General features: G+C 38.4%; 8 protein-coding genes and 2 long non-coding RNA genes across 13 annotated transcripts; 4 read left to right on the top strand and 6 right to left on the bottom strand.

Annotated features, from left to right (window-relative positions):
* The first annotated feature begins 1,833 nt into the window (after nt 1–1,833).
* LOC128528192 (uncharacterized) lies at nt 1,834–3,521 on the top strand. The gene is made up of 3 exons (XR_008360924.1): nt 1,834–2,049; nt 2,953–3,025; nt 3,425–3,521. It is a non-coding gene; the product is annotated as an uncharacterized LOC128528192 (long non-coding RNA).
* A 2,848-nt stretch (nt 3,522–6,369) lies between these two features.
* On the bottom strand, nt 6,370–8,084 carry LOC128528140 (uncharacterized). Its single transcript, XR_008360923.1, has 3 exons — nt 7,841–8,084; nt 6,866–6,938; nt 6,370–6,466 (listed from the first exon to the last, which is right to left on the bottom strand). It is a non-coding gene; the product is annotated as an uncharacterized LOC128528140 (long non-coding RNA).
* Nucleotides 8,085–25,523: 17,439 nt separating this feature from the next.
* On the bottom strand, nt 25,524–31,871 carry alx1 (ALX homeobox 1). Its single transcript, XM_053500806.1, has 4 exons — nt 31,539–31,871; nt 29,989–30,302; nt 28,727–28,855; nt 25,524–26,431 (listed from the first exon to the last, which is right to left on the bottom strand). The coding sequence occupies exons 1-4, from the start codon at nt 31,741–31,743 to the stop codon at nt 26,093–26,095; spliced, it is 987 nt and encodes a 328-aa protein (XP_053356781.1). The 5' UTR covers nt 31,744–31,871; the 3' UTR covers nt 25,524–26,092.
* Nucleotides 31,872–35,131: 3,260 nt separating this feature from the next.
* Nucleotides 35,132–86,324, bottom strand: lrriq1 (leucine-rich repeats and IQ motif containing 1). Its single transcript, XM_053499882.1, has 27 exons — nt 86,268–86,324; nt 83,208–83,322; nt 82,819–82,921; nt 82,638–82,738; nt 82,372–82,438; nt 79,342–79,547; nt 79,171–79,245; nt 68,980–70,893; nt 68,474–68,626; nt 67,381–67,531; nt 66,092–66,285; nt 64,141–64,268; nt 63,955–64,028; nt 62,737–62,830; nt 60,025–60,195; nt 54,196–54,633; nt 53,289–53,463; nt 52,588–52,707; nt 50,823–50,912; nt 50,027–50,154; nt 48,312–48,383; nt 48,124–48,215; nt 47,186–47,284; nt 41,345–41,489; nt 41,096–41,156; nt 40,801–40,921; nt 35,132–35,814 (listed from the first exon to the last, which is right to left on the bottom strand). The coding sequence occupies exons 2-27, from the start codon at nt 83,319–83,321 to the stop codon at nt 35,675–35,677; spliced, it is 5,226 nt and encodes a 1,741-aa protein (XP_053355857.1). The 5' UTR covers nt 83,322; nt 86,268–86,324; the 3' UTR covers nt 35,132–35,674.
* Nucleotides 86,325–94,248: 7,924 nt separating this feature from the next.
* On the top strand, nt 94,249–113,590 carry slc6a15 (solute carrier family 6 member 15). Its single transcript, XM_053500034.1, has 12 exons — nt 94,249–94,404; nt 97,101–97,580; nt 101,272–101,429; nt 101,648–101,774; nt 101,896–102,077; nt 106,221–106,331; nt 108,353–108,594; nt 108,839–109,028; nt 111,166–111,358; nt 111,471–111,630; nt 112,038–112,200; nt 112,479–113,590. The coding sequence occupies exons 2-12, from the start codon at nt 97,268–97,270 to the stop codon at nt 112,869–112,871; spliced, it is 2,232 nt and encodes a 743-aa protein (XP_053356009.1). The 5' UTR covers nt 94,249–94,404; nt 97,101–97,267; the 3' UTR covers nt 112,872–113,590.
* A 569-nt stretch (nt 113,591–114,159) lies between these two features.
* On the bottom strand, nt 114,160–119,649 carry ctsd (cathepsin D). Its single transcript, XM_053500035.1, has 9 exons — nt 119,485–119,649; nt 118,454–118,610; nt 117,715–117,838; nt 117,516–117,634; nt 116,102–116,301; nt 115,561–115,683; nt 114,824–114,968; nt 114,559–114,657; nt 114,160–114,377 (listed from the first exon to the last, which is right to left on the bottom strand). Exons 1-9 carry the CDS (start codon nt 119,544–119,546, stop codon nt 114,216–114,218), a joined length of 1,191 nt encoding a protein of 396 aa, XP_053356010.1. The 5' UTR covers nt 119,547–119,649; the 3' UTR covers nt 114,160–114,215.
* Nucleotides 119,650–128,444: 8,795 nt separating this feature from the next.
* On the bottom strand, nt 128,445–133,305 carry bhlhe41 (basic helix-loop-helix family, member e41). 2 transcript variants are annotated; one of them, XM_053501038.1, is made up of 5 exons: nt 132,558–133,305; nt 132,383–132,446; nt 132,125–132,235; nt 131,891–132,002; nt 128,445–131,742 (listed from the first exon to the last, which is right to left on the bottom strand). In XM_053501038.1, the coding sequence occupies exons 1-5, from the start codon at nt 132,617–132,619 to the stop codon at nt 130,862–130,864; spliced, it is 1,230 nt and encodes a 409-aa protein (XP_053357013.1). In that variant the 5' UTR covers nt 132,620–133,305; the 3' UTR covers nt 128,445–130,861. The 2 variants fall into 2 exon arrangements, with proteins under 2 accessions (XP_053357013.1, XP_053357014.1); XM_053501039.1 differs by having other exon boundaries at nt 132,125–132,232.
* Nucleotides 133,306–135,135: 1,830 nt separating this feature from the next.
* On the top strand, nt 135,136–141,331 carry sspn (sarcospan (Kras oncogene-associated gene)). The gene is made up of 3 exons (XM_053499857.1): nt 135,136–135,587; nt 138,408–138,494; nt 140,685–141,331. The coding sequence occupies exons 1-3, from the start codon at nt 135,354–135,356 to the stop codon at nt 141,042–141,044; spliced, it is 681 nt and encodes a 226-aa protein (XP_053355832.1). The 5' UTR covers nt 135,136–135,353; the 3' UTR covers nt 141,045–141,331.
* A 3,338-nt stretch (nt 141,332–144,669) lies between these two features.
* itpr2 (inositol 1,4,5-trisphosphate receptor, type 2) lies at nt 144,670–253,919 on the bottom strand. Of its 2 annotated transcripts, none has more exons than XM_053501078.1 (58): nt 253,551–253,919; nt 237,142–237,212; nt 236,664–236,779; nt 234,801–234,887; nt 233,548–233,706; nt 230,858–230,956; nt 228,613–228,696; nt 228,338–228,484; nt 228,151–228,246; nt 227,168–227,227; nt 226,296–226,328; nt 224,393–224,541; nt 224,127–224,226; nt 223,811–223,971; nt 223,502–223,643; nt 223,198–223,356; nt 222,709–222,881; nt 221,634–221,753; nt 220,232–220,414; nt 219,768–220,019; nt 217,966–218,113; nt 216,995–217,142; nt 216,460–216,647; nt 213,205–213,325; nt 213,000–213,051; nt 212,317–212,485; nt 212,033–212,200; nt 211,162–211,251; nt 210,936–211,061; nt 209,553–209,675; nt 209,188–209,388; nt 206,646–206,897; nt 204,686–204,811; nt 204,439–204,567; nt 204,143–204,263; nt 203,230–203,411; nt 202,867–203,009; nt 201,151–201,259; nt 181,924–182,026; nt 180,339–180,526; nt 180,046–180,226; nt 175,994–176,238; nt 173,465–173,665; nt 173,218–173,328; nt 172,760–172,855; nt 172,449–172,565; nt 168,559–168,669; nt 168,215–168,407; nt 167,961–168,086; nt 167,615–167,790; nt 166,345–166,509; nt 166,066–166,249; nt 163,451–163,534; nt 162,101–162,231; nt 161,477–161,642; nt 161,228–161,388; nt 152,187–152,348; nt 144,670–145,628 (listed from the first exon to the last, which is right to left on the bottom strand). In XM_053501078.1, exons 1-58 carry the CDS (start codon nt 253,640–253,642, stop codon nt 145,545–145,547), a joined length of 8,064 nt encoding a protein of 2,687 aa, XP_053357053.1. In that variant the 5' UTR covers nt 253,643–253,919; the 3' UTR covers nt 144,670–145,544. The 2 variants fall into 2 exon arrangements, with proteins under 2 accessions (XP_053357053.1, XP_053357054.1); XM_053501079.1 differs by having other exon boundaries at nt 227,183–227,227; nt 253,551–253,918.
* A 7,771-nt stretch (nt 253,920–261,690) lies between these two features.
* On the top strand, nt 261,691–284,144 carry plekhg7 (pleckstrin homology domain containing, family G (with RhoGef domain) member 7). 2 transcript variants are annotated; one of them, XM_053499714.1, is made up of 17 exons: nt 261,691–261,968; nt 262,534–263,232; nt 263,902–263,924; nt 267,597–267,715; nt 267,923–267,963; nt 269,992–270,087; nt 270,250–270,396; nt 272,141–272,236; nt 272,325–272,447; nt 273,934–274,047; nt 275,160–275,334; nt 279,837–279,952; nt 281,753–281,840; nt 282,623–282,702; nt 282,910–283,063; nt 283,244–283,341; nt 283,574–284,144. In XM_053499714.1, the coding sequence occupies exons 2-17, from the start codon at nt 262,609–262,611 to the stop codon at nt 283,682–283,684; spliced, it is 2,205 nt and encodes a 734-aa protein (XP_053355689.1). In that variant the 5' UTR covers nt 261,691–261,968; nt 262,534–262,608; the 3' UTR covers nt 283,685–284,144. The 2 variants fall into 2 exon arrangements, with proteins under 2 accessions (XP_053355689.1, XP_053355688.1); XM_053499713.1 differs by having other exon boundaries at nt 267,594–267,715; nt 283,574–284,143.
* The last annotated feature ends 4,214 nt before the right edge of the window (nt 284,145–288,358 follow it).

Below are 288,358 nucleotides of genomic sequence, written 5' to 3'. Positions count from 1 at the left end.
AATCTCCTTTGAACACTTAATATTGATATGTATCTGCTACTCATGATCCGTTAGCCTTCATAACGGCTCTAATCTGAGGCGCTGTTAATTGGTGATTTCTGAGGCTGGTAACTCTAAATGAACTTCTTCTCTGCAGCAGAGGTTAGTTTTGGTCTGCCCATCCTGGGTAAGGCTTCATGAGAGTCAGTTTCATTATGGTGCTTGATAAAGGTTTTGAAAATGAGCTTGACAATACTGTTCTTGCAAGAACTATTCCAGAAAGGCTGACCGCCATGTCTTACAACATTTATAAGTCAGTTGGAGGACAATAAGCACACTCCTTACTTCCACAATTACTAATAGAGCAATTAGCGTCCATGTGTTACTAAAGAAATACACAGGATTCTATAGTGTCATTACCACTATAAAAGCACAACCTTTGACAGTTTGGTGTTCTAGAACACTTGGGTGTGTCTCCATCATGCCAAGAACAAAATAAATCTTCCATGATCTTAGAGAAGCATCTGCTTATCATTTTCAAAAGGGTTATAAGGCTATCTTTTGACCATTTGAATTCATCATTCTATACTAAGATGCATTGTGTATACATGGTAAGCAGAGACATAATGAATAGAGTTACAACTTGTAACCGGCAGGCCTCTGTAAGCTTGTTACACTGATCTAGTATAGCTTTCACAAAGGTAGGCCTTCTTTCCTAATAAGAAATATGGAGCATAACCTAGATTTTCAAAGTTATAGCTACCAAAGGTCCGAAAGATTATACTTTGGACTGATGAGACCAAAGTGGAAAAGTCTGTTCATCATGTACAGTGCCATGTCTGTTAAAAACATGTATTGCCACAAACACCTCATCCTGCCTTCAAGCATGGAAGTGAAGGTGTGATTTTGGCCTGTTTGTAGCCACAGGACCTAAGAAACATGTACAGTGGCAATAAAGTCAATGGTGAACTCCAATTTCAAGATTCAAAAAACTTTGTTAATCTCGGAGGGAAATTGCTTAAATTAAATTTGTATCGGAATGTTGATAAAAAAAAATAATAACTCAACTGTTATCCTGACTTATTAGCTTAGACTGAATTGAAATTAGTCAAAGTCAATATCCTGACCTTATTTTTCCATTAGATTTCTGAATGTTGTTTTACATTTTAACTACATATAAAATCTGTGGGGATTCGCTTATTATTATTATTATTATTATTATTATTATTATTATTAGTTTTTAGAAATTAGTACAACACAATTAGTTTTTAGGCCCTTTTAACTTTTTTTCATAACCATGACTGCTAATTTCTTGAAGTTTCTCTAATTCCCCCAACATAAGTGTTGTTTGTTTCATATAAAATTATTACACTTGTGGAAAAATATATAAGCCAGTTGAACAGGCAAGTGGAAGTACGGTGGCCCAGAAGGGCAAATCATCTTTCCCGTATATGTGTGTTTTTTCCCTTGTAATTGTGTTTTTTTTTTCCTTGAAAATGTCCGCTTTTTCCCTTATAAATGTCGTTTTCTTTCCCTTGAAAATGTCCGCTTTTTCCCTTATAAATGTCGTTTTTTCCCTTATAAATGTCGTTTTCTTTCCCTTGAAAATGTCCGCTTTTTCCCTTATAAATGTCGTTTTTTCCCTTATAAATGTGTTTTTTTTTTCATTGAAAATGTGCAATTTTTCCATTATAAATGTCGTTTTTTACCTTATAAATGTGTTTTTTTTTTCTTGAAAATGTCCGCTTTTTCCCTTATAAATGTCATTTTTTTCCCTTATAAATGTTTTTTTTTCCATTGAAAATGTGCGCTTTTTCCCGTGTAAATGTCTGCTCTTTACCGTTTGTGCGCAACTACTTCTTTCCCGTGTGAGAACTCTTTCTCCAGTATTTTGCAAGCTAAAAGCTAAAGCTAATGCGCAAAGGACTATGGGAGTGGGGTCAAAACGCAACTGAACACGGAACGTTTCCGGATATCAGCTCCAGGACTCAACATCATGGAGTATACAGTGAATTATAGCGTGATAAAGTTATAATTTTCACTAAATTTTCAACTGCACACAATTACCAGGTAATGTTTAATATATAAAAATTAATCAGATTTTTACTGTTTTAGGCACTAATGATAACTTTGTAGCAGTGTTAATACTATTGGAGTGTTTGGGGGAAATGCCGAGCCGAGTGTAAATGGCAGTGATTAAAAGGAATATTATCTCATTTAGACCATTAAACACTGATGTAAACCATCAGCTCCATGGCATCTCTGTAATATACATCCACATATGGATTTATAAGCAAGCTAATATCACTATGCTAACCGCTAGCGCTTAGCATGGGGAAACTAGCTTGTTTATTAATATATATTAGTTTAATAGTGTATTTGGACACCTATACGTGATGTAAACAGTTAGCTCTATTGTTTTTGTAAAATGCCTGTCCAAATATGGATCTATAAGCAAGCTAATATCACTATGCTAACCGCTAGCGCTTAGCATGGGGAAACTAGCTTGTTTATTAATATATATTAGTTTAATAGTGTATTTGGACACATATACGTGATGTAAACAGTTAGCTCTATTGTCTTTGTAAAATGCCTGTCCAAATATGAATCTATAAGCAAGCTAATATAATTATGCTAAGCGCTAGCTTACTAAAAGAGCTAAGATAGCAGCAACTATTGCTAATTATCCCTGAGCTGCTCCTGTTATGTGCTAAATGTTACAGATGGTTAACGAATTGTTGTATGTAGTTTATTGGAGCTCCTGAGTGCCATATAATGTATACTGCTGTATAATGTAGTGGTTTTATCATAGCTAGAGATCTTCTGAATAGTTAGTTATGTGCTTACACAATGTATGTAACAGTCAAGAAAAGGGGCTTTTGTTCAGGTTCTATCTATTCTAGTCATTAAAGTCATTAAATATATGTTTATACTCCTTATAATATGTATGATTGTGTGTTTTTCTTCTCACAGTGAACTGTGTGTAAATCATCAACTGCCTGTGTATCAGCTGATTTCTACACCAGCTTTACATCCTGAGCAGAAGGTGAGTTTTCTGAAGTATTTACCTCTCTTTTCAAGAACACCACTGAGCACATCTTAATCAGGGGACAGGGACACATTTCTCTTCATGAACATGTGTGTGTTAATGAATGGTGAAGATGGGGCCAAATTTTGCAGCAATCCTTAATAGCAAAACCAAATAATTGGTTTTAATACACAGCATTACTAAAAGCTTGCATTCTATGAAATTTTGTGTGCGTGCCTGCCTGCGTGTGTCAAACTGATGTCATATGATGTCAAACATCATGAAGTGATATTAACTTGCTTATAAACCCATATGTGGATGTATATTACAGAGATGCCATGGAGCTGCATAGTAACACCATGAAGTCTTTTTACTAGACACTTATAATAACTTGTCTTTATTTCTCCCCTGTTGTAGATTGTCGTGGAGAGGACGGACCCTTGATGCTCTGCCTTTTTGCACCAACAATACATACATGTATTTTATTAATTTGTAAATAAAGTCTTTAATATAATTTTATAGTTGAGTATTTATTTCTAGTTTGCTTATTATTTAGCAAAACAGTTAAAGTGCATGTAAAGCATTGCTGCAAATGACACTAAATAGAATCAGATGTTACTCCACTCTGTGTGAGGGTACAGGCTTATATACAGTATGTGATTTTAGCATCAATAATGTTTTTCTACTAACTAAAGCATGCTGCCTTGGAGATATTAGTGACATCTCTCTTTCAGTTCGAACAACATATTCCATAATATTTATGAATACATTAATCCCATATGTTCAGCAGTTAAAACAGAGGTTCTTAAACATTTTACAGCGAAGGACTCCTTCAACTGTAAAACAAACACCTCTGCATACATTTACTTATAGTGCATTTCCAAAATTACATTTTAATGTTATTCAAAAAGTAAAACCTTTTGTTTTCATTTAAATGATTAATGATTAAATGATCCATGAAAATCAAAAATCTAGTATGTCAAAATATTAGAATATTTCACTTCGATCATGGGGAAGACTGCTGACCTAACAAGTTGTCCAGAAGATGATCATCTACACCTTCCAGAAGGAGTGTAGGCCCTCAAGGTCAAACTTTACCACCAACTATTTCACTGACCATGTTGTTGCTTGATTTGCCAGCCATCTCACCTGACCTTAGGTTTCATGGGAAAGATGAGCTGAAATCTGAGATAAATTTCAAGCTGAATGCTTCAAGTGTGATCTGCAAACATAACCAGGGTGTCATGTTTAACAGCTTAATGCAATGGGTTACATAAAAACACCAACTATTTGAAAATATGTAGGCTTATGAATAGTGGCAACGTATATCTACTGTATGTACAGTGAATGTATGTTCAAGAATAAGAGTATCATAAATTGACCAATAATTAAAATACACATGTAAACAATGAGTCTGTCATTTGAAATGCCGTTTATCTAAAAAAATTAGAATATTGTGCAAAAGTGTTTAAGTTTTAAAATTATTGGGGGGGGAACACATTCACAAGGGAAACGTCATACACATAGAAAAAAAAATCATAGAGCACAATAAAAAAATTATATATTCACAAGGAAAAAAATTATAAATTTACAAGGGAAAATAATGCACTTACAAGGGAAAAATAATGCACTTACAAGGGAAAAATACTATATTCACCAGGGAAAAATAATATATTTACATGGGAAAAAGTACACATTTTCAAGGTGAAAAGGTAATATAAGTACACGTGAAAAAGCACACATATACAAGGGTAAAAAACACATAAGAAAAAAAAGCATACATTTTTAGGGTAAAAAAGGACATTTACAAGGGCAAAAAAGCACATTTATAAGGAACAAAGCACACATTTTTAAGGGAAAAAAGGACATTTACAAGGGTAGAAAAGCACAATTATAAGGGGAAAAGCACACATTTATAAGAGAAAAAAAGCACAATTATAAGGGAAAAAGCACACATTTATAAGAGAAAAAACGCACAATTATAAGGGAAAAAGCATACATTTCAAGGGGAAAAATGACATTTATAATGGAAAAAGCATACATTTTCAAGGGAAAAAGCACACACTTACAAGGGAAAAAAACACATTTACAAGGGAAACAGCATGTATTATCGAGGGGGAATTTTTCCCTTGTAGGTATATAATTTTTCCCTTGTAAATGTATTATTTTTCACCTATAAGTATATACATTTTCCGTTGTGAATGTATTATTTTTCCCTTGTTAGTGCATTATTTTTCCCTTGTAAGTGCATTATTTTTCCCTTGTAAGTGCATTATTTTCCCTTGTAAATTTATAATTTTTTTCCTTGTGAATATATAATTTTTTTATTGTGCTCTATGATTTTTTTTTCTATGTGTATGACGTTTCCCTTGTGAATGTGTTTCCCCCCCAATAATTTTAAAACTTAAACACTTTTGCACAATATTCTAATTTTTTTGGATAAACGGCATTTCAAATGACAGACTCATTGTTTACATGTGTATTTTAATTATTGGTCAATTTATGATACTCTTATTCTTGAACATACATTCACTGTACATACAGTAGATATACGTTGCCACTATTCATAAGCCTACATATTTTCAAATAGTTGGTGTTTTTATGTAACCCATTGCATTAAGCTGTTAAACATGACACCCTGGTTATGTTTGCAGATCACACTTGAAGCATTCAGCTTGAAATTTATCTCAGATTTCAGCTCATCTTTCCCATGAAACCTAAGGTCAGGTGAGATGGCTGGCAAATCAAGCAACAACATGGTCAGTGAAATAGTTGGTGGTAAAGTTTGACCTTGAGGGCCTACACTCCTTCTGGAAGGTGTAGATGATCATCTTCTGGACAACTTGTTAGGTCAGCAGTCTTCCCCATGATCGAAGTGAAATATTCTAATATTTTGACATACTAGATTTTTGATTTTCATGGATCATTTAATCATTAATCATTTAAATGAAAACAAAAGGTTTTACTTTTTGAATAACATTAAAATGTAATTTTGGAAATGCACTATAAGTAAATGTATGCAGAGGTGTTTGTTTTACAGTTGAAGGAGTCCTTCGCTGTAAAATGTTTAAGAACCTCTGTTTTAACTGCTGAACATATGGGATTAATGTATTCATAAATATTATGGAATATGTTGTTCGAACTGAAAGAGAGATGTCACTAATATCTCCAAGGCAGCATGCTTTAGTTAGTAGAAAAACATTATTGATGCTAAAATCACATACTGTATATAACCCTGTACCCTCACACAGAGTGGAGTAACATCTGATTCTATTCAGTGTCATTTGCAGCAATGCTTTACATGCACTTTAACTGTTTTGCTAAATAATAAGCAAACTAGAAATAAATACTCAACTATAAAATTATATTAAAGACTTTATTTACAAATTAATAAAATACATGTATGTATTGTTGGTGCAAAAAGGCAGCGCATCAAGGGTCCGTCCTCTCCACGACAATCTACAACAGGGGAGAAATAAAGACAAGTTATTATAAGCGTCTAGTAAAAAGACTTCATGGTGTTACTATGCAGCTCCATGGCATCTCTGTAATATACATCCACATATGGGTTTATAAGCAAGTTAATATCACTTCATGATGTTTGACATCATATGACATCAGTTTGACACACGCAGGCAGGCACGCACACAAAATTTCATAGAATGCAAGCTTTTAGTAATGCTGTGTATTAAAACCAATTATTTGGTTTTGCTATTAAGGATTGCTGCAAAATTTGGCCCCATCTTCACCATTCATTAACACACACATGTTCATGAAGAGAAATGTGTCCCTGTCCCCTGATTAAGATGTGCTCAGTGGTGTTCTTGAAAAGAGAGGTAAATACTTCAGAGCACTCACCTTCTGCTCAGGATGTAAAGCTGGTGTAGAAATCAGCTGACACACAGGCAGTTGATGATTTACACACAGTTCACTGTGAGAAGAAAAACACACAATCATACATATTATAAGGAGTATAAACATATATTTAATGACTTTAATGACTAGAATAGATAGAACCTGAACAAAAGCCCCTTTTCTTGACTGTTACATACATTGTGTAAGCACATAACTAACTATTCAGAAGATCTCTAGCTATGATAAAACCACTACATTATACAGCAGTATACATTATATGGCACTCAGGAGCTCCAATAAACTACATACAACAATTCGTTAACCATCTGTAACATTTAGCACATAACAGGAGCAGCTCAGGGATAATTAGCAATAGTTGCTGCTATCTTAGCTCTTTTAGTAAGCTAGCGCTTAGCATAATTATATTAGCTTGCTTATAGATTCATATTTGGACAGGCATTTTACAAAAACAATAGAGCTAACTGTTTACATCACGTATATGTGTCCAAATACACTATTAAACTAATATATATTAATAAACAAGCTAGTTTCCCCATGCTAAGCGCTAGCGGTTAGCATAGTGATATTAGCTTGCTTATAGATCCATATTTGGACAGGCATTTTACAAAAACAATAGAGCTAACTGTTTACATCACGTATAGGTGTCCAAATACACTATTAAACTAATATATATTAATAAACAAGCTAGTTTCCCCATGCTAAGCGCTAGCGGTTAGCATAGTGATATTAGCTTGCTTATAAATCCATATGTGGATGTATATTACAGAGATGCCATGGAGCTGATGGTTTACATCAGTGTTTAATGGTCTAAATGAGATAATATTCCTTTTAATCACTGCCATTTACACTCGGCTCGGCATTTCCCCCAAACACTCCAATAGTATTAACACTGCTACAAAGTTATCATTAGTGCCTAAAACAGTAAAAATCTGATTAATTTTATATATTAAACATTACCTGGTAATTGTGTGCAGTTGAAAATTTAGTGAAAATTATAACTTTATCACGCTATAATTCACTGTATACTCCATGATGTTGAGTCCTGGAGCTGATATCCGGAAAGGTTCCGTGTTCAGTAGCGTTTTGACCCCACTCCCATAGTCCTTTGCGCATTAGCTTTAGCTTTTAGCTTGCAAAATACTGGAGAAAGAGTTCTCACACGGGAAAGAAGTAGTTGCGCACAAACGGTAAAGAGCAGACATTTACACGGGAAAAAGCGCACAGTTACACGGGAAAAAGCGCACATTTTCAATGGGAAAAAAAACATTTATAAGGGAAAGAAATGACATTTATAAGGGGAAAAGCGGACATTTTCAAGAAAAAAAAACACATTTATAAGGTAAAAAACGACATTTATAAGGGAAAAAGCGGACATTTTCAATGGGAAAAAAAACATTTATAAGGGAAAAAGCGGACATTTTCAAGAAAAAAAAACACATTTATAAGGTAAAAAACGACATTTATAAGGGAAAAATTGCACATTTTCAATGAAAAAAAAAAACGACATTTATAAGGGAAAAAGCGGACATTTTCAAGGGAAAGAAAACGACATTTATAAGGGAAAAAGCGGACATTTTCAAGAAAAAAAAAAAACACACTTACAAGGGAAAAAACACACACATATACGGGAAAGATGATTTGCCCTTCTGGGCCACCGTATGGAAGTGTGTTTGCTTGAAACTGACCTTAAATGGAAGATAAATTTATAATTGATAACATATACGGCCGCTGCTAGTTAAGTCTATTATACAAATTAAGGGACTTAAATGAGCATTCCTCGTGAGGAGTCTGTTGTGTTTCTTCCTCACTTAGCATGTTATTAGAGTCTGATTATCATCTTTATTGGCGTTTAATATCTTTAATCACAGGATGACATAATCTGCAATAGCAGGAGAGTTATATAACTGTTGTGTGTTTCTTAATTTTTATAAATTATATGGAAGTTTTTCTTTATTTTCAACAAACTCTTGTTTTCTGTTATGTTAATTAATCCAACTATTAGTAAAACCATTTTACCATTAACCGCATTGCATTCAGTGCGTGTAATGCAGCATACATTGTAATATGAAAAAGAAAATCAGTATATAAAGCAATATGGAATATTGTACCAATGTACCAAAACCAAGACCAAATAAGAAGATTTTTTTTCTTTCTGTGGTTGTAAATTCAAATTTGATTAAAAATTAAATACAGTGAAACTTTGGATTACGGGCATAATTTGTTCCAGAAGTGTGCTCGTATTTCAAAACACTCATAAACCAAATTTAATTTTCCCATAAAAAATAATTGAAAATCAAATTATTCATTCTACAGCCCAAATACATAAAAATAATTAATACAAAATATAAAGTAAAAATAAAACAAATTAACCTGCACTTTGCCTTTTGAAAAAGTAAACTTTTACGCGCGCAGGCGCTGTGTGTGTGTGTAATGTGCATGCACACACACACACACACATTAATGGAGAGTGTTTTATCTGAAAAATTACCAAGGAACATCGCTAGTCACACTCACATGAGTGCATAACAATTGAATCACAGCTGTAAAGTAAAAAAAAAGCAACAACAAATGAACCTGCACTTTACCTTTGAAAAGAATCGCGACAGAGCGGAGTTTCTGTGTAAGGCAAAAAGTGTGCGTCTGTATGTGTGTGTGAAGCCAAGAGGAGAAGGGGGTGGGAGGGTGTCTGTAAAGGCGAGATTGTGTGTGTGTGTGTATGTGTTGGTGTGAGTGAAGAAGCGCGATGTAAATTACACGCGCGCGAACACACACGCGATTCTTTTCAAAGGTAAAGTGAAACAACAGGCTGATACAGAGAGGGAGAGACAAAATGGGTTTTTAAAACAATACACGCACTGTACACACGTGCTTACTAACACAAAATAAAATGTGTTTTACACACACACACGTGGTCTCAGAGTTATAGTAAACAGTACACGCGTGCACGTATGTTGATTATACCAGTAAGAGACGAGCACTAAGACTCAGCAGGGAAGCCGATTACCCACAATTCCACAGCACAAGAGAGAGAAAAAATGTTGGCTCCGTTGTGTGTGTAAGCTTTCGATTTATTAAATTATTTTATTTCCTAGCTTAATGTGTTGTTTATTCGTTATGTAGAGTAATCTACAGCTTTATCAGTATACATGGATCTCACGTTCAATCAGAAAACTTTTTAAATGTTTTTATTCCCACAATGAAAATAGGGCCTTGTACAGTATATGAAAGGAATTGATCGTTCTGTTTTATTAAATACAGAAACAAAAAACCCCTGCCACCTGATCTCCAGCCTGTACAAATGTCTTTTCTGATTTAAGCAACTAGCGACCAATTTGTTATATTGAAGAAGAACAGCAGGACAAGCTCAATAAAGATCCAAAAGGGACGTCTAAATCAAACGCCCCCTACTGGCTCACTACAGCTGTGAGCCCTTAAAGAGAGCAAAGGCTAAAGGAAACACTGTAGAAACTTCAATCAATTCTCCTGTCTAGGAAGCCAAAGACAGAGAGAATGGATGGTATCAGTGGGCAGCAAGCAGAAGGAAGGCAGCAGTTAGGAGTCCATTATCAGCCTGCTAGATAAGGTTAATGGTATGGTAGGAGCTGAGAGCAGGCCTCGGCCATGAATCTTCCAGAAAGGTCAATCGCATTCCAGGCCACTTTTGATATTTTATTCTGATTGCTTGCTGTTTGATGAAAGTGTAGGCAAGCAGGCCCAGAAACAGCAAGAGTATGTGGGTTATGTGTGTGTCTGGGGATCTAGCGAGACAAACAACAAAAGATCATATTCAGTTCAATAAATGACCTATTCAGCCAGACCCAGTTATAAAACACAAATGGTGAGAGGTGAACCCATATTCGTGACCAATTATGAGTAGCCTGAACATTCCGGAATGATTAAATAGACTCTTTTCAGCAATGAAAATGAATAAATGTGCAGTATGTGCAGATGGATTTGCGCTGTTTGTGTAGTCAGACCTGAGAGGCTTTAGATCTTTGTACACTGGCTTTATAGATCATGCATGGAAGACGGAGATGACAGAATATTGCCAATAGAATGAAATAAATGCAGAAGAGGAAATCACCGGACAGAAAAATGATGACTAGTCCAACTCTTTTGTTAATGTCTAGCAGCAGGATTAAAGTTAAATAATAACAGCCAAGCAGGCTCTAATTTCCAGAATGCCAGTGCATTCATGCATAAAAAGTCAGAGAGTAAACACTCAACAGCATCAAGCGGGACAATCATTAACAAAAAGCACAATTGATTTAACCCTAAAGTAAATATCTCAGACATAATAACCTCAAGAATGTAAAGAATGCAAATCACTTTTTTATTTGCTACCTATTAAACCTCATTTAAAGTAAGTTAGTACTTTCTACAAATATAACTCTAGATTAACTGAGATGTGTCATACATTCTATATACACACGCACAAAAGATAGGGAAAATATAAAGTAAATCAGACAGGGAAACTTGTTTTCAAGTTTTCATAAATCACATACCATAAATCTTAGTGCTTTCAAATACATGAAAAGTGGATGGATTTTTCCCTTTATTATTTATTTATTTCAAAAGATCAGCAGTCTAAGAGTTGCATTAGTACTGTAGATGCTCAAATGTTTTAAAAATGTATTACTTATCCCCATATGTGTCATACCTTGACAAACAAAACTATTAGAATTGGGCAATGCATTATTTCATTAGGTTGTTGTTGTTTCATTCTCATTGATGGCAATGTACAGTAGGAATATTGTTTGACTAACCACACTATTACACACTTATGCACACAGACAGGAGCATTATTGATTTCTATTTGTTGGATGGTTGATTGACTGGTTTCAAGTCAAAAGCACACTAAACGTACAACATTGTTGTTTGTACTTTTGTGCAATAATGACTTTTATTACTTAGCTGATTAGTGTGTCACAGCATGTCATAGCTTGACAACAAAACTATTAAAGTTAAACAATGCATTATATAATGAAGTCCCATCAATGGCAAATTAAGAATCATGTGGGGCAAAATCTCTCACACTCACAGATGCGCACACACGTCAGCAGCATCTATGATTTTGTACCAAGTCTGTAATGCATGACAAAAACATTAGTCATACGGATTTATTGTCTGTTCTTTTTTTAAGAAATATATTATTACTACTGCTGCTGCTAAAATAATAATAATAATATTTATAATCTTAAAAGTGTCAATACGGTGGATTAGTGGTAAGCATTTTCGCCTCACACTTCCAGGGTCTGGGTTCAATTCCCGCCTCGGGTCTGTGTGCAGGGAGTTCGCATGTTCTCCTCGTCCACCCACATTCCAAAGACATGCAGATTAGGCTAACTGGTGCTACCAGATTGCCTGTAGTGTGTGTGTGTGTGTGTGTGTGTGCACACAGCAATTGCTTGGCACCCTACATACCCTGAGAAAAAGAGAGAGTTTTTGCCGTATTTTCTCAAGGAGGTGTTATTAAGATGGCCTGCGATGGATTGGCACCCTGTCCAGGGTGTACTCCGACTCGTGGCCTAAGTATCCTGGGATACTGCCCCGCATACAGGATAAAGTGGTATAGACGATGAGTGAGTGAGTGAGTGTCTTATTAAGTATTATTAGTGTCTTATTAAGAAGTTAGCAAAGTGCATCATTGTACAGGAAAAGCTCCAATTGGAATTTTTCTAATCTTTTCACTTTGGGTAATCACTTTCGTCAATAGGTGCATTTACATGGACACTAATAATACACTAATAATCAAAATAATAGCACAATAAGAACAAAAAATTTAAATAGCTGACCAATATCAGAACACCTTGAGGCAATTCAGCCAGACTAGAATGTATTTTTATTCGTAATGTGAGGGGTGGTGTAAGCCTTTGATAATCCATTAAATAGATAAATACAGTAATACACTCACTGTAATGGTGGAATAAACATATTCTTTCACAAGTTTGGACCAGATACTGTAGGGGTAACATTAGATGACATGATGAGCTAATTCTTCTGTCTTGACTTTTAATCCACTGGCTCTCTGGCTGAGGAATAAGCACTGACTGACTCACTATTGTCCATCTAGTAAGACATTTAACCAATCACAGATGAGACTAAATTATTGTAACCAATCATAATTCAGAAGATGGGATTTACCAAAATGTATGGGCAGCCTAACCTAACCTAAGTCTAAAACACTTATTCTTCTTATTCTATTGCAGGCAGATCAAACACTTCACAGTGGGCAGAACTCCTTTGGGAATACAAAAAAAAAAAAGTTACATTGTGATTAAATGTTTTGTGCATGTATACACACATGTATTGTAAATGTCAAAAATGAGACCTTATATAGATTTTTTTTGTTTGTTTGCTTGCTGCAAAAGACAGAAAGGCTTATCCCAAGCAGCACATGTAACAAAAGTAAAGAGAGCTGTCAGGCCCCAGGTGTGCTTAAAACTCAATTTTCCATTCCTTTCTAAAACAATTGGTTTTCCAACATATTTTGTGTATTGTAAATAAGTGAAGTGGAATTCGTACGAACCACATTTAAACACATGAATGCAAACCTGATGCACCATGTCATATCCACAATTATATTGATCAATATTGCAAGTGGCCTTGAATTATAGATGAAGGCTTATAAACAGAGGTGCACGCACATTGATAAGCCGACTGCAGCAGACAGTGTGCTGAATGCTGATTAGCTGATGTTTGGGAAGGTGAGTCCATGAAGACCAGGGCTCTTGGGACACTACACATGAAGGTTTTGGCAGGTATCTCGGAACACATCTCACTTCATCAGGCAGCATTTAATGGAACCTAATGAAACAGCATGAGGAGCGACACCTCCCTAAAGGATGGGGTAAGACAGTCTAGGTTAAAAAGAATAATATTGCAAACTGGTATGTATATAGGAATAGAAACAAAATATTAGTTTTAGTATTAAATCAAATATATCCTTTTTGGATGTGGACTACAAGAAAAGTGATTGATCATATTAATAGCCGCCCTCAGCTTGCACATCAGGGATAAACTGATGTTCCAATTTATTTCCATAAATATCTAAGTCTGTAAAGCTTTTTTAACAATGTTGTTTTTTTTACAGTTAGATATTTATCAATGCGATGGAGAAAAATCTAAGCAATACCATCAATTTATGCTTGTTTTGCACTGTGTAATGGATCACAATGAGAATTCTATTACAAAATGTTTTATAACAAGCATGCTTCAGATTAGATCAGACAGTAATAAATGCATCACTTATGGTCATGTTGTCTTGTTGCTTAAAAACCCTGAGCATGGACTAAACCTAAATTACCTGTAGCTATGAATGGGTGTGTGAAAGTGTGAGTACTGTATCTAGGGTATATTCCCACCTCAAGCCTGGGTTCACATAATTGCTACTGCAAATCTTGGCAGAATATAGCAGTGCCTGGAGATAGATGGCTGATCACAAATAAAAAGAAAGACTCTTTCTTTCATATGTTTCGTCCTACCATCAGTGATGTAATGAAGGCATGCTTAACGTAACCTGTGAGTTACAGTACATATAAGAGATAATGTGTGGTTTTGTGATTGGGACAACCCTATATCAGTTGTTCCCAATTCCCGTCCTAATTTAACTAATCAGCTAATTAACATTATTTTCTAAATAAAGTGAGAGTGGTAGAGCAGCGAAAACTCCAGCGAAGTTCTCCAGAACCAGGGTTGGGAAACACTGGCCTAGAACACATAGAATACGCTTATACATCTCTTTCCAAAATAAACATTGTGTCATATTTGAGTTTGAGATCAGCACTGTATCTTTACAATATTCTTTAAAATTACAGAATAATTACTTTACAATAGTTTTTAAGTCCCTGTTTGTTGCAAGGATGTGGTGTGTGTGTGTGTGTGTGTGTACAGTGTACGTATCATATATTATGTTTTTAATTTCGTATGATATTCCCAGAGAAATATGAACTAAAACCATTTTGGCATGTCTGATGCCCTGTTAGTAGCAATTTTAATTTCAGATATGGCGTTCTAGGATGCATCCAGCTATAAACATGAATGAAATTAAATCCGCTCTTCCTGCTCAAGTGTCTTGCTTTGCTTTAGGTTTACTCAAACACCACCACCTGCTGGTAGCTTTAACTCACTCACCTGTATTTTACTGTGTTTTTTTTTTCTTCTTTTTATTAACATATTCATTCCACACAAACATATTTGCTCTTCCATGAGAAGCAAATGTCAAAAATACAACAAAAATAAAACCTGAACCAATAATCAACAGGTGCAGGATTTGGTGCAGCATTGACAGATGATCAGGATGGTGATTAGTATGTTGGTGATGCTAAATGAGTGGTTGGAACAGACAATAGGGAAAACGAGGTTGCTGCTGAGGTTTTTTGGTTAATTAATTGATACAATTATTTAAAATTAACTAAAAATTATGAGTTAAAATTAACAACTCTTTTATTTTAGCTTTTGTCGCTTTGCAGCCTGTCACAGTAAAACATTTGTTCCAAGTTCTTTTTAATGTACAATTAATTTAATGTATATGATAGAATTTCATTCATGATGAAATAATGAGGTGGCACGATGGTGTAGTGGTTAGCACTTGCACCTCCGAGTCCAAGTTTAATTCCCAGCCAGGCTCGATTACCGTCTCTGTGTGTATGGAGTTTGCATGTTCTCCACATGCTGGGTGGGTTTCCTCCAGACCCCCCACGACCCTGAATACAGGATAAAGTGGTCTAGAGCTCTGCAGTGAGTGAGTGATGAAATAATGAGGGCTGGCTCAAGACTGTTGCACAGTACCATATATGTTTTTTAAGTATGAAGTTGAACACAGTGCATAGAACAAACTAAAAAAGCATTTGCATAGTATTTCTCAGTTATATTTTCCAGATGTGAGTACATGCATAACCTGAAACTTCTGCAAGAGCTTACAGGAAATGCAAAAAGGAAAGAAAAAAACAATAAAGAAAAAAGATTTTATTTGTGCCTTATAAGTTTCCCCAGTGTATATGTTTAAGTCTTGTGTTGGATTTATTTGTCTCCATTTATTGACCATAATAGTTCTTGCCTTGTACATTGACTGACTCACATCTTAAATGAAGCTTGTTTGAGTTCCTTTGCTTCTGGCAACAAAATTAAAAAAGGCTTAGATTGAGAACATAAGGCGAGTTACTTAACTCAGCGCTTCATTTGTCTGATGTTAAAGTGATTCAACTGTTTCTTTCCTAATTAAATGTGCCTCTCTGTGCACTATGTTATTTTTGGCTGAGTTTAAATCAAAGCAGTACTCATTCATGAAAAACTAATCAAGTAAGATGGGAGAGAAGTAGAGAGAATTAATCAACACTGAATGAGTTCCTCTGGTAAAAGTGGTCCTGCTTGATTACTACTGTGTTTGTTGTAGCTTAGTTACTAAACATTTAGAGATAATAAATATGTCTTATATCTTGTATAAATAAATATAAGATATTGAAATGAAGATTGAATCTAACCATATTCTCATGCATTTGTACAGATTGGCTGTAGGCCACATCACTTGTGATTTTGCTTAGCGTTAAAATCTGATTAGTTTTTCAAGTCCAGACATCACAATTTGTCCCTTGTCAAAGTCATTCAAATCCTCATGTTGCTAATTTGTATCTGTTTTCAACACATCAACTTCACAGATAAAAAAATCTTGGTCTGCGGTGGTCAGGTCCTATGAAAAGTGGTCCAAGGAAGAAAAAACAGTGAACCGCCGACAGGGTCATGGGTGACCGAGACTTATTGATGTATATGAGGAGTGAAGGCTGGCCCGTGTAGGCTGAGCCAATAGAAGAGCTACTGTAGCTCGAATTGCTAAAAAGGTTATTACTTGTTCCCATAGAAAGCTGTCAGAACATACAGTGCACTGCTGTTTTGAAGGCAAAAGGAGGTCTCCTCAATATTAGGAGGGTGATCATAGTGTTATAGCTGTTAAATTTAAATTGCTTGTTGGGTTTTTATTACATGTATTATACTTGATCATTGTAATTTTTTTTGTTGTTGTTTTTTTCAGTCAAACTGAAAACCCTAATAAAACCATTTACAAGCAATACCTTAACAAGCAATAAACATTGCCACAATGTTGCATGTGTAAAGCACGAGAACAAACTATGAAACTGTTTTATGGATCCCTAACCGACAGTAGGCCTGGTGGATTGTAGTCAAACTTGATTGGCCATGAGGATAAGTTTTCTCCTTTTTTTGTTTACACTTCAAACACTTCCTCAAGCCTCTCCTTCTACTGGAGTTATTCCTATCCAGCTGTAGCTACACTTTTTCTATGTAGAGTGTTTTCTTTTCACGAACAGTGACTTCTTGACTACACCCACTAAATTCGTTGTTGTGTCCTTTTAATGCAGATCCCTTTGATAGGTGACTATTGAAAACTGGTGCAGGAGGAAGGATGTACGTACAGGTGATGCAGGTTCTACCCAGTCAAAACTTCTTCCTGTCACTGTTAGAACCTGTTTCTCCAGTTTAGGGTTCAGAAATAAAAAGAGGCCATGAAAGGCATGAGAATGAGTGTATTAATTATTCATTACAAAACAAAAACTGTATAATTATTCATAAAGTATTTTTAGCATTAACATGTGCTTACTGGTATTCCCATATAATATTAGTACTATTAGGAGTAGGGTGCCATGGATACTGCTTTCACATTGTTGCCTGCTTACCAACAGAGGGCGATCTCCTACAATCTCCTGCATGCTATGTATTTGTAAACCAACTGGGCAGTGGCAGTTAAGGCACTGAATTGCTTATAAGAGGTCAGGGGTTCCACCGCCAGTATAACTATGGGAAGGCCTTTAATCTGATGCCGATATAAGTCAGAAAAAGAAAAGAAGACCCACCAGTGTAAAGAATGATCTGCAAGAATGGTGTAGAGTATACAGTGAAAGGATGGAGCCCAAGGCACCTGAAAAGCTGACTTTTCAAATCCTACTTAATAAGCCCGGCCTAAGAAAAAATATTCTGTAAAGACACTGATGTACTGTATGTACATTGGCTGGGGTTAAACAGTTTTTGACACAGTTCTTGATGATAACCAGAATTTTTCCACCAATCTTTCTACATGAAAAGTTTTTAATAAATGCTACTAACTGATGCAAGGAACCTTCGTGTACACAATCAACAGCATTATTACAGTATGATCCCATATTTTACATACGAAAAGAGAATGCCATATAGTGTCAGTTATGTTTGCTGAATGCATGGTGCCTGGAAGAGAGTAGCATCCGTGGCAGATTCCCTCTGGACTAGTGTGGGAATAAACCCAAGCCCCTAAACTTCTCTAATCATCTGAACAAAGAAGCCTGTCTAATCAGAGTGAGTTGAGTCTCCCCTCCTCTCCCCTCGCCTGATTAAAGGCGCACAGTGGCTGTCAGCAGGCTGCTGTTTGTTGTGCTCCATGATGCCAGCTTCTGTGACACATACCTCTTTAAAGCAGATCTGTTAGAGCAACAGTGTCACCCGAGAGGGTTGTGGGCATCACACTGGGCTCTGCTGTCTGTCAACAGCTGATTGTGACTCTGAGCAGGGAACGGAGACACACAAGAGGAATCCAGAGATCTTATCTCTTTACTCAGTGACTTTAGAAAATAAACAAGCAGATACAAAAATCCAGGAGTTGGGTACAGAAGATACACATGATTTTTGGATGAAATGCCATAAGCCCGATCCTAGTTTACGTTTTCAAATCTTTTTAAAAAAAATATGTTCATATGGAGTTCACAGGTTTTTTTAAATGGAATTCAGAATTAAAAAAATATATAATAAAAATAATAATAATAATAAGTTAATTAAATTATTCTCAGTATGAGTCCATTCTCGGATAATTAGCTTGTTCTTGTTGTTTGATTGGGTTGATTCTTCATACTTCACTAATTAATTAACTAATTAACAACATAAATAAAATACTGTGAATGAATGAATGAATGAATGAATAAATAAATAAATAAATAAAGTTAAGTATAGTTAGATGGAGTTCTTCAGCTTATTCATTTCCATTTGGGCTGATTTATCTGGCTAATCCTATCTCGTAACAGTGCTATTCTCCTCCCTCTATGGAGATTAATGAGGTGATTGTAATCCAGGTTACAGTCTACAAGTAGATGACAATATGCATTCCTCTAATCACTTTTTTTATAGTTTCTAAGCTATATATATATATATATATATATATATATATATATATATATATATATATATATATATTTAGTGTATCGTAATATTTATACCTTCCCAAGTCTAAACCAGTGGTATGTGTTGGGATACTGACTTTGAATGCCTCATTAGTCAAGTTCAAATGTCAAGGAACTTTGGGGAGCACTTTTTAATGGAAAAATGACCTATTCATGAATAAACTACTGCCACAACTGACCATAAAACCACACACAAAATCACCTATGTTTTGCATTATAAATTTTTTTCCAATTATTGATGAGGGTTTTCTGTTTTTGTCAGCTCTTCTTACCAGCGATAAATTTCTACAGAGGGAAGTAAACTTCAAAGTCCTATGGGGGATACAAAGTAGATTGTCCTCAGATGGCCAAAGGGTCACCCAATCACATCAATATATGTGATAAGAAAATGAACACATCCCACCATTAGTTCTTGAGATTGTGACAGGGTGATATGTCACTGTCCAGTCTGTAGAGATTACATGTACGTGGAGGTTCAAGACACACATTTTATCATCAAAGGATAGGTCGCTGTCTCCATCATCACACTACGTTCATCACTGAGACAGAATGTGCTTTAAAGGGTTACATGTTTGAAATGTGACTGAATTGTGAGTATTGCTTTTAGCTGTACAAAAAAAATGAAACAGTATATTGCCTTATTTAGCTCCAAGTGTGTCTGTTCATTTTTCATGTTTTTCAGTAGTGGTGTCTTTTGAAATCTGTTTCTGTAATAAAGGCAGGTTAGATAAAAAAAAAAAATTGGTCAATACAGAATAAAAGAAAAAATATATGTTGCATTGATTCCTTCATCTTCAGTAAGCACTTTATGCTCAGCAGGGGTGCAGTGAACCTGGAGCCTATACCAGAAACACCAGGAATACACCCTGCATTGGATACCAGTCCATTATAATGTACTTTCATATTCACACACTCATTTAGTTTATTCTACACCTCCTAATTGTTTGCCTTCTTGTCAACATAAAGAGATACATAACAAATATAGTTGAAAAAAATCAACATTTTAAATTTACATTTTATATGGGTTTTTTTTTCATTATTACAGTCCTTTACGTGTTACATATCAAAAGTAAAGAAAAAACTTGGCATATTAAAGTTACATGTCTTTTCACAGTGGGGGCAGAAGCTGCAAGGGTCCTTGTAGGCCAATAAGCCAGTAAGGTGGTGCAAATGAAGAGGATTGGGGCTTTAAATCCAGGCTTTAGAAGACAGACAGAGTCCCTGCTGGGAGCCCTGTTGGATGCTGATTACAGGGGGAGGGGTCACCCATCTCTTTTTATCTGATATGGGACATTACTTCAGTGAAGCTAATGATAAAATTTATGGAAAGCTTTTATGGGCTTTATTAATCAGGTGGAGCTGATCGTTTTAATTCAATAACAATTTTAAAGTTTGATAGTTATTATGTTAATGTAATCAAGTTGAATGGTGCAGCAATAACAGAGCTAACAAATCTTGATGTTAAAGTTCAACATTCGATGTGTCAGCTGGACCATGACATTTTAAATCCCATTAAGAGCAGGCATAAAATACTGATAAGGAGAATGAGTCATTTTTGCTGGCCTCTAATTTGTTGGCACATGCACGGACGTCAGACCAAATTTTGGCAGATGTTGAGTTTGCTTGCTTCTGATAATTAATTGTGTGTTTATTGCATCTGTTTGTCATGGCATTAGTAAACATCATTATCTCAGCAGGCACAGTAGTGCAGCCTCATCTCGCTATTCATGAGCACACTACACATCAAGGCTTAATGTCTGACTCATCCATAACAACTCATCCATCCCTTCAGTTTGTTTGTGGGTCTGACTTAACCCACAAACAAACTGAAGGGATCTGTTTGATCTCAATTTTCAATGTTTTTGTTGGTGAATTATTACAACCAAAATGTCTAGGCTGTGCAAGAAAATTCTTAATTCACAGGAACTTCAGGAACTGTGATACTTGAAAGACCTTAATCAACAGGTTTAAATAATATTTTTTTATAAAAGGTTTTTACAAAGAATGATGCTTCATAATTAATTCAATAAACCTTATTAAGAAAAAAAAGAAGTATGTATTTATACAGTATTTATATTTATGCAAGGAGTCTTCGCACCTGTCTGTTTAGGACAAATTCTAATTTTCTGGTTTCTTGTTACCATGGCAATTTGTTTGGTTTTCTTTAATAATAATTTGTAGATGTTTTAGTAGTAAAGGATTTTTTTTTAGCTCCTATGGCTAAAGTAATAACCTGTTGTTTAGATATGATTTTCCAGATCATTTAATGTAACTTTCTTTTTAAAAGAAAAAATAATAAAAGGAAAAAACTGAATTAATTGACATTATTAACGATATCACAGATGAAGCTGGTGTTTACTACTATGTAAATGAAAATAGGAGCTGTTTATGTATCGAATAAACACAAATCTATCCATGCTCCATACAGCTTATCCCAGGGAGCTCAGGGCACAAGGTGGAAGGGATGCCAACAAGCACTGGTCTCACAACCAATCATACACTACAGGCAATTTGGAAAGACCAATCAGTCCACAACACAAACCCACCAAGCACAAGGAGAACATGCAAAATCGACACAAACACCCTCCCTAGCCCTGGAGGTGTGAGGTATTAGTGTAACCATGAATAAATATTAATAATTAATAATTAATAAGCCGCTCCACCACTAAAACGCAATAAAATTATAAATAATGGTGTGGTGTTACTTTCCAATTAATCTGCATTCCAAATTGTTTACTTTCGTTTATAATGCAGCAATTTGTCAATGATTAGAGCTTTTTTTTTTTTTTGTTAAAGAACAACATATACATAATACCAATAACCAGCTGTTCTGTCCTCTGTCTTGACAATTCCTGTAGTGGAAAATGACAAAGCACTAATAAATGGAGATTCTTTCTATAATGGGAAAATAAATATTTCCTTACAGAAATATCACCGAGTAAACATTTTTCTTTCTTTTAATAACACTTTTTAAAAAATTAATTTATTGTTATTTTCAATTATTAGAGTTAGCAATTGCAATAATAAGTCTGTGTGATTTGCTTGATCCCATGTGGTTTGCTGTATAAGTACAATAACATAATCAACACCTTCTTATCAGATTCAAGAGTTCAGAAGCACTCTGATGTGAGCGAATGTGATTATTCTGTTATTAGATAGAGTAATTACACAATGTATGACAATACATAGGACAAAAAAAGAAAATGTCAAACACCTCATGTTTGTGCAAATATATAGCAACAGAGCTCGAACCACTCTTCATCTTGACGTTTTTATTTACCATCGTCCACACACATCTTAGCCACAAGTGTTAGAGTTAATCTATATAACTTCATACTGCCCTCAGATGCGGCACAGCTCTATGTGAGAAGGCAATAAAAAAAATCACATCACACACAATAAGTCATTTGGTCTCGATTGCACAGGAGAAGTGGTTCTTGGAAGCTGTCCATAAATCATGAAGCTGTTCTAGAGTAAGCAGTGCTGCTCCTGCTGAACAGAGAGAGAGAGAGAGAGAGAGAGACGTCTGCATGAGAAGAGCGATCGCCGGCCCCAGGCTTGGCAGGCTCTGAAAACACCAGGGCCTGCTTCATGCTGGGAGTTTTCCTGAGTGATGGGGCTCGGATGGAAGCTCCATCATAGAGTGTATGTAAGGCTCAGATCGAAAGAAAAACAAGTCATGCCAGATGTAATGCCAGGGGCCTAGCGTGGGCTCAGTACATATTGGGCTTGTTACAGTAAGTCCCTAAGCTCCTAGCTTGGTTTCATGATATGATGTTGCACAAGAGAATATCTGCCTTTACTTTTCATTTTTATTCAGCGTCTTCCAATCCTGCTCTTGAAATACACACATTTTAGTGTTTCCGAAGCTTTAACACACCTCTCAAAAAGTTTCTGATGTGTTAAAAAAAAAGCATTAAATTATGTGTCCTAGACCAAGTCTGAGAAAACATTTATCAGGAATGCTTGGGTTGTCCTGAAGATGTTCTGTCTCATTAAGAGATACCTGGAGTGCCACGATGTATTTAACAATTTATTTAATTAATTCATATGTGGGATTGTGTCATGGCATCTACTGTACTGCATCAACAGGAAAACTGTGCACCCGTAGTAGTCCACAGTTGTACTCAGGTTAAACTGTACACAAATGGCAAAAGATTTTAAAGATTTTATTTTAACAATCTCATTAATATAATGTATTTTCAATGTTTATTTGACATTAATGGAAGGAGTCTCCAGTGCCAGTGCTTTGTAACAGTCAGAACATTTTCCACTATGTGAAAGTCTTCAGGACTGAGGATTTTTCTGTTTTTATGTTACAGGACAAAATGTTGGTTTTTATTATTCTTTTTATCTTTTGCCTTATGCATGCTAATGTTGCCTTATGCATGCATCGACCGGGCAGTGATTATTTTACACAAACAGTACACCCCATTATGTTTGATTTCTTATATATATTTAAGGCAAACATTTAAATTACTGGCATATCTAAACAGTGTGGGGAATGTTTGACTATTTTTATTTTGAAGGTACATAAAAAATGTAGCATGTTAAAGAAATTAGATCGCCATTGAAAGACCTCCCTCACTCTCAGTAAGACTGCTCAGATTCAGAGCCTGTCCCAATACCACTAGGTGCAAATTGCGACAATTCTCCCCAGATGCTATGCCAGTCCATTGATAGACCTTAAAAATGTCCTGGAGCTGCTTTTCTGCCTCATTTGCCAAAAGGTTTCATCTATAGGTTTCAAATTATGCTGCGCTTTTTATTTGAAGGGCCTCTATATGACTGGAACTTTAATATAACTAAGCTGTTCACAATAATGCCAAGAATCTTATCTGGGTATGAGACACAAATCCCAGCCAAAAAAACAATTTGGAACGGCTTCCATTGTAAAAACGAATCCAAGCACGGATAATTCAGGCATAGGACTGGCAAGAAAATGCTTTCCAAAATAACAGCCTGTAGTTTACTTGAAAAACAGATGAAAATATGTAATGAGCTTGAGCAGCTCGGTTGCTGGCCTGAAAGCTGGGCTGCAGTGTAGCGCTGCAGAGAGACTTGTCTCTTCCCCCACACGTGTGTGCCTCTGTATTAATGACTGGGGCTCACCTCTCTGGGTCAAACCCATTCAGCCCTGCTGATGTATCTCGTCTGCACTCCTCACATGTCCTGCTTCATTTGTCTTGCAGTGCTACAGCAGGAAGGAACACTCATACGCTCTGCAAAGAGTGAACAGTGCTGGGATATTAGATGATAGATTGCCATAAAACTCAAGAATTCGTGAACAAATATCATCTACAGATTTGGGGCTTCTATAAATATTATAATAAAAAACAAGTAACTCTACCTGTGCATAACCAAGGCTAATAGCAAGTTTGTAATAAAATTGTTATCAGTGCATGTTAACAAATATTTACTGATAGTTTACAACGTCATGCTGCTATAGCAGTAAATTAAAAATCCTCATTTTAAGGTTTATATTAGAGTTAGAATTGTTTTATTTGGCGCATTGTAGGCAGAGATAGGCAGTCACAATACTTACAATTCAGTAATAATTTAAAAATATTACACCATCTGAAATAAGATTTAACTTTATATTTGTTTTCACTTCTAAGCAATACATTGATGTAGCTTCTGACATTTACAGTATATCCATCTTCATATTCATCACTTTAACTCACTGTTAAATAAAATGTCCTTTAAGATCTTATAAATAAAATAGTAAAATTAAACATTATAATACAGTCAATCATTATATTATTAGGTCATGATAAAGGAAATATCACATATCACTAATGAGACCAAGGTTTTGCCAGAATAATGTGTTAAAATAATTAGCTACTTTAGTTACAGTATTTGTGTGACAAATATACGTTGTCAGAACAAGTAAAAAAAAAAAAAAGTACTCATAAAGGTACAACACTAGATTTTATTGTTTGTTACGTTCCTCAAAACATGTCAGGATATACACAAAATTATCATTCAATAGGAAATGCATAACAAGAACTTTCGCATAAACAATAAGTGGGTATCACTGTCTTCTCACAGCTCCAAAGTCCCCGGTTCTACCATAAGCTCTGGCTCCAGTTTGTGTGGAGTTTCTTTGCGTGTGGGTATTTACCAGATCCTCTGGCTTCTTCCATTTCCCAAAAACATGCTAATAGGTAGATTGGCTGCAGCAACTTTCCTCTGGTTAGCATGAATGTGTGTGCAACTGTGTGTGAGTGTGATGACCACCGGTTCAGCTGCTACATGTTCCCACTTCCCACCCAGTGTTTCCAGATTAGATTCTGGATTCACTACAGCCCTGACCAGGATGGAAAGTTCAACAAATCAACAAATGCTGAAATTTTCTTTATGTCAATTTTGATTGTTTTTATCAATTCACCATAAAAGGTGATAGTATATTATTTTCTTCCCAGAAATAGGATATGATACAGTATATAAATCACAATACTTCTTTGTGGAATCTCCAAACACATTTATTGAAATACAATCCCTGCAGAGTGCAATGAGCCCCTCTGATTGTGGCAAAACAACAGCCAAGCACATTTCTGAATTTTACACATCTTTGTTTTAAGGCACACAGACATGTGACTTGTGTAAGCATCTAAAGGACATCTTGTCCACTTCAGGTCCTGAGTACAAAGTGTAGTAAAGCTCCCTGTGTTACTGTTTTCACATCACCATAAGTGCATCATACATAAGGCACACTATTGCTAAGGTTGGTCGACATTCATAACACATACATTCATTTACGCAGAATATGTAAATCAAGTTTTGTATTGTCAAGTTGTTGAAAGTAATACTGATAATTGATGCTGGCTCAAACTGAAGCTCCTCAATAGAACCTTTTAGGTTAATGATCAATTCAACGAGCAGGAAGTCCTTCTTGGTTAAAAAAACAACAAAAACGTCCATATCAATATCTTTATCAATTTATTAAAGTTATTTAATACTGTTTAAAGGGAAGAGTCTGAGCACACAGGGATCACATGGCCCATGAGATGTTGGCTGTGTGTTCTTTGGCTTTCATTCTGAGGACAGCGATGCTTGATGACCGCCTCTCAAACTCAGGTTTGCTCTCAAAGGCTGCATGCCCGTTTGGTGCTGGGGCTAAAAGTGAATCAGTGAAGAAGTTGTTGAGGGAGACAGGATTAACACCAAACTGGTTCTGCTGGTGGTTAGGGAAGCTAATGTAATTGTGTTCAGGGGCTCGCGGGGAGTGGGGGTATGGCGATGGTACACATGGTGGAGAACCACGCGGGAGCATGCAGGAGGAAACCACTGAGCCACCCGGTGTAGGAGCCGGCCACAAGTTATTGGGTATCTGTACGGAGTAAAAAAATATAAAAAAGATTTTCAGTAATACAGAAATTATAACTATTTTAGTCTTTACCACAATAAATGAGCACAAGTACACTGTCAGTCATACGTTTCTTTTAATTAATGTATCCACTCAACCTGCTGAAATGAGAGTTTTATCAATATTTTAGATATAAGAATTAGGTTTTGTTTTGATTTGATTGTTATTAAACAAATGTATTGTGTGCCACAAGTGTCTAATTAGTGTAATTTAGATGGAGCTTAGCTTTGTCCTTTACATAATACAACAGTGACAATATTCTCTGTTCACTTATATTTACACTGATCAGCCATAACACTAACACCATCACCAGGTGAATTGAGTATCATTAATTATCAATTATATACCAGTAAACTGGTGACAGGATTATGGGCACCCAAGGCTTAAAATGTAAATGCAGGCCACAACAAAAAGGTATCAGAATACCCAGTGCACCACTGCCTGCCACATATGGGCCTCAGCAGGAAAAGATTTTAAAGTTATGGATGTGGCCTCAAAATTACTCCAAAGATCCAAATCTGACCAAGCATCAACGGAATGTGCCGATCAAACAAGTCTGTCCATGGAGGCGCCACCCCGCAACCTTCAGCACCCAAAGGATCCGCCACTAACATTCTGGTGCCAGACACCACAGCACATCTCCATTAGTTTCGTAGAGTCATGCCCTGTGGGGCCAAAGCTATCCAGGTGGCACAAAGGGGAACCTACACAATATTGGGCTTAATGTTTAAGGTTTCAGTCTTATGTATGTTGGGGATTTTTCTAGAATTAGGTCATAGGGAAACTGTCAGAAAACAAAATGTCTGAGTGAATAAACCGGCAATTAGGGATCTAACATGTTAAGAGATCAGATACAGTCTCAAAGAAAATAAATTGAGTATTAACACACTAAATACAAATATTTTTTAACATTAAATGCCATTTGTTTTTGTTTTTTTGTTTGTTTGTTTTTTCCTTTCTGCAAGGTTTATTCTTAAAAACATTTAGCATGAAATGTAATGAGATGTGTATTTAAATTGGTATCAGCAGAGATACCATAGCAGCAGAGATTCCAGCAGGTTGTTACATAAGTTGTTTGTTTGTTGGTTGGTTGGTTGGTAGGTTTGTCTGTTTGTTTGTTTTTTAATAAACTGGGCTAAACATCGTACAAAAACAGTGTCCATTATCTGGCCTACATCTAGGCATCATAGTGCCTTTTTTTCACTGTGGTATGCGCATGGTGTGTTGGCTGATATAACCCATTTTAGCAAATATTGTGATTTAAACAGATATACTTATACTTTAATCTACAGTCCAGTTTTATAGACAGATCATTGATGCTTGCCGAGAGGTTGCGTTCCAGGGAATGGCGTCTGCACCTGAAATGCAGATGCATTGTTGCTATTGGACACGTGATGATTGCTGACTGCTGATTGGTGGATCGGGGAATCTAATATTTTAATTAGCTCTCCTGGGTGCAGGGTTAAGCATATAATGCAGAGTAAGCCAAAAAATGTATACACACTTCAGGAAAGGGAAAATAGTTTGATGTATAATATATTAGTATAATATTTATAATATTATCATATTGTTATCATGATATCATATATATCAGTATATAACGTAAAGCAACAATTTTATTATTAAAATATTTATACTCGTTAGTTTACATGCTTTTGGCTGACCCTGTATAAAACACTTGTTTTGGACACCGTCTCGTCTGTTAAATCCTTTGACAGTTAAAAACAACACTATATCATTTTGGTGAGAGATAAATGTTCAGTAGATGCATTGCACACGAAACCTCCAGCATCATAATCTTAACTCTGCGATACTTTGTGAATCTTAAACATTCGCTTCAAATTACTGCAATACTAGAAATGCAGTGTAAAGTCAATAATCATAGTTGGAGCTGAAACAGACATCGCCTACACCAGAAAGGCTACGGACGCTTCAGCCAGTAAAGAACATACCGTACATACAGTTTCCTAAGTGTTGTGCGCAGGAGTTTATTAAATGTTGAGTAAATAAATCATAAAAATGCTTTATATAATTAGTTGTGTCCAATACTATGAGAATACAGACTTTTTTTTTCACGCACATCACCTGTTAGATTCTCACCACGGCAGGATTTTAAAATCTCCTGTCAAATGTGAAGCATCTTACTGAGACTAATGAGCTAATAGATAAAAGGCTCGCACTGTGGAAAATAAAAACACAGATAACTTTTTTTTTTTATTAATTATTTAAATAGCTAAAGGGTTAAACACTTCCACTCGCCTGTGAGTAGCTGTCTGTCCTGGGCAACACTGAAATGTCATATGTGGCTGCGAAATGACTTTTAGCCTGCTGGATCTGTCCATAGCGCTCCCTCTTTCTCCACTTCGCCCTTCTGTTTTGAAACCACACCTTTAGAAGTCGAAGAAGAAACACACACACAATTAACAAAAGCACATAATTAACAGATACACATCAGTGCATGTGGAAAACAATAATTCTGCATGTGAGTTTTAACGCAAATACTGTCACAAAAAAATCTTTTTTTTAAATCAAGCTAATCACTATTACAATTGCTGCTAATTTTGGGTTAACTAAAAAGCGGTTAACTTTCTTGTATGGTTTAAACGTGCACCTTTTAAAATCCAAGCTAAAAAAACAAGCCATTATTCCCTGGATTTTGAGAATAGTTAAATGCATATTGTGTGGGCCTATGTGCATGTCTGTTTTTGATTTATATTTTTGCATTCACATCTATATTTGCTTCACATATCTATATCTATATCTACATATACTGTATCTTCATATATACATCTATATTTTTACATCTATATATCTACAAATACAACTCCAGTTAAATGTGTGTGTATCATGCGAGACAATAAGCCAAAATCTTTTTTTTAATAATAAATAAATTAACAAATTAAGTAATTACTAAACTTTTCTGCCTCCAAAAGAAAGTCGCAAAAGACCAAGGTTATTGTTAGAGTAGAGAAGTCGGGAGTAACATGCAAATATTTTTCTGCGGTTAGAAAAAATCTAAAAGTAGAAAAAGTGGATCTGGAGTGAATTACAACTCGGAGAATTCTGAACAGAGGATGCAAAACAGGTTCAAACCAGTTATATTCAAGTTATTGGAAAAGATTTATGCTTACTGTATATAAAATTCATAAAGGGTTATTAAAATAGCGGAATCGTTTTATTATATGCATGTATTATTTATCTTAATTACTAGCTTTTGTTGTGTTTCATAATAGATGATAAACTTTAAAATAAATTAATTAATTAAAAATAATAACTTTCATTCATTTTGTCCCATTAAGGGTGAACAAACGTTTGCACACATCCGCATCTGTCTGCATATTTCTTAGACTTGTAGACAATATTAAGAGAAGGAACTGTTCGGCACGGTACTTTGATTAAACTTGTTTTAAATGTGTTTTTTATGAAACAACACTTCATAAATAAAAAGGCCCGAGTTTTTTTTCTCGAATTAACCCTGAAGCATACATGCATGAGCATTTAGAGCACAACAATCTTAATACCTGCACTCTGGCCTCGGTGAGCTCGGTGCGCATGGCCAGCTGTTCTCTTACATACACATCTGGATAATGAGTTTTTTGGAAGACTTTCTCCAACTCCTCGAGCTGGGAGCTCGTAAACGTGGTCCGGTGGCGTCTTTTTTTGCTGCTGGACACGTTACTGTCACACTTTTCGCCAATGTCATCCAAGTCTGTTTTGTCCTGAGGTGTTGTCCCCGGTGATGTCCTCACACCGCAGCGCTCCTCCAGCGGCCCTGTGAGCTCCGTGTGTCCGCCGCCGTCATCCGCCTTCCCGCTGCAGTAATGAGGAGCTGCAGCTGAGAAATACAGAAAATCATACTGTCATGACAAAAAGTAAATAATTTAGTAAGCCAGTATAACATTTATCACAGCTTTTGAAGATAAATGCTACTAACACGTCAAAAAGTAACTCTATGTCCTTATTACCATGAGATCTATCATATATACAATACTAAAACGTAATACAGAACAATGGAATACTAAAAACCTTACATTTAACTATTAAATAAATATAACTCATATTTACAAAGTATATTAACATAGCCTGATATAAATTAATATAATAAGTATCAGTAACCCAGATTTTATGGAGATCAAAAATAGGTGGTCTATAAGCCAATAATTAGTAGACTTTACCTACAAACAGTAGGTATATTAACAGTAAAGCCCTACCTTGTACTACATAATAAATGAAATTAAAATTAATTGATTTTTCTATTCACTGTGTTATTAATATTCATAATTTGACCTTTATTGTTAGTTTATATGCTGCTTTTTGGGCCAACAGATATGCAACCCTAGTTTAGTGTGGCATACTATATTTAATTTTCCAATATTTTATTTAATAAAATAAATAAATACAAGTCTTGGGTTATACAGTTTTAGGGAATTGCAGTAAAACATACTGTAATACACTGAGCTCAACCATTTCAATGGTTAAACAAAACTGTTTAAGAGCACAATGGGAAAAACTGAGTTGCACACACAAGATCAGTGTTAATCAATGACTAATCTTTTTTTCTGTTCTTTCCTTTTTTATGTACAGCCAAGCAAGCAATCCAGTTCTTCAGTGACCGAGAGACTTAGTTTCAGGAATAAATGACCATACTTTAATTTTTTCTTTATCATTTTGTACATTCCTCCATTCCTATGAGTCTGCTTTCTGATGCCTGTGGTGTATCTTTAAATATATTTTAGAACAAAATTCTATTCATTTAGAATTTAAATGTCTTAAACTAAAAAACACTAAAAAAAAAAAAAAGTAGGGTTATTGATGGAGGAATCTTCGCAACAAACTTCCTGAAGCTTCCACATATTGTTTTCAGAGTGCAGACCTACTGTTGCAATTTTATTGAAGGCATATTCACAATGTCCGTATGTATTTTCTGCTGAAAAGTTCATACAGATATTACGGTGTCCCCTCAGCTGCGTGGCATTCACTGCTCATAAAAGTCTTCCCTAACTATGATGAAAAAAGACATAATCAATAATCTCTCACTATCTGAGACAGTGCTAAAAGGTTATAAACTCACAGGCTGTGTTGTCACAGGGAGAGGATCGATCCAGAATGCTGTGGTGCTCGGTGTTTTGCAGTGTGTAGTGCTGACCGCTCTTACTGGAGCTCTTGCTGTAGTACTGCATGCTCTCTAAGGGATCCATGAGTGGTTCCAGGTAAAAGTCGGTCCCTTTTCCTGCTTCACACTTTAGCGGGAACTTGTCCGTCATGTAGTCCATCATGATCCGCTGCCTTTCAGCTCTGACTCGCAAAAAGTACACTATAGAAACTTTCTTAATAGCAAATACGAGAGCCTGTGGTTTGCAGATCGTTAATTTGTCTCGCTTTAAAGTGACTGAGAGACTCAGTGCCTTTTTATATGGCAGAGCAGAAGGAGCTCCCAGCATTTGAATACAGAGAACTTGAAACTCCACCCATGAGTTACAAGCAAGCGCAGAGATTTAGGAAACTCTGAAACAGTTACAATTAGACTTACCCTGCTCTTGGTGTGTTTACACATCTGAAGTGTTTACTGGCTCCCAAAGACTTTGAGTAAGAGTGCGTTAAGCTCAATATTCATCCAGTGGATGAGTATGACTAAGGAATTATGGTATTTTATTTATTTATTTATTTATTTATTTATTTTTACGCATTGCAAGTTAAATTAAAATCTTATTGTAATCATAGGCTTAACTATACTAGATAGGGCTACAGCGTATTATTATTATTATTATTATTATTATTATTACTATTATCACAATCATCATTAATATGAATATGATTATTAATTAGATTCATGTTATAATCTCCATGAAATACACACAACTAAAAATAATAATTAAAACTAGATTTTTTTATTTAAAAACCTTCTTTAGTATCCATTAGTATTTTTCGGTATCTAAAGTCACTAATAATTTAATCTTGAATCATTTTTTACTACTATTATTATTATTATTATTATTATTATTATTATTATTAATAATAATAATAATGTTGTAATTAATAATAAAAACAGAAACACTAATAATTAGATAATAATTTATTATAATATGTTTTTATTTAAAATGTTTTGTTACTAATCATTTAATTTAAATTACATATATTTTTCTTTTTCTTATTATTCATGTAATTGTCATTTGTGGAGAACAGTTTTTTTTTACGCGCAGCAAGGCTCTATCTTTATTTCTATCTATTTCAATCTATATAGATATATTTATATCCCGTCCTAAACTAGGCACAAACAACATTAATAAAACTACACGAAAAATTCCAGCCATTTTCCCACTTTGAGCTTAAGGCACAAATAACGGTGCTATAAACTCGATGCGTTTTACACAGACCTCAGTCCTGAGACCAGGCTTAGGAGTTAGTCTATATTATCCTCATAGAGAGACCTTCTACTATTATAATAATGCCAAAGGTTTCTGGTTAAGTCCAGACAAATAATGCGTTGTTTAATTTATATGAGAATAACAAGAAAACCTTCAAATTGCAGTTACACTATAATACATAGAATCAAAGCTGGGTCAGAGTGGCCCGCGGTGCCGAGCACCTGAACGCCAGGACGTGACCCGGCAACATTGATATCTGATAGCGCATATTCCCTACAAGCAGCTTTTATAAAATAAAAAAAAGAGCACACGTCGAGAAGCTCTTTCTCATTTAGCGGTAAATCGGACCACCTGCCACTCCAGCCATATCCACTGAACAAAGCCGAGGCTTACAGGGTGCCACTGCACTGCAAAGCAAAATAAATAGCACGCTCTTAAGTAGCAGGGAGCTTTCTGATGTGGCGTTAGGACTCACGCTGAGGAGAAAATGCGAGAAGATCGTGGAGGTGCGTTTACTTTTTTTTCCAGCCAGATTGTTTATTAGAAAAGTTACCCGATATAATAATTCCATATTTCACCACATTTAATGAAAAGTAAGATATTTAATTATCTATTTAATATGAACAGTCGCTCAAGTTTATTTGACAGAGTGGTATAATAATAGTAATAATAATAATAATAATAATAAATAAATAAATAAATAATATATTTAAATTCGGAAGGAAAAAGGGTAGTATTTAAGTACCAGAATGAAATAAAATATAATGTTAATTAAAAAATGTACAATAAACATAGTGTTGAAACCTAAAATGAACTAATATAAACAATCAATTTGATCAAAAATGACGAAACTAGATCAAACTTGCTAAAAATCAAGCCAGTATCGTATGATGCTATATTATAAATAAAGATATTTTCTATGAATAAATATTCATTATTGTTGCTGTTGCTGTAAATAAAACTACATAATTAATAATAAATACATTTCAACACAATTTCTACTTGCAGAGCTTCCTGAGTCCAGCCATTTTATTCTGCTGATGTGTCAAAACCCAGAACAGAATAACTTACAGCAGTGTGTACTTTATTGCCGGATAAGCTGGATGTCAGGGTAAGTGTATCACTCAGGTTTGCATACACACTCTTCCAGTCGCTTAAGAAGACATAATTAAAACAATAATAAACTCTACAGAGCAGCTGCATATACAGGGCTGCCATGAACACATGCATTGAGATGTGTGTTTAGTTCCTGCAAAGCCCCAGTACATCTTTTTAACACACCTCAACTAAGTTCGAAAAAAAAAAAAAACTTTACACTTTTATTTCTTCTGTAATGTGTTTCTGGGTAATGAAATATGAATGTAAGCCATTAGAAAGAAAAACAAAGCTACAGAGGATTTTATTACTTTTAAGCATCTTCTTTAAACCTGTACACCCTGTGCTGTCTCCAGTAATTGTAAGGATTAGATCTCTTGGTTTTGGCTCTCGTGCTGGCCTTGGACAGCAAGTAATGTGAATCATTCTCCAGTGACAGGGGTTAGCCCAGACTGCCAATCTCATATAATGGGGTTTTTTCATGAGGGCAAATGGAAATGTATACTGTTCACCTCAAAGGCTGTTCTTTCATGAACTTTCAGAGCCATACAGAGATAACAATCTCACTTTAGTGAATTTCCAGCATTCTTCATTTTTAGAACATGAAGAAAGAAGTCAACTATCAAAACCAATTAGTCGACATGAGGCAAATTTACCAATAATTGTTCATACGAGTTCAGAACAGAAATACCCAGCTATAACTTGCTTTACTTTTGTTTTCGTAGTTCTAAAAAGCAGCATACATAAATCTTCTCCTGTACTGGAAGTGGAAGTGTAATGTCAGGCATTTTAGCATGATGAGTGCAGAAATCTGACATATAGCCAAAACTTTATTTGACCAAAAAGCCAAAACATAAGTAAAACATATGAAAGTGCATGAAGAACATAAATATCCCACATGCTGTGCACTAATGCAGTACCATACCACTCTACTACGGGCGGTTTGTTTTTAACCCCAATTATCTTATCAGGTATGGGCCGCTGTCCAAACAGCGCCTGCTTGAACCACTGTCTGGGAACCCATTGATTTCTGAGGGAAAATTCATATTGTGAAATAATAAAAGACTAAATGTAATACTAATCACTAAGGTAATGGACACATTTAATAATACTTAAATGTCTGATTAAATGTCAAAAATACTCCACAGTGATTTATTGGAATTTAAATTTGTGCATGTTTATTTATTATTTTATTTACCTCCATCAATAAATAAATGTACAAATGTACTTCAGGGATTTGCACCCACCGTTTCTAATTGCAACATATAAGGAAATTCTATATACATATTGACAAGTGTACATAATATAATAATGCCCAACTGGTTTAGAATAACAATGACCTGCTTCCTATTGCCTGTCTGCATATTAACATACTAAGCATGTCAATCGAAAATGGTTTCCACACACATTCCACAGTTTGCCATGGTCACTGATATTTGAGAATGACACACATCCTGAGACTGCCTGAAGATATTTGGGTTATACCTCATTCATTCCTTTTAATTAATTTACAAGGGAAGAACTTGAATTTTAGTGAAACAGAAGCTGCAAGGGAATTTCAGAGGAGATCCAATGTGCATCATACGGCCTATTAGGCCTTATTAGGGTTTAAAGGGCATAAGCGCTTAAGCTAAAAAACATACATCCATCATCCTTAAAACATGTATACACCCACATAGGTACATACATTTACAAGGCATTGGAAGAAGGCATTGGAAGAAGGCATTGTCTGCTTTTTGCAGTAAGGTTATTTTAAATTGTTTGCTTTAGACCTCTTCTTGCCTCCCCCCCAGCCTCCACTCAGCTGCACTGGATTGTCTCGAAATGAGATTCTCTCCTTTCGAGATGGAGCCAAGGTGACTCTTTGAGGAGACGGCACTTCTTTTTCTGTGAAAACAGAATCAGATTTGTCACACAAAACCGCCAGATGGAACCCAAAACAGTTTTCCTATACATCTGCACTGCATGGCAAAAATATAAATCAAAGGCTTTTGTTCTAAAGTCACTAACGCGTTAATGCATTCTTGCCAGAGTCTTGCCAAGACCTCCATGCCCAGTGTCATAGCACAGAACCAGAACTCTCTGCAGGCTGAGTGTCAGGCCCCTGGGCTGCAGGCTCTAGAGTATGTCAGAGCTGCTTCCATCACTGTGTGGGTTTAATGCTGAACTTTTTAAACACAAGGAACAAAGCAAGCTCTTTTCTGTGGCTGATGTGTTCCACGTGTACAGCCGCAGTAAGGATGGAGCAGGGACACATTCATGCTACAAGTCAGCACAGCACTTGGACACACAGCAAAGGTTATACAAATCATACCTCAACACCCTTCTACACACTCAGAGCGGATATAGCACTAACTGTCATCAACTGACTTGACCATGAGTAAGCAAATGATGCTGAGCACAACTGCAGTGCACTAAAATGCAATCATTTACAACTATGTAAGTAAATCTATAATATGCACATCATAAAAACAAGATTTCAATTTTGCATGCCTTTTAAAACACATGAAGTATAAACTGTAGAGCGCTACATTAAAAAATGATGTCCTGTCACACATGCTTAACTGCTATGTATGCAGTCATTTTGCTTGCATTAGTTTTGGAACGGCACAAAATCGAGACGTTAAATATGCACCTCAAGATATTTCCTCCTGTGGAGTAAAGAAAATATTTGTCACTCTACTAAATGTGTGGTGGGTAATGTGTGGCATGAATGTTATAGAAAAGGACTATTCAACTTGGTAGGTGGGCCACAGTTAAAATAAAACACATTAGGAAGGTGGGTCGGTCTACCCATTCTACATATGCATATATTTATATATAGACAAGCATTCACAAAGTCTATCAGGCTGTATTTCTGTTACCACATACAGCAAACTATATATAATCAACAGTGTGTGTGCAAATAATGTATATATGTGTTTTTTTCCCCTCAGCATTAATTATCAGACTTGTGCAGGCTAACAACCATGTTTTTTTATGTCCTCAAAATTCCCAAAAAGATTTTTTAGGAGTGTAAAGATTTTACATTTACTTTGCTGGACCAAACATTGTAAACATTGTGTAAAATTTTTGGATTTTCCTAATATTTTTATTGTTATCGACTAAGGCTTTAAAGGGTAAGCATGAAATTATTCATTCATTCATTTTCTATACTGCTTATCCTGTACATGGTCAAAGGGGGCCTGGAGCCTATCCCAGGCACATTTGATTTCCAGGTTATACTCGGTACAGGGTGTCAATTCATTGCAGGACACACACACACACACACACACACACACACACAACAAGCAATTTGGGAACGACAATTAGCCTAATCTGCTTGTCTTTGGTCTGCGCGAGGAAACCAGAGTACGAGGAAGAAATCTACCAAGCATGCAAACTCCACAAACACAGACCCAAGCTGGGAATCAAACTCTTGATGAAGGCCGGTGTATGCCACCATACAGGCTAGCATGAGATCATAGGTTTTTTAATTCAATGTTTTTTCATTTACTTGCAAAAAGTAAATAGCATTTTCTCACAATAAATTTGGGTTCTCTCTTAATGGTTTTGTTGTCAAAATTTCAAATAATCAAACTTTCTTTCTCACAGGTACGCCATCTTTACCTGAAAGCAGCATTGTAACTGATGACCAATAAAACTAACTCCATCCTTAAAATTACAGATGTTTTTTTGCTAGATTTTAAATGTGCTTTAGTCCCCATTAATTAATTACATAACCAATGAAAATAAATCTCCATATTTTAATCCAGCTTCAAAGTTTGATTCATAACTGCAACCATCACAGTATAGCAAACTACTGGTTGTGGATTAAAGCAAGGACTCCAGGTAACTGCCTAAAACATTGTGAGGAAAACAACATTATTGCAAGAGAATCAAAAATATCAAAGGAACATACAAACATTAAAAACAAAGAAAATAATCATACTGTGTCTTTTGTCAGTGTGCAGCTATTATTATAAATCATTAGCATTATTATAAATCATTTAAATCATTGTGTAATGTTTCTTTTATCTAATCAATATTGCTAACTCTAAATAAAGAGCCATATTTCAAACTGATTTTCTCATTACTCTCATGATGTTTCACTGATTTTCAACATTCTCATGAACCTATGTGATGAACAAAAAATGTCATGTGCATGAGTGCACATCCTCGTGGATTTCATTTCCAAATCATAAGAATCTAATTTGGCTTCGTTAGAAACAACAGTGCTGTGCCCTCAGCTCTGAGGCTCTCTGTGTGAAATGTGCTGAATGTTGCTTGTGTTCCTAAGTAGAATCTTTGTCAATGAGGAGACTAATATAAAGCTTGTATGACAGAGATGCCGCTTATTCAGGAAGAACATTGACCTGCTTCCTGCTGAAAGACATCATACCCATATCACCCTGACCCTCACCCAATTGACTCCAACAACTCCAAGCCCAGCGTGTACCTACTGATTCACATATACACTATGCACTCACATACTGTACTCTTATACAGTGGGGCAAAAAACTATTTGGTCAGCCACCAATTGTCCAAGTTCTCCCACTTAAAAAGATGAGAGAGGCCTGTAATTTTCATCACAAGTATAGCTTAACTATGAGAGACAAAATAAGAAAAAAAAAATCCAGGAAATTGTAGGATTTTTTTAAAGAATTTATTTGCAAATTATGGTGGAAAATAAGTATTTGGTCAATAACAAAATTTTATCTAAATACTTTGTTATATACCCTTAGTTGGCAATGACAGAGATCTAACGATTTCTGCAAGTCTTCACAAGGTTTTCACACAATGTTGCTGGTATTTTGGCCCATTCCTGTTAATGTTTTGGGGCTGTCGCTGGGGAACATGGACATTCAACTCGTCCTTTTGCAAAAAAACAACCCCAAAGCATTATGTTTCCACCCCCATGCTTCACAGTAGATATGGTGTTCTTTGAATGCAACTCAGCATTCTTTCTCCTCCAAACACGAAGTTCTATTTTGGAAGTTCTATTTTCGCAGTGTGTTACTGATGGTAGCCTTTGTTACTTTGGTCCCAGCTCTCTGCAGGTCATTCACTAGGTCCCGCCGTGTGGTTCTGGGATTTTTGCTCACAGTTTTTGTGATCTTTTTGACACCACGGGGTGAGATCTTGCGTGGAGCCCCAGATCGAGGGGAGATTATCAGTGGTCTTGTATGTCTTCCATTTTCTAATAATTGCCTGTTTGAGGTGGTGAACAGGAGCCTTTTATACTGATAACAGATGCCATTAATGCAGGTAACGAGTGGAGGACAGAGGAGCCCCTTAAAGAAGAAGTTACAGGTCTGTGAGAGCCAGAAATCTTGTTTGTTTGTAGGTGACCAAATACTTATTTTCCACCATAATTTGCGAATAAAATTCTTTAAAAATCCTACATCCTAAATGTGATTTTTTTGTTTTGTTTTTCTTCTTATTTTGTCTCTCATAGTTAAGGTTTACCTATGATGAAAATTACAGGCCTCTCTCATCTTTTTAAGTAGGTGTATCGTAATATTTGTTTACCTTCCCAAGTCTAAACCAGTGATATGTGTTGGCCATAGTGTTATATGACCAGTGTATATCCCACCGAAACAAATTATGTATGTTTTGTTTTGGTATGCAGTAATGCACTGCGTGTTTTGTGATAGTTTCTATGGGACCCAGCATTAACCTTTCCATGATTTTGAACTACAGAAGCTCTTCTATTGGATCAGACAACATGAATCAGCCTTTATTCCAACATCAGTGAGCCTTGGTCAGCCATTTTGTTAGGGACAAAATGTACACCTTCAAGTGCCATTGTAAGATATTGTAACTGTAGCCACTCTGGCAAGGGCCGAATTGTGATGGGTGATGTGATGGGTCAGAGCAACTCCAGAACAGCAGCTCTGTGAAATGTACCAGGACTGCAGTCGGAATCTACCATTAATGGTCCAAGAAGGAAAACCAGAGACAGGGTCGGGCGTCCAAGGGTCATGGTCACGTGTGGGGAGTGAAAGCTGGCACATGTAGTCTGATTAGAAATAAGAGTTACTGTAGCTCAAATTGTTGAGGAGGTTAATGCTGGATCCCACTGAAAGATGTCAGAACACACAATACATCACTGTTTTGTGGCAAAAGTGGGACATACTCAATATTAGGCAGGTGGCCATAATCTTATGGCTGATCGATGAATACACTATGCACTCACATAAACACTCACTCACATATGCACTACGCACTCAAATACTCACTCACATATACATTATGTACTCACATACTCACTCACTCACTCACTATGCACTCAGTAACTTACTCATACACTATGCACATACTTCTCACTCATTTACATAGACACTATGCACTCACATATACACTATACACTGACATATACAATTTGCACTGACATACTCGCTCACATATACACTTACATACTTACTTACTCAAATACAGTATACACAGCAAATAGACAAATTATTTTCTAAAGTCAGCTGGTGCTGTAAACCCAGTCACCCGAGTTCTTAAGGACTTGTTTATGTCACTTTTTCATGCCAATATTATGTTAAGCCTACAGCTGATACATACAGTATATTGTTCCATTTACAACCCGAATCATAAATTATAACCAACATAGACGTATTTGAGACCAGCATACAGGCAAACTATACGAGGTCAGCAGATAAGTAAACTAAAAAAGAAATCCTTTTTATTGCTAAGCTGCTATTTCATTTTATTTCGACACACGGATCTCAAACCTCAAAGTCAATTTTCTCAAACACTGGCTTAAAATATAAACTACATACAAACAGTATACTGCCTAAGACATACATTTGGTCCATTTGTTGTTTGTTTGAGTCAACAAAGTTTGGAATGTTAATTTCTTAATTTCTAGAATTTGAGACCCACTTGAATGTCCAGCCGAGCGTGTCCGAGTGTAAGCTTGATGATGTTGAAGTGAAGAGAAAGCAGTGCCAACAATCCACTGGCTCATGGCTGAATCTGGACCTTCTCTGCTCCCTGTAGAAGCCTAAAAATCCAACACACACACACACACACACACACACAACTGACTTCAGCAAAAGGTCTTAGTAAAAAATAAAAATAAAAAACTACTCAGTATATTTTTACATAAGTCAGGGCATATATAGTTTGGCCATCCCTGTAGCATTGTTATTTTCTGATGTCAAATCAAGATCCTTACCACAAGCTGAACCCTTCCACCATTCAGAATTTCAGGGTCAATCTCCGGGAGGAAATGATCACTAGAAACGTACAGGTAAAGTTACCAGACTAGTACTTTAACCAATTAGGTTGCTTATACAAAAACATACCCTAAAGCAAATTCGATTTTAAATCTAGAATCATGCTGTCCTGTGTAAACCATAATCTGATTTCATATTATTCCGTCAGTTGCAGATCAGACAATTCTGATGATGCATGACAAACTCACCTCACGGAGGGGGCAGCGCTTCTTTGACTCGGCACAGCTTGTGTTTGGAGCCACTGGTAGGTTCTGTGGAGTGTGTGCATTTGCATCTGCTTCTGCCCTGGCTCTACTTGCGGTGCCTCCTGAACACTCAAATTTCCTCTCCCAACTACATTTGACATGAAACATTAAAGTCAGTTTTCAGCAAAAATCATTTGTTATTCACTGATGCACAACCCTTGGGCCCCATTAGTTCTAAAGTTACCACAGAATTATATAAAAGGCATGAACAAAAAAGTCATACACTGTTCTTAGTGCATGAACTCTCACTCACTCCTTCACTCATTCATTGTCTATACCACTTTATCCTGTATTCAGGGTCGCGGGGGGCCTGGAGCCTATCCCAGGAGGCTTAGGGCACAAGGCAGTGTACACCCTGGACAGGCCAATCCATTGCAGGGCACACACACTACAGACAATTTTGGGAATGCCAATTAGCCTAACCTGCATATCTTTGGACTGTGGGGGGGAAACCAGAGTACCTGGAATCAAACCCGTACTCTGAAGGTGCAAGGTGACAGTGCGATTCCTGGCCAGACTCGCTTCCCGTCTCTGTTTGCATGAAACTTGCATGTTTTATATATATATATATATATATATATATATATATATATATATATATATATATATATAAATATATATATATATATAGAGAGAGAGAGAGAAAGAGAGAGAAAGAGAGAGAGAGAGTGAAAGTGGGAAATAAAAAAAAATTATAAATAATTAGAAAAGTAAGCAGAAACGTGAGTGTAAAAGATGTAGAGTTTAGCAAGCCAGAGAGATCAGGGCAAGTTGCATGGCCTGTTTACACTAAAGCTTAGGAGGCCACTTGATTTGGAAAGCTTTAAGGGGTAATTACTATAACGCTCCAGCAGTGGCTCACTCAGGCAAATAAGGAGGTTTGCTTTCAAGAGGTTTTTTGGTCTCTTTATAAACCTGCTGAGCTGTGATATTACTTTGCCCAGAACATCCAGAGAGGAAGCAAGCTCATGATTTACACTCTGTGTTGAAGCACACCACCAGAAACCTGTAACTCAACGCAAAAAGACAAACTTTCAGTGGAGGGCGCCGCAGCCGGGAGGAGTGTGAATCGATAACAACTTCTGACAGCCAAGTGCTGGAACTAATGAGACACTTATTTAAATCCTTCTCATGGTTTTGCCAAGATGTAAAGACCTGCCAGGTTTTATGGGGTACAGTCGTCATGGGTTAATTGGAAATCCACTAAAAATGTCAAGTGATTAACTTCTTACATAGAGTTCAAATGGTGGAAACAGTTTGCACTTAATAGTTAAAAATCACAATTTGTCCAATGGGGAAACATTTAGACTAGCCAGATAAATTAATATTTTCTACATAGATTTTAAATAGATAATATTAAAACAAAAAGTTTATACAATTGCAATATGTTCCAATAGTAAAATACATTCTAGTCAGAATGTAAACAAAAAAAGAAGAACATTTAGCAGGAAAAATGTTAATTTTTTAATAGAATGGTTATAGAATTAAATACTTTAATTTTTGCTTTTTTGCTTTTTTTTACTTTAATTAGTCTTATTTAACATAAATACATTTACATACTTAGAAAGTCTTTACAAAATTACGTTATTGAATTCTGGTGTAGTTTTTTTATGGTAAAGAAATGCTTTCACATAAATGTATATATAATTTAGTCAAAAGTTTGGACACACTAATTCAATGTTTAGTTTTGTTTTTTTGTTCCGTTATTTATTTTGGACATACTTAAACTATACTGAAGATTTCAAAACTATAAAACATCACATATGGAATAATGTAATTAAGTCACAATAATAACGAAAACAGTCTGGTTCTGGAATGTATATAAACAGGATATATATATGAACAGTATATATAATGATACAACTGCTGCAAAGAAGCTCATTTAGTATTACCAGACTAAAAAAAAAAACTATTAACAGCACCTCATATTAGAGCTGCAATTAAGACTTTACAGAGCATAAGTGGCAAACACATCCCAACATCAACTGTTCAAAGTTTTAAGGAAATTAATTTTACATTCTATAAGTGCAAGTTATCTAGGAACTAAAATTTTGACTATTACTGTAATAAACGTTGGTTCTAAATATATTTAAAGACAAAATAGAGAAAAGCAGTTTCAAAATTATTGTTCTTATTTAATATTACAACTATTTTACTATTACCGCTTCTTTCCACACTGTAACCTGTGCTTTAACAGACTTATTGTGACATATAGGACTTACTGTGACATACAGTATAAGCAAGCAATTAACCTTGAGATGATGTGACTGTGGCAAGGTGGACTATAAAAAACATATCACATAACTTCATCATTTCTTAATGTAGCGTCTCACCTTACATTAAGACAAGTAGTCAGGAAACTTACAAGCCCACACAAGACAGATTTTTTAATTAAAAAACTCTAATAAAAAAAAATATTACAATATACTGCATACAACCCCTACTTAATGTGTATATTGACAGGTACTTGTTACTGCACCTACTAAAAAAGTTTAGCTAGAATGCAAGACCGTGGAAGGCCTCAGCAGAAATTAGCCCCCCTTGGGTCCCCACATGGCCCCTGATCGCCACAGCCTCAGGATGTCAGAGGCCCCAGGAGTCACGCCTGTTAAGCGATGCTCTTAAGCACATTAGGTAAAATGGAGCTGACTATGACAGCAACGAAGCCGACATGTCACCATATCAGAGAATCAGCTCTTTCAGGCTCCTTATGCTAAGCCGTCAAAGAGTAGTGGACAGCGTACCTGAGGCCACCCTGTCCACCCGGAACAGTGATACAAGGTCAAACACAGTTTACAGACTTAAAAGGGGAAATCAAGAACTGCAATCATGGTTCTAATTACTGTGTTTCTGTGGTTCTGTTTTTCTAATGAAGGGAATAATGACTAAGCCTAAATAATTTAAAGAAGAAAAATCTAATATTAACATGTTAAAAAATATAAAATGTAGTTTAATCACATGATAGAACTGTCCAGAGTGATCTAGATTATAAGACGGAGAATATGTTCGCTTGCAAGATGACTAAGTTTTAAGGCATTCTTTGGGACTAGCTCATTCAAATGGAATTCAGTTTTGGAGATGGCAGATCTATCTGACCACAATGAAGCCACGGGTCAGCAAGCAAGCAAGCACACACACACAAACACACAAACACACACACACCATACATGAAATTAAATTTATGGGAATATTCTTTTTCAAGAATACTGTAAAATATCCAAACACTTAAAGCCCCATGGGTATACCACACACACATAGTCACACACACACTAAACATGAAATGGCCTCTTGTGCTGAAAGGATGTTATACTCTGTCTGTGTGCTTACATGAGTGCAAGTGTGTGTGTGTGTGTGTGTGTGTGTGTGTGTGTGTGTGTGTATACCCATGGGGCTTTGAGTGTTTGGGAGTTCTCTTGGCAGACTCAAAGGAGGAGGTCAGGTCTTTTATCGTGAGGTTCTGTCTCCTACTTTCATTTGCCCTAGGTCAAGCCTTCACCTCCAGAGAGCAGACCACAGGCGGTCAACTAGCGGTCAACACACACACACACACACACACACACACACACACACACACACACACACACACACACAAACATTGCAAGCATCGCACACACAAAGTGTGTACAAAACACTGGTTAAAATGCAGATCTATAAAGAGATCAATGCCAAATAAAACTAAGCTAAGATAGCTCTATGTGATAGGTCAATGACTATACACTGATGTGCATCACTAGGGAAGATGATAAAATTGTCTTATTTATAGAAGTTTTAAAAAAGAAATCTTGTTCAGTTAAATTAATAAAAAACATTAGAACCAATGAGCGAACTAACAATGTTGGATCACTAGCGAGTTACATATAAACCTTATTAACATATACTGCCCTTTTACCATACTCCTAAGAAAGAAAATTCCTGCTGATTTGATTAATATACAAATAATATCAATACAAAAATAATAAATCATCACAGAACGTTTTTTAGTTTACTGTTTATTTGAGTTTCTCAGCACTGAACGTGATCTCACTGAATATCTATTATACTTATCTATAACAGCATGACCATCTCAATAATCATGTTACCTACAGAAAGGAAACTCTGGATACAAAGCCAAGATGTCTGCAGCCGAGGAGGGCTTGCAAAAAAATTAAAACAACCAAAAAACAACCAAAAAAAAATCCATGGCAATATGCAGAACACATTGCCTTACATAGTAAAATGAATCCATTCACCTTACTTGTAGCGCAAACTTGACGAATTACACTACTCATTGGCTGCTATAACTTATCTCAACGGACCGCAGGTCTATCATTCAGTGAGTTCTCAGGAGTAAATCATTTCAGGAACCTCGTTTTCCACAAAAGAAGTGTGAAATTGAGCAGATAACGACTCAGGAGGTCAGAATATTGGGCACAGGATTTATGTGTGTTGCCTGAGCACATGCTCACAAAACAACAGCGTTTCACTGGCTGTTTAAATCCAACCACAAGGACGAGTAAACTCTGCAGTGAGAGAGGAACGTGCGCTCGTGGGCTTATGTTTCTTTTATGTAACTCATATATAGAGATAAAACATATTTTTTATATTTACTTTATTACTAAGTGGTATTAATGTTTGATTTATTTCAAAAGCATGTTCATTGTGGACATAAGAAAAATATAAATCACTGCATTACATTATCCATTAAACTTTCATTATTTCCTACTTTGATAAATATGTGATCTATTTTAATAATGAGTACAAGTGTAAGGCAAAAAACTCTGATCTGTTCCGTAACTCATATTCACTTTTCTTTAAAAGAGAAAGGGGTCTCTGGGGTGGGTGACAGCTTAAGAGCTCCTTCACCAGATGATGTGTTTTGGGGTGCTTGGTCTACTCTGACCTGTGCAACGCACCAACGCCGCACCCCCAGGGATGCCCTCACGCCTCGGGCCGCGTGCCTCTCCCCTGCTCTCCCCCGGCTTGCATTTCAACCCCCTGCTCCGAGCCACCTTCTGGACGTGATTAGCCCCCAAAGCCGTGACAGATTCTTTCCGAGATATCCGACTCGCCCGTGTTTATTTTATCCAGGCTCTCTTTTGTGGATGTGCTGGACATGAAGTAACCCACTTGAAAATGGGGATCAGTTTACATACGCCAAGGGACTGCTGGAAGAATCGCAACAACAAAAAAAGAACAAGAAGAAGAAGAAAAAGAGAAAACAGAAAGCAGGACAGCTTTTGCATATTCTTCATTCTTTTTTTTAGTGATGAAAAGTAAGGGCAAGCAAGAAGGTCTCTATCTCTGCATCTCTGTACCTATTTCTCCTGCTACTCCAGTCAAATGATAACCGCCCCCACTGCCCTCTATCCAACATCCCTCTCCTGCTATAATGCTACTATCTCTCTCTCTCTCTCTTTGCTAGAGTGACACTGAACTACAGACAGATCTCTCACCCCGAAGAGTCTGGAACCTCTCAGCGCGCTACCTCTTCTGTACTTAACTCGATTTCACACTTCGGCTTTGCAACGAAGTCCTCTTGAAATACAATCATCTTGTTTATTCTCCTTCATTCCAAACAACTTAATGGCTGGCTATTAACCGCCATATCATGTGCCTTCAATTTGATCAAGGTAAAATCTGTCCTGGTTTCCCATTGAACCAAAGAGATCTAACTCAGACCACATTTCCCTAAAACGATAACATTACCCATGTTATTGTATGTTACTATTAAGAACTCACTATACCATAGACTTTAGAGATTCTTGCAATGGTAATGTCAGTTAAGCTGTCACATCTCAATCTTACCTTTAAGTTCCTCTCTGAATTCAAGTCTGGATTTATGGTTCTTCATTTGATCAGGCCGCACATTGTGGTTCCTGAACAGAGCCAAATGCACCGCTGGATCTGTGACACCAGAACAGACAAAAACAGAGTTAAAGTGAGCTCATGATCAGACATGGACCCAAACCGCACCATCACTTTAAATTAGCACAGTACACAGCTTCGACAGGAGCAAAGCCTCTCTAAGCTCCAAACAGGCCCTCATTTCATGGGCCTAAGATTGGATTTGTGGCATTAAGAGTCACGCTCTTCTGACCCTGATCAAATCCAGCTCCAGGCCAGGCCTCTGGGAATTTGGCACAGATCAGAACTACTGTCACTGGGGTTCTTCTCATGCTCATAGCACCGTGAAGTAACCTCAGGACAAGTGACTGTTTTATGGCTTCTCATAATAATAGCCAAGTTGGGGCACACAACAAATTCAGCAAGTGCTAGGAAATTCAGGCAAATTAAACATGACAGAAAGAAGGAGAGCTGCTTGCTGTATGCGTTCCATTGCTCTAAAAAGGAAAGTCTCTGTGCTAGCTTAACACCAACCAGAGACAAAGATGAGAAAACAAAAATTATTTATTAGAGACAGACATTGTTTTGAAGCAATTTTTTCTATTAAAATGCTCATTTATGGTCCACATGTTCACCATGCTGAATTTACAGTTTTATTAATCTTTCTCAGCAAGACTAAAATGCTCCAGTGAGAAGATTTTCATACATGTATGAAAATTGTGGCATGGCGATAAGATAAAAGATAAAGAAAGACACTGTAGAAACAAAGAATTTTCCCTTCTCCATTTGTCTATTCAATAAAAAAGGCCTATATGATAATAAACAGGACTGTTACCTAAATAACATGAACAAAGAAAAAAGGCGAACAGAACCAACATAACTACAGGTATTACACTTACTCTGCACTTTTCTCTGATATTGCTGTTTTCTGGCCTTCATCCTCTGAGCCCTTTTAAGCATGAGAAGGGCAGTGGAACTATTGCTAAAACCCCTAAAAAGAGCAGGAAACAACAAACCATATGGTCTTCACTATGATCTTTAAAAAAATAAATAACTCATGCAAAATAACATGTTATTTTGTGAATACCATTCCTTCAGAATCTTCTCAGATCTTTCTGATAAAGAATATTTTTTTAAAGTTGAGGCTGGAGATTGTATTCTGAAATAGACACAAAACACACAATTTATAATTTGTCAATACACTGTCCGGACAAAAAAAAGTCATGCAGTCTTACATTTTGTTGGACCACCTTTAGCTTCGATTATGGCGCGCATTTGCTGTGGCAGTGTTTAAACATCTTATGCAACATCCCGTTTTTTTGACATATATTTCTATCTATTTATTCAAGAGTTGCATTCATTCATGTGTGAAAATGATTTCTTGTCCTCCCAGAACCAGTGTTTCACAATTTTCAGCCAGATTCATCCTGGAATCTGCCCATCATTAGAGATGGAAAAAATGCATTAATGTGACACCCTGATCATTCTGTACATTTTGGTCATCAGCCAACATTTTTTTGCACACAACTTTGCTGATTTTATACCTGACCAACCGAAGCAACCCCAGATCATAACTATGCCTTAAGAGGCTTGTACAGTGGGCATTATGCAGCGATAGGTGACCCTGTACAGGACTAGTGGTATAGAGAATGAGTGAGTGTGAGTGTGTGATTTCTACTGTCAATTTTTCGTGATGCACCTTCACCAAGTGTTCAAGTGATTTAATTTAGTTTTTTTTCAACAATCCATTGAGGAAATATCACTATCAGTGATTCAGGTTTTTCTGCTGCTTTGGACAGTTTTTAACCCAATTCCAGTAATTGTTTTTTCACAGTTCAATAATTTGAGGCTTATGAAAAACAGTAACATAACTTGTATGTGATATATCTTCTAACATGGTTGTTTAAGAAATGAGAAGCCACTCACTCACTTATCGTCTATAACACTTTATTCTGTATACAGAGTGATGGGGGCTATCTCAAAAGACTTTGGGCACAAGGAGAGGTACACCCTGGGAGGGGTTCCAATCCATCTCAGGGTACACACACATACAGGACACACACTCACACAGTATGGGAAATTTAGGAACACCAATTTGCCTAATCTGCATGTCTTTGGAATGTGGGAGGAAACCAGAATACCTGGAGTAAACCGTACTAGTGGAATCAATATTCCCTGGATTCCTGTTTTAATGTTGGTTTGGAGAAAAAACAATGTCTTACACATCCTTCTAAAATCTCTCTTATAAGTCTTTATTACATATGATTTACAACTATTTTTATCTTTATCACATAATTCTGTGAGCCATCGTGCACTGTGGATGTGGACAAGTTCATCCTGGAAAGAACCAATTTCATCAGCATAAAAATGTTTTATCATAGATTAGAGATGATCAGTCAAAAGAATTTGTATTTAATTGCAGGAAGTTTTTCATTTATGGGGACAAGTGGAGGAAAGCCATGGTAGCAAAATGCCAACAGTATAACAGCCAGACCCAACCCTCCACTTTTGCACAGGTCTAAATGTAGATGTCGATTTTTTTGTCACTTTTTAATACAACTGAAGCTTTTAATAATGAATCTTTCAGAGTCACTTAGATCATGCCATCTACCACAGATTATGGTAGGTACTTCATGGGATGTTAATAATTACTTATTCGTATCATTTAGGTTTGCCTTACAATTAGAAACCACCCTTTCTAAAATATAATTATTATAACATTTCAGACAAACACAAACAACCCAAGTGACATGCTGTTAAATCTTTTTTTTTTTCTTTTGATGGTGTGACACTGGTATTTACCTGCCGCATGAATCAGAAGACTGGCTCTGCTCTGACACTGGTGCTTCCTCTCCGCTAATCCAGGCTTGTCTGGGCTTCCATGGCTGCACAGATGTCTTTTTATGAAGCTCTGGCAGAGGTAGCACATGCTAAAAAATTTAACAATGCATATCATTAATATGATCTTTATGAAATGACATATACATATAATATCATTTTTTACTGAAAATAACAGAAATGTGCTTTGCCATATTCCAAAAAATGCCATCCTTTTTGTGTAAGAATACTCTCAAATCACTTACTATATAAAAAGAAAATAAACAAATCAAATCCTATCTTCATGCACCATCTTTTCCGCAGAATTAAGGTTATTACGTTAAGCGCAATGTTTTATGCTCTAGAGCTCTAGCAGCAGCAAATGGAATGCGACTTTGTTTTTATGTAAGACTTTTTCTCGAATCATGGTCTGAAGTGTAGAAAGATAAAATTGTCCTGATGTTAACATCTGCTTAAACAACCAGTGAGATTCCTTCTTCATGAACCATATATATATATATTTTTTTTTTAAAGTCCATCTTTTTCTGAGCTTTAACATTAGTGCATAAGGCATTAAGATGCTCCATTGTAGCAGCTGCACTGCTTCATAGCCCAGCTACTGTGATGCAGACGGCTTGGTTAAAAAATGACATCTGCTAATTCAAAGGAAGTTTAAAGCAGCGTAGAACATAATGGTGTTTTTGGAGGTAATAAATTTGATGATTAATCACTCAGAGGTTGGCCAGCCCACAGACAGTGGGAGGGCTTCTCAGCCTGTTACCTTTGGCAGCGGCAGCTGTTCTAAATACGGCAGCACTGAGGACGACAACATGTCAGAACGCAGAGTATTCCAGTCCCTCTCCATGGCTTCCTATTCAGAACACATATCAAACTCATGAGAACTGAAATAGAAGCTTTTTTATTAGACAATGTGCCAGCATTTTCTTGAGAATTTTACTGACTACAAAGGGCATAAGGTTACTTTATTTACTGCTTCAAAGCAAACAGTCAACCATATAAGCCCGAAAGTGTAAAATTCACTTGTGTTATCTGACTGAAACATTAAAGAACTTTATGACATAAATGACAAAAGGGGAGTGTTAAAAGTGCATTTACTAAACCAAAAAAAGTCACTTTTTAATTTAAAGAAGTTTTATGCTAAAACACTTCATATATAAGGAATAAAACACTTTGCACCATAATGCATCTAAACAAAGAAGACTGGATATAAATAATTATACTCAGGAATTTATTTATTGTGAAGAAATAGACCTACTGAACAATTTCTGTAAATACACAGTATATATGTACAAAAAATGCCCTAAAGATTATAGACACTTCACAATAGTAGACACCATCACACCTGTATGTGCTTTTTGTGAACATCCCAAAAGTAGTAGTCCCACCTATTATTCTTGGAAAAGTTTTCACTAGATTCTAGGGTGTGGTTGTGGAAATGTGCGCTCATTTAGCTACTGTACAAGAGCATTAGTGAGGTCGGGAAGGGATGGCCGGTGAGGAAGCCTGGGGTACAATTGGTATTCTACTTCAACACAAAGGTATTCAGTGGGCTTGTTGTCAGGGCTCTAAGCAGGTCAATCAACTTCTTCTTGACAAACCATGACTTTATCAGCCTTGTTTTTTGCACAGGACTAATGTCATACTAAAGCATACTAGGGCCTCTAGTTACAGAAAAATTAAATCGTAACGCTATATGCTTTCAACTATATGGCAACAGAGTAGAGAAAGCCCACATATGGATATTATTGAATATTATGACCACCCGATATGATATTATCACAATACCAAGGTGCCATTTTAATTAATATTTCGATTCTGAAAGTACCATGAGTATATATATATATATATATATATATATATATATATATATATATCCCAATTCAACATAATTTTCTTTCAATATTGTTACAGTTGTATGACCTTGAACCTTAAAAATAATAAAAAGTTTTATACCTTTGCTTTATTCACCAGCTTCACAACATATTTGATCATGAGTAATTAAATATAATCCTATATATATATATATTTGTTTTTTCATTTAAAAAACAAGGCCAGAGTTTAAACAAGAGACTAATTTGCAGCCCCATTAGTTTGGACGAAAAGTCCGAAGTCAATGTCGTGGTCCCCCAATCCCCGCCCCTATTTCTAATGGCCCGGGCCAAACGCTTATGGTACAAAACGTTTGCCTTGTTACACCATGCAGATCTCACACATTGCTCACCCCCTATGTGGATACTTGACATTGATTATAGTCATGCACACCCGAACACAATGAGGCAGAAATCATAAAAGGATATAAGAGCCAGGGAGTCATACTACCCTATGAATCAGTTAAACATCGCCTCATGTCTTCTCTGCTCATTGATTATTATGACTTTGCCTTGTCTACAGCTAATTGCTAACGACAACAACCCACCTCCAGGCTATGGTTGCCAGTGAGGGGTGCTGTCAGTGTCACAGCGCAAGTCGTCCATCTGTGTAGTGATTTCACAGCTATGACAACAACACTAGGACTCTTCTCCTACCTCATCAAAAACAAATTCATCTATGTCCACCTCCTCGAAGGCTTCATCTCCGTCTGATATCTGGGCGAGCATAAGAGCACGAGTCAGCCTCTTCCGTAGTGAGTAGCCCCGCCATACTGCCTGCAGGGGCAAATGCACAGGTCCATGAATCAAACACAAACGTAAATATTGTGTGTTATCCCATTAGGAAGATAAAACATGCTAACCTCTGTTTAATTGCCCCGCGGTCTGCTGTTTGAACTTTCAGTGACTTAAGCAGTATAAGACAAATGGAACACTGGGACACCCTTAAATCTCTATATTCCCCATGGGATAAAGGGTGGAAGACTTCAGAACAGTGCAGATCAGAATCCAAGCACTCCCACTTTACCAAAGCACTGGAATCTGATTCATCTTTTTTTTTTTTACTGTGTCAATCCCTTGGGGACTCATCAACCATGAATAACAGACAAAATCTGGCTTAGAATGTGAGCAAAGAACAGCCCACTTCCAAAAGTATGGTCTCGCTATTCAAAACAAGCCCATGGCAGTAATAGTGTAATGAAAATGATTTAATTTGCTTCTAGTTTTTTAATCACATTCATAAAAAGAGAAATTGAAAGCACCTTTCAAAAGTGTTAATTGTCACTGTGCAAATTGCATGTCAGATCAGATACTCTTGTGAGACACAGCTACACTTCTGCTTGATAAGTAACCCATACCTGAATGATAGTGGCAGCATAGTCTTTATTAAGACATCCAGGCCTGGATTTACACGATTGCAGTTCTTTTTGCAGTCTCAATCTTGCATGAGCTTTTGCAGGTGGCCCTAAATCGTCTGTGCGTTTCTTCTGTCTGTGTTCACGCCAGCGGCGCTGGATCACCATAACTGCCACTCTGAATAATAGCAAAGAAAGTCATTAGGCATGACTTAAGGCTGAAAGATTATGGGTGACTAAACGTACATCTCTCAAGTCACGAATAATATGAATTCATCAACGGTCTACTGTGGGACAAGGGCAAGCTGAAGATTCTAGGTCATGTGAAAGTGATTTAGAAATGACCGATGGATAATGGAACATTTTTATTAAAGGAATACCCTAGTGCTTTGAAATTATACAGTATAGAAAGTACAGTATACATGTAATTACGACAGACAATCCTTTTAAAACTTCCTTTACTGGAAAAAGAACAAAAGAGTTTCTTTAAATTTATAAATTATAATATAGACATAAGTTGAAGACCAGTAACTGAATTTGAGATTTTAACTATTGAACATATACAGTACTCCAATCGTAAAGACGAGAGAGACACAATAGAATGTCTTTATTAAGAAGCTCTTAAGATTTACCCAAAGCACCTGCTGACATCATTAAAAACCTGAAAAGGTATGCGTGCTTTATAAGTAGTTTGTATTTATTACTTTAGATGTTTGATATAAAGTATAATTGATAGAATTCATAATCTTCCCTAAGACTGCTTTTCATTTCCAAACACATTTCCTGTGATAAATGCGAATAAATTAAACAGAGGGTGAATAGAGAATCAGAAGTGTTCTTTTGTGTCTAAACTATTGACATAACTATTTGGCTAGTAAACAAGAACACAAAAAATACTTATCACTCCTACGTTTTGAGGTCCATCCTGGATTGTTGGTGAGCATAATATTTGCTGTGTCTGTCTTCACCTGGTTGTGTATTGCTGAATTCATGGGTAGGGCTTAAACATCTACCTCCACAATCAGCATTATGGTCACCATATGAAGACCGGGATTGGTGGGTAATATTTGGTGGACATGGTGCTTGCCAGCTCAGAGACTTGTGCTCTTCTGGTTGCTGGTCTTTGACCTTAGCACTTTCCTCCTGTGCTAAATTGCATTCAGATAATTTCTGAAGGTTGCTGGAAGGTGAACAGTTCACCATCAGGTTCACAGGTTCTTGCGTGGCTGTCTTATACACCCTGCTGTCTCCATACTCATGATCATAGCGTTGTTTTTCGGCCAACTGAAAGAGCTCAGCACTGTGTTTACCAACCAGGAGCTGAGCATGCAGCGCAGATGGAGATGAGCTGTACAGCACATAAACACACTAATGAAACTTTTCACAATAAAAGGAATAAGGCGAACAATAATGACTGTGTACTAAGTAAAAAACAGCAACTAAATGGCTTCTAATAGGAATGTAGTCAAATATAAACACATCATTTAGATTAAATAAATAATATGTTCTAAATAGGTAGACAGTAAATGCAGATATGAATAAGATTGGACTACTGTTTTTCTTTTTTGCAAATCTCCAGTTGAGACTCTGTGACTAGGATGCAACAAAAAAGTTCATTCATTTTTTTCCCAAATGCAAGATTATTTTTACATAAAAAAAATTATTGAAATAATATATATATATATATATATATATATATATATATATATATATATATATATATATATATATATTATTAAAACATCTTATTATTTATTCAATACCCACATTATATTTAAATCTGAATACCTCAAATACAACACAGGTGCTCAACCAAACATATTATTATATATGTAAAATAAATTGTAAAGGATAAATTAATAAATTAATAAATTAACAAATTATAGCTTTAATTTGCTTATTTGTTTCCTGAAATTGAAACCCCAGATATTCCGCTATTGTGGCTGTTATTACTGTTATTTATAACTGAAACTATTTTGGAGTGTGGAAACAAGAATCTGCTAATGAATCTTTCAGACAAACAATCCTTACAATAAATACAATAACATTTTCTGTTTTACAAACTACCTGCATATATAAACAACCCTAAACTTGTCAATTAACTATTCATTTTAAATCTTTTAGACTGTTAAAATTTAGAAAAGAACGAATCTTAAAATCTATTAAAATAGAAAAATTTAAAAGAGATTTTAGCTGACTGCATACTTTAGGGCAGCTGTTGCTGAAAGTCTCAGTCTCGTATAAAGAGACATTTCATGATGTGGATTAAATGTGTACAAAGGCATCTCAATCTCACGCTAATTATTCTATTAGCAACGGCTGCTTCTCCCTGTCTAATCCTGCCCTCTGAGCTCTCTGTATCCTCTCGGGACATACAGATCCCCTGCTATTTCAATCCTCAGACAGGGCACAGGGGCGTTTGGACACACATGTACTATTGTAGTAAAAGTCCCAGAATAGTAAAATTAACAGAAACATAGTTAAAAGTGCTGTTAAAAAAAGTGAGTGTTTTGTTAAATAAATGATTCAATCATTAAACAAATTCATATCAGCTCAATTTGACCTGCTATGATAAAAAATGACCAATAAGGAATAGAACAAAATAATAAATATCAAGTAAATAGTCAGGCTTTTGTAGAGACACTGATACTGATATCTTCCAGAAAGCAAAGGCAGAAATCAGGATGAATACACCATTTACTGCTGGAGATTTGAAAATATCTGTTGGCAAATCAAAGGCACAAAGCCCACAATGATGACCCATTGTGGGTGTTCTGTTAGACAATTTCTCTGGTCACTTTTTGCCCGCTCGGCAACCCAGTGCTACAACGTCACCCAGCCAAACGGTGGACTCTTCACCTTCCCCGGGGTGAGCTGGGGATTGACACCAGGTCGGGTCAGATGTTAATTGGCTGCGGTTGTCCATGTAGCAACCAAAAAGAGGCTTTGTGTAATATGCAGAGTGCAAAGCAAAGGAATTGGTCAGGCGTTCAAGTCTTTGCAGTCATTTAAAGACATGTGTTTGATCAGGGCAGATTTTTTTTTTTTTTTTGATGAAGTCAGAAAATACACTGTGTCAGTCTCATTATCACACAGAATCATTACACCAGTCTCACAGACACACTCCAAATGGCTGTTGCTCTGCTAGAATTTCAACTGAGACATCCAGCCTAAGGAAATTTTGTGTTTAAAAGTGAAAATGTATGTTGTGCCAGTGGGTATACGCTACATTATAAGCATGCTACATTAGACCTGGCACAAACACAAACACACAGGGCTTAATCTTTCCATAAAGAACAATTTGCCTTTAAATAATAAACAGATGCACTTATATTTCTTTGTATACCTTGATTGGCATGATTAACTCTAATATAATCCATAACTAACTACTGCAAAACCTTTAGACATACCTCAGTGTTACAATGTGTAGATTTATTTACTGTATAATCAATAATTATTGGCAATTATAGAGGTATAAAGTTAATGAGCCAGACAATGAAGCTGTGGGAAAGAGTAGTGGAAGCTCGGTTAAGGGCAGAGGTGAGCATTTGTGAGCAGCAATATGGTTTTATGCCTAGAAAGAGTACATCAGATGCAGTATTTGCTTTGAGGATGCTGGCGGAGAAGTACAGAGAAGGTAACAGAGAGTTGCATTGTGTCTTTTTAGATTTAGAGAAAGCGTATGACAGGGTGCCAAGAGAGGAGCTGTGGTATTGTATGAGGAAGTCTGGAGTGGCAGAGAAGTATGTTAGAGTGGTGCAGGACATGTATGAGAGCTGTAAGACAGTGGTAAGATGTGCTGTAGGTGTGACAGAAGAGTTTAAGGTGGAGGTGGGTCTGCATCAAGGATCGGCTCTAAGCCCCTTTTTGTTTGCTCTGGTGATGGACAGGATGACAGATGAGGTAAGACAGGAGTCCCCATGGACTATGATGTTTGCAGATGACATTGTGCTCTGTAGCGAGAGCAGGGAACAGGTGGAGGAAAATTTGGAGAGGTGGAGGTATGCTCTGGAAAGCAGAGGAATGAAGGTTAGCCGCAGCAAGACGGAATACATGTGTGTAAATGAGAGGGACCCAGGAGGATTGGTGAGGCTACAGGGAGCAGAGGTAAAGAAGGTGCAGGATTTTAAGTACTTGGGGTCAACTGTCCAGAGCAACGGAGAGTGTGGAAAGGAGGTGAAGAGGCGGGTACAGGCAGGTTGGAATGGGTGGAGAAAAGTGTCAGGTGTGTTGTGCGATAAAAGAGTATCAGCGAGAATGAAAGGAAAGGTGTACAGGACAGTGGTGAGACCAGCGATGCTCTACGGCTTAGAGACAGTGGCGCTGAAGAAAAGACAGGAGGCAGAGTTGGAGGTAGCAGAGCTGAAGATGTTGAGGTTCTCCTTGGGAGTGACAAGGATGGATAGGATTAAGAATGAGTTCATCAGAGGGACAACCCACGTTAGATGTTTTGGAGATAAAGTCAGAGAGGCCAGATTGAGGTGGTTTGGGCATGTTCAGAGGAGAGATTGTAAATATATCGGTAGAAGGTTGCTGAGGTTGGAACTGCCAGGCAGGAGGTCTAGAGGAAGACCAAAGAGGAGATTTATGGATGCAGTGAGAGAGGACATGAAGTTAGTTGGTGTGAGAGAAGAGGATGCAGAGGATAGGGTTAGATGGAGGCAGATGATTCGCTGTGGCGACCTCTGAAAGGGAACAGCCGAAAGACAAAGAAGAAGAAGAAGAATCAATAATTATTTCCGTATATTCTATATCACGTCATCTGCATTTTATATCACATTTGCCTGCCAGATGAGAAGCATTTTACACAGCAATTAAGGCAAATATATTCTTTAAAATCTTTTGAAATTAGTATAAATAATTATAAATGCATTGATTTGTCAAATTAATTGAAGCCACTATATTTGTAATTAAAAACCTAATGTACAGATTTTCATTTTGATTGTACTGCATCCTTGTCTACAGTGCTGATTGCTCGCATGGCTGCAAGTCAATAGAAATTTACCACCGCATCCCAGACTGCACAATATTTACAAAATCGTATTTATTAATAATAATGAGTGTTTTTAATAGTAGATGGTAGAATGCATTTTTCAGAGCTCTAAAAATGTCATTTTCTGCCACCCCTACCTTAATACTACATGAGCACTGTGAGAAGTCAAACAACTTTAATGAGCATGTCAATGTGACTGTCACAAATACTGAGAACTGATGGCTGACAGAATAAACCCTACTAACTAAAATACAAATGAAAAGAACAAATGAAAGAACTGTATTTGTATGGTTAGGTTTAAACCCATTTTGGGTTTGAAATAAAAAAGAAAATATAAAATTTCATATAAGGAAAAATGCATGTGGTTCCAGACTTTAGGTCCACCCTGTATAATTCTATGCATTTTGGTCTCCAGCTTAAAATAATTAATTAGTTACAAGCTGGATAGTTTTGACAAACCCACTAATATAAAATGGCAATAACCATATACTCAGAGTGACTCAGAGCCTTTAGACCCATTTTCTTAACCAAGATTGAACCCTTGCATCCACAACTTCACAGCTCGGTAAAAATACAAACTCCCTGACAAGGGTTAATAGGCTGATCATTGTTCACTAGCATCTCAAATTAGAGAATAAATAAATTTTTAACAAATGCGGATATCTACTGTATACCATAATTTTTCTTACTTTATCTTTCCTTTTAATACCTGCATTGTCTGTCAGTCACCATGTAGTTAGGATTATTTCATGCTTAATGTTGGGGCATGATGCTGTCTGCTGCATTCAGACCAGCTGAAAAGAACTAGTACAGTAGAAATTTATTCCTTAATGTTGTCCTACTAAAGCAATGGTGACATTTGCATTCGGGGGGAAAAAATCAAAGAGTTATTTTTAATTGCTGCTTTTCATTTTTTATCATTTGTACTAAATAATATGTAAAAAAAAACTGCTGCAACCAGGTGCCAATTGCCTACTATTTAGTTTGCGTTGTTGTGATTGTTAGTAAGTTATGACATACCCTGTTCACAAGTTAAGCTAATCACACTAAAGTTATTGAAATAATGTCTTCATGTTCGATTTAAATAACATCTTTGATTTTAAATGCTTTTTTTTGTCATTGCTGAACTAAAGAAAACAAATGAGGTAAAAATTTTACCTAAATGTCTTTAAAGTAACAAATATAGTCAGAAATGTCCTTACGGTAATAATAAGGGGTTTCTAACTGTGCTCCTGGGAGCCTCCTCCCCTGCACAGTTTGTTTTCCCTGGCCTCAACACACTCGGTCCAAACCAATAAGGGTTTAATGATGAGCTAATCATTGAATTGGGTGTGTTGCATTAGAAGAACATTTGTGCATGAAGTCTCCAGAACTAGAGATAAACTAAAAATTTTTGCTTACTCGTATGAATTCATCCAATAAAATTAAAACTGTTATAAGAAACTGTAAAAATTGTTTAGAGGAAAAGTTTGAGACTATTAAACTTTTTCCTGTTTAAAGATAATGATTAATAAAGTAATAATCTTTAGCTTTAAACAGGAAAAAGAATTAAACCATATGAAAATCACACAGGCATTTATAGACAATGTAGTTGGGAGAAAATATGTCTTCATATAATGACTTTTGGGTCCTAAACTGATATTTCTGTCATGATTTCTGTCATGAACTGAAATCATTATGGTTTTCAACGCAAAATACACAGAAGTTACTTAATTATCAGTCTTGCTGCTAGTGCTAGTCTCCTACCTGATCTCCATGCCGTGTCTCTGTAGTACTGAATCAATCTGTTCTTGGTGCGCCTGGCACAGGGCCTGGAAGCTCCACAGCTGTGTTGAGTCTGCAGAGAGTGTTCGTGAGGCGCCGGTTTGCTCTCCGTTCAGCTTTATCAAGCTTGGATTTACTGCCAGAACAGAAGACCTGAATAAAAAAGTCAGCAAATCAAGTTCATTCACATGATCAAACAAATGACACCGTAAAAGTGACACAAGCAAGTGAGAAATGATTTGAATACGTTTTATCGCCATACACGGAAACAGGATAAAACTGAAATGAATTAGGATGTTAACAGGATGTAAATAAATTTACTTCACAGCTTAACAATTACAATTAAAAGAAAAATTACTCTTTTGCCTGTAAAAGCAGACTCTATGCAGGAAAATATAATGTAACTCAATTTAACGTTTAGAAGATTAACACAACTGTATCAGGGGACAATATATTTCATATCTTTCATATCTTGCTTTCTCTCTCTCTCTTCCCCTTCACTGGAGAATATTTACATTGAACACATGAAATCAGTTAGGAAATGGAGATGAAATGTTTAATGAGTTTGACATTTCAGACCCAGGAGAGTCCGCAGGCTGTCTGAGTGCAGGGCAAAGAGCTTTATTCAAAGTCGGCTCCTCGCGGAGAGAAACGGTGATGACACTTTGGAATTAGAAGTGAAAGGGGCTCTGTTGGCTTCAATCCAGTGACGAGGCTGCCAATCAAGTTGAGTCCATTTTCCTTTCCTTCTCAAAATCATACAACGTCAGACTCAAGTGGTTTAGGCTGTGACAACATTTGTGTCGATGTGCTTGTGTATATACATGAATGTGTGTGTATGGAGAAGAGAAATTGATATATACTTAGAAAACCTGCAACGACATATTATTTACTTTATGCTCAGTATAAAGTTACTTAATAGTAATCTGCAACTTTGTAAGATTTGGTTTCAGTATACTTAGCAAAGGAGTTAAATTATGATTACTGCGGAATGGAATATACATAGGACTTAAATAGCACCCTGTAATAGAATTTTGTCACTGGAATGGATGTCAGCACGACTTCCATGGATTGAGTATTTAGCAGACCCTTGCTGCAATAGAGTGTGCTTAAGCTCACAGCTCTATCCATATATCACTTAGTAAAAACTTCCCTGCAAACACAAGCTCATGAAGCAGCCAGATTTATAGAGGTAAAACCTCTCTCCTCTTTCTCTGCTCCTGCTTACGATATCCTTTGGCACTTTAATTTTGCTGCTGTTATTATTGGCCGGGGATTAAAAAACCAGAGGACAGCAGTGAAAACAGAGAGTGTAATATCGTTGTTGGCACTGAGGGTTAGACAAAGTTCATCCCAATACTGAGCATGACCTGAGTGAATTCCACACACCACCTACGCAAAACATGCGAAGAGAATTTTGATTAAGATCCTTATATAAAGGGCTTGATTTCCAAAATAAAGTACATCAGAGAAATTTTTTTAAGTGGTTAAAAGTATATGGTACACTCTCTGCAACCTGCAAATATCTCCTTTGTATCGGTTATTTAAGAGGCAGGAGTAGCACAGTGGTTCAGGTGTTGGCCTGCTGACCAGTTCCAGCCCCGATGCTACCGGGCTGCCAGTGTTGAACCCTTGAGCAAGGTCATTCACCCCTAAGTGATCAGATACGATCGGCAACGGGCTGGCAACCCAACCCTGTAAGTAACTACCACACTGTGGTGGGGTGGCGTGTATCCCTCACCAGATGACAAGTAGGCAGACCCTCTCACCAATATTTGTAATTCATGCAATTGTACATAAAGTCCATATATTAAAATCAATAATATATTCTGCAATATATTAAGAAGGAATTTCAAATCAAACTATCATTATTGATTTTGCAGAACTGAGAGTAAGAACTGCTTTAATTTCTCTATGTAATCCCCTGCTACACAAATGCACTTATCTCAGCGTTTTACTATTGCTTGGGTACAATTAAGGAAAAAAAGAATTTTAGTACATCATAGCCATGATTGGACTGCCTGCAATGGGCTGCGAGCCACAAATTCTTTAAGTTGTTTTATAACTATATTACAAAATTACTTGTATAGAACTTAACTATGGATTTTTCATTTAAGTTTAATTAAATTTATCACCTTTGTGATCCGCCACTTTGAAACTTAATGTCTTACCTTATCCACACTTTTTAATTTTATCATTCACATGCTTTTGTTTACGTTTATGTAAATCATAACTTTTCATGTAGAGCTGACATGCATTTGCTTCACAAATATTCTTCTGCTAAGTAAATATTTTAAGAATTACAAGCACTTAAGTCCACGTGCAGATAGAAGTCACCGGGTAATCCAATAACTGACAGGCTGATACACTAGCTAGCCAAGTGATCCTGTCCGGAAACTCTGTGTTAAAGTGGAATGTTTATTCTCCTCGCCTTGCCTGATCCATCTCGAGCCGTGTGTCTGCATTCATATTACACATATGTACTCTGGGACATACTTAAGATGTTAGGATCTTTTGCTGGAATGTACACATAGCTGTGTCTGAAAGTCCGAAACAAATGTTTCTATTACAACAGCAGGTGGAGTTTTAATTCTCAATTATTATCTTCACCATAATAATGTTGAGTTGATGTGTGTAGGCGGTTGCTACTACTGTATGAGAATTGCAATCAGGAACATGCAGTATCTAGCTTACCGCCAAGTATTGTCCTGCTGTACAGGATTGTCAGATATGCTAAGCTCCTGAAGATGACTGCATCCCTGAAGACTCATACAAATGTTGCTCAGCTCTAAAAGAGAGGTAAAGGTGTTTGCATTTATCTTCCTTACAGTAGAAATAATGATACCGTTTCCTATTATGGACATGCAATTAAATATAGAGAGCTATTAACAAATTGTGTTATTTAATTAATCACTTCCTGACACCAAAGCAAGATATAAAGAAATGCATGATTAGCGTTAATCTGCAAAAAAAATAATAATAATAATAATAAATAGGTAAATAAGGCCATGCCATGCCACATTCTCCCATTACAAATAGTTCAGTAATTTTATTCACAATTACTACAATTACAATACAATTATTCCTGAAATACTTGTTGATTCCATATGTAGAATGGACAATAAAAAGTTGACAACATGCTTCTGATAGGAAATCATTTACATCAACAGATAAAGCCATAAAGTAAAATAAATAAAAGCTTACATCCAATATTGTGAATACTTTTAAATGTTTTTTTTTATATATATAAATGCCAATATGTAAGAAAAGCACAAAGGGAATGTTCTGTTTTTGGACAATAATCATTTTCAAACAAATGAAAAGAATATATATTTTTTTAGAAATAAATGTTCTTTATTCAATAAAGAACTACTATAATACTGTTGTCTATTTATGGTTCCACTAAATGTTGTGGGTTTAAAAGAATATGTTATAGCATAATGTAACAATTTAATTATATAGCTACTGTATATTCATTCTCGTACCAGGGTGTCTTCCTTGCTTTCTTTAAAGTAAGAACAAAGAAAACAGTTCCTTATATATATATATATATATATATATATATATATATATATATTTGGTTTTACCTGTGACTGTTATAGAGATATACACTATATCCTCCTTTACAAAACCACATCAGAGACAGGAACGCACTTTTCTATTCCTTTATTATTGGGCATATACAAATCCATCCCTTAGCTGTGCCAATTAAAATATTAACGTATTAGAACATATTTATTACTATAATTTGGTGCTGTGTCTGGGGTTAGGGTTGTACTCTTAAAATTCAATTCAATTCAATTTTATTTTGAGATCAGTCAACACCCTATGAGCATTTGGATTTAAGAATGTAACAGTGTTGTGAAATAAACTTTTACCTACATAATGTAATTTGTGTAACTGTTTTCTTACCTGAAAGACAATTGTGACTAACATTAAATGTCTTCAGTGAGAGCAAGTCCACAAGCAGTGGTAGCTGAGTGATACTGAGAAAGAAACAACCAAACAGTCAGTGTGATGAAAGTGGGAAAAAAGAAATGAAAATGAAATAATCACATAAGCCAGACATCATTTACTCCACAGGTACAAAGCACCCACCTGTTCTGCGGCACAGACAGACAGCGCAGCAGAGGCAGCCAGCAGCTATCTAGGCCATGCAGAGAGCAGATGCTGTTATCATCCAGATATAGCTCCCTCAACAGGACGTGGTTTTCAAGCACAGGCAACTACGCCAGAGACAGAAAAAATAAGTATAAAGCCAAACTGCCAAAATACCATCCTGACCATGTCAGGCATTAAATGTCCCATGAGCTGAAGAACACAAGCCTCACCCTAAATATAAAACCGCAATACCACATTTCTGAGCACTGAGCCTGACTGGCAGTGGAAATTGAATTAAAGTGACGGCAGACGCTAACAGGAGGTGAATGGATGAGTCGTTTTTAATGTGAGGATGATGTAAACAATAGCTGTCATCAGTAGAGCTCTGTCTTTCCTCAGACCCTACTCTGGTGATTAAAAGGACATAATGTGTACATATACATCATCTTATTCTGGAAAACCTAAAACTCTAAACAAAGCTCCTTCATGTGGTTGTTCGCCTCATTTTAATTAACTGAGACACAAAAAAGCACAGTAAAAACAAAAGTTACATCAGTTAAAAGGCAATTCAGAATAATGAGATGTCACTAAATATTACTGCTTGTATTGAACTTGCTTGTGAGAAAGACGTCCCTGATTTTCTGACTTTATTGTGAGATTTGCAATATATCCCAGTATGATTATGTGTCATTATTATTTAAGGAATACAATCTGCTTTTTTTCTTTACATTGGTCTGAAGAGAGTTTTAATCATTTGTAGGTCATGAGAGTGTGTGGGAAACGACTTGTTTTTAAAGGCCCACAGTGAACAGGGGCCAAACATCCATTCTGAGACATTGTGCGAGACAGCAGAGTGAGGCATTACCATCAGAACATAAACAGAGCATTGTTTAATGTGCATCAAAGGCTGCAATATGACCATAATAATGTTATGTCAAGTTCAGTATAAAAAACGAGAAATATGCAGTATTTAATGTCATACTGTATTTTTTATTTTCCTTCCTAAAATCTATATGGCTATTTGGAACTGAGATTTTTTGGGACCAAAATAAATAAATAAATAAATAAATAAATAAATAGTCACTAGCACAGGCATGCTGAAGCGGGTGGTCACATACAGTGTAAAGCACGGATGGCAAAGAAAAGCCACATTTGTTAACACTGTAACTTATTGGATATAGTTTACCTTCAATAAATAAAGTAAATTTGCATTATATTGCTGACTTTATTTAGAGCCATTTACAACCAAGACAGAATACAAATGAGCAGTAATAGTATTGCTCATGGAACAAACCACAGCACCTTTGAAGTGCCTGGATTTGAACTCGCAGCTTTCCGATCGGCAAATCCCAAAGCCTTACCCTGTGGGCCACCACTTCCTATGGGTTTTATGCTGGTCAGGGTTGAAGTGGTTGACGTTATTAGTTTGTATTAGAACTAACAGAAATAAGAACTATAATGGGCATTTAAGTCAAACTATGGCTTATGGCTTAAGAATTTCTCCTGAATGAAGGCTTAAAATCGATTGATATTTTCCGTGAATGATGATCCCGGCAGAGGTGGCCCAGAGCCCTCTGCAGTCGTTCCTGTGAATGTTTCGCAAGTGAAACGCTCTCAGGAAAAACGATCTGCTTTGATCACCAAACCAGATGGTCTGATCATCTGTTTTTGCAGGACAATGCACAACCTAATACTTTTAAAACTCCTGGTTTGACTTAAACAGCCATCATTGTTTATTAAAAAACACTCTTAAAAAATATGTGAGAGGCCATCATAGGCCTAGACTGTCTGTGCAGAAGGTGAAAAAAAATGTGTAAAAAAAGTGAAATTATCTCATTGTCTCAACATAATAATGTGCTTGTATTCATGTTCATGTTCATTTTCTCTGTATGATTTTAATATGGATAATCTGAGCTCAAAGCGATAACGATTGTAAATGGTTGTTCACCTCTGTCAGGTTGTTTCCTCTCAGGTCCAGTGTGTTGAGCAGTGCGCAGTTTTCTAGCCCTTCGACATGGCTGATGTGGTTATAAGAGCAATCCACATGCAAAAGTGTGAAAGTTTCACTCAGTCCTCTCGTACTAATCAACTGGTTATGATCAACTGTCAGATGGTGAAGCTTTTTTAGGGATCCCAAACCACCTGAAAGAAAAATCACCATTCATACAGAGGAGCACGAAAAGAAATCTAGCATCAGCCAAACAGAAATCTGATTTCAAATATTGAGACCTGAAAGTAAATATGATTTAAGAACACTTAACCTTTTGCTTATGGAATATTGCTTCATGCTTATTATTAAATACAGAGACAAAAATAACTCCAGCTTAAATGTACATGAGCAGATACAGAGAAAGGTAGCGTAATAAAACAATGCTGCCATCTACTGCCACAAAAACAGCAAGCGATCACAGGCAAACACCCCTGATACAGGACATAATGTACTTGTTCATACTGTCCAGTCCTAAGCATTTCAGATAACAAATCACCAGAACAATTGCTTCACTTTACCTGTTGAAAGAATTTATCTGTAACTTTAAACATTAAAATAATTCTATACTTAAAATACAAGGGTTGATTAAGTCAAACCCAGTTTTCTTTTCATTGTGCAGAATAACAGAACACAGTTTTTCCATGAGAGTAAAAACTACCTTTATCTTTCTTTATACAACAGTTAGTCCCAACCGAGTAATCTGATTGGACGAGAGGCATTCCACGAATGATTATAATAAACAGTAACAGCACTGGGACATTTAAGTACATATATCACTCCTCTGAATGATATATGTACTTAAATGTACACTCCAAAATTCCAAAACCCTGTCTAATTGTCCAATACAGTGCACTACTTAGTGTGTAGAAATAATTGATTATACACCTAGCCGTTACGATAGCCGTTAACATTCTAATCATGAATAAGTGGAAATATAAAGATAAGCTTATGATATTTGTAGGACATATATATATTCCCCTACTCTACTAATGCACTTATCATTAGTGATTCACCAGTGCTTGAATATCACCAAGGTAGAAAGTTTTCTCGATCTAAGATATTAAATATTTTAAGATAAAAGAAAATGGCATATGTTATTGGGACAGTGTCTGTGTTAATACAGTAAGTGTTTAGTTTAGATTAAAATCTAGCAGGAAGTGCGCGTAGATTAGGGCTAGAGACTATTTTTATAGTGCACTTGTAATGTAAACAGTTAACAATGATATCAGCCTAAGTAAAGCACTTACTGATGCGGGAAATGATGTTATGAGATAGCTGAAGTACAGTCAGGTTAAGAGCATCATCCAGACCGTGGACGCTCGTTAACCGGTTTCTTCCCAAAAGCAGGACCTCAAGCCTGGCCAGACCCCCGCAGTCCACATATGTGATACTGTTTTCCTTTATAAAGGACAAAAAGTTTTTAAAAGAGACAATGCTTTTGTAATGACAGCAACCGTTTGTGAGTATGGCGTTATATTCCTGCCACAATTACGCTCGCTCAACTTTGTCCAGTGTTACAAAACTGCCACAAAACCAGCCAATTACAGACTTCCACACACTACTTCTGATTGGCTGTTCCTCCTCCAATCAAGTGGCACTACTATCGACCGCTTAACGGAAGCATTGTAAATAAAGGTTTATAAGTGAAGCGACTGAGTTGTCCGATTTTAATTTTAGTCGATGTAGTCTAACAATGAGCTATATGGATAATTAGATAAGTGAATAAAAACACACAATGGACAAACGAAACTGGTATATACTAATACTTCATTAAATAAAAATAAATACTATTATATTTGTTTATAATATTTATAAATAAATGCAAATTTATTTACATTGCTTCCCTTATATATAATTTATTTTTATTTGTATATAATTATATATAATAATATAATTTTTATTTCTTATTATTTTCTTTTGATTTTGTAAAGCTGCTTTGAGACAATGACCATTTTAAAAGCACATATTGCCAGCTGATAGAGAAGGAACAGCCAATCAGAAGTAGTGTGTGGAAGTCTGTGATTGGCTGGTTTTGTGGCAGTTTTGTAACACTGGACAAAGTTGAGCGAGCGTACAGGCAGAGTCGAGCGCGCACAGAAAACAAACGTTGCACGCGTGTGCAGACAGAGTCGAGCGCGCACAGAATCGAGAAGTCGCGCGTGCGCGGAGAACATGTTGAGCAAGCAGGGGAGGAACTGCTGCACGCGCAGAATCGAGCTGTTGAGCGCGCAGTGGAGACATTGCACGCGCATAGAGTGCTTTGTCTGCTCTCAAAATGCCAAACCACGCGCTCAAAATTGTGGCAGGAATATAACGCCATATGTGAGCACTGGTGCAAACCTGTAAGTCAATATGCTGGAGTTGAGTACACTGTTTAAGTCCATCCAGGGCCTGAAGTCTGCATCGTCTGAGCGTCAGACTCTGTAGTCTGGTACACTCAGACAGTGTGGAGAGACTGCAGCTGGACAAATCTTCCAGAGTTACTGAAGTCACCTGGTGTTGTGTTGACAAAAGATTTTACCATTTAGTTGCAATTTTACTATATACTGTATGTATTCCTGCATTTTATGCTGATTAAAGAAACAGCACCATGTGTTACATTGCATATCCTCCCTGTCAATTTAAATGTATGTATGCTCAATGGCAATTTATTGTGGTAAAAGTGGAATCAAACACTAAGATACAGTAATGCTATTATTGGAAAATAATCAACTTCAGGCTGGTAAATATAACTGCTTTCCAGCAAGCTACAACAAAACTAGACAAATACAATGGTTAGAGATTAGGATTGTTGTTCTTATTAATAACAACAAAATAAATATTAATCATAGCTAATGACTGGTTACCTGTTTAAGAGACCTCCAGGGTCCAGACTTAAGAATAATGTCCACAGGTAAAGGTACCAGGCTGTGTCCTGAGGCTCTCTTATGTTCCCTCCTCCTAGGTGGAGCACTCTGACTGTTCCTCTTACTCTGCGTGGAGAGCTTGGCCCAGGGTGTGCAGTTCATCATCCAGCCTAATCGCTTCTGCTCAGTGCTGTCAGGCAGACATGCGAAGCTGGAGTCATGCAGAGCACACTGCAGCCTTCTGGTGTCTGTTACACTTTCCTTTTCACGTGCACCCACTGTTACGCTGCTGTTCTCACTGGACATAGAGGGCAGGGTGGATACAAGGTGAGAGCTGAGCTGCTCATCCTGTCCATTTGTAGAAGACAGAGTCTTGGCCATGAAACTTTTGGAAATATTAACTGACTGGGAAAGACATCCCTGGGATATATCACTGAATTTCACTTCTTTTAACCTTTTTGTAGTTATCCTGCTCTCCTTGTCAGTCTCAGTATCTTCTCTCTGCTCAAAACATCCTTTAACACTGTCCTCATTTATATGTCCATGAATTTCCTCAGAATTCTGCCTATCATCATTTCTCTTTATTACTATTTGCTCACCAATTATCTCATTTTTCTTTCTTTGCTCTTTTTCCAGTTGCTCAGTTTTATTTCCTTTAAGTTGTTCATTTTGCTTTAATCTAATATTTTCTTCAACTCTTTCTTCATTTACCATTTTCTGCTTTTTCTCTTCTTCTTTTATAATTATTTCAGCCTCACGCTGCTTACCCTCTTTCTCCTCTTTTCTCCTCCTCTCCTTAATTTGTTTGTGCTTAATTTCCTCCATCATTTTTTTCTCATCCTCTGTTCTCTTTGCTTTCTTAATTTCTTTCCTTTCTTTCTCCTCATCCACCTGCACATTCCTCTTTTCCTGCTCTACTTCCCAGATTTCCATACTTTTCTGCATTTCCTCCTCTTTTCTTTTGCTTTCATCCTCAATCCTCTTTGCTTCTTCTACTTTTTTTCTCGTCTCCTCCTCCGCTCTCCTCTCTTTCTCCTTTTCCTCATCCTTTATTTTCATCTCATCCTCAATTTCCTTTGTTTTTTCTTCTGCTTTACTTGTCTTATCATCATGTACTTCTCTTCCTGCTTTTCTTGTCTTCTCCTTATCATCATGTACTTCTCTTCTTACCTCCCTAATTCTCCTGTCTTCCATCATTTCAGGTGATTTCATCTCATCTCTTCTTTTTATTTCCTCTTCAGTTACATTTTCTTTTTCTTTTTCTATACTAATATTTTCCATATGTTGCTGTCTTTCTCTTTTGCCCTCCTCCAGTCTCCTCTTGTCTACCCTTTTACATGCTTCCTTTCCCTCTTTTCTTTTTAATTCACTCTCAGTGCTTTTTGCATTTTCCTCTGCTTTAGTTTTCTTCTCTTCCACCTTCTGTACTTTTTTCATTTCATCTTCTATTCTCATTTCTCCCACCGTTCTCTGATTTTCATCCTCTATCCTCTTTGCTTCTTCTGTTTCTTTTCTTTTCTGCTCCTCCAGCTTGCGCTCTCTCTCCAGACGATGGCGCTCCTGTTCCTTGGATCTCTCGTACTCAGCTCTTCTCCTTTCAGCCTCTTCTCTGTGATGCTGTTGTTCCTGCTCCACCCGCTGTCTCTCCTTCTCCCTCTCCAGTTTCACTACTTCCTCCATCTCTCGCCTCCTTTCCCTTTCTTTCCTTTTCTCATGTTTCCTCTTTTCTTCTTCTCTTCGTTTGGTCAGCTCCTTTTTGCTCCATTGACGCACGAGTGCCCCTCTGAAAGCTGCTTGTATCTTTGTGGCTGCTGCAGCATGCCGTGCCTCAGTTCTCTTTACCTCTTTCTGCTGTACTTCCTCAAAAGCTTGCCTTTCCTCCACTATCTGATCTTCTAATCTCTTGATCAGCTCCTGAGACAAATTTATATACGATAATAATTAGAAAATCTATTTAAGCAGTTTGTATAAATATTTAATACTAAAGTTAGTTAATAAAATAAAGTTAGTAAGACATAAAATCACAACTTTGCAATGTAACTGTCATCTGTCCTGAAGACTCTACTATGAAAACCTATTGACTCTTATAAAGCACTAATGTGAAGACACATTGTTAATCTGTTTATTATAAGACTTAAAGTATGTGTCTTACAAATCCCTGTAAATGAGTTACTTTAAAAATAACAACCTAAAAGAATGAATTTTTTAGAGCTGTGCTGTTACAGAATATTAATAAACACCTTCTGACCAATCAGAGAATTTAACAGCACTGTGGTATAATTAAGCAATATCACATGAGAGGGACTGCTGTTGTGCTGAAATATAGCACGATTGTGATGCGGCCATAAGCATTGCGGCTAAGACGATATTCAGCACAACTGCATGACCACAAATGTAATATTGCTTGTTTCATAAACACCATGTATTATCAACAGGCTCTGATTTGTTGGTTTATTAAGCCACTTATTTTGCCCTACCGACACATACTCCTGTGACTGGCAGAACTAACAGTGACTGGCGGAGACAGTTAATTAATTATAGGGGTAAAAGTAGTGTGGCGTGGGCGGGGTTTTGGATTAGTAACCATCATGCTTTGCGGGAGGGGTTGTTAGGTGTTCACCCTGTCGAGGAAAGGTGTTTGGGTTAGTGGCTTCGGCCAGGGTGTGTGTGTGTGAGTCAGAAGTGTGTCTTGTTGGTCTGTGTTAGTGAATGTGTGGTTGTGTGACTTTTTCGTGCCATGTCAAATAAAATACTCCCAGCCATTTGCATTGGGCAGCAAGGAAGCTCACTCATCTCTCCTAGTCCCTTCGTGGCAGTGAAAAACGCTACAAGTGGTGTCAGAAGTGGGATGGAGAGTAACGGGTTAGAGCGCACCCCGGAGCAAGCTACAGCTCCGTGCGCCGTCAGCCGGCGAGGCGACCTGCAGCTGCACCTGCCGTCCTACAATGGCACCGTCAAGCCCCACGCGTTCATCGCCCAGGTGGAGCTAGCCGCCGACTTTGCGGGCTGGTCCCCGGCGGAAACAGTCGTCCGGGTGGCCCTCTCGCTAGAGGGCGAGGCGCTGCGGTCGTTGGAAGACCTCCGGGCGGATGAAAGGAAGGACTGGGCAAAGCTGCGGGAGTCGCTCCATTTCCGGTTCGGCGCGGGTGACCGTCAGGAGGCCGCGTGCGAAGAGCTAGCGACCCGCGAGCGGAGCGCCTCCGAGCCACTGGGGGCGTTCGCCATGGACTTAAGATCTCTCGCACGCCGGGGCTACCCGGAATTCGGGCCCGTCCAGCAGGAAGAGCTAGCTCGCCGTGCGTTCCTGCGGGGAATTCGGCCGTCGAGGCTTCGCGAGCACATCCGGTTAGCGGCACCGTCATCCCTGTCTGAGGCGCTACGCGAAGCCGAGCGTGCCGAGCCCATCATGGCAGAACACCGCGGCGAAAGAGCCGAGCGTTTTCCCGTGGCTCGGGGCTGCTCGGTAGGTGAACCTAGCCGGGGACAGGGCTACCCGTCGCGCCTAGGCCTCGACTCAGCATCCGAGATTCCGGGACGACGTCAAGGCCAAGGACCGCCGGACTACCGCTGCAACGTTCCCCGGCCTGAGGACAGCGTACCCCAGCAGCCGTTACAACTAGCTGCGGGGAAGCCGCCTCCCACAGCCGTCTCTGTTTCCCCAACTGCCGGGCCCAACTTCCGTTCAGGACGTGTAGGAAATCGCGCGGGCGTCTACGTGAACTGTGGCCTGGACAACGTTTCGCTACGGGCACTCGTGGACACCGGCTCTACAGTATCGCTGCTGCGCTGGGGAGTATTAAAACAGGGCGAGCGCGGTTGTATGCTGCCGGCCCCAGCCTTGACTATTCGCACCGTGTCGGGTAGCTATTTGGAGATACGGGCCTGTCGCACTGTGCGAATACAAGTAGGTACAATCAGTCTTTCTCATCCATTCTTTGTGGCAGACATTGAGGATGATTGTATCTTGGGGTTGGACATTTTAGAAAGGTGGGGTGCGGTACTGAATCTCGCTGACGGAACGTTACGTGGTAACTTCGGGTTAGCCAGGTTGCTAGTTCCCAAAGCGCAGCCGGACGTGTTAGTAGCGCGCACCAGGGGGGCGGAACTTCCGGTGGACGCGCCATGTAAACATCCGGTAGCAGACAGAGCGAGAATAATGGCCGAGCTTATGCAGCGTAGCAGCATGGGGCTAAGTCCGACACAGACCGACACAGTGAAGTCCCTTTTACATGAATTCGCGGACATTTTCGCGGTAGATGAGCGCGAGTGCACACATACTAATTTGGTGCAGCACACGATTGATACGGGTAACGCAGCTCCTGTTCGGTTACATCCGAGACGCCTTCCCTTAGCTAAACGAGCTATCGCCGAGCAGAAGCTGCGTGAGATGGCCGACTCGGGCGTCATAGAGCCAGCGTCCGGACCGTGGTCTTCACCGGTTGTGTTGGTGCGTAAAAAGGACGAATCGTGGCGGTTTTGTGTCGATTACCGGCGGTTGAACGAGGTAGCGCGCAAAGATTCTTATTCGTTGCCGCGAATAGATGATGCGCTGGAACACGTTGTGGGCTCGGCGTGGTTTAGCTCGTTAGATCTGCGTAGCGGGTACTGGCAAGTAGACCTAAAACCGCGTTCTCGATCGGGCAAGGGCTATGGCAATTCTGGCGCATGCCGTTCGGCCTATGTAACGCTCCAGCTACGTTCGAACGGTTGATGGAGAAAGTGTTGGCCAAGATTTCTCGCAATCGTTGTGTCGTCTACCTGGACGATTTACTGGTGCACGGCAAGGAGTTTGAGGTCGCGCTAGCTAACCTACGGGAGGTATTTTTGGCTATACGGCGGGCGAATTTGCGGCTCAACCCGAAAAAGTGCCAGCTGTTGCGGCAAAAGACCGTGTTTCTGGGACACGTGATTAGCGCTCAAGGGATTGCCACCGATCCAGCCAAAATTGCTGCGGTACAGAATTGGCCTGAACCGTTAAACGTGTCGCAGCTACGCACCTTCCTCGGGTTAGCCTCGTACTATCGTCGGTTCGTGAAGGATTTTGCCACGATCGCTAGTCCGCTGCACGGGCTCACGAAAAAGAATCAGCCGTTTCGCTGGGACGGGGTGCACGCACGCGCTTTCACTCGGTTACGGGAAGCTCTGGTCACGTCGCCCGTTCTCGGATATCCTGACGCGTCTCGTACGTTTATCCTCGATATGGACGCAAGCGATGTAGGGCTAGGGGCTGTACTGTCTCAGGTTTCCGAAAAAACCTAAAGAGCGTGCTATCGCCTACTTCAGCCGCGCGTTGTCTGGACCGGAGAAAAATTACTGCGTCACGCGGCGCGAGCTGTTAGCGGTCGTCGCGGCCCTTAAACATTTTAGGCAGTATTTATATGGGCAATCCTTCTCGCTGCGGACCGATCACGCTTCGTTGGTGTGGCTGCTTAGTTTTAAAGAGCCCGAGGGGCAGTTAGCGCGCTGGCTCGAGCGGTTGCAGGATTATAAATTTACCATTCAGCACCGAGCCTGTGCCGCAGGACTGTGATCAGCTCATTGCCGAGCAGGAGAAGGATCCGGCGCTGCAGCGGGTACTAGGTTGGGTTAACGCGGGCCAGAGACCGGATTATGCCGCGGTTGCTCACCTGGGACAAGAAGAAAAAGCCCTCCATTCGCAGTTTAATCGACTCGCGTTGCGGGGGGGCTTACTCTACCGCCACTGGGAACGACCGTGCGGCGCTGGCGAATCTTTTCAGCTGCTGGTGCCGCGGACTCTGCGGGCACGTGTGTTAGGGATGGTCCATGGGCACGCGGGCGCGGGACACTTTGGAGTCACTAAAACGCTGCGGCGGTTGCGCGCTCGTTTCTACTGGCCGGGCTGCCACACGGATAGTGAACTCTTTGTTCACAGATGCGACGTCTGCACGGCAAAGAAGGGCCCTACCCAGCGCTCGCGAGCACCCCTGCAAGACTTTTGGGTGGGGGCACCTATGGAGCGTATGGGCGTGGACATTCTCGGGCCGTTTCCCATTTCCGATCGCGGGAACCGGTATGTGCTAGTGGCCATGGACTACTTCACTAAGTGGCCGGAGGCGTTTGCTGTGCCGGACCAGAGCGCTCCCACCACCGCCCGAGTGCTGGTGGATGAGGTGTTCAGCCGATTTGGCGCCCCGGAGCAGTTACACAGCGATCAGGGGCGTAACTTCGGGGCGGAGGTGTTTGCGGTGGTGTGTGAGCGCCTCGGGGTGAAAAAGACCCGCACCATGCCTCTTCATCCACAAGGTGACGGCCTCGTGGAGCGGTTCAATTGGATGCTCACCACCCAACTCGCCATGCTAACCAGCGACCGGCAGAAGGATTGGGACGAACATTTGCCTCTCGTGCTGTGGGCATATCGCACAGCAGTGCAGGAGTCCTCTCAGCTGACGCCAGCTGCGCTAATGTTCGGGCGCGAGTTGCGCACGCCTGTGGACCTTGTGTTCGGGCCACCTCCCCAGTCTGAGTTATCCATGAAGCCTGGGTTGGATTATTTTTGTTCCTTAAAAGACAAACTGTTCCGTGTCCATGAGTTGGCGCGTAGACACTTGGCGGACGCCGGTGTTAAACAGCGCCGCATGTATGACACTCACAGCCGAGGGCGAGACTTTGCCACTGGGGAGCAGGTTGGGGTGTATTCCCCCCGGAAGGAAAAGGGGGCTCTCGCCTAAGCTCATGTCTCACTGGGTGGGCCCCTGTACAGTAATCGCCCAGCTCTCTGATGTAGTCTACCGGGTGAGGTTGACGGGGCGGTCGCGAGTGGTCGTGCTCCACCGGGATCGCCTCGCGCCCTACCAGCCCAACGCCAGCGAGACCTCGAACGCTGTGGAGGCCGGTCCGCCTCAGGGAGAGGGTAGCGGCCCTCCTTCCCCTGCAAAACGACCCCGGCGTTCACAACGCCAGCGCCGACCACCGTCACGCTTTCAGGACTGAGTCCGCCATCGTGACCGGGGACGGTCACAGCTCGGGTGGGGGCAGTGTGGCGTGGGCGGGGTTTTGGAGTAGTAACCATCATGCTTTGCGGGAGGGGTTGTTAGGTGTTCACCCTGTCGAGGAAAGGTGTTTGGGTTAGTGGCTTCGGCCAGGGTGTGTGTGTGAGTCAGAAGTGTGTCTTGTTGGTCTGTGTTAGTGAATGTGTGGTTGTGTGACTTTTTCGTGCCATGTCAAATAAAATACTCCCAGCCATTTGCATTGGGCAGCAAGGAAGCTCACTCGTCTCTCCTAGTCCCTTCGTGGCAGTGAAAAACGCTACAGTAGTTTTAAATTGGTACCTATATTATGTAGCAAAATAAAATACTTGTTTCAGTTATCTTCACTTTTAGGTTCCATGGTTAAAAAAATATTTGTTAAACAAAAAGCTAGTGCAGCACAGGGGCTAAGTGGTTAGCACTGTTGCCTTGCACCTCCAGGCACCTCTGGAGTTCGCATGCTTTCTCCGTGCTCGGTGGGTTTCCTCTGGGTACTCTGGTCTCTTCCCACAGTCCAAAGATATGTGGATTAGGCTAATTGGCATTTCCAAATTGCCCATAGTGTGTGTGTGAGTGGTTATGTGTGTGTGCCCTGTATTAAATTGGCACCCTGTTCAGGGTATACCCTGCCTCATGCCCAAAGTCTCATGGGATAGGCTCCAGAGCCCTGCGACCCTGAATACAGGATAAAGTGGCATAGAAGATGAGTAAGTGGGTGATTAAGTGAGTGATATCGTGAGATAAAAGAGGGAAAGCTAGTGCACTATGGTGTATAATTACTTGTTCCACACACTAGGTAATGCCCTTGATTAGGGTTTAAAGAGGGATTTGTAATACAGCTATTCTTTAGATGCTAGTTACCTTTGTAGCTTACTGAAATTTCTCCTGTGACTGGTTTTAAATAGGCAGTTGCTCTCTCCTAAGCACCGGCCTACTTTTACCCATGCTAGTGACTGAGAGTTTGTAGAATTAATGGGTATTAAAACACCTGGGACATGAAGTGATACATATAACTAAATGTCCCAGTGTTGTTACCATTCATCATCAGCATTCGTGAGAAGCTTCTTATCTAATCAGATAATCAGTCAAAACTAACTGTTGTAAAAAATTATGATATTTTTACAGTTAGAGACTGTACAATTAAATAACAATTTACTATAATTAATTATTTTAGCCATTATAATAGCTTCCTGATGCGGGTGCTCACCTGAACGAGGTAGCTAATTAGTCTTGTTATAAGTAGCTGGTTGTTCTGGGAAACTGGGTCGAGCATTAATTTCTGTTCTGTTAAGTGAGTTTTGTTTTCTCTTGTTATGTTCTGTTTTAGTTTGTTTAGTTGGCCTTGGTTTATTGAGCTTTAAGTTAAGTTTATATTTGTCATTATTTAGTTTGTCTCTGTGTCTCCTAGCAGGATTAGCCTCTAGGAGAATTAGCCTTGTGTGTTTACCCTCATGTGTGAGTAACCTCCTTTGCATGTGTAGTTCTTAGCCTGTATAAATACTAACCTGCTTAGATCTTAGTCTGTTTAGTCTTCGAGTCTGTCTAGTCTCCTCGTCTGTTTAGATCATAGTCTGTTTAGGTACTAACCTGTTTAGCCACTAACCTTTAGAGTTCTTAGTCTGTTTCATACCTAGTCTGCTGTGTACCTAGTCTGTCCGTCCCTTGGGTCTCTGGCTACTAGCCTGTTTAGCAATTAGTCTGTTTAGCTACTAGCTAGCTTAGCAGCTAATGTACATAACAGCTAGTAGGCCTGGCCAAGCCTGTCTTGTGTGTGTTTAGCCCCTGCATGTACTGTATAGTCCCTAGTGTTTAGTCCGCTAGTCTGTTTAGTGTGTCTTGTCTCCTCCGGTTTGTATTCCATGTCTGTACTGTATTAGTTTGTGTAATCCCTTGTCTGTGGTATAGCCAACTTCCTTTGTTCATGTTTTGTTTGTTTGGTTTATCATTAAAGACTTTCTATCCCCCCCCCCCCCCCCTCTGCGCCTATGCCTTGCCACACCTCATGCTCACAGTCCAACACCTAACAGTATGTGATAGTTGTCTGTAAATAAAATCATGTTTATATTAATGTACTAATGTATGGGATTTGCAAGATGGTGGATCCACATAACAGATTTTAAATACATATGTCATTATTTAATAGTTTCTGAGGAGGCATTTTTGTAAGCAGTGTCAGTACATTGTAATCATTAGACATAAAGCCCTCTCCTTTAAGGTTTTTAACACAGGACAGAGGGCTTTACATTTTGTAGTTGTTCTGTACCATTACAGGATGCATTTTTCTTATTAAAAAAAGAAAAACAAGAAGCTGGTAAAGAAATGACTAATTTTAGCTATTACTAAAAAGAAATTATCTTTTACTAAAAATTATCTATTACTAAAAAGAAATTATAAATCTTGACAAATTACCATTAAAAATTCCTACATAAAAGGATTATACTGTACACTGCAGACATTATTATTCAAAAATAGTCAACTTCATTGTGGTACTGGTCTCCTGCTTCACATCAAGCTGCATCACTCTCTCACTCATCGTCTATACCGCTTAATCCTGTATTCAGGGTCACGGGGGGCCTGGAGCCTATCCCAGGAGATTTAGGGCACAAGGCAGGATACACCCTGGACAGGGTGCCAATCCATCGCAGGGCACACACACATACACACACTACAGGCAATTTGGGAACACCAATTACCCTAATCTACATGTCTTTGGACTGTGAGAGGAAACCGGAGTACTCGGAGGAAACCCACCAAGTACAGGGAAAACATGCAAACTCCATGCACACAGAGACGGGAATCGAACCCAGACCCTGGAGGTGCAAGGCGACAGTGCTAAGCACTACACCACCATGCCCATAAGCTGCCTCACACTAAATACAAATAACTATTTTTCTTAGTTAACAGTGGATTTACTAACAATACATTGAATTGCATAAAAGATAAACCCAGCATGAATTATATTTAATGTATATATACAGCAAATTCCCCAGTGTTGACTTAACACTCAGTCCAATTGGATTCATAAAATAAACTCCAAAAGTCTTAAATCAACATTGTAGATTTTACTGTATAAACACTGTGTATAAACACAACTCTGTAGACAGTGAAAATGTTTTTTAAAAATAATTTCCCTACCAATAGAGACTGCATATTTATGAATGGGTGTTTTTATTCTGCCCAAACAGAATGCTTCTTTTTGACCAACCTGCTGTTTGACCACTTCAACTTGAACACTTTGGCTTATTTCACCATCCTCTCCTTCTGCTTTAGAAATTTCAAACTGTAAATAAACAGCAAAAAAAAAGGAAATCAAATGAGTTTTCATAATTGTTTTTTTTTATTTGACTTATTTTAAATGCTTTACAGATAACCATACTTGATTAGTTGCTTCAGCCCTGCTAATCCTCTCCTTAAACTGCTCATTTCTGTACATCCTCTTCTCCTCTAATTTCAGATACTGCTCCTTCTCAGCCTCAAGCTCGGCCTGTCTCTGCTCGTCCTCTTTCTTCAGTCGGTCCTCCATTTGTCTCCATTCAAACATGAGCTGTCTTTCAGAATCCTTGTGTGTGTCATATTCAGTGTCTGAGATCAACAAATACATGCATGTCAATTTAAAATAACACATGCTGATAACTAAAAAATTAAATTAAATAAATAAATCTATGCCCAGTTCCCATTTATAAAATGTCAGATAAAAGCTGATATATTTCAGTAACCTATTTTTATGAGATTTATTTTTCCATAAAATTGGGGGTGTTAGGGTTAGAAATCAGTTTGCCTCAGCTGTTGGACACCTTCAGACCACCAGAGGTCTTATAAACCCACATACTGGCTATTAACACACAGACAGACACACACACACACACACAGTGTGTGTTCTTTATTGTAAATAATCTTTTTTTATTTAATTTAAGCCTTGATTTGAATTTGGATTTAAGATTCGATTTAAGGCTATAGTATATAATCAAAGTTATCCACTGAATAATGGATGAGAATAGATAAAGCGATAAATTCATTTCAGTAAATGCAATCTTTAGGCTATTAAAATAAGACTATCCGCTCTAACTGGTCTCTAAGGTAAAGAAGGTAGAAGTGGAGCATCAGGATGACCCAGACTGGTCTGGTTTTAATGTTGGTTTTACAGACAGGCACAGTGGGCAGATGTGCCACGTCATATTTTCAGGTTATCTGGTTCTTGGTGGAATTTTACATGTTCTCCTTGTGTAAAGAGCAGGTTTCTCCATGTTCTCTGGTTTCTTTAGTTTTCACAAACACATGCACATATGTAAATGGACAACTAAAATTTGACCATGTGTCAAGTAAGTGCTCTACTATATTTTTAACTACCTTACTCTCACCCTCTAAAGTCTGTATTCATAAACTTGTTTATTTTGTAACTATGTGTTGGTAGGCTACTAATTAGTGTTTTTTTGTTTTGTTTTTTTTTTTGCTTGTGTAGTGATAATAAGGAATCTTATCTTGTAAAAGTGTATAATGCACTATAACGGAACAGTGTCCCAGTCAGGGTGTATTTCTGCCTAGTGTTATGGTTGATTTGGAGAAGCTCCAGATCCACTATGACCCTAACAAGGAAAAGAACAAAGGTTTAATTCAAGTACACTGTATGGCCAAATGTTTGGGATCGCTATTGTTGTTGCATAATTACCTAATTCTATGTGTTATTGCATACTTTTGAAATCCCCAGTATTGTTGTAAAATGTAGAAAACAAATTATTAAACAAAAATAAATAAATTTGCAAGTGATCCTTAACTTTTGAGTTGTAGAGTATGTGAACACCTAACCATCACACCCACATGTGGTTCTTCCTCAACCTCAAAAGTACACAGTTATATAGAATATGACTGTTCTATAGCATTAATATTTCACCTGGAAGAAATATTAATATGGTTATTAGGCTATTACAAGGTTAAAACCTATTTCAGCATGACAGCCCCTGTTTACAAAGCCAGGTCCATAATTTGGCAAGGTCGGCATGAAGTTGAGTCACCGGCTCAGCACACCGACCTCAACCCCAATGAACAGTTTTGGGATGAACTGGAACAACTACACCCTTGGCTTCCTTGCCAGGCATCAGTGGCAACATTAAGTAGAAAGCCTTTTCAGGAGAGTGAAGGTAATTATAGCAGCAAAAGGGAAATCATTTTGGGGTTAGGGTTGGGGAAAAAATGGAATAGGCAAAAATCACATATGGGAATGATGGTCTTGTCTCCAGTTAATTTTTTCCCAATAGTGTACTGTATGTAGTGTACATGATCTGGAGCTTATCCAAATCGACCAAAACACTAGGCTGAAAAACACCCTTACATTAATGTTCATTTACATTTACATTTACATTTAGGCATTTGGCAGAAGCTCTTATCCAGAGCGACTTACAAAAAGTGCTTTAATGTTTACAACATTGGATACATACTTACACTGGGTTAACTAGGTTAATAACTAAGTACCATTAGTCCAACACATCTGAACTTTTTTTTTTTTTTTTTTGGAGGGGGGGGTTTAGTCCAAGTACTGGAGAAACAGATGAGTCTTGAGTCGTCGTTTAAAGATAGTCAAAGTATCTGATGTATGGACATCTAGAGGAAGTTCATTCCACCACCTAGGTGCCAGAACAGAAAAGAGCCTGGATGAATGCCGCCCTCGATCCCTGAGAGATGGTGGGATGAGGCGAGCAGTGCTGGAGGATCGGAGGGAACGTGGTGCAGTGCGTGGTGTAATTAGCGCAGAGAGGTAAGTGGGTGCTGGGCCATTTTTAGCTTTGTAGGCAAGCATCAGTGTTTTGAATTTGATGCGGGCAGCTACAGGAAGCCAGTGCAGGGAGCGGAGGAGTGGGGTGGTGTGGGAGAACTTGGGAAGGTTAAAAACGAGTCGTGCTGCTGCATTCTGGATCAGTTGCAGAGGACGAATCGTGGACAAAGGCAGGCCTGCCAGGAGTGAGTTGCAGTAGTCCAGTCTTGAAATAACAAGGGACTGAACAAGCACCTGAGTAGCCTGTGAAGAAAGAAATGGGCGAATTCTTCTGATATTGTAAAGAAGAAATCGACAAGAGCGAGTAAGGTTAGCGATGTGTGGGGAAAATGACAGATGATTGTCCACGGTTACCCCAAGATTGCGGGCAGTGGTTGAGGGAGTGATTTGGTTGTTGTCCATGGATATCACAAGGTCTTGACCTGGAGATGTGTTTGATGTGTTGAGATGTGTTGACCTGTGGTTCATGTTCAGGATTTAGTATTTTAAATCTTCTACTGCCCTGCAATTGACTCTAACCATCTTTCTCTTTGCCAGACTAACTTAAGAGGGCAAATCATCCATTTTACTGGCATAAGATATTACAAGTGAAATGGTTCTTTTTCTCAACCTCCCAACCTCTAAATTATGCAAACTAACCATTTTCTTCATTTGAGTCATAAGTTTCACATGGGGAGCCCAATTGCTCTTCAATTTCAGACATTATCTGTAAAATAGAAAAATTTATGCATAAATCAATTTATTGAATTTTATTTTCTTAAAAATCCCATAATGGAAACACATCAGGGCCACAAATCAGCTACTGTACCCTTCCATTCCTCAGAAACAAGTAAATTGTTTTCACAATAACTTCCACTTTAAAGACAACTAGACACAACAAGACAAGAAAATACTGTATGGCTTACGATTTCCTTCTGTCTTAATGGATCCTCTTCAAAATCAGAGCCTAGTTCATTCAGAAGATCAGCGTGCTGACTCACGCCGAACATCTCATTACACATGGTCTCTGCACATTGTATACATTAAAATACTCTTAGTGCAGCTAAAAAATATATAATTTTCTGACCAAATGTAATTAGATCATACCAAGATCATCAAGATCTTTGAGGATGAGTTGCTCAAAAGTGTTCACTCTGTTACTTGAGGCTTTAAAGTAGGAGAGCATTGAGTCAGGAAGGTCATTCTCTAGCTGTAGTTTGAAAAGAAAGAAAGAAAGAAAGAAAGAAGAGAGAGAGAGAGAGAGAGAGAGAGAGAGAAAGAAAGAAAGAAAGAAAGAGGATACAAATTACAAGTGTGTATGGGAAGGGGGGCAGACAATGAGACATCATTATGCAAACAAAAAGTGTCTAACTTGCTCATTTTATGAGGCTACATAAAAATAAAATAAAATAATAAGATAATAAATCTTTCACCAAATATACTGTAATTAGACATTATGCTACATGTTAAGAAAGGAAACACTCAGATACACACACCTTTTCATTAGATAAACTGAAATCTTCTTCAATGTCTGTGTCACTGTCAGAGCCCATGTCAGGGTGATTATCGGTCAACTTCTTCAACTCTTGTTCAACCTCATGTGCATCCATCCTAATCAGAGAAAGGTTCATTCAAGTCTGTTTACATGGATATAGTTAACACCATAATGTGTACAGTAGTACGGACAATGATGATGATGGTGATGATTATAGTACAAATAAAATTCTTCTAAAAAGATTTTTATTTGAAAAAATATAAAGTAATTAAAACACCAAAAAATATCGATCTTCAATTTAAAGTCAATCAGTGAGATTTGAAGTCTAATCTGCATATTTCTCCATAGTCGCTTAATAGGGATTCTGGATGTATAACGGGGGTGGGTGGGGTATCGCTTAATTTAAAGGGCTATTTAAGTAATCTACAAATAAACATAAAAGTACCTAATACATTAACTTGATTAACAATTTTAATTATGATAATTTTCTGGACGCTTAAATTGCTGGGGTCAAATTGACCCCAAGCATAAAAGATGTTAGTAAATTTGAAGGTAACAGGAGGGTTAAAACCTGTCAGTAACCGACAGTTAAGTTAAAACTTTACGTGGTAATTTAGCTCACACTGGATGCTAAACAAAACAATCACAAACCGCTGATCATGTACACGCAGCTTAAACATTAATAAAAATCCTTTTTACACAAACACAACCATCACAATCACTGTGCATTATTACAATACATAAAAGTACACAAGTACCCAATAATTAACTTATTTCACTTTAATTCCGACATGCAAGAGGGATTTAACCTTCACAGGCAGAACAAAGAGTCGTGAGCGACTTGAACATTCTGATGAAAAACACAGCAGAACACCTGACTGTAACTTAGTCCACTTCGGCATTTACAACACGTCATGGCTCTTCTTCTTGTTAAACGGTGGTTTGAATCGAGTGTCTTACATTAAAGCCAAACGCCACCATCCTTAAGCGTATAATAATTATACGCTTAAATTAAGTAATAATAATAATAATAATAATAATAACCAAGCACGACGGCGGCGAGGCAACAGCTGCGTCTAGTAACCAGTAGCAACAGTGGACGCGGGTCGATGACGTAATTATTTGGCGACAGAAACTGTTGCAGAAAAAAAGAGCTGTTGTTATAAAGACCTAGTGATGGCTAGATGAAGCCTTATTTAGGTGTCGAGGCTAGCCAATAGTTTCACAAAGAATATTTAATTTATTAAGCTTTATTTAAGAACTCATTTTACTGAGTGGGCAAATTCTGTTCAGCAAATAGAGCCTAACAGTAGGATGGATGGATACATAGATACGTAGATACATAGATAGTTTCAGCTCTCAACAAGTTATTTAGCCCTAACTAATGCAGTGAGTAGCTTCTCATACTCTGAGTCAAGATATAGACCTGCATCAAGCAAAGAAAATAACTAAAGAGGTTCCTGAATCTACTAAAATTTGGTTAAGAACTGAAAACTGCATTATTTAAGCCAGAAAGGATCATAATGAACTATCATCTTCAAGGGAGAAATGTTGTTGTTTTTTTATGTTTTTGGAATGGTTGTGCTCAGAGATCACATAAACATTTGGTGAAATCAAATGGTTAAAAAAAACAGTAGAACTCACTGCTATGTTTAATAGCGAAAGTAAGAGCATTTCCACATGCAGAGTGTGAGGACAACTCAAGAGATTGGGACTAAACAGCTGTGAGAAAACCACTTAGCTTTGACACTAACTGGGGGGGAAAAGGCCTTAATTTGCTAGGGAGCATAAATAATAAATTGTGGAGCATTGGAAAAAGGTAATGTGCTCTGATGAGTCCAATTTATACTGTTCCAGAGTGATAGGTGGTAAGAAGGTTCAAATTGCCCCGTACAAGCTTGTGGGGGCAATTTTATGATCCAGGGTTGCTTCTGTTGGGCAGGTGTAGGTTTAGCAATGTTATTTGCCCCCAAAAAATGGGGTCAGCTGACTTCCTGAATATATTGTATGACCAGGTTTTACTATCAATGCACTGATGGTACAGGCATATTCCAAGATTACAATGCCAGAATTCATCATGCTTTTTTCATGCAAGTTGTGAAAGAGTGGTTTAGGGAACATACGTTATTTTCACTCATGGATTGGCCACCACAGAGTCCTCAAACCATCATCATTAAAGGATATTTCAGAGACATAAATTTCTCTCTGGAGGGAAATAAATATTGTGGCATTCATAAGCTTATCAAAACAGTGCAAAGCAAATGCAAGCAATTATCGATAATCATAATTTAGTTGCAGATATCCAAATTTTAAATTGTGGATATCTATACCTGAATTAAAGAAACCCCATACACAGGATCAGGAAAAGGGATGTCATTTGTCCTAGGAAGAGTGACGTTGTAGATATCTGAAATGTTCATTCTGACTAGGAAGAACTATGGATATCTGTAATACATATTTTGACGGAATATTACATTTTAAAATAGCTCACCATAGTGCACAGTACGCTAATTGGCATGACATTGGTGGTGCCATATTGGGACTGTTATATTCAGAGGAAAAAACGACACAGGCCTCGTAGGCTTTATTTGGAACTACCCCTTCTGTGTGTGTGTGTGTGTGTGTGTGTGTGTGTGTGTGTGTGTGTGTGTGTGTCCAGACTCGTGCCCTAGGTCTCCTCCAGACAGGCTCCAGGTCCTTACGTCTCTGTACAGGTTAAGTGGTACAGAAGATGAATGAATAAAAAACGCGACCCAAGATGCTAAACGAATTCATTCAAAAGAAGAACTAAGGTTCTTCAAAAGACGATGGAGTTTAAAATACGACGAGAACAAAGCTTTTTATTTTTAAAACACGATGGGGAAATAGAACTCCTTGGGAACATAAGTGGAATGAATTAACGTTAATGAGATTTATTTAGAAAAGCGCGGATCAAACTTTATAGATAACTTGTCAGGTTTGTTAAAAAAAATACACGAGAACAAAAACAGCCTTGAACAAGGAAAAGGGAAAGAGAGCAAAAGAAACACTGACTTTTTCAGTAACAAGTTTAAATACTTACTTAAAGAGTGTCAGGACACCTTAGAGAGACATAACTTTAAATTGAAATGTTTTGTCTTCTTTAATATAAACGTCGACATTAGCGCACATGCTCTAGCTAATGCACTACAGTCTGCTGCTCTGTGGAGTCGCCGTTGCCATAGAAACAAAAAAAAAAAATGTTCAGGGCGTAGTGAGGGACAAAGAAGCTCCTATTCTGTAATGATTATTTTTGGGAGGGAAGGGGGACGACAAAACAGAGACCTTCCTGAAAATTCTTTAGCTAATATCACAAGTAACAAGTTGGCAAGTACCAATTTAAGTGTCTGTTGAATTGAAATGTCAGAAGGGATGTCGGCCTTTTTTTTCTCCCCCACTAAATCCAGTAATAAAGTCTATCACCGCCACCTACTGGACTGCAGACCACAGGTTCATCCTTAGCGCCCCCAGTGGTCGGGAACCCCAGGTTGGGAAACATGGCCTTAAAATGTAAATTCCTTTTACACGTTCCGCTGTTCCCTTCGCTTGACATTCATCAAACCTTTGCTATCATTTTTAGTGTTTAATTTAAATCAGAGTGATCAATTTGAAGTCATGACACTATTATTTCTTTATTCCTAATCCTTCACTTTGCCTCACCTTTAACTAGATATTAAGAACCTTTTTCTTTTATTCTTCCAGGTGTGCAGCCACTTTCTGTCATTGCTTTCCTTTTAAAATAATGTATAATAAATAACATTAAAAAATGTCCTGTTAAGCTAATTGTATAGCTGCTTTATCTGCACACTCATTTCCCTCTGTTTCTTAATGCTTGATGTTGGAACTGTAACTTGGACTCCTATCTGCTCTAAGTGTGTGTGTGTGTGTGTGTGTGAATGTCCTATCTGATGTGTTGTGTTGCAAACCGGGTAATGCTGGTTTAAAATCCAAGCATATGCCCATCTTCCCTTGTATACTCTGCTCTATAAAATGTAAAGCTAGAACTACTAGTAATTTCTTCAGCTCTGATATTACAAATGACCTGCTTGTTCATTTTTAAAACCATTTGTAAAAAAAAAAAAAAAAAAAAAAAATTCAGTGATTTTTTGATAGTTAAACTCTATTTGTCTCTTTATCTTAAATTGCATGTTTCCTGTTTACTTTCTTATACACAATCTGGCACTTTTAAACTCTGTGGTGGGTTTTAATATCGTACTGATGTTTTGTCAGCTGTCCATCCAAAGCATTCTTTCTTTGTTTTTGTTTTTTTTCCCCAGCATTCCTGCAGGACTATATTAGATGGGTGACGTTTGTAATGCCCTTTAGGATTATCCCACTAATTTGCTACTGGTTGCTGCTGTCTTATCATGGTTAAATACATTTCCCTGATCTCAACTCACAGAGCTCTATGTGGTGAGGTTTGGAATGACCCACTATATATCCTTAACATCTGTGATGGAATTCTGTTTAAGTATTGTCTTAGATGCTGATCTTTGTACTGTTCTTGTTCTTGTTCTTGTTCTTCTTTCGCCTGCTCCCATTAGGGGTCCTCCACCATGGGAGTCCGTATATTTGATTTGGCATAGGTTTTATCCCGGATGGGCTTCATGACCCAACCCTCCCATTTTTATCCAGGCGTGAGACCGGCTCTTAGGGGTACCTTGCAACTCTATTGGCTGGGTTTGGGGGATTGGCTTCATCAATGAGTGAACATTGATTATCTCCTTATATTGACACCTGTCAAGGGGTGAGATATATTTGACAGCAAGTGAACAGTCAGTTCTTGAAGGTGATGTTTCAGGAGTGTTAGAAGCAGGAAAAATGTATAAGGACCTGAGAGACTTTAACAATTGCCACATTAAGATAGCTAAAAAGCTGTGTGAGAACATCCAAAAAACAGCAGGTCTTTTGCGGTGTTCCTGGTTTTGTGTGGTGGTTAGTGTCTACCAAAAATTGTCCATGAAAGGACATCCAGCAAAAAAGTGGGGTTCATAAGCATCAAAAGATTATTAAACCACACAGGATACAAAGAAAAATCCCAGAGAAGCGCTGACCACGGGCACCTGAATATCAGAACTGGACCATGTAGCAGTGGTAGAAAGTAGCCTGTTTGATAGATCATGTTTTCTCTTACATCCAGTGGATGACTGGCAATAGAAGGGTGCACTTGTGATGCTCTGGGTAATATTCTGCTGCAAAACATTGGGTTCTTGCATTCATGTGTATGTTCCTTTGACTCGTAAGACCTACAAAATATTTATGAAGACCAAGTATTCCCTGATGGCAGTGGCCTCCTTCAGCAGAATACTTTCCGACCGCAAGAATCATTAAGGAATGATTTGCGGAAAGAATACAATTCCCCAGATCTGTATCTGACTAAAAATTTATGAAATGTAGTGGACTAACAAGAGCAATCGATGAATGTCACAACTTACAGAACTTAAAGGATCTGCTGCTGGCACCTTGGTGTAACATCATACCTTTAGAAGTTTAATGGAGTTCATGCCTTGATGGTTCAGACTTGTTTTGATGCAAGACATTAATCTATAACTAATCTAATCACAGCAATAATATAGGCTGACCATCTTTTGCAAATTTATTTTCCCAATAAATACACAGCACATGCTAGATTTTTATCATTTTTGAACCTCTGGCTCAAATAAACCCTTTATAACTTGTTTATATTATTAAAGTTTCCAACTCCTAAACCCATAACATCAAGTTTTATCAGTGGTAGGTGTTTCGCCTGCCATGCGGAAGGCCCAGGTTTGATTCCCAGCCAGTGCCCAAACCCGAGTCACTGGATGCAGTGCCGGTCCCAAGCCTGGATAAAATGGGAGGGTTGCGTCACAGATCTACAGGTAGAATAACTGGATCCATGGTTCTCCTACCCTTCCAGAAACCTCTCTGATATGGACATGATAACTTCCATCTAACAATATTAAGTTATCGGTAAATTTTTTTTTACTTTTTGGTCCCTAGAATATTAAACTGTCCCATTTTCTGAAAACATTTTTGATAATCTTTTGTAAATCGTTTCAAATTTCTGTTTTTTTATTTATTTTACACTGATGATGTTTCTGTTTTTTTGCTAGATCATTCTTAAATGCTGTTGAAAGTGAAAAGAGCGTCTTTAGTCCATCTACTCTTTCTTTTTTTAAAGCTTCATGATGTGTTTTTTATTGTTATTTTATTGTATAGTGACTCTTTCTCAGGGTTCTCCAACTTCATTTATTTGTCTTATCACTCATCATACGTTTTCTCCAGGTGTTGTTCTCCTATACTTGAATAAAAGTCTTTCCAGGACTTCAGTCTGTGCTTTTTTGTATTCTGTTACATTTTGAAAATTGTGCTGTTTGCATACCTTAAAACTCTGTTTCTCTGTTTCACAGCTTATTTGTATACAGTTTTTATTTCCTTTTGTTTTTGTACCTTTTACCTTTTTACCATATAAAATTTTTTACAAAACTGTTTTTTTTTCATACTTCTAACTTTTTGCTTATGTCTAATTCAAATTCTAGTGTTATTTCTTGCTCCCAGATTTTTGCTACACCCTTCAATCCAAGTCCAATGCTGCCCTTTGGCTTGTTGTTAATATAATGTCAATATTAATAAATCCCTGTCCCACTTTTCCATTAGTTAAACATATTAACTCCTTCCTGTTTAATAGTTCTTCTATTCTTTCGCCATTCGCATCTGTCCTCTCCCTGCTACAGTATGTGCTTTTAACTCACCATGTGTTACTATGTCTGTTCATTGCCCCAAGAACTTTAAATTTCAGTCTTCCCCAAGGGTTGTATTAGTTTATTACTATTATTAGTGTTAGTGGCTTTGCCTCTACCCATATTTCTATGTTACAAATTTTTACCCCATTCATCTCTCTAATTGTGTCTCTTAGTTTAAAAATGTACCACAGCCACTTTCTTTCTCATTTCTGTCTTGTCTTATTATTATGTTTCTCCACATCTCAAAATGATATTTTGCTTTCAGCCATGTTTGTTGTATGCATATAATTATTATAATTATTTATATTTGTTTTATTCACCCAATTAATTACTAATTACTACTAAATAATTCAAATCAGCATTAGCTACTGTTTGTTACCATCTTGTCTTGTGCTTGGTTCCCTTTTCTTCATTGATGTCCCCTGATATAACTAAAACCAGTTTTATCACATCTATATACAGTTTATTTGTATCTTCTTATCCTCTGGATTTCAGAGACATCAGTTTAAGTAAGTTTCATCTTAGTTTATTAACTGCTTCAGCATGGGATATTTTTTATTAGTTTATTATAAGTGTTATTTTGTTTTCCCACTTTTATCTCTCATTTCCATTATCTCTTTGCCTCTGTAAATTACAGTATGTTGTTATTTCTCTATAGCTACACTTAGTTCCGTTGCTGTCTCCATGAAAGATGCCTCCACATCTTTCACAGATTTTATTGTTTCCTTGCAAAAAGTCTTCACTGCTGTATCCAAATTCTTGACACTTGCACCCCACCCTCAACACTAATTTTTAAAAGGATTTTTAATGAATGTCCTTATGTTTCACCACCTTACCCAGAATTTACATCATAACTGACCTGACTGCTTTCCTACTTCCCCCCTAACCTTACATTTACAGCATTCATCCCTTGTTCTAAAGTTATTTACGTTTATCTAGTTTATGCAACTGAGCAGATGAAAGTTAAAGACCTTATTCAGCTTGGCAACCCACAAACTTCCAACCAGTAGTTCAATATTTTAACCACTGTTAAACAGTTAACATTGTTCAATATCTTAACCCCTGGTGAACAGTTAACACTGAGCTACCATTAGCTACCATGAAAAAAACTACTTATTTTTCATTACTATATCCACTTTCACACCCATTGTTTTTCCATCTCATATCCATACTCAGTCCAAACCAACCTACTTTTTGTTTTGTTTTTTTTAATCTTTGCAAATTTCTGATATGTAGTGATATTCTTTTGAGATCTGGACTCTCCTGGTGTGTACATTTGTAGTTTCTCTTTATTCATAGCTGATAATTATAAATGTAATTAACAAGGAAGTCATTTGGCAAAAGAATTATACCAGACTTTATATGAGGATGGTACAAGGATATACTGTATATGACAATGAAAGGAAGAAAATGTAATGTTCCACCTAGTATTGTGAAAGTAAGCTGTTGAACTGAAACTGCTAGACCTTCACAGAGTTTAAAATCTCAGAATTTTTTCAGTTACCAGAAGTAGTACCAGTAGAGTCTGAGCTGAAACAAGTTTCATGTCTACTAACAAATTGTTTGTTTGTTTTTTAATTTTCACTATCATTTGAATATCACCACTATAATTTTTCTGGGATAGCAGAAATAAAATTCTTGGTAGAAAGGATTTTCATATTGCTTCTTGCTATACAAAGGTTGTACCAAAAGCTATACTTTTGCTTGTTACATTTTCATTTTTACTCACTGCTCACTGTGTCCATAGTTGAAAAAGCACATGCAGGAAGTCATATGCAAAGAGCTTCTGATGAAACATCAATTCTGAGTGAGATCATATAGTGTGTGGCTTTATACCTAAAATATGTCCTTCTCTGTTATATACCTTTTATGTCACTGATGGTAAAGTAAACTTAATAAAGTGTCCAAAAATGTCTGTTAGGAAAGAAGATTTGATCTTAGAAAGCAGGTACTATGAGGCCCTGTTTGATTTATCAGCTGGCATTATATTATAAATTATATATAATATATAATAATGACAGTAATTGTATTGCTAAAAGCTTTTAAAAGCATACTGCAGAGTCCAGTATAATTTACCTGAAATCTGCAAATAATTTTAAAGAACATACTGTAAGAAAGTAATAAAATGTCAGAATGTTTTTGTTTAGGGGTGTAATTTTTGTTTATTTTATAAATGGGAGCTGTTTTGATCTTAAGTTTCTGGTGGATTTTGATTCCCTGTTTTGTTTGTCTGCTCATACTGGGATGGACTAATTTTCCTAGAAAAGAACTTGTTTGCATGGTCGCTTAATATACAGAGCTAACATGGCATGCTTCATCAAAGTGATTTGTTTTTGTAAGATTGCTGAATATGAACAGACATGTACTATAATATGGAGACAAACACAAATGCCCAGGATTACATCATATCTATGTTTTATTTAGTTTGTATTTCTGATTCAATAAAAAAAATAGGTTTTATAAAATAAAGATAAAAAAAGTTGTCTTCACAGTGATAACTACATTGTTGAACTTTTCTAAGGAGAGAGTTTGCTTTCCTTTGACACATAATACAAAACAAAGCCTAACCATCTTGAGAAAAGGTTGGTGAGAGTTAAACTTGTGACAGCACCAGGGCATTAGATTACCAGAATCAAGGTCAGGAACGGGCATTAACTATTCAACAGGTGAGCAAAGCAACCTGCCATCTGTGACTCACTAAGTGTTTGTCATCATGAAATGTTTCAAAACAGTCATCAGCATGGCCAGCAAATAATACACAGTATCACTGGGAATCTGCATCTAACATAAAGATTTTTTTAAGACCTTTGTTTTTACCAAAGCTTATTTCAGGTGTTACAAGGGGATAATAAACTAATGTTAATACACTAGATACACTACATACCTAAAAATATGAATGTGTTTTTTTGTGGAAAAAAAAACATAAATTATGTGTCTTTTTCCCTGGAATCAGTGACTGACCTTACTAATGCTCTTGTGTACAGTATCTAGTAATCTAATGTAAAGCCTTGCAACCTAAGTGGAGGCTCTTATAATAGAAAATTTGGACTATAATGTTTAAAGGTTACATCAGAATTAAAGTATGAGTGTGATTATCAAGTGTGTACAAACTGTTTGCCATATAATCTAAGATACAATTTTTTATGTGACCTTATTTTGCTTTAAAATGTACTAATACATGATAACTGGCTCAACAAAGGTACTCAGCAGCTAAGTAATATCATCCTGCATGGTTTTATTCAGCTGTATTTCTTAATATTTCAAATATAGGCATGAAAAGAGTGAACATAAACACTTTTCATGGCCTGTGCTGATAGACAGAGTAATTTGGGTCTATGCTGTTACCTTGCACCCAGTGTCTTGGGAATTTACTTAGGATTTACAGCAAATATGACCAGGTCAAATTGATGCTGAAGATACATTTAAATGAAATTTTATTTTTGCCATGTGAGTTCAATTTAATTTCCACCAGTTACCAATAATGGGATCAATACAAAGACATGGGTAGATCGGTTGTTAAGGCGCTGGTCTACAGCACCCCAAGTTGCCACTGTTGGGCCCTTGAGCAAGGTATCACTATTTTGATATCTCTGAACATAACAATAAAAACATATAAAGTAAACAGGTCCAGAACAGGTTATTTCCTTTCTGAAATACAATATGTAAGGTTCATTTAATAAATTAAAAAAGAAAATCATATTTGTTTAATATTAATAAAGATATCCAAAATGATATTGATATGTTTATTATTAGGTTGTAAAATAAACACGGACATACTGTAAGTATAAGAACATCACGCACGCGCCATTTCATATGAAATACACATGCTCTATGTATTGTAATCACCGGGTAATGCGCGCGCCCCGTTTTGTGCGGGAAGGAGCAGCTAAAATCCGAGGAACTGAAAAGGCAACCGTTTTTTTTTAAGAATGTATATTTGTAAGACATTTATATTGTATATATGTATATATATATATTACGTTTCAGTAATCAAATAAATAAATACCCTCCTTCGTACAGGATTAATTACACATCAGTGTTGCACACGGCCCTCTGTAGTAACCCGAACCATTCTTAGTCATTTTTTGGGGGTTTATACGTTTACAAATATCGTTCCACTAAACAGAATGTCAGTAAAGACATGCTTTAACTCTTTATTTAAATACAGTCGAACATACTAGTTTTTTACTTATATAGCCATGCCCAAAATAATTTAACTTTTTTTCGTTGTGGGTGTTTTAAATAACAGGCCACCCCTACAGCGTCGTGAGGATATAGCTGTCAGTCAAGACCATTGCGCGAGACTCAGACCGGCAGCAGCAGCAGCAGTTCCATCTGAATCCTACAGGGGAGAGGCAGTATAAGGTGCGCGCCGAGCATCATAATTTACCGCTCAATATTTACTGTATATAGGACAACGAGAACATTCTTGACCATTTCTTGATCCAGAAAAAGGTAACAATGTGTATTTTACATATTTTTATTTATCATTTTTATTGCCACATTATGTATTTCTTTTCAGCCAGATAGGGATGGATGCGCATGCAGACTCAGTGCAGTGTATGATGAAACACCCCACATGTCTGGGCACTGGCATTCTATAGGCAAAGAATGAAATGATCGGGTATTCTCTATTTGGGAGTTACACAGAAATGTATATGAAGGAATATAGGAAATGTGTACTTATTTATTCATGTAGGGTTAATTCCACTAAAAAGAGATCTTTATTAATCACAAAGATGGAGAACAGGAGAAGCCTGGTGTGCCATGCCTTATCATACTACGGGATCATTTTGTGGAACATAAAAATCTGAACAGTCGTATTATAAACTGATACCCGATTCAAAAATAAGCGTTATTTATTGTATAGTAAAGTGTCGTAGATATTCCGAATACGAATGCATTATGTTCTTTATGTAGCCGCCGGGAAAGGACTGACCAATCACTGTGCGTGTTTGGGTTCTTATGCAAATGACCTCGTGTGTTGAGGGGAGGCTCAATTATTAACGCGCGGGTGAATTGCGCTCATTTTCCGAGCAAACCTTACGACGAGATAGTCCTAATGTCAAAACACACACAGGCTGGAATTAAAATTAAAATAAAAAAAAAACTATACAGCATCAGGTTCTTCAGACTAACATATTCGGCGCGTGATACTGAAACGACGTACTGTCTAAGGCATTCTTATACTGCCCAGCTGCACGTGACCATTACCAACGAGCTGTGTGTTTTATATAATTCTAATGAAATATTCGTATAATTATTGCATAGATTATTTTAATATAATTATGTTGTATCGTGTGAGGCTATATTCTAATTTGTTTGGTACTTAAAGTACAAAACTGTACTTGTTCTTTTTGATTGAGTTGCATCATCATCATCATCAAAGGTGCATCATTCGTACGTTGTATACAGCCTGTATCTATTACCTGGGAAAGTGGATGTAGTGTGAACTTATATGTGGCTTTTAAAGCATTGATCTCAAACATGAATCAACCCCATATAGGGCAAACATTTCAATTTAAGACAATTTTTTTTTTTTTTTTTTTTTTGTGGACAATAATTGAACTGAAAGATTCGGCAGGGAAAAAATCTAGTCAATGTTACTATATCAGGACGCAATTTGTTTCACATACTGTATAACATGCATTGAATTCGTTTCAGTTCACTAACACTATACAATTTTTTATAAAAAAAAAAAAAAAAAAAAAAAAGGGTGTGACGGAGTGAGAACACCTATTCTAACCAAAACCATAAGTTAAAAATATTTGTTTTCTTGGGCTGGTGTCATTAAAAAAAAAAGAAGAAAAAAAACACCTGTACATACCCCTGTGCTCATTCATGCAATTATCAGTTAGTCCTATGACAGCGGAGCTATACATAAAATGATAAAGATACAAGTCAAACTAACTTTAAAATTTAGAAAAAATGTTTCCAATCTTTAGCTATCCATTTTCCATCAGCTCTGAGCCTATTGTAGGCTCGGATTCCAGTTATTGGCTAATAAGAGGAACACAGTGTGGAGCCATACATTGCAAAGTTCTAAATGGACTTATATCAGTGATTCTTAATGTCGAATTACACCAGAAATTCTCAAACTCCGGATCTGATTTCTTTTTAAGGGCAAAAGTCCAGAAAGATTGGTAATAAGAAAATGATTTTTATCAAAATAGCTTATAAATTAGCTTATAACAAGCAACGTACATTTACGTTTAATGCAGTCTGAGACAAAATACATTCAAACCTAGTAAAAAAATGCCACTGTTTGACTGCAATCAGATGCTTACACCAAAGCAACTCTAACTTTAAAGCAATGTACATCACATAAGTGTCAAAAAGATCTAAAGTACGTTACAAGTTAGTGCAAAAATAATGGCACTGTTTGCCTGCAAATTGTTGCTTGTGAACCCAAACAGCTCCAATGTTCAACATTAAAAATCTACAGGTGAAAAACAATAAATACAAGAGAAAAATCTTCATAAATAAACTAAATAAAGAAATTGATTTTAATATATGTCCACATGTCACGTCGGAAAACGCGTGGCAAACCAGCTGCGTCGCGTTCTCCTTCTTCCCAAAGCGTTCCTGTGGCATCTAAAGTGATGCCTCTAAAAGAACATGGAGAATTTCACCTGCTGAAAGAGCGTTTGCGTTAATGTTGTCGTGACAACGGGAAACTATTACGTTAAACTAACAACATGGCCCCTTTTACGTTAAACCAACAAAAGGGATACTATTACGTATTAGCATTAATCACAGACCAGGACAATGTTTTGGTAAATATAACACCATATACCTCTTTTTATTTTGAGATAGGAAAGATTTTATTGAATTGTACTATTGTATTGCTAATTTGCTGGGTTGTTGATTTGATTGATTTGCCTCGCAAAAGCCCTGAATTATGCATTCTAACTTATTATTAAATGTATAGAAGATTTTTAGCTAAAAAGTAAAGACTCAAATTTTTACAAAAATGTATCCTCAATGAGAATACCTAATGACAAAGGTATTTTTATAATAATTATAACAAAGGTAAATTTAATACCTTTCCCATACCATTTCTCAGTGTGAGATGAATATGTAAATGAAATTATATTGTGTGTACTATATGGCATAAAGACTTCACTATTCTTTATTCTTTATCCGAACAGCCCTGTCAAGTAACAATGAGGCCATAAATATCACCTCACTCCACAAGATCTCAATAATATTTCATTTGAAGCACATTAAAGAGATTTAAGGTTGTTCAGGCACGCTCCTTGTCCTCATCTAAAAAAAAAGAAGACATTTCACCCCTTAGGAACGATTGACTTATCAAATGCCCAGAAACAGCAGATCCGTCAAGAGAGAGCTTGACGATGATGTCACTGAGTCTGCTAAAGATCTTCTTTCCAACGAGGATGCATGTGACGAGCCATTTCAGGAGAGCGCAGTGAGCGTGCTAAAGGCAGCCGGCTGTGAGGAGCGCCATGTGGAGGAAGGTTCTGATGATCCCGAAGAGGAGGAAGACGAAGTCGAGGAGAGGCCTGCATGGAGCAGCAAGCTCCAGTACATCCTCGCGCAGGTGGGCTTCTCAGTGGGCCTTGGCAACGTCTGGAGATTCCCATATATGTGCCAGAAAAATGGAGGTGGTAAGTTAACCAACAAGGGTTGTATTTTAAGTCTCATAGTGTTTTAACTATTATATCTTACATGAACACCAAAGAAATGAATGAATGAATCAATCAATCAGTTACTGAGTTATCTAATCATTTAACCGCATACACAGATTTTTTAAGTACAGCATAAATATTTTTATATAAAATATTTTATGTTTTTATGTCATGTTTAGTGTGGCTCAGGCTGGAGTTTTCTATTAATCTTTACAGTATTGAATTTTCATACAAACTCTTAACAAGTGATCGATGAACTCACTCCATTGAATTAGGGCCCAAGCACTATAACATCAGCAAGATGTAGTAGTGACTTTGATGGTGCAGTGACTATGATGTCATTGCCTTGCTATGATAGTGTTGATGTCTCATAGTGCGGATGTCATATTGTGCAAGGCCCTATTGTTTTTTCTAATAATCTTATATTAATATTGCTTTTTTTCAATAATCCCAGCCTTTTAGAAGGTCATAACATGCTCAAAAATTCATGAAAACCAACACACATATTATAATCTGCTGCCATTAAGACACTTGACAGTCTGGGTCCTGGACCGTCACAGAAGATTTTGCTGCATATCTCATACGCACTTGCATGTATAAATGTCAAACCCAGTACACATTTAGATCTCATTGATCTGAATAATTTTCACTATGCATATGCTGTATGTTGCACCTGCACCATTAGGATCACCAACAAATCCAGCCCATGTGAACTCAAAACATCGATAATGCAAAATTGCAACGTTGTTTCAAGCAAACAGATGAGTTTGCTTGAAAACAAAAATGAGTGGGCGCAAGCACCCGTGCCTTCGCCTCCCACGCGATTTGTAAGCATGTTAACATGCACTTAAAAGGGACATACCAATACCATTATGACATAATTGTAAAATAGAGTGAATTTTATGTTAAGCTGGAAAAAAAACATTACTGTACCCAATGTCTATGATGTTACTCATTGTGATGTCATTCAGTATGATGTGACTATATGTCACACCGAAAATCTTAAATCTTACGTATACTGTAAAACCAGTTCTGTTAGCATTGGCTTAACAGTGTTAGATTCACTTATACATTGCTGCTTAACTGTAGCAATAAATCTTAATTAATCAGGGGTTTGGCTAAATAGAAAACAAAAATCTTTTCTTTACTTTGAAGTATGCACCATAGTATGTTACTTATATGTGTTGTTATGCTACATATAAAAAGGCTGCAATGCCAGTTTTTACTGTATCTAAAGTAAAGAGAATGTAGGAAATACTCAGCAGCATCACGTGTCACTGCACATTCCACCCAAACGAGGCAATTTTCAGTTTACAGGAAGGCTACAGTAATTCAAGTAACCACTCTTTACAACTGTGGTAAGCAGAAAAGCAGACTCAGATCAGTTCATCTTGCATCAGCAAAAATGCTGTCGCCAAAGTCATATTTTTCCACATTCTGTTTGATGTGAAGATTAACATACACTCTTTATCAGTATACCTTTTTTGTGTTGCTGCTGTCACATTAGTGGCTGAAAACTGAATGAATGAGCTACAAGTACAGGCAATAGGTACAGTACAGGTGTTCCTATTTAAGTCGTTGCTGTTTATCAAGGTGTCCAATCTTGTGCTTAAAGGGCTACTGTGAATGAAGATTTTTGTTCCAGTTAGCCAAACTTGATCCTCCTTTTTAATCAGTTGAACTTGGCTTTCAGGAAATAATGATTTATGGATTTTTAGTTGGAATGAAACCTGCGCACACATTGGCCCTTTCTGGAGAAAAACGGACATCCATGGTGTTTTAGAAACAAAATGTTTTTAAAATGTTTTTTGAATCTCTTAACATTCTACTGGTAACAAGTGTGTATAGTCTTTTGAATACGGACAAATTCAGTAAGAAACTCACACTGGCCCTTTAAGGGCAAGAGGGCAAAAACAAGGTTTTCTTGTGCCATAGGTTAATATATTTCCAAAGCAAGGTGTGTCTCTAATAGCAACACACAGCAGTTATGGCGTGCTTACTCATGCCTTCTTAACAGGTCCATTCTGTATATAAGTGATTTATAGTTACTGACTGTCTGCTTGCGGTGTTTTTAATTTAGGCACACGCATTTCCATCCGGTTGTACAAGTAAAGTCAGCTCATAAAGACATTTTTTGGTGTATGAGCTACCGCAGTGGTAATCAGTGTAGGGTCCGTTTCATGTTTTCCAGGTCATTATAAGTGAGTGTGGCTGTCCTGCTGCTCTGGTCTGTAATTAGATTAAAGAGGCCAGGGCAGTGTGTGTGGCATTGAGTAAGCCTGTCTGTCTCTGAGTGTGTGCTTTCAGTAAGCTACCGCTGCTCGCGGTCACACCAGACACATGTGCTAGCCTGTTAGCTGCTAACAAGCTAACAGGCTAGCACAACCCTGCTCTCGGTCACAGCACAACAATACAAATGATCTTAGTTATTAGAAATACAATATGATGATTTTTTATTTATTTTTGAGCATTAGATTGAATATATGCTTGTCATGAGTTTTCATCTGCCCTTAGTCACAGGTCACCTTAACTGAAATCATGATGCATTCATGATGTGTAATAAGAACAAAAAGTACTCATTAGAATTTTATATTGTGTATCGTTGAGAAATGGTGTTAATCCAATCTCTGTAAGTTTATCATTACCATTATTTAGATGCGTTAAGGTATTTTAAAACATCGACTGTAATGTCACCTACAACACAAATGTGAATTTAAAATAATTGACACATTGATCAAAAAACCCACAAATGATTTAGAATAACTTTAAGACTCCTAAATACACTCCTAGTGTGACAGTTCAGATGTGTTTTTATTTTCTTGTTTTAGGCTGAATTACAGTTTGATGTGATGCCCATCCCACTCTGAGGTTTCCATATAAGAGCATGCCATGTATTGTTGTATTGCCCTTATACCACAGCAATTTGCATATTCTAACAATAGTTTATTTATTAGACAAACGCATCATATATTTCAACTAATTAGTGTTATTTTTTGCATTGTGGGAAACGAGTTCCTGCTATTACAGTACAACTGAAACTCGATCGGAAGAATACTCACTAGACTGAAACCATGTCAGCTGTGATGCAAATAGAGGTAACCTTCTGAATGAGATAGTGGTGACTGAGGCATGTAGATACTATACAGAGACACAAGAAAAGAAAGAGAGTGTCATTTGTGTGTCACTCATGCTGTAAGCTTCAGCAACAGCTAAGTCTTTTTATTAATTTTAACACACTGTGTGTTCAATGTCGTTTGCTTAGGGCATTACACAAAGGACTATTCTTTGCTTTGCCAATGATGGTATAATATCTGCTTTGCTTCACCATACAGTTATTTCAGCCTAGCTGAAAAAACATTGTTTAACAGCATTTACTTTCTCGCTTACCTACTGTGCTTACTTACTTAGTTATTTGCCTACTTACTTACCTACCTCCATACACCCTTACTGACTGACTTACTGACTAACCTTCTTACTTACTTACTTACTTACTTACTTACTTACTTACCTATTGACTGACCTACTTGCTTACTGAATGACTTTCTTACTTACCTCCTTACTTACTTACTTACCTCCTGACTTACTTACTCATTGTTTAACAGCAGCAGCAGACCTTACCTACTTACTTTTACTTGTTTACTTTCTATAACATTCTACTGTGGGTTTGTAGGAGCCTACCTGGTGCCCTACCTCATCCTGCTTGTGGTGATTGGGATCCCGCTGTTCTTCTTAGAGCTGGCTGTGGGGCAGCGCATCCGTCGCGGCAGCATCGGTGTCTGGAACTACATCAGCCCTCGACTGGGTGGCATCGGCTTTGCCAGCTGTGTGGTTAGTTTAGTATAAAAGTTTTCCTTTCCATAGAAAAGTGCATCCTGTTTGCATTTTTTTTTATCAAGTTAATGATTAAAATTGGTAAAGGCAAACAAGGCCATTGCCTGAAAGGCAGTGGTCTAATGAAGCTAATTATTAAAGTGGGTAAAGAAGGATTTGGATGGCTGCATCTTGTCCATTTACATTGCTCTTACATGTGTTCTATACCCTGACAGGTGTGCTATTTTGTGGCCCTTTATTACAATGTCATCATCGGGTGGAGCCTGTTTTACTTCTCGCAGTCCTTTCAATCACCTTTGCCCTGGCACGAGTGTCCACTGGTCAAAAACAAGACCACCGCCTGTGAGACAGTGACCAAATGTTTTCTGTTCTTTTTAAATTCATATATCCATGTATGCAGAGTGATAACAGTATATGGTCGAATAAGGCACAAGTCCTAATCCAGCTCCACTGTTATGTCTAGATGTGGTACCTGAGTGTGAGAAAAGCTCGGCCACTACTTACTACTGGTACCGTGAGGCTCTGGATATATCTGACTCCATCAATGAGAGCGGAGGACTTAACTGGAAGATGACATTGTGCCTGCTGGCTGCGTGGTCCATGGTGTGTCTGGCCATGATCAAAGGCATTCAGTCTTCAGGGAAGGTAAGAGATGAAGAACAGTGTACATGACTGAGAAAACCTGTAGTGGCGCCTTATGTTGTACAGGACATCAGTGTGAAAGGACACACAGCTTTATGTTCATGTGTAGACTGCAAATACATGTATACCTTCTACTATTCCTTTATACTAGAAATGTGCTTTAGGATTAAGAACCCTTACGATCACAGTCCTAAGAATAAAACAAATCCTTTAAAAATCTAACATCTTAAAAATAAAAAAATTTAAATTCAAATTTAAATTTTATTTGTCACATACACAGTCATACACAGTACGATATGCAGTGAAATGCTTAGACGACCGCCGAGACCTAAAAAAAAAAACAATTAACAAGAAATAAGAACGAGAAATAGAAAAATAGAAAAGAGGCAAGAAATAAATAAATATAGACAAGAAAGTAGAACAAAATATACAAGTTTTCAAAATATATTAGAAATATAAACCTATCTGTACTTCTTATATATTCTTATATATTTATATAGTACTTCTTACTACCAATACAATGTTTGTTACTTTGTATTAAAATAATTAAAAAAAACAATATAAGCAAATGTACCAAATTAATAATAAAAAATGGCTGTTATTAGAAAACAGACAATAATAAAACCATTAATAAGGCAGTAGCAAATACCATGATGAAATATTCAGTTGTGGCAATGTGACCTTTTATTTTGCTTGGTCTTTTCAGGTAATTTCATTAACAATGTCTTCAGTTCATTACATGATCCATGTAAGTGTGGCTTGGCTTAACCCTAGGCTGTTCTCCTGACCTCTCTCCTTTCCCAATTTTACGTTTTCTCTTGTCTTGTGACAGACATATAGAAGCAAAAGGATCATCTAAATAAAAGCCATTCCATTTATCCCTATCATTTATTTTAATTTACTATGTCAAAGGGTAAATGTGATGCCAGGATCTGGATTAGGTTTGGGCCATCAAACAAATCAAAGCAAACAGAGAGGGAGTTGAATTCATCAGGATTGGCAGTTCTACTTTGGGGTTTAATCTGTGCAGCTCTCTGTGCTGTGGAGATATGGCATCCTTTTCCACTTTAGTATTGTCTGTCAGACTAGCCAATGCGGGATGCTTTCTTTCACTGAAGGCTGTCTTTAATAAATCACCAATTACTGTTGTTTTAGTAGGTATGAGCTGATAACCAATTTTAACATGATTAAACTTCCTTCCTAAATGGAGGAAGCTGGCAGTATAGATGGATTTTGTGAGCAGCTGTTGCATACTACAGGATAAAATCTTGTCCACTTGGATCCGCTCCTCTGATGAATCTTATTTTGGCCCAATTTAAAGGCAGCAGCAAAGTCTTAGCTCAAATATGAAGCCGGGTAAGACCTATGTTTGTTGAACTGCTGATACGCTGAAACATAGTTAACACAAATAGACAAATGACTTAGACAAATGACTTAGAAGTGTGCTTCTTTTTCCCAAAGTGACTTTTTAACAGTATAATTCTCTATTAGAAAATTCATAATTTTCTATATTACCTTGGAAAATGGTTCATATTGATTTCTGGCACTTTGTGTCCTGATTTTCACTTTTTCACCAAGACAGTTATTTCAGTTCATCTCTAATGTTGTCTCACATAGAGTCCAGTCCCACGCGTTAAAGTCTGCAGCTATTTTTTATTTGTTTTTATTTTGGAGGAACTTGTGTGATGTCGCCAGAACCCACAGCTGAATCATCAACTGATACTGGAAAACAAGCATGGTTTATTCATGTCCTCCTAGGCCACTTGTTACAGTGTGACCATGGCCTCTGCACCTCAGCATGGGCCTCAGTCAGACAGCATGGCGGACAAACACTGTGCCTGGACTCTGCTGGAAACTGAATGGGATCAGCGAGGGCTTTGAAGATTAACAACAAAAGAATATTAATGTTCCATTCAGAGTTTCCACCAAAGCGTATTTTAAGAAGAAAACGTGGAGGTGCTTTTCTCTTGACATTCTGTACAAGTGTGGAGGGCGTGTGCTAAAAAGAGGACCAAAAAAAAACGTGCAGGTTGCCATGGTTTTTCGCGCCTTGTTCTCTCAGGCAAAGTGAACAATGCATTGGCACGTTAATGTGCCACAAGTACAGTATGCTGTGAGAGGGAAACTTGGGGTTTAGGAGACAGTAGATTATTTAAACAGATTGATATGAAAAGTCCACTCATATGAGTCAGTGCTGGTGAACTGTGAACTCTTTTCATGCAGTTAGTTGGGAGTTGCCATATTTTCTCCTTTATTTCCAGAGTATTTGCTTTAGATATATCACAGAATAAATATTGAGAATTATTATTATATGTTATGTTATAATAAATGAATGAATCTTGCCTCTAAGTTGGTGGCATGCCATGGTCTCTGCCTAAATTATATAAAAATTTAAACAATGCATAAACTTCTTTGAGCTTGGGTACTGTAGCTATGCTTTGTTTGGTAGAATCTGCCAAAAATCAATAAAACCTACCTTTGTGAGCCATGTTAGTATATTTATATAACTGTATACAGTACCTGACTAAATGATAGAAACTACACTCCAACCAATTTATTCGATACACCTCTTTATTCATGCACCTATCCAATTCATGATTTATTGTTGGTGTCCGATGTTTGGTAGAGACTACACAAATGTCAGGGGAGAAAAATGGAAGGTGAGTGTTCTAAGTGAAATAACTAGTATAGCGCGTTAATTGTACAGGATTTGAGCTTTAAGCCATAGAGTTATCATATCATTTTGAGCCTGTGTTTGTTTTGCGTATTGTTTTGCGTATTGTTTTGAAATATATAATAATGTAGTGATTGATTAATGATAATGAAAAATATTTATTCAGTGTACTTAATCACACAGTATGAGCAGCGGGGGTTGGGAGGTTGTTGGGGTGCACAGAATTCCAGAGTACAGACTCTTTGTACAGTACGGTGGTCCTGAAGTGCAAAACAAATTAACAAAACTGAAAACAAAATGACAAAACCCAACACAAAATAACAAATTCAAAACCAAATTAACAAAACGGAAAACAAAATAACTAATATCTGACTGGCCGAGAAGTGCAATACAAATTAACAAAACGGAAAACAAATTAAAAACCAAATAACAAAACCCAAAACTATTTTTTTGGGAGGGGGGAGTTTTGTTGTTTTGTTTTTGTTTTTTTGGGGGGGGGGGATTTGTTATTTTGTTTTTGGATTTGTTAATTTGGTTTTGAATTTGTTAATTTGTTTTCCGTTTTGTTAATTTGTATTGCACCTCTCGACCAGTCCGATACAAACCGGAAAAGGTAGGTATAGATTGCGAATGAAATGCTTACCGCTAATTGGACGAGACATCTGTCACTCAAGATATACAGGCAGTACTGTAGTAGCGGTGGATTTGTGTGTGTATGAATGTGCAAACATTATTGTGGTTTCAAATATGGCGTACTTACGGTGGCCCTCATAAACTCATACACACAAAAGGTTATTTACATACAGTATTCTGTATTTGTTGGATAATCTGCTTAACCTAAGTATCAAAGCTTATTAAAATGTATATAGTTACTTGGGTATCTATTATATATATCTATTGATAAAAAAATAAAATATATTTTATAATTTAAACAACTCCAGTGAAAAAAAATAATTTTATCATGATGTATCATAGATTTCAGACTTTCTGAATGCATGGTTTAAAAGAAGAAAACCAAACCTTTGTGCAAAGTAACAGTCAATATCAAACAATGAGTACTTAAAAATGGTGCAAAGTCTTTAATACTTGCTTTTTTTGTTTTAAATATTTGTAAGTCTTTATTCTTTACTGTTATTATGTATTTTATTTTAATTAAAAGGAAAAAAATCTAGAATTTCTTAGACTGTATATACACCACTATATGTAAAAGAATTGCTTTTCAGGCAGCCTACGATGGCGTGCCCTCTACAGGACTATTCTAGTATTACAGCAGTGTCAGGTCAAAGAGTAGGACCATGAAGGGCCGTTTTTATACAAAACAAGATTTAATTAAGTTTACATAAAAGCAGTTCCTGTTTGTAATCACTGTTCCCAGTTGCATATAATTTTCTGTTAAAAGGTTATTATATTCTACTTAATTCTCCAGGAGCTTAATTGCAAGTAATGTCACCCTGTGTTCTGATTGGCTGCAGGTGATGTACTTCAGCTCCCTCTTCCCCTATGTGGTGCTGATTTGTTTCCTGGTGAGAGCCCTGCTACTGAAAGGTTCTGTGCTCGGCATCATCCACATGTTCACGCCTAAGGTGAGAGACAGAGGCCACCAGCTGGCTGTGTATGTATACATAGACACACACAATTTGTAAGCTTTATGCAGAATCACTAAGCCACGGACAACGGTTAAGTGCAATTAATTTATGAAGCTGAACTTCTAATGCAAACAACATTGCTGATTTACAACAATCAAAGATAAATTGTTCATTACCAATTCCCCCATGTGCTTGTTTATTCGGCCTAATAGAGCATATCCGGAAAACAGCGACAGTAGCTGTGGAAACGGCAGCGCCCTGTCGGATACCTCGTCATTCACCAGTGCAACATGACACTGTGATATTAATGTTATATTAAAGAAACACAGAAGTGTTTTTATATGCACTGATATACACTGTATGTGTGATTACCACAGACATGTTTACACATCAAAATCCCTAGTATTCAGTTAATACCCAGGTTGGTGAATTAACATCCTACAGTGTTTATATCGGTCCAAACTAACCTATTTTAGCAGCAAAAGCTTAGGAATAATGAGACATACATCACCAAGGCTGTTTTAAAAAAATTAAGGAATAAAATACTTAAGCATGCACTAATAGGAAATGAATTAATGAGAGGGTGGTGGAATGTATCCTGGAGTATTTTATTCCTTTTAATATTTTAAATACGATAGGGCAAAATTCTGTATTTTTGCTTCACTAGTGAAATTAGACCCTAATGAAGCCATGATTATTTAATAGCACATACTTGTAAGATAGCTGACTAGCTAGGTCACATTAATTTATTACACCCACATTAGAATTGCTTTGGTTAAAATATGTCGCTTCTGCCATTTAACTTCATCTGAAGAGCTTGCAAAATGTTGGGATAAAGGTTGTGGCAGAAGTTTTACTCACTCACTCTATCATCTTCTATACTGCTTTATCCTGTATTTAGTGTTGCGGGGACCTGGAGCCTATTTCAGGAGGCTTAGGGCACAAGGCAGGGTAAACCCTGGACAGGGTGCCAATTCATCGCAGGGCACACACACACTCACACACTACAGGCAATTTGGGAATGCCAATAAGCCTAATCGACATGTCTTATGTATAAGAATTGCTAATCATTTCTGCATTTAAGGGGTAAATACCTAGGTTATGGGTGCAGTTATTGTGCATGGTCCCTCAAGGAAGTGTAGTAAAGGCTTTATATATATATATATGGTCTCTGGACTGTGGAAGGAAACCGGAGTAGCCGGAGGAAACCCACCAAGCACGGGGAGAACATGCAGACTCCATGCACACAGAGACGGGAATCGAGCCTGGTCGGGAATTGAACCCAAACCCAGGTGGTGCAAAGGCAACAGCTACACCACTGTGCCGCCTGGCAGAAGTTTCATTTCTGAAAATATAATTTGGCATGTTCTTGGATGATGTCCTTATTTGAACTGTAGAAACTTATGTCAGAAACGGTGAAATGTCCCAGCTTCTACCAAAAATAGGTCTTGAAACACCTCTTGACAATTTCACAGATGATGAGCAAACCATGTTCTCATTGCTATGACGTGTAATAACAGCGCTCCCAAGTGGTGCAACAGAAAAGCAACTTTTCACTTGAGGTTCAACAACAGTTAATCTAACTAGAAACCTTGTAAGGTTATTTTCAAACAACTGCATTGGAGCAATAAAGTAAGAATACTGACATACTGGTCAGTACTATTTTACAGACAGTATTATTACAGAAGTTCCATGTAACCTACATCCCATCAGACCCACAGAATAATATGGATTTAAAATGCCTTTACAACTTTCCCTAGATTTTTACCATACATGAGTATTTTTCAGTACAGGGAAACATGGGAAACCTTGTGTTTGTCATAATCATACATAGACTACAGATAAAGTACATAAAAATACATTGCAGCAGTCTATTAGTGTTAGTTGGCAATGCCACACCAAAAGAGTACAGTGTGTCATTTTATATCAGATCAGTTTTCTATTGCATGTTATCTGATACGGCAGAGGGCTAAGACTAGTGTGGATGAGACTAAAATAATTGTGCTTGTGTTTGTCAGTTGGAAATCATGCTGGAGCCTCAAGTGTGGCGAGAAGCTGCTACACAGGTGTTCTTCGCTCTCGGCCTGGGTTTCGGTGGCGTCATTGCCTTCTCCAGTTACAACAAGCGCAACAACAACTGCCACTTTGATGCCGTTCTCGTCTCCTTCATCAACTTCTTCACGTCTGTGCTGGCCACACTGGTGGTGTTCGCAGTGCTCGGCTTTAAAGCTAGCATCATGAATAACAAGTGTGTTGAAATGTGAGTCCACAATCGCACAGAGTAATACATGGCCACAAGTGTTGCTTACCTTGTGTAGGTCGAATCGATTTAACATTACATGAAGCGGATGCTTTACAACCTACATCCAATCCAATATCATGTGATGTACTTTAAATCTTTCAAATACATATTCTTTAGTTTATCAATGTCTCCACAAGAGTGTCAATAAGATTATGACCTAGAAAACCCAACAACATCTGCTGTGTGTTTTATTAAATCCCAGAAACACTAAAAAGATTGTCGGATACCTGGGCAACGAGTTAAGTGCTAACTTAATACCGCATCACATCAACTTAAGTTACGTGAGCGCCGAAGACTACCAGCAGATGACCAGCATCATCCGTGGCATCCTGGAGGACGATTACCCTCGCCTGGGCCTGGACAACTGTGATATCAATGAGGAGCTCAACAAGGTAAGACTCAGAATGTCTACACTGAAAAACATGCTGTAATTCAAAGTCATTCGTTGGACCAAAAATATAGTGAACATATGTTTATTATGGGTACTTTTTTTTTTTTTGTAAATTAATTAATAATAACTAGATAAAATTTATGTGCATGCTCCTAGAACTGCCCCATATACTTTTGCAAGGTATTGCAGTCTTCATTCTTCATTTGATAATCTTAGGTTATTTAAGATTTATGAAAGTTTTATATATATTAAAAAAAAGTGTCAATAAAGCAGGCATAAAGCTACAGTAGCAAAATAGATATAATTAACAAATGTTACATTTTATGAATAATAGCAAGGATGGTGGCTTGTGCAAATTCTAGCAGGGATTCAGCTCTAGACAAACCCAACCATACTGGGGTTCGCTGTTCAGTGCCCCACCCACAACCCAGTGTCTGCATACAAAAGTCTGTCAAATTGACTGATTTAAATTAAAGCGGCAAGCCTGCGATCTTAACACATTAAGTCATTAGCCCTATCAGCTTTATTATATAGATACAATAGAAGGACAGAAAACTGAATCAGGATCAAATCATCAGTGCATTGGATGCACAAGACCAAAGGGTTTATCTTTACTTTAAACTCTTACCAGTCACACTTAGTCTAAATAAATCAGCTGTTGTTGTTTTTTTACATCAAAGTGCAAAGCTTTACATGCTCCCTTACTGTTTTAATGAAAGTTGTACATGTTTTTTAGTTTTACAGTTAATTTGCTAATTAGAATTCAATGCTGCTTTCTTATTAATGCCCCACTGCAAAAAAATGATAATTTACCCATAAATCTGATGAATGTATATATTATTTCATATTATAAGTAATATAGTTCCCATTAATAAAATATTATTACTATAAACCTATTGTATTACTAGAAACATATTAAATGTATACTATAAATTATTATTATTATATATAAAATATTAATATAATAATATGTTAAACATATTTCCATAAACCTTACTAAGAGTATTAAACCTATTTCTATGTTTTGTACTAAATGTAAAGCATTAACTATTATTATTCTACTGACACATAATTTAGCTCCTTTCTAGAAATAAACATTTAAAATGAGCAAATTTATCTGCCAGTAGAGCGAGATAAGCTGTATGTTAGTACAAATAAGTACAAATAGGTTTAATAATCCTATAGTTGGTTTATTATAACCCTATAAGAAAGACTAGATTTGACTACATTAATCAAGAATTTCACTTGATTGAATTTTTATTGTAAATTGAAGCTATTCCTCACACTTTCAAGCAGTTTACTGTAAGCACAAGGTTTAACTGTATAAAAGCCATTAGGAACTAATGAAAAAAAACAACCTGACACAGAGAGCTTTGGAATGTATGGGAGAAAAACTATGTAATTAAACAATCTTCAGATTTCCTTCATTTAAGGAAGTGAGTGAGCATGTGATATTTTTTTTTTTTTTCAAAGTAACAGTCGCAGCTTTGTTTCTTAGGTAGTTAATCAGGGTGAGTGAATGACGGGGTGAGTGTTATAATGCAGGTCTGTGAGTCCAATCAAAAACATTCTGCTCAGGACTAAACAGCAGCACACATTTGGACAGACTATAAGATTTTCAAAACTGATGACTTGGACCAGTGGAAAATAGCGTGCTTGGTGTCTGCTACAGTAGACTGATGCTTGAATTTCCTGTTGACACCCAAAAAAAACTACAGTCGCTACATTTTTTTTCACCTTTTTGCTAGACAGGAACTTCAGCTTAGTTTTTCTTTGTAGTTGTATTTAGTATTTTTCTTTACATTCCAAAAAGTTATTTTCTAAGTAACAATTGTGGCTTTTTTTGTTACTCAGTTATCCAGAGTCAGAGAAGTGTAGCTTTGTGCATCGTTATTAATTTACATGTATTTTTGTAACATTGATAATAAATGAAATAAATTAACTGGTTAGCAGGCCGTAGGCTCGTCTAAGCATAAACGTGATTGTTTTTTGCCTGAAAAAGAAAAGTTGCTTTTCACTGCATGTTTAAAGAACTATTCCAAGTTTGTTCTCTACAGTTCATTTAGCCAAAGCTTTTCCATTAATGCTATAATATGATATGAAGCAGTTGGTTAATGGTCATGCTGCTTTTCTCTCAGGCGGTGCAGGGCACAGGTCTCGCCTTCATTGCCTTCACCGAAGCCATGACCCACTTTCCTGCTTCTCCCTTCTGGTCAGTCATGTTCTTCCTCATGTTGGTGAACCTGGGGTTGGGCAGCATGTTTGGCACAATCGAGGGGATCATCACACCACTGGTGGACACTTTTAAAGTGCGAAAGGAATACCTGACAGGTCAGAGTCAAACACAACAGTATGTTGCACACCGCAGTATGGCATACATGTGCACATTTCATGGTGTAGTAAGCACGGTCATTCACACCTTCTTCCTTTGGCTTTCTCATAGTCGGCTGCTGTTTGCTGGCGTTCTGTTTTGGTTTAATCTTTGTCCAGCGATCAGGCAACTACTTTGTGTCCATGTTTGATGACTACTCTGCCACGCTGCCCCTGCTCATCGTAGTCTTCCTGGAGAACATGGCTGTAGCCTGGGTCTATGGCACTGAAAAGTATGTTGCATGCAAGTAAAAATGTGTGTTTTTCTCTGTGTGTGCCCTTGGTTGATTAACATTTCAGTTGACGTGTGCCATCATATCCATTAGTGAACTCCTATATTAGAGAAGAACTGTTAACTGTTTTCGTGAGTTAATGATGACCATTTCTACATCTAGTCAAAGTAAAACAAACACAATGAGGAAACAGTTTTCACACTATTTGCAACATCCTATTGCAAAAGTCTGGAAACACAGCACTGTGTCAACATGTGTCATAAGAAATAAAGCAGATGTTCTGGTACAAGTAATTGTTTTTATTGTTATTTATCTATTTATTTGCATTTAATCCTCTGTTCAAGCCGATGATGCCAAAATAACTCAGTTTTCAACTGACAAATTGGGTTGTGTCTATCTCTCTCTAGGTTTTTTGAGGATCTGAAGGACATGTTGGGCTTCACTCCATTCCGTTTTTATTACTATATGTGGAAGTATGTTACTCCTCTGCTGCTCCTTGCCCTGCTGATTGCTAGTGCCATCCAGCTGGGTATGAGCCCTCCTACCTACAGAGCCTGGATCCAGGAGCTGGTTGGTCCTTTAAGAAGTTTTTTTTTTTTTTTTAAGTGTTTGAGGATGTCTCCTTTAAGGATCTTCAACTCCAGTCCTGACGGGCAAGTGTCCTGCACAGCTTGTAATCCATTCAATCAGCTATGTTTGAGCAGAAGAATCAGCAAATTGAGTTGGACACCAGTCCCCCAAGGAATGGAGTTGATGATCCCTGCTATACAACAATGCTGAATGGATGAGAAATAACTCCAGATTAAAGCTGCTTTTAAATAATGTAGTTATTCGTGTTTGTGTTTTAGGCTCAGGACCAAGCCCTCAGCTATCCTCCATGGGGCCTGGCTGTCTGCATCACATTAGTGATTGCTGCGTTTTTGCCTGTCCCTGTGGTGTTGGTGTTGAGATGTTGCAACTTAATTGACAGGAAGGACAACAGTGCATCATCATCCACCTCTTACAAAAAGGGACGGATCATTAAAGAGAGTGTTCACAGAACAAGGCAAGAGGACGACGGAGATGACGCCAGTCTCCTTAAAGGAAAAGCACCAAGCGAGGCTCCTTCACCAATGTCACCTAGTAATACATACCGTAAACAGAGCAACACAACAGGTCAGGCAGAGACCGCCGCCAATGGCCACTTCAGCATCGGGTATCTCATGGCTGACATGCCAGATATGCCAGAGTCTGATTTATGAAGACTCAAGGTTAAGGCTTACATGAATAAATGTTTAATTGCCATTTTAAAGCATCTGCACATCACTAACATTTCATCTTCTGCTACACCTTTTAATTTAATTCCACTACCCATCTTTAATTTTGTCATTTAAAAAAAAAAAAAAAGGAATTTCATCTATAGAAATAATAGACATACACAGAGCCCTCCACACTGCACTCCATTTCTTTTCCTGTCTCCTCTCTGATCACATGAGATAACCTCTGGGTTTTATTCTGTAAATACTTTGATGCCTGAAGTAAGGACAGTAACTGTCCATCACAAGATTAGAAACAGCTTAGCAGCTTCAGAAGCACTTAGAATGTACTATAAGCTTAAAATGTGAAATAAAACATGCAATATTAAATTTATTTGGTAAAATTGTTATAATGTCCACCATATGAACGACAAACCTAAAATGTTTGTTCAAATAATGTGTGCCTAATAATTTGTTTATAAATTGCGGCTGTTGTAAATTTAAAGTTATCTGTAAATAAATAATATTTATCTCATCATAGTTTGGATATCAAAACCTGTTTTTGGTAAAAATGCCCAAAACCCTAAACGTTATCTCAATGTTCATGTAATGTCATTATATGGCTATTTGATTAAATAACCATAGAGTGACTGTAAATAGTATTTCCTTTACAAAGCTTTGACCATTTTTTCCAACATTACAATAAAAATAAGAAAACATCAAAACGATTTCCTGTTTTATTTGTACAGTCCTCATGTTTTATTGTTTAAACAGGTTGTTTGTTTTTTTTTTGAAAGAAAGTATAAATTACCATAATAACCAGTGTAATTGTGTAACAATCAGGTCACAATGTTTAATCACAGCAGACAAAGCTTTTTCTTAAAGCCACATAAAGAAACTAAATTTTATAGATGACCAGGTAATGAAACATGACAGAACACTATGCTTATCAACCTAAAAAATTTATCCAATTTTACTCAGAGGTATTTCCAAAAAAGACCTATAGCTAAATAAAATCAGACATGAAACCTGTTAAAATGTATTAAAACATATATATCCTTTCATAACTACTGCTAATTAAAACCATAACTATCATTACTACATTGCTAGCATGTGTAGTTCTTCTTTGTCTTTCCCTGATTTATTAAACTTCTCAAGCTCACTGAAACGGAGTATTAGGGAGCTAAAGAAGCACAGTGCAAACACAATACTATCATATCGCTAAGCAGGTATTACACAGCAGCTGATATGATTCTAGTGGAGAATTTAGAGTTTTTTTCTGTACCCATTTCCATTCTTCTTTTTTTTGCTACTTTAAAAAAGACAAGACAAGACTATATTATGCTGGGCTTAAATGGCCTTAGCAAAGCCCACTCTGTTGTTATCACGGTCAAACATGGTGTAGTACTGCCCAATAAAAACATCGCCCAGAATCCACAGGGGCCCAGACGGAGGAGGAATATCCAGAGCCATGAAGCCACTCAGACAGATTTGTTTACCTCCCTGGCTCTCCTGTAAAACACACACATAGGAAAATTGACTATGTGGCCTGATATTGGGTAAAACCACATGAATCATACTGCAGTGACTCAAAGTGAACATGCTTTGATTTCAGTTTCTTAACAATGACAAATACATTTGACACAGCTTACAACAAAATTATGTAACAACATAACGTTCACATGTGACCAACCTTTAGAATGTACTGTTCTCCTGTCAGCGTATAGGTCTGGCCACCCAAATTAAAAGAAATAGTGGGAAGGGAAGGCACCTTGTTGCAGTCCACCATGTACTATAAAAAAAAAAAAAAATTTAATTAACAGGTGGCAACATTTCTAGAAAAGGGCCAGGCTAGTTTGAAATACTTTTACAAATTCAGCAACATTTAAACAATCTCCAAGTTTTACCTCAAACAATTAGCATGACTAAATAAAGTTCTAATATCACTGATGGTTTACCTCTCCCTGGATCAGGGGAATGGCTCCAATGGCCTTTTGAAGAGCCTTGACCTCAGCAGCAGGTCCAGTGATCAGAGACGTGCCAGTGTCCACAATGGCCTCACAACCTCCCTTACAAAGAGTCAGCTGACTGCCAATGGTCATACTGGGGAAAAACAGACTTATGTTTTAGACCAGCTAACTTCTCTTTATAATGTAGCAGATTTTGAAAGGCCTCAAAACATGACTGAGTTTCCTAAACATACTTAAATGGTCTTAGGTGGAAGAGATTTGTGGAAACCAAGCCCTGATAATGAATAAGTAAAAGAAAGAAAAAAATATTTTTTTAAAAGGCTACATATGTAAAGTGACCTGGCTGGGTTGCATTATGCCAATCTTTAAATGATGTATTACATCTATTATAAAATGTATAAAATATTATTATACATCTTATTGTCAGCACTTCTCTTGTTCTTTCCAGTTCTTTCTGTGTAATAAAAAGCCTGCCATAGTCAGCAGCTTTCCATTTAACCATGCAGCATCAGAAAAAGAGAACAATACAGAGACTACATTGACAACTAACAGAAGGAAGTCATGCCTGGAAAAAACTGCAGTGTACGTAATCATAAGATCATGAGAAACCTGCACAAGGATTAGTCCACGTGACAGTTCCTGTCTTGAGATCTGCAAAAACACACTAACTTCCCCCGAAAGACGTAAGACAGAAACATCAATCAGTATAACCGATGCGCTCTCACCCGTCCATGTGAATCTGCCAGTATGCCTGTCGGGTTACGTTCACGTAGTGAAAATCTCCAGTGTAGAACTTTGGGTCAGTGCCTCCCAGGAGGAGTTCACCACCAGGCTGTGTATCTGGGTTTCTACCAAGCAAACACACACAAACCAAGCCATTTTCTTGGTCACATATCAAGAGTACAATTTCACAATTCTATTACAATTTGAGTTTTTCAATTCCATACATCACTATGCTTAACCCCTATCCATTCAGCCCAAATTCAAGAGAAGCATGCAGAAGAAACATGTGACCATTCTTTTCCTAATCAAATCAGATTAATGGGGCAAAAGATTTTTTTGTATTTTGACACATCTTTACTAAAACATCCCCCTTTGAAATCAGCACATTTAACCTACAACTGTTACTTACTTCAACACACAACACTTTTAATTATGCTTATACCATGATTATTAAAAATTAAGTGCGCTCGCACTCTAATACAAAAGCATTGATGCATGCTAATGCCAAACTTTATAAACAATCTGATGACAAACAACACAAACCTATTCAGATAGAAAGAAAACACATTCTTCTCCACTTTCTTCTGACTCATCATCATGTCAAAGACTGGAGGAACCCCATCAACAGCAATGCGAGGGTAGGCCATGCCCAGGATGCCATCAAATTTTGCAATAACAAAAGTCATTCCAGGCTGCTTGATGGCCTCGCCAAAAATCTGCTTTTCTACAGCAATGTCTCCAACCTGCAAAGAAGTATATTCCAATTTTAAGCCTTTACAGAAAAGCTGATATTCTAGTAAAAGCTAGAATATTCTAGTTTACAACAAGGATCTGTACCTGACTTATTTACCACTAGGCCAAAATACAATTTACTAATATTCAAATTATTTTGTGTGTGTACGCATGTGATATAATTAAGAAATTCTGCTTGCCCTGCCACCGGTGGCAAGTGTAGCGGGCACCCCTCACCGTGTAACAGTTGTCAGTGTCGTCATAACATTTTATGTCATACTGTGAGGTAAAAATATTGGCAACAGTGAGAGGAGCAGTAGCGAGGTGACTATACACTTCATTCGCATGGTGCAGAGCCACGGGTACCCTGTAGTATATGCATGTATAGTATATACAGTATGTATAAAGATAGATAGACAGATTATATCAATTTATACTATCAATTTAACAGTCAATTGTTAAAAGTACTATACAAATAAAATTGAAAAATATTTTATTGTAATGGAAATATCATTCCCTCTCTTCCTTTATCCCTCAAATTATTTCTTAGAAGCATACTTTTTATATCTTAGCTATAGAGTACCTGAGACCCGAAGCATTTTAATTGCCCAAAAAGAAATGGTCACCGACATTTGGTACACATGATTACCACCATGCATATCCGCTGCTTATTTATCAATATCTATATATATCTATATCTATATATATAAATTGAGGCAGTGGAGCAACATACCGTGTTCACAAAAAAAGAAAGTTTTAATAATATATATTTTTTAAAGCTGTTTAAGTTAAAAACAGTATTATATCTGGACTGTTATGAAATACTGCGACTGCAAGTTTTCCTACTGCTTTTGGTAGCTGAATTTTAAAAAGAGGGGGAAAAAATTCTCTACCAAAAGATCTGTTTTTTTCCTAAGAACTTTCAGAATGAAAATGTTGGTGGGTTTAGCACTGTGAATAAAACTGTGAGACATTACAGCTTGACCTGAAAAAACATGAACAGGCTGTTTTTCATATGACATTCCATCTAGTGGAGGCTATTTTAATTGTGTACTAGATGTACACAAGATAAGCAAGTGAGTATGCACACAAAGGTGCTTGTTAGGCAACTACCTCTGGTGAAGGTGGTGTATATTTTCACTATAAGAACCAAAATTTCTCCCAAAGTCAGTTACAATGAAAGTTGTAGGTAGATGGATGGCTATACGGTAAACAACAAACTTACTGTGCAGACATCCTGGCTAAGATAGCCAGAGAGACTTCCAGAGCCATACTGAATAGCAAATGCAGTTCCGTTTTTGACATATGTGCTGGATTTGTCCCCATTATACTTGTGATGAAGCCCTGTAAGATCAGCATCAAAAGTGAGTTGCAATAAGATGACTAATAGTATAAATAATTTAGTAACGCTACACACAACTTACAGCATGCAACGTCAGTAAAGGCACAGTGGACAGAAGGCACCCACAAGTTGGATGATCCAGTGTCAAACACCACAGTGAAAGTCTGGACTGGAGTGCCAAGACCTATCTCGCCGTAGTATTGCGCCTTTAAAAGGAAAAGAAATGTGCACACACACACAAATTCGTTTGCTGAAGGATTATACAAAAATTCATAAATTTGAATACATTTTTTATTTTATTTTAAAAACTAAAGCTGATTGCAATATTTCCCCTTTTGCTGGGACAGCAGAACTATCCAGGTCTCATGATTAGCAAGCATGACCAAATATCATCTGACATTCTTGCAGATGTCAGCCATGAAGAAGCATTTTCTTAAAGCATACCAAACATGATCTTTTTTTTCTGACACCTTAAACATAAAACCTCTGAATTACTTCCTTCCTGTATGTCTTGTGAAAAAAAGACACTACCACAGAGATGTGACTTCCTCTCACCCACACTTTCAGCATTCCTGTAACAGCAGCACCATTATACAGAGCATCCCATGACTGATTTAACATTTGTGTGTTTTTCAGAAAGCATTTCAATGCCTTGTAAAGCAGACCAAATTTTCAAAAGCATCTTCTTTGTTAGATTTTTTTCTTCACCTACTTTCTTTTTAAATAATTAAGCCAAATTAAGGAGTTAAAGGCTAAAGGCTAGCACTGAATCAGCCATGATTGCTTGTTTTTTTTAAAGGGTAAAAACGGGCCACACTTACATCCAGGTAATTCTTTAGAGTTTCAGGAGTTGGTCCGGTGTTGGTTGGGAATCCCAGGTTGTATTTTGTGTGCTGGGATTTGGCAACAAGTTCCTCCACAGTTCGACCTGAATCGGATAACGTGCGCCTCATAGAGCGAAACTTCGTTAGGGGGATCCTGCAAGAGAAAAAAAAAAGTTAAAGATGTATTTATAAAGATAAATTATTGTCTAGGTGTTATACATCTGGCACCACATCAAGATCAAGATGAAACATAAAAAACAGAGTCTGTTTCATAGTGCTGACCAGTTTTGGGCTCTTGAATTCACATTAGACATTAAAAAAAACAGGCATTGAACAAAAGCATATCAGTATCACAAAGCAGGATTAACTATTCTTATGCGAAAAAGCAGTTTCTCAGCAAAATGAAGGATTAATGCCTAAAATCATTAAAAAACTAGTTCCAGTTTTCTTCGCTCTCTTTACCCGTCTGTCTGACTCTGTCACACTGCGTGTCTGTATGTGTTTTTTCCCCCCCTGTGGTCAGGCTAAGTTTTACTGAAAACGACCAACACATTTGGAGACATATATAAAGATATCTCTAGAAGAGAGCCTAAGCATAGAAGGTTCCACCTAATCTATGGTTAATTATTGACATATTGTGAAGCACAAAGCCTTATTCTTACACAAGGCGCTATAGAAGCAACAAAATAATGTGGTTATTACTTTCCTTTTTTTTTTTTTTACCAAACATTAACTTGCTCTTGTTGTCAACACAATAACACTGTAGCGTCCCTGTTGTCTAAATATAGTGAACAGCTCTGCTGAGTCACACGGCAACACAAGACAGCTTAACACAGGAAAGCCGAAAACCGTGGTTAGCTAAATTATTTAGCGGGCAACAAAACACTGCTTAATAAGTTAATCGGCTCTCACTCCTCCAAACAAACAATACAGCTAGCATTGTGCGAGTCGGACCGGCTAACGAGCTAAGCGCAGCAAACAACAGCACCATCCGCTGCTGAGTAAAAACAGCACCGAGCTGAGCTCACCTAACAACCGCATCGCTCGTCCATGCAACAAGAAGCAGGAGCAACACACAGGCGAGCTTCATTTCTGTTAGTTTAAGGGAAAACTACACCGAAAAACAACAACGCAGTTAAACCGGGTGCTTGTCCCAACAGGGCAGCTTTAACTACAGACAAACCGCTCCAGTCACTTGACTGTGCTGACGCCAGCGTCACGTGACCACGAGCACGCGATCTGGGCGTGTTCGTGCTCTTGGCTTTCAGTGTTGTGCAATTATATTGCGCAGGTCCTCACAGGTAGGTTATGTGAAAACAACAGAACAGCCAGAGTCCATGGATTTGTACTGTAGTTTAATTGTTGCAAGCATTGCCTCACATACTTTCTTTGTTTTTTTCTCTCCAAAAGACACTTTATTGACCACACACAATAGAATCCTAATGCTTTTGTTCCAAATGAACTGGTATAAGCAGGAGTGCCTTAAAGGGGGGAAGGGGAGAGAGCAAGAATGATTCCAAAGACCCCTGAATGACCGAGGGCCCCTAAAATGTTATAGTAGTTGAAAGGTGTTGGCATGCTCAAGGTTGGGGACCCAGTATATTAGACTAGGGTCCCATTTTGTTTTTGAGGAGGACTGGACTGGAAAGCCGGCTTTAAAGGACAGGGAAGTTAAAGAGAGGAAGAGAGATCTATAGGTGGCATTGATGCAGCCTACAGAACTCCAACTGGATGCTGATTGGTACTAAGAGGAAACGTGTCAAGAAGAAAGAGTGCGTGGAAGTACCAGATAAAGCAGACAAAAAGTTCAAGACACAAAACAAGTCCTGCCAAGATCAGGGAAGGATGCATTAGATGTTTTAAGGAAGGCTGGGTCAGGAAGATGAGGGAGAATATGACATACAGTTAGCGGTAATGTAACCATCCTACTGGATTCCAACCACCAGGGATCTCTACTGTCATCCCTGGGTTTGAGTATTTCAGAACCTGCCAGTCTCCTGGGATTTTCACACACACTTGTCACCAACAACTGCCAGGTCTTACTTCTCCCACTCTCATCTCTCCATACTGTTTTTCTGCCTCACCAGAAGAATTTTTCTCAAATTCATCTAGAGCATTCAATCATTTTTGAGTCAAAATAAGATCAACAAATAATTTTTTTTTAAAAAACTACATTCGGCCCTGTTCTGTTATCAGAACTCAATCCTGATTCTTGCTTTGCACACTGATAAGTGGATTACTGCACAAGCGCTGCAGCACGCTGCCTAGTGCACGGGCTATGATATATGTACACTGTGTACACACAGGTGAGCCTCAGCTTGTACTTTGTTAACTGTTGCAATCAAATCAAGGATTAGAAAATAAAATCCAACCTTTCCCGTTATTGTCAATCTAAATTCATTCAATGCCAAATAGGGGTGCTTGATAAAACCTGACTGTGAGATTTTACTGGGGCACAGCAGATCAATACTGGGGCATGTGCCATAGTAAAAGGGGTCTGGCAGCATATATGTTGCTGTCACAATTATAAATGCAGCTATTTAATGCCATGTCTACAAATAAATCTAACACTAACCTTCACTTTGAAAAAAAGGGTATTAAAAAAAACTAGAGATCCACATTATAACCAGCAGGTTCAGGGTCATCTTCCACACAGCCATTATCCTGCTGAACTGTACACTACATTGCTGCATGTAATTATTTCTTTTAAATAACTTATATGTAATTCTGCAATTCTATAATATTATAATATGAGAATGGGTTCCCTGTTAAGTCTGGTTCCTGTCATGGTTTCTTTCTCATTTCTCATCTAAGGGAGTTTTTCTTTGCCACAGTCACTCTTGGCTTGCTTATCAGGGACGAACTAATAGTTGTAGTCTATACTTTTATCCTTCTCTATATACAGTATATAGGATAGTGTGGCTGTATCTCACTCACTCTTATTGTCTATATTATGTATAAACACACACACTCCTTTGGTGAAAAGAATTACCAAAGGTATTTTAATTTCTCCTTTTCCTCATATTTGTCCCTGCTTGTTTTTCCACATGGGAGTTATTCACTTGTTCCTTTTTTCTGAACCCGACTTATTCACTGTCCACTTCCCCTGACCCTTCCCTAATACTTTCCGATTCACAAAAATTCTGATGTATAAATATATACGGTTTGTGCAAATGCCCACATTAGGAAAACTAGTAAGTACCCCACAAACACAAGTCCTGTAATGAATTACCACCCAGAGTGTTTATATATGACTGAGTGTTCAAAAATCCTCTTTGAAATTGTTAACTCAACATTCTTAACACTAGGAATTTTGCTGTGAAAGGTTTCACAAAAATGACGATGAACTATTTCCACATGTGGGTTATATAGAAACTGTACACAGAATTTTTGTTCAAGTGTAAGTTTAAAGTCTACATTTAGACTTACAGTACAATATTGTACATCCTGTATACTGTAGCTATAGTATAAAAGAAGTGCTTCCTTACCAACATACAGTAACTGTACTGTACTTCTGCTCCCCATAAAAACCTGCTTAGTCAGTACATTATAAGTTCTATGTAATTAAATAAACTGTGTTGAGCATATAGCATTTTATGATGTTCCCAGTAGCACTTTCAAGTTAGCATATTTTACAATATTGTTTTATGTACTGTAGAGCCCTTAACCAGAGCATTTCCCTTTCGGGCAACTTTTATCTTTTTGTTATAGTTTATTACTGTATATTACTTTATATTGGAGGACAAAATGGTTGTAAAAGGAGTCACTTGGGAAAATGTAACTAAACAAGGATTTCTTTTCTAAATGTTATATGCCGTCGTCGTCTCATCATCTATACCGTTTCATCATGTGTACGGTGTGCCAGGGGGCCTGGAGCCTATTCAAGGTGACTTAGGACATGAGGCAGGGTAAATCCTGGATGTGCCGGGGTGCCAATCTATTGCTGTGCACACACCCATGTACACACTCACATGCATATTCACACACTGCAGTATGAGCATTTTCAGAAAGCCAATAAGCCTGATCTAGGACAATAGTGGCTCACTACTGTTGAGTTACTGATCGGACTGTCGGCGTTTCGAACCCCATCCCCACCAGGTTGCCACTGTTGGGCTCATGAGCAAGGTCTTTAACACTGTAGCTCTAGGGGTGCTGTATATTGGCTAACACAGCACACAGACCCGAGGAGAAAATTGAACCCGGAACCTGGAGGTGCAAGGTGACATTGTTAACAGCTAAGCTACTGTGTTGCTCTGTTATTTATGTTTATAACAATATTTCATTATTAGTATATTATAGCTTTTTGTTCCTAAAATTTCAGCATTATTTATAAACTAAGTCTTGAGTTATTGAGGTATGGTTAAATGCATTCTCTCCAAGAGATTAGCCAGACTATTAAATACTTAAAAAACAAATACGGGGATTATTTTAATAACTTTGCTTTGTTACGTTTCATTGGTTTTACTTATTTTAAACCCCTGATTAGACTATATCCCTTACCCCAAAATGAAAACCACTAAAGGGAAAGGCAAAATAACTATCAAATGTTATCCGTTCTCCTACAGACATCGTTAAAATCTAAGGCCAAAAATCAAACTGTTAAAGAGATAATCTTCATACAACCAATTCTTTTTGAAGGTAGCTCTAGTAAAAAGACAAATAATATAAAATCAAACAAATTTGAAACAAGAATTAATTTTATTAATTTTAACTTCAGTTGATGTTCCTAAGTATATATGAAAAGTTTAAGGTCAGTCTGTAAAACCATGCTGAAGTATGCCAAGTAGCTGTCAAATTGGTTTGAAGTTTATGGATAAAATATGACTTCCTGTTTGGCAGATCACAAATTCCTAACATACCAAACCCTTTTCACTTCCAAGTAATCAAGATAAGTCATGTTTGTAAGTCAAGCGATTTAAACGTTCTTATACATTTGTGAATTATAGAGCCCCACATACTGTAGGTAATGTAAAAGAAAACTTCTTGGAGTACCTTGCAAGTTTCTTTGGACAGATCACATGCTCATCAACAAAGTTCACAGAAGTGTTAAATGCCTGCTAAAAAGGTATCGGCCAAAAACTTCCGTAAGTTTTAAATGATTAAATTATCATCATTTCACTTACAGATTAGCAGACAGATGCACTGTACCACATTTAAGCTTGTTAAGACTTATGGTTCCTGAGAAAAGGTTATCTTTGGAACTTTGGAGCCCCGCCTCAGTACCTTGCAACAAACTGTCTGTCAAATTTAAATCCATGTAACCAGTCATGAATTACAACTCTGTGAGCATATCGTCTTTCCTCCATAGGACTGATTGACATATATTGACATTGACAAATAAATATACTGTATGTGGCTATATATTTTTATAAATCATGTTTTGGTTTTATTCGAAACATGTTTAGGGAATTATTGCACTTTATGCTGCTGAGTTGACATCAGTTTATTCAAAACTAAGCAAATTCTAGGACTAGTCTGTTTGCCGGTTTTATGTAAATCCATGCAAGCAATCATGATTTACAGCTGTTTGATCAAATTAGTATTTACCTCATTACAATTTATTGATAGTGTTTACCAATTTCAACATGTCCTTGATAATTATTGAGGATCAATATTAGGCCAAAATAAACTGTGGTAGGCAGCTAATATAACATTAATTGAAAATGTCCAAATGTTTATGGGTTTCTTTATATGTTACTCATTTTTAGAATCATATCACTCACTCACTAATCGTCTATACCGCTTTATCCTGTATTCAGGGTCGCGGGAACCTGGAGCCTATTTCAGGAGGCTTAGGGCACGAGGCAGGGTACACACTGGACAGGGTGCCAGTCCATTACGGGGCACACACATACATACACTCATTCACACACTACAGGCAATTTGGGAATGCCAATTAGCCTAACCTGCATATCTTTGGATACGGGGAGAACATGCAAACTCCATGCACACAGAGATGGGAATCGAGCCTGGCCGGGAATCGAACATGGACCCTGGAGGTGCAAGGCGACAGTGCTAACCACTACACCACCGTGCCACCCCTATCATATCAATAGAAAATAATTATCCATCCATCCACCTAATAACTGGTTAGCCCACCCTTAGCAGCAACAACTGCAATCAAGCGTTTTTGAAAACTTGCAATGAGTCTGTTACAGCGCTGTGGAGAATTTTGGGCCACTCATTTTTGCAGAATTGTTGTAATTCAGCCACATTGAAGGGTTTTCGAGCATAAATCGCCTTTTTAAACTTATGCCACAGCACCTTCATTTTGTTTTTCTTCAGCCATTCAGAATTGGACTTGCTTGTGTGCTTTGGATCATTGTCCTGCTGCAGAACCCAAATTCGCTTCAGCTTGAGGTCACAAACAAATGGCCAAATATTCTCCTTCAGGATATTTTTCATTAAATTTATGGTTCCATCTATGACAGCAAGTCTTCCAGGTCCTGAAGCAGCAAAACAGTCCCAGACCATCACACTACCATCACCATATTTTACTGTTGGTGCTTTTTCTGAAATGTGGTGTTACTTTTACGCCACACATTAAGTTCAACTTTTGTCTCGTCAGTCCACAGAGTTTTGGGATCATCAAGATGTTTTCTGGCTCTCGTCTTGGTTTTCGTCTTGGAACTCTGCCATGCAAACCATTTTTGCTTATGGTGGAGTCATGTACACTCACCTTAACTGAGGCAAGTGTGGCCTGCAGTTCATTGGATGTTGTTTTATATATATATATATATATATATATATATATATATATATATATATATATATATATATATATATATATATATGTGTGTGTGTGTGTGTGTGTGTGTGTGTGTGTGTGTGTAGTGGTGTGTGTCATTGTCATTTAGATGTTGCTCTTGAAATGGCCGCCATGTTCACCTGACTTGACACCTTGTAAATTTATTCTATGGGGCTATGTAAAAGGACTGGTCTTTATCCTCCTTCTTCCTACAAGTCTAGAATAACTCCTTGAGAATCACTCAGGTGCTGGAGAATGTTACGCGAGATATGCTACAGCATGTTTAGCAGGAGCTGGACATCCGACTTGACATGTCATGCGCATATTGAACATTTGTGAAGCTGTGTAAAATGTTTGAATATGTTGTTGGAAATTTGATAAATAAGTCTTTTATTTTTCAACATGAAGCCTATTTAATTGCGTTTGCCTAGGACATGTAGTTACTCAGTTATTTACATTTGTATAAAAATTTTGGGACATCCTGTAGTCTTCCTAGTAGCTTGAACAAATCTGCCCCTTTTACCTTTGACCTCTCACATCAACAAGTTATTTCAACCAACAGAACTGTCACTTTATTCTCTATTGTATTTCCCATACTATTTTGTGTATACAAATTCCAGAAGATTTTCTTTTTTTGGGGGGTCAAACCATGCCACCTGGCAAAGTCACTGAAAACACCTTTTCTTCTTTCTAATGTTAAATGTAAATATTAAATGAACCTCTTAATCTGGAACTGTATGTAACTGACAAGAAGTTTATGACAAGTTATTTAGAATGAGCTATGAACCAAGAGCACCCTCTCTGGTGGGCCTTTGGCTTTAGCGATACTGTAAACTTCTGTGCTTCTTCTGTTAAACCACTAGATGGGAATGTGCTCTAGGTAATGAAGTGAAAATGGACTATTTAGTTTAGTGTTTAGTTTGTCTCATTTGACTTTATTTCCTGGTTTCAGTTAGTAAATAAATAAATAATTAATTAAACATAGATCTATTTTTACCTATTCTGCACTAACCAACTAAGACATATTACAGAAGCATCATATCAGAAAGGTCAAAGGAGAGCACAAAAATGTTCACTTTCAGTACAGTGCACTTTCTTAGAGAAAATATATCTGTTTAGTGTGACACATTTAGACTACAATGCAATCGAATGCTCTATTTTTGATGGCCAGAAATTGTTGATGAATTTCCTATCTCAGAATGCCTCTGACAGTAGTTCTGGCTGCATGCCAAATCACAGCTCAATATTAAAGCACTGTATAACATTACCAATTCTATAGTCACCTCACACACCATCTTTTGTAGTGGACAGTCCGCATTGAAACTATTTAAAATGCTTAACATGTGATAGACTGAATGAGACATTTCATTCAGTTATTAGCATCCACACCTTCACACTGTGAATAAGTCACTGGCTAAGCTGTGTCTTTAAGTTTCCAGACACTGGGAAGTCTTTAGGACAGAGGACTTTCCAGTTACTCAGCAACAAAACAGGCTGCTTTTTCTGTCTTATTAAATTCAACAGAAATAGGATAAAAGAGAGGCTGGAGAGGGAGCCAGTGTTTATAGCTTTTATGATGCAGGTGATAACAGGAACCAGCTTGAAATGTAACTATAAACAAGTGAAAAGTTGTGAAAACCCTTGTTACTGAAAAACAATCAACCTTGGAGTGTTAACAGTAACTCTGCTTCATGTCGGCCTGCATCACACATTTTGCTCATTATTTTCCTATTACAGTATTGTATTCCTTACCTAATAAACAGGATTTCAAGTTTCTAAAAGCTACCAGTTACATTAAATGTTAATAAAACTTGATGCCTGATGCCTTAAAGGTCTTCTAAAGGCATCCTGCCAGCCAAATCTGTCACAGCTACAGAACCATATTTGCTCTAACATTAAGCAGGACATGACCCATAGCTATTTTTATTTACTGATCTCTATAGACTGATTATCGATAGATTTGGTATTACGTTTGACACCCTAGCTTCTAAATTTTATTCTCTCCCAACTTTCAAACGGTGATAAAGCAAATACAGCTGCATAGGCTTTGCAGCTTAAATTTACTACTTAACAATTTGTGACAAGTGAATTGGAATAAATGACATAATTCATCACACCTTGCACACTGCAAACAGCCAAGCAGGGTTAGAATACCGTAGAACAGAGAAATTGTATTTATAGTGTTTCTGTATCTATAAGAGGATTTACACTAGATATTTGTTGTGTTACAATGAAAAGTGTTTAACTGCTAAACCAGGCATTTTGGGAATAATCTGCAAAAGCAGATTAAAATAACAAAGCCAGCTTTCTACTAAGATGCTTTTACTGATTATCCAAGACAGGGTTTCAAATTTAGGAGATTTCTTTTGAGAGAAATAAAGCCTTCATGTGTATGCTGAAATTTGGCCAACGTGATCCACTTGTACAGTTTGTAAGGCTGCTGTAAACTGAAAATCACCTTTAAATTCTGTGTGGTGCTTTGCCACTGGAGTGAAAAGTGAGCAATCTTTTTTCCACTTCATGTCACATGATTGGACCTAAGCCCTGGCTTACTGTACATTCCAGCTCAATGACTTTCAAGTCACCTGATTTGTACAGAAATAGACATATCAAGCTAGCAGTAAAGTTATCACTAATAAAGATACAATATAGAATGTGTTGGCTTGTATTACCAGCACACACGGATCACATGGGCTGTGGTTGTTACATTCATCCATCAATCCATCCATTTTCAGTAAATGCTTTATGCTGTTCAGTGTTGCCCATTGGTTAATTTTGCACTGTTTTTAAATCAAATAATGAATTTATAACATTTCAGAAGCATCCGCACCCTCATTAGGTAATCATCATTAAAAATCTGTTATGAAGCCATCAACTCTTTAATAATAGGACTTTTAAACCCACATAAATTGCCATCTTAACAAGTAAAAAATAATCAAATATATCAATAATAATCAAATATCAAAAAAAGAAGTCATGTATTGGTAGATATTTTTCTAATGTTGAACATTTTTAGAAAAGAATTTAACTGAATAAAACATGTTAAGAATGAAACTAAATGCAGTAAAAAACATTTTAAACAGGCTGAATCATCTGGTATTTGTAATAATTTCATAGTACGAAACTTAGCCCATATTTAAAATATTTTAACTTGTTAACTTATTAGTGTTGTTTGTTTTGTTTTTTACAGCAAAGGCCTTCGGAATCACTTCTCTGTACATTTGTGTTTTCCCTATGGCTAACCCATGATGAGCACATCAGCAGATGGTCATGGCCTTCACAAATTGGATCAGGTGTTTAAGAATTAGGGAAATCGTTTATTTGCAGGGTAGCACTTTCCCAAGACTGAGAGTACTTACCACTATAAGGATAATAAGGTACAATGTAATGTGAAAGTGATCAAATGAACAGGTGTCCGCTGGTGTGTAGAAACAATCCATCAATAGAAAAAGCACTGGTTAGTTTTTGAGCTAATATTTATTTGACAACTGTAAGCAATAATTTATAACAGCAGTAGTGTAAAGCATTAGCGAAATGTGCAACATTTGCTTAGGTTGATCCTTTATAAAATCCAAAGATTTCTTCTACAACATAAACATTGGACATTTTTGTGTATTCACAAACTATTTACATATACATGCCACTACATAGGCAAAAAAAGACAGCTGAGGCTATAAGGGGCCTATAAAATGTTTTCAATGCAAAAGTAAATAGCAAATTTTGTTTAAATATACATATGCCTCGGCCAACTGGAAAGGTATTGTTTGCAGCCAATTTAAAATTCCTCATTCTTTTATACTCTCTTCCAGGGATTCCAGTGTTATTCTGCACTGATTATGGGCAGTAAACCATGCATTGCACATGTTCCACAAGTTCCCCAATCACTTCAGATCTTATGCCACTAATCAGCTCTAAAACAAATTAAACAGACAGCATGGTATATGCACATTGTATGTTTGACTTTAGGTATTCAAAAGCTTAAGTTGGAATAATAGCATATGGATCAGTGCAGTGATTCTTGATTGGGACTTTAACTAATGTTACTACAAAATTTTAGGCTTTAATGGCAGTACTAACTTGGACAAAAAATGTCTTTATCCTAATCTCTGAGCCAGACACTACTACTCAATTTCTATATGCTTTTTAAGGTTATTTAAGATTTTAAGATTTGCAAAAGCATTTGCTATATAATAGAGCTTTCAGAAGAATTCAGAAGAACTGAATGTTTTGTAACTATACAGTAAGCTATTATAGTTTTTTCCATATTTATACATTTAGACTTGCCTTTTTAATCATGAGGATCTCTTTAAGAAAATATATACTGTATATATATATAAATTACAGGCAGAATACAAAGGGTAATGGATTATAAATAATGTGTGAGAAGAGTTTTAGAGGAATAAAGAAGGCTTTAACAAGTGCACTTTACCTCGCGGATCTACTTTTATCAGAATATTTACAAACGTTCATATCAACAGGAAACAGATTACATTCAATATCAAAGTTCCACAAAGTGCTAATGTATCTGGAGATGCATGTCATATACAGCAGCTCTCCACATACTGAGATGTTTTTATCACAGGGGCCACATGGACCGTTCCAGATTTATGTGCTAGACTCAAAAGGACTTTCATCCAAAAATCCCCATGGAAATTGTGATTCCCTAAGTCAAACTGTCTAGAAAATTGTGCCAAAGCAGTCAATTATTCTAGATGGTGTCACAATGTTGAAATATCGCAAATAGTTTGAGAGATTGCCTATAAATGATATGCCCATGCTAGGCCAAAATATCCAAAGTGTAATTTCACACCCCACAAATCGAGTTATTAGGGACAGAGATAGAACTTTCATAACAGTAAGTCAAACGACTTACAAGGCTACTCACAAGTTCTGTCTGACTAGAAATGAAGACTACTTTCATCCTAACAAAGATTATTCAGCTCACTGCACTGCCCCTACCAGAGGAGCATGTGTAGGAATGAATCTGGCTCTCAAATGCAAAAGTTTCTTGAGGTATTTAAGTAACGCTTTTAAGCACTGAAGATTAATCCGTGAAATAAGAATCTCACTATCAGTGGCAAATCCTGTAGGCTAAATTCTACCAAAAATAAAGTTGTTCCTAAAAGTACTGCATCAGTCATTTTAACTTGCTTGAGGTCACTGTCATACAATACATCCAAGATGCCAATATGAATCCAAATCAATGATAAGAGGTGCAGTAGGTTAGAACTCAGCGATCAGTTAGACAGTATTGCACATATACTATGTTTCCTCAACAAATAAGAGCAAATTGTCTTTTTTTCATATAACTCTGTTGTACCTAATAAAAACAGACTGTATGCTGTTGTCAGTAAGTGTCGATTCCCATTCCAGTGTCAGAATTCAGTGCAAAAGGCACTAGGTTTTGTTTCAATGTCCCCCATTACAATATCACTACAGAAAGACCTTTTCAAAACCCTGTTTTGCGCACACTTTCAGTTGAAAAAAAAAATAAAGAATAAAATAAAGAATAACAAATAACTGCTTTTATCAGTAAATCCATAGAAACACTACAGGCCACAGAGTACTCGATGATTATTAAATTAAGGGATAGATAAACACACAATGTCACAAGCCAACATGAGAGCGCGAAAAGTGAAGTGTTCCTTTAGACTGGATCAGCCTGTAGTGCTGGGTTCTTTCATTGGGGTCTGATCCTCGGTAAGATCAGGGTCTGAGTTCTGCTCCTCGTCGGTAGGAGATAAAGCACCTACCCTGCTGGATTGTTTGGCCTCGTTAGGTGGGGAAGGGCAGTCTTTTTCGTTTGAAGTGGCCCCGAAGCCAAGGCTTTTCTCCAGAGATGCTCCGGGGAAAGCAGCAGCTGCAGCAGCCGCTGCGGCCGAGGTGTGCGCGCTGAGGCCGGGGTAGAGCCAGGGGAAAGGCCCGCTCAGCGCCGGGTACACTAACTTCTCCAGACTGCTCTTGTCAAAAAAAGGCATGTAGGAGCCAGCTGCCGACGGGTTTATGAAGTAAAACGGCACGCAGAACGGAGTCTGTTGGCCCACTCCAGCCATTCCCATCAGCGAGTTCATGAACGCTAAGTTCGGCGGCTCCGCGCCTCCTGTCCCGCCCTTCTCACTCCAGCTCATTCTGGGCTTCTTAGCCACGCGCTCGTCCCCAAACTCCTGCTTTATTTTAACCCTGACTGCGTCGCATGCTTTCTCGGCTCTAGCGTCGTTTTTCTCCGTTTCTCCCCCGTATCCGCTGTCGGTGTCCGTGTCGTTCTCGTTGGCCTCGGGATTCTGAGTCCTCTGGATGACCGGAACGCAGTTGGCCTGGCCGTCTCTGTCCCTGTCCCTGTCCTGCGCGCCTAACTGCGGCTGCACGAGTCGCGCCAAAACTTTGTGCAAGTGCTCGATGAGCTGCGTGCACCTCTGCTCACAGCTGGTCCACTTCTCCACCGTGCCCAGGTACTTCAGCACCTCTTTAGCGCACGCTTGAAATCCCGAGTGGAAAGCGTCCAAGTCTGCTCGGATGGTGGACTTCAGAGAGCGGTCTCCTGATCAGACACAAAGGAAAACGACTTAGACTCATGCGAACACACTTACCTAAAAACATGCTTTGCATTTTATTTATGTATTCATATATATATATATTTTTTTGCTCATCTAGATTGGCTTCATCGGGGGATTTGGGATGTGATTTACCGTTCTGCAGTGCCAGGATCTTTTGGTGCTGCTGCTCAGTGACAGCCGTCAACGCGTTCAGGTGTTTTAGAGTTAACTCCAACACAACCGCCTTTTCTAAGTGCCCCAGGGTCTACAGACACACACACATACACACACACATTGCAATTCATTTGAACATTAATAAAACGTGCGTTTCATAAAGTAAACCTTATCATCGAGGTAACCAACCAAACAAAAAAATTGCGTTTATACCGTTAACTTAAGGTGTTCTGGTAATAAGTCTTTCAATTGTCCGATACATTCATTAATCCGGTCTCTCCTCTTCTTCTCTATGAGTCTGTGTGGTAACTTATACGCGTCCTGCTTAAAGTAATACACAAAAAGAGAACAAAAAGTTCTGCATCTGTCAATTCATCGACATAGTTTGTAAAACAAATAATAAACATACGTTATGCAAATATAAGTGACGGTCTACCTGTGTGTTTAACAAGGGCTCGGATCTGCACTTACCTTTCCCTCCTCTCGCTTCATCCCTCTTTTTGACTTGCACATATAGAGAGACGAATAATCGACCCTGAAAGAGGCAAAGTCCCAGGTCTTAGGAAGCAAATCCATTAATGTGACAATCATGCAACTAAAAATTGTGTTTTGCCATTGAAAAAAAACAACAAAAAAACAGAATTACCCGAGGAAGTCTGCGTGATCGAGGAACGCTCTGTCCGGCACGCGTGATATTCTTTCATCCATAACTTTTCGCCTTCTCTCATCCGCTTCCTTGGCTTTTCGGTGCGAGAGTAATTCCGAGCCGACGGATAGAAAGTGCTAGGAGAGAGATAGAGAGGGAGAGAGAGACAGAGCGAGAGAAAGAGAGCGCGCGCCGTGCGTTATTTCAGGTAGCTTGAGAATGACGCCGAGCTCAGCGCGAGCAGCCACTATGCGCGGAAGGAAACAGAGCATGCGTGCGCGCGCCACCGCCCGGAACCGCTTCGGAGCTCACGTGTAAACGGCACCCGCTCGTAAAGTCTGCGCGCTAATTAGCGACCTCTCGAGACCCCACGCCGCCGCAGAAAGCCGTCTCCAGCCCGTGCAGCCAATCAGAGACAGCTGTCTGACACACGGATGACGACACCGTGATGGCTATTCATAAACAGACAGCTCAGATCTGAGAAGGAGGGGTCTCAACTTCAGCTCTAAACTTACACGGTCCTGAAGATAATTCGCACCTTTCGTGATCGATAAAAAAAAAAAAAAAAAAAAACAGATCGCGTGAACAGCCTCACGATTAAGGTGAGGCGCGCGCGCGCTCAAGGATCTCGCGCTGCGTGCTTTGACACGTGCGCCATGATCCTGTAGTGCACTCACACTAATGGAGGCTCGTTTCGTGCAGGTGCAACCTTACTTACCCCCGTGTGAAAACATTCAGCATGAAATTTATTTATTTAAGTATTCTATTTATTGAAACATTTTACACGACACAATGCTTAAGCAGAAAGACGTCTCCCTGGAACACATTAAATATGTTTGCGTTCAAATATTTATGATGTGCACAGTGATACTGGTGCAAATGAATTGGTGGGGGAGTCTTTTTACTCGTCCTGTAAAAAGTTAAAGGATGTGTGTTGTGCTGGCACCTCAAGGGGAACATTGTAATGGTGTAAAACAATTTTAATGATTTCAAACATAATTAATATGTAATAGGTTTCTCTGTTCTAAAAAAAAAATAAAAACCTTTTCTTACTCTTACTCTTTCAGACAGCATCATATGAATAACCCAACCTAGAAGCGGAGGAGACTGCAAAGGCTTAACTCGTCCTCCCAAAATGCAATGCATATATTCAATATAGTTGCGATAAGTGATGGCAGAAACTCAGCTTGGTTAGTCTATGACATGTCGAGCATAATGATAGCACAAAAGCTGGAGCTTTAGTATCCTATCTGTTTGAGCAAGTAGTTAAGCAGCATTTCAGGTAATTAAAAATCCACTAAATTACATCAACTTCTGTCAATGAAGGAGTATAAACTGAAGAAAATGATTAACCAATCAATCTCAGATGCCATTGTAGGTCACACATTGATTACAAGTGAATAAGTAAGTTGTTCAGGGTGAAGTTTTGTTCTGAGTAATAGTATGGTTTGTAAATTCAAAACCCAGGACTTCCAGAGAGCCATTGTACAATTTATGAGTAATAACTTAACACATAATAATAATAATAATAATAATAATAATAATAATAATAATAATAATAATAAAAAATTAATAACAAGTTACAATCACTCAGTTTCATGTTTAGGTTGTTTGGGATGAGAACCTGAATGTAAATGTACATTTATATTACCAATATTTAAATTGTTAACCAGCAACAAGCCATAGCTCTTTTGGCTTCAATATTTCCACAAATAAAATGCAACATATATTTTGTTTGTGAATACTTTAAAATTGTATTTACACATGATGAATAATTAGATTGTTTGTGTCAACATGTTATGGTACAATAAAACATAAACAAGCTTTACAAACATTATTAAAGAACAGTATACACAAATCTTGAAACTCAATCTAATTCTCAGTAAAGATATAAAAAAGTGATATTTTTTTCTTTAAACACGAAACATAATAAGATTATTCTGTACTTTATAACTGGACTCCTATAAAGTGAATTAACAAGGTATGTGTATCAAAAATGTGCCTTTTTTGGAAACATAACATTTGCATAATAAAACATTTCCACTTGACTTAAAATGACATTAATATAATGCATGTTTTTTATGGTATATTACCATATGCATCTGATATATGATTATGAATTGATTGTACAAAACATGTTTTAAACATATTCAACCCCAATCATAGATAACATATATCATCACATTATGATAATAAACATGAAAGGTTAATAAAGAATTAGCTATATCCCCTCTCACATGCCTGTAGGTCACATTACTTCTCCACTGGTATCATGTGACAGTTTGGCTCTTGTGAACTGCGTGCACTTGGCAGGAGTCCGAATTCGCCCACATTTGACTGTGATGTGGGATGTTAATGCTAATTATTAACTCACAATGACTCTTCCTCATTCTCGGTGAGATCCTGTTTCCCGGCTCAGTTTGCTGGGAGACTGGCAGTCTGCTGCTGTTGTTATTGTAGTCGTGTGTTGGAGTCCCCCTTTCAGTCTTTTCTACTTTTGCTCCCTCCCTCCTTTTCCTCTCCTCCACTGCTTGCTGCTCTATATGTGGCTCTCAGGCAGTTCAAAATGTTTTCCATATTAGTTCAGAGCCCTCTTTGATTCCAAATAGCTGCAGCCTAGCGGGCTGGCTCAGAGAGGAGGGCAGGGGGTGGTAAACAGTGCAGAAGGCCAGTTAGAGAAAGGAGAGAAGGAGAGAAACAGGAGACCATAAAGAGGAAAAAGTGAGAAGAAAAGAAAGTTCTAGGTTTGAAGGAAGACTAACTCACTGTACACGAGGAAGGAAGACAGAAGGAAGCATGGGGTCAGAGAAAAGTCCAGTGGGGTCTGGTGGAGGGCAGAAGAAGGCCAAGGCTGACCGAGGAGGCCCAGACGCTGAGGGACGCCATACATGTTGCGGTTGTCGCTTCCCGCTTCTCATCGCCCTGCTGCAGCTGCTCCTCGGCATCACTATCACGGTGGTGGCCTTTCTCATGACCACCATCAGCCCCTCTCTGCTGGCCAGGGAGACACCTCATTGGGCTGGAATCATTGTAAGCATCTAACCATCCTTTACCTCAGCTCCCAGCATGCTTTCTCACTGCCCGGGCCCTGCATGAGGCCAGCATTCAACTCCACCTTACTGTGCCAGTAGCTATGCCGCCATAACTGAAGCTGTACTAGAGACTCGTTTTATATTAAACGCTCTCAGTTTGCATGTGTTACATGTCTAAGCATTACAGTACTGTATTATTTATAATCATTCATAACAGAATTAGAAGCTTTGCTGAGATACTATTAAAATCCGTTTTTATTAATAATATTATTTCCCCCTGGACTAAAGGGGATCAGTGTTCGGAAATCCACATTATTTTAATAGTCTAAACAGTTAACCAAACTACTGTACTTTCTTTCTGCTGAGAAAAAATAGTGAGTTTAAAGATAACAGTGGGTTGCATTGCTGCCTCACAGCTCCACAGTCCTGAGTTTGGGTTGCTGTCGCAGTGCAATTTCTTTGTACAGTATATTCTTCAGACAGCATGAAAAAGGTGGTTATGGTGGCATTATAAGTTATTCAAAGTAATACCCATCTATGATGTCATAATACTATTACCATTTTACAGTATATTCAAAAATATTTTGACACCCATAAAGAATGATTTGACTGAATGTGAGCAAACTGTCATTTTTGCGAAAACACATAGGTAATTATTTAGATACTGCCAGTCCCATAAAACCTCTGTTGTTGCCCTTTTCCTTAAGGTGTAAATATGAGGTTGCACACTTATGAAAAACAAAAGAAACACAAAAAAGAGAGAAAAATGTTGACCAGGAAATGGATGTTTAAAAATAGAGATGGTACTTTAGAAAATGTTTATGTGTGTAACAGCTGGAAACTTTGAAAGAGTCTGACCCATGAGTACCCTGTCGCCCACACAAGGAGAAGAAAGGTGAAGGAGAGAAAAAAGTGTGCAACAGTCACAGTTTTCAAATTGCATTGTTAGTTGATTGTTGTAATTGTCCGTTTTTAAATTTCACAATAGCGAGCTGTTTGAAAGCATCCAAACTGTATTGAAGCATCTTACAAAACTCCGTTTGTTACTGAACAGCAAACTCAATTAAAACTACATTCAGCATGGTGTGTTTTGGTTAAATAAAACTAAAATCTAACTTTTTGGTCAAGGACCCCATGATTATATTTGGTGACAGAATAATGTATAATGTAGGTAGGGATTATTGATTAAAAACATTTTTAGGCTGTTTCATGGCAGGTGGTTCAGGTTTTTTTTTCCGGAGATTAATCGCATCATGAATTTCACTAAGTACTAGGATGTTTCAGGCAAAAACCTTCTTGTCTCTGCTAGAGGGTTCCAACTTGTCCACAGGTAGAGCACTTAACATAATGAAAAGCCAAACATACGAGGGGAGTTCAAGTCAACCCAGGACTTGTGATGAAAGTTCTTTTGAACAAAGCAAAATGGATAAATGGATAAAATCCAGCTTTTTATTAGCATAAAATTAATTAATGTTTCCAATAGACGGCACCGTACAGAGACTCTTAGCTGCATTAAACATTTAAATAGTGCAAATGTTTTAAAGAAGGTTGTATGTCCATGAATGACAATCGCGGCCGACATGGCACAGAGTCCACTTTAGTCATTCTTGTGAGTATGGGAAATGTACAAATAATCATTTACGAAAACCACTTGCATATTGAAAGAACTCGGCTGGGACTTATTGCCATGTCTACGTAAGGTCCTGAACTCGCTCCAAGCCATTTCCACATGTTTGAGCCTTTAAAGGAGTTCCTGGGATGCAAGCGTTCCAGATGTGCAGCAGGCAGTCTGATCATGGCTCTGTTGTACTGAGAAAACTTTTTATTTTGATGAAATCCAAGCATTAATGAAACACTGGGATAAGTGCATTAGTGTAGCAGGGGCTTATATAGAGAAATAAATTGTGTACTGTTATTCTGCCTAATCAGAAGTCCCGGTTTGACTTGAATGCCACACAGAGAAACGGTTAAAGAAGCACATGTTTTTGTGTTTTTGAACCCTACTGAGGTCTGAATTGAAGAAGCCTAAAAACATAAAGGAGCTTAAAATGTCCTGCATAAAGAATTGAACCAAGATGAATAGACCACAGAAATAGACTCATTGCTGTTATTCTCTGGCAGATGCCACAATATATTAAGCATGAGGGTGCCAATAATTTTAAAATTAGTATTTTGTTGATGCATGCTGTTTTTTTTAGATATAAAGTGGAGAGCCATTTTATAGTTGTTTTCTGTTACCCATAAGCAATGCTCGAGAACTTTTATTGACATATCATGTGAAATGTACACATACACACAAAGACACACACACACACACATCAGAGTGTCTCTGGATATCCCAAGTTCACCACTCACGAGACCACTACTGCTGAGAAAAACACTGAGGTCATCAAGACTTCTCTGCTTAAGAAGCCGGGAAAAACAATTCAATTGGACACCACATGCTTGTCACAAGACACCAGTAAGACTGAGAAACCGTGTCTTATCTCAGAAAGGCGAAAAGATGTTCAATTTAACAAATCAGTGATTATACTATCAGATGACAAGTAAGTGCTGAGTTGCATAATGCTAATTACAACAATCACAGACAGCCTGGGAAATGAACAGAAATGAACAGACTGAAATAAGATTAGTCAAATCAAGAAGGTTGGCATTTGTTTATAACTTAAGACACAATGACCTCATTTTTCAACCTCTGGGTTTTAGGCACACATGCTTTTTATGCTTTTCCCATGATAACTAATGGTTAAGTATTAAGTATTTCCTTGAAATGAATGTGGCCGATAGAAATCCCAATGATCTATGTGTTGTTTTGCAGTTGTGCATTGTATCCGTGCTGGGTTTTGTGCTCTATTTCATCACCTATCTGCCTGATGAGAGGACCTACACACAGTTCATCATAAAGGTGAGAGGAAAAAGGAGAAGGAAAAAAAGAAAGAAAAGGATGGGAGAAAGTATAATTATGAACACCTCAGCTATTCCATTTGCACATTAGCAATGGATTGTATAATTGGCTGTAGATACCTGAAATGTATGCAGGGCAGAATTACAGCAGCACTGGGACACCCGTCTAATGACTATGTTCAAATATATCCAATTTAAAAGACATCAGCACATTTCATATTAAGTCATTACTATTTAATAGAAACTGATAATAAAAATACTGTCACGTACAGTTCGTACCAGTCAAAAGTCTGGACACACCTTCTAATTCAAAGGTTTTAGTTTTACATTCTAGAATAATACTGGCGATTTCACAACTATGAAATGACACATATTTCATCAAGTAATTAAGTAACAACAACAGTCAGTTGTTATTTTAAAACATAAAGGTCAGCTGCTTTGGAATAATTCTTGCAAGAACAGTATTGTCAAGTGCATTTGCAAAACCTTCATCAAGCACCATGCCATGATGAAACTGGCTCTCATGATGACCATCCCAGGAAAGTAAGACCAAAATCTGCCTCTGCTGCAGAGAAGTTCATTTAGAGTTACCAGCCTCAGAAATCACCAATTAACAAACAGCACATCAGATAAGAGCCGTTATGAAGGATTTACAGATCTTAAGCATCAGATGCATCTCAATATCAACTGTTCAAAGGAGATTATTGCAAATTTTGGATGTCGTCAGCCTTGTTTCACAACATGGAAAAAAAATAAGAAATTAGGAACGATCATGGAATTAGATAGTGTATCCATACTTTTCACTGGTAGTATACGAGTAAAATAATGCTGTATAATATGTAAGAACTACACAGTCTTGATATCTCTCTGCCCATATACAGTAAATGGTGCATTGTATAACTATTCAATCCTTTTGAATGTGTCCACATTCGGTAAAATTACAACCTGAAAAATGAAATGGAAGTATTTAGTATACATGTACACAAAATTGCCTTCATTGTTGAAGTTTAATGAAATGGGGGGAAGTACTACAGTAAAAAAAAAAAACAGTTTGCATTAGTATTCACTTCTGTTGCTGTAGTGTGTAAATAGTCGAATGAGGTCAAGCACTGTGCAGTTAAAGTGTCATGTGAAGTCAGTATAAACACACTAAACAAACAGCATAACGAAAATCATTTGACTATAAAAACAATTCCTAAACACAAGTTTTGGTAAAGTATCAAGCAAGGTTTGGTGATAAATATACATAGGTTATTTAAAAATAGAAAAAAAAACACAGCATTGAGGTTTAACCGGGAACGAAGAGCATCAGTCAGGGAACGACAGTACAGGTAGGTGTGAATCCATTTTCTCTTCTGCACGTTACCTTTCCTTATGTTAATAATGTTGTGCTGTTTATGTATTAAAGTTATGTTCACTCTTTTAATATACTGTATGTGTGTGGGCTTTTGCACCTACTTTGAGATTTGCACCTACTAGACTAAAGCTCTCCATTACACTCCTTGGTTTTATAGGCATGAGGTAAGGAAGCCAAGGTGCAACTGTACATCTATCTATAGAAAATATAATTGTGCCTAATGTAGGTGGTGTTCAGACAAAGGTCAAGTAAAGAACATACTCTGTCTAGGGCTGTGATATGTATGCACACACATGGTGTTATTTATTTATTTTTTTGCATCGCCTTATAGTTTTTATTGTTTGCCTAGAAAGATATAAGGTCAAGGTGTTGTCCATTTACAGTTGAAGATTTGAAACTTTGTTAAAGAAATTCTTGTTATAAGGCTCCTCTTATATATTATACCTTATTTACTGCTTCACTATATGACCAAAAGAACAGAAAAAACGTTCACCTTACGGTAGGATGATATGGTGTTTTTCCTATGTGCATGTTACAAATCCCATTACATTTTGAATGTTTTTTTTAGGTTGGGTGAGGAGGCCTAACAATTTATTGGAGTCAAGTCAGTGTTCCAAGTCAGTGTTCATTTGGGTTGATGTCAGGGCCACTCATGTTCTTTCTGATCAATCATGTTTTTATGGACCTTGCCTTGTGCATGTTGCATTTTCCTGCTGGAATGGGTTTGGGTCCCTTAGTTCCAGTACTTTTGGCCATATAGTATGCAATGCCATGGCCAAATCAAGACCTTTCACTTACTATGTTTGCTCTTGTCTTCCTTTTGTATAATTCCAGCTTTTGTACTTCCTCCTGTGTTCAGTGGGACTAGTCATCTCCATTGTAGTCATCGCCTTTCAGGGCCACCACTACTCTCTGACCAATGGCTTCATATGCAGGGAGATACGCCAGGACTGTATATGCGCCTTGGAGCCAGAGGACCCCATCGCACGCACCTTCGCCTACACCGGGGTGACAGACTGCACTGCCGTCACAAGCACTCTCATGCTGTACTACCTGCTGCAGATGGTGTTGAATCTGGCGCAGGCAATCGTCTGCTTGTTAGGAGCATTTATCATGTGGAAACACCGCTATCAGGTGTTCTTCGTGGGATTGCAGAGGGGTTCACCCTCTACTCAGCAATGGCAGAAGGTTTAAGAGCAGGACAGGGACAAAGGCTTGGCACAAGGAAAAAGGACAAAAGTTTTGCTGGGAGCAAAACATGTGAAACAGTTGAGTGTGTGGTGTGTCGAGGGAAAATCCAGATTTTACCACAGCATGTCTATTTGTGTGAGTGTACAGCTGAAGAAACACTTTGCATGGCGTGGCAGTAGCATACTGTACAGTGGCAGTAAATTACAGTTTCCTGTCCTTTTTAAGGCTCCTGTATTTTTCTGTATTGGCGTCTGGACGTTTCCACTAAAATAAATGTATCCTTGCTTTTGCCAGTGCCAAGACGGATATTCTTATCTAACAGGTTGTATGTGTGATCCAATAGGACAGCTGTCACTCTGGTAGAGCTTCATATTCACTCTGTTTGCATAGGATTTGCATATCAGACTGATGGCCTTAATAGGTAGCAGTTCTATGAAAAATCCTCACTGTTACTTTCTCAACCAAAAAAAAAAAATTGTTAAATGTTCTACGCCAAAACACGTCATTTTTAATTCTGCTGTCTTCCTTAAAGCAGTGGTGCTTACAAGGGGGTCTGTGATATACAACCAGACAAGTGTATGATGACGGAAAAGATCACTATCAGTTAGTTATAGTGAGCTATAATTATTATTTATTTATTAGCGCCTAGTAAGGTAAAGGGGCACTTACATTAAATAGTTATTTAAAACACACAAATGTGTGCTTTTATTTTTTTTAGGAAGTTGTCCATATTCCAAAACTAATCCAAAGATAATGTCAACTTGAAACTAGCCACTTTTCTTCTTTTATTTTTAAACAAATGTGGTTAAAGTGCTGTTTATATAGTATATTATATGTTTAATCATTTTAACAACAATTGAGAGAGTGTGAGATATTCTGGCTTAAAGTATGTTAAATATTGCAGTGTTTATAATGTATCTTGGTTGATTGTGTCCTGAAATTGCAGTGTATAAACTAAAAAGTAAAATTTTATTATTATTTTTTCAATCTAAAGCAGCCGCCCTTTATATTGTTTTATAATACTGTTACATTTTAATGAATATAACATTTTTTAACTGATATGTGCATACTTTTTTGTATTTATTGTCTGCTCAAAAACATCATTCGACATTTTCCATTGTGTAACAGTCAAAAACATACTGTCCTTAGTTTTTTTTTGAGACACGCATTGCTTAGACTTGCTTATTGGCTATAATAAGTATAAGATCATTAACAGAAATAGTCTTGCATACAGACTGGCAGTTGTAAATCATGTCCAGTAAAAGGACAGGCTTGTGGTCTGAAGTCTTTGCTTACACAGTGGATAAACAGCAGCACTACTGTCAGCAGCAGAAAGATGGGGTCAGGGGGGGTCAGAGGGGGTACTCAGACAGACAGCAGGTCATTGCCCGATCATTCTAATTGATTTGATATGATTGTTCTTGTTGCATTTATTAGAAATATATAATTGACAATGTCATACACGCTACAGAGTGTATACTAAAAAGGCATTGTGAAGACAGTACTCATAGGGTATGATTTTTGAAGTTTGTCACTTTAAACAAGAGGTATAGAAAATAGTTGAGGTTCAGAATGTGGGCTACATACTTGAGGGTGAAGGGGGAAAAAAAGCTTTCCGTTCATGTCTGTGACTCATCGTCCCTTAATAATTGCCATATCTATTTCTGTGAATGTTCATACAACAAAAATAGGGCAATATGTATAGGTCTCAGTTATGCCCTAAGGTATAATAACATATCAAGGCAACATAATGACTAGGACATAATAGCCCCCTTCATTTGCACAAATGCACTCACAGTATGAAATCAAAGCCATAAAGCCAATACATGTTGTGACAATTGTGCATACTCAGCTATAATATTAAAACAAAAGTCGTTAACTCTGGGATGAAACCGAGCCTAATACAGCCAAAGTGGTTTCTTTAGTATGTGCCATTCAGCAGGCCGTTTTGTCTATGCAACACCGAGTCAAATGAAGAAAGAAAAAAAAAAAAAAAAAGGAGTGGCCGATGTTTTTTTTCCCCCCTCATAATGTTTTTAAGGAAGAGAGCCTCGGGGTTGTTCCTACACCGCTCATGTGACTCCCTCATCTGCTGCATGTCCTTCTCGTGTGACACCTCACATCACATGCACTCGTCACATGCAGGAAGGCAGATTTTAGATTAACACTTGTTTGTATTGTCTGTTTATCACTGTGGCACATTTCATAATGTTTGAAAAGATATATATATATATGACAGTAGAAAAAGATTCCTCAAAATATAGATTTTCTGTATGTCAACATGAGTTTGATTCTATATGCTCAATAACTATAGATGGATAGATCTATTTATCTATTCAATTTAATCAATATAAATTTAGATTAATAATAAAATAATTATATTTTCCTGACTGTACGTTTGAAATTCTCAACAATGCGGCTGTTTGAAAATATGTTAATTTTTATATCTGAACAAGAGAGAATGACATTGTAAAAATTAATTACCTTAAAAGTCAGATATATCCTAATGTCTTGATGCATTTAATAAGTTTCATGTTTTATATTCTAACACTTGGTCAAATACTGACTGTGTGTCAATATTGTTTTGGCACTATATAAAAGGGAATTAACTTAGAAACAGTCTGTTCCCCGTGGAAACGTACATAAGGCAATCGTTGGACAAATTACAAATGGGTGACAAATTATAGGACAAAAAAATCTACATAAAGCGTGTTTATTATTATTAATGTGTTGGGCCAGCATGAGCTGCCAGAAGACTTTTGCTGAAACTTGCCAAAGATTCTGAGATGATTCCCTCCCTTTAAGGTAGAATTCTTTCACCAGTAGAGAAAGTTGATCAGGTTTCTAACTTTGTGTTGGTTTGCAATTAATTTTTCATCTAAGACAACAAGTGAAGCCAAACCTTGCCAGAAAAAAAAACACCATAGCACAGCCACATATTTAAAGAAACGCACAAACATACAGAAAAATGTGATTTTACTAAATGTAACTTTACATCATTTTTGTTAAGAGCAGCACTAGCTTGTCCTGCCATCTCACTGACTAGACAGAGCTTTCCAGAACTTTCCCTGCTTATTGATGGCTGTTTGTGCTAGTAGCTCAGTCAGAGGCTAAATTTGGCAGCCCTGTTTCTCACGTAGGCTACCAATCTGCCATTTCTGGAACTGGGCCAGATATCTACCCACACATACAACACGTATTATATATTAAAGCCCCAGTGATGTAGGATTTGAACACATTTACCCAAAATGGTGAGATTAAACCTGGACTATATTTTAAATCTTTTTTTTTTTTTTTTTTTTGGAGGGGAGGCAGTTGATCAAAAGTTGATTCCAGTGATCCGATTTTTTTCTTGTAACATGGACGTGAAAACTCTGAAAGTTCACAGAGATACATTTCATAATCTCAGAAGACAGAGTGGTTAACTGCAGTCCTATATTCATGGATGGTAATTATTTACTACTGCTTGAAGACGGACAGAACTCTGGACTATAAATACTCAAAGGGGGGAAATGTCACATGGTGAAGTGTAGGGCACTTTCTAGGTGACTTTACTGCTGTCTATGTGCGTGTGTGTGTGTGTCTGTCTTCATAGGTAGAGTGCACAGAATAATGAGCTAAATGATAGTTCATACATAGATATCTTTTTATTACAGTATTATAATCAAATAAAATAATCTATCGTTTGAGATCATTTGAACATAAAAAGCATTTCTTCTCAATAACACCCTTTCAATCCTCACACAAGTCACTTGTGCAAAACCACAAACAATAACAACATGATAAGGTGACTTAAGAGTGAGTTGAGCTGTCTTGTTCAAAGCACATTTCAATGTTAAAATAGGGAATGCTTTAAATCAATAATTGACAGAAGTAAGTCAGCAGGATCTTCTGGCCATGTCTGCTGACTGCAACCGATCCAGCATTCATACATTCACCCAGTCACTAATCACACACAACGTTTTTAAAAGGTACCCCGGTGCAGTGATTTGCTTAGTAGGCACGACATACATTATTAATAAAATTGAACAAAAATGACCAACAACTTTGAAAATGTTTCTCCTAATGAACCCAAATAGTGACTGTGAGATGAGATGAACATTTTGTTTCCAGTTCTAAAGGATAAAAGGACATTTTAGTCAGCAGTTATTCTATGAGAAAAAGCTCTAAGGCACTTCCAAAGCAGCAGTAACCCCAGTGAATGAGGTACATCCTGAAGTTCACCTTGACTTACATTGCTCTCCAGTTACTGCCAAAAGTAAGACCAATAAAATGGAATGACATTTAAAACACAAGTAATACTTTATAGTTAAAAATCCTCAGGCAGCATTTCCATTAGGGATCTGCCCTAGACAGGGGACTCAGGAGAAACATCGCTGATTTGCTGTGTAAGAGGTTTGAGTGAGACAGTCCCTAGGCATTTCTCTAAAAGCTCAAGGTCTGAACAGAAAACCAGTCTGTGATCTGAGGACAGGAGTGATGTGTGTCCTGTCGGTCCTCTTCTCAGTGTGCAGGGGGCATGTGGTGATTGGCTTGTGTTGGACCCAGAAAGCCCATCCTCTGCTTGTTTTTCCTTTGCTCAGTCATCTACAAACACACATGGGGGGGGGGGGAAAAAGGAGAGTCCAATCCATCAATCAGCTCAACCTTCAGAGATAAACTCAGAAAAAAGACATGAATGTCTTTCAAATTCTCTGAACTCCTGAATGTAGAAGTGAATGTCTGAGACATGCTTAAGAGTTTGTTTTAGATGAGGAAAAGTTATAGTGTACACATTCCTGAGCTTTGATGCTGCTTTTCACATAATGAAGGACAGTCACATTCAGCGTTCATTATTTTCAATGCTCATTAAAAAAATATTGGAAAAGCCTAGCTGGATGGTTCACAGCCAGTTCAGTTGGATGAATGTAATGGCTTTTTATTTATTTTTGAAATAAAACTACAGTATTTGAATACCTTGAACTGCAACCACAGAAAAATTGAAATGTTTATTGCGAAAAGAGTAAATCTAATCAGGCGTTGTTATTTATTTCTGATTTAATGTCTTATTAACGGACATATCGTAAGATAACAATAATCTACTTTGCTGAAGGTTTGATTCCCGCCTCGGGTCTGTGAAGACGCAAAGTTTGCATACGTGAAGTTTGCATGTTCCCCCTAAGCACTGGGGCCAGGGGTAGCTCAGTAGTAGCTAAGACATTGGACTACGGTTCGGAAGATCCCAGGATCAAACCCCACTGTTGGGCCCTTGAGCAAGGCCCTTAACCCTCAACTGCTCAGATGTATAATAATAATTAAAAAAAAAAAAGTAAGTCACTCTGGATAAGAGCGTCTGCCAAATGCCTAAATGTAAATGCTTGGTGGGTTTCCTCCAGGTACTCCGGTTTCCTCCCACAGTCATGCAGACTAGGCTAACTGGCATTCCCAAATTGCCCATAGTGTGCGTGTGCACACACTCTGTGATGGATTGGCTGGGATGGGCTTTAAGCACCTGTGACCCTGTACAGGATACAGCGGTATAGACGATGTATTGTATGAATGACTGGGAAACTGACAAATTCAAAGGACCAGCACTTTGTCTCTGATCTCCACTTATACATTTTTTAAATTGTCACATTTGTTTAACTATGTTTATACCCATTTAAGGTAACTTTAGAAAGTAGACCTCCCTTTGCTCTCAAAACAAGCACAAATCTTCATGGCATCAATTCCACATGATGTTGGAAATATTCCCCTCGAGATTCTGATCCACAGTGATACAGTAGGATAGCAGATTTTTTTTTTAGGTGTACTTGCATGTTGTGAATATCCAGTTCTAGCACATCTACTGAATTCAGACTCGTGGACTGGGAAGACCATTAAAAAACCCTAAACTAACCGTCATGCTCATGAACTTTTCAACATACTTAGAGTTTTGCCACTTGATTGGCTGATTAGATATTACAAATAAGTCGGTGTACAGATGTTCCTAATAAGACAAACAACACACAACCATGTTTTTAGAAAGATGTTGTGTTTTGTCTCCTAAAATAGAAATGTGAATGTTCACAGCCAGCTGAGCAAAGCCACTGTCCTGGGTGTTCATATTAGTAGAGTTTCGCATACCTCAGCAGGACTGGAGCTCAGAGGAGAGGGGGGGTTGTTTAATTAGGCCTGATGCCAAGAGAGAAATCGCTTTAATAAGTTACTTAACATCTAGCGTGTCCAGGGGAATTACAGAGAGCCCTTGGCACATGACCGCCAGGAATCAGAGTCGCTGCAGAAGGTACGCAATATTCACTGCTTACTTTAATTCCAGCAAGGTTTAGGTTATATTATGCTAATGTTCTATCCCAATGACCGGTCTGTGATCAAAGCCAGTGCTCTTTGTGAAACAACGGGGCAGACGGATGATAGGCCACAGCTGTATGTGCCATACTGTATTAGAATACTCAGAGCTTATTTATACGACCAAGGTCCTGGTGCAGGTTCTGGAATTGCTGAAGCATGTTTAACATTTCTGAACTTTTTCAATATCCCAACGTAACCGCTTGACCAAGAAAATCAGCCCAGAAGGGTCATAGCTACAGAGATTTGTTTTTAGGAAGATGACTACAAGTTTTATGGCCTATATTTGAAAATAGCATGAATGAAGTCTTTAGAGATAATAATAATAAAAATAAGAAGAAGAACTAAACAAGTAAATTTTCTAAAGAAAATGTGAGTGGTGCTTGCCGTGGCAAAACTCGGGCCTCTCATAATGACAGTCTATATGATCAGTTGCTACGGTGCTCCAAAGTGGTTGCTAGGGTGTGGCTTAACAACTTCACAATGACCCTGAGAGACTGACTGGTTGTCTGAGTAAAATGAGCCCATCCCCATGTCTCTATGACAATGGAATCCCATTTAGGTTCAGTTTTAAAGTTCCTAGGGAAGTTACCAGATCAAGGAATGCAACTGTGAGCATTTCCTGTTTTAACAGAGAGTACCTTCACCATAAAATATCAAGGGGGAAAATTTGGGCACCTCTTGAGGTATAACTTGTATCCTCTTAAGGGGTATGTTCTCACACAGCTTGCAAGCCTCTTCAAATGTGGTAAATTTTATATTTCTACAAAATTCTTGCTCTGTGCCGGAATTTGCCGGAATATTATCACCACATAATAATAATAATAATAGGCAAGGCTCAACCATGCCCGCAGGGACCAAAAGCAAGCCCATTCCGTCTGTTTCCGTAGAAAAGTCAATGCAGCACAAATCACTGAAAGAGTCAATGCTGGTCATATTGAAAAGGCACCAGAACACCCAGTCCACCAACCACAGCCCACCGTGCAAGGGCCCAGAAAGTAAAAAGCCCAAAATGGCTAAACCGCCCTCCAAATTCCAGAGATTCCATTCTGACTAAACACCCATGGGATGTGCCCGACAAACAAGGCTGCTTAATGGAGGCCACATCCCGAAACCCCCAGCAAACCCTGAGGGGCCAGAGCCACCCCAGGGGCACCAGGCGAAACCAGGTTATAATGTTAATCATCTGAGTATATCTGTCAGCTTAAGTCTTGTAGCTTATTAGATTCAATATTTAGATCTACCAAGTTTCTGCATAATTCACTCATACACCAAATCCTAATCTCCAACTACTGCTGCTCAGGATATGTCACATGGCAGCACAACATATCAGCGAAAAGTGGTATCTGCCCTCTACCTCATGCCACTCCTCCCACTCAACCAATTTCGCTCTCTTGGTTTCAAGCCACAGTTGGCTGTAGAATAACTGTGTGTGATCTCCTGATGATAGAAATTCAAATTTAGTTTTAATGGTAAAATACTGCATGGCCTCAAAGAAGTAAAACTAATAAACCCTCAACAGTAGTTATTTTTACACTCAGCTTGATTAAACTCCTACAGCTGATTATGTAATATGGTTGGGTTTTAAAGGGGAGCTATTATGCAAAATTCACTTTTTGGTCATTTTAGGAAATAAACATTCCTTTTTGTCATATTTGGCCAAGGCTTAAACAAGCCAATTAAATATTCACTGGAATATGACCTCATTTAAGATGATACCCTTCTCCAGCTTGTAGCTCAGCATTGGTGCTCTCTGAGAGGGTGTGGTTCTGCATTAGCTCATTTCCATAAACACTGAGACAGTGTGTTCGTAAGAGGAGTGAAACTGAGAGAGCTTGAGGCATGACAAAATGCAAGTCAGGAGCATAGGAAATAGGGGTTGTGGGGTTTCCTCCCATTATTGGCTGATAGTTGTGCATAACACCTTTTGCTTTTAACATCTTTTTTGCACAATTTTCTGTTTTCAATTTTCCCAGGGCTATTTGAAGAAAATTATGTCATGTAATTTGGATGCATGCTTTGGTTGAGAGAGGGAGAGTGTTGGTCGAACAAGTTAGCGAGTGAATAAGGAGAGGCGGTAGAAAGCAGTAAATCAGAGAATAATCATTCTTTGTTTCACAAAGGTTATGGTTTAAAGCAAATACAAACAGTCACACCTACATACAGTATAACCATGCATGAAAGATTTTGATTGAATGAAAAAAAAAAAAAAAAAAAAAATCAACAATTAATGCAGAGTGGAATATTTGCGGAGGGTCAAGAAACAATCTTCAAACTATCACCACTTAAAAACACAGGATCCAAATCTTATACTGTTATGGTGTCCAAGTTTGAACCTGATCCAAATATCATCCATATCGTATCAATATCCTAGTGATTTTTCCTCAGATACACCTAATAACCCTACGTTTACCTACCTTAAAGACACAGCAATAAAACATGGGAGTTTTGACTCCTCAAACCATCCTTGCTGGTTTCCCCAAATCCCTCAAATAGGTTGAAGAGTGCCACTGAACGCCCAGCAAAGTGTGGTGGGAACATTAGCAGCGATACACCTTCCTGGCATTACCTACCTGCATTTTAGCCAGCCCGTAAGGCCCTCCCGTGAATTCAACCATGGGAAGTATATAACAAATTGAGGGTATTTTGATGGATTTGACGGATTTTGATCTCCCAAGATGGAATACCCCAGAGGGCATTGAGGGAATTTGCTTGTACACAGAGTGGGAAAGTTTCTGACATTCTGAACATGCAATTCCTTAAGGAAATTGTTTTATTACAATAAAAGGAGGCAATGGTTGTTCCTGTCCAAAAAAAATCACCCCCCTCAATTGATGAACGGCCAGGATCATTAACCCCACAGCTGAACAAGATACCAGAGAGGTTTGAAGTGAATTGGGTCAGAAGTAATATATCCTCAAACCTTGACCTTTGCCAGTTTGGGATTTGGCCGGAAAGATTTACTCATGCCCTGGTGAGCATCCTGGACACACACTATAAAGTATTCGAGACTTCTCTGCAACCTTATCACCACTGATTTTTCCCAAAGCATTTGACAAGGTAGACCTTACTGTCGCAATGGAGCGCCTCTTACTGCTAGGTGTCAGGGCTGCCCTTATGTCTTGGCTATGTAGGAATGCTATTCAGAGTAGTCCAAACTTAAGTTTGAACTGCCTATGACATGTCGTGGCCGCCTGATTTTCCTTGCTCCTATTAACTGTTAAGTCAGACCCTGATGTACTCAGATGGAAATTTATAGATGATTTAAACCTACTCCATGTTTGTCATGCTGATAATGTAACATTACCCCAAATGGCCCTGGATAATTCAGATTACTGGGTTTAAAATAGCAACTGACGTAACTAAATAGCACTGAATCAAATTAAGTGCAAAACCTTGATTGTGGCAGTGATGAAAATGCCACCTATGCTGTATCTACACCTATCTTTTTGTCTCTCTAACAATTTCCATCCATCATGTGACACAATGAGAGTACTTGGGATTTTGATTTAATCAGACCTGCAGTGGGGTCAACTTACAGTATAGAAGGTTTTGTCAAGATGGCCTAATGGAACTTGACTTTTTTGCAAAGGCTGTGAGAGTCTGATGTGCCTATATCAAATTTGGTGACCAGCTATGTTGGTATAATCCACCCTGTTCTAAAGTATGCCGCTCCTGCTTGGCATGGAAGTTTGCCACAGGCGTCGTCTGAAAAGACCATAATTGGCAGGGCATACAGTAGTTATAAACATGCTCTCCAAGCCTTTTCACTGCAACCCTCCAAGATAGAAAAAAAACAATTATGCTGAAATTTTGCCCGCAACCCCCTTGACTCCACTTTTAAGAGCTGGCTCCACCTTACAACAGCTCAAACATCTCGGCAGTTAACATGCCCAGCTGCAGACTCTCCAAGCCAGACCAGAGAGATGCAGAAAGTCCTCCCATCCCATTTCTGACTATGTTATTAAATGGGTCATGACAGTAGGATGCTGGTTACAAATATATATTTAATGTTAACCTTATGTATTTCAAAGTTTTGCTTATTTATTACTTTTTAACTCCATTGTTCATACATCAAGCACTGGTGTATTTTATTTTTTCCTGGTAAAACTGCCACACACACTATATATACTGTAAATATATAAAAAACTCAAAAATTATAAAAAAAAAAATTCTATGTTAATTTCAAGCAGGTTAAATCTTTAAAATTGGGACCACTTTAAAAGATGAGCATGCACAAAGCATCTAATCAAAAAATATTTTTTTGTAAATATGCTTAAAGTTGGAATTTCAAAATTCTCCATACTGTAGCTAATATCTAGATTTGTCGATAGACTCTTTACTGAATTAAAATTGTTAGAAGGATATAAACCTGGCAACAAAGTTTGCAACGCTGCTTTCTAGTCTATGCTGCATTGCACAGAATAACTGGTCAAGTTCGAGGAGTATAACAGTGCAAGTGTGTGCTATATCTTAATATAAGACCAACAAACCCTAGTTAAAAAAAAAAAAAAAAAAAAATTAATGTAGCACTCTATTATTCCAGTCTATTTGTTTACTAGTATGAGGCTTGTGATGAAAAAAAGTGTTACTCTAAATTCAGACTGTTACCCACTTGTGTGGTGGATTATGTCTATATTATACCCTATTTTTATTCTATGCTCCTTTACCTTTCCATTCTTTTGGAATATGTGCAGAAAACACGTGTATGCATGCAGTCAAGTTGCAGGGCAACCTTTAGGACAAGACAGTAGGAGCCTGTATGCTGTCCTCTCATTTAGTGTGTCAAAGCACTTAGGGCTGGTAAGAGTGCGTTACCTGTTCTTTGAGCTCTGCAAGCTGAGCAGAAAGCTGTGCTACGAGTGTGACAGTGGTATCAAGCTTCTCCTGCAGTAAACGCATCTCATTCTGCTCACTCTCTCCTTCACTGCTCACTAGAGACATGGCCCGCATCCGTGGGAACCAGTCCAGGTTCTTCTCCTGAGAGAAGAGAGAGAGAGAGAATAAAAAAAAAGTGTCAGCCACAAAGTTAAAAATTAACCAGGAAAATGTGGTAAGAATTGCTGCTGCTGCTGCTAATATAAAAGGACAAAGATATAGTTGTTCACCAACATTAGTACAGTAAGGTTGATATGTTTTAAACACACCTGGCCATGAATCTCTTTATGAATGTTCAGCATTCCTTGCAAGGTAAGTTCCTTCTGCCATTATAGCACATGGACCTATGGTCAATAAATGTTTACTTGTGTTCGTGCACGTGTCGATGTGTGTGAGCCAGCAGTATGAGAGATAAGGAGGAGGTAACAGTAAAGCTCAGCCACTCATCAAACGCAGTTATGTAAGGTGCTTTTCACAGCCAGGCGGATGCAAAGGTGCTGCGAGTTCCAGGATGCGGCCGCGCTTAGAAGTGGGAACAGAGTGTCTCTCACTCTTATGCAAGCAATCAATCACGCATGCACGGACTCACTCACGTACATGCCTTTGTCTTTAAACAAAGCATTTGTTGGCACACATGGAAATGAGCTTCCAAGGAAGCCGTGTTCATTAAACAGGATGTTACACTAAATGGTGCCCAACCCAATTCCTACTCCTCACGAACGGCACAAGCTTTAGGGAGATTCTATACGATCTAGGATAAATGGCTTTGGTACTATATAGTGCGCTACGTAATATGCTTTCAAACTAAAGTAGTTAATGACTTTATATCAAAATTATTCTTTATGGAGTGAAGAGTGCGTTATTAACAATACTGTATAATGAATTTGTTTTTGATAATAATAATAATAATAAGAAGAAACATTTCATACATATGCATCTCAAAAAACATTTTTTTTTTTTATTTAAAAAATTTTATAGGAAAATGAGAAAAAGACAAACGCAGTACTAATAAAGCTTAAAAAATGGAAAACAATAAGGTAATTACAAACTGCAATAGAATGGGCTTCTTCTCTACAAAGGTGGAAATTATAAAAATTCGCAGCAAACCAAGTGTTACATCACAGGCAGCTTGTTTAAAAAAAATCAAGTTTGAATCACTTCATGAAACTGGGTTCAATCAGGTTCAAATAATGTTCACTCTGAAATTGAACCATACTGGAGTTCTCCTAGAAGCAAACTTGAGTGTGATTGCTGTGTTCTCTCTCTCTCACACACACTCACACGGCAGCCCAACAGTCTGCATCCACAGGGACTTTTCCTTATATGAAATCTGATATTTTTCACCTGAAGTCAGTAGTTTATCAGACTCCGCTCAGAACAACTTTTGCACTAATAAAGGAAAATCATGCAAAAACATCAGTTCTGATGCACGAAGAAGTGTTACTTGTATACAACATTTTTGTATATACACTGCTCGGCACATACACGGCAGTCATGAAGTGGCTGGAATTGATTCTTTTAAATGCATCTTTACCTAGGGATCAAACCACCCTGTGTATACACACCACATCAAGGAGCAAAAACACAGACCAAGAGTCACATATGTAAAATGTAAACACACTCATATGCTACTCCTGCAGAGCTGCTGAATGTCACAGCACAGTGTCTATACCAGCATGTTAAGTTGCGAGTCGCATGAGGTCACACTCTGCATGCAGGAAGTCTGCCTCCTGTAGAGGGAATCCAGGAGAGCCAGCCAAAATCTCCAACACTGCCTTAATATGTGTCAGCCTTATTTAAAATAAGAGTCCGTAGAGTCTGTCTACTTCAAAAGCTCTGCACAAGACCGTGGTTTTGCCTGGACTGTATCTTTGGACATTTTTAAATATGTTTTATCCCCTTCTTCATCTACAACACTTCTACGTAAGGCTGTGTCTTGAGCAGGGCTATGACTTATGGGGGCGGGGCACTGTCTTATAACTTTACGCCCCACAGGATTGTACGATCAGGTTTTGTGGTACACTACTCACACACAGGTAACAGCAAGTAGCAACTGCCATAATATCCGGCCACATCTGGATGTTTTTTTTCTTTTTCGCAGCAGCTCCATAAATTAACAATGGAACATGCTGGTTGAAGTAATTATTCTGTTAGTGTTCTTTTTTCCTCTGCAAAAAAAAAATTAAAAAATAAAAATCCATGCGACAATCAACATATGAATCTGCACAGGTGGTTTGATCTTTCTGATATTTACTGATACCACCTGCAAGCCCCGCCCCCTCACTCCGTCTCACATGCTCTCTACTGCAATCACAAGGCATCGCTGCATTCTGTCAAGCTAAACTAAAAATTTTTTGAGCTTACTAATATAACATCAAATGCATCTATTTATCCATTTACCATTAGACAACTGTATTAATTATACAATCATAAGGGATTTCACAAAAAAATAAAAAATTATAAAATAAATAAATTGCAAAAAATAAACTGCATCCAAAACATAAATTAAACTTTATGTTTTTGTTCGAAAACAAAAAAGAAGCTAACAGAAACAATAAAATTGGCTTACAATGACTTAGATGTAACTGTTCACAAATGATGGAAGAGGGAATTATAATTTTAAAAAAAATGCTTAAATACGGTTTATTCCTCTGACTCCTGAGCTGGACACAGCAGACGTGTTCAAACATTAAACATGTAAAAGAATAATTTCTGCCTATAATAATATAATATATAAACATATTATATTATATATATAAACATTTGATTTGCCAGCAAAGAAGTTCCCAACTGCACAGCTGATAAAACTTACACCCCACCCTTCCCTACGGTCCTTAAACATGAAACAGTGGAAATACACATTTTCCTGTCTTTTTGACATGGTATGGAAAAACTGCAAGCACAGAAGAGGAGCCTAATATCAATTTTCAAATAAGATATAGACCCGGCTGATCTGAAACACACCATTATCAGTGTTATGCTGTTATTCTAATATTCACTAAGTTGCTTTTCAACAGACCTACAATGCAGCAACAACACCGCCAGGACTGAAAATAGCAACATGATTGCCACAATCAGTTTGATTAACAGGATCAGTCACTGCATCCCATCTAATAGTCAGCTGCATATACAAACACACACACACTTTGAGATCTCACGGTTTCATACTGTGTAGTGAGATAGAAAAGTAAAGGGACATTGCATGTGTGTGTGAGTGTGTTATCCCACCCAGAATCAATGACCTTTGCACTGTGCAGTGATCACGAGTCCAGAGACCCGTCGTCTTCCCCCCTCCCTTTCCTGCTGTCGGCAACGGTGTATGACGATGGTGTTGCCTAGGAGATGCCTGACTCACTGTGTGATAATGAGCGGCAGGGCAGGGGTGTGTGTGTGCGCGTTTGTGTGGAAAGTGGAGGGGGGTAGAGGAAAGCACGTGTGAGGAAGGGCTGAGCTATTAGTGGGCCACTTGAGATGGCTTACATAACACTGCTGTGGCTGCTGCAGTACCTGCTTATTCTCTCTTATGCGTGTGTGTGTGTGTGTGTGTGTGTGTATATATATATATATATATATATATATATAAATATATAAATATATATACATATACATATACACACACACACACACACACACACACACACTGTATATGCATAATGAGCCATTGCAGTATATCTGCTGCTTTATATTCAAGCGTGGCTACAAGTTCTGAAGTTCTTCTGTCTTTATGACCGCCACTGCAGTGTACACAGGTACACAGCTCCAACTCTTCCCATCTAATATCTTCTATTTACTTTTCTTTCTTTTTTTTATGAACATATTGGTAAAACCATAACAGACCTTTCTCTGTTTGATAGAAAAAATTGAACACATAGGAAATTATAAAGAGCACATACAGAAACAGACAAAATCAAAAAGCAAACAAAAAAAATCCATCCACAAATCATCTTGACAAAATATTAGACAGGGGGGTTTTAAAACAACTTCATATCAGCTGGACATTCAGTAAACTTATACAGGACAGATGGTGTTTGACAGTTTTATTAGGCACATGGTCATCTGGGAGAACCCCTCACATAGTGAAAAATTGACATTTTCTACTATATAGAGGTTTGGACTGAAACATTCCACTCCATTGCAGGTCCATTTAAAGACACCAATGCTTTGACTGTCCAAATGACTAAACACGATGTACTGGTTAACCTTGAATTTAATATAATTATTTAGTAATTAATATTGAATAAACATAAAAAGGATAACTGTATCTACAATATATGCCATCCTTTATTAATAGGAATTCAGTGCTACATTGAGTCCATACTTATTAATAATCTCACTTATTTTGACAAACAACATTTCAATTTTAGAATCATGACATTTCCATTAAATACTAGAAGCATGCATTAGAGCTGGGAACCTGATGAACCCTTAGTACAGATTTTACTAAATGGCAGATTGCAGGCTGAGTGACAGGTCTGGACCTTTACCCTTTTCCGATACGCGAGAATAATTAATATACTAGTAATCTAGATCTTTTTTCCTCAAGGTGGGCGTGACTTGACACAATCAACACGATAGTTTACTGTGTATAGACAGAACGTATCGAGGAAACAGAAACAAAAGCACAACAGAGTGGCTTACTCCAAAAAAAAAAAAAGGAAATTAGTCTATGAAAACTGAACACTCAAAGATAAATGGACAAATCAATATGTTTATTCTTCCTGTGGGAAGTTTAAAACCAGTTTGACTACATTTTTGATAAAGGCCAATAATGTAAAGCACTGCCATGAGACAAAACACAGGTCGTTTGAGCAAGCATATCCACAGCAGTCTGAGGTGAGGGCCTGTATGACAGAGCAACCTTTCACATTCATTTATAGCCCAGCAGCATGCAAATACTAAATATAAAAGATTTACTAAAGATTGATTATGATTAAATATTGCTGTTTGGATTCTGTACAAATACAAGAAAAAATACAAGGCCATCAAAGCTCAATCTGTTCACGCTTAACATACAAATATTATTGAAACTTTAAAATGCCAAATTTTTGTAGACTTATAATGATTGCATCGAGATCTGTAACACAAAAATAAAATTCGGACCTTGGTTTAAAGAAAACTGTATTGACCGGACCTGATTACATTTTAATTCAGTACCCCTACACTGTTCCACAGGAGTGTACTGGATGCGGCTAGTTTCTTACGCAGTGCTGTCTTCATTCACACTTCACCTGCTTTATCCTGGCCGAAGTCACTACATGACCAATCTGAAAAACTGATCATTTACACGGTGTCATAGCTGATTAACGTAGTGACTAATTCTGTTCTACTTCATACTTCTTTATTAGCTCATTTAAAACATCATCTGTACAAGAATGTGTAAGCGCTCTTCTCCATTTTTATTATATTATACATTTTCAGAGCCGGCATCTGATTACAAACTGGATTGATAATGATTATGTCTGGTTCGTATATGGCATCTATCTATCTCACAAGTGGCTGGAACAGTTTTAGACATCTTTAGGCAGATTGAACTCTGGTTTCTTGCACGAGATGTTTGCAGGCAGAAAGCCTGTTAAAATGCTAATAGGTGAAAGGAAACATTCCAACATCATTTTGGTGGAATACACTTGTGGGTTCTTAAAGTAGAGGCTTCAAAATATGGTGCAATTTTAGTCAAAAGCTGATTTTTATCAATTGTGGCGATTTTACATCCAGAATTCCAGCAGAGCTCCATCTGGCTGGTTTTCTCAGACTGCAAAGGTTTCTTCAAACCATTCCAAGCACAAAAGCAGGACCTTCATCCTTCTCTGATCTTACTTCAGGGAGAACGCAGGGTTTAATTCTTCCACACTGGAATAATTAGCAAAGCTAATGAGATAATTACACAAAAGCAGTTAAGTGGACAAAAGTGACATGAGGTCTTTGTGTAAATGAGCAGCATGAAGCAGTAGAAGCTGGTGTAAACTTCACAAAGATGGATGTGAAACCCAGCAGCAGTTAGGAAACAGAGGTCACTGTACTGCACGATGATGCACAGTCCTATTTAAGACTTGTTAATTAGCTGTTGATTAATACCCACATGTTCTCATTACAGGGGGTGAAACATGACGATATCAGAATAAAATCATTTTAAACGTTTTGCCATCTGTCCAAGTGGCTTGGTTACTCGACGTGGTTACTCGACTTCCCCCCCCCCCCCCCCATTTCTTTATTTCAGCTGCATGCATTTACACATGCATCCTTTTCTTTGTACTGTGATGAATGTTACCAACACACTTTTGTCTTGACTTACTTTCGTGTCAGATTAATCGACAAGGCTGAGGGTTTCGCAGCACAACCAGCTTGACATAAAATGTGAGTTGCTTGCGACATGTTTGTGAAAACTGTCTGCTCAGTCCAACCATTCATCCATCAAATTGTCTGCTACTATTCATCCATGCATAACAAGTAGAACATATCAGTGAGGGTAAGAAGCTAATTAGCAGACCAAAAAAAGTTTTAAATTGAAGCAAATTTGTTCATTGAAACACTCACTGGTTCTTGTGTCCTCAAAAGGTTCCAGTATGTTTCGAAGAACAACCTCACACACCATTCGCTACACTGAACAGAATGGATTACTTTCTTTTCTGTATGAGAAGACACCTTTTTATGCCAAATCTTCCCTGTGTGCCAAAAGGCTCCATTTTAATCTAATCTAATAAAAGAAAAAAAATGCCTAGTGAGCTTTAATGAACTTACACAGAAATTTATGTCTAATTGTGGATTTGGAGATGTTTGACTTGAAAATGCCATCTTCTGCAAATCACACATTGTGGTGGCAAAATTCACTTCCAAGCAGATTCATTATAAACAGCAGCTTCACTTGTTTTAAAATCGTTAATGATTTCTCTAACAGCGGACGTAGACATTTTCAGGCATGTTGCTATTTCGAAAATAATCACTGCCTCGTATATGCAAATAAATAACACACTGCTGTCTGGTTTCTCACCTTCCCATATGTGGATGAATGACCTCGAAGGGAATTTGGCCTTCATGTCATCCTGTATTAATACCCCACATAAACACAAAGTCGTGTATGACTGGTTCCTACTTCAGTTACGTTTTGTTCCAAATGTACCAATACCGGTGTGGTGACATTAACTGAATTAACTGTTGCTAAATTTCTTGTCTCAGTGGGAGACAGAGCTCATTATCCACAAAGAACTTTTTCATAACCCCTACCTGTCTTTTTCGGGGGGTGCCGATATTTCTGGAGCTAACCATCAATCTGTCTATTCATTTGCTGCTTTATTTCGACTTAAAAAAAACCTGTACGTGCTCATTAGGACACAATCCTTTTTTTGTATAATGAAGTAAGTTTGTAAACTAATTTTTCTAATTATTGTCAAAGTTTTATATCAGCCTGCGCTACAGTCATACGCCCTTGCCAAAAAGTGCTAACAAGCACGACTCAGCAAATCTTCTGTCTCCCCTCTGCTCTGCTCGTTAACATAACATCAGCGGTCTTGTTAATGAGCAGTTAATCACCACGCCACTTCCAACATGCTCAGCGAGAGACGCAAGACCAAGTCGTGCAGACACACACCCACAGGTATACACACACCCACAGACTAATGCACTGGGGACACTGGTGCATGCTTGCTCTCTCTCTCTCTCTCTTACATACACAAACATGACACACATTGCTCCTGCATTCCAGAGACATCTGCGGCTGTAGATACATTAATATGGAAAATATATATATATATATTTTTTGGTGCTTAGTACAAATTCTGTGCATTTAAATGCAGCGATTTTTTGCAACACAATACATTCTTATTCCTCACGCCACATGAGCTAAATGCCTTTAAATGCAGTCAGTAAGTGATCACGTAAACTTTAACCTATGAAACAGTATGAACCTTTTTGTCCCCCCGAAATGTTAAACCTGTTCTTCATTCACTGGATTAAATAATTTCCGCATAAAAAATCTGATCCTATGGTCAGCATGAAATTAGTAACAGGAGAAAGGTAATTAGAACCAGTAAAAACTGGGACTGTTATTGTGTAGAATAACAAAAAACGCATAAATAAAAGTAAAAACTACCTTTGTTTCTACATATACATAATCACGTGCTAGACTAATGCACTTTTTGCTAATGCTTGGAAACCATCATGGTACTAATCCTTTAAACATGCAGTCAGCTCCGACCCACCTTGGCCACGCTCGTCATTCACAAACATACAGCTGTTTTAAAACATCTGCACCATTCAAAACTTTTACTTCAACTAAGAATCTTCCCTACTGTGCTTGAAGTCTTATGTAAATGTCAATCGGTCTCACGCCTTCATTCACAAGAAATTTCATTACAAGTCACTGTTTGACTTGAACTCTCCTCATAATGGAGGGTAAAAATAGTAAAGGATTAAATCAAAACAAACAGGAATAAATACATTGGTAGAAATAAAATAAAAGCAACACAAAAACAAACTGGCAAACGTTAATTAAAACCGAATGAAGATATTTTAGAACAAAATTCTAAAACTTTTTTTGGTACTTCTTGATTGTCAAAAATCTCTTTTTCAAAAGACCTCACTGAGTAAAATCTAAGTAAAGTCTTACTGAGTCTGATGACAGTGAAAACAGAAGAGTTCAATAAAACATGCTTTAGTGTTAGCAGAGTAAGCATGACTGACATGATGGTGCCCTCTGTGACCTTTGATAAGAACGTGTGCGTGAGTCTTGAGTGACTTATGCAAAATCTTGCGGGTTGATTTTATCTTTATACTGGCAATTGTCTGTCGACAGCAGATCACTAACCTTATTTACCATTCATTCCCGTTTCATGCGAATTTATTTATTTTATTTTTTAAAAAGGAAAAAAAAAAAAGTAATCCTGACGTTTCTAAAAAAGCCCCCAAAAAACTAATTACATTTTTAATAAAAGATTTAATAACACAGAATTTGCTCATGTTAATTAGTCAAGAGAACAGAGACCGACCTTGATCATCTGGGCCACGTAGCTTTCAGGGCCGGTGTACTCAGTGGGGTCCTTCACCCGCACTAGAACCAGAAAGTACAGGTAGTGCCACATGTTGTGCTCATTCGTGATGTGCTCCTCGAAAGACACAGTCTTGTTGTCAAACTTGTCTCTCTCCAGCCCTGCAAGAGAGCGGAAAGACGTTCCCATCACAACGCTATGATAATAACTTTTACTGCTTCTCGTCATGCTGGATCTCCTCGAACATACCGCAGATGAAGCAGCTGGTTTTCAGGATCTCCTCCTTGCGCTGTTTCTCACTTCTCAGGTCGGCGAACGTGTCGATGATCACACCGAAAATGAGGTTCAGGACGATGATGATGACGATGAAGAAGAACAGCAGGTCGTACACCACGCGAGCGGCAAACATGGGTTCCTGTAAGGAACGAAAAAAAGCTCAATTGTCTACTCTTTATTCTCATCTCTGAAGGCTCAAACTGCAGTTAACTGTATACTGTACTATAAGTTGCACAAATATAACCTTCAATCCTTCAACTAGCTGAAACCTTCCTGTGCAACCATCATCCTGAGACATTCATAGTTGTGTTGATTTTTTTTTGTGGTAGCTGTATATGATATCTGAATTAAGCCTTGCATCATACGTAAACAGATGCTTGCAAAACGCTTCTTAGCTGCTGGCGATTAAATGAAATCCAACACAATCTAAACTGCAATTCCTACCAGAACACCAGTCTAACACCATCACTACACACAGGGGAATTTCACATACTTTTATTTATAGATTTTATTTGTATCGTGCATGTATGTATATGTATATGAATGGTTGTCCTAACTGTATTGTTCAAGTGCTTCATGGTGTGATATTATTCTCACATCTTTGGAAGGCTTGCGGAGAATGTCAGCTATGCCACCTCCGTTGCGCAGCCCGTGGTTCAGGACCGTTATGATGCACATGAACAGAGTGTCACACACTCGCTCTGATGCATCCTCAGCTTCCTCTTCTCCTACAGAACAATAAAACACAGACTGTTTAGAAACTGAAAAAAAAAAAAGAAGCACCAAACAAAGCTCTGTGATCTATAGATGCGTTTACAATCTACAGTATATCTACACGTCAGGCCTTGTTTGATTCGGTATACATCACAACGCAAACTATTTAGGTAAGCATATCCTTTTTAATATCCTGTTCACATTTTTTGCTGACATAAGTGATCTAAAGCAATATTTGGTTTAGTACTGAAATCTTATTTTTTTTTTTTTTTCAATAGGGCTACTGTTCGTTTATTCATTTAGTTTCCATACTGCTTATATCCTGTGTAGGATCGCAGAGAGCCTGGAGCCTGTCCTAGGGAACTCTGGGTACAAGGCAGGACACCCTGGATCGGGAAACACAGGCTCACACACCACAGGCAATTGTGGACTTTGGGAAGGAATCAGAGTACCTAGAGGAAACCAACCAAGCATGTGGAGAACATGGAAACTCCACACACAGGGATCGGAGGTGGGATAAAATCGATTCACTTCTGAATCGCAATTCTTTGGACTCGATTCATGGACTGCAAAATCGATTTTAAAATAATTTTTTACATTAAACAAACAGATGCACCCGTCAATTACCCAGTAACCAGGACTGGATGTTTTTCAGCTTGATCAGCCATGCTGGACATAACCGATTCTGTGCTTAATGCACGAGCTTCTAAGTGGTGCAACAGAAGCACTTTTTTAATGCTGTTACATCATCAAAACCTGCGCGAGTTAAAAAGCGCCACTCTTTACACACTTTTACACTAGTTTCAGAACACCATGTGCAGTAATTATTCTCAATTATGCGTGTTAGAAGCTGTGTGCGGTCATGGGCTTACAATAGCTTAATAAAGGATAAGACTTTGGAGGACTTTTGTGGCAGTAAAACGTTCCTGTTTCTTTATAGTCATACAGGAGGTGCACTCTAAACTATTTAAACACTACACTAGCATCCAAGTGATAGGATTGAATTATTTTCCAAGATTGCTTTTCTAAGAAATAATAATTATGGCAAATACTGTATAGCTGTTCAGAAAAAAAGCTTTTTTTTTGTTTTACTTAAACGCTAAACTCTTGTATCTAACTCTTTATCCCCATATTCACTTCTATCAAAGTAAATAAACAATTATTTGACTAAGCTACAAACAGGAGCAGAATGTTCTACGAGTTGATGTTGCTTGTTTAATGACTGTAGCTTACCATGGTATGAAGATGTGAACTCGTTGGGGCAGCTGTCCACTGCACAGCTCCCAGGGGCTGTAAATCTCGCTGACTTTAACCTCTCTGCACAACACATGAACAAAAAGGACAAGATGCACTCACTCGCTTCAGCACTACGCAAACCCTCTGTTATTCATCAGACATGGGAGAGTACTGAGAATATATGGTTTAAAAATAAAAGCCACAAAAAGGACCATGTTAAGCCACCAGGTGCTTCCAGGTCTGGTTTAATATTTGCAAAGATTCTACAAGGCTCTTAAACTGTACTGGAGTTATGAATACCAATTTTTAAAAGTATATATTTCCTCAATTAGTGTTTTGATGTTGGTGGCTAAGAGTAGAAATCATTCCAAATTTTCCCAGATGTGTTTGCAAAACCATAGGTTATTATTTTTCATCTTAATGTCTTTAAGATCCTTAAGTCCTTTTGTCCTGGGGATGGGGGCGGAGTCAACCTGGAAGGGACCACTCGCATCAGGACAGAAATGCATCTCAATCAGACTAACTTTGTATTGATCTGCAGTGACCTTCACTTTAGGACGGTAAGTGGAGCCAACCAGGGCCATAAAAAAGCCACCTTTAATTTGATACCTGATCTTAAATCCTTAGACATTTTATCTTCATTTCATTTCCAACAGTTATGGATGCCATTTGGCATGCCACACCACACCAGGAGAAAATCATGTCTTTGTTAAAATGTTAAAGTGAGTACATCTGTACGAGTGTATAAGGCTGATGTTTCACAACGAGTAATTATGCTAAATAGACTTTTCCATCAAGTCAACTGTTTCGTAAATTACCGTCAGTGAATGACTGTATATGGTGGCTTTGAGGCCACTGCAGTCATTACCTTGAACATTCACAGAGTGGAATGCATGATGCTTGGAAAATCGATGGATAACTTGCCAACTAGTGGAACAGACACATCTGTCTGGGGGAAGTGTACACACAATCATTCACGAACACCAATCACACATTACAGGAACTTGGCTGGGAGTTATTGCCGCATTCGCCCAATACAGTCCTCACTCCACACGTTTGGGCCATTAAAGGAGTTCCTGGAAGGCTAGAATTCCAGACATGAAACAGGCACTTCAATTATGGCTCTGTTATACCTGAGAAAACCTTGAGGGTATCCAAGCTAGCATATTCTCATAACAGTGTTTTGTCATTCTGGACAATCAAAAGTCCCGGATTGACTCGAACAACGCTTAGAAATACTGGGACATTCTTTTGCACTTGACTAGTGTGTAAACCTCTGTGGAAAATGATCAGAAACAAGTTCTAAAATGACAAAAGGGATCATCTTTCACTCTACATGGTGTATGGATATACTTCCAGTATATCGATATTGAGGATATATTTGACATTTGGCCAGTTGACACTCAGAATGAAAAAAAAAAAACAGTTTATTTTTACTATCTCAAGTAAGAATCAAAAATAAGGGATAAATTTTAAAAACAACGTCTATGTTCATGTAACGCAGCCATGCGGTGATGATCAGACTGATGAAACGGACACATTGTGTACATTGTGTTCTGAAGGTTAATTTGTTTCGTGTTCATGCTGGCATGGCTGCTGAGCAGAAAGACGACGTGCATGTTCACACACATGACCCTGCATGTACACTCTGTGTGATGATTTATTATTTCCCCTGTCCCCTGTCTGTAGCAGATCAGTGCGGCACAGCACACAGATGAGCGGATTACATAAGGCAGCATGGCCGTGGCTGGGTTACACAAGTGTGCACGTGCTAGCAGAGCAACACAAACACAGCCAAGAACAATAACACACCTGTATGCGTGCTACCATTCTCTGCTGCTGTTTTAGTAAACAGAATTTCAATGGGTCATTAAAACCAACAGGCAACAAGGGTGCTTACGGAGTGAATTACATAAGCGGATCGCTCATGAACAATGAACATGATTAGAATGTAAATTATGCAACGTAACTAATAATTGGCTTTATTGGCTTTGTAGCGGTTGTTCTCTTAAATTCAGATTTTTTTTTTAGAAGGTATCAACTTGTAGGGCCAACACATTGATTGAAAATAAACACGATTTCCCTATAGCAGTTGAGAAATGTACACTTTGTGGTACTTCAAGCTAAAAAGAATTTAAAGTTAGTTAACTTTTTTTTTTGCATTTGAGGTTATTTTTTCGATTTGTGATTATATTTATTAATTTGCTTTCAATTTGCTTATTTTTTGTACAATTTATTTTATTTATATAAAATTGAGGTATAGCAGTACAGTTTTTAGAACCAAGTATTTTCCGAGCTTTCTGTACCAAGAAATTGCTGAAAATTTCTGTCTAATTAATTAAAAAAAAAAAAAGAGTGAGAGAAGAAAATAGGCTCATATGTGAAGCTTGTTGAAACTTAATTCATGAACATTTCAAAGCATTAAATGAGTAAAAAGTATGACATCTTATCTTATTTTGTGATAGGTTACATACCCTTAAAATAATAAATACTGTAATAGGAAAACTAATCAACATCCATTCAGACTCCATCTCACCATCCCATCCCATCCCATACCACCTGATTTGTTTCCTATACCAGCTGACCCCATCTGGATCCCCTTCAGTGCGTACCGAGTGCAGGGTGACGTTCCACTTGCATCAGAAAGTCATCTTTGAGGAATAGGAATCCCACAATGGAGAAGAGGTAGACCAGGATGATGGCTAAGACAGCGGTGAGGAAGATGGATCGCCCGTTCTTCGTTACGCTCCTCATCACGTTTAACAGCGTCTCTTCTCTGCGTACCAGATCGAACAACTAGAGAGCCATAAATAAAATAATGTCAGTTCGAACATTATCATTTATTAATGATGCTAATGTTGAAGCTAAAATGCAATAATGTGCGACAGTACCAGTATGCTGTAAAAGAACTCGTGGACAAACAGGCCAAACATGCAGACGATGACGTAAAAGACGTGCAGGAGGAAGAAGACATCCATGATGACTGCTTTGTACCCTCGTGTGAATGTGCCCTGGTTTCCCACGAAACTTGCCAAGAAGACAATCTTATTCAGCAGCTGAGAGAAAAAAGATCAGACAATCATCAAGACTCAGCGTGCAAGACATCCGTGCAGCCCGGGCAGTGCAAAGAGCATGGAATTCAATTCTTGTAAAGTCTACAGAGAATGTTGCATAGTTAAATAAAAGAAGAGGCTTGTAAAGAGCCCTTTGCTGAAGAAATTGACTGAAGATACACACTTATGTATTAAATTTTGACGTAAAGGCCTACACTAGCACAAAACTCTGAGTTAAGAGAGTTTAGGAATTGAATTGAGTTAAAAATGTACTTTCTATAGTAATGATTAGTCCTGTATTTTAACCGCACATGACAAGCCAGTACGGTCTTATACATTTTCTTCCATCAAGCCTTCACAAAATTAGTCACCACACCACAAACTGCAGACTAGAACTAGGCTATAACCAAACTGGATCAGATCGGTTCAGAAGAAGGAAGAAAGTCATATACTATACATAAGCACAGATGCTAAATGCGCATTAATTCTCATCTGCCTGTTCTCACTCAAGTTGCCTGACTATGTCATTGGATATATACAGTATATCCAATCAAGGATCACATATTTACAGGAAGATCCATCTGAAAACATCAGATTTGTGCATAAAGACAGATGTTTTAAAATAATCAGATCTGCGTCACATTAGGGTAAGTATTGGAATCGAGTCACTGGTAATGTGAACGTAGCCCTAGAAGTCGTCTAATCTTTCTTTCTTTTGGCATACAGGAAGGCTTTCGACTGTTATACACATTCAGCAGGTTAACAGCCTATTAATTATAAGAAATTAATAACATAAACCCTTAAATGCAGTAATAGCAAACACCATCTTTTTTAAGAAGGTCTCTTCAAAAGAGTTTTTTTTTTTTCGTATACCACAATCATTATCATTGCTAAGAATTTCAACCTTTTTAACCTAAATCTCACTTAGCCTAATGGCCATTGTGGTGGTCATTATATTGTTTAAACAAGAAATATAGTAGACAAACATAAAAAAAAAAAAGATCAGGCTGAAAAATGCTGCATATTCCTTTAAGCTGCAGTTCATTCTGAAGCTAATATAGCATACGCTCCGTTTGCTGCCAAGTGAATTTTTTTTTTTCAATCTTACATTGCTGGCGCCGAGCAGAAGCAGTGTGGGGCCTAAACCTATAGTATATATGGAGCGGAGGATGACTGTAATCAGGAAAGCCAGAATGCCTCCTCGCCTGGGCATGATGAAGAGAATAGCCGTGGCTATGGCTACGGCCACCCACAGCAAGACAGACAGAAAAGGGGAAAGGACACCTGAAAGACAGGGAAACATAAATCAGTTCATAGCTGCTTAAACAGAAAAAGACTCAACATGGCATTAAAGGAAGCATGGATGGACCAGTATCTTAAAATAAGTACACAAACTGTTGAAAATAATGAAAACAATTCAGGAGATTATTAAAATCACTAAACAGATCAGGTACCTTCATCTTCATCATCTCCGAACGGATAGAACAGAGCTACGGCGATGTTGACCAGCACAGCCAGGTTAAAGGAGATGCTTCCCCAAAGAGAGATGTGTTTTGATATCCAGAAGAGAGCGACATTATCTATACAGAATCAATGGCACAGAATTTAAAAAAAAAAAAAAAAAAAGAAGAAGAAAAAAAAAAAAATCACATTTCACAGATCGGAGCATGTGATGTGTTTTTTTCGCTGAAAGATAAAAATGGCATACTCCTCATTTTCTTCTGCCAAAACATCTCATTGTACAGGTCTTCAAACTGCTGGAAGAAGTGGTTGACTTTGCTGCCCTGATCGTCTCTCTCCGTGGTGGTAAACACTCGCACTTTGGATTCCTCGGTCAGATACTCGCAGATGTTGGGAACGGGGAACACAATCTGCTCCATAGTACGGTCATGACGCACAATCTTGGGCGACAACGAGAAGCATGTTGTGGTTACTTATAAAATAACTGGTGCTTTTAGCAAAATTGAAACTTAAATGGTTTCCAGTATAGGTGTACATACTGTATCTAAAGACTGGATTAGGACTAATGTTTTATTAGGATTGGATTTGTACCTCTATCTGAGCTGTATGTCTAGCATAGTATCGAAGTGATTCCTCTCCCTCGTCGTCTGGATCCAGGCCTGGTTTTAGACTCTGCTGCAGCACTTTTCGATGCCGTGCCAACTGTGAATCAACAGCATTTATACGATTTACCGATACTGTTCTATTTAAACACTAAAACATCAGTCAGATAACACTGCTCTAAAATATAGTTTATAAGAGGAAGGACCGGAAAGAGACAAACCTAAAGTAAAAAGAATACCAATAGCAAAAACAAAAGGGTACTTGTGCAAAGAAATAGTGTAAGAATACTGAAGAAGCTGAAATAATATATCATAATCTGAAATAAACCCATTTGCAGTATTTCATCACAGTACAGTAAATGCAGAGTCTATCTACGTAATCCTGGATGGGACAGCAATCCATCACTATGCACACACACTAATTCATACTTTAAGACAATGTAGTAAAGCCAATTCACCTACTGGCTACATTACTACCAATAAAATACCTCTATTTAAAAGATATTTATGCAAAAAACCTGTACAGACAGTATTCTCAGCTCAGGATCCAACCAAGAACCCTATAGCTACACACATAATAAATACATATATACATAAATACATACATCAGATCCAGCCAAGAACCCCATAGCTACAGATATACATATATACATACATTTATAAAAATGCAACACACTGCACTGTTGTGCCATAATAGTAATAATTAAAAAATTTTTTCTAATCCTGTGCAGCAAAACAGTTATCAAGATTGTCTACTGAAAAACTGTCCAAGTCCCACAATCTCCAAGTAGAAAAAAAATTCTCTATAAAAAGTATAAGCTTATGCAGCAGAACAGGAAGTACAACTTTGAAGACAACTTCAATGTGGGCTTTGATGGAAAAGTAACCAGAACAGATACTGTATATATTTTAAATGATTTATTTATTTAAATGTGAGGTATATCTTTGTAAAGACAAAATAATAATTTCTGATTAAAGCATCAATTAAGATATGTACACGGGGTGCACAAGTCAAAACGGGACTTTTGATTGTGCAGAATTACAGAACACAGTTACAAGAGTAAAAGTCCCCTGTTACACTAATGCACACATCCCAATGTTTGACTAGTCCTTGGATATAATCAAGGTAGAAAGTTTTCTCATTATGCTGGAGCCACGATCAGACTACTTGCTTTCATATCTGGCATGCTGGCTTCCTAGGAACTGCTTTAATGTCCTATGTGGAATGGCTTAGAGCGAGGTCTGTACTGTGCAGGGGATGTGGCAATAACTTCCAGCCGAGTTCCTGTATTGCGCAAGTGGTGTTGATAAACTATTGTGTGTACAGTTTCCACACGCAGATGTGACTCCTTTACAAGTTGGCGACAAGTTATTTTTTGATTTTCAGGGATCAGACGTCAAGTATCATCAAGTCCTGGTATTTAAGAAACTAGTCTTTAACTGCGCCTATAAAAACACAGTTAGGCAATCCGAGCAGTGATAAGCATGCTGGCCTGAACATCCTCAGCAATGTGATTCATGGCAGCACAAAACTGATGAAGCTGCACAGCTTAATAATGACCAGCCTAAAGTCAAAAGATACTGCACTCATCATCTCAAGCAGGAGGACAAGCACACCCCAGAAATGGATCAATGACAAACAAGAAAGAACATCCTGCACTCAAGCAAACAGCTTCTTAAGAAAACAACAGAAAGAAACCCCTGCGTAGCCTCCTCCAGTTACTTAAATATCTAGAAAGAATTCAAGTAGCATCCTTTACTTCAAACTAGACACTCAGCTATTCATTGACTCATCCTCAAATCTCCTGATAATAACACTGAGACAAAGACAGGAGCGTTTCTATACATATTCATCAGCTATACGTTTTGAGTACATATTATGCTTCAAATTAAAGTGTGAGTGTTTGGAAAGGTGTAATTATGAAATCTCTTGATGTACGCAGAAGTGTGGGGGGTTGGAGGGGCTGAGGAGGACTTCAACACTATCACTTGCATATCCAAGCTCAGAAACAAGCCTAGTGCTTTATGCGTTTTCCCTTATGGACTGTATTATCTTAAGGTATTAAATACTCTCCCCTATAAGAGATATGATGATATTTTTTGGTTCTGTTAATATGCCAACCATCTCGAATGACCTTATATGTTCCTTTTTTTCTATGGGTTTCCTGAAGATTCTGCGACTGTGATTAGTTTTGCTCTTATGGAAAACATTGCACACAAATGATAAGAATAAAAATAAATAAATAATAAAAAAAAACACTAGCTAATCCAGCTGAGAGCTGAGCATGAGAAAATGAGCAGGGCTGCGGGCAGTGTGTGTACGCTGGGTAAATTTATCTTTAAACTCGTGCATGTGTGTGTTTATAAGGGAACAAAATAAAAGAACAACTGATAAAGTAATACATGGTTATGAAATCTGCTGGAGTTTGTGTGTGTATACATTCCTTGTGTTGGTTGTTGAATCCATACAATTTGGTAGATTTAATAGATTTAACAAGATGTTTTTAAATATAGTTAAACCGCAACCCTGTTGAATTCTTAATTCGGATTGTTTAAAAAGTGCTGATTCATTTCCTGGAAGTAGTTGGAATAGTGACTATTAAATGTATTCAATCTAAGGTTACTGTTACTATTACTGTTACATGGACTTAGGACAGACACTGCACAGAAATTAATCTAAAAACTGTGCAAATGTGGATATGGTGGCATTTTCTCTGAGAGGACATTTATTTAGCATTTTTGGGAGGATTCTCAACATTAGCGCTATTTAAAAATCTGAAGTAAAACTGCAACTGTGAGGTTTCTGAGACAGACAAGTTTTCAGGATGAAAGGATTTTCGGTTTCTTGGCAACATGTGTTTTTATTGCAATTTTTTTGGTATAACTGCTAAGAAATGCAAGAGAAAATTCACCAACATGAGATAACTATAAACAGACAAAATGCATAGTGTTGTTCTTACTAATTTTTTAGGTAAATTGTTTGCAAGCTGCTGTAATATTAGAGCACTAAAATATATGTAATGTTAAAACAATGAAAATGGATTGTTGGAAATGGAAATGTTTGTTACAGTGCAACTCTGAAATATACAAAACTCAGGGAGCATGCACCGAATCGATTCCTCTTCCCTCGGATAGTAATGCCTGTGCATGTGGCTTAATGACGTATTTTTGACATTGGTTTAACACACAGCATTCGTGTGCATAATTTCGCAATTCATCCGTTGTAAAAACAAGTTTTGTATATTTTAGAGTTGTATTGTAACAAACACACAAAATCTCGTATCTGTAAGCTGTCGTAGCCGTAGATTTTGGAATCCAACTCAGACAAAAAGACAAAATTACACACCAATCTTTTTTTTTTACGCACAAATATTTTTGACAGTGATCTTATTCCACACTGAGCAGATTGTGAAATACTCAGACCGGCCCGTCTGGCACCAACAACCATGCCACGCTCAAAATTACTTAAATCACCTTTCTTTCCCATTCTGACATTCAGTTTGGAGTTCAGAAGATTGTCTTGACCAGGACCACACCCCTAAATGCATTGAAGCAACTGCCATGTGATTGGTTGATTAGATAATTGCATTAATGTGAAATTGAACAGGTGTTCCTAATAATCCTTTAGGTCAGTGTGTATATATATATATATATATATATATATATATATATATATATATACAGTGGTGTGAAAAACTATTTGCCCCCTTCCTGATTTCTTATTCTTTTGCATGTTTGTCACACAAAATGTTTCTGATCATATATATATATAGTGTACAGTATACATATATATACACTATGCTTCGTGCCTGCACTCATGTGTGTCCCACTTTAAGGTTTAACTAAAATATTTTAGTAAAAAACAAAAAAAAACCCAACCTGATGGGCCAGAATGTAGATATTGTGGCCCACATCTTTGGGGCTGATCTTGTCCCCCGATACCTCTGCAACTTCATTTACCACTCCCTGCAAAAAGGCCTCTTTAAGCACATCCACCTGTTGACACACATGCACACACATACAATATGAGTCACTTGCTGCCTGAGAAGAAATTACAATATAACTGTCTTTGTGCATTTGTCCCGGTATCAACAATGAGCCAATGGGATGCAACAGTTTCAAAACATTAAACAGAATAAAAATTCAATTCGGGTTAGACTCTAGGGTCTACCCTTGCTACCTTTACTCACCAACTCATTGGGTCTCATTTTGTCCAGGATTTGCTCTGCATTCTCACTATCTTGGCAACTCTCCATGATGGCCAGCAACAGCTTAGAGGCGTTATTCTAATCAACAAGCATGAAAAAAAATCAGAATTCTCATAGAACTGGGTTCTCAACCGAACATTATTTATTGGCACTTTACAGGTCTATAATTATAAGTATTGCTAAGCAAGGTGAAGCATCCTCTGAAGAGCACCGTCACAGACATGGCAATTTCAGGATTGTGCTGTATATGTGGTGCTCCTGTAAGTGTACAGCAGTGTTTCCGGGTAATTAATAGTTCAAGAAGCAAAAACTACCAGACCAACAGTGGCCCTGTGCTCATTCTCCTTGTTATTAATTTGTATAGCAGAAATACCTTCAAAACATGCATAAATGGTTAAAACCACCCTGAAAAGCTTGTAGATGCAAGTTTGTTTTAGTACCTTCAGCTCCAGAACAAGGTCCATCCTATTCTTTCCCAAGGGCTCAATAGGATTCACTATAAGAGCAATGATGATGTCAATGCCATTGGACTCATGCTTGGCTATGCAAGACTGAGAAAGGGGGGAAAAATACATATTTACTATTTTTGCTTGAGCTCGGCAGACAAGTCAGGTCAAACAGTTGCAATTTAACAGAAATCATATTATCCCATCACAAACTCATGAACTTTACAAGCAACTAGGCTACCTGATTCTCATGGCAAGGGCCTTGGCAGTACTCAGTGATGCTCTCCAGGGTCTGTATTACCAGGTCCACATTCCTCTCGTTAATGTAAAGGCCCAAAAGCCCTAAGCCTCCTGTGGTGCTGCCGCAGATGCAGTCCAAAAACTGCAGCGTCTCGCATACTAAGTTGTAGTTGGTTTTGTTGTTCTGGTCGCGAAGAAAATTCTGCAAGGGAATGTCAAGCCTCAGGTTAGATCTCATGTAGGACTGGTTCTTACTTGAGCAGAGCCATGCAGAGACCTTTAGAGGGGCATGTGCTCAAGGTTAAAAAAAGGCAGATAAAATTTTAAAACCATACACCAACCTAATATACAGTATACAGTACATCTAATCTGTTGAATTATAGCAACCCACATTCTTTCTTTTGTTGACAGTGGCTCAATGTCTTTCTCTCTCACTCCGGTTCCTGTCTCCTTCTCCTGTCTCATCTGACCGAACACTTTGCATTCCGTCTAGAAACAAGGCACTTCTTGTTGTTGTTTTTTTTTTTTTTTTTTTTTTTTCTATTATTAACCATAACTGCCATCTCTGGCTCCTAATCAATATTAAACTCTTAATATTTCAATAAACTGTTTATTATTGCTACTGTCTATAACTAAATACACTTGCCACATAAATAACTGGTACATGTGTTATTCTAAGCTGTAGTGCACGTATGGTCAGCGTGTCATGCAGATCATTTAAATTTTTATCTTTACCATGGAAATATACCAAGACATGAAAAACTGCCCAGCTTTATCTCGAGCTGCACGGCTGTGCCACTACGTTTTGTAAAATGCACCTAACAATGCACACCTGATACCGCTGCAAACCCCAGTTTCTCGCAAGTAAAGCTCCTGCTTGTTATTGCTCAGAGAAATAATATGAGAATTTTTCTCCAGAACAGAGTCTGTCTGATGTCCTGCCAACTACAACCCCATTAACTAGAGTACATCACGAAAAGGGTAAAGATCATGTGATGTTAACTGATTAATAAAAGCCATTTAAATTTATTTAGAGATTAATAATTAGAAATTTAATTAGTAAATGTTGAAAAAAATATTGAAATAAAGGCATTTTTGGACATCTAGGGGCAAAGGGGAAGCTGCTTGAGTACACATGCATGCACTTGCTCTGGATTTTGGTCTGATTAAACAAATCATTATGAGTCATTATGGTCTAAATTACTGTGCATCAACAAACCAAGCTTGAAAAATGGCCAGTCAAGTTAAAAAAATATATATATTAAAAAATATATATATATAAATAAAAAATAATAAAGTTGACATCGATTTATCATGCATGTCTCTGCTGTCCTTCTTGTCAATAATATGTGTATCAGATACCCCTTGACAAATACACTGCTTAGGCAAACACTACTGCCTTCAGCTTTAATTGCGGTGCAAAACAACCTGGCCAATTCATGTTTAAAAATGGTTCTTCATGCTCCCAGTGCCATGTGTTCACAAGTTGAGTCCTGGAATATGCGGGTGGGAATTAGGGAAGTGATAACATGGTCATTTAGTACATTCAGGTTGTCAGCTCACTTCATTTTATTGCCACATAACAGTGCTGAGCCTAGATCGACCAACTGAAAAAACCATCCAGATGCTTGTACAGTGGGTGCTATGCACGATGGGAGCATCATGTCACGTACGTCACTTATTACCCTTACGCAACCATCGCTCTGGAATAGGGTCAAACTGGACCAATCAGATGGCCTTTCACATGAACTTTTTTTTTTTTTTTGCATTGCTCTAAAGTCTTTATGTTCCCTAGTAAACGGAAGCCTTATCTTCTGATTATATCTCACTCACACGTTTTTTTAATGGCCACACAACTGTTTATCCCAATCCTGTGTGAGTGGACATGCTTTTACTTTAATTATTAAACAGATTTGATTTCTGCTGTTGTGGGTTTTTTTTTTTCATGATGAACTTCAAGAGTTTAAGAGATCTCTTATTATGGTCATTCATGATTTTTTTTTTTTTTTACCATATTTCTCCTGTAAGCCTGACGGTTCAGGAATTGTAATACTTTCTTTGCTTGATGCAGGTTAATAGTTCATCCCTGCTGAAATCGTGACTCTTTTTTTGGAAAAAACCCCCACAAAATTTCAGATATTTAACCACCTAAAGAATTTCAAGTTTCAGACAAACACACAAAGGGACAGATGCATAGATGGACATGGATGGAAATGGACAGACCAATGGCAAAATCTTCAGCTGGCTAAAAAATGGGTTGGGTTTCTAAACATAATCGTGTAATTAGCATCTGTGTACAATAAACAGAAAGAAAATTTTATTTATTTATTATTTATTTATTTTTAAAATTTATTGCTCTAGTATAATTATAATCCTGTTTGGACTATTTCCAAAATCTCATTAGTTCATCTTATCGTTAAAATGATAATTCCATGATAATTAACATTTAGCCACATGTTATAGAGACACTGTGTTGACAAGAATCTCAAATCAGAAAACATAATGGTCCCGCCACAAGTCTTGACTATACCTGCAAATGCCTGTTGTGGTTCTCACACAGCAGCTGCATAAAGCGCAGAATGGGCTTCATGATGGTGATGGCCTGGCCCATCTGTATTTCCTCCACCTCCTCCTCCAACTCCTCACCCCCTTGCCCTGACACCTCAACGTCTGGGTCTCCTTCCTTACGATAAGCACTGTAAGCCTTGGAGGTGGCACAAGAGGCGTCCTTTAGCTGTCCTCTCATCTCCTCTTTCATGTGCATGGCCTCATAACCTGCAAAAGGGGCAGACAAGAAAGTTTTATTGTAGAGAAAGAAAGACATAGAATTGCAAAAGACCAGCTGCAGCTTAGGTTTTGTGAATAGCACAAACAAATCTGACAGCAACACAAAAGGAGAAAAATGACAACAAGGGCAACTACAAGGGAAAAAAGAGCCAGGTTTCACACCTATTTAGAGACATTAGGAGCTTTTTAATGTTTATTGTATCTTTACTTATGCAAGGTAATACAAACTAGAATAAGAAGACTTTTATCCCCTAACCTAACACGCACATCAGTACCCATAAAATATAAAGCGCAGGTCTGGAAAAATCTGTTGGTCAAATTAGAAACCAACTTTTTTTTTTTTTTACCTATACATTACCAAAACAACAAGGAAATGTACACCTGGCGTACCACTGGTGACATTAGTACTTCATTAAAATATTCATGTTCACAACTTAGTAAGGTGAAGGAAGGAGATAATTAAGACATGGCCATGAATTAAGAGCCCAAGAATATTATGCACAACCACATATTAATAATCATCCTCTCAACTACTAATTGGTTTTACTCAAGTATTTGACACCATAGATGTTGTTATACACATTTTATTACTAATTTCTTATAAAAAAAAAAATCCCTAAAATCTAATCAATTATTTTCTATAAAATTGTTATTATTGTAAACATCCAGTACTGTATACGCCAATCAGCCAAAACAATAACATAAAAAAATATTAACAGGTTAAACTTTATTATAAAGTATATACCAATAAACTGGTGACAGGATTATGGGAAACCAAGGCAAGCATGACCAAAGTCCATCCTGTCCAAACAGATCCAATGGAAAAGCCAATGCAGCACGAATCACCAGGAAAAAAAAAAGTCAACGCTAAACTCAACAGAAAGGCACAAGAACATCATGGGGTCACACATGGGGTCCAACAAAGTTGTGCAGCAAAGAGCCCAAAGCCCCTGACCCCTGAAAATAAGTCTGGTCCACAGAGGCCCCACCTCACAACCCACAGCACCCAAAGGATCTACTCCCAATGTCCTGGTGCCAGACACACAACACCCCCAGTGGTTTTGTGAAGTCATGTCGAGAGGGGCCAGAGCTGCCCAGATGGAACCTACACAATATTGGGTTTAATGTTTTGTGTTGTAATGATATGGCTTATCAGTGCATAACAGTGTGTTAAACATAAGAACCTTGTAGTTTTGGCCTGTTCAACTGAGTTTGGCACTCCTTTCATGCTAATGTCTGAGCTCTCTCATGACTCTTACAAACCAGGGATGAGCAAACATTGCACATGCTTCTTCAAAGACATGTGAAGCCAGCCAGTTGCTCATGCCACCTCACAGGGTATCAGGGAACTTAGACAATACTGGGCTTAATATTTTGTTTTGTAATGTTATGGCTGATCAGTGCATGTCCTATTGGTGACATGAGAGCATTTGTGTAACATACATGAAACCGAATGTGAAGGTACCTGAGGCTGTACCTGAATCACTGACCATCACACCAATATTTGAGGATGTCTTCAAAAGAATGCACCAAAATTTTTTATGTGGTTTAAACAAATACGACGATTCATGAATCGCAGCTGTTAGAGTAAATAAGCTCTGTCCCACTTGGATTGACTGGAAGGTTTAGATAACTTAATGTTAACTATGGCATAAGTACTGACATTTATAAAGACGGGCCAAAACGCCTAGTAGTAGTTTGCAAAAGTATGTTTTTCATATTATGCAAATTAACAAGAAATCAATCATGGTGGAAATTAGTGGAAGAGGGAACACAACTCGCAGATTTCAAGATATGGCCCAAAACAAACACTTGCACTAAAACACCATTATCAAAATGCATGTAAAAGGGCAGAGAGTGGCATGGAACATGTTGACCAAGTTTCACATCCATAAGCCCTTTTGATTTCAACCCGCATGGGTTGTTTCAGCGGAACATCAGAAGAAAAATCCTAGCAAAAAGGACTACGTACTTTGACCAATAGGTTTCGTAAGCAACTTTATTGGTTGGCCACCTAATTAGAACCTATCTTTAAAAACATGCAAAACAGAAACATGCAAATGAGAACCACGTTTCCTTCATTCAGCTTTCAGAACTAAATATAGCAACCAAAAAAATCCAAAATTTCACTATATCAGTGGTTTCCCAGACCACTACACAGAAATAATTCCTTTTTAAGATATCCCAAATATCCTACTAAAATGACTTGGGACAATCCTGACACATTATACCATTACACTGCAACACTGCCAGGAACGTTGAAAAGAGACACTACAGTAAATTTCTTATTCTTGTAAGAACATACCTTTCCTACAGGTTTCAATATTGTATCTATGTCCTCTGGTTCTTTATATTTATCGATTGTGCTCATGCATTCTACATTTATATTATCTTGCATAATCACACTCCAAATTGTATTTGAACAAACCTGACCTGGGCTGGGCCAACAGGAATGGAATAGTATTAACAAAGAATTGGACCCTCAAGGGACTGTTGACAATGACAAATTAAAAAACGGTATTAAAACAGGAGGTGTGTTTACAAGGTCAAAAAGTAAGCCTCTCTATTCCTACAAGCTACACACTTTTGTAAAGGAAGTGCTAAATACAAATCTAACCAATCTTTCATTAGAGTCAAGCCGTTAAACAATGCCACCACATTGACAAATCCCCCCTGCCCCATCAAGCCATGAACACCATAGAAGGTGTGCTATAGTATCATGCATCCAAACCTTATAGAACTAAAAATATCTGCTGCAAAGTTGTTATGTGGGGCCTTTTATGGACCACAAATTCTTTATCAACTTGACATTTGGAGAATTTGGAGGCCAAGTCAACACCTTAAACTGTTTGTCATGTTCCTCAAAACATTCCTGAAAAAAATTCTGTTTAAGGATGACCAAAGCCATAAAGGAGTGCATTTGGTCATTGTTTACGTAAGTGGCAGCATGATAAAAGTAACATCTACATGGATACCAGAACCCATGGTTTTCAAGGATACTACAGCCCAAAGCATCTCACAGCGTCCATGGGCCTGCCTTCTTCCCATTGTATCCTGACACCATCCTTGCCCCAGCTAAGTCAAGCACACCCAACTGGCGCTTCACATTATGTAAAACGTGATTCATCAAACTAAGGCACCTTATTCAGTTGCTTCATGCTTCTGGTCTGTGCTTACAGCCACATACACAGCAAGCTGCAATGAACTGCCTTTCTATTCAGTATGAACTTTTATTTATTTATTTTTTAACAATTTGTGCTATTATAAAACTTCTGCCCATGACCTTTACTCCCCACTCTCATTGGGCACCCATGACCACCAGTTCACCAGCTGTTCCTCCTTAGATTGCTTTTGGTAGGTAATCCACTACATAACCACTACATATTGGGTACAATCCCCAGAGGACTGTCTGTTTTTGGAGATGCTTGGCCCAGTGGTCTAGTCAACACTTTATGGTAAGCATCAAGGTCTCTAAGGCTCACCTGGCTCTCTGGTTTCCAAAACGCCCGCTTCCAGAACTGGCTGTTCACTTTCCTAATAGATCCCACTCCTTGACATGTAACATTGTAATGATGTAATCAATGTTATTTACTTCACCTGTTACCTGTTATACCTTTAGAGTTTATGGTCATCTTGATATCACCACAATTACTCCAATAACTTTGCTCAGATTCATAACATCTTCTCTTAATGTGTTTATGTCCACCAAGTTAGCATAATGGAACAATCTACACCTGAGCAAACATAGGAATAATCACTTTGCTTATTTATGATTTTAGCGTTCAGCCACTCTACCTTTCCTCTGTCTGAAGGTGGAAACTTCGCCTTCCTCCTCGCGCTTCCGGCAGCCGATCTCAAACATGTTGACGGAGACGGTGGAGCGGATCTCCTTCTGAGCCAGCTGCATGCGGTCGTAGAAAACTTTGAAGAACTTCTCTGACTTCTTCTGCTTGTGCAGCTGATGATAGAATGAATTCTGAAGGGAGACAGTAGGCGTGTGGATATGGAATGTATAATAACCAAATCCTTCGTGAAATACAATACCCACAAAGTATATCTCCTATACAAGTTTGTGTAAGGGTACCTACTTGTATCTGTGTGTTTCCACCCCATAGCAGTGCAATGCCTAATAGGATACTCTCCTCAAACACACGGTCGTTCTTGGTGCTGACGACGAGATCAATGACTAGCTCTGTTGCACCCACACTATCCAAAAGACATTGGATCTCTGCCATAGACGTGCCAGGCTTATCTGAATCCTGTCCTGGAGAAACAACTGCACACAAACACGGAGCACTATAATATGCATGATGTAAACAAGTCTTGACTAGTAAATTATTGTAAGCTCTATCAAAACTGAACAGAATTTAGGCTTTAAACCAAATGTAACAACATGTAACAGTATTTTGTGAGAATACTTGATCGACATGGAAATGTACACAAGGAGGACAAAGAAAAAATTTATTACCTCACCCAGTGAGCCAGTAGAACCTTTAATATGCTGCCAAGCAACAGGTTATGGTTGATTTAAAAAAGAAAGGCTAATCTAATATATTTCACCCTATTATTCTTGCAACGGTCCAATTCAATATTCAGTATTCAAAATATACAGTACTTCTAAAGCTAATTACTCGCTTACTTATTAATTCTCTATACCTCCTATCCTGAACAGGGTCATGGGTGGGCTGAAACTGAACACAATGCGTCACAAAACGATTAAAATAAATAAATGTCGAGCTGCCAATCACTTTGTCACTTTGTTATGTGGAACAGTGCATTAATACAGACTAAAGCTCATGGCCCAGTTCATCTTCTAACATAGTTTTTCTTTCTGTAGCATTTATTAGTTATGAACTCTGGTATAAATGCGATGTGACTGCTGTAACAGAATAATGATCTTAGTCCCCCCACACCCCATATATATTCTAAAAAGAAAGGCTATGGACACCAATCAATTTGCCTATGAACAGCATTCTACCAGATTCAACCAGATCTGCCGTGAGCGGTTTGTGTGTAGAGCAGCAGACAGTTGTGATTCTCAAGCCTGTACCAGTTACATTTCAAAATATGCCACAGTGAATTCATAAATTTTCATTCTTTTCCCAGGCAACTAAAAATAAAAATAAATAAATCTACAAACCTGGACATGAAATCAGCTTGCTCCAGATGCCCTACTGATTTGTCTACTGCCGATACATGTAATAATGCATGAACACGCAGAGAGATTTAATAACCCTCTCAGCTACTTATTAAAGCTTTCAACAGTCAATTCACATGATCACTGAGTTGCAGCCATAACTCCCCACACTAGGTTTTTATAAACGAATATGACCACTGTAAGTGAGTCACTCACGTCCTTGTACAATTCTAAGATGTGCAGAATGAATAGACTGCTCTGAAATGATCGGTATGAGAGTCTGAAACCATCACACATCCCCTGTGACAAAAATCCCCATCACAGGCTCCTAATGATGCGTGAATCAGCGCAAATCAGCCCGCAGCATCGTCCTAAAGTAGAGGAATGTGCTCGTTGCGGGAAACTCAATGATCCGCAAGATCTATTAATAGTCGCTCTTAATTCTGAAACATATACATTTTCTAATGTATTGGCAGCATAGCAATGGTGACACCAGAACGTTTGCCATAAGATGTGTGTTCATGGAGGTCCTATACCTCCGGGTGATGATCCTCCACCAGCGCTGTACTCCAGAGCCTTGGAGTGGTGCCGCTGGTGGCCGAAGTAATGCGTCAGCAAAGTCTTCCTCAATGCATTACCCTACGTGGAAGAGAGATAAGGCAGATCAATGTCAGCAGTGATATTTACTACAATAAACAAAGCACAAACACAAACTCTGTACAGTATTACACGAGTAAAACCTTCGCTTTTTTGTTCAAATCGTTTCGACTTCTAATAAAACTTTTAAACATTTAAAGATATATGATATGATTGCATTGATTACTGCTTCCCTTTTTCTTCATCCCTACAAAACGAATAAATGTAAATAAATGCAGAAATTGATTTTCTTCACATAACACATGGCACTGGTATATGGTGTGAAGAAGTATTTTAAGCTACTTGAGAAGCAGATCTGTTCCAGAATCGTACCCACAGCCTGAGCATATTCTCTGAGCTCTCTGGCTTTAAGTCGTACCGCGTGGCCAAACTGTTAGCGCATGCTGTGCATTCTGCTGAGCTGAATTAAAACAGATGATTATAATGTGACCATAACAGAGAGAGGCAACAAATTCTAGACTTTCCAAGAAACAGGCCTTAATGTTCTACCCTAAATCACTAGTCCTCTAAGCAAGGCTCTTAACTTTCATACACAATTAATACTTTCTAACGTGCACCTTTTATATGTGATCAAAAGCATAAGAAATGTTTAACCAAATGACAAAAATATATATATATTTTTTTTTTGCAAATCTGATTTGAACCACAGCCAGAGGTGGTTTGAAATCAGATTCCTAAATGTGTGTCCCAGTCTGGATGCTCTACCTGCTCAAATCAGCTTTTAATCTGTCCATTATTTTTCTCGCAACGGATATGGAAGTTTAAGCCCACGCGATCATGTAGTAGAAGACATGAACCCAGGGGTAAAAAAACCAAGCAAGGAAGATGATGGAAGAAATGAAGACTGAAATAATGGGGTTACGGCTCCTCCTGAAAACTTGTTTAATTTAACCGAGCACAATGCAAAATGTGGCTTAACCACTGTTTGGAAAGAGAGAACAAGAGTCTCTGGACAAGGAAATGTCTTATAGCACTTTGGGGTGATGTATCAGTACAGGCAAAGCGTGAATGTACAGAAACAATGATATGTGAGGTAATGTGCTTCATGCAAGCCTCCGAAGTCGTTACCACAACAATCTATTAAGGTCGATAATAAGTCCGATTCTGGCTGCTAGTCTGAACAGAGCAAAATCCGATCTCTTTCGAATAACAGTGTGGGCAGTCAGCCCTAACAGATCCATGAAACAAATGCAGCATGAACGAAAGCCAACGTGTCTCAACGTTTCTGAACAGCATCTGATCACTAATGCAGACAGAATCCAGACAGAACTGAATGGACAGAGCAAAGTACTCAAATATATATATATATATATATATATATATATATATATATATATATATATATATATATATATATATTACAAATAGATTTGATAAACATATTAACAGAAAAAAAATCACTCCACAGTTTAACAACTTTTTTTTTTTTGCCATCTGTAGCAGATCCTCTGATGTGGCCAATTAAATGGATTATGTATATGATTTTCCTGACAGGTTTTTGTATTTTTTTTTTATATAAGCAATATGGCTCATGCAAAAATATAAAGTATGTTTAAAGACAACTGAACTGATGAGCATGCGTTCAAAACAGATCGCTCGTCTCTCATAGCATGTGGTGTTTGTCAAAAGTGGTACCATAAAGTGCCACTATGGGAGAACAACAACAACAATCACGTAACCACTTCAAACCACTCACTCACACATCGTCTAGAACCGCTTAAGTTGGTATACAGGGTTGCGGAGAGCCTGGAGCCTATCATAGGAGACTTAGGGAATGAGGCGTGGTACACCCTGCATGGGGTGCCAATCCATCACACTCACTCTGATCACTTATTCACATAATATGGGCATTTTCGGAAGGACTGTCAACCTAATCTGCATATCTTTGGACTGTGGGAGGAAACTCACCAAGCACGGGGAGAACATGCACACTCAGACCCGAGGCGGGAACTTCAAACTATAGTACTTAATTCATAGGTCTGGCATGATCAGTAATGGGTGAGCATGTTAAGCAGGTCTCGTTTCCATTTGGTCATGATATTTGCTTATCTGAGAGAAATCTTGGTTCACTTATTCAGATCTTTGGTAGTCCAGACAGGTTTGACAGATTTCAGCTGACTACTTCCTGTTCACATTCTGGGTGAATTTTTTTCATTATACTTCGTACTGCTGTTAGCTTATAAAGCCCCAAAAAATTCTTAATTTAAAGGAGGATTCCATACCGCCGTAGCACGGGGCCAAAATTGTAAACGCTTTTACACCAACCATGCGGAGGCTGACTTCACATGAAAACAAAACTGAAGTTTAATATACAGAATTCTATTTGTGTGTCTATCAATCTATCTGTCTGTCTATGCATCCCGTTATAAGCATATTCATGTAAGAGAGCGTTTTACATAACTCATATAAACTGTCATAACTGTACCAATTATACTGCAAGTACAAGAAAAGCTTCGGGCAAACAGAAGGATGAGAGTGCACAAAGAAGAGCGACGGATGCCTGCCACTTATTTCTGCTTCCCTGAGGGAGAGGTGACAAAACGTGCCGATGAAAAAAAGATAGAGCGAACGAGTCAGGTGGGGGAGGTGAAGCGGCATTGAGAGAGTGGGAGGGAGAGAGAGAAAGTTACATAACACCTGGTGGTGACTTGCTGGGAGACCATGAGAAAGGCAGGCAAAAAAAAAAAAAAAGCAGGGAGGTATTGATCCCCCCCCGCCCCCTCTCCTTTACATCCTCAAATCTCTCCCTCACTCACAATTTTCTCTCCTCTGTTGGTTTAGTTGACTGCTTTAGACTTGTTCCTGTCTATTCACACTTATGTAATGGCAGGTAGAGCCGTGAGGGTCTGGCGATTAGTGGTCTATACTGGAGACCGGAAAAGAGAGACCTTTTCAGGAGACAGACAGCATGACGTTATGATGCAGACCAGCGGCTTGGACCCTGTTAAATTAGCATCCCGTGAGAAGAGAGGGGCCCTAAACACTATGCAAATTTATACACATCAGAAATAGATGCAGCAAAAGCCTGTGAAGTTGCAAAGCAGCATGTCGTTTTCTTTCTCTCTCTCTCTCTCTCTCTCTCCACCAAGCACATGCCACTGATGTTCCCCGAGTGTCTCAGTAAACACTGAGTCTCATCAGCAGTCTGTACAGACACGCGTCTGCTTCCACTGTCTGGGAGAGTCCAGACGCACACGTGCACTCGTGCGCATGCAGACAGAGACATGGACGCACGGAATCACGGACGCAAACGTACCCGCATATTAACCTAACCCTTACTGGGGTAACGCACCTTTCCTGCATTTGTTTACACTGACTTTTGACTTGCACCTGCTTTAGTCTTTTAACTAGCAAAAGCAAATAATAGATGAAGTTTGGTGAAGTGAATTTCCAGATGCTGCAGTCTCTCCTGCAGAAGGCTTAAGGTGAAGAGAGAAAGGGGGAGGAAAAAAAAAAGAAAGAAAAATGGAGATAAAGGTAGCCGTGCCAGCCTGACTCATCTGTCTGGTGCTGCATGAAGGGAAAAAAAAAACCTCAACTCAGGTAAAGTGAGGACAGAGAGAGAGAGAGAGAGAGGGGGAGAGAGAGGGAGAGAGAGAAAGAGAGAGAGAAGGAGAGAGAGAGAAAGATAGCCAATAGACTGAGAGAGGCTTGGGTGTTAAGATGTGCGTGGGCACGCCACACTGCGGCTAGCCTGGCTGAGCCTCAGACAACACTGCCCAATCCTACACACCCTGCGATCTGTAAACACCTGAGAGATGAATATATAGAGAGAAGCACGTAGAGAGGCAGCTGGTGTGCTGAACCGGTCGAGAACAGTCTGGGGTCATCACTAATCCCTACGGCAAAGCCTGGTGTTACACAGAATTAGAAATTATAGCCTCTATGACCTCTCACCAGCTCAGGGACAGATATGAAGACAGAAAGCAGTCAACCTTACACACTTAATCCATTAATAACAGTTGAGACGTTTTAAATGTCAGAGAAGGTACTGATAGAGCTCCAAATTAGTCACGTTTTGAGTCCACTTTCACCTCGCTTATATTTCAACAGACTACTCGGGTCTTACGCCGAATACAAGGGAGTTTTGCTCCCTTGCTGTCTCTGAGAAATTAATACTCATTGTACATTGTACATAATCAATTTTACACCTTATACAATAGTTCAAACAGTGCTTCCATCTATATGCTATAAGCCTCGACTGTAAAAAAAAAAATTACAATCCCCTTTCCCCCCCTCATCATGACATATTCTTCAACCTACTGTCAGGAGATTGATCCCATCTCTGTCCAAAAGCCAAAAGAGCAAAACTGGTAGGAGGGATGACAGACTCTTTCTCCATTCAATCATAAAGAAACCAGCCAATTGTAGGTCTCTGTGAGCTCATATGTGTGGAAGAAAGCAAACAGTGCTCACCCCACTTTCCCCCCCAAATGTGTTTTAGGGGAAAAAGCTGTAGCATAAGAAAAGTTGGAAAGCATGACATGAGGAGAATAAAACTAAACCCAATACAAAAAAAAGTCTTGAAAACTTTAACATTTTAAAATACAGACATATATAAACAGATATAAAATATAGCATAATGTCCAATCTGTGAAACAGGACATTATGCTATTTGCATATTAAGCTTCATCATACCACCGAGCAGCCACAACATTGGCATCACCACAATCTGAATTAAATATCATTATCATCAATTATATCACAGCGTCATGGGCACCCAAGGCTCACCCATGCCTTCAAGCAGCCTGTCTGGTCCGATCTCACAGAAAAGCCAACGTAGCACAAACCGCTAAAAAAGGCAATGCCTTGCCATGATTGAAAGGCACCAGAACACCCAGTGCACCACATCCTGCTGAGCACAAGAACCAGCAGGAAGGAAAATTCCAAGAATGCCAACACATGAGATCTGCTGCCAACATCCTGGTGCCAGACACCAGAACACACACGTCAGTGAGGCATCAAAACCTAGCTGGAAAGTATGTTAATGGTTTCAAATGACACGCTAGTAGTCATTTGTTTCAGTTCCAAATCCATACGTCTCCTTTGTCTCTCGCTGGTCTTAATCACTAGCACTGGTTTTGACACAATCTGAAGCCATGATGTACTTCACAATTTTTTATTAATAATAAAAAGAAATAACAGCAATAATATACAATCTGTTGCTATACAGTACAAGATTCTTGAGATACATGTGAGGCTGAGTGTGGAAAAAGCTCTTGCGATCTTTGTCTGGTTATGTTCACTACACTTTGGGATATCGAAACTCTATTATAACATTGTGGAACCATAAATGTGTATCCAGTATGTGGTCAGAACAGATGCATTATGCGGCACATTGTGTTCTGACAGTTCTGACAACTGCAAGATAAACGGAAATATGTTTGTCTGTTTCAATGAACATTCTACCATTTTAGCGTCTGGTTTCCATCTGATAGAGTGAAAAGGCAGGAAATCGCATTAAAATCTTTCATTTCAAGTATAAAGAAGGAGCATCACAGACCTTTTAGCACCTTTATATGTACTCGATTGATTACACTTATTTTACTCATGGACATGTACAGTAACTATGCAATAACTTAGGTCAAATCCTGACATTTACTGTGTGAAGAAATCACACTTAAACAGCCTGGTTTTAGGACATCTAAACCTGCCTGGGCAACATCAAAAGGTAATCAAAGACATTTTGATCAACTACAACTTTTTGCAACTTTTTGACTGTTTCAGCAGAACTGACATGTTTTTTTCAAACGCCACACATACTGTACTGTACTGTATGTTCTTATAGATCTGTGAACTACTGTACAGACTGTTCCAGATCTCTCTAATCAGACCATCACCTAACACATGCAAACTTGTGTCTATCCTTCTGTCTTCATAGTGCTATCCTGACATGGTTATGCAGGTTTCTCCTCTACAACACCAGGAGGATCGGGCTATTTTTACACACAGAGGCCAATCAGGTGTCTGCTCCGTCAGTTGTCAACTCAAATTTGAAGTACTCTGACTCACTCCCGGCTGGTCTGCCACTCAGTTACGTCTGACAAGTCATCCAGAATGCAGCTGCAAGTTTTCAATCTTCTCAAGTTCTCCCACATCACCAATTTCTGTGTTCCTGCCAGTGGCTTCCTGTAGTAGCGTTTGTCAGGTTTAAAACACTGACGCTGGTCAAAAACAGTCTGGTCCCCAATCTGTAAAGGCATTGACCACACCATATGGAGTTTCCTGTATCCTTCAAACCCTTATGTTCCATCACAGCCCATCATTCCACATCATAATACAAGGAAGAAACAACCTGAAACCAGAATGTTCTCTGTACCCAGGTGGTGAGATGAACTTCCTCTGGCTGTCTGAACAGCTGAGTCACTGTCTGTCATCAAATGAAGACTAAAGACCCACCTGTTCACTAAGCATTGCACACTAATTAAAAAATCCCTTCACTTGTGTGTTTTATTTGCTGCACTTACTCCTCTCTAACGCGGCTTTCTTAACTCACAGTATTCTTCTACTAAAACCTGTTTGCACTAGCATAATGGTATGAAAACTACAAATCGAACCAATATATTGCTCTAGATAAAACACATTGTAAATATAAACGTAACTCTGACACAGCAACTCTGGGGGGGGGCTTTTTCCAGACTGCCACACATTAGCAAAATATACAGTAACCATTACTAAACCGACTATATTTAATATATGAAAAAGCATGCAGATAAATAAGTGCGCCTTCTCAGAAGCCTCTGAACAGATGTCAGCTGTGCATCAGCGCTAAACATGTGAGTATCCGAGTACCTCATGCATCGGCCAATTAACTGGCACGTTGCTTAACAACATCCTTCCATGCTGCTGAGATCTGCTCCAGCGCCCCAACAACTCATAGCACATCTAATAAGTTGTTTTACAGCATGAGCCTTTACAAGGCTTGCGAAAAAAAAAAAAAAAAGAACAAAAAAATTTGGCTGTGAACTGCTGCACTAAATACGTCTAAAGCAAAGAGAGCGTATTATGCTAACATGGCTAATAGTATGCTAATGATATGCTAATATGCCTTTATAGTCATTCTATAGTATACAAATAAATTTGAATTGCTACTTTGTGGTGCAAGCAAACAATAATTGAGAGAGAAAAAGCAGAAACAATTCAAGCGACCTTGAATTAAAAATAGAACACAGAACAGATTAAATAATATATATTTAACATCATGAAATATGGCTGTGCGTGCCGCACAAGTAGATGAGATTCTTTCTTTTTTAAGGTGTCTCTACATCTGCAGGTGCGCATCTTGGCCGACCTGTAGCGCATGCCAGGGGGCAACCGTTCAAAGAGGTGGCAATCAGGGTGGAAGGAGTCTTTAATGACGTCGGTGCCTCTGATGTGGCAATGTCCTCCAGAAAGGATAGTGGGCTGCCTATGACTTACTCCACTGTCTGTAGTACTTTCTGATTTGCAGCACACCAGCTTGCATACCACAATGTCATACAGCTGGATAGCAGGCTCTCTACAGTTGCCCAGTACAATGCCACCCGCAGCTTCTTTTCAATCAGTCTGTTTACATGATGTGTTAGTCCGACTTATTGTGTTAGTCTGACTAAAACATGACTTTTAGGGCATTTCCGAGAACAATTGACCCCAAAAGTCGGATACATTTTTTGATCAGTGAAAACACAAACTTCCAGGCTTGGGAACCTTGCCCGAGTACACTTGAAAATTGCAATCTTTGCTGTGCCCTCTGTGCTATTGGCTGACCAGGAGAGGTCTTTGGATAATAAAACCGCTAGAAACCTAAAAGAAAACCCTTCCTACACATTCCCCATTTTTGGTATTCAGAGTCAAAATGTTAACTCAACACCACTCTAACAATCTCTAAATTTCATCCCTATATGCCAAGTCTACTCCAAAATCTTTTCGGGTAATGATCAGCTAACAGTTTCTGATAAAATATCTTTTATCAGAAAAGTGTGGGCTAGTGTGCAGTCATAGTCATGTATAAAGAGTATAACGTGGACTCACCACACAACTGTGGGGTACACCAACGCTTATTGCAATAGAGAAAAGATATGAGGGACAATTTTAATTCTCCGTGGGCAGTTTGTAAGAAAGTCTTTAACCCTTGTGCAGAATGAGATGAAGAGGTTTACGTCTTGTCATTTAATGATTAAGATATCCAATATGATGGAGAGCATACTAACAGAGCCTTTCTTGATGTTTTAGATTGTTCGGTACCATGTGGGTTAGTAGATTTATTTGCTCCATAAGTAAACTGAAAGGGTTTGAGTGTGGGATAGAGGCTAGATTTTGTGTGATACAGGACTAGTTGATTAAAGCTCTCCATGACCTCTGAGGTAAGTGCATTTGGTCTGTAATCAGTAAGACTGGCATTTTGACCATTATTATAGTGGCTTACATAATTATTTAAATAGTGGCTGACTTGAAGCACAATGGTAAAGTGGCTAATGACAAGGAGCCCCCTGCAAGCTGGCCAACACAAGCCTTGAGCACTTTGCTCAGCAATCCATTATAAATTTACTGACCTAAGAACATGCCATACATCCTGGTCCTGTAGTATGAATGAGAGTTGGAAGCAGATGGGACAGAAGGACCTATCCCAGGAGGCTTAGGGCACGAAGCAGGGTACACCCGGGACAGGGTGCCAATCCATCCCAGGGCAATTTGGGAATGCCAATTAGCCTAATCTGCAGGTCTTTGGACTGTGGGAGAAATTTGGGAGTATCCGGTGGAAACGGTGGTGGAGAACATGCAAACTCCATGCACACAGAGACGGGAATCAAGCCTGGCCGGGAATCGAACCCAGACCCTGGCGGTGACAGTGCTAACCACTACACCACGGTGCCACTGAGGATAATATACAGAAAAATGTTTAATGTTGCATGCTTGCTTTTGCTGTGGTGAAACAGACTCATGGAAGAAAATCAAAAAATTTCTAAACCCCATAGACCTGTCTAGGCATGAAGGTGACAGCAACGCTTCTTACATAACACAAACAGTAAAACGAAATGAAAAAGGAAATGTGTAACAAAGCAAGAAAGAAGTGAGAGGGTATTGGTTGTCTGTACAGAAAAAAATATCCGGGCTTAGCATTAAAATCACCCTCTCCATCTCTCTTCTCTTTCCTTTTACCCTAAAGCCTGAGTAGGCTCATGTCTTTATTTGCCCTCCTGTGAGTATTCATTCCATTCACTGGCCTGACTGTTCTCGTACAGGGAAAAAAAAAACAGCAATGCTAGAATGGCTGCCTTCATAGCCAGTGCCAGCAGCAGGAAACAAATTAAGCTTGCATGTGAGAGCAATCTGCAGCCCTGTTGATTTTTTAAACTTGTCCAAGACAAACAGCAGTTGAGCGAAAACAACCTCTCTGACCCAGGTCTATTTCAGAAGCCGCACATGTGACCGGATAACATGGTTAAGGAGCTCGGAGGGAGGCCTGAGTGTAAAATGAGCCCTCGTTCACATCCATAAACACCACCAACATGCAGCGTGGACACAAGTGAATCCACAATATACAATAATAATAGAGTAGGAGAACAAAATCGATGTCTACTGAAATAATAATGTACATGGCTTTACTGCAGAAACTCAAGATTCAAGAAATGTTTTTTTGCCATTTATAGACATACCGACAGGACAGATGTATTCAGATTTTTTTTCAGGCAGAAGCTTTCTAATGCAAGAAAGAAAAGAAAAGTTAAATAAATATATTAGTACAAGAAATGGTAAGACGATACACACTATAAACATTCTCCAGTATCCACGATAACGTATCTACTATAGATTTTAAATAACATATCAGTTACATTACAGAACTATCGCACTTCTTCCATTTGTAAATTGTCTTTTTTTTCTCAAAGACCTTATTGCAGATTTTATATAAATAAATAAAAATATATATATTAACATTGCACTTAGACAATAGACTTGGAAAACTATAAAAAGTAAATAAATAAATAAATAAACTAGCACCACCTTCCTGTCCTGCACAAAACTCAGAATAATGTGAGGTCTAAGTGTCCCTGAATTTAAAGACTAAACACTTTGCACTTTCAGAGGTCAGCAAATGTGCCCTGCTCCCATTTGTCCTCATGAATACACAAGAGAGCTGTGTGGCGAGTAAGTGCTTGACTAATAATGGTGCATTAATACTGCAGCCAAAGTCGTCCAGCATGTCAGTACATCCTGCTCTACAGCCTTTATTTTATAAACGCGAGTGTACATCACAGGGATGCACCCATCATTTCAATTTTTTTGCTGTTCTCAGTTTAAGCTATCACTAAATACTCAGCCAATGCACAATTGTTCACTTTGATATCTTTAATCGCTGATGCAGATGTGTTGCTGGTGTTACTTTCTCTAAACTAATGATAAGCGTAAAATATATGATGATAACTTAGCATAAAGATAACTGGGTTGGATTACGACCATTTGTAAATTCTGATTCAGAACAAACAAAAAATAATAATCCAGAGGTATCATACCTTCAGCCAGATACCTGAAATTACAGTAAGCTGAACCTCTCTCTCTCTCTCTCACACACACACACACACACACACACACACACACACACACACACACACACACACACACACACACACACACACACACACACACACACAGAGAAAAGGGCTTGGATCTCTGCACCACCTTAATTGCTGCATTTATCGCAAGCTAAGTGAAATATTTCTCATCTTCAGCATAAAGAGTAAAGTCACCTGCTGAAGTGAAGGCAGATAGTATTAGTCACTAACTACAAAAATAACATTTATGACACTGGGGAGTCTATTTTTCACTTTTTTTCCCCATAATGAGATAAAAACTTAAATGACCAAAATGTTACCAAAATGAAACAAAGCCATAGGGTGAATTACAAACATCCTATTATTACCACTAAGAGTGGCACTAAAAGTAAAGCGTTTCTTCTCAAATCCTATCCGAACACCTCCTGGAAGGTTGGAAACATTTCAAGTTCTTTCATATTCGTAGGTTTCCCTGTTTTCTGGATTTTCTTCAATTCAGACCACAGGATTTTAAAATAGTTTAAATTTGTAGAGTGAGAAGGCCAAGGAACTGATTTTGTTCTTAAAAAGTCTGGCAGAGACAACCAGGATTGGGGTGAAATATCTTGGCAGCAGAATACATCAGTCCAAGAGATGCTGGACCATCAGCCACAACACAACGCACCATAATTTATTGTGGGTGTCAGATTACTTTTACAGTGTATGATCGTGTCTCGTATAACCACACAGATTTCCACTTGCAAGGAAACAACAGACGCATCATATAGCACATCATAACGCACTGATTGTGATGAGTGGCAAGATGTTTTAAATGATCATAATTAACATACATAGCTAGGAACAAAATCTGCCATTCTGTCTGGGTAGGAGGGATGGCATTACTCTTGTTTCCTGTCAATCAAAGTGATGCTAGTCTATCTAGTGTGTTCAGATGCCCTGTGAGGTGACACGAGCAGCTGCTTAAAAAGATGCAGCGGCTGGCTTCACAAGCCTTCATCATCCCTGGTTTGTAAGCATTATTTGATAGCTCAGACATTAGCATGCAAGGAGTGTCAAACTCAATTACAGCAAACACCTGCATTTTTCGTGAGCTCTTGAATGGCCAAAAACTAAATGGTTATTATGTTTAACATACTGTTAAACACCTGATCATCTGGAACATTACAACACAAAACAATAAGCTCAATATTGTGTAGGTTCACACTTTATTGTGTCTGCTGGGACAGATCTGGCCCCTCGGGACAAGAATCCAAAAGACCTCTGGGGGGATGGGGGAGGGGAGGGGGGTTGTGATGTGTCTGGCACCAGGACATTAGCAGCGGATGCTTTTGGGTGCCGCGGGTTGATCAGTGAGGCATTTGTGGATCGGACTTGTTTGTCCAGTGCATTCCATGGATGCTTGATCAGATTAAGATCCGATAAATTTGGAAGCGGAACAAGAACCTTGAACTCTTTGTCTGCGTGACAGCCTATAATGCACTAAGTGTACTGATACCTTTGGATCCAGCATTGCCTTTCCTCAGCTATTTGTGCTGTATTGAGTTTTCTGTAGAGCTGGCCTTGGCCCCCTTAAATGAATAAATGAGCCATGGGTGCTCATGGTCCTGTCACCAGCTTACTGGTATATAATTGATAATCAATACCCTTTAAGTCACCTGGTGGTGGTGTTAGTGTCGTGTCTGATCAGTGTAAATGCATCCAATTCTCTAATTAGATTATGTTTTTGAGACAAATGAAAATAGTGATTATAACGTATATTCATATACCGTGGCTTCTTTACTGAAGCAATGATAATATGCCTAATCGATCCGGCCTCCGTCTTCTTCAGTGTCTTCAGTGAACTACTTCTATGAGCAAGACATTTGGAGTCAGTTATTATATCAAAAACCAATTAACATCAGACACATTGTGAGGCATTTTAAATACTCATGCAGCAGATGTACAGCCATTTCATTCTCTGTGAGTCAGTCATTTGCTCTGTTGGTTTTGTTTTCCCTTTTGTCTCCGAGTTAAACCCTGACTGCACTTTATGGACATTTCTCACAGACGACATTCATAGTCCATTTATGGGCATTATACATTTGTACATTCATGCACATTTGCACTCACCCGGGACATTTCTGGACATTTCTACTTCATTTCATTTTGCACACTTTTGCACATTTTCCATATTTGTACAGCCATTATTGTGTATACTTTGTTCAGCTAGGTTTTAACAAAAAAATAAGTTTTTTTTTCATTTTTCTCTGCAGATTTTATACATTATATATTTTATTCTTTATTCCATTCCCTAATTTATTTCTATTAATAATTTAGATTATAGAGAAGTCACGAGGGGTCGTATAAGCATTTCACTGCATATCGTATTGTGTAGGACTGTGTACGTGACAAATAAAAATTTTAATTTGATTTGAATTTGCCCCTTTTATTTCCTATACATCATGAACTTTATTATGCATATAAAGATTACAATGATGTCATGATGGTATAGGCTAATGCTGCAAAGTTTTTGCAGGTTTTTTATAAATGGATTTGTATATGCTGATGTGCTTTTCAGCTCAGCATCATTGTAGAATCCATTTGGCACCTACAACCAATTCATGATCAAACAAAAGCCACTGAGGTCACAGTCTACTGTACACCAATGTAATATGGACATTACCTGAACCCACTGAGTAGTACTTGCATTATTTTTTTCACTTGATTACACAAGTGTAAACATATAGAAGTACTATAGCATATATATATATATATATATTTTTTTTTTTTCCTTGTAGTACAATGCGTGTGCGGGCATGTACGCCTGTGTGTTTGCATGTGTCTGAGGGTTTAGCAGTGTGACATTGGTAATCTGTAAAGCTGCTTTGCCTGAGCGCAGTGGTGTGAATCTTGCTATTCAGAGAAAAATTAAGAGAGAGAAAGAGGGAGAGAAAGAGAGAGAGAGGACAGGGTGTTATATAACAAGCTTTTCTTTCCTTTGTCAAAAAAGGAGACATCTATTTACACACACACATGACACGAACCACATGGTAACGTGACACAGTTCACCCATAGGGCATGACAAGCTCCACAGACCTGTGGGACACACACACATCTACTACATCACCTGAACACACACATTGTTGTATTTAATAAGTACCAATGATAGGAAGCACATGTAAGCTTGGGGGAAAAAAATAAAAAATAAAAAAATAAAAAAAATAAAATAAATAAAAAAAACACAACCGCAGTGAGAACACCTTGTGAATGCTTCGGGAAACTGATGGAAACTGGATGTGTGACAGGTTTTCACAGGTACATGCTGAAACTCTCCACCTCTCACTAGAGCTGCCTGGGTTACCATCATTCAGATAAGCAACTGTTATTTTTTAATGTATTTGTAACCGCAGTTTTAATAAGGACTGCTCTTTTGCCTTAATTCAAATTCTAGAATAAGAATGTGTCTACTTTTGCCGCAATTCATTGCCTTCTGTTCATCCATGACATCCATGCCATGGCGTACATAGCATTACATAGCAAATTCCAACAACATGGGTCAGGCACAAGGAGTAAAAAAAGGGGCTCTGACCAAGTGTATTAATAATAATAATAATAATAATAATAATAATAAGCCCCACCAATAATGGGATTTGGCTAACTGTGTGTGGGCTTGAACTGTGTGTGGGTGGGCAGGTGTGTCTGATTGGAAGGATACGGAACCTGAAAATGCCTAATGAACAGAATAAACGGCTTTGTTTTTCCATTTTTCAGGTTTCATAAAAAGAAATAATAAAAAAAGCCACTTATTCTGTTCATAAAGCATTTTCAGATTCTGTATCCTTTCAATCAGACACACCTGCCCACCCTCACACACAGCAGGTAAAGCTATCCTATAGTACACACAGACCAATGACCACTTCTCACTTATAATACACACATATATCATAACATAATATAATCAGCTGGATTAGTTAATGGATGGAATGAATATGTGGCAGGAAAGAATGGCTAAAAGCAGGAAATTCTTGAATAAATTGTGAAGTTCTGTGGCCAGTTTTTGTACATGACCTTCAGCAAGCATGAATGAGAGCAATTCTATATATAGAAATATATATTATATAAAAGTATTGCATAAAGACACAATTCTTCTATTTATCCTTATTTTTTAAATATTAGAATGTCATTAAAACATTGAATTTACATCTGTTTCAATACTTCACCATTATAACCAGATTAAGTATTTAAAATGTATATTGTTTAGTAAGCGTAAGGACCTGTGAGCAACTCCAAAGCTGCAGCTTATGTGCGATATTTCTGACCTGCAGTGGTCGGGTGAGCCAGGGACCGGTTCATGGGTGGCCAAAACTCACTGATGCACATTCGTACAATGGGCACGTGAGAATGAGAACTGAACCAAGGAGCAATGGAAAGCAGCAATCTGCTCTGACGGATCATTTTTTCTTTTACGTGATGGCTAGGTGCATGTGCGTAGCTTATCCCGGGGAGGAGAGAGCACCAGGACGCACTGTGGGAGGAAGGCTAGTCAGCTGAGGTAGCATTATGCTTTGGGTAATATCTTTGGGTCCTGCTGTTCTTGTGGACGTTACTTCGACACGCAACACCCACCTAAACACTGTTGCTGCTAGTGTTACCCCACCCCCATCACCTGAAGGGGAACAATTCCTCAGGAATTGTTCAAAAAATATAACAATGAGTTCAAGGTTTTGACTCGGAACAAATCGAGCATCCGAGGGATGTTTTAGAAAAACAGGTCCGATCTATCGAGGCCCGTTCTCACAACTTATAGAAGCTGAAGGTAGATACCACACCAGATCTTTAGAGGTCTAGTGGAAACTGTGCTTCGATGGGACAGGGCTATAATAGAGAGAAAAAAGGGGGAGCTGCTAAACATGATGATTATCATCATAATGTTCTGGCTGATCGCTACATCTCTCTTTATCAACATATAAATATATACATCAAATTCAATTGATTGATCAAATTGAATCGATCCCTAATGTTACTATGATGAACGTTTGTGAAATTCCTCACAATCTCACTGGACAAAAGTCAACCTATGCCTCATTTCTACTACTGCACCCCCCCCTCTAGCATGCTGTTAGATTTGTATCGAACTTCCGAGAAAATGGCAGCAGCGACATCTGAAGCACACGGGCGCATACACGCACAGGATGGTATATAGACACCTACACACACACACCTGCACGCACGCACGCACACTGCACATGTGGAGTCACTAGGAAAAAAAAATGCAGTCTTTTTGACCAATTATATCTACTTATGAGTCATGACCTGCTGCTTGGCAACCAAGTCATTTAAGAGAGAGAGAGAGAGAGAGAGAGAGAGAAAGAGAGAGAGAAACAGACAGACTAACAGACAGACAGAAGGAGAACGCAGAGATTTTGCTTGATTTTTAATAAACGAGATTTATTATAGTGTGTGTGTGTTTGTGTGTGTAAAAGAGAGAGACGGAGAAAGTGACAGAGCAAGAGAAAGAGAAGGGAATTTTGCATTTTCTTTAATTAAAGAGGTGTATTAGGTGCAAGAGGGTGATAATGAGGGCGCTATAAACTCAGCAAGAGACAAACATGGGGGGGGGGGGGTGAGAGAGAAACGTGAGAGAGTAAAGGGTAAGAGAGCACACCAGAGACAGGTACACAAAAGAGAGAGAGAGAGAGAGAGAGAGAGGGAAAGAGAAAGAGAACGTGATGGGCCACGTGAGGCCGGCTCAGACACTGCGGGCTGGTTACATAAACACACCCCCTGCTCTGTCTCCTCATGAACTCAGCAGACGCCGCTCCCATCCACACTCTTTTCTAGCTGCAGTGCAATGCTTCCTCCCTCCCTCCCCCTCTCTTTCTCCCTCACGTGGCTCCTCACATGCTTTTGCTCTCCCTTCCTTCCTTCCTCCCTCCATCCAGCCATCTCTCTCTCTCTCTCTCTCTCTCACACACACACACACATTCAAGGTCCACGGGGAGCCTGGAGTCAGAGCCGCACAGGTCTGCATGAGACTGCAGCAGCACACTGACGGAAGTAAGGACACTTCACAAAAGTGCTGATATATAAACACACAAAGATAGGAAAAGCACATTTATCTCATGCAAACACACACACAGGTAAATGAATGCGAATATTCTTCGTCTCAGAGTGTAAAGGTTTAGGATGGTGTTTCACCCTGCGACTCGTATTTCAGGCCGAGTTGCTCTGATTAATCCTGCTCTAATTGACTCGTCTCTAATTGGCTGTTCTCTAACGATGACCTCGAAGAGGGCGGATGTGACAGAACAGCGACGCCGAGGCTTCATTTGTGCTGTGTCAAAGCTTCAAGAAGCCCGGATCACAACACAGTCTCCCCTTCACCGCTCTCGCCCGTTCCTCTCCGAGAGTCTTTGTGGCTGAAGTCAGCGCTCTGCAGTATTGATTCGTTGTAGAGGCAGTTTGGTGCACCCCCCCCCCCTCTTTCTCTCTCTCTCTCTCTCTGTGTCTCTCTGTTTTCATGGCGAACTCGTCCTCGCGTGCCTCTGCCTTATGTAAGAACGCTCAGTGCTCTGTCCACTGAATACTGATTAGCTGTCTGGAGCTCCCAACTCGCTGCACTCAGCCAGCCGGAGCCAGCAGCACCATGGAGGGCTGAGCGCTGAGCTTAGCTCATTTATCTCCCAAGCACGAACACACACACGCACACACACACACACACACACACAAACACACACTTTCACACTCTCCTCTCCCAGCCTGCAGAGCTGAACAGGTCAACAGGTTTAAAAGTGACACTGAAGTTTGGGTGTTTCTCTAGGGCCCTCTCCTGGTGATTGAACTCCGATAAAAAAAAAAAAAAATCTTCCAGACTCCCTTAGGAGCACTCGAGTCTGACTCATCAGACACAGCCTTCGCTGCTTCCCCAACGCAATATAGCTCACATCTACTGCACTAAACCTATTGCCTTTGCCAGCTTCAGGCTGTAGAGAAAGGTAAAGTGATCAGGTAAGATAATATTTTTTTTACAGGATGCTGTGCACCAGATGGCTAGACTCATTACTGATCCATGGGGAAAAATAATGCAAACCACACTTTTTAATCAACTTTCAGTCATTTCACACCGCACGGATCCAAAAAGGTACAGAGGCAGTAGTCTAAATGTCTTCAAAAGGAACACACATTGTTTTGTTTTTGTTGCCGTTACAAAATGTACAGTTTCATTTAAGGCATGTGAAATGTTTATAAACAATGTGTATAAACAAAGCATCACGTAAAAATGTCACTTCACCAAGAGCCTATAATAACCCGGCATAATGTTATCATATATTATACTTTCAGGAACACTGAGACTTGTGGGTAATTTAAGAAGCCATACACTACATCAGTAGGTGCTGAAAAATATTCTGTAACAACATGGATCTGCAAAGAGCTCCGGATGTAAGGTTTATATTAACAATCTCGTTCTAATAAGCTATCGTTGCCATAGTGACCGCTAATTCACTGGTACAGTACGCCAGACGCCTTATAATTAACAAAAAGAAGAAAAAAATATATTTAATTGTGAAAGATTGTACTAGCATGAACTAAGTCGCCTCAAAGAAAAGAATCTTGTTGTGAATTTACACAACAGGAGTAATCTTATAGGACAAGATGCATATCATGAGTGCTGATATAGAGTATAACACGTTTAGGCATATGCACCACTTCATATGGCCGGTAACTCCTAATCAGGGGGTGAGGTGGCTCAAACGGTTAACCCCTGATAAATGAAGCGTCAAAAAAAAATGTTGTATAAAAGCAATATCACACTTGAAGTTGTAGTGTTGTGCTGAATATCTTTGGAGCTCACCACAAGATATACAGCGCTTTAATATTACCATCTGTACACCTGTTCGTTCATGCAACTATCCAGCTAGTCATTTACAAGTCAGCGGTAATGTGCAAAAAACAAAAAATCATGCATAGCTTCAGCTTAATTTTACAACAAACATAAGAACGGAAACAGGACACTGTACATCTTTTGCCATTTCAGACCATCAAGGGTTGATGTGTTTTGAATTCCGAAATATTTTTTTGCCGATGATGGTGGTAAAGATTATTTACGTTGTATTTGAGTAGCCACAGCCTTTCCTGTCAGCTCAAATCAGTCTGGCCATTCCCCTCTGACCACTCTCACCAACAAAACATCTCCACCCACGGGACTGCTGCTCACTGGATCCTTACTGTTTTCTCATGCCATCCAAAAACCCCAGAAGATCAGCAGTTTCTAAAATAGTCAAACCAACCCCTCAAGCACCATCACCACCAAATCCAGTCAATGTCACTAAGTCAAAAAAAGGCGATGATGACATTTCTCCGCATTCTATTTAGAGTAAATATTAAGTTTGCTGAAGTTTCTGAGCAGTATCTGCCTGATTTTCTGCATTTGTCCTGCTACAACGTTATTAGTAACGTTAATGATAATTCCACGAATGTGGGTATTTCTCAGGTGTTCTTAACAAAGTAGTGGGTGATTGTATACATTACAAACATCACTTTATCATGCATTGCTGTTCATTTGTTTAATTCTAAATGAACCGATAGTCTTCCACTGACCTGGTCCTCAAAAGTCTCCCTCTTGTCCAGCATTTCACGAAGCGTCTGCAGAATCTTAATACACAACTTCTCCTCCTTATCCATCAGCTTCTTCGTGTGCTTAATCAGCCTACAAGCATAAGAAAGTTTCACCATTTAAAAAGTTTTTTTTTGTCTGTTTTATGTGGGAAATGACATGGCATCTGGGATGCAAGACCCGGGATATCTGAAAATATCTTATCACATGTATACTTTATTGACCCTACATGAGAAAGTAACAGGTTAGTCATAGTGGTGCAGCAGGAGGACGGCATGCTGTGGCTTTCAGTGTGACTCATGCAGACTTAAGTGCTTATGTAATTGTACAGACCAATCAGGCTGACACATGCCCAGGTAAGTGCTGTTCGAACACCTAGCGCAAGGATCGGAAATCATTCATGGTTTATAAACCTACCCACATCAGCGCCCACTCAAGTAACGAATAGCACTTCGGCATGCCCCGGGTCACACCTCCACACCTCTCTCAAGTCTCACCTTGCCTATGACCCGTCCATTTTTTTTTTTTTTTTATCCATATCTGATATTTCAGAATAAGTTATGCCGTTATGCATCATTTCATGTATAATTATGACAAAATCAAATTAGACATGAAGATATAATACTGTGCAAAAGTGTTGAGCCACCCCTCATTTCTTCATAGTAAATGAAGTTTAATGATGTAGATATAAGTCCTATTTGCACTGAATTAGTACTATCTGTGGATCCCGGGTGATTCAAGTGAAAATCATCAGCTTTTTTCCTCAAAATTAGTCTCAAACCCACTCACATCCTTACTCGCTTACACCGGTCACAAAACACCACATGCACAAATGAATCGAAAGTCACGTTCAATTGAAACACTGCGCGCCCGCTTTAGAAGCGTCTTCCGCCAATGAACCCGTGTGCTCTATGTCTAGTTCGGTTTTGAGACTTTGGCGGCATATGAGGAGGTAAAATGTCACCGCTTCTTCATAAACCTACGCGTAGTGCACTCTGTACTATATTCGCATTTTCATCCCATGTAGTATGAGTGAAAAATTTGCCAAGCTTGTTTAGTAGTAATAATTATGAAAAATGACATAACAGACATACGTGCTGCTCAGTAAAACTTTATCATTTAACTTAAAATTCAATTAAGACAAAAAGCCAAACACTTGTATTTGAAGGGAGTTTATATGGTTTAAAAGGTGCACTTAGTTTTTTTAAGTGACAAAACTAAATGTTATGAGGAATGTAAGTTTTTTTTTATTTGATGTAACAGGTCCGCTCATTTTGCACGAGTGACACCAGAGACACACAGGCACAAGGCGAGGTCTTACTGGAAAAGGGGGTTCATTTATTTAGAAAAAATGAGTAAGGGGAAATGTTAAAGGAGGGAGAGAAAGGGAAAAAAGGGGAGGATTTTTAACGCGGAGAAAACCCGAGACCAATTAACATGTCCAACTGGCGGTCTCGCCCCTTCGCACACCCACAGAAAAGGGGGACGCCTACATAGGGAGCCTACAGAGGTAGCCAAAATCAGATTGAGGTGTACGCCGCGACAGATGTCTTCAAAGTAACTTAAAAGTAAAGTAATTAGTCATTTTTAATAGATTACTTTGTTAAGTAACTTACGCAACACTGTCTATTATCACATACTGTATGTGGATATGCAATATAATTAAATGATAATTCTGGGTGAAAAAGTGTGTGTCTCACTTGGTCATGAAGGCTCCGGTCTCACAGCGCAGTCGTGCTGGCTCGGGGAACAACAGCTCCGGACTATGCAGAATGTCAACCAGTACAGAGAACTCGGCCTGCATCAGTGGAGCGAACCGCTCTTTTAGATGCTGCACTACCACCTAAGACACATGCGCACACACACACACACACACACACACACACACACACACACACACACACACACACACACAGAACGGTTGGTGCTATCACTTGCACAAGTATACAATCAGTTTGTGGGATCACAAAATAAGGTTGATCTCTTCTGAACAAGACGACCAGAAACGTTTAATAAGCCAGCGCTTGTACACACAATAAGACATCATGAGTCATGTAGTTTACCTGCAGTTTTTCAATGATGTTCTTGTAGTCTGGCGTCCCCAGCATTTCTTTGCGGGGTCGAAGTCGAGTTGTAAACCTCCATTCTTTGGCAGCACGCTGTACCATGTTGGTGTGAGTCTTCTGAGACAGGAAGTTCACCTGACCATCCAGATCTACTGGTAGAGGTATGTTCCGACTTTTAGCTGTAAGGAAAAGTTTTTAAAAAAATGTAAGGTTTTTTCATTCATTCGTTCATTCATTCATCCCCACTTATCCTGCTCAGTGACTTGGTGGATGCGGAGCCTATACCGAGAGCATTACTCTTAAAGCCGGAATACACCTTGGTTGGGATGCCAGTCCATCATGCAGGACAAATTAGAGCATCCAGTTCAAATACCAGCATGTTTTTAAGAGGTAGAGGAAAAAAAAAAACATGTAGGAGAGAAGGATGAAATAACATGGACAGTAATCAGAGCTTAGGAACAAATCCTGGAGCTGTATAACACCCACGGTACCCACCTCCCTCATAAAACGCTTCATTTCGAAAAGAATTACTTACACTCCAGTCTGGTAATGTAACTATTACAGGGTGACCTCGTCTCCTGAGACAGCATTACAGAATGTTCATGACTTGGCAAAAGATAAAAAAATCCCTGAACAAATGATTACTGATACTGTATTAATCATTAAATTCACGGATATTGACTTGATCATGTTTGTTGGTCAGGCTGGTTCTCTACTTAAACTGATTGCATAATACTGTCTGGATAGTAGTTGCAGGATAGACGGACATGATGCAACAAAAATATTAAAGCATGATTGAAGTGAAGGTTTGCAAAAGGACCCCTACACAATAGCAACCACTTGATTAAACGAATATGTTCAGATGCTGAACATCTGTAAGACTGCGCTTTTCCACCTTGTGATAACTCACCCACATCAGCGAGGGTCTTGATACAGGCTTCAATGTTTGTCCTTAGCAGAGAAGTGATCCAGGTACAAGGACAGAGTTTGAGGATGGCCTGCAGCAGGCGGATGAATGTGCTTTGATGCGACTGAAAAAAGAATTATAAAGAAAAAGCTGAACCATGTGACTGCTCAGTGTGGTGTAGGGTTTGCAGGGACACACATGGTTGACAGGATGACAGGAACAAGACAGGATGTGATGAGGAGTCTCAAAAGAAGAAAAAAAAGTTAGTGCATGTGTTTATGAGCGTGTGTGCTTTATACCTGCAGATTGGAGGTACTGACAGAAAACTGGGAACCAAAGAAGCCTTTGACGATGGCTATGATGACTTCAGTGACATACTTCTCCAGCATGGCATCAGCTCTATTTCTGTCTATGGTGCCGGCAGCCACCTGTGTGGAGGGACGTTTATATGCGCACACACACATACACACACACACACCAGATGATCACATGTTTTACTACAAAAAGAGAGCCGAGGTTTCTTTTAAGCCATGCTGGTGTCCTTACTTTGGCCAGATCTACCAAGAAGTTCTCAAATAAGTTCCAGATGTGGTTGCTGGTGTATATTTCCTTCATCTCGACCTCAGTGTCCACATAGCAGTGGTTCAGGAAATTCACATAAGCGATTTTCACCTGCAGAGGGCGACAAGCGGGCGAAGACGATTACAAATTACAATGGAGTAAAAATCTTACCAAATACAGTGGAACCCTGGATTACGAACATAATTTGTTTCGGAAGTGGGCTCGTATTTTAAAACACTTGTAAATCAAAGTGAATTTTCCTAAAGGAAATAATGGAAACTTAAATTATTCGTTCCCCAGCCCAAAAAAATTAATTAATAAAAATAGTTAACACCAAATACTAAAGTAAAAAAAAAAAAACCTGCACAACCTTTGAAAAATATCACAAAATAGCATTGTTTCCATTAGAGAGAGAGTGTGTGTGTAGGCGAAAGAAGAAGGGTGGGTGGGTGTGTGTGAAGGTGAAAGGAGAAGGTTGTGTGTGTGTGTGTGTGTGTGAGTGCGCGTGTGTGTGCGTGAAGGCGAAAGGGGTCCAATGATGCGCGCACACACATAACGGCAAGCTGATAAAGAGAGAGAAAATTTATCTTTAACTTCTCTAATGAGACTTGCTTTTGCTTTACACACACACACACACACACACACACACACACACACACACACACACACACACAAAAACACACACACTTGTGTTATATTTAAAACAAGAAGCGCATGCGTGATACATGATACTCGGTACTTGTAAACCAAGACTTGTTCGTTTTCCAAATCAAAATTTATTCAAAATCTTTCCTTGTCGCAATCCGAGGTTCCACTGTGTAAGAAAGACTCTGTAATGCTTTTTTTCTGTACTTATGGGTATGTTGAAAGTCACCACACATCTGGCACATCTGATGTACTGCACGTTTAGCGGTGAAATAATTCCAAAAAACATCTAAAATATTTCACACTGACCAGACAAGACAGTTGTCCACACTACTACAATTCATAAAATCATAATGATCATGAATCATATGAATCATAAAAATACTACTACCCTGCACTGCTCGTCACTGAGGTGAATAGGCTCAGCATGGTAGCTAATCAGAGCGAAATTACAGCAAAACTTACTCATTACACACATTCAGCTGTAGTCTACCATAACAAAAAAGAAGCACTGCTTTATGCCTTTATTCGGTATTACCATGTAGTCGCGTTACTACACTGTTGACCGTTACAGTATATTGGATGATATAAAATTTTGTTGTTGTTCTGGAAAAATTTAATGTATTACAAAATTAAATTGCTACTAAGCTTTCTAATAATTGTTCGGTGAGAATCCCATGACTTCCCTTGAGTAATTCAACTGAATTTAATAGAATTTTATTTGTATAGCGCTTTTAACAATCGACATCGTCGCAAATCAGCTTCACACAATCAAAAGAATTATTTAAGTTTGTATGAAATGTGAATGTGTATGAATCAAAATGATAAGATTGTCCCTGATGAGCAAGGCGAGGGCGACGGTGACCGTGGGAAGAAAAAACTCTCTGAGATGGCATTAGGAAGAAACCTTTTGCAGAGAGGTTTGCATCATACTGTGTGAGACTGAAAGTTCAATATAACAGGAAATGTGTTTAACTTAATACATAAATAAATACAGAAATTACCTTAATTTATGTATTAATGTATGAGCTGCCTCCTATGTAATGCAGCTCATACATTGCAATGTGATGCCGATCAATAGGAATAGTCTTTATTTATAGATTCATTTGAAATGACTCAACTTCAAGTGATTGAAATTCAAAAGCAATTTAAACTTTACAGCAATACCCATATGTATTTACATTTAAATTGTAGTAATGCACACCACTTAGATGATTTTACGCCTATAAATTATCGTACACATTACTGCCAGCATAGAATCCATGGTCGCGTACAGAAGGCTGTGTGTACCAGAGCTTACCTCAGGGATGCAGTCATCATGCGTCACCACCTTGACGATATCGTCGAGTGGCAGCAGCGAGTTGCACTTGATCTCGGTGTAGACGTTCTTGCCCTCGGTGCAGGCAGCCAGCAGCTCCACCAGGTTGTTGTGGTAGGACAGGGCACCGTTCTCGTCATAGCGTTCTGTGTCTGTAGTCATCAGGTGCAGCAGCGTGGGGAATGATGCTCGGTCGTTATAGAACACTAGGACTTCCTCACCTGCATTCACCAGCTACACACACACAAAGATTGGACTGTATATGAGGATGTTACACCGAATCAGTCCACTCATCCTAAACCAGACCTTAATCTCAAAAACCAGAACATAATATGGTAGCCCTCTAAGCTATTTCCCTCTGGGATTAATAAAGTTCTTTAAATTTCACAGCAAAAAAAGTGACAAATTCACAAGCTTCTTGGATCATTCTTCACACACAGATGATTCAATGGTTTAGGCTCTGGGTTACAGATGGAAGGTTATGGGTTCAAGACCCAGCGGGGAAAGACCTTGGTGCAATTACTGACTCCAGTTTTTTGTTTGAAGCTCATGTAGATGAATACTACTAGGCTAGTTTTGTCCATCTCAGACTTACCGTTAATATAAGAAATGTGTTGTCACAAAACCCCCAGTAATAATTTATCTGGATGCTTCAGCAGGTGAACAAGCAGGCTAAAGTTAGTCCAGTACACAGCAACATTAATCCTTACTAGAACCAGAGCGTCTGACGTCACATCATCCATATTTTATCCACACTGCTTTTAAAGTTCCTATTCATTATAAAATATCACCAATGCCTTATAAAGCCCTGAATGGACGCGAGCCATGGTGCCTAAGTGAACTTTTGATCTTTTATGATTCTGAGTACCTAAAATAATGAAGATTGCAGCAGGGGGGCAGAGCTTTTCCTTACAAATCCACACGGTTATGAAACAGTCTTTCAATTAATGCTCGGGACGCAGACACAGTCCCAGACTCGCCTGAAAAACTTATTTGTTTTAATTGGGCCTTTTGTAAAGCAGCAGATCTAGAGGGTTCATGAGCACAGAGAGCACTGGTACACTGGAATTGTTTTATGCTGATGCAATCAGTTTGCTAAAAACACTCAGGTCTCCACTTATTACACACTGGAGAACTTTCCTTGAATATCTTGGACGTAAATTTAAAGGATAAAACTAAAGCATAAACAGCCCTGACGCACATACTGAAGAGCCTTCCAAAATATTTAGCGCCACTTAACTCTATAGTTCATGGTTATAGCAGAATGATGATTTATGTTCACACTGCAGTCACCCTGGGTTCACTTTCGTGTCTGGTTCCTTTCAATGTTTTTTCATCACATCCTCTTAAAAAGTTGTTTCCTGCCACTGTAATTTCTCACTGATCAATCAAGATAAATCTAAATCTACATGCAGGTAATCTGTAAAGCTGCTCTGTCGGATGTTAGTTGTTACAGACTTGCATCACTTCGTCGTGCATATACACTAGCTGTTAGTCGCAGCGCGGGTGAAAGTAGGTCGTTAAGGACAGGAAAGAGTGCTGAGCTGCTGCCCAACAAAACCTACATTTAAAACCAGTCACAGAAACACTTTCAGCAAGAAAACACATCTGATCTGAACGTTATGTCATCTTAAACACTTTGTCTCGTTAGTAACTCATAAGTCATTCCGAATTGCCTCTGAACAATTAGTGTTGTTCTGTTCATGACTAATTAGAGCTACACAGCAAGCTAGCTTCTAACAAGACTGAATCCCAAATCCCTCTCTAATCCTTGATCTACTTGGTGTGTGGAACAAGGACCTTCCAAGGCACATTAGCTTTCCATTTAGAGCTATTTGCGATTTAACCCTGTAAGTTAATTGATAAAGCGGAATAAATAGAAGTATAAAAATAAATGTACGAGATTTAGAGGACTGTCTACCACCTCCATGGCTTATTGTCCTCATCTTTTGGCTACACAGTAGTTTGGCATAACTACTTTTACCCTTGGTAATTAAACTACTCTCGGTTGCCAGCTCAATGCTAATTTTGCCAGTTGCTAGGTTAGCAGATATGTGTTGGCAAAGAAAAACATCTGGTTAAATTAAAAAAGGAAAATATTGTATATATACATATTATATACTAAATTCATTTTTTTATTTAATCAGAAGTTTTGCTTTGCCAATGGAAAATGGCAGTATAAAAAAAAGTGTTGTATAAAAGCAATATTACATAAGAGGGAGTGCTGTTGCACTGAATATCAGCATGGCCATGATATATGGCCTTAGGCACGAAGGTGCAGTCCGAATGACAAAGATATCACAATCATGCTGATATTTAGTACAACAGAACTTCCTCTCATGTAATATTCCTGCAATATGAATAAAATCGATTTAAAATAAACTAAACATATTACAGTCAAATGGTAAAAAAATATGCACTTCACATAAGGCAAATGCGAGGCCTCATTTTAATCTGCTCTAATGGTTTAATTGTACAGGTCTATTCCAAGTTTACTTGTTTACAGGACACCTTCTTGCCTCACCTCGGTCATCACTTTATCCTGACATTTCTTTACATATTTGCCATCAGCCTTCACTATGGTCTGCAGGAAGCGCAGGTACGGGACGCGGCGGCCGTGCGTCTCTATGCAGTGTACGAAGTGATGCACCACACGGTCACTGATCTCATTACACAAGTGGTAGTTGTTCTGGAAGATGTAACGCATGGTCTTCGCCTCCAAAAGCTGTTTGAAAGAGGCAGGAAAAGTATCATGAGCAATCCACAGTTAAAAACCAATAAAGAAATCTTAAAGCAATTTAGACCACGACTGCCTGAGGCTCACTGAATTTCAGTATATTGGGATAAGTAAAACCCTCACACACATGGGTCAGTGGTACAGTAACATACCCCTGGGGTGAGGAAAAGGTTGAGGTGTTTGTGAAGCAGAATCTGGTTCTGAGGGTTATCGCTACAGAAGTTCTGCAGGAAGGTGTGAGCCAGAGTCATGATCTCTTTCATCTTATCATCTCCCTAAAAGAAAGAGTGGAAAATTGTTAAATAAACATAATAATAATTAAGCACGGCTTTAAAATGCAGCGCTACAGTGTGAAGTAAAAAACAATAATAAACAGTTAATTAATTAATAAAAAAGACTAATAATAATTTCTAATAATAGACTAAGAAATTAGTTCTGCAGGTAATCAAATTAAAATCGAAATCACAATATAAACTCATGCAATTATGTTATCGCAAAAGGCTGCAAGTTATTACATGTAATTTATACTTATGCAGTTTTTTTAAATAGTTTAAGCTTTTTTTAATGCTTTTAATGTGATAACATCCTCTTAATAAGATCAGTTGTGCTATTTTCATGCTAGCCTAGAGAAATAAATCTGGATAATAAATGGTCCATTTAAAAGTTATATAACAGCATAAATTGCAATCAATATGTGTCAATATAACCAGAATAGGAGTGACCATAAGACAATGAAATATAAAACATGTTCAAACTGGAAAACTTAAAAATTGAGGCAAATAATACAGTGAGATTCACTCGAAAGAGGCCCTGAAAATTCTGTAATAACTCTCGAAAGGATAAAGCAATCTAAACAAAACAATAGCTCCTCCGTATATGGAGCTTTAAAAACGCAATGTTTCATGACACAAAAATGTCGCAGTACACAATTGATGGTGTGCAAGTTCATCTGCAGCAGTCGACTACGAAAGGAGACTTGGAGGTCTTATTCAACATTTCAGAGAACTGCAAAAAGGGCAATATTGCATGCGTATCGTGTCCCCGTCTTGGAGAAAAGAGTCGGATACTGTCACTGGTTTCGGTATGTTCAAGGACATGGAGCGCCAAGTCGAAATGTGGCTGGCAGAAAACAAAGATCACTTCCAGCATCGATTACACATACTCGTTCTCGTAAGTTGCATATTTTTATGGTTCATATGGATTGCATAATCATAACGAGGATTAATACAAAATATTCAGGGCCTATTTTAAGTGAATCACCCTGTATAAGCTAAAGTAGAGATGAAAGTGGAAATATAAAGCTTTGGAAGCGTTAATTTTTTTGTAATCAGTTATTGATAGATGAGGCTTGATGAATGTATAATTGTAGGGTGTTTTAGATCTTTGGTGCATAGTTTTTTTAGTTTCGTAGATAAAATATGCACAAACCTAACATTAAATGATCGCTGATACCTAATCAGACTTTTAAAGGTATTCATTACACTAGTACATTTTACATAATCTGTAATGTTCAGACATGTTTTAGGTCCACTCACTGCCTCATAAGGGATCTGTAGCAGGTCCAGCACTACGGTGTGAGCTCCCATGTTCTTCAGCAACCTCTGCTGCTGCACACGACTCTTCTTAGCGGGGTAACACAACTTACTGAGACGCTGCAGGATCTACTGACCAACATGACAAAATTAATAAAACCTGCATATTCATGGCAACTTTCATATTCATAGAAAGATAAAATATGGATTTCATGGCGGCGACACGCACGTCTTTCACAATGTTGTAGTTGTTGGCCTTGTTGCTGTCTATCTGCGGCTTAACGTTTCCATCCTGCACTGGACTGAGGATGCCCGCCTCCTGTTGAGAACACACACAAGCTCGCTCACTAATCAGCCAGCTCAATACGACTCCTATACACAACTGTAGTGCAGGTTCATATGGGACAGGGATGTGATGTTAAAGACATCCTGTGGTTTTATTTGATTTCACTATTGGATTTACAGACTGAGACTCTGTATTTACCTTATAAAACCATCAGTAAAAATAACCACAGGTAATATACTGTATTTATCACCCAACACTGATATGTGATCTCCTATGGGGAAAAGGCTGCATTTAAAACACAAGGTTACGTTTAACAGGACTACTCAGAGAAGTGACACGTCTGAGGCTTTTAGCAGGATTATATATCTGATGTTTTGGTCATGTGATCTACTTAAGTAATAATCATGCACAATCTTAAAAGGCCCGCTTCCTACAACAAGTGACTTTAGTAAGGTCGTTTACATCATTGTACAAATAAAGACGCTCCGGTCATGTGTAAACAGTGCATAATTAATTCGTATTTCCTTATTTGAAAAAAAAAAAAAACATTTTATTCGGTCTGAACAATACTTTTGATTAAGTATACGTTGATGCAAACACATCTTTATATCTTTATACATCTTCATTTTTTAGTATATTATCATTCTCTCGAGTCTGACCACTTGCTACAGAAAGAGAGACATTAATATTCAACCTAGTCATTGTGAATGTGTAACTGACCCCAGATATTATGAAAGCCTGCTATGACTACCATTTCTTCCTGTCATTTTCACACAGCAGGTGCAAGTTCAGTCCTTGCCACAAGGGGGCGCACCTCTAAGTTTTGCTCCTTAGCCTGGGTTTCGGTGGCGTCTTCATTGCCGTAGCCTCCGTTCTTCTCCACCCACAGCTCTGATTTCTCAACAGTCAGCCGCAGCTGATCCAGATCAACCTTTATCTGTTTATAGTTTTCCACATCCTGTTCAGACACCAGCAGCTGGACCTGCCAACACACACACACACACACGTCAACATCATCAGCAACATCCAAGTCGAGAAAAGAACAAATACAAAGTGCATGCAATGAGGTACAGAAGAGTATGTTACAGGGCCTGAGACCTGTTTAAAAGCCTGGAGAACCTCCGCTCTTTGGCTGAAGTGCTTAAATAGGAGCTGCAGTGAACCGGAGACCAGAGGGGGATAGTCCTGCATAATGAGGTGAATCAGGACACGCAGAAATGTTGTGCCTCCATCGTCGTCCAGATCCACCGGTGTCCGCTCCTTACCGCTGGTGAACATGGAAACACACCTTCATATCACTTCTTACATTATAACTTCCTCATCAGGCTGATGAGCAATAAATGGGGAATCAGGAAGAAGAAATAATAATAATAATAATAATAATATAAAAAATATATATATATATGCACACACAAAGTATATATAAAAAATAAAAATATGGTTGACTATATTGTTATTGTTAAAAATTTATTACATTTATATTTAATGCTATAATACATATATTTGAACTGCAAGGAATGTGTTTGTTAATTTTGTTTACATCATGTTTTCTTTTGTTTTTTTAAATAATGAATATTTTAAAATATTGTTAAGCTTTTAATTTATTTATTTAAGAAATGCACTGAGAATAAAAAAATCGATTTTGGCTAATAATATAAAACATAGTGGCATCATGCCATCTCTACTTTATTTTTTTTATAAATAGTCACAAATTATAATAATAATAATAATAAATATAATAATCCAATACACCGAATAATGAGAAACAAGAGCTGACTCACCTTCCAGCAAACATATTCTCTGCTTTTTCTCCAATCTCATCAGAATTTGGCTCTGCAAACATAAGACACACATGATTGATAAACACAACAGAAATCACAAAAACACAAAATATGTAATCCATATTGAGATCTACAATCTAAATATACAGTAGATCTACAATTTATAGTGAGACGAGTTAAGCTGTACATCACCAAGCGCTCTCACCTGAGGGAGTAAAGGGGAATTCAGTGACAGAAAGACTGCTGTCTATGGGCTCTCCAAACTCTTTCTTGTAGATGGAAAGAAGGTAAGTGATCCGGTAGTCCAGACGCACACTCAGGATAAACTAGAAACAACACAAGCACAACACTTGATATGCAGTGTGCTTATCTAGATTTACACCTTAAAGTGTTTTACAATATATAGCATCGAAAGTACATGTGTTTATCATATCTGCATTATTAACTAAAAAAAATAAAAATAATAAAATAATAAATAAATATATATTAATATTTATATATACAGTGGTGTGAAAAACTATTTGCCCCCTTCCTGATTTCTTATTCTTTTGCATGTTTGTCACACTTAAATGTTTCTGCTCATCAAAAACCGTTAACTATTAGTCAAAGATAACATAATTGAACACAAAATGCAGTTTTTAAATGAAGATTATGTTATTAAGGGAGAAAAAAAACTCCAAATCTACATGGCCCTGTGTGAAAAAGTAATTGCCCCCCCCTGTTAAAAAATAACTTAACTGTGGTTTATCACAGTTAAAAGTTCAATTTCTGTAGTCACCCCCAGGCCTGATTACTGCCACACCTGTTTCAATCAAAAAATCACTTAAATAGGAGCTACCTGACACAGAGAAGTAGACCAAAAGCACCTCAAAAGCTAGACATTATGCCAAGATCCAAAGAAATTCAGAAAAAAATGAGAACAAAAGTAATTGAGATCTATCAGGCTGGTAAAGGTTATAAAGCCATTTCCAAAGCCTTGGGACTCCAGCGAACCACAGTGAGAGCCATCATCCACAAATGGCAAAAACATGGAACAGTGGTGAACCTTCCCAGGAGTGGCCAGCCGACCAAAATTACCCCAAGAGCGCAGAGACAACTCATCCGAGAGGCCACAAAAGACCCCAGGACAACAACTAAAGAACTGCAGGCCTCATTTGCCTCAATTAAGGTCAGTGTTCACGACTCCACCAAAAGAAAGAGACTGGGCAAAAACGGCCTGCATGGCAGATTTCCAAGGCGCAAACCACTTAAGCAAAAAGAACATCAAGGCTCGTCTCAATTTTGCTAAAAAACATCTCAATGATTGCCAAGACTTTTGGGAAAATACCTTGTGGACCGACGAGACAAAAGTTTAACTTTTTGGAAGGTGCGTGTCACAGCATTTCAGAAAAAGAACACCATACCAACAGTAAAATATGGGGGTGGTAGTGTGATGGTCTGGGGTTGTTTTGCTGCTTCAGGACCTGGAAGGCTTGCTGTGATAGATGGAACCATGAATTCTACTGTCTACCAAAAAATCCTGAAGGAGAATGTCCGGCCATCTGTTCGTCAACTCAAGCTGAAGCGATCTTGGGTGCTGCAGCAGGACAATGACCCAAAACACACCAGCAAATCCACCTCTGAATGGCTGAAGAAAAACAAAATGAAGACTTTGGAGTGGCCCAGTCAAAGTCCTGACCTGAATCCTATTGAGATGTTGTGGCATGACCTTAAAAAGGCGGTTCATGCTAGAAAACTCTCAAATAAAGCTGAATTACAACAATTCTGCAAAGATAAGTGGGCCAAAATTCCTCCAGAGCGCTGTAAAAGACTCGTTGCAAGTTATCGCAAACACTTGATTGCAGTTATTGCTGCTAAGGGTGGCCCAATCAGTTATTAGGTTCAGGGGGCAATTACTTTTTCACACAGGGCCATGTAAGTTTGGATTTTTTTTCTCCCTAAATAATAAAACCCATCATTTAAAAACTGCATTTTGTGTTTACTTGTGTTATCTTTGACTAATAGTTAAATGTGTTTGATGATCAGAAACATTTTGTGTGACAAACATGCAAAAGAATAAGAAATCAGGAAGGGGGCAAATAGTTTTTCACACCACTGTATATATATATATATATATGGACACCTTTAAAGAAAGCAACATATTATATGACAAAAATGACTTTTAGAAGGAAAAAAGATGCATGCTGGGGAATACACGTATGAAAAATCACAACTGTTCCTTTCTATTTCCATATAAAACCCAGGAGCCTACATTAGGTTTTTTTTTTTTTTTTTGGTTCCACCTGAAACCTGATCAGTCATGTAACAAGTTGCTTACTTTATAGGCATGCAAATATTCTTCTTTAATATTATCTATCTATTTATTGGCACAGAACCCGAGGGTTAGGTTCAATAATGGAAAAAATGCATCACATACGATGGAGACTATGTTGAGAAGTACCTTCGTTTAGAGAAAGAGTTATTCTACTAACATGTACATACACTCACTGCCTCCTTCATTAGATACACCTCTTCTAACGCTTATTAATGCAAACATCTAATCAATCAAGTGGCAGCAACTCTGTGCAATTAGGCTGTGCAGACATCGTCAAGACAAATCTATTAAGGTTCAAATCGAACATCAGAATTGGAAAGAAAGTTTGAACAAAAAGAAAGCCAATCAACTTGGCTTGGTTGTTGGAGTATTTCTGAAACTGCTGATCTACTGGGATTTTACTTTTCATGCACTACCATCTCTAGGGTTTAGAGAGAATGGTCTGAAAATGAAAAAATATCCAGTGAGCAGCAATTCTCTGGGTGAAAACGCATTGTTGATGCCAGATGTGAGAGGAGAATGGCCAGACTGGTTTGAGCTGATAAAAAGGCAATAGTGACTCAAATAACATCTAGTTACAACCGAGGAATGCTGAAACGCATCTCTGAACACACAGCATGCCGAACCTTGAAGCAGATGGGCTACAGTGGCGGAAATCCACAACAGGTGCCATCGCTCTCAGCTAAGGAAAAGAAACTGAGGGTATAATTCACATGGGCTCACCAAAATTGGACAAGAGAATACTAGGAAAACATTACCTGGTGTAATGAGTCTCAACTTCTGGTTGATGGTTGATCCATCCCGTGTTGGATCAACAGTTCAGGCTGCTGCTACTGTTTGGTTAGGGTGGAAGCTTAAATTATCTCAAACTGGTTTTTTGAACATGACAAGGGGTTCAAAGGGCTTCAGACCTCAATCAAATAGAACAAACCTTCAGGATGTGGTAGAACACATCAGTTTTTCCAAGGTTTGTTTCTTTCTCTTTTTTATTTTTACCTTTTATAAGTAGAAAAAGAGACCCTGCATATACAGTATACGTACTGTATTACAATTTCATCATCCATGTATGAGAAACCTTGTGCCAGTTTGTACTTTTTCTGTGAGAAAGAAAAAAAAAGAAAAAAAGAAGAAAAAAAACACACACACCTGCAGAATCTCAATAATCCTGAGCTTGGTGTCCATCACCACCACGTCCTCGTTCTCAGACAGGCCATGGGTTTTTTTCTCATGGTCCGATATTGTTTGGGAGGGATTGGTCAGCAAGGCACCCCTGCTCAAAACCATCTGAGTCATCATCTCACCCACATCATGGATTGTGCGCAGAACATTCTTACCTTGGCACATACATATACACACACACACACACACACACACACACACACACAGAAGATTAAGTCAAACAGCTGCTAACATAATTCAAACGATAAAAAAAATGCTTCAGGTGACAATTCATTTATTATAGGCATGGACTTGATGCATTTAAGAATAATCTCTCTTAAACCGTTTTTCTTTTTCTTTTTTGTTGTTTCTGGGGTACAAACCAGAAACGAACATCTCAGGAAGGTTAGAATTTGGCATCACCCGATTAAATGACAGTAATCCTGTCCTTTGTGAAACTGCTGGATAGTAGTGTAATACAGGTGTTTTGATTAGCGGTGCCTATTTTAGATGAGCGTCTGACCTCCTTCGGGGGTTTTGCTGAGTTTGTGCATGAACGTGAGTGGATGCTGCACGATGTCCAAAATGGCCAGCAGGGTGCGCGTGAGACCAAGCAGCTCGCAGAAGCTGTAGAACCCAAAGTAGACCAAGTTGCGTGCCAGGTTCACCACCTTAAAGACGGACAGAGAAACATGACATAACTTGGCATAAACTTCTTACTGCAGACTAATAAGCAAGTAATGCTTTTCCAAAAAAGAGGGAAGCTAAATGTTTTAGTATGTAAAAGAGGAACACACACACAAAATACACAAAGCCTGTATGTTTACATGCAAAGATTTTCTGCCCTTAGCTAGAGACAACCTGTAGATTCCACATGAATATGTACTCTAAACACGGCTTTTTTTTTACTGAGAGTCTTCAGTTACATTTAGCAGAAATCCGACCCGAATGTAAGTGCATGTGAAGAGTGGATGCTGGCGTCAGATTTACCATAACAATGAGACACTTGTTAGGGTGAAACAGTTACTAACTGTTTGAAAAATTTCCAATTTTCCACTTGTTTTAAACAAACAAAACAGGCTCTAAAAAGTAACTACTTATTTACCTTATGGTAATAATAATAATAATAATAATAATAATAATATTAGTCTTCCATCAGTTCCATGCCTGACAAATAATTTTTATATTCGTTCCTACAAAAAAGGGGTTTGGTTACCAGGATGCCAAGAGATGACCCCATGTAGAAATTCCATGTATGTTTTTCATGGAAGAATGATATAAAATTGTCCATGGTGAAATGTATTTGATTTAACAGATAAGTAAACAGGTTTGTCCTCATTCAATAGGATCAAAATGCTATGCTGGTTGGCCTCGATCTGTTTGCTTCATCCGGATTTATTTTTGCAATTTTCATTAAAAAGGAAAAAGAATCATCAGATGAGAAAAGAGCTTAAAGTGGTCACCATGAAAGACTTTCTAATAAAAGTGGCTTGCCTCTAGAGTGAGCTCGTTCTTCTCCTCATCTCCGAAGGGTAATTGATGGTTCACTACATCGTTCAGGTACTGATCTACAAACTCTTTGGTGGGTGTAAAATTCCTCTTCATCTCCGTTCTGGCTGCATCCCTGAACTCATAATCGTACCTGAATGAATGAATGAATGAATGAATGAATGAATAACATGCTCAAGATCCACTAGATGCAGATAAAAACAACCGCTGAATGCAGACTAATGAACAATTAACAGAAGCTGGCTAATGTAGGCAAGCATCTCCAAGCGGTAAAAATTATTCCTTTGAGCCTTAAGCTCATTTTTATGGTAATTTTCCTGCAATAATAAAAGATGTCTTCTATACACACTATACGGTTTTTTCCAGGACAGTCTAAGCTATTTACTGTATACATTTCACCATTTGATCAAAATACCTGTACTGATTTTGTATTTATTTGCATGAATTAAAATTATCTTATGAAATATTCCTCTCTTTTTTTTTTTTTTATTACAAGCATTTGTTTGAAGGTTTTTTTTTTGTTTTGTTTTTTACAATTGTGTAAAGGAGTTTGTCTGGAACCTGTCAATTGCAGAACCCTGACTATAGGATACTTTGACAGTCTAATAGAAATAATTATTAATATTTTTATTTTAGAATTATTAGTATTTTAAATACTTTTTTTTAATTAGTACCATATAATTTTGATTAAATATCAATATTATGTTAATACTAAAAATAATACACATTATTATTTATAATAACATTTATTACGTTTTTTGTTTCCTTTATAAAAACACAAATAAAGTAATACAAACTTTTTTTCAGTTCACAGTCACAACAACTTCTCTTCAATATCTTGTCTTTTCCAGCACATCCCAACATTTTAAATGGGGTTAACGTCTGAACTTTAAATGATGTCTTACACTCCCTGAACCACTTATTCACAAATTGAGCCTGATGAATCTTGGCTCCTTCATCTTGGAATATGCCCATGCCAACGGTAGGCACTACGCATCTTACCCTGAGGCGCCCATCACTCAGGAATGGGGTAAATCTGGACTTATCAGACAGACCACGTTAGTAATTTTGATTTCTTTAAGTGTTTAACTGATTTCCTGTCAACTTCATTCAGGATGTTTTTCCGACCGCATTTTCTCCTCGAAGAAGATGGTTCACCAGCACCACTATCCTTCCAAGTTTAATAATGCGCAGGATAATTTTTAACACAATCTAGTAGTTTCAACAATATCCTTAGATGTTTTTTTTTCTTGATGCAGGCTAATAATTTAACCCTACTGAAACATCTTTGCTACAATCACAGGATATGTCTTCTGAGATGGGTGTTTAGAAAATGAGAAGCCACTTACTGCATCAAAAATTTGTTGCCAGAAAAAACATATTGATCACTGCAATAATTATCCAGTGAAAGGCTCCTACCTAATTGCTTAATCAAATTCGCCGGGCAGTGTATATTACATTAATGAGAACAAACACAATGTAAGCATGTCCTTTGATCATGCATAAGTTTAGATTGTTTTACAGTAGACTATTGTAAATAAAGTCATGATTATTTTGCAGTGTACATACATCAGACGTCATACTTCAAAGCATCATTAATGAGTATACAGTGGCTTCACCTTTCTTGTGAAATATGTTTCATCGTCTATTAATTCGTGAGTATTTCAAATGCACACAATGGGTGTGCACATGAACAGAGCTCAAAAAAAAAAAAAAAAAAAAAAGGCCAGCATGGTTAGCTGTGTGTACAGCATGCCAGCTCGTCCCTTTTCATTTAAAGCACTTACTCCTTAACCGTGATTTTACTAGGGATCTCAGTCCAAAGGCGCGCATATCGGACAGGTACCACGGCCTCCTGGGGATCACGGTCAACGTGCATGTGCAGCATGAGGCGGCAGAAAGAGGCACGTAGATTATACGGCAGCATATCATCACACATGCAGCGCAGGATCAGATCCACTGGGAGCTGGGGAGAGATCTGATTAATGGCCAAGTACTGTCTATCCAGACACATCTTAGCAAAAAGGTTCAGCTGACACCTGGGAAGAAAGGAGAATTTTTGCTTTTTAATCAATAATTAAGCAAAATCCATTTTGTTACTGTGCTACTAAGGTTTTGCAGCTATTAGAAAACTGATGTAGGATGCAGGTCTAGAAATACATTTAAATATTACAAATCACACCTTTAAAGCAGATTTTAAATAAAACAGCAATAAACAGTGTAACAGCTAGAGCTAAAGAGAAAACCAGACCTGTAGTAGGTCATGTGTTCAATGTCTTCTTTGTGGTTATTCTTGGCATCCTCGGACATGTTACGGATGGACTTGCCGTGTGGCTCTTTATTTTGGTCGATCCAGTACAGCCACACGTCATCCTCCTCAGCTTCATCGTGCATCATGCCTGAATCCATAGAGTTCTCATTATGTTGCATCACCCTGAGAGGAACATGTGCACGCACACACACACACACACACACACACACACACACACACACACACACACACACACACACACACACAATGTATAAAGCAGGGGTTGTTCGGCAACAAAAAGCAGCACAGAAAATGTGAATATTCCAAATGACCAGTAATTAGTTTTAGACTGGGTTTAGAGGTCGGTGGATTGGACTTGTGGACTTGTTTGCCCGGGTACTTCCCATGGATGCTCAATTAGATTGGGATCTGGATAGTTTGGAGGCAGGGTCAGCAGCCTGTGTTTGGTGTACTGGGGTGCTCTGGTGCCTTTCTATCATGGACAGCTTTTCTTTGGGATCGTAGCAGACAGGATAGCCTTTGCGCCCCACAGGCATAAATGGGACATCATTTTTTTACCAGTTTACTTGGTATAATAAATGTTGATCAATGTTAGTGGGTTAATGTCGGGGCTAATCTGTGCGTAGTGCATTATAAAACATACTTGCTATTCATTTTAATTCTCGTAATGCGACAATAAATAACTTGAATTAAGCAGTCCACCCTCATCATATGAATGATATATTGTGCTCAGAGTCACACAGTAATATTCATGTGTAATAGGATCTGTGCTGGCTATTCATCATTCCCCATTCTTACTAAGTAGACTGAATATTTAAGAAATTATTTTATTTAAAAATCACATACTGTATATAATAAACTTTATAGGCTATTATGAGAAAGAGAATTGATAAAGAAAATTACCATACTTACATGTTTATTTTTACAAATCAAACTTTTTTTTTGCAGTGAATTTGACTAATTAAACCATAGAAATGATACCTACAGCCAGAGTCCAGCACAGAAACCCCAAAATATACCATCAAGAAAAACCATTTGTACTTTAGTTCATTTATTTAGCTAGTTCACAGCACGTAACATGTAAGCATGACACAGCACGTTCTCACTGCTTACTCATCTGTGATGTTTTGGTCTCTGCTTCTAGTGGCCTTATTGTCACCATAACAGTGCATGAATCAATCTGTTCTCTTGGTACACTTTAACAAGTTTGATGGCAATTTCTACCTGCTGTAACAGATCGTCACTGCACCTACGATGACCTAGCTGTGCGACAGGCTACATGATGCGAAGTTTGGCAAATAAAAAAATAATAATAATAATAAACAAAGTGGCTGATGGCAAGTACGCGCCAGGTATACCATAACACAAGGAAGAATCTTACTTGGTCTGGATGAGGATGTCTGCATTTATGGGGTTGAGCATTAACTTGCAGATGAGTTCTTGTGTGACAGGTATGGCTGTTTTATTGGACACACACAGGTCTGAAAGATAATCCAGAAACCTGGAGAAAAATACAAGACTCTTCTCAGTAATATGTTGTTTTTGTAGACAAATAAAAGGACTGCATATATAATCGTACAGAAGAAAATAAAGATTATGTACAGTAACACTATGGACAATGAATAATCAAATAGGGAGTAAGTGATGAGAACATAGTTCTAAAGAAGTATCAGTCAGTACAAGTCATAAAAAAATGACTACAAAAGAAACATCTGTGTCTGAGTATGAAGGGCATTAGTCAGAGAAGCAGCCAAGAGGCCAAGGATAACTCGGGAGGAAGTTGGATAGATTCACAGCGTAGACAGGAAAAGCTGTTTACAGAACAACCACAGACAAGCCACACCACAATGAGAAAAAAGTTTAGGTGAGATCCAACAATGCTCATCCACTATGAGACACAAAAAATACAAGTTGTGCTCAACTTACGACCATTCGAGTAACGAATTTTCGCAGATACGAACGAACCGTTCCAATCACGGAAAAAGCTCACGTGTAATGTACACAAAATAAACACTGCGGTGCACCTGATACCAATATTTACAATTATACAAAAGGCGTACAAGACTCACTTTGTCAGACTTAAGAACAAATCGGACATACAAACGTGCTTCCGGAAGAGAATGAAAATTGGGGACTACCTGTAGTGGTGGTAGCGACATTGTGGTGACTAATACTTTCTTTTGATCTGCTATAGCATTTACAAATTTTATATTATATTATTATTAACACTCACCACAACGTGTTCATTATGAAAACTCGGACTGTAAAAATGTGACTTTAAATTTAAAATTACGAGTGAATTCATAAGTCTAGGTACAATATACTTTTTTGGTGTATGGAATTAATAATCAGGTGAAAAAAATGCAGTTTTTTGAGACGTTGCAGTTCATGTTTGTTCTTATTCAACAGGTCTAGCAAAAACCCTGGACTCATAAAATTTACTTGCATAATCAGACCTGGGTTCCCGGTTCTTGCGTAGAAGCTTGACAAAGGTCTCAATCTCCCGCGCTGTAATGTGCTTCTCCAGCAGCTTACGGTTGTTGTGAAGCAGAGCTGTGATTGTGTCCTCTGCCAGGATCTCATAGCCGATCTGAGATTGCATGATGGAGAACTTCTTGGCAATGTATTCCTATCAGGAGAAGAACAGAATACCAGGACTAATAAAATCACCCGCTTAGGCTGCACCAATGTCTATTTAAAAGAGCAGTCAGCAATTCTTCAATTTTTGGCGAAAACTGCAAAAATGCGTGTCCGGTGTTCGTCCAGTGCAAGACCAAGCCTGAACACTATTTCAGCCAATAAGGGCATCCATGGCCAATGATGTACTGCATCTTTAAAATGATTAAATTAGTTAAGTAAAAACCCTGGGAACCCTGTTAAAAATCACATAAAAAATGCATACAAATAAACAAAATTAAGGCTATGAAGGATTTTTTTCCTCTTGCCTGGTTCTTGCGATAGTCCTGTTGCGAGTGGCGCAGTATCCTGTAGCAGAGCTGCAGCATGTATTTAAAGGGGGCATTGCGTTGATCACCAAGATCCTCCAGTTTCAGCATGGGTCCGTCTTCACTATCTGCAAACGTCGCTTTCAGAATGCCAAAGATCTGACGAAACACACATCATGTAGGAAATCATAAGTGGCTTAATTATTGTGTTGGATCTGGCCGTAGATGATAAAGGCATGTCGCAGTGATGTCTGTATGAGTATATTAAGGTGACAACGAGTGAATGTGGGGTAGGGATGTGCACCTGTGCCAAAATGTTCTGTTCTCTCATGAGCTTCTGTCTTTCTCTATTGGGATTGGATATGACCACTGATAGCACATCCTGTCCATTATTGGGCACCTCACATACAAAGAAGATCAAATCTTCCAGCAGTTTGGTGACAAACCTGAATAACACAGAATATAAGCTGTAATTTTATGGAAAATTGAGAGCAAATATGCAAAATTAAATAATTTTCCTATAAACACAAATATAGAGGATAAGAGGTCATACAACTGTACATTTCTATTAGTTTAATAGAATAATAGAATAATCTGTACATTTGATGCATACCTGCGGTCATTCTGAACGATCTGGCACTTCTCCAGCTTGCGTACAAATGCCTCGAGAACTTTGTTGGCATCGTTAGCAAAGTCCAGGTCTCTCACCTCAGACAGAGGTACGGAGATAATCGCAAAAGCCTCCTTATCCTCCTTGATGGGACATGTACCAATCTGCAAGGGCAGTCCACAAACAAAAACTGTTGCACTTCCTATAGTCTACATGATATACGTGATTACTGACATAAGCCATAATTAAAACAGTGCAAAAGTGGCAAAGGCAAAGGTTGTGAGTTAACCTCTCCCTGACACTTTTTATTGGTTCACACCTTGAGCATAACAGGTCTCTCCTCCTCAGAATCGATGGCGATGTTACTGCTGGATACCCAAGTGTTGGTGCACAGGTTCCTCAGCCTGACATAAGAGTTTCTGAAACACAGCGATATTTTAGAAACAGTTTCAGTAAATAAAACAGGTCAGAGTCTATGCTGACAGGTTGAGTACAGAAGTAAAACTAAAAGCTTATGGCAGAGCTGTTGCTGCTATAAGAATTCATCGCAATATACACTGTTGTGTGTGCGTTAGGAAGTCAAACCTAGGGACCAGGCAATCGGCTCGCTGTAGTGTGGTGGCATCCAGCTCAAAAAGAGATGCAATGTCATTGCCATGTGGAACAGAAACTAGGATGTAAGTTATCTTCTCCGAGTGACGCTTCTTCTTAGAGAAGACAGAGTCAGTCTCCGCCTGGAGGAAAAGCACAGACAACGTTTAAGGAGACTCTTTAGGGTGATTAATATTAAACATACAGATTCAGCTAACACGTGGAGCGTTAAAGACATCCACTGAAATCTAAGCAAGCTTAGGAAAAAAGCCTAGTAAAGGACAAACGGTTAAGAGACATAACCATACCCAAAAATTATGTAGAAAAATTATTTTTGTCCCCCACAATCAGTGAGAATTACACTACCAGTCAAAAGTTTGGACACACCTTCTAATTCCATGTTATTTCCTGATTTCTCTACAATGGAAAACAATGGTGAATGCGTCCAAAATGTGTAATAATCTCCTTCGAACAGTTAATATTGTGATGTCTCCTTATGCCCTATAAAGGCTTCATAACTGCTCTAATCTAAGGGGCTGTAAACTGGTGTTTTTTGAGGCTGGTAACTATAAATGAACAACTTTGCAGTAGATTCAAGTTTTGGTCCTACTTTCCTGGACTGATGTTTATGAGAGCCTGGTTCATCATGGTGCTTGATGGGTTTTGCAAATGCACTAATACTGTTTTTGCAAGAACTATTCCAGAACTTCTAACATTCATGTTTTGAAAAAAATACAGTATTGATCTAGAATGTAGAAAATAAATCTAAACTTCTCACTGGTACTGTATTTCCATAATAGTTACAGTATGAAGGTCCTTAATAAAAGCTTTTATAAAAAAGAATCATAAATGGTGAGGTATACTCATTGCATCAGTGGAAAAAAGCATGATGACGATGGCAGCTATTTAAACCAATTTAGTCAGTGTTTATTTCCATCACTCATCTAGGTATCCATCCATCATACATCCGCTACCAGACTGGGAGTAGGAGTGTAAGCTGCTAGCACTTGATAGCAACCCTCGCTATTGGCTTATTGACCTTTTGCAGACAAATGACTACCACAACAGTGAATGCCAGAAGCACTGTTAACTGGCATTAGGTTACTACAATTTCAGTTGATAATTACGTTCAAGGTATATTCTGAAGACAAAAAAAAAAAAGAAATATTACCTAATGATTACCTAATTACCTAGCAGATTACACAATGCTTTGTCATGCAGATAAGAGAGTAACCTAGCAACTGCTAGCTTACTTTCTGCTGATTCATTTCATATAGACTATGCTTTGGTGAACTTTGTAACTTATTCAAAAGTGAAATAAGTGTGCGAAAATGGATGTCGAGGGTTATATGGATAATATGCCGAAGTTTTGATTTGTTTCCATAACGAGATTACCTCAAAAGGAATACAAAACTTTCCTCCTGGATTTGGTGGTGTTTGCTAGTAATGGTGCTTGCTAGTAATGATGCTTGCTAGTAATGGTGCTTGTTAGTAATGGTGCTTGCTAGTAATGGTGCTTGTTAGTAATGGCGTTTGCTAGTAATGATGTCAGCTCACTTAGTTGCAAATGAGACAGTGACCTGTTGTGCTTTTTGATTTATCAAATAAAATAATATGCAGGTGATATTAACTAATAGTGACAGAGCTTTCTAATTAATAGCTAATAAACTGTTCTAGGGTTAAATGGAAATTAAAAAGTAGTGCGATATGTATGATACTTCAAAAGGCATCCTATCACAAATCCTTTGCACAAATGTATAAAGATATTTAACATAGAAACATCAAGCATGTACAATATGTTAGAAAATCTACATGTATGTTTTAGTTTGTTAGTGTTCCACAACATTCGCTCACCCCTGTTAGGAAACATTTGGAATATTCTGAATATTTAACTCACATTTTCAACAGGATGTTGCATCATCCGACTTTTCTGAAGATCGTGGGAAGAAGAAAAGTAAAGTTTTCATTTTTTTTTTATATCTTTGCTTTTAATAATGTTCTGTTGATAACCTCTGGGGCCACTTTGAAAGTATACCCATGTTACCATGTTTAAATACATTGCAAATAAAAAAATTTAAATAAATAATTGACAGGACATACTGTATATCTATTAGAAATGTCGTACTGTAATGTGCACAGCATTACAAACTAGACTTCATCCACAAAGGTAATGCTTTCATTCCTGAGTCTCTCTGCAGTTCTTTCTTTGTCTTCATTTTCTACAGAGTGAGACACCATGTCTCCCACAAGGCATCCCAGATTCAGACATTATGTAAGGAGCCCACTCCATGCACAGGAATGAGTCAAGTGAGAGAGTAAGTCGGTGTTTGTGCGTGCACGTGTGGACGGAGTCAGCGGAAATGAATACCAGTGTAGCATAACTCTCATGAGGATGAAAGACGATTGTGTAAAATCCTCCAGAGTACTGGGAACAAGCTGCATCTGTTCTACAGTGTGATTAAGATAAAGAGATAGAGAGAGAATGAGGAAAAAGAAAGAGCCGACAGTGTGAGGGTGTGTGGAGGACATGCTGAGATGTGGTGCTGAGAAAACGGGCAACCAGAACCTACCGCTGCAATTACATGCTCCTGTTAAACCAAAGCTACTGTAAACAACATACACCTCATACCTCATGCACTCGTGACAGATAATCATGCAATGCCAGAAAAGGAGGAAACTGCTAAACTTTGCAATGCACACACAAAAAAGTACAAGGATACAGCGAATAAATGGATCAAAATGAAGAAATGTCAAATGCCTGACCTCTACCTTGGTCTGACTTACCTCCGATTTCGTATCTACACCCTCATCTTGGTAATCAGGATTCACCTGAAACACACAAACATTCAAGCACTTTAACAAAGGTCTCAGGATCACGGTCATGAAACAAAAGAATGGTATAAATAAGACTGGAGTTATGATAGTGTTGGGAGCACTGCCATCTGCAGCATATGACCTGAAGCACGTTTTTTAAATGTCAGATTAAGTAATAAATTAAGCAATAACACTAAATAATAAGAATGAGAATCACCATGGTATACCCCATACGATATTATCATAATACCTATGTGCCAATTCGATCAGATCACGATTCTGTTACCATCACCATTTTATAAATTAGAATTCTGAGATTTTGCTACACGTCTAAAACAAACTTGGCAAATGATTCAATCCCTCCACACAGAATGTTATGCTGCCTGCACACCAAGAACGGCAACGTCTTACCACCTCAAATGAAAATAAACAGTACTGTTCAAAAGTCTTAAACACGCTGTATTTTTTCATAGCACAAACTTTCCTATGGAAAAACATTTCTGATTTCCAAACAACAAAATCAAATGCTGTAGAAAAATATTTGTATGCCAGAAAAGAAACAAATCAATTATATAAGTGACCACTTGAGCAGATGCAACATTTAAAGCGCTTAGAAGTACTGTGGGTGGTTCTGCAGGATGCTCAGCAAAACTTAGTAGCTAATTTCCTTATAAAACTGCACAAAAAACCTGAGACTAAAGGGTCCTCAAAGCTTGTCACGTCAAATATTGAATTACTGTTTTCTGGGCTTTATAGGTTTGTTGTTGAAGGCATATTTGCTCCATAGCATTTATTTACATATTACATAAGATTTTTGCACAGTATTGTATATAAATGTTAAAAATCAGGATACATAACTAAATCTACTCCGCTCCCTATCAGCCAGGCTAGAGATTCATTCAAAATGAGGTCATTTAAAATAATAACGAGCTGTGTACCTCTGCAGCCAGGTATCTGCCCGTGGCCAGGTGTTTGAAGCGGAAAAGACTGTTCCATTGGCCAGCTCCTCCTCTACACGGGTCATAATGTACCACCTACAGCATGTGAAAAAAATATCTCGGTTATGATGGAAAAATGACAATGTGATGCCAGGGCATACAAAGTAAAACACTTTTTGGCTCGTACCTCAATTTCCCAGAGTGCTTTGGAACTGGTGGCAGAGGTGGCAGACTGGCGCAGGGTGGTCCTAAGGAAGACGTGCTGCTGCCGCTTGTAGTCGTCACAAGTCAGGAACTTTTCCTGCTCAGCATGGAACAACCTCACCACGTCTCCCTGACGAAAACAGAAAGACCATTAAGGTCATCATGGAGCTGGAAATGTTCTGTGCATTATTTAAAAAAAATATTATTAACAATAATAATAATAATAATAACCAATAATAAAAAAGAAAAAAATCTTACTCCTTTTAAAACATCCTCCCTGTAGTCACTGAACTTCATGAAGAGTGTAACCTTCCAGCTGGTGTTACAGTTCACAGCATTCACCTGGCCCACACACACACACACACACACACACACACACACACACACAGTTAGTATTGCGCAATTTGTGAAGCATGTGAAGGCACAGCACAAAATCTACTTTGTCTGGGCCTTCTGTATTTGTTTAACACAACTTTCAGAGAAACAGGAACTACTGCTTTTTCAACGACGTAAAAAGTTCATTACTCCCACAGAACAGCAAGCAAAACCAATTTATTAGTGCTTTTGATAGTTGTGTGTTCCACAACAGGTTTACATTAATGCCTACGGTATTGTCTCTGTAGAGCTTGTGTAACCAAGATGGCACTTTTTTTATGCCGCCATATTGCTAATTCAGTCCAAATGAAACAGAACACTACAAGCGAAACACTAGTGATCAGGGTTAAAAATGGACCATGCCAGACCTGTTTTACCCTGATGTATTAGGAAATGCTCGACGTAATAAATGATTTTCCAAAGTGATTATCGCAATCTGTTTAATATCCGTCTGCACGTTTCATCTGCAGGTTCATAGTTATTACCCGAAGTCTTGTTAAGAAATTCCATGTGTCTATTGTGAATAAATGAAATTTGATCAGCTTTTTAACCCTTAAGTAAGCAGAACACATACAGTACAATATGAAAAACAGCTATTTTTTTCACGATGGCTAACAATCAAACTGCAAGATTGTTTTAAAACTGGTTCTTATTAAAAACAGGAGAGCAGCAGAAATAAGAGAAAGTATAATAAAATTATATCAGCCAGAATGTTATACTTTGAAGACAGTATACCCGTTACTGGTCTCAGGAGAGCAGCATACTAACACTAACATCATATTCACTTTACGTGAGGTCCTATAGTCCTGATAGAAGACGGGATGATCTGGCACATTTACACGTGCGTTAAATTAAACCCTAAAACTTTGACTCATAATTTTAAAAACAGTTGCCTAGACGATTTTAGCCCCAGAATTTTAAACTCAGCACAAGGATTATGCAGACTAATCCTTGTGTGGCCATCTTGTCCCCCCGGCAAGATGGCCAAATTAACCCAAATCCTGTGACTTGTTGTGTGTCTCCACATAAAGGGATTAATTTGTGGAGTTACTCATAGGTTGACATTTTCTATGAGCGGATGTTTAATTAAGGAAAATAACCTGAGTGGGAGAGCTGCGCCCTCATACCTATGACCGCATCACGGACATTATGATGACCAGCACAACAGCATGACCTTGAGTGAGATATTGTGTTTGTGGAACTGTGGTATAAAAGCAGTTTATTATCGACAGATTATAATTCTTTTGTTCTTTTGTTCTATTTAACCATTTATTTTTCTCCGCCAATGCATATCCTTCCGCAAAAGCCGGAACTAACTAACCGCGACTGTCAGAACTGGAGACTAACGGTTAGAGACCGACGGTTAGTGTAATGAACAGGGGTAGATGTAGTTTCTGAAACAGGAAACTCTTTAGGATTGAGTGTTTTGTGGTTTCTCGGTGACATGACAAACTATTAGACTAAAGTGACAGGGGAAAAAAAAAAAAAAGCATGACTGGTAAGGGAACAAAGGCTATTAGATGATAAAATGTAACTTAACTGTCGCCGAACATTAAATGTAAACATGTGATGTAATAGCATGGCATGTCGTTCTATAATAAAACAATGTTGGTGCTTTTTTTCCCCTACCATACGAGTACACCTTTTCAAATTTCCCACTTTTACCCCTTCATTTGTAAGCGAGCTAATTTATTGCAAAATTTTTCTGAAAATCAACTACAAACTGCATGCACTTTTTATCAGACTGTACAAATTAGATCACTCATTCTTCATTCTTTCTATTCTGAAAAGGGTTTTGGGAAACCTAGATTCTATCCCAGGAAACTAGGGGCACAATGCAGGGTAGACCCTGGACGAGGTACCAGTTAATCACATTGAACAAACACTCACACACACACAACACTCACACAAACATTACAGGCACTAATTCGGAAACTCAGCATGTATTTGGAGGTGGGAAGAAAACCAGAGCAACCAGAAAAAACCCATCTAACATGTGGAGAACATAAACTCGATCCCTCAACCCCGGAGGTGCGAGGTTACTGTCCTAACCACTACACCACCATGCCACAAATTACATCTGTTTAAATAAGTCAGAGTTCTACTTGTGTATGGCGACATGGCTCACCTCGTTGCAGCCCAGGTTATCCAGTAGCTCTATGTTGCTGGCGTGAAGAGGCTGGCCAGCGTTCACAGGCATCAGTACCACTTTGTCCCCGACCACCACCTTCCAACAGACAAAACAAACATGCAAAAACATTTTAGTTCATTTAAGGCCAGCATGCAGTACGTGACGTTACTATATAACAACATCAGATGGTGTGACATGCAGAATCTTAAAACAGCGTGACTAAGACCTAAACACCCTGCATCATGAACAGAGAACAGGTACAGTATATTCGGATTAAGAACTCGCTGTTTTCTTCCTAAACATCAGCGTGGCAGTGTGAGTCAGGCAGGCATGCTTACACATGAGGCCACACGTCAAAACTGCTAAACTCGCAGTCCGAACAGGAATGGAACAAATACATGGATCTAGCGCTATTTAACACGTTAAGGAGTTAATGAATACGAGAATAAATATATAAGACATTATTCTCACTGTGAAAAGTCTGCTTGCAACATTCTACGCCATTTTTCCACAAACGTGTACAGATTATGGCAAAGCCCTGCATTTCAGACGATTTGTTCAAGTGCATAACCAAGTGACAAAAACGACATGCGTCCAGAGGAAAAGACATCACTCTTGTGCTGCATTCCAAATGCACAAGCACCTTTATTTTAAAAATAGAGGTGACTAAACCATATACTATGTGAAGAAGTGAAAAAATGACATGCATGAACATGCAAATGCATTGATGTTACTGCCAAACAGTCTGGCTTTTCCCGCTGGCTAGATCAACAGATATCCATAAAAGAGAAAATAAAAATAAAAACGTTTATAACCTTCATGACACCCTGAAACTCCTCGTCAATGTTTATTAATAGTACAAATACTGTACATGCCTATGTAAAGTTGAGTGCAAATGACTGCATGCTCATAGAATTAATAGGAAAATGTGGCCTACTTATAATGGGTAAGAAAACATATGATGCACTATATTACCAAAAATATGTGGACACCAGATTGTTACATCCATATGTTCTTGTTGAACATACCGCTCCATATATTTTTTGATATAATAATAATTACAACATTTATAATTCTCTAGGAAGGCTTTTCACCAAGTTTAAGCACGACTGTGAGGATTTTTATATTTATTCAGCTACAAAAACGGTAATGGCTGCAAGTGTCCTTTTCTTGGCTTAAAAATTCTCCTGAAACTCTTTGAACACATTCAGATCACTCACAGCAGCCACCGTGTTGCGGAGGTAGTATCACAGTATCACTTAGTTTCACAGATCTGATGACAGAAAGAAGTGTGGTGTTTGTCTGGCTGCTTTTGCTTGAAAATCTGGAGGCTCTAATAGTTAAAGCTTTAAAAAACAGTTATATAGCGGTTTTTAAATGAAATGTTTTGTTATGCAAAAGATCTTGTGTGTCAGAAAATGATAATTTGCCAAAATGAGAGAAAAAAAGGACCTCCTGATCCTATACTGGGAATTTGTCCCTCAAAACTACTGTACTATCGTAATCATACAACCCTCCCCCAAATACCCCCACTTCTTAATATACTTATATTGAATATCTTTAACATGTTCATTAAAAAAAAGGAATGCCTTATGACCGCTCCATCTGATGTCACCTACAATAGAGGTTTTCGTTTTCACTTTTGTTCTGGTTCCTCTTGTAATTTCCTTCTTTCTTGTGTTCTCTTTGTGAGGGTTTGTCACTTTTGCCTATGGAAAGCTACTATACTTTGCGGCATTGCGGCTACACATCAATGATCGTCACCCATCATATGGCTACAAGTGTCACGCCATGCATTCTTCACATCAGACCTGGAAACTGGGGGAACTCACAGGGAACAAAAACAGACAGATTTTCTTTTTTTGCTTCTGTTGTTTTTGCATTTTGTTGTAGATGATTGTCTTGTTACAGGATACAGCTGTGCAGGCTGCACTTTTGCACTCAACTCTACACTATAACCAGCAATGACTTTTGACAAACATAACAGCCGCACTTCACAGATGAACGCTCTGGCCTCGGCCATGAACAGACATGTCCTTGCAGTGGGTGGTGAAGTCAGATTTTACATGCGGAGTAGCATGCTGCACACTTCTCATGTGTAGTCTACTACATACAGATAAAGCTAGGTTAAAATAAATAAATAAATAAATCATCACATACTCATGAGCAACAATCATTTGATGTACCTTTAGACTGGTCGATGAGATGACAAGAGGAAAGAGCAGAAGAGTAACAAGAGCTTAATTAATTAAAAGGTTAATAGGCTATGGCTGGAATGTAGAAACACATGCTCTGTTATACATACATTTATCATATACAGTACATACATACAGAAATATTTCTATTAAGCGTGGGCAATACAGCAAAAATATCACAAATCAATAACGATCGGTGTCAGAAAACCAGGTGCACAAATTTTTCAAAAGGTTTTGATCTTGCTTATTAAAATAAACAAAAAATTTTAACCAGACAAAACTAAATCTTAGAGCTTGCTTTGGTTACTGGTTAGGGCTGTACCTAGACTGTATTGCCCAGTCCTAAACAGTTGTATTCACATATAGTACATCCACTATAAATACATATAAAATGTAATTTTATTAAATAAAAATGTAAATTTTATAAATCGAGGATAAATGAGAGAGATAGAGAATATATATGAGTGCGAGTATTAGAGCAGTGGTCCCTACATTGTCGCCTTCACTGCGGAGCTTCCAGAAGGGTTGGATGTAAAACCAGGAGCCCTCGTTCCCAGACGGATCCAGAGATACACGCATGGCGTTCTTCTCTAGCAGGGCCGGGAGACGCTTATTCACAGTCAGGAACTTATTGCTTTTAATGTGCAGCAGCTAAAACAGCAAAAATCTACATGTAAATATTTCATGAACTATTCAACAAGTCAACAAAGGAAAACGTTATGTCTACGAGTTCAGGCTTTAAATAGTACTAACAGTTTATTATAGGGTCCCTTTAAACTAATTCTTCTTTTTAATAAGCCAACCTGTGCATTTATAATTTGTCATTTTGACCTTGTTTCAACGAGGTATTCAGAAATGGCTTTCAGTGTTGAGATTTGGACAGCATTGTCTTTTAGGCATTGAGATTTTTTTTTTCCTTAAATTTTTTGATGATGTTGTTTACTAGCTTTGGGGAATGTTGGCCAATCGGTGAGCCTCGCCCTACCCTCGAAAAGGACTAGGCCATAAGGTCTTTGTAATTCCTTATGTAACATAAAGTGATTGCTTCACCTGTTCAACAGAACTTTACTTGAACTACTTGTCAACTTGTAATTTTTACTTGTCACATTTTTATTAATCTTAAATTGGCCGTGTCCCAACTTTTTTGAAGGATGCCGCAGTCATCAGATTTAAAACAAACAAGGTCACATGGTTAATTATCAAATAATAGTAGTAGTATTTTCAATCCAGTACAATTTAAACATACTTTACAGATGTCGCTTTTTTGTTGTTGTTTTTTTTGTGCTAATTTTTACATTGTCCCAACTATTTTGGAATTGGATTGTAGATACTGTAAACATAGCTTTAATAATCCAAATCTTCTTAATAGGTAAATATTAGCCATTTCCACACTTGATCTGCTCATTTCTCTCTTGTTGGAATAAACATATTCCTTCTGAACATGGTTGTAACATTAGAGGAGTTTCCTGGAGGGTGGATAAAAGGCCCGCTTGCATTTTTTCTGTTTGAAAATTGCTGCCTAATTAGACAGAACAGCAGAAACACAAACATGGTTCCCATGACAATGTGGGTCCATCTTGTTTGTTACTTTAATTTTTTTTTATTTTTTTTAACATCCAAGTTACATGTTATTTATTCTGTCAAAGGGCCATGTGGCTCTTCCTCTTCAAGGTAAAAACCTTGACCACACAAGTAAACAGAACATTCTAACACAACCCATAGTTGATAAGAGGAAAGGACTGCACCTGTATGACTTGACTGTATTTGACCACTTCACCAAGCAGTTTCTTGTTTTCCGTCTCGTTCTGTTTCTGTTCCAGTTCTGCTGCATGCTGGGTAATGTAGGTAGAAGAGAGAAATCAAGTTAGCCATTGAATCAGAACTAAGCAGTCAGGTAGTCTGGGTAAGCTCAGTGGTTGAGGCATTGGACCACAGTCAGGAAGGTCCCAGGTTCAAACACCACCACCACCAAGTTTCACACCCAAGTTGGGCCCTTGAGCCCTTAACTCTCAACTGCTTAAATGTTTTACGAGACAAAAATGTAAGTCACCCTGGCGTCTGCCAAATGCCATTAATGTAATGTAATGTAATGTAATGTAATATAAGCAGATGGTTTCTCTTCAAATAAGTTTTCTTTTAAATAGTTTCCAAAGCCTGGAGCTCGACAGATCCACTATAAGGAAAATTTCATACTATTTTTACACTTACTATGAACTGTTATATTTGCAGCATTTAGCAGAAACTCCAACAGGCAATTCTAGGTACAGTAAGCACTAGTACAAATTCCGGGAAAACATTTGTAAGTCTGATTCATTCGTAAGTCTGTCAAAGTGAGTCTTACACTCCTATCGCACCTACGCAAAGTCAGCGCAAATTCGTAGTTTGCAGTTTTGGTGTAGTAAATATGTTTCCAAACTTTCATGTTTACTTTTTTGCCTAGTGGAAGCTCGCAGACTCTGCAGAAGCTCGATCACAGTGCTCAACACTGCGTCTTACGGTAAGTCAAACCGCGTAGGAGAAATAGGAGTGTTGTATACCTTTGACACAAATATACAATGTAGAACCTAAATAAACCTAACACACCAGTTTAGTGTTTAGGTTCCGCGTTATACTCTAAGGAGACAGCGCCCCCAAATCGCGAGGGGGATTTTGGTGATGCAGCGGGGTCAGCTCGTTTGAAGGAAAACCCCAGGAAGCTTCTGTGAGCTTCCCTGATTTGTTCACATTATGAACGTTCATAGATCTGCGGACCGTTCCTGATCGAATTCATAGATCTGCGGAAATTCAGAACTCGAACTCCAAATTACTGTATATACAAGTGCATTGTATATTACTACACTGTATATAAATTACTTTATGTAAAAATATGTGATAATCTTGCTTGTCCTTCTCCACTGCACTAAGAGTCCGAAAAGAGATTCTCACCAGCATACTACTGAATACTCTAATATATTATTTTGGACCAAACTAGAGTATGTAATCACAACTGTGTTATTAAGGTCTACCAAGTACGATAGACGAGGATAGGCACATTATTACATAATCAGTTATACCAGTCAGTTTGTCTTTATTAAGACCTCACAGTGCTGCGCTTGTGAAGAACTGAACCAATCCACAGGTGCTACAGTCTACATGATCACATTATTCCAAATTATTATTACAGTAAGTCAGTACTAGGCTACCAGACTAATGCTAGCTACTACACAAGGTCATGTTAAAGGAGAAAGGCCTCTCCCTGTAATTATCCATGCCTGCTGCTTGTGCAGGTTTATGTAGGGTGTTAACAAGCTGTCCACAGACTAGCCTTTAAAAGTACACTTTGAAAAGTGTACAAAAGAACCTGTTCAGGCACGGCAAATGTGAAAATCTGCTTTAAAAGTTGGATTATATTTGTGTTAACTATAGTGCATATACAGTGTCCTGTGCCCTGCAGTCGTTCAGTCCGTCACTTGTGTACGTCCTCAGCGGTTAGCTTTATGCATCTGCGTCATGCACAATAGTCAGGGAAGTACAGCAAACTAGCATTGTTCCCAAAATCACATCAGGATTTTAGACAGTTACTGAGTACTAATAATGAACACTATCATGGGCAAAAAAATTGAAAGTACCTGCAATTTCTTAAACAGATCCTCCTCTGGATTGCTTCCTTGCTTTCCATGTTTGGCTTTCCAGAACTGTTTCTGTGCAGAGTACCGGTTCATGGGACATACCTTAAACAGGCAATCTGAAAGGACACAGCAAAACAACAAGCCGAGAGCCGTTTTGTTACATGGACCAGCACACACAAACAATATACTCTTATCAGGACATAAATGCATCACTAAAGCAATCATTTAGACAGAGATTATAATCCAAAGTTATAGCATTGTTTCCTGATTATAGTATGGGTCTAATAGTATGCATCTAACAGATAAGCTTCCTGAGAGCCAGTGAGTCTGTCTGTGTTGTATGGGTGTGTATGCTTAACCTTAGAGGAGTACTATAAATCAGCCCACGGTGTGTTTCATGTCAAGGACAATCCTAGACTGGACTCAGCAAGTGGTTGTGAGATTTTATTTCGGAGGGCAGTAAAAAACAGTGACTTACCTCTAAATTTCTTGGGTGGATTTGTAAGATCTCCAGCCTCAGGCTGTACCACACACCTGTCATCCACCAACCTGCAGGAGCAACCATTGTTAGACCTTATTTCTTTAATATATATATATGCATATGTTTTTTAATGATTTATTGAGAATTAAGTATTGGGAATGAACCCAATTCATGCAGCTCACACCACACACAACATCAAACACTCAATAGATTGTATCATTGCCACCATTCTCCATCTCGCATTTACTTAATTCAAATTAAAAAGTGTTTATTATTGCGCCGCACAGGATGAGGTAATGGATCGTCGTTACATTTGAGATGATGGGAAATGTGTATTTGGTTGCACTGGGTGTGACAGGAATGAGACACGGATACAGGATTCAAAGCTCATAATGGTATATTTTGCTATACAGTTAATATTTACACAAGTAAACACTGTACAATTTGAAACATGCTTAGTGGTTAAGGCATTGGACTATAGTTCGGAAGGTCCTATGTTAAAATCCCACAACCACCAAGTTGTCCCTTTGTGCAAGGCCCTTAACTCTAACCTGCTCAGACGTATAATGAGATAAAAATTTAAGTCACTCTGGAGAAGGGCCAAATGGCTAAATGTAAAATGTATGACTTCAGGGTGGACCCAACCAATTAAAATGACTCTTTGAAAAAACTTAAATCCCTGCTGAAGTAAAACGAACAAACATACACTTATTTGGCCTGACACCCCAACCAAAGACAAAGACAAAGCCCACACCCAAAAATAAACAGCAGTCAGACCCTAATACAGGTAATTATACCCAATGTGATAATTACAAAAGCATTAACAAGCGTCTATTTATAGTTTCCAGCAAACAAGCAGCCAAAGGACAGTAAACCTTCTACACTGATTCACGACATCAAAGCGGCACTAAGACAGAGTGTCAGCTACCATGCTGCATGCTAACTTCTTATAAGAAATAAGACTTAAAGATCGATGCATCAGCTTACATTCGATGCAGGAGAACTGTCTCTGAAGTATTCTTAAAAAATCGCAGGGCTTTTATTTCTACATGGGTGCTCAGTGCTGAACTGTAGTTGGTGCTTCAAGAACGTTTATAAGAACCAGCACACAATAGCAACACTACTCCATGGACATCCCGAGAGGGGACAACCACGGTTCCTGTAGGACCTTTAAATGGTACCTCATATACTGTACTGTGACTAAACACTATTTAATTATTTGGTACTTGTACAGAATGAAATGCACAGAATGAAATGATTTTTTTGCATATCCCAGTTAGGAACCCGGGGTCAGAATGCAAGATACAGTGCTCCTGGAGCTGATACGGATAAGGTTCAACAGCTGGAACAGGAACCCCCAACCTTCCGATCAGTAACCCAGAGCCCTAACCCTTTGAGCCACCATTGCCCAAACAGACTACAGCAAAACGATTCAAAATCTGCTGGGTTAACCTTCTTACCCTTACGTGGCAATTAAGTGACCCTGCTTATGACAGTAAAAGTACTCATGAGTTTCAGCAGAGGAACCAGTGGATGTGCAAGTTTGGGAAGATTTAATAGAAGACTTCTGCTGGCACAAAAAAGCGTTCATATAAGACAAGGCACACTGGAGACAGTTTTGAGAGTCTACACAAACTTGTCTAAAATAGCACATTTGGACAAAATATCAATCTTTTGCTCATTTAATACACAACTAACTAAGCGGGAAAACAAAACATGCATTCGACCAGTGAAATATAAAACGATGCCCAAAACTCTTTAGAAGGAGAACTCTTGAGAAGATCATCAGAGTCCATTTCCCCTCCATCGCAGACATTTACACCACATGCTGCGTCCACAAAGCCTCAAGTACTAGGGATAACCCCTCACAGCTCTCACACACTCTTCACCACTCTTGCCATCTGGAAAAACATTAAGAATCAGAAGGTTCTGGTCCACATGATTATACTGCGTTACAGCTTCTCTCCACAATATCCAGATTTTTATTATCCAGATTCGTCCATTTCTTTCTTCTGTTGCTGTTGAAATATTGTAAACAAAATACTGTGTAGGGAAGTGAATCACTAGTGACCACCCGATGACATCACGATTTTTAAAAAAAAATTTAAAAGGCTGTAGCGGTTCTAAAGATCGATCTGTTTGACGACAATGCAATGTGACATATCCATGAAATCCTCAAAAGGAGGCAAAAGCAAGTGTGTGCGTGTGTGCATGTGTGTGTGTGTGTGGAGAGTGAAAGTTGTCACAGTAGTCCTTCTCCTACTACTCCTTCTACTTTACACCAGCCACGATTCTTTTCAAAGTTAACGTAGTACATATAGTACTCATATAGATATTACATGTAGTAGTACATATACAGTATTTTGTTTAATTTTTTTACTTTATATTTTGTATAAATTATTTTTAGATTGTAGAGTTTCCATTGTTTCTTATGGAGGAAATTCACCTTGATATACGAGTGATTACAAGCATGTTCCCGGAACGAATTATGCTCACAATCCAATGTTTAACTGTATTATCATTGCATCTCATTTCTGAATAAAAAAATGGCGTGATCAAAATATTTCTGCTCACTCAGTCACACTTTCTTTTGCATGCTTAACATTACAGCCCTCTTGCGTAAGAAATCTGAGATCAACATCTCCTGGATAAGATAAATGCCTTTTTTGTTGTGCCACATGCAGATTTTCTGGTCTTTCCGGAGCGCAGAAGGAAAAAAAAAATGCTAGTCAGTCAAAGAAACCACCCAGCCTTAATTTTTTTTATCACACTATTTGTCTAGTCATTTCAAAAGTAATATATATTATGCACCAAAATGTCGGTAATAATCAGGAAAAGCAGAATGTCGAATGGGATCCCCCTGTGTGTTACACAGGTTCTAACGACTCGACTCGGTCACTTAAGAAGGAAGGGTCAGCAAATAAGAGAGACGGAGAATCAAAGCAAATCCTTCCGAAGAATAGCTCATAATCCAGAGTCAACACACCTTTCAGTTATTTCAAAAGGAGAACTAAGTAGATGCTCTTTTCTACCGGTCCATAAAAAAACTCACACAATAAGGACATAGAAGCATCCCCGAGGCACTTTGTTATGTTGTCCTTGCCCTGATATTACTAGTGTTTGCACATAAAGCAATAAAGACATTTGCCCAAAAATATGACTCAGCACATAATCACTCCTTACAGCATGGCATTGCTAACTAAAACTGCACAAGTCACTCAACACAACCATATGCCAAAGGAAGTCTGTCATTTCTGTATATCTTTGATAAAGCAAAGTGGAAAAACACTGACCATGAGTTTCCTGAAAGAGTCGTATCTCTGGCCTTTCAAAACGGGCAACGAAGCCTTAAGACACTCAAAGCACACGTCTCTCTGTCTCCTTTAACGCAATATTTCAAGATTCAACCTACAAACGCTCCCCTCCATTAACCCACAAGTGAAGAGTAAGAAGTAAAGAGTACCCATATGTGGTAAAAAAATAATAATAATAAATAAGAAGAACTGAACACTCTTTGCTGTATTAAGACGATATTGTTTGTCAGAGCTCATAGCCCAAAAACAACAGAACACTGTAAGCCCTTTTTTTGGTGTCAGGATGGGGTGAATCGGTCACCCGATGTGCTGGATGGTACTGGGGTTATAATCCTCTATTGCATTTAGCGATTCTCAGTATACAAGTGTCGTGGTAGGAGAATAAACAGGTACAGGAGAGTTCACGTGAAAAGAAATTGTAACTGTGTTACTAGTTAATTGATTACGGATGACATTGTTCTCCCGGACAGATTTTTTAAAAGGGGTGGGCAAATATACTTGGGTAGCCCACCCAAGTATGATCTATGCATAGGAAACACTGCACATCACATACCTATTAAACTTGTACGCCAACTAGCAGTTTACTAAAACTGAGAAAATTTTTTTTGTTTTTTTCTTTTAAAAAGTAATTATTGATGATTGATCAAACTGCAAAAAAAATTATCTTAGCCCAAGAAATAGTCTAAAGCCATACCATCTATAATTTCTTCTAAAAAAGTACCAAAAAAAAAGTAATTACAGAATTATCTGCCAATAGAAGAATTTCATTCGCTTAAAATTTTAGTAATGTTTAAATGGAAAAAAAGCTTATTAACCTTATATTTGCTTTGTTGTAATTTTATTTTAAGGACTTGTACATAGTTCTAAGTTTTTCAGGAATATTTCACACAATGCATTAGCCTGTTCAACCATTAGTTAAACTAACTGGAAAACACTGGGACAAAAAAACAGTAGTAATGGCAGCACTTTCAGCATTTTCTATAAATTCTGGCTTTGACAGTTTCGCAACCTCAGTTACATCTCTCAAGTTCATTACTCAACAATTACTTCTTTATTAGCTAAAAGTGTGCATGGGTCTATTCTTTATGCTTCTATTTTTGGAGATACCTGCCATGATATTTTTCTGAAGGATTTAATTGGTTTTATTTGCCAAAAATAAACCAACATGTAATCCTATATTAAACCACCTCTCAAGTCAAGTAGCCTGTCAATCACCTGTCCAGCTTTCTGTCACGCGGGAAATGGCAGAACGATATGAATCCAAGCGCGGATAATGACTGTATCGAGATGTGGGGGGGCGTGGTCGGAGGCGTGAGCGAGGGTCGAATGCCGTGAGTCCGTCAGCGAAGCGTCAAAAAACAAAACACAAAGCGAGAGCCGTAGTCAAAAGGAAAGCGCGAGGTCAAGACCGGGAAGACAAGCAGCGAGGCAAAGCGAAACCAAAAGGACGAGAGACAGGGGCCGTAAATCAAAGGGGGAAGCGTGAGTCGAAACCGGGAGATCAAAAGGCAGGCGAACAATCAAAATCGGCAGGCAAAAAATCAAAACGAGAGAAAACAAAGCGAGGTCGTAACGTGAAAGGCAATGAAAGAAAACGCGAGAGAATCGAGGTATAAACACACACAATAATCCAGCGATCTGAGCAGCGCGCAGCGCGTGCTTAAATCACTGGGATAATCAGCGGAGGAGATGAGAAACAGGTGTGTGGACGGGGCGGAAACGGGGGCGTGGGAAAGAGTGCATGACAGGCTGGGGGAAAACATGGGCACGTGGGTAAGGTGACAGCGTGGAGAAAAAAAAGGAATACGAGGCAGACAGGGCATAAATCATGACAGTACCCCCCCCTTTAAGAACGCCTCTGGGCGTTAGAGCGCGGGGCCTCAGGGTAACGTTTATAAAAGTCAAAAATTAACTTGGGGTCTAGGACAAACTTGGCAGGGATCCAGCTTCTCTCCTCAGGTCCATAACCCTCCCAGTCCACCAGAAACTGAATGCCTCTACCTCGGCGGCGAGCTTTCAAGAGTCGGCGGACAGTGTAGGCTTCACTGCCATCAATGATACGGGGAGGAGGTAGAGGGTGGGTGGGGGGACTTAATGGGCATGAGGCGAGACGGCGCAGCTGGGACACGTGGAATGTAGGATTAATTCGCCGCATAGTTGAGGGGAGCAAGAGTTTAACAGCGCAGGGGTTGACAATCTTGGTGATGGTGAAGGGGCCGAGGTAACGAGGGGAGAGCTTGCGGCAGGTGGTCTTTAGGGGGATATCTCTGGCAGCGAGCATGACTCTCTGTCCCACCCTGTACTTGGGAGCCTGAGAGCGTCTGCGGTCGGCCTGTGTCTTGTATCTTTTGCCGACCCGTAACAGCGTTCTCCTCGCTTGCAGCCAGGTCTTCTTGCAGCGCCTGACGAAAGCTTGGGCAGATGGGACGCTGACCTCCTCCTCCTGAGACGGGAATAGTGGCGGTTGATAGCCCAGGCAGCACTGGAAGGGAGACAGACCGGTGGATGATGAGGGTTGGGAGTTATGGGCGTACTCGACCCAAGGTAAGAAACGGCTCCAGGAGGTAACATCTCGAGCAGACATACATCTCAGGGCAATTTCGAGGGACTGGTTCTTTCTTTCCGTCTGGCCGTTAGATTGGGGGTGGAAACCAGAGGACAAGCTGGGAGTGGCCCCAATCAGCTTACAGAACGCTTTCCAGAATCGAGAGGTGAACTGTGGGCCCCGATCTGAGACAATGTCCATAGGCAGGCCGTGAAGCTTGAACACGTGGTTAATCATGAGCTCAGCAGTCTCCTTGGCGGACGGAAGTTTTGGTAGGGGGATAAAGTGAGCAGCTTTAGAGAACCGATCAACCACGGTCATGATGCAGGTGTGGCCGGCGGAGGGGGGTAGCCCAGTGACGAAGTCCAGGGCAATGTTGGACCAGGGGCGATGAGGGATGGGCAGAGGTCTGAGGAAGCCAGCTGGGGCCGTGTTGACATGCTTGGATCTTATGCAGATATTGCACGCCGAAACAAAGCTAGAGACGTCCTCCTTGAGGGTGGGCCACCAAAACCGCTGCTGGGCTAGCGCCAGGGTTCTGGCGGAGCCTGGGTGGCACGAGAGTTTAGAGCTGTGGGCCCACTCCAGGACTTGAGAGCGCAGAGCAAGGGGAACGAAGAGACAGTTAGGGGGCACGTTGCTTGGGCTTGGTTCATGAGATAGGGCTTGCTTGACACTGGTTTCGATGTCGAGCTCGGCCACGGCGAGTAGGCAGGGGGGTGGCAAAATAGTTTCACCTGTGGCAGGGTCTTGGGTGGTCGTAAACAGTCTCGAAAGGGCATCCGGCTTGGTGTTCTTAGACCCTGGTCGGTAGGAGAGGGAAAAGTTGAACCTTGCGAAGAAGAGGGACCAACGGGCCTGGCGAGAATTGAGCCTCTTGGCGCTCCGTAGGTACTCGAGGTTCCTGTGGTCGGTCCAAACTAGGAATGGGACCTCCGTTCCCTCTAGCCAGTGTCTCCATTCCTCCAGGGCTAACTTGATGGCTAAGAGTTCGCGGTCTCCAATGCCGTAATTACTTTCAGCAGGAGTTAGGCGGTGGGAGAAGAAGGAGCATGGGTGCAGTTTATTATCCAGGTTGGATCTTTGTGAGAGGATTCCTCCTACTCCAGTGCTGGAGGCGTCGACCTCCACGATGAACTGACGTGACGGGTCTGGGATGGTGAGGATCGGGGCGGAGGTGAACCGCTTCTTAAGTTCGCTGAAGGCTTTCTCAGATTCCGGGTTCCAGCAGAAATGGGTCTTAGTAGACGTGAGGGCTGTTAGAGGGGCGGCGATGGAGCTGTAGCCTCGGATAAACCGTCGATAAAAGTTAGCGAAGCCTAAGAACCTCTGAAGTTCTTGCCGTGAGGTAGGGGTGGGCCACCTAGTGACAGCTTGGACTTTAGCAGGTTCCATCTCGATGCCTTTGGGGCCGATGGTGAACCCGAGGAACGTGGTAGACGTGGTGTGAAACTCGCACTTCTCAGCCTTGATGAACAAGTTGTTCTCCAGCAGCCTCTGCAGCACCTGCCTGACGTGATGTTGGTGTTCTTCTGGGTTCTGAGAGAAGATCAGGATATCATCCAGATAGACGAATACAAAAGAATTGAGGAAATCTCTGAGAACGTCATTAATTAAGGCCTGAAAGACTCCAGGGGCATTAGTAAGTCCAAAGGGGACCACCAGATATTCATAATGTCCAGTTGGCGTATTGAAGGCTGTTTTCCATTCATCCCCTTCCCGAATGCGGACAAGGTGATAGGCGTTGCGCAGATCGAGCTTGGTGAAGATGCTGGCCCCCTGGAGGAGTTCAAAAGCAGTAGACATTAGAGGAAGGGGATACCGGTTCTTAATTGTGATGTCGTTGAGACCCCTATAATCAATGCACGGGCGAAGGGAACCATCTTTCTTGCCTACGAAGAAGAATCCGGCTCCCGCCGGAGAAGAAGAAGGGCGGATGATTCCTGCAGCGAGGGATTCCGTGATGTACTGATCCATGGCTTGCCGTTCCTTGGGTGACAGAGAGTAAAGACGGCCCTTGGGGGGGGTGGTGCCTGGGAGAAGGTCAATGGCGCAGTCGTATGGTCGGTGAGGGGGAAGAGAGACAGCACGAGATTTGCTAAACACGATCCTGAGGTCATGGTATTCTGGGGGGACACGGGTGAGGTCCGGTGACTCCTCTGTGGGAACGGGGTCGAGGCATGGCGTGGTGGCGGCGCGTAAACATGACGTGGAACAAGATGGGTTCCAGGCTACGATCGAGTTCCTGACCCAATCAATGTGCGGGTTGTGTTGGGTTAACCAGGGGAGGCCTAGGACGACCGTGGCATGTGACCCCTCCATGATGAACAGCGACGTCTGTTCCAAGTGGTTGCCGGAGACCCTTAGACCAATGAGAGGGGTTCTGTGGGTGATAGGTGGGAGCGGACTCCCGTCGAGGGCCTGGACCTTGAGATGGTTCTCCAAGGGCAGCGCGGGAATACCCAGGGTTTTGGCTGAAGCCGCATTCAGCAGGTTACGATCTGAACCTGAGTCAACCAGGGCCTGCACAAGGTGGGTCTGTCGCTCATGGATGAGAAGGATGGGAAGCAGGTGACGTTGCTCTGGGAGTCTCCTTGGAGTCCCGCCCTCTAGTGCTCCCAGCTGAACTAGAGGGCGCCCCCTTTTGCTGGACAGTTCCTGAGTAGGTGTCCTGGTTTCCCACAGTAAAAGCAGGCCCCTTCCACTCGGCGGCGGAGACGCTCTTCTTGGGTGATGCGGGTTCTGCCCAGTTGCATGGGCTCTTCCTGGGGTTCAACTCGTAAAGGTGGAGGTCGCGGCAGAGTCCTGGGTGGAGAGAACCGGACCGGCCTACGAAGACGGAGGCGTGCATCTACTCGGCCGGCCAGATCCATAAGCTCTTGGAGAGACGAGGGGAGCTCTCGTGATATTAGCTCATCTTGGAGCTTCTCTGTCAGCCCCTCCATAAATACGTCACATAGCGCTCGGTTGTTCCAGCCGCTGGAGAGGGCCAGGGTCTGGAACTCAATGGCATAATCATAGGCCGAGCGCGAGCCTTGGCGGAGTTTCAGCAGTCTTCGGCCTGCCTCTTTGCCGTGGCAGGAGCGGTCGAACACCCTCTTCATTTCTCTGGCGAAGTCCTCGTAATTGGAGCAGCAGGGGTCGTGGGCATCCCAAAGCGCGGTGCTCCATTCCCGGGCACGTCCTGACAGGAGCGTGATGACGTAGGCCACCTTGGATCGTTCGGTTGAGAAGGCGGAGGCTTGGAGTTCGAAGATCAGGGAACACTGAGATAGAAAGGAGCGGCAGGTGCCTGGATCTCCCTCGTAGGTGGGCGGGGCGGGGAGGCGTGGCTCCTGCTGCACGTGGGGAGTGGCTCCTTGCGGTAGGGGGAGTTGGAGCCTCTGGAGCTGGGACGTGACGTCAGCGAGAGTCTGCTTTGTGCTGAGCAGTTCCTGTTGATGAGTTCCAAGCAAAGCACCTTGACGCTCCAATGCCGCTCTCATACGGTCAGAAGCCGCTGGATCCATAGCTGGCTGGATTATTCTGTCACGCGGGAAATGGCAGAACGATATGAATCCAAGCGCGGATAATGACTGTATCGAGATGTGGGGGGGCGTGGTCGGAGGCGTGAGCGAGGGTCGAATGCCGTGAGTCCGTCAGCGAAGCGTCAAAAAACAAAACACAAAGCGAGAGCCGTAGTCAAAAGGAAAGCGCGAGGTCAAGACCGGGAAGACAAGCAGCGAGGCAAAGCGAAACCAAAAGGACGAGAGACAGGGGCCGTAAATCAAAGGGGGAAGCGTGAGTCGAAACCGGGAGATCAAAAGGCAGGCGAACAATCAAAATCGGCAGGCAAAAAATCAAAACGAGAGAAAACAAAGCGAGGTCGTAACGTGAAAGGCAATGAAAGAAAACGCGAGAGAATCGAGGTATAAACACACACAATAATCCAGCGATCTGAGCAGCGCGCAGCGCGTGCTTAAATCACTGGGATAATCAGCGGAGGAGATGAGAAACAGGTGTGTGGACGGGGGAAAACATGGGCACGTGGGTAAGGTGACAGCGTGGAGAAAAAAAAGGAATACGAGGCAGACAGGGCATAAATCATGACACTTTCATTGTCATTTCAACCACATACAGTTGAGTACACAGTGAAACTACACAACCTTCCTCCAGGACCAAGGTACTACATACATACAACAAAAATGTACACCATAAATTAACAAAAATATCCAAGTACAAAAGAAAGCAAAAGACAACAAAGTGCACATGCCAACAAGAGCGATAACACAACAGCAACATAACACAATGCTATACTCTGTGATAACGAGTTGATGTAGTGCAAGTAACTTGTCCGTAAGATGATAGATGAGAAACATTAAAGATTTTCTTGTTAACGTAGCAGCGGAGATGCTTGTGAAAAATAGTTCTTGTGCAAATAAGTAATAAATAGGGTGCAAAAAAAGCTTTAGATCAGTGTGTTTGCGTGCGTGTTTATCAGTCCAGTCTCACGTGAGTGAGTGAGTGAGTGAGTGAGTGAGTGAGTGAGTATCAGTCCAGTCCCTTTTTAATCAAGGAGACGGACGGCTTGTGGGAAGAAGCTGTTACATTCTGGATGTGAGGGCCCGAATGCTTTGGTTCATTTCTCCAGATTGCAGGAGGGTGAAGATTGAAGTGACCTTGACCCTTGACCCTGACCAGGCAGGTACTAATGATGAATGAATAACAGCTATGCATTTCTATGAATGAACAAGGTTTTTGAAGATCTCGTGATCTGCCACATCCCTCAGGGCTGCATGCCAACAAAAGCCTCGGATTTGCGCTACTTGTTTGTTGCGTCCCACAGGTCCTGTTGTTTGAACATCAATGCACACCTATGATCTCAACCAGATGCCTTGTGACCCTTTCTGTCAAGCTTTCTAAAATGTGTGCCTTTTATTCACATTTGTACCAGTTTAGAAAACATTATTTATACTCTATAATGTAACTGACTGAGATGACATTTTTCCCCTGGTGAGAACAAAAACTGAAGCTTGACCTGTAAACGTGGTAAAAATGTCATTCTTAAAAAAATATATAAATAAATAAAAAATGAAGCGTAGTACACAAAGTTGTACTTGGAGCCGTGCAGGCAAAACACTTGTGTGCATGTAGGAAGTAAGACCAAGGCAAATCTTTCCACCTCCTACACTCTCAAAGACGCCCATTTTCACAGCCAATGAAGGACTTTGGGCCTAAACATCCTGTTTCTCAGGAAACATTAGGTACTATATTTAATTTTTATTATATCCACTGGCAGACAAGGTACATCTGGCACGTATTATACAAATAACAAACCCCAATGAACATGGCCCCTAATAGTCCACTGGGATTTTGTGGAGGATCCGCCATAGATATTCCTCTATACACGTTGTTACTATAAAAATTATATAAAAATGATCTTTAATGACATCTGGCAGTACTAGCAGAGCCATGCTGTTTTATATTATAAATAACTTAATCAACACTTGACCAAACAGATTTAAGAATCCAACAGAGCTGTGTAATAATCAAGCATGATTTAACAAGATGGAGTACTGTCGTGATGAATATCGGCACGGATGTGATGTGACCATAGGCACGAGTTCTAGCTGAGTACCAAAGATGTGGCAGCCATTCTGATATTCAGTACAACAGCGGGACAAATTATATGGCAATTTTAAATATAAACATGGACATGCAAGAAGTTTAAAGTTAAATATTTAAAACTCTAGAACTATACAGGACTATCCAAAAGGGAAACGTCCAGCATCTGTGCGTCAGTAATGTAACATAGGTCACAGACTTGGCAGGTTTAATAAGAATAATGATGACGTACTTTGTTAACTTGGCTGTCACTTTATGTTTGCTTTATGTTTGCTGCTCATACTATAACTGATTCATGCACAGCCAGCCACTTTCGATTTACATCCCAATGACAAGCTGATGTGAAGAAAGCCTTAAAAACAATAAAACGGAAAAATTTATCCGCAAAACTCAACCCAACAGGTCATCACTTTAAATTTCTTAAGTAGACGCAGAGTTTTGAGTGTGGAAATGAGCAGAATTTATCAGCACAAGCACAGATGTTTGGTTTTTTTTTTTGGTTTAAAAATGTCAGATACATTTTTTTGGGATGTAACAGTGTATATATATATATATATATATATATATATATATATATATATATATATATAACTATAAAGATCCAAATACCACAAAAATATTTTAAAATATCATATAAAGGGAGAAATTCTAAGCGCAGAAGAAATCCATACAGTCCTCAAAAACAGCTAATGCAACCCTTGAGTGTTTTTGTGTTTTACACGAGTTTCACTTCACCATTATATGTTTCCATCACCATTTGCCCACTTTTTCTATTTAAGGCAGAGCATCACGTGACAGTCACGGCATCAACATTAGCGCAGAGGAAGAGCCCACAACACGCTTGTAGGGGGAGAACAAAAAAAAAGTGCTACAAAGCAAAGTAGTGGTTTAACAGTCATAACCTAAAACGATTTATTTACCTGTGTATAACACTTCCTCTCCTGTCTGACATTCAGTATTACTTGATGCCCTCATTTGTCTTATTTGTCTAAGAACTTTTTAAAAATAGGCAGCTATTATCTCACTACTTCTGACCTCTCAAGCAAGTGCACACAGTTTTAAAGAGCCACTTCACACGTAGCATATCATCTCTCTTAAGCAGGTCTGGAGCTAGCACATCACCCCTACAAACAAGCTAATTATTCTCAGCTTAAAACTGCAGGTTAAAACAATGCCGGATTATGTATTAAGAAGCCGTTAACTGTACTTGTTTATCAGAAAGTCCCAGAAATTATAAACTGCTTGTATTGCAAATCTGCAAAAATGAAGCTTAATGAAGCAATGTGATCTGGCATCTTGGAAGCAGATGATGGTAATAGGAAATGTAATGAGTGCTGGCTAGGAAAACAGACAAAGCACTAAAAGCCCTGCTACATATGTTGACTAAATCATTAACTTCTTAGAGGCACACTTACACGTCTTATTTAAGCAGCGCTGATATATGTCAGGTTGCACCTCGAGAGACATGGCTGAACCGAATCGGTTAATCATGAACTAAACGCGGTCAGCATTCAGTTAATCAACACTCTCATTAGACCTCTACGTCATGTAATAGAAAGTTGGCAGACGTTTAGATGAAAGTGACAATGTGACTATAATGTTAACCACCAGAACCCCCTCATAAAAAAATTAATAAACAAATGTAATAAAACCATATGTTTAAGAATTTCTATAGTAAAATGTGCCATTGGGTATTGCTTTAACCTTTATAGGGTACGCAGACAGCTAAAAGTTTGCATGAAATCAGTTATGATCCAGCAATTTTTGCATTTCCTAATGAGAAACCCACACGGTTGGTTCTGTTAACAAAGCATTTTGATCGCGGTAATACTAGCACATATCGCAGATCTTCAATCAGTTTATATAGTCACCCTAAATACCTTTTTAATACAAGTTCATTCCTGTTTTTCTCTAAGTGGCTCTAAAATTCAACAAGTTCTCAGGAAACTCCGACATCAATCCAGTGTCAGCGGACGTACATGTTAAGGCTGGCTGTCAATATGCATATCTATTGTTGTTCGCTGTTTCACATGAATTTATCAGCACATTCCTGCAGGGTTGGCTCTGACTGCTGGTACTTTTTCCCATATGGCACTTTTCGAGACTCAGGCCTTTTCTAGCCGCCGCTTCTGGTCTTGATCATTGAGAGAGCAATGAGTCTCAAGTCAATCTACAGAACCCACCGTGCAGACATGTACTATAAACTGCAATATAATGCATGTGAAGATATAAATGATTTGCATGCCACTTACAGATACTACAGCTTCCCCACAGAGCGGTACGATTTACATGCCGAGATTTTCAGTCCAGGTTATTTCAGTCGGAATTTACCGTGTTGAAAATCTCAACACATTCTTTAAAAGCCTGGTTTACATTTACATTAAATACAATTCAAATATATGCACAAAAGCGGAGCTACTTTTAGAGTCAACATTTTGATAAGACCTGTCAGGTAGCTACTGTTGGTTAAGAATATAGCTAAGCTTTAAACCGACAAGCTTAACCAAACATCCACCCAGTGTTTTTGCAAGAAACCGGGAATGAACAGAATGTCAGAGGCAATGATCTAAAAGCCAGTTTGTTGTTTGCTCAGACAATCCATTCTGAATAGTTCCAGGCTATTTTAAAATCTCTGGCATGTTACTTTACAGTACCAGGGCCTAACACTCAGTTGGTGTCAAGATGCAAATGCATGCAAAACTCCATCCATGAGACTAATCAGATTCATTTTTGTATGATTAATAATGTTACACAATGCTACACAGATAAGTGAACTGACTATCCAGCTCATTTGAATGGACTGGACTGGAATCAGGATTACGCTATTCTGAATTAGAGCCATGCATGATTTTGTTTCATGATTGCATTATCAGTCATACTATTAAAATATTAATAGGCTGTACTACAGACCAAATGTTAGCAGTAAAAACGAGGGACCCTTCCACCACACAAGGGCTTTGACATCATGACATCCTCTTCTTTTATGACAGCAATACAAAGACTAACAATCCGAATTATCATCAAATACGATTCTTTTCATACATTTTGCATTGCGTATATAGATTTTGCATTGCTTACTATCTCTTACTTGATATTAACTTGTCATGTACCCCACTCTACTATATTTCCCCTTCACAAGCAGTCATGCTTGGACCCTACGTCTGCTTCTACAGCTTGGATGTACATGGCTGTAACTAAGGTAACTAAAAAAATAAAAATGTTTTAGCTTCTAGTTACCGATTTAGGAAACATTCTTGTCAAGTTTTTCAGTATGTCAACTTGGCTTATGTATCAACTCACTATGCACATCATAAAATGTACAGAAGGAATGTTGAAGTGGTAGAAAAAGATGAGTGGTGTTATGATGATGACGATCCCACACGGTTACACTAAATATGACACTTCTCAAAATGTACATTTAAGGAGATTTATTCTTTTAGTTCCATTAATTTTTATTTTTTTTTACAAACATGTAAATTTTTTATATATCCACTGGCAGACAAGGTACATCTGGCACGTATTATACAAATAACAAACCCTAATGAAAACTTGGAGGCAAATGTGAGATGATTTAAGACATGCATGTTATATTATGAGAAAAGTGGTCTCTGCATGTTTTCTCATAGCTCTGGTGCAAAACAAAAACTTTATTAACTCAACTTAAAAATGTAGCTTAAACTTTAAACAAAAAAATTCTAACAACGTGGGCTGCATTGGGCATAAAGAATGAAACTGCGACAAGCTAAACCCATTAGCCATAACAACACCACCATTTGAATACCCTCTCATTGTATGCAAATCACCATGTTTAAGATCCTCATCTTGGGCTGCATTTGGCCTTAACAATGTAATTGTGTTTATATAAAAACTCATTACCCATAACATCAACAAAACCGTTACACTTTCAAACCCCCTCATTGTGTGCAAATCCTATGTTGGACTATTGTGCACTAACATTTATATGACCTTCTGTGCAATACTAAGTACCCCCCATGATTTTGTACCTTATAAACTGGCGTAAATATTTTTTACTATCGCCTTAACTGCAGTTGCGTTGTATGGGGATTGGAACAAAGACAATGAGTTCAAGGTGTTGACTTTTTCCCTAGTTCTCAATCAGACTGAGGGTCCAAGGAATGCACTGGACAAACAAGTCTGACCCATGGAGGCCCCCACCTTGTGATTTACATTAGTAAAAGGACATGCTGGGAACGTCCTGGAGCCAGATACCGTACCACAGCACACCTTCAGGGGTCTGGAGGAGTCATGGGTGAGTCAGTCCCAAGGTTGTCAGAGCTGTTTTGGTGGCACAATGGGAATCTTTACAATATTGCAATCGTGAGCTTTTTTTTTTTGAGAATGCAAGAAAAATCCTGGATAGAAGAGCTAGCACAGAAGCTGCAACCTTGCTAGAGACAATACATTCCACAGAAGGTTCAAGCCACAGTCCATGCAACTGTTGCATTCATGCTGCAACCTGCAGGGTGTGAAGCAGCTTATCTTAAGCATGAGTCATGACAAATCAAACGAGGCAACCTTTCAGACAGGATACTAACATTTGGGTCATTTTCAGACTTCTGAAAAAAAAAAAAAAATTCCTGTCAAGCACTCAGGTTGCATGTGGTTTGCAGTGTAGTATTAACTTAGTTCACAGGTGTTTGTTATAAGTTCCGAGACAGGTCGAAAACGTGAATTGATTTGATGGCCACTCTGTAAACAAATATCGTGTTTTGCATTCCTGTTATGTGATTTGCGTGTTCAGTGTCTCTGCTCGCTTTACTGCCACAGTCAGTCAGTCAGGCCTCTCTATCACTTCCTTATTCCCCGCTCACACCGAGTCACGTAGCATGTCGGGGTGTAAAGCGGAGTCTCAATGCAATGCCATGCAAGGAAATTAAACTTTAGTGCAAATGCAATAAACGGTTTAATCGCTGAAAACTTACCCCAAAGTGCTGATAAATCCATTGACAGTTCCCTCCGCGTACAGAGACACGATGTCGCCGATGTGGAGGAAACTCGACCTGTGTTCTGACATGTTTCGGCTCTAAACTGCAGTAATTCCGCAGGAGGAGGCCGACTTCAGCGCTCTGCACCGCTCAAAAGACTTGTGTCCGACCTGGAAGTTCCGCCTCGCAGGAAAACATGCCTCACATACTCGCCAAGTCCTGGCTAAAAAGGGGAAAAAGATCCAAATAAAAACACAAGGTGCCGTAGAGTATGAATGCTGGAGTTCTGGGTACTTGTTTCTGACGTTAGTATTGAGGTTTGAAACTCCTTCCTGTGAGTGAGTGTGTGTGTGTGTGTGTGAGAGAGAGAAAGAGAGACAGGCGAGGCGTTTTAGCCACTCTGGGGGAGGAGACGCACTTCTCAGCGCTGAAACACAGCACAGCCTCTCCTGTGTCATGGAGGAAGCGCCGATGCTCTCACACTTTATGGGGTTGCTCGGTTTGTTTTGCTTGTTAGTTTTTCTCAAACTTTTTGGGGCCCTTTTTTAAGTATAAAATAAATTCCACCAAACATCACTCTGTTAGTACAGATTGTATAAACATAATCCACTTATTAAAATATTAAGCACATTATTGATGTTATTTTGTGTAGTGGTTGAACTTTCATCTGCATGACACACGTATACGGTTACAGTATATCATTTCTATCCATTATCACCCAAATGAGGACGGGTTCCCTGTTGAGTCTGGTTCCTCTCAGGGTGTCTTCCTACTGCCAACTCAAGGAGTTTTTCCGTCTCACTGTCCCCTTCACCCTTGGCTTGCTCACCAGAGACATTTCGTTCATCATTTATTCATCTCATAATTATCTAGACACATCTTTCTCACACACACACTTCCATAAGTTTTCTTTTTCAAATTTTCTTTTCATTTTTGTGAAGCTGCTTTGAGACAACGACCATTTAAAAGCGCTACATAAATAAAATGTAATTTAATCTAATTGAATCGCCTTGCACCTCCAGGGTCCAGGTTCGATTCCCGCCCAGTCTCAATTCCCATCTCTGTGTGCATGGAGTTTGCATGTTCTCCCCATGCTTGGTGGGTTTCCTCCAGGTACTCCAGTTTCCTCCCACAGTCCAAAGACCTGCAGAAGTGTGTGTGAGTGAGTGTGTATATCTGTGTGTGCCCTACAATGGATTGGCACCCTGTCCAGAGTGAACCCTGCCTCGTGCCCTAAGTCTTCTAGGATAGACTCCAGGTCCCCCGATCCTGAATAAAGGATAAAGCAGTACAGACGATAAGTAAGTGAGTGTGAATGTGCCCTGTGGTGGATTGGCACCCTGTTCAGGGTGTATCCGGCTTTATGTCCTAAGTCTCCTGGGAAGAACTCCAAGCTCTGATGCAACCCTATATACAGTAAAAAAAAAAAAAACAGGATGATGAGTGAGTAGTGAAATTTCATATATCAATTAATTCCAATTTGCAATGCATCATACAGCATGTTTGGTGCATTTTGTGTAATATAAGTTTGAGATCAGGAAAAGACTATGCTCACCCTGTAATTTGACTGCTACTTTATAAAGCAGGGCTTCTTAAACCTCTTGCCACTTGATTTTCAGCTTTGAACTGGTAAAAACGGGGTTGAATGATTTTAAATTGGTTGGAAACAAGTTCTACCTTGGAGGTCAAAAGAGGTGGCTGGTCATCGATGTGTTCAGGCCTTTAGCTAAGATGCCTCTTTGTATAGAAAAAAAATAGAATAGGTTAAATAATTGTTTTATTTTTGCTATTGCGGCTGCATAAATATAATTAGCCCTTAAAATTTTGCCAAAGAGCTAAAGTTAAAACTAATTAAATCTATTTTGAAAGTAGTGCCTATCAAAAAGGTTTTAAAAAAAAGTGATGCAAAGCAATGTCCTGTATATTCCCATCAGGTGACACTGTAGCATCCATTAATAATACACTAATCTTACAAATTTATAGCAATTTACAGTTTTTTAAATGATGTGTGAGTTAAATTGAAATATATCCCGGGTAAGTCAGGTACATGCTGTTATCTGGTGATACTAGAGAAGTTCACATATGCTCATCCTGAACATAAGTGTCACATCAAGAATTTGGAGCTCAAGTTTTAAAACATTTTAGGTTGTCAGATATCAGCACAGGGTCATTATTATAAATACAGGGTTATACATGGACAGACAGACATAAATTATTAGATCAGTGGTTCTGAACATCATATTCTATACTGCTTTATCCAATGTACAGAGTCGTTTGGGGCCTGAAGCATAGGAGACTTTAGTCGGGGTACACCCTGGATAGGGAGCCAATCCATCGCAGGGCACACACACATGCTCATTCACACACACTATAGGTAATTTTGGAACAGCAGTCAGCCTAATCTGCATGTTTTTGGTGGGAGGAAACCCACCAAATGCAAACATGCAAATTTCATGCACACAGACTGGAGGCGGGAATTTAACTCAGAACCTGGAGCTGCAAGGCAACAGTCCTAACCACTAGTCCACCGTGCTGGTTCTGAACATCCTGAAACTTATTTTACATTTGCTAAAGCCAAGGCTTAATTACAGGCTGTTCAATTCAATTCAATTCAATTTTATTTGTATAGCGCTTTTAGCAATTTTCATTGCCGCAAAGCAGCTTTACACAGTCAAAAGAATTATTTAAGTTTGTATGAAATGTGAATGTGTATGAATCAAAATGGTCAGTTTGTCCCTGGTGAGCAAGCCGAGGGCGACAGTGGCAAGGAAAAACTCCCTGAGATGGTAATAGGAAGAAACCTTGAGAGGAACCAGACTCAACAGGGAACCCATCCTCATTTGGGTGAAACAGAAAGCAGTAAATGATCTGCATTTATACAGTGTGTAGGGTGGGAGGCAGTTCAGCTATAATAGCTGATGTTAATTGATGTTAATATGGAGTCCAGGTAGTTATTGAAGACCCAGGTAGACTTGTAAGAAGTTCCAGTCATAACCTATCGAACTGTCAAGTCCCCAGAGAGGCTGTTATTTGGCATGATTCACTACATCTGGTAGCTTCTCTGTGCAAACATAAAAATGGACAGCAATCATTGGATTGACCAACACACAGTACAGTAAGAAAGTCCAAGGAGCTCAGTGAACAAGTTTGTTTGAAATGTTCAAAGAACTTTTTCAAAGAACAATTTTGTAAATGCCTTTTTGTATACTAGCACAGTAAGTAGTCTACTTTGTTACTACCAGAAATAATTAGGAACAAAGCTAACTGTGTCTTTACATTTAATGTCTAAAAGAACAGATGTTCAAAAATTTCTCACTAGTTATTCATTATTGTCCGGTTTTATTGAACAATTGAACTGAATGAGTTTAATCCAAATTCAAAAACAATAGCCCTGTGTTTTCAGTAGGTAAAAAGTTCAGGGGAAATGCACTATGGCGTAAACCGTCATTTTTAGGTTTAGAACTGCCCATGAGATAGATGTAGCGGCACGAGAGTCCAGTAGGTATAGCATTGTCACTTCAAGTTTCTATCCCTTTGTGTCTGCTTAGGTTTGCACCGGGTTCTTTAGCTTCCACTCACCACACAAAAGCTGACTAGAAGATGAATCTGCTATTTTGCTAATTTGTTTTGTATGAGAGTGTGTGTATGGTAAGGAACTCTGAAATTGATGTCTCATCCAGGATGTATTTCCATATTACCTCTAGTGTTTCTATGATAGGCTCTGAACATGCTGCAACCATAAGCAGGATAAAGCACTTACTGAATGTTGAGCTCTTTATGGATAAACTTGACTTTTGACTTTTGGAATATTTTAAAGCAAGAAGTGAAGTGGTTGTCCACTTCAGAAATATTTGCCTATGCTATTCATCACTTATGCAGTACTTTAATCAAACTCACATTTATCAAAAAGGCATTTTAAGTGTTAAAATACCAGTTTCAATCAGCTCCACTGTGTACATTAGGAGGACTGTGTACATGCTGCCATCTAGTGAGCAGTAAAATAACAACAAATTTTAAAAAAGACAGAACCACGTGGTTTCGTGATGACGTAATGTAACTTTCTTTCTTTCCTCAATGTGACCACGTGGCCTCTACTTGTTCTACTTAAATATGTACATAGATTCATTTAATAGTTAAATGGATAGTGTGAGGATGAGTTGTGTCTAAAATAAATTTACTTAAAAATGGTATATTATGAGAATAATTCAATTTCTCATTTTCTTCAGTCTTTTGTTTAGAGTTCTTTCTGATACAGTACATATATGGGTACATATATAGATTATTATTAAAACTTGTACATGTTTAAAGTGTTCACTCAAATCCAAGCATAAGTAATCTGGGTTAAGGGTCCTTGATCTAAACCATTAACTCTGAAATGCTTAATTATATCTTATTGTCCCACATAGTGTTTCTGTTGCTCTCAGGATCGGCGCTAGCATGTGAACAAAACGTATACATTTTAAATTGTAAAGTATTAATAGTAAACAACTTTATAAATAAACATTTTTATGTGTAGTAAAGAGACAGATACAACTGTAATCTTTCCTAACCTGTTGTCTGTTTTTTTAACAGAGAAAAGAAATCTTAATCTCAATCACAATACAGCATGCAACTACACAAGCCAATTACAACATAGCAGGGATCCCAATCAACCAATCACAATACATTTGCCTCTTTTTTAAAAAAGAAACGGTTTTAACTTCTTTTTTAAAGCATAAAAAATGCACTTATTTCAGTTCATATGGTTTATCTATTATTGTGCATGTTAATGTTGACCAGATTTCTTGACAGTCAGAAAGTTGTTGTTGTTATTGTTGTTGATGATGATGATAATATTTATTTATTTATGTTGCTATACACAAAACAAAACAAAAAATATGTCCAATATTTGTTTGATGACCAGTCAGCTCTTCATTGCCTGATATGAAAGAATCTCAACATCACACAGATTAGCCAAGCAAAATAATGAGAAAAACTCCATGATGGTTGTGAGGAAAATATCCAAAACACCTGTCAGGGACATCACAACAATTATCAAAGGGCAGGCGTAAAGGTGTCACATTCCAACATTTGAAGAAAACATTAAGAGCAGGAATGCAGAGGCAAGGTGCAAACCACTTAACTTCAGGATAGATCAGAGGGCCAGACTGAAATTTGCAAAGAAATTCAGAGATGAGCCACAAAAATTTTGTCTTTAAAATTCTGAAATCTGTCATGCACCAAAAACAATGACCCAAAGCACACTGCTGACACAACAAAGGGTGAAAAGGGAAAGGTTTTAGACTGGCCTAAGATATTTTGCATGCATGTCACCTTCTGAAGAGGAGACTAAAAAATAACCCCCCTTAAATGAGACTATGGCAAATTTCTTCTACCGCTCTTTTTTTTTTTTCAAAAAAAAAAAGAAAAATACACAAAATCTCAAATTAGCCTCCTTTTAAGTTTGAAAAAGAGCTTTATTTAAGCTCTAAAATTATTCTCAACTTTAATCACTTTTTAATCTCAGGCTGATAAATATAGCTCTTTATATGGACCGAATCTATTTTCAAACCACCCTTATTCATTCTGAGCTGAGAAAGAGCAAAGGTCATCAATCCTTTTTTTTATTTGATTTGATTTTCAATGATTAATTTGTAGGCTGAATGAGCAAAATGACAATGATTGATTTTAGGCTCCACCCTTGCTGGTATTACCCGAATTCTATTTCCTGTGAATAACTTAGTTTTTCACTAGATATTATTCAGTTTTGAATCATGTACCAGTTATTAATAATGCACTTTGATTGAATTTTAGTAGGCTTCTATTGTCAATTGTGATTTAATTTTATTGCTTCTATTAAAATGCACTTTTACAGAAATGCATATAGTGGGATTATAATTCATTATCCATTTACACTGTATACTATAATTATGGTGTTGAAAGATGTTTAGTTTTAGCAGATTTTTTTCCCCTCTAACTTATGACCATACAAAAACTTTGGAGGCACAGATGAGCAGAAAGCACACTGAAAATTACATTGCAGTCCTCCTTTTACATTGTCAGTAAATAATTTAAATGTTTTACCTCAAAGAATGCCAATAAATGTATAATAATTTCAACAGCTGAATGTTTAAACTATGGTTATAATATTTATTAAATTCAAACTATTTATATAACATTGCAAATTCACTCAAAATAAAGGCCTTAAAAAATGAAAGTATTTTTAACGTACAAATTCTCACAAATATTTTCAGTAGGTGTACTTAGTCACACGACTAGGCCTCATTATAAAATTTAAGGAAGTCACATGGCTGGTACAGAGTTGAAAAGAAAGTAAACAAACTAAAGAGCAAAAGATTCCTTTAAAAAAGGAGGAAGTAAAAAGTGGCATTAATTAATTGTGATTTTAACTTTTGATAGTTTACATAGTTTGAACAAGAGTTTGAAAGATAAAAATCACGGACATTTCCATAAATTGATCTTCAGTAGGACTTCCTTTTTTGTGCTTATGCTAAAGGTCATGTACATTTTTGTCTTATTTCATTTATATGGCAAAATAGTAGTCAAGTATCAATATATTTAATATTGATTCTTGACTATATATATCAAATATATTTCATATTGATACTTGACAATATATATGTAAAAATAAACTAAATTAAAAAATATAATAAAATAAAAAAATAATTAATAAATAATGGTGGACATAATATTAATATGTAAAAGCTACAGATGCCAGAATCATAAACTTTACTTTAAGATGGCAGTAGTGTGGTGGCGTAATGGTTAGCATTAGCTGTGATTGGTGGGATTCTTCTGGGTACTCCGGTTTTCTCACACAGTCCAAAGACATGCAAATAAGGCTAAGTGGTGTCCCCAAACTGTCTGTAGTGTTTATGTGTTTGTTCATAACCTACGTCATGCCCTAAGTCTTCTGGCCCCCACAACCGTGTACACAGTATAAGAAGGTAAATGAATACTCTAGGAGAATACTTATTATTTAAAACAATGTTTTATGTTTACACACTAAAAAAAATATTATTTATATTTCCACTCAAGTAAAATATGTATATTAGCCAAAATAAATAAAGGTCAATGAAGGTTAAAAAACTACAACATGGACTTACAGATGTAATATTATTATTATTATTATTATTATTATTATTATTATTATTATTATATCATCTAGGAACATCTGTAGTCCAACTAGGGATCATGAAGGCTAATGGTGATTGCCACTGTATGTCACACACTATGGGCAATTGGGGAACGCCAATCAGCCCAATCTACATATCTTTGGACTGGGGGAGGAAACCAGAGTACATGGAGGAAACCAACCAAGCACGGTGATAACATGCAAACTCCATGCACACAAACCGGGAAATCGAACCCGGACCCTGGAGGTGCGAGGTGACAGTGCTCCTCAATGCCACCATTATTGCTTATTTATTTATGCATTTATTTTCCTAAGACTTTAGGTATAACTCTACATGAACGGAACGGTCTTGTGAGATCTACTGTAGGTTGGAGTTATTTAGTTTCTTAATACCAGTTTTGCCCAAGTGATGTAACATGTGTGTAATAACTGTTTATGACTATAAGTGTAGCTGGTAATGTGTGTATCACCCGGGCTACATAAGCCATCACAAACAAAACAGTAACTTCCTAAAATAGTTTGATCATGCTGCTAAACAGGATTTACAGGGACGATTAATTCGTCATGAGCTACGTGGTAAGCTCTCCTAGAGATAGATTTTTCAAAAAATCTTCCTTTGTATATGATAGACTACACTGTGTGTCAGATGTCATAAACGAGCAAAGTCTTCTTCCCTTAGCGTGTTAACGGTAGGAATTTGGGATAGTCACATTTAGGTCATTCAGGTCATGACACAAAAGGAACCTGATCCTGTGTGAAGTCTAATTCCGAGTTAGAATCACACACCTGGTACACACGAGACACGGTCCGAAAAATCACCCACTGTATCTCCTGCTTTACTAAACACAGTGTCATAATAATTAAAATGACATGTTATTCCAAAATATGTGTGTTGTTTTTAAAATACTAGCGAGTACGGTAGTGTGCGCTCGCTCCGCCCACTCAGACTTTTCTCTTCTCACACACACACACAAACACACACACACACAGTGAACACGGAGACTCGGGGGTTTGTCTCGGTCTATTGTGCGGTAACGGCTGCTCATTGTGTACTGAGCTGGGAAAAGCCTGTACTCCACCGCACGCGCGTTATACGTTACTACTAATTAGTTTAAATGTTTCAAATCTTTTAAATCTCTTTTGATGTAGCTCATCGTCACCTGTTTGAAATCTAATGACTGAGCAGTTTTGTTTGGTGAGAGGGAACAGCGCACCAGTGTACTCGTAGACACACACACATCGCTTCATGGAGACGACTGAAACATGAAATAAAACGTACAGTAAGTATCCAACATTTTTTTTTATATAAAAATAAAAATATCATGTTAGTCACTTACCAGTCTGCATATATTTGTGGATTTTTTGTTTTTAAAGACAATATTAATTTGTGTTACCCATTACAACAGGTGCATTGTCCATAACAATGATTAAGTTTTACTTTGCATCAGTCTAAAACAGCTGGAGGACTTCGATCACTTTAGTGCAGATGTGCTGGTCTGATGTTAACTGTGGACACTTTTTTCAGTCCAGTTTTTCTGGACTAAAAAAAGTGCACAAATCCAAGCCTGGTCCTGAATTCGTCTTTTTTTGCCAAGATTTAAGTCTGCCACAATGTGACATTTACTTAAAACACTTCTGGCAAACAGTGACCAGGCTCTGCAGGTCTCTTGTATTTCTGTGTAAACGATCTTTTGTGGTTAATGCTTTCCCATTAACATTATTGTCCTTCCTCAGGGAGTTTTATCTGATTTAAAAGAGTTTCAATACACACACAAAAAAATCCCCTAACCCAATCTTGTTCACATTTCGCTTTTCTTATTTTTGTTGTTTTTTTCTTCAACACAGCTACAAACTGATCCAACTCTTCTGGAGATCAGTTCGCTTTCAGCCCCTCAGTGATACCATGCAGCTTAGCAAAAGATGACGGACATAAATCATGAGCATATAACGGAAATTGGAAAGCATGTGGACAAAACCCTGGAATGGACCTACATTGAATGGCACGATGAGGACATGGCCAAAACCGCGGATGCTCACACGCAAACCTTTCAGGAGCAAACCGTGGACAAAGAGACCCAAACGAGCAATCCATTCCTGATGCGGATCGAGTTGTCCAGGACCCCTTCTAGACTGAGATGTGGCTCGCTGGGTGAGGTGGAAACCATGCCGACACCTTTATTTCAGTTTGACAGACAGGCACCTGCTCGCATCTCCACATCTCCCACTCTGAGGAGGATGAGGAGCACCAGGATTCCTTGTCGTGATGTAGGCAGGATAGAGAGCACTCAGGAGGAGCCTAGCGTGAGTGAGTCTCCATCACCGAGGAGCCCTCTGTCACCTTCACACCGTCAGAAATCTCCCCATCCTACCACTGTGAATGAGTCTAATGGGGACAGTCAGCAGGACGGTCACTCAAATGATTTGTTGACTTCCGGGAGCATCAGATCTTACAGATCAAAGACAATTAGCAGCCATGTTCTTTATTCAAAGCAAGAGTTTCTAACTGTGAATGAATGCTCTGATATTGATTATGATTCTGACAAGGTAATGTACTAAATTTTCCCATACACATGAATAATGCTTATACAGTACTGAATAATGTACTGAACTTTTCAATACTCTGAAAAGCAGTTTAATTTATGCATATCATGGTTTTGATTTGAGGAATGTTTTGGCGTGTGGTATGTTTAAGACCGTGATAGTCACAGTCAATCTAGGGAGTCATAAGTGTGATTGTTGCACACAGGGAGCCTTTTGCATTCCTTCCAATTCAAGTCTCCATGCTCATTCTACTCTGCCTCCTGTGGTGGCTCTTCACAATGAGCCCTTTTGACAGCAGATGAATGAGTAGATACATGTGCCGACAGCTTTGACCGAGCCCATGTCCCCAGACCCCCTCAAGTAAGGGCCTCCGCTACCCACAGTCCACAGGCATCAAATAATGAAGGGGTCACTTGGTGATCAAAAGAATGAAAGGAAAACCCCATTCCTTGAATTTATATATTTAGTCAGGCACATCCTCTATAGTCAGAACATCTTGGCAGATTCAAGGGCTTTTAAAGGCAAACTTTAAAATGACAGTTGTTGCTTCAGAGAAATATATCATATGGAGGAGACATGTTTTGCTAGGCTTCAGCTTATCTGAATGTACAGTGATGTAACTAAAAATTTTTCATTGCTACCTGTGCTCACATCATATGTTTTTCACTGCAGGTGAAAGATCCAAGTCATAAAAGGTAGGTGTACAGCCCCACTATCTTCAGTAATTTGCATGAACTATGCCCTTCTTAGATTTGCATGTGAGCCACGTAGAATTTATATTTGTTTTTTTTTACTTAGTGTTCGTACATGCAAAATGTAATATCACACACTGTATATGTGGAACTGGTCAAGCCAGCAGTCTTTCTGCTTTTCTGTGTCGCAAAACCAACAATTCCATGCCAACTGAACCTGTTCCCTTACTCGCTCGACATCACTAATTTGAAGCGCTGTTTTATCAAAGATGGCCAAATAGCAATATTTCTTGTAGACCAGACAGAGCGGTGCTAATGGAGCTGGCCATTGAACACCCATTGTTCGCTGTGATCCCACTTTGTTCGAGGCATAGTCCCATGGTTCTGTATGGAATACAGAAACTCATTAATGCTGTTTTCCTCCAGTGTATCTGTTCATCTACGAAGGGCTTCTTTTTAATGAGAGATAATCAGGCAGTTATAAAGGCCTTAATTGTGCAGCACTCTTCGATAACAGCTTGTTCTGGGCCAGGCACTGGAGAAGAGAGCTTGAGTCTGAGGGCATCATTATCTGGCAGAGGTGGAAGGACAAAGCCCCCTTCTTTGTGGAAGCACTGTGACATGGGACTTGGTACTCAGACTAGGCTTCATTGAGATGCGAGTTGCATTATGGATGTGTTTTGTGGTAGAATTAGCGGTGACCTATTTTCATTTCATGAGCTAGTTCAAAGTGCCATATTTATAACAGGAGCAGGACACATCGACCAATGTTTTTCCTTTTTAGGCCTTGTAGCTCTAATCTTTGTGTCAAGTAGAGAGGAAGGAGAATTATGTGATGACTATTAACGTCATCCTTTTAAAGACTCTTTACATGGCAAGTAAGGCTCAACCTTAAAGAGGAAAAGAAAATGTGTTTCGAAAGGTCTATCAGAGCAGGTGCTCTGCCCTGGGCGTTATTGTTATAAGGGCAAAGGGTATGTGTCTCACAGCAACTGCGTCTGCGACACTGTTTATCATTGCAGTCTCATGGTCAGGTGCTGACGAACACTGATAAGAGGTGTCCATGTTGGCCTTGCTATGATGTTGTTGTACATGGTGTTTCATCAGTTTATTTGTACGTTTAAAAGTGTATGTATTGTGATTATGAGCAATGTTGAGCATTATTTCCATTCATCTGTGAAATGCGAAAATATCATGCTGATATACACAGCAGCACACCTGGCCACCACCATTTAAAATTTTCGTCAAAACATTAAGGGTGGAACTTAAAAACCAGCCTGTCAGGTTGCTATTGAAAACATTTCTGCTTCACGCTCGAGATTCACAGCCACTGTATAGCACATGTACAGGAGAGCTGAGGTCACCTGAGTATAATGCAGATAAACACAATCAAAGTGAGAACATGAGAGACAAAAATCTCAGTCCTGAAGAAGCTTTTACATGTCGTATCTCCGATGCTGATTTTTTTCCAGTGAATAATTACATCATAAATGTATATACATTTAAAAAAAAAACACTATAGGCAAAAACAAATCCTCAATTTTAAAGCACTGCTCCGGGTTGCACAGCCACAGGCTGGAAAGCAGGGCGTTGCTTCTCTTGTCTTGCCTTTTCGGTTTTTGTCATAACTGGTTCCACAAGACATGAGCACTGTTCATTTCACTATTTTGTATAGTTGAACATGACCAATGGCATGCGATATATAAACACAGGAAACAAAAGATTTTAACGTTTGCTTTTTGTGAAACACAAACCTGATAACCCTGTTAATAAAGACCTGAGGACTTGTGTTACCCGAGGTTCCACAGATTCTCACTAAGCTTAATATGAGATTTTGTAATCCTATAACGAGTCAACTTTAACATATTAATTCCAATTGTTTTTAATTACTGTATTTTTGTTATTAGAACTAAACGTAGATTCAGGATCCGCAAGGCAGTGAATGATTGATATTTGGTTTAATAATTTATGCGCATTTAACAATCGACATTCAAAGTCACAAAGCAGCTTTACAGGAATATAAGTTCAGGATACAAATGTAAAAAATTATACATATTTAAAGATTTATCAGTTTATATCTAATAAGCCAAAGGTGGCAGAGGTAATAAAAATGTACTGAGATGACATAAGAAAAAACTTCTGACATGACCCAGACTCAAACGTGAACCCATTCTCATTTCGAGCTAATAATAATAATAATAATAATAATATAAATTATTTCTATAACTGTGCTGTATGATCAGAAGTGCATTTAAATAACAGGGAAATTCATTTTAGTTTACATAAAGTCTACTTTGCTGAATTTACCACTTTTTGCGGCATTTTCTGTTTTAAAATTAGCAGTGTGAAATGCAGTCCAAAGCCATCTTTATGGTTACTAAATAGAACCGTCCTAAGCAGTCACATGTATCTATAAGGCTGTGTTCACATTAAAAGCCACAATGCTCAATTCCGGTTTTTTAATCAGATTATGATTTGATCAGATTGTTTGCACATTCATTGTTCTTGTTTTACACATAAAAAGAGGTCTAACTTTCACTTTGAAGCACGAACAATACCACATACATCATTTTATTTCATACTTAATGTTTCACCCACATTGCTGCTGTCCCACACACAATATCTTTACCCTTTTATATGTGTATATATTTTTTATACTTTACACTTTGCCCTTTCTGTGTAATTTATAAATTTTTAATTTTATCTTATTTGAAACCTTTGACAATTTGTAAATTTGAATATTACATTATTTTATTTTTATTTATTTTTATTACATTTTTATTCTATCTTTAGTTTAATTGTATTCTTCTAGTGCACATTTTTTCTTTTATTGTAGTGAAATCTTTCTATTCTTTTCTGTCTTTTCTTTTTAGGTTACAAACAGTCGTATTGGCATTTCATTGCATATAATACTGTGTATGGATGTGTATGTGACCAAAAAAATTAATTTAATTTGGATTTTTAATTGCATTTCATTGCCATTCACAATCACAATCAATAGTGACTTTATTAACTGACTCTAATGCGGACGTAATGTCTGTCCTCTGAAACGCCATGCATATGCACATCGATATGTCATTGCTCACGCCATCTGGGTTAAAAATACGTCACAAGTTTGTGCCACTCCACATTCATTTCAAATAATTTATGTAATTTGAGCAAATGATATGTTTGTGATTTTGCTCTGGATGACGGCAAGCAGTTAGTCAGCTGTATTTCAGGTGCAAAAGAACGAGGACAGCCAGACGCTTGCTTGAGCTGTTTAAGTACTGCTATGAAATCCTCACACTGAATGTGTTTTAAGTAGCGTTTAATATCTGACAGCAGCCAGTGGCGTCCTGAAGTCATATATACATGGCACCAAGACATAATTTCATAATTTTGATGATAGTTTCATTCTAAAAATTAAATGTTAAAATAAGATCGTAATATATATATACTGTAAAATTCAGGCATCCTGAGATTTGTCATTCAGACTATGAACTGCACATTATGAACTGTTTTTCTAAATGATCGAACTTAAAAAGGAAGCGACAATCTGTCATTTAGCAAACAGACAGCTCATCTGTCATGCTTTAAGAAAATAGTTCCCATTAGGTCTGAAAACTTCTTTTATTCTATGCAACATTATCCTCTGTTAACATTTTTCTCATGCCTTTGCTTTGCTTTCAGCAGGCTGCAGGAAAGGAGGCGAAGCTCCGTGGTGGTCACTCTTCCTGGAATGGACGTTTCTCCTGGTGATCTTTTCGTCTCCAATGGTGCCGTCGACATTTTAAACCGCTCCACGTTAACAGGTTTATCAGGCTATCACCATAAGCATTCAAATACAATATTATATTCATATATCAATTTTTTATTCTTAATATTTAGTTTAAAATTGCTCAGCAAAATAATTGAGTATCAAAAATTGTCTATAGTGTTATACATTTCAGCATTTTATATACAGTTTGCTGTGGATACTAAAGGTGTGTTTACCACTTTTATTTTATTCTCATGTATAGAAACGAAGAAACCAAAGTGGCCTTTTTCAAAGCGTACTATGGTAGGTGAAGTTTAACATTTCAGGCATCAAAAATATTGGTAATGAAAATTATCTAAAAAACTCCTCATTCTCGTTATTCTTGGGGAAAATTCTCGTTATTCTTGGGGAAAAAAACACATACTGTATTGTTCACTGACCCACGTCAAAGTAGATTTACATTTTTATCAATTTCTGGCAGGTAAGCAACATGTAAATAACCACATGCAAAACAGAACCACGAACAAAGTTACGGCATCATCCAGACTTGTTTTTATTACTGGATAGCCGAGATGTCAAAGCTGTTTATGATGATTTGACTACTTAGTGCTTGTTATTACTGAAACTTCTTTCCTTTGCCTGTTAGTGTGTGTATCAGTTACATGAATGTAAGAAGTGAATGATGAATACAGTGTGTAGCTTTTTTAAACTGTACGAAGAAGTAAATTCGTCCTATTGGTCCTGTTTCAATATGAAGTCAAGCAGAACATAAAGTCACCTTGGCTGTCACGTGACCATACTGAAATCTGATTGTCTGGTTCACTGGAAGGAGAGACAAAAGAACTTTGTTGCCCTTGCCTCCCAGTGAGAAGGGTTAGCCTCCGGTCATGTGCGTAAACACACATAATTAAGACAGGCACCCATCTATAATAAGTGAGAGCACATTCTGAGATGCTAGCCAAAGATTTTATAAACAAGAACAGGAAGGAAAATAAGGAAAGTTTGTAGTTATGTAACACGAAGCATTCTTACTCCTCAATACATGCAATAGAAATGAGTTATTTGTGAAGGTACACTTAGGCATGAGGTGAATTACACATTTTAAAATTGACTTACTTTATTGATCAAGGGATTCCCAGATTCCTGAAAATCAATAAAAATCAAATTTACCAATTATTTATTGTACATGTGTAAGCTTTATCATGATTGTTCAGACAGGAACAGGTTGACAGCAAAATGAAATAAATGCAGTTTTTGGGCTTTTAATCATTTTGCGAAATTATTGTCCTTAAGCACATTTGGTGGCTATATCAAACATTTTTGTTGGAAATTGCTACAGTATAAATTCTATATATGCTATACAGTGAAACCTCGAATTGCGAGTAATGTGGTTTGTGAGTGTTCTGCAAGACGAGCAAAGATTTTTAATAAATTTTTACTTGGAAAACGAACAAGTCTTGATTTACGAGTACCTAGTATCATGTATCACGCATGCACTTCTTGTTTTGATGCCGAGCGTCACGTGATCACAACTGAGCCAACGTTTTTTCTCTCTCGGGCGCTGCGGAATTGTGGGTAATCGTCTCCCCTGCTGGGTCATAGTGCGCGTCTTTTACTGGTATAATCAACATCCGTGCATGTGTACTGTTTACTATAACACTGTGACCACATGTGTGTGTGTAAAACATATTTTTTTGTGTCTGTATGCGTGTGTGTACAGCGCACATGTAAGTCTCATTAGAGACAATTTCTCTCTCTGCTCAAGACTCAGCCTGCTTTATGTGCGTGCGAGCATCATTGGACACCATGGCAAACACACACACACACACACACACACACACAGTCCCCTCCTACCTTTGCCTTCACAGAGACAGACACGCACACAGTCTTTCTCTCCGCTCTACACAGAAACACTGCTCGGTTGCGATTTTTTTCAAAGGTAAAGTGCAGGTTGATTTGTTTTATTTTTACTTTACAGCAGTGATTCCGTTAGTGTGTCGCTCATTCGAGTGTCATTAGAGAGATTTCTTACTTATTTTTCAGACAAAACAGTGTTTCCGTTACTCCGTACTTTAGATTCACATACACAAACACACAGCACACAAACGGAAACACTTATCTGTCAGGATTTATTTTTACTTTTTTTTTTAAAAGGTCTTAAAAAAAAAAATTGCATATAGAATCAGGATGTGTATAAAATCATGATACTTACAAAATCGCAATACAAATGGAATCGGCACATAGGTACTGTGATAATGTCGCATTGTCTGGTGCCTGCTGATTCTCATCCCTATTAAATGATGATGTGTGTTTTTTTAATATATATATTAGAGCAAAGGCAGGACACGCACAGCTGGAGACATCGAAAAATGTCTCATAGCCATTCAGATCCAAGAATGGAGGAACACACATTTTCAACAGTACAAGGTAAAAGAGACAATTTTTGAATGTCTTAAATTTTTTATAAGCGAGCTCTGTCTTGGAAAGTCTTTAGTAATTTGTCTAATATGAAGTAATATGATGCCGACAGTCATGAATATGTGCAAAATCTGTGAGCATGTAATAGTTAATTGATTTTTTTTCCCTCAGGATTTGACTTTGGAGGAGTTCCTGAGAAGTAAGCCTGAGCTGAGAGCAGAAGAGGAGCCAAAAGCATACAAACGACAGGAGACCCTCTGGGAGCTCTTCACCAGCGAGTGTGTGTACTTCCTAGACCAGTTAATGGTGCTGAAAGAGGTATAAATCATGGATAAGAATATCATTTATTACTGTGTGGTGATGAGAATATGCTGTTAGTGTAGAAACTGTAACAGTTTTTCACTGTATTAAACTAGTAGTATAATAAGAGTATATTATTTTGTTATATTGCCAACCTTTATTATATTCTGATCCCCTTTATCCTGTACTATAAATAATCTTTGAGATTTTTGCTGAGTGGACTAGACACTTCTATTTCGGGGTCATTCTGAATGTCTGAGTGGTTGCTGGTTGTATGATTGAGTGGAGGATATCTGGGCCACGGGTCACATGGATGGACGAAAATGTTCAGATGATAGGGGTGACGTGGTGAGAGATCTTTTATAGGCTATGCAAATGACTTAATAGTCACAATGTGCTGATTATGCTATTAGTACTTGACAAAGAACTGAACAAAACCAGAAAACATTGTAAACTTTGTTATGTTCCTCTACTTGGTTATACCATGCTTATACAGTATACAGTAGGGCAGTACAGGGATATGAAAACTCAACGATCTAAGGGACTGAGCCTCCACCAGGTTGCCAGTGTTGTGCCCTTGAGGAAAGCCCTTGACCCTATTTGCTCCAGGGGTGCTGTTTCATGGCTGATCCAACGCTCTGACCTTCAGTTACGCTGGGATATCCAAAAAATTTATAATTCACTGTGTAGTAATGTATATGTGACAAATAAAGGCTTAACTTAACTTTGGCAATGTTTTTAGCAGGTGTGAAGAAATACGGTAGATTAAGAATGCTCTCGAAAAATTGTTTAAATTGTTTATTTTTATCATTTACAAAATGCAAAGTAAGTGAACAGAAGGTTTAATATTTGGTGTGAATTTGGTATCAATATTTGGTGGCTTCAAACCAGCAACAACTCTCATTAACTGAGATAGAAACAGCTATGTAGGAGGCATAGAACTGGGTGAGGAACAGCCTAACTCTGCTACTATGCTAAGGTTGTGGAAGACAGTTTCATGTCACAGGTCGTACCCGTGGCAAGACTGAGCACAGCAACAATATACAAGGTAGTTATACTGAATTAGTAAGGTTTCTTCCAGGCAATGATTTCAGAGCAGATTTGGGTTTCAAGATATGCTCTAAGGTATTTTAAAAAAGCACAAAGAAACGGGCAACGTTGAGGATTGTGGACAAAGTGGTCAGCTAAGGAAACATAGCGTAGCAGGTGAAAGACCCATCTGCTTACTTTCTTTCACTGGAGGATATCCAGCAATGCCATCAGCAAAGAACTGGCTGAACCAGTGGGACCCAGGTTCACCCATCAAGAGAATTATGGCCAGTGTTTTTTATAGACGAAATTCGGCCCGAAAGTCATACCTTCGACATGGAAACAAGGTTAAGGTGACAGCAGGTGCTCTGGACTAATGGGCTAAATTTTGAGAAATCTGCCTTTAGGCAGGTTGTTTGCTGAAGGGCTAGATCAGTGTCTGCATGCTGCAGTTAAGCAAGGTGGAGGTTTCCTGCAGGTATGAGGCTGCATTTCTGCAAATGGAGATTCTCAGTGCTGAAAAGTAAAGCAAGATACTTACCCATCATGCAATAGCGCCAGGGAGGTGTCTGATTGGCCCCAAACTTATTCTGCAGCAGGACTTCTATTTATGAAAGCATTCTTACTTTCTTACTATTCTTTTCACATCTGCTGAAAACATGTGCACAGTACTGTACAGTATATGTAACCTTCCAGTCGTTTAAACATGTTTTACCTTTTGGTTTGTGTGCAGGTATTTCAGACCACTCTGTCAGAGCTGCAGATTAGGGAGTGTCTACTAGATATTGATTCTTGGGCACTGTTCGCCAACCTCAATGAGCTGTGCCTGGTACAGTACAAAACATAAGTAGAAGTTTAATGGATGATGTATTGTTCATTGTATCACATCAGGTTGTGTGTTTGCTGTCTCATTGCAGGTTAGCTTTGGTTTCCTGACCAGTCTACTGGGGGTAATTAAAGAGCTATGGGCAACTCCAGAGCCTCCAGAAAGCACTCCAGAAACCAACAGCACAGAGGCCCTGCTGGCTATTCTCAGAAAGGCTAGTTATCACAGATGATTTTGTGTGCATGTATGTGTGTGTTGATCCGTGTATGTGAGCATACATCTGTGTGCATGAAGTTGCATGCGAGTGCGTATGTATAAGTGCCCGCTTTTGGCTGTGTTTCAGTCAGATACAAGTTATAATTAAGTCTAGATATTCATCGATTATCCATAACATTACAACATGAAATATTACCATGTTGTATGGATTCCATTTGTACCACCTGGGCTTCTCTGGTCCCTTGGGGGATGACTCCACAAGACCTCTCAGGGTGTGCCGTGGTCTCTGGCACCAGGGCATTGGTGGCAGATCCTTTGGGGGCTGTGTGTTACGGGGTGGGGCCTCCATGGATCAGACTTTCTTGTCTGGAGTTAATGGATTTCCGATCGATCGGTTGTCTTTCGAATGTCTGACCACATAAACCGATGCTATTGTGATGACACAAAATATATGAGTCGACTGCCACATCGACATGCCATCCTCCCTCTGGGAATATTACCAAGTCTCTTTAAAAGATGTCAAATTTGCAATAAACACAGTTTTTTTTTTTAAGCAAAACCACATGGAGGAACCTCTGCTAGAAGCTTTAACACAACAAATCTTATTTGTCGATTAAGAACAACGCAGCATGAATAATTTGAGTATGAAATGGTATCCGCAAAGATCTTGTAAGTCGACCCTTAACCACCTTTAGTAGAGTTGCTCATAAAGCTTAAGTCTTGTGACACGGGTTAAGAGATAGGAAGCAGAGGCTATTCTATTGGTTTCAGTTTATTTATGATTCACATAAAATAGTAAGAGAATGGAATTTTTTTTATATGTTGCCTTCCAATAAATAAAAGTTTTACATTTATGATACTTTCTCATATCTTAATTGTAGAACACTGTTGTTTAGAATAGAAACAAGTAAATAAATACTACACAATAAATACAACACTTTAAATGGTAGATTCCAATAACCCACACACACCTGTAATCAGCAATCGTTATTGGTAATGGTATCCGTCTCGGCTGATTCAGATTTCTCTGATCTGGAATCATCACTGATCAAAGCACTCCTATCTGGAGCATCTCATGGGTGCTCAAGCAGATTGGGATCTGGGGGCTTTGGGAGTTCAGCAGATTTGACTTGTCCGCTGGCTCCATGTGCGGTTGGCTGCAGTCTCCTGGGTGTTCTCCTGGCGCCTTTCTATCATAGCCAGCATCGACCTTTTTTGGCAAGGTGTACTGCATTGGCTTTTGTGTGGGATCAGAACAGATGCGGTGGACTTTGCTCCCCACAAGCATAAATGACCCTCAGGTGCCCATAATCCTGTCACCAGTAATTGATGATAAATGTTAATGTGTTGATGTTATGGCTGATTGGTGTAATATACTGTATGTGTATGTGTTTTTTGTATGTGTATGTGTGATTTTTTAACATCTTTAGTTTAGATGCTCAGAAGAGAATGTGTTCTCTGACCATTGTCCTTGATCTCTTTAGGCTTTTGGTGAAGGCATTTGTCACTGTCTGCAGAAATACTGCATGAACTACACCAAAGCCATCCACTATTTAGACACCCTGAAAGCCAGGGAGGACTTCAGCTCCTATGTGAAGGTGTGTAAGACTCTTTTTTTCTGACTGATTAAATGACATGAATTTTAATTTTCTTCTATTTTGATGTACTGTATATAACTTTAGACTTCCAGCTTTTAGACTCCACCTAATAATAAATTCTTTTTCTTTTTGAAAATGTTTGCCATTACCTCCTGTTGGGGCACCTCATGTAAAGATGCATTATTATCTGAAATCAACAAACATGGATAGAGAACATCCAACAACTTGGCTGATTATTTATTATATTTTATATAAATTCAAGATTATTCTTCCATTACATTCAGTAAGGCAGTTGTTTCAGTGGAATATCAGTAACTAGGTTTGGCTTGTTTTTTATAATTTTTTTATTTTTAAACATTTTTACATTTACTGATGTATTTACTGGAAGAAATATGTTATAATGTAAGAGCACAGTGATCAGAAACTGCATGCAAGAGAGCATTTCTGTTCTGAACTCATGAAACTTCAAGGTCCCATCCCCCCTTAACATTTTACCTTCATTTTTTCCCACAAAGTTACCTGAATATAAGGATTCAGTTACCGGCACGGCTCAGCGGTTAGCACGGTCACCTCACATCTCAAGGGTTGGGGATTTTTTTAAACTGCCACGCACTGACATACTGGTTTAGTGGTTAGCGCCGTCGCCTTGTACCTCCAGGGTCCGGGTTCGATTCCCGCCTTGGGGTCTTAGTTTGTGTAGTTTGCATTCTCCCCATGTTTGATGGATTTCCTCCGGGTACTCCCCTTTCCTCCCACAGTCCTAAGACATGCAGATTAGGCTAATTGCCGTCCCCAAATTGCCCTGTAGTGTGTGTGAATGGATGTGTGAATGTTGACCCGAGGTCCCACCACGGTTGTAAAATCGGAAAAAATACAATAGTAATCACCAATGACCCCAACTGTCCCTAGTTGGACCAAAGAGGTTTCTTAGATTGATGGATGGATCTCCTTTGTGCTTATAAATTTTCCTTTTCTTTTCTTTGATTCCATATATTGTATTAACATTTATCTACAGTAATTGCTACCTGTATTTTTTTTGGACTCACTCCTGCCTTGACTGCTTTATCAATAATGCTGCTATTATATAACATCTTTCTGGCTGTATTCCACAGTGGTGCGAAAGAAAAGAACAGTGCCGCAGGCTGCAGTTAAAGGATCTGCTAGTGTCCCCTTTGCAGAGGTTTACGCGTTACCCCCTTATCCTGAAGAACATGGAGAAGAGGAGCTGCACCGAGGCGGAGGAGAGCGCCTTACAGAGCGTAGTGGAGCTGGTGGACAGAGCCATATGTAAATAAGTATCATTATCAGTTAGCACAGCTGCAAGCAGGCAAGATATTTCTCATGAGCAACGGCCAGACTCTAGGGTTATTCATAGCACAGAATTAGGGCTGCCTGATAAATCAGATTTTATCATTTATGTAATGTGTTGCCATGATGAACAGGTTGCAAAAACATAATGGCCTAAAGGGTGGGAGTTGCTTTTAATGCCAAACATGATACGTTCTCTGGCTATTAGAATAATGAATGCCTGCTGCTCAGACAAATCACTGAGATGTTTTTCTCACCCAGGAATCATAAAAGTTAAATAGTGGTTTATGAAAATAATTTTTGGAAGTAGTGGGAATGGATGAGATATCGACATCTATTAATATATTCTGGGGTAATTGTTTAGCTCAATATTTACACATATATTGCTTGCAAAAAAAACTACTTCTGCAAGTAAAAAAAATGTCCAAAAAGAACATTACGTAAGTTACTGGATAGCAGTGCTAAAACCCACATTTAAAACCAGTCACGGCAGCGCATTCAGCAAGAAAGCACATCTGATAACATTATATCATCTTAAACAACACTTTGTCTCATAAGTGCTTCTAATACAAGCCTAAATCTCAAATCCTTCTCAAACCCCTGAACAAGGATATATTATTTATGCCTGCGCATTATTTTTTAAAGCATAAAGCACAACATATTCCACAGCATTGTCTCATTAGCAACAGAAGCATTTAAATGAGCCAACATGTACACCGTCAAGGCCGGAGCCGCATGTGCCTCTTTCATCCGTCTGTGCGGCTCCCTGTCGCTTGGAAAAATAAATAATGAGTATTTAATTGAATTTTAGTTTAGTTGTTAGTTTTTCAAATGTAATTATAAATTTGAAGATCATGGTGATCTTGTAACATTAAAATAAAACGTGTTACATTTTTCTGTCGCTCAAAATATGCATCACAAACGCCGATAAACAAAACTACACTCTGCAAAGTCACCAACGCAGACGTCACTTTCTCTGTATTATTGATAATAACAATAATTTATTAAAGATGTACCAAGATTATATATTTTTTTTTACAGATTACTAGCCAGATTATTACACACACACTAGTAACATGACATAATATATTTAACTATTATTATTTTTATTTTTTAATACAGTACATAGTATAAAGATAAAAGGGCACTGGTGGCTCAGTGGTAGGTGTTTCGTCCGCCATGCAGAAGGCCTGGGTTCGATTCCCAGCCAGTGCCCAAACCCCAGCCACTGGATGCAGTGCCGGTCCCAAGCCCGGATAAAATGGGAGGGTCGCGTAGGGAAGGGCATCCGGCGTAAAACCTGTGCCAAGTTGTAGTGCGGACTGAATATTCCGCAGTGGCGACCCCTTGCCGGGAGCAGCCGAAAGACCAACAACAACACAGTATAAAGCTAAAAAAACCATCTACGGGCCCAAGTGGCTCTTTGATTGTTTAAGGTTGCCGACCCCTGTTCTAAGGTAACTATTAATGACATTACGATAAATCCAACCTCTGCTAATTAATATCCTTATTACCTTCTTCATCCACGTTCTTGTTTCTCTTTTGAATAAGTTACAAAGTCCACAACAACATACTGCATATGAAATGAATCAGCACAACAGAAGCTATCAGTTGCCAGTTTATTGTTTTATCTGTGTCACAAAACATCAGGTAATCTAATCTGATAGGTAATCAGGTAATGTTTCTTGGTTTTTGGCTCTGAAATAGATTTTTGTATCAGCGAAAATACACAGTACTTCCGCCATGCACTGTTGTGACCGATGTCATCGTAGTCACAAGTCACAAGCAGATCATGAGGCTAACTGATGGAACAGTAAAATTGCCATTGCTAAAATCAAGGACGTAAAAGACTGAAAATCATGCTGCAATTATCTTTTGCCAAAATGTAGAAAATACAATCTTGCATTTAATTATTTGATGATTTCATCATCCATGACCATTATATCCTGGTCAGGTTTCTAGGCAGGAATACATCCTGAATGTCAGTCACATGCACCATGCACAGTACCAGTCAAAAGTTTTGATGCACCTATTTACTGTAAGAGTAAAAGTGCAGTGTGAGTCGAGGACCTGATCCCTGAAAATCAACCGATAAATTGTTGACAACTTGCGAAAGAGACGCATCTGTCTGTGGGAACTGTACACACAATCATTCAGCAACACCACTTGCACATTAACTTGGCAAGGACTACAGTCCTGATCTTGCTCCAAGCCATTTTTACATGGTTGGGCCATGAAAGGAATTCCTGGGAGGCCAGCATTTCAAATGTGATGCGATCATGGCTCCAGTATACTGAGAAAACTTTCTACTTTTATGGTATCAAAGCACTATTGAAACGCTGGAACGCTAACTTAAAAGTGCAGTAGTGTAGGAGGGGATTATATAGAGAAATAAAGGTTGTTTTTATTGTCAAACTCGCAACTTCCGACCTACCTGCATGTTTTTGGGAGGTAACTAACCAGCCAGACATGGGAAGAGCGTGGGAAAAAGTGCACAGACAGTAATCTGAGCTCAGGATTGTAACCGCAGACATTTTTGGGTAGCTATGAGGCGGCAGCACTACCTGCTGCACCGCTGTGGTGCCCTAAGGTTGCACTTGTTTTAAAAAATACCTTTTTTAAATACTTCTGAACATTCCCGCAACTTGAAACCAAAAAAAACAAACAAATATTCTGTTTCTGAACATCATGTATTGGGATTAGTGTAATCTCCATACAAGAATCCAGCTACACACTAATGTGTTTTCTAACAGATGGCAAAAAAATAATTAGTATGCCAAGTACATTCTAATAAAAATTTATATATATATATATATATATATATATATATATATATATAAGTTTTTATATATATATATATATATATATATATATATATATAATCACCATATATATAATTTATCGTTATCATAATTTTATCATCATCATATATATAATTTTATCATTATTACCATGTCTGCATAATTATGTACAAAATTATATTTCCATATATAACTTTAAATTAATAAATAACATTACAGGAGAATATATGCATGGCTGTAAAGAAAAAAAATATAGTACAAGACATAATGTACAACGTAATGTACGCTTCTGAGATTTACCAGAAGTTACCAGAAGAACTCATATTCTCTCAGTAAAACCTAACAGCTGTTTTCTTATAAAACTGCACAAATCTGTGTCTAAAACTCCTGATTTAGACAATAAGTTCTCCCACAAAATATTGATTGTTTATTTTATTACTCTTTATTGCTCTTTATAGGAGTTTCTTTTATGCAGAAATGTTTTCAAAAGAATCTTTTTCTTATGCCATATTTTTGTATGTGCCTTTTGTACTGTAAATAAAACAGTTGTTAGGTATTACTGAGCTTGCTGGAGAATATAAATTAATCTGGTAACTTTGTCACACTCGCTCCTTTCTATGCATATTTCTCCTGTAATGTTATTTATTGATTTTTAAGTTGTCTATGGAAATACTGAATGATTTTGTACATAATTGTGCAGACATGATAAACATATATAACAAAATTGGTACAGCATATAATATGGTGCCTAAGATTTTTCCACAGTACTGTATATATATATATGTATATACTGTAAATGTTTAGGCAGGAGAAATACAGTATGTCACAATACATTGTTCCGGTAACGGTGTATCGTAAACCACTTGTTCTACTTCATGTTTCTACTGTGTACTTATCAGAGCTGATAATCCGTGTTTATCTGCACAGAACTCGGGTCATGTAAGAGTTGAAAGACTCATGTCAGAGGAGGAATTATAAACTGTAACAGTGTAGTGGCGACCCACAATTCCAGTTTATTATCTGTCATCATAATAAAGCTAGAGCCTAGAAAATGCTGAGAGAAACGTCACAGAATGCACAGTTTATGTCAGGCTTCAGTGTGCAGACTTTAGATCGTTTTTCTTCATCTTTAGATGTTTCGGTTGGGTAGAACATTTCACTGTTGCATGTTAGTGTTTTTTGCTCATCTCTACCAGCATGCCCTGACCTGCACAACTGCGTGTGATCTGCCTCGCAACTAGACTGGCAGGTTTTTAACAAAAACGCAAAAATTCAAATGGGGTATATTTTATCAGCGTACCTTCTCCTGACTGATTTGAGGGTGTGTCTGGTGTAACGTAATAACGCCGTGATGTAACTTCGTGCACCTTGTCCACTCTGAGGCTGGTTATTTCTTTATGGGTGGGGAATGGTTATTCCCTCTGACGCCTGAGTCATGGAATGATTAAGATCTCTATCTTAACAAACAGAGAGAAATCATTGCATAATGAAAATAGAATTGATTGTGATCAAGGGAATAAAAGAATAAAAGTTGTGCAATAGAGATCAAAAAGAAAAGGGAGTAGAGTTTGTTTAAAGGGCGTGGTCAAACTTCAATAGAAAATCTGTTGTATGTGAAGCATTGTGGTGATGAATTGGGAATGTGTTTGAATCTCTTATTCCCTCTTTCTCTGTGCTTAGATGATCTGGAGGGCAAGGTGAAGTGGTTGGATAACTATCAGAAAGTCAAACAGCTGAAGGAAGCCTTGGTCTGGCTCCCAGTGTGGGAAAGAGAGAAGAGAGCACATGTTCCAGAGGTAAACATGCACATTTAAATGCTGTAGTGTTTACATCCCTATAACAGATTCGATTTAAGCCATACGCTTAATTTTAGATACTCAGATAGGGAAATATATTTGTTAATAGAATAATAATCTCTAACAGTATGGTTTCTACCAAATGTCAATTTTTGCATACTGCATACATCAGTAAAGCTGTACTGTATTATAATAACGTCAGGTAGTGTGAAACCATGCTAGTAAAGTTGTAGTCCATTGTGTGGTGCGGACAGGTGGGTTTCTCATTTATCTTCCATATAAAAAACGTCCTCTTCCATCAGTATCAAACCAATATGCTTCCTTGTCAGAATGCAACACTTCACAGTAGTTTAGCACAGGGAATGGTGCTAAAAAGGTACCTTTTATGGTCATGGTACGTATTAATGAAGTACAGTGAGGGCACAAGGGCTTGTTAATTATCGTCAGTACACCAGGTAACCCAGGTATCCTCATACGAGAACATAAAATCTTTCAGTCAAATGATTAGACACATCTACTCATTGCATGGCCTTTCTGATTTTAATTTTTTTTGTACATTATAAAACAGTACTGAAGAATTCCGAACTATGCAATAATCTCATTCGAACTCTTCATAGTGAGATACGTCTGCTATTTATGCTCTGTAAAGCCTTCATAACGCCTCTGATCTATTGATATTTGAGGCTGGTAACTCTAAATAAACGCCTCCTCTGCAGCAGAGGTAAGTTTTGGTCTTGCTTTCCTGGGACGGGCTCATTTATCATGGTTTTGCAAAAGCACTTGACAATACTGTTCTTGCAAGAACTATTCCAGAACAGCTGACCTTCATGTCTCAAAATAACAACTGACTGATTTATTACCTATTTTACCTAATTCCATACGTGTTATTTTTTTTTTATAGTTTTGAAATCTTCAGTATTGTTCTAGAATGTAGGAAATAAATCACTAAACAGGAAACATTGAATTAGAAGGTGTGTCCATACTTTTGACTGGTTGTGAGTATCATCCTCATATGAGGACAGTTGGGTATAATTGTTTTTAGAAACTTTTTCGAGAAAACGCATTGGAGACAACATTAAAGTCTGAGTCTCAGGACTCAGACTTTAGATGAACTCAAGATGCCACTTGGTTCTTTCTCACTGCATATCCTGTGCGAATCCATCATAGTTACAACAAACATGGTTTTGGAACCTGTTCCGCTGCTCCATAATTCTAATTGCACGTGTTTATTTACATAACTATATTGAATATAATTATGTATGATTAATTTATCTTTTTATTTATTTCTTTTGTAATTTATCTTTTTATTTATTTATTTCTAAACATTAGTTAATTAAGTTTTGAATCAATCACGTCAATTTTGTGATTTTAGACTTGTCTATTAATTAAATTTTAGACTAGGCTACAATTATATAATAAGAATTAATGAGAAAACCAGTCAATATACTTGTTACAGCACCTCATTATATTTGAAAGACTTAATGGGATTAGGGTGAAAGCCGTAGTCTATTGTGGACACATGCATATTGTGTCCAGACGGACGCCTCTGCTACGCTTCAGTTCATTAACCACAAACAGAATATTTGTTTCTACGTAGTTGCCCATGTTCATGTAAAGAGTATTCAAATGCAAAAAGATTATTCTTTTAATAATGAAAAAGATAGACAGTGACTAACTCGTGCCCACGTGGGAAGACAGGTTTTGTCTGGATTAAAATTGCAAATGGATGTTATGGGAAAAACTTCGGAAACGATGGAAAGGAGTTTTGCGTAGTACATTCACACCTGTAATTTCTCACAGAATCTAAAACACTTGCTGAAAACCGTGAGTTTGGAGAACCTGGTCACTCAACGCAGTCTCCGACACGAGGGGAAGCTCACACTCACTGGTGAGAACTGGACACATGACTTCCAAAACTGATAATCTGTTTACATTGTTTTAATTCGATAAAAAGTTATTATTATTATTATTATTATTATTATTATTATTATTATTAATATTATGCACATAATTATGAATCATACTTCTCCTATTTATCCCATTTTTAAACTTAAACTATATTGTTTCAAGTCAAACCGGGACTTTTGATTGTGCAGAATAACAGAACACAGTTATAAGGGGTAAAAACTATCTTTATTTATCTATATAATCCCCCTTTACACTAATGCACTTATCCCAAAGTTTCACTAGTGCTTTCACTAGTTTTCAGTACTTAAGCTACTGTATGATCAGACTACCTGCTTTATGTCTGAAACGACAGCCTCCCAGGAATTCCTTTAATGGCCTAAACATGTGGAAATAAAGGCAATAACCCGGATTCGTCTCTTCCATAAGTTGGCAACAAGTTATCAGTCGATTTTCGAGGATCAAAGGTTCCAACTGCTAAGTGTTTACGGGGGCTCAGACCCACCACGGCCGAGATCTTTCTTCATGGATGTCTTTAAAACATTTCCATCATTCAAATGTTTTATTGCGGTTAGAGTCTCAGCATTAAAGCATTTTGTAAAAGTCCCGCTTTGAGTTGAATGCCCCTCGTATTTCCTTCTACACATGAAATGGAGTGTGTATATATGGACCCTTAATGCAATCAGTTTAAGATGCAGAATCTACTGTATTACTGTCCTTCTTTAAATTCATCATTCTTCACTGTTTCCTTCCCTGTATGGACAGAGAATGCAAAGCTGAACGATGTTTACGTGTTTCTGTTTGACGAATTCCTCCTGATCACCAAGGTCAAACGAAATAAAAAGGTGCAGTATATCAAGGAGTTTGTATCCAACTGCTCTGTATCCAACTGTCTTGGGAATGTCTTTGCACATCAGTGCACACTTCTAGGTTACGAACGATTAGTATTCTGAGGTTGAGAACAGATATTTGAAAACTTCTGGAAGCTTATATTGGAATATTATATTACAGGTTTTATTGATATATCCAACCTAATGGTGTGTGTTGTGTAGAGGTCTGTAGCTGGGGAGATGTATCCTGCTCGCACTGCAGCTGGCCTGGAGCTGGAGCAGTTACTGCACGAGGGCTGCACCTTCACTGTGCTGGATCAACCCATCTCACTAGATCGCCTGCAGATCAGGAACATAGACCAGTTTAACGCAACAGGTTCAGAGACATTTCTTTATATTAGGGTTTCCTTGCTCATTTCTCAGGATCCTATTTTTATTCATTTTTTTATGAAGGAAGAAATATGATAGTATTGAAATGAAATAATAGGCATTCAGAGAAGAACAATAAGAAATTGTCACTGAGTGTGATTATATACTGTTTTGTTGTACATTCTAGCCTCTGGCCTGCCCTGTTCCTTCATTATAATGCACCAGAATCGCTATCAGCAGTGCATCGGCGTCTTCATTCTGCAGGCCCCGACCGAGTCCGTTAAGGTGAGGAGCCGCACCGCGTCCCGATGTAATTACACACTGTGCCGTCTTTGATCTGCACCACCTGATCCCAGCCTTGTGTCACCGTTTTTTGTTTTTTTTTGTCCCGATCGGATAACTTCGTTTTAAATGTCACGTCAACAAACACCCTGCATGCAAGAAAAGGTCTCTTAACTGCACGCCAGTTGATTGCATTATTAAGCGGGTTTCCTTTGTGTGTGTTTGTGTGTCACAGAAAGCATGGCTGTCTGAGATCGAGGAGGCGGTCGGCGCTCTGCTGAAGCGGGACTCTCAGCAGCCTCGGCTGAAAAACTCTTCTCTCTACGTGGAGTCTTCTCAGATCTAACTCCATTACACACTCAGAATCTGTCGTCCCTAATGTCAGTACTGCTGCCTGATAACATCACATGACTTGGACTAAGATTTTGGGTTTCTATTTGACTGGATCCCTGCTTGGCTGTAGAGTCTCATATTCTACCCTCAGATTCATGTTAATCCATTTGAGTAGGTTTATTCAGGTCAGGCAGCAGTGTAGGTGTAAAGTCCACTGGGTCACAAATCACACAAATAGATACGTAGCTGCAAACTCTGAACTATTGCTGTAACCTGACACCCACTGAGAACTAAATGTGCCAGAGGGATGGAGTATTACAGTGCTGTAATTCATCCACTTGTCGTATGTTTTGTGTTCCTTTACTTCCTTTTTTTAATTAAACTTTGCTTTAAAACTGAAACTATCTGGTCTGTTGATTTAAACTGGTAAAGGTACCATTTATAGCAGTGGCCTGTAATGTGCTTTATGGGACAGTGGAGCAAAAAAGTTTTTACAGTAGTCAGCCACCAATTGTCCTCGCACTTATAAAGATGGGTTTTATCATATTCGTCTATCATATATATCATATTCATCATTATACAGGTTTTTTATAATAAGTATTTGGCGAATAACAAAATTTTATCTCAATACTTTGTTATATATGCTTTGTTGGCAAAGACAAGAGGTCATATGTTTTCTGTAAGTTTTCACAAGGTTTTCACACACTGTTGCTGGTATTTTGGCCCATTCCTCCATGCAGATCTCCTCTAGAGCAGTAATGTTTTGGGGCTGTCGCTTTCCAACACGGAGATTTTCTATGGGGTTGAGATCTGGAGACTCGTTCTACTCGTCCTAGTCCCTTTGCAGAAAAACAACCCCAAAGCATTATGTTTCCACCCTCCTGGTTCACAGTAGGTATGATTTTCTTTGGATGCAACTCAGCATTCTTTTTTCCTCCAAACACGAAGTTCTATTTTGGTTTCATCTGACCATATGACATTCTCCCAATCCTCTTCTGGATCATCCAAATGCTCTCTAACAAACTTCAGACAGGCCTGGACATGTACTGGCTTAAGCAGGGGGACACGTCTGGCACTGCAGGATTTAAGTCCCTGGCGGCGCAGTGTGTTACTGATGGTAGCCTTTGTTACTTCGGTCCCAGCTCTCTGCAGGTCATTCACTAGGTCCCGCCGTGTGGTTCTGGGATTTTTGCTCACAGTTCTTGTGATCTTTTTGACACCACAGGGTGAGATCTTGCGTGGAGCCCCAGATCGAGGGGAGATTATCAGTGGTCTTTTCTAATAATCACAGTTGATTTCTTCACACCAAGCTGCTTACCTATTGCAGATTCAGTCTTCCCAGCCCTGTGCAGGTCTACAATTTTGTTTCTGGTGTCCTTTGACAGCTCCTTGGTCTTGGCCATAGTGGAGTTTGGAGTGTGACTTTTTTGAGGTTATGAACAGGTGTCTTTTATACTGATAACAGATGCCATTAATACAGGTAATGAGTGGAGGACAGAGGAGCCTACTAAAGAAGAAGTTACAGGTCTGTAAGTACCAGAAATCTTGTTTGTTTGTAGGTGACCAAATACTTATTTTCCACCATAATTTGCAAATAAATTCTTTAAAAATCCTACAATATGATTTTCTGGACTTGTAGTTGAGGTAGACCTATGATAAAAATTACAGACCACTTCATATTTTTAAGTGGGAGAACTTGCACAATTGGTGGCTGACTAAATACTTTTTTGCCCCACTGAACACACACACACACACACACACACACATATATATATATATATATATATATACACACACCCACAAAGGTTTGGGCACCCCTTGATAAATAACAGATTTTAGTTAACTCTTAGTTAACTAACTCTTTAGTTTACTTCCTCTTGGGTCCACAGTTACTCCTGTTGGATGTGGTTCGTCCTTCTTGGTGGTATGCTGATATTGACCTGGATACCCTGGCTCTTGATACATCCTAAAGACTTTGTCGCTGTCTTAGGCACAGATGTGCCAGTGAGACGCGCACCAACAATTTGTCAACAATTTTGACAACAATTTATCACCCATAATGTTGCGTGCATTGCAATATTTTAAGCAAAACTGTGCTATTACTTTGCTAATTAAACCTTCACACTCTGCTCTTACTGGTGGAATACGCAATCAATGAAGATTGGCCAAAACCATGAAACCTCCATGATAGGTCAAACAGAGTCATGTGAATATTGTTACTGCGTGAAACAGTCAAGTGCTACATCTCCCGGCGCCATGTGTAGAGTAAATGGGTAAAAAAGTAACAAATCAAGTGTAGCCGAATGTAGCTAAAGTAAGAGTAGCGTTTCTTCTTTACAGATCTACTCAAATAAAAGTAAAAAAGTAAATTAATAGAGTAAATGTATCTCGTTACTACACACCTCTGGTCATGCCACAGCATATCAATTGAATTCAGGTTAATGACTTTGACTAGGCCACTCCAAAGTCTTCATTTTGTTTTTCTTCAGTCATTCAGAAGTGGACTTTCTGGTGTGCTTTGGATCATTGTCCTGCTGCAGAACCCAAGTTCACTTAAGCTTGAGGTCACAAACAGAAGCCTGGACATTCTCCTTCAGGATATTTTGGTACACAGCACAATTCATGGTTCCATTTATGACAGCAAGTCTTCCAGGTCCTGAAGCAGCAAAACAGCCCCAGACCATCACACTACCATCACCATATTTTACTGTTGGCATGATGTTCTTTTTCCGAAATGCGGTGTTACTTTTACTACACACATAATGGGGGACACACCTTCCACAGTATTTTTTTATTTATTTTTTTTAGGATTTTCCCAAAAGTCTTGGGATCATCAAGATGTTTTTTGGAAAAATTGAGACGAGCCTTTATATTCTTTATGCTAGCAGTGGTTTCGTTTTGGAACTCCATGCAAACCATTTTTTCCCAGTCTCTTTCTTATGGTGGAGTCATGAACACTTACCTTAACTGAGGCAAGTGATTCTGCAGTTCTTTGGATGTTGTTGTAGGGTTTTTTTTTTTTTTTTGGTCGGCCGGCCACTCCTAAGAGGGTTCTCCACTGTTCCATGTTTTTGTCATTTAAAGCTAATGGCTGTCACTGTGGTTCACCGCGGTTCCAAGGCTTGAGGAATTGCTTTATAACCTTTTCCAGACTGATAGATCTCAATTGTTTTCTTTCTAATTTGTATTTAAATGTCTTTGGATCTCAGCAAGGCAGAACAGTGGTGTAGTGGTTAGCACTTGCACCTCTGGGGTCCGGGTCCGATTCCCGGCCAGACTCGATTTCAGTCTCATAGAGTTTGCATGTTCTCCCTGTGCTTGGTGGGTTTCCTCCGGGTACTCTGGTTTCCTCTTACAGTCCAAAGACATGTAGATTAGGTTAATTGGTGTTCTCAAATTGCCCAGTATGTGAATGAGTGTGTGTATATCTGTGTGCCCTGTGATGGATTGGCACCATGTCTAGAGTGTACCCCGCCTCGTGCCCCAAGTCTCCTGGGATGTCTCCCCCCTTATCATGATGTCTAGTTTTTAAGGATCTTTTGGTCTAGTATACTTTGTGAGGCAGGTCCGATTAAAGTGATTTCTTGATTGCGAACAGGTGAAATCAAGTCTGGGTGTGGCTAGAGAAATTTAACTCAGTTGTGATAAACCAGGGTTGTTTTAACAGAGGGGCAAACACTTTTTCACACAGGGCTATGTAGTTTGGGATTTTGTTTTCCCTTTATAAGGGAAAAAAAAAGAGTTTTTTTTTTCCCTTTAAAAACTGCATGCTGTGTTACTTGTGTGCATACTTGTGTTATCTTTGATAAAAGAAATCAGTAAGAGGGCAAACACTTTTTTACACCACTGTATACATAAGAAATTTTTTGTTTAAGAAACAAACAGCATTTATCAAGTAAAAAATCCCTACCAGATTGACAAACGTTGCAACAATGCTGATTTTCTTTTTATTATGCAGATAAATTCCTATTGAAATTTTAATTATTTTATTCTTAGCCCATTTGATTTAATAAATCCATAAACAGCAGCACTCACAGAGCTGAAAGGTGAATAAGAGCCACGGAAGCAAAATGCCATAAAGCTACTACATACTAACGCTTCCTCCTTGTATAGGGTGCCATTACTTTATCATAATAGAACAAAATTTATTAGTTTTAATATGACACAATCAAGTCAGAAACATTATGGTGAAATGTGTGCATGTAAATAAAATGGGTAACTATTTAAAGTTGGCAGTGTAATCTGTACATAAAATCACAAGGACATGTAACTTGTTGCATAACAATACAGCATTTTATATTGTTTCATAAAAGGCTTTTGATGTGCTAAGGCTGTGTTTTGAAAATACGTTTAGACAGCATAATAAGATCAGTTATGGATCATAATATGTACCTTAAGTGAAATGCAATAAATATTTAAACCTAATCAAGCTCACATACTGATTTTTCAAACAAGCTCTACTTAATATGCAGATTTAGAAAAAACCCTGGAAAGCAACTTTTTTGAAACTGGATTGTAAATGTACAAATAAACGCTTTCGCTTTCTGTGAATGATTTACAAATAAATTCTTTCTATTCAAGCATGTGAAAATTAACCCTAATGTTTTTAATTTAAAGTCTACCACATAAAATTTAACAGTAGGTCCATTTTAAGTGAGGGAGAGAATTAACTGAAAAATGTAAAAAA

The sequence above is a fragment of the Clarias gariepinus genome, chromosome 7 (assembly GCF_024256425.1).
Source record: "Clarias gariepinus isolate MV-2021 ecotype Netherlands chromosome 7, CGAR_prim_01v2, whole genome shotgun sequence".
Lineage (NCBI taxonomy): Eukaryota > Metazoa > Chordata > Actinopteri > Siluriformes > Clariidae > Clarias > Clarias gariepinus.
Note: the sequence above shows the minus strand (reverse complement) of the source record. Positions and strands in the feature narration are given on the sequence as shown.

Coding starts and splice junctions, on each gene's coding strand:
- alx1 (XM_053500806.1), bottom strand. CDS start 31,743: ATGATGGACTACATGACGGACAAGTTCCCGCTAAAGTGTGAAGCAGGA. Junction 30,303..31,538: donor TCCCTGTGACAACACAGCCT/GTGAGTTTATAA, acceptor TGTATTTCTCAG/CTGCAGCTCCTCATTACTGC. Junction 28,856..29,988: donor TCACCGAGGCCAGAGTGCAG/GTATTAAGATTG, acceptor CGACTTCTAAAG/GTGTGGTTTCAAAACAGAAG.
- lrriq1 (XM_053499882.1), bottom strand. CDS start 83,321: ATGGATGCACATGAGGTTGAACAAGAGTTGAAGAAGTTGACCGATAAT. Junction 82,739..82,818: donor CAAAGATCTTGATGATCTTG/GTATGATCTAAT, acceptor TACAATGTGCAG/AGACCATGTGTAATGAGATG. Junction 68,627..68,979: donor CCTGGAGGTCTCTTAAACAG/GTAACCAGTCAT, acceptor ACACAACACCAG/GTGACTTCAGTAACTCTGGA.
- slc6a15 (XM_053500034.1), top strand. CDS start 97,268: ATGCCCAGAAACAGCAGATCCGTCAAGAGAGAGCTTGACGATGATGTC. Junction 97,581..101,271: donor GTGCCAGAAAAATGGAGGTG/GTAAGTTAACCA, acceptor GTGGGTTTGTAG/GAGCCTACCTGGTGCCCTAC. Junction 102,078..106,220: donor GCATTCAGTCTTCAGGGAAG/GTAAGAGATGAA, acceptor GATTGGCTGCAG/GTGATGTACTTCAGCTCCCT.
- ctsd (XM_053500035.1), bottom strand. CDS start 119,546: ATGAAGCTCGCCTGTGTGTTGCTCCTGCTTCTTGTTGCATGGACGAGC. Junction 117,839..118,453: donor CTCTAAAGAATTACCTGGAT/GTAAGTGTGGCC, acceptor TTCCTTTTAAAG/GCGCAATACTACGGCGAGAT. Junction 117,635..117,714: donor CTTTACTGACGTTGCATGCT/GTAAGTTGTGTG, acceptor CTGATCTTACAG/GGCTTCATCACAAGTATAAT.
- bhlhe41 (XM_053501038.1), bottom strand. CDS start 132,619: ATGGATGAAAGAATATCACGCGTGCCGGACAGAGCGTTCCTCGATCAC. Junction 132,447..132,557: donor GATCACGCAGACTTCCTCGG/GTAATTCTGTTT, acceptor TGCCTCTTTCAG/GGTCGATTATTCGTCTCTCT. Junction 132,236..132,382: donor TGAAGCGAGAGGAGGGAAAG/GTAAGTGCAGAT, acceptor TATTACTTTAAG/CAGGACGCGTATAAGTTACC.
- sspn (XM_053499857.1), top strand. CDS start 135,354: ATGGGGTCAGAGAAAAGTCCAGTGGGGTCTGGTGGAGGGCAGAAGAAG. Junction 135,588..138,407: donor CTCATTGGGCTGGAATCATT/GTAAGCATCTAA, acceptor GTTGTTTTGCAG/TTGTGCATTGTATCCGTGCT. Junction 138,495..140,684: donor ACACACAGTTCATCATAAAG/GTGAGAGGAAAA, acceptor GTATAATTCCAG/CTTTTGTACTTCCTCCTGTG.
- itpr2 (XM_053501078.1), bottom strand. CDS start 253,642: ATGTCAGAACACAGGTCGAGTTTCCTCCACATCGGCGACATCGTGTCT. Junction 204,812..206,645: donor ATGATGACTGCATCCCTGAG/GTAAGCTCTGGT, acceptor CGCCCTCTGCAG/GTGAAAATCGCTTATGTGAA. Junction 163,535..166,065: donor GGAACGTCACCCTGCACTCG/GTACGCACTGAA, acceptor TGTGTTGTGCAG/AGAGGTTAAAGTCAGCGAGA.
- plekhg7 (XM_053499713.1), top strand. CDS start 262,609: ATGACGGACATAAATCATGAGCATATAACGGAAATTGGAAAGCATGTG. Junction 279,953..281,752: donor AGAGAGCACATGTTCCAGAG/GTAAACATGCAC, acceptor AATTTCTCACAG/AATCTAAAACACTTGCTGAA. Junction 283,064..283,243: donor AGACCAGTTTAACGCAACAG/GTTCAGAGACAT, acceptor TGTACATTCTAG/CCTCTGGCCTGCCCTGTTCC.